At 39.2% G+C, this 288,358-nt stretch overlaps 4 protein-coding genes and 4 long non-coding RNA genes across 26 annotated transcripts in view; 5 read left to right on the top strand and 3 right to left on the bottom strand.

Annotated features, from left to right (window-relative positions):
• The window catches only part of LOC110395545, a 15,859-nt gene extending 9,203 nt beyond the window's left edge, over nt 1-6,656 (bottom strand). The window contains exon 1 of the long non-coding RNA XR_002436448.1: nt 2,349-6,656. This is a non-coding gene — a long non-coding RNA (uncharacterized LOC110395545). The remainder of the gene's footprint in view (nt 1-2,348) is intronic.
• The window catches only part of SNAP25 (synaptosome associated protein 25), a 64,451-nt gene extending 34,970 nt beyond the window's left edge, over nt 1-29,481 (top strand). Inside the window, exons 2-8 of one of the 2 annotated variants that reach the window (XM_021390094.1) lie at nt 1-52; nt 736-777; nt 9,297-9,345; nt 17,482-17,599; nt 21,423-21,548; nt 23,626-23,770; nt 27,867-29,481. The exon at nt 1-52 is cut by the window's left edge and continues 83 nt beyond it. In XM_021390094.1, the coding sequence (XP_021245769.1) occupies nt 1-52; nt 736-777; nt 9,297-9,345; nt 17,482-17,599; nt 21,423-21,548; nt 23,626-23,770; nt 27,867-27,935 (601 nt within the window). In that variant the 3' untranslated portion in view covers nt 27,936-29,481. Of the gene's footprint in view, nt 53-735; nt 778-9,296; nt 9,346-17,223; nt 17,342-17,481; nt 17,600-21,422; nt 21,549-23,625; nt 23,771-27,866 lie in introns of both variants that reach the window. The other variant, XM_021390095.1, reaches the window with a different exon arrangement.
• MKKS (McKusick-Kaufman syndrome) lies at nt 59,427-66,643 on the bottom strand. 3 transcript variants are annotated; one of them, XM_021390097.1, is made up of 6 exons: nt 66,507-66,643; nt 65,341-65,574; nt 63,042-64,448; nt 62,346-62,521; nt 61,550-61,660; nt 59,427-61,094 (listed from the first exon to the last, which is right to left on the bottom strand). In XM_021390097.1, the coding sequence occupies exons 3-6, from the start codon at nt 64,024-64,026 to the stop codon at nt 60,654-60,656; spliced, it is 1,713 nt and encodes a 570-aa protein (XP_021245772.1). In that variant the 5' UTR covers nt 64,027-64,448; nt 65,341-65,574; nt 66,507-66,643; the 3' UTR covers nt 59,427-60,653. The 3 variants fall into 3 exon arrangements, with proteins under 3 accessions (XP_021245772.1, XP_021245773.1, XP_021245774.1); XM_021390098.1 differs by having other exon boundaries at nt 65,341-65,570; nt 66,507-66,641; XM_021390099.1 differs by lacking the exon at nt 65,341-65,574 and having other exon boundaries at nt 66,507-66,640.
• Nucleotides 66,557-166,593, top strand: SLX4IP (SLX4 interacting protein). 12 transcript variants are annotated; one of them, XM_021390113.1, is made up of 19 exons: nt 67,069-67,200; nt 68,063-68,219; nt 71,437-71,485; nt 99,654-99,800; nt 103,915-104,004; nt 105,417-105,665; nt 107,438-107,561; nt 123,735-123,812; nt 126,066-126,154; nt 136,280-136,327; nt 139,397-139,503; nt 141,032-141,904; nt 143,004-143,142; nt 145,765-145,919; nt 146,559-146,677; nt 148,728-148,835; nt 162,421-162,579; nt 163,927-165,066; nt 165,978-166,593. In XM_021390113.1, exons 7-12 carry the CDS (start codon nt 107,447-107,449, stop codon nt 141,834-141,836), a joined length of 1,242 nt encoding a protein of 413 aa, XP_021245788.1. In that variant the 5' UTR covers nt 67,069-67,200; nt 68,063-68,219; nt 71,437-71,485; nt 99,654-99,800; nt 103,915-104,004; nt 105,417-105,665; nt 107,438-107,446; the 3' UTR covers nt 141,837-141,904; nt 143,004-143,142; nt 145,765-145,919; nt 146,559-146,677; nt 148,728-148,835; nt 162,421-162,579; nt 163,927-165,066; nt 165,978-166,593. The 12 variants fall into 12 exon arrangements, with proteins under 12 accessions (XP_021245784.1, XP_021245783.1, XP_021245781.1 ...); XM_021390106.1 differs by lacking the exons at nt 99,654-99,800; nt 105,417-105,665 and adding an exon at nt 66,929-67,017 and having other exon boundaries at nt 67,122-67,200; nt 165,978-166,591; XM_021390112.1 differs by lacking the exon at nt 105,417-105,665 and having other exon boundaries at nt 165,978-166,592.
• On the bottom strand, nt 149,749-185,060 carry JAG1 (jagged 1). The gene is made up of 26 exons (XM_021390096.1): nt 184,989-185,060; nt 183,974-184,279; nt 173,150-173,201; nt 167,638-167,892; nt 166,613-166,673; nt 162,640-162,770; nt 162,213-162,332; nt 161,665-161,778; nt 161,036-161,149; nt 160,115-160,228; nt 159,672-159,718; nt 158,972-159,145; nt 158,296-158,446; nt 157,712-157,876; nt 157,092-157,205; nt 156,360-156,473; nt 156,135-156,248; nt 155,894-156,010; nt 155,360-155,387; nt 155,164-155,249; nt 154,287-154,400; nt 153,985-154,094; nt 153,661-153,897; nt 153,034-153,165; nt 152,426-152,576; nt 149,749-151,731 (listed from the first exon to the last, which is right to left on the bottom strand). The coding sequence occupies exons 1-26, from the start codon at nt 185,058-185,060 to the stop codon at nt 151,274-151,276; spliced, it is 3,651 nt and encodes a 1,216-aa protein (XP_021245771.1). The 3' UTR covers nt 149,749-151,273.
• On the top strand, nt 173,209-181,814 carry LOC110395551. Its single transcript, XR_002436449.1, has 3 exons — nt 173,209-178,161; nt 178,475-178,563; nt 179,928-181,814. It is a non-coding gene; the product is annotated as an uncharacterized LOC110395551 (long non-coding RNA).
• LOC110396787 lies at nt 185,953-225,653 on the top strand. 5 transcript variants are annotated; one of them, XR_002437264.1, is made up of 5 exons: nt 185,953-186,528; nt 208,326-208,483; nt 213,905-214,007; nt 224,361-224,500; nt 225,574-225,653. It is a non-coding gene; the product is annotated as an uncharacterized LOC110396787 (long non-coding RNA). The 5 variants fall into 5 exon arrangements; XR_002437262.1 differs by lacking the exon at nt 225,574-225,653 and adding an exon at nt 225,200-225,275; XR_002437265.1 differs by lacking the exons at nt 224,361-224,500; nt 225,574-225,653 and adding exons at nt 199,153-199,299; nt 215,239-216,291.
• Nucleotides 270,229-288,358, top strand: part of LOC110396267 — a 307,183-nt gene continuing 289,053 nt past the window's right edge. The window contains exons 1-4 of the long non-coding RNA XR_002436893.1: nt 270,229-270,396; nt 270,617-270,637; nt 270,893-271,058; nt 277,508-277,585. This is a non-coding gene — a long non-coding RNA (uncharacterized LOC110396267). The remainder of the gene's footprint in view (nt 270,397-270,616; nt 270,638-270,892; nt 271,059-277,507; nt 277,586-288,358) is intronic.

The raw sequence follows: 288,358 nt of genomic DNA, 5'->3' as shown, positions 1-288,358 counted from the left end.
GCGCAATGAGTTGGAAGAAATGCAGCGGCGTGCTGACCAGCTTGCTGATGAAGTGAGACTGATAGCTACAGAGGAAACTTGGGATTGGGGTTGGGTGGGAGGTATGGCCAGAAATACGAGCTGATCTGGCAAAGGATTTTTAGGGTTGATGGCATTTTCCAACAGCTTTACACTGAATGTAGAATTGGGAAATAAATGAATTATGGTATAATAAATTATTATGTTCATTATTATGTTGTGTTATGTTCAGTCCAGATCAGGTAGTCTAGATAAAGATATTTATTGATTGTGAGTTTAGTTCAGATATTAGGATGTGCATCAGATTGACTGACCTTCGAGCAAAAATCAGCAATGTAATATTGTCTGAGGATTCCTTCAATTTGCCAAATCCATGCAATATTAAATGTCACCATTTAGGTCTCTGAAAGGTCTCAGCTGAAATCCACAGATTTTATTTCTAAAGTGGAACACCAGCTGCTCCCAGCACTACTGCTGCACCACACAGGCACAGGGACTGCAAGCTTTAGGGCTGCCCTGGAACGCAGCAGGAGCTGTGGCATCAGCAAGTCATCCTGGAGCATTGAAGATGAAGCGATCGCCAGTCCCCTGCTGATGGCCTGATTTTGAGGGAAAGCAAAGAGCATAGGAAAAACATATTGCCAGCATGAGCCCAGACATTAATGATGGAAACCGTGTTTTGCCAAATCTAAGTGGCTTTTTCTCTGCTTTTTTCAGTCCCTTGAGAGCACCCGTCGAATGCTGCAGCTTGTTGAAGAGGTAAGGATCTGCATTTCATTTGTGCTTCTGTTGTGAGGGAAGGTGATGGAGAGCCTGACATGCTGGGAGTGTTTTTTGCTTTACTGACATCGCTAGGGCATGTGCCGCTCTGTTCCTCCTTATCCTTCCCCAGGCACAAGGGTCATTCGAGACGCCATGCTTCAGTTGCCAAGAGTCAAACTGCAGACCAGCTGCTGAGGCATGGTGTTTTGCCCATATCTGAGAGCCCATTGAGACAGGCTGCTCGAGATAAGCCAAGGAAACAGCCTCTGAAGGTGACCTGAGTGAGGGACAAACAGCTGAGTTTGCTGAAGAGCTCCTCAGCCTCATGCCAGCACTGCTCCGATGTCCTTGATGTAACACTGCAAGGGAAGGTGAGAAAGGCCCTCTCTCTGCTTGCCCTGTCCTCTCCAAATACCTCCCCCTACATAAACAATTGGAGCTATTTATAGAGCATCAGTCACCACAGCATTTACGTGCCACTTTATGCATCTCTGAAACATTGATTAGGCTTTCAAGGCTTTGAGATGTCCTAAACTGACAGCTCTGGAGAAGGAAGTTCTCTGTTTTTCCACAGTGCTGGGGAAGGGAACTTGTGCTCACCCCCACAGCTAACACAGCTTGCACCCACCTGGGAGGTCACTCCCAGAAGGAAAGAATTAATTCACGCTCATTTCAGCCTCTTTGTAATGAAGGGATTTAATAGATGGGCACTACCAAACTCAGCCCAGGTTGCTTACAGCGATCAGGCATCAGGTGGTGGAAAACTTTGCTCCTGGCTGCCAGGCCGTGTTATTTTCAGACACCAGGTGAGCTGTGGCTCTGGAGCTGGTGACATTTTTAATCAGGGTCATCAGTACTGACAGTCCCAGAACTCCTGACAACTGGAGGAGTCTCCAGCAGAGACAGCAAGTGGAACATGACATCAGGTCCCACGTTCAGGAACAAGCACAAGCCCAGCCGTAGGCTTCAAGGTGTTGAAATAAGTCAGGACTGTGGCAATCAATGGAGTCCAGTGGAGATAAAATTAAATTTCTGTGCACAGATAGACAAGCAGGTGGGTCACTGAGCACAGTCAGCATCGCTTCTGCACAAACACATCATATCTGGGCCTCTTGTAGCTGAAGCACGTTCTTGTCTTCTGAGCAATCTGTCCCTTCTCTCTGCTCATTCTCCGGACATGCCATTTCTAACCATCACTTTATATCACCCCCGGGCTGGGTGCAGTTTCTGCTTTCAATCAGTTTGCTAATACACACGAGAGTTTTACATGGGTACCTCCTCAAACACAAGGCGGGAGAGCCTGCTGCCCCAAAATGCCTGGGATCTAAATAGATGAGGCAGATGATGAGTGGGAAGGAAGAGAGGCGCAGGAAAGGGAAGTGATTTGCCCAGGGCCACGCCATCAGTAAATATCAGTCTTGTCTCTCCTGAGCTGTATTTGTGTGACCTATGCACTGCTTGAGTTTTCCTAACATATTGAACAAGCATATTGTGAATGCCACTGGAATTTCAGTATTAAATCACAGCAAATGGCAAAGCAGGAGGAGAACCGGGACTGCTGAATTTACCAGTGAATTTACGTAGGATTCTAGTGCTTCTTGGAAGAGCTCAGCATCTCTCCAGATCTGCCTTTATTCAGACGCAACAGTATCTTCCTGTGAAAATACAGAATTTTCAGAACTAGCTTGAAAAGTCAAGGGAATTCTTTCACAGTGAACTGATTATTATTTTCACTAATGTGACAAAAAAAAAGACCTTTAAAATTCTTCTGTGGTCTGAACAACTGCTGGTTACTCTAACACCACTTCTTAGGTACATTTAAAAAAATGCAGCATTTAGGGAGTGAAACATTTTAGACTGAAAAGACAAATGGTGAGTGCCTTTGAAATCGAACTCACACTGCTCTGATTTAATAAAAAAAATTCAATTAGACTTACTTGCTTAGCAGAACCTGTCTAGTGGGTAGAGATAGAAAATATTCATTGTCAGTGAAAGAACGCTTACTATATTCTCTTTATACAGCAAATCCATTACTTCTTATTCGGGAAAAGGATATCTCCACATTTAAGCATTATTCCTATGTACATATATATGGATTCCTGTCATGACAGGCTCCAATCTATTAGATACTGAGAAAATACAGAATAAACTCTAGAGACAGAGAAGTGCTGTCAACTCTGGGATGCTCTATAGCAGTACAGTGCTGAAAAGGAGGTCATAACTTGAGGGAAAAAAACGATGTTCACAAGGGCTCTATGCCCTCCTTGCCCAAGCAAACCAAGCTGAGTTTGAAGACTAAACTCTGGTGCACTTCCCAGGGAATGTCATAGAAGAAAACGGAGCTATTCTCCTTGCTGAAGGTCCAAGCCTGTTACTGCTTATTTTTATAACTCAGCTTTCCAAGGAGCTGATTGTTTCAGTTCTAGCGCAACAGGGGAAGCAAGAAGAAGTGGTGAGTGGACATTATGAATTGGCCACTGCTTTGCTTGAAGGCAGCCACATACTGGCATAGTAGATTACAAAGATCAGTTTGCTCTGTTGTGCTCAGCATAGCCATGCAAAACATACGTACATCTATATTAACCAATGGCCATTGGAACAACTCAGTTACTCAGTGCTATAAATACCTGCATTTTGTGATGTAGCTATGCAATGTTCAGGCCAAAACATAAAATAAAAATGTACTTAGGCAGGACAGCAAGACTAAAACATAATTTGTAGCTGACGTTCCTATTGTTTTCTTGTTTAAGCTTTTTATCTCTGAGACAACTTCATGCAATAAAGTATAACGCAGTAGAATAAAAACTGTGAGTCCATTATCATGTTCCAATGGAATTATCATCACCTTTAAAAAAAGTCAGTCATTGTGGGGTGGAAGAAAAAGATGGTTTCTAGCTCTGACACTGCAAGGATATGAATGTCAAGATCAGTACTGTGGAAAGCCCAGCAAGAAAGCACTTAGCAAAAACTAAAGACAAAAGGGTTGTTTTGAACATTCAAATCCAGACAGATTTTCTCCTCTTACATGCTATGGGGTTAGGGTCAAGTTTACCAGTATATCAAAGCTGGAATGGTAAGTTAGAAAAGTTTGATAAAATCAAGATGCATCTCTAACGAGGACACTGAGCTTCTTTCATTGAGACCGGGTAGTAAGTTTCCCGTGACATTATTATCATAGTCAAATGCTCCTTAATTAACGACTAAAGAATTTTAAAAAATTCTATTAATTTAGAGTTTCACTCAAAGCTTGTCAAAGCAGATTTGAAAAAATCCCCTTGACATCATTAACTATTGGAATGGTTTTACCCAAACAAGAGCTTTAATCTGTGTAATTCCACAGAAATACATATCTGGTACAGTGGAAGGTGATTCATAATTCTGGTGTCAGTACTTGCTAAGTAGAACTAAACCTGTGCAGCAGGGTCTATGTAAACCATCTGGAGAGCACTCAAGTCAGAGTCATTCCACTAGATGAAAACCAGGCACACGTGACTCGAAGGGAGGTTACATGCAGATTCGTATCAGCTTAGGTTCTGAGCCCCAGGGTGAATTAACAGGCTCTGAGAGGTAACATGGCTCCTTAATCAGGCACAGAGAGACATTACAGAGTTAATGGGGTGACAGTGAACATGGAGCAGGAGCTGAGGAAATGCATTACTGCGGATGACTAAAAATGTTTCTTTGACCACATTTTTGTCTTTAGGGTGTTGACATTTCTCTTTAGTGTCTCTGGGAACTGCTAGCTATGTAAGCCTGTCCTGGTATACAACTGTCTATATTAATTTATTCAAAACAAACTCTTTAATCCATATTGATTAAAGCAAAATTCTTCACTGAAGTAGAAGTTTAGGTATTCTTCACATAGCTGAGAGTGTACATGCATTTTTCAGACTACCTCCAGAAATGCAGAAAAAGAGATTTCTAGTGATTCAAGTTCTCCATCTGATAATTTACTCCCTTTTATCACTATGAGAATCAGATTTTGGGCTTAGCCACAGCTGGAGTAGCTGCTTTTTGTAATGGCCAAGGACAGTATACAACACACTGTATTTCTGAAGGGACTAGTGGGCCCTGTGAGATATCATTCCAACTCCCTTCCTTGAAAAACTCAATGTCATAACAGTAATAATAAGAAATAATACAGCAAAGCATTTCCACTCCTAAGTGCTGGGCAAAGTTCACTGAACATCTTGTAGATGAATTTAAAGGTCTTTCATTGAGACCCTACCATTTAAAAGTTTTATAAAGCTGTTACAGAAGACTGAGGATAATATATAATAAAGACTGCAACAGGGATCAAAATTATGCTGTTAAACTGGCTTCACTGAAGCAGATTACCTTAGGATGACATATCTAAGAATTGAAGTAAGCCCACAGTTTTAAATTCATATATTCTGGCTTTCTGAGCAGTACCTTAGATCGCAGTCCAGTGGAAAACCTGGGTATGTGCTTCACAGAAAGCATGTTAAAGCTGAACTCAAACCAACTTCTTGTTGGTTTGCCTTTAGCCAAACACTAGAATTTAGTGTTACCAAAAATGTGAAGGCCATTGACTTTCATGAATTTTATGGGGTCTATACGGTACTATTTCCCCTAATGTAATTAATTTTTAAAAGTTGAAAGTGATGGCCTCCTGCTATGAGGGGTCATCTTCTGTGCAAAGTTTGCCAGGTCTGCATACCTCTCTGCTTTGCAGAAGATTTGGTAACACACATCAGTCTCCATGGAAATCACAGTCTGGGAGGACAGGCAGGCTGATCTGCTGACTCCTAGAGTCAGGGCTGAGCACATTCGAGGGCTGCGGGGGAAAGATTCTGTGTTTTACCATCTGTGGTGTACCTGTTTTAAACAGAGGATAAACAGAGGAACTCCAAAGCTGTCAGTTTAATGGCTCAACAAAAGCAATTCATGCTGTGCCATTTACTTGTGAAGAACAAGAGTGTGAGATGTTTGCTGTACCGTGACAAAATCCAACGGTTAAATTCTCCTCTCAGGTACAACAGGGAGACAGAGAGAATCAAAACTAAACCTGAAAAGAGAAGGCTTTTGAAAGCTGGCTTCAAGTGGCATGTACTCCATGAACTCCATAGGGTTCTGTCGAAGGTGTACTTTTCTCTGGCCTGAACTACCTTTAAGCACCCTGTTTTTTGAAAATCCCTATTTTGTCATAAACTAAATGGAGGATTGCCTGAGCAAGGATTGAAGGTCTTAAAAAATTCCTTCATTGCACAGAAGGCAGAAATGCCCTATTCCTAGGGAAAGCATACCATAAGGACACATTTTTGTAACACCACAGATCTTGCAACTTCTGCTCATTCGTGGCTTCCCACTTAGGATCTCACTGGTGTTGGGAAGCATTGCACATGAGTGGGAACCTTTCTTGGGCACTCTGGACCAGAAAAATTACAGCACCAGCACACAGCCCCTACCGTGACAGTGGCTCTGCTGGGAACGTGTTGTCAAGGTTTTACGATCAGTTGTTGTAAAACATGATCTGTGCTGATAATGTGCAAACACAGCTTTCGTCACCTCCTGATACACGCTCTCCCAGCAACCAGTTCAAGTGTGTCTGCTGACATCTGCTCCCACTCAGGCTAAGGGGAGTTTCTGTGGTAGTTTTAGTGCAGGAAATGCCAATATTTTCTGTGTTTGGGAAGTCTTTCCTTTGAGCACCAAGTACACTTGTGTGGCACCTTTCTTCCCCTATCTTCCCTTAAACGAAGAGGGTCTGAGGCTTCTACAGATGTTTCAGTCTGCTTCCACTGAGGGTCAGATACTCAGAGTGTTTTTTTCCCACTCAGACATCTGGACGATGAACACATTTTCCAAATAATTCTGTATCACAGACATGTTTGGTTTTGAGCTACCTAAAAGATCACAAGTCTGATCTGTTTTAAATGCATGAATGCAATTTTATATACCTTTTTCAAATTGACTGTACACGGTTAAATTTTTGTGAAAAAGCTGACAATTAATGCTTAACAAAAACTGGGAACAGGAGGAGATTGTCACTTGATGTCTGAATCACCTATTTTCTTTGTCAGTGAGCATCTTTTTATTAGCCTCAATATGTTTTGGGTTAGATCTCAGATGCAGAGAAGTATATTCAATGCACACCCTTTAATATTTTCACATTAGTATTAATGCTGTGGCGGCATAGCTACAGGCTACCTTCTTAAGGGAAAGAGTATTGCCTGATAAAATTAAATGGCACTGATGGTCAGGTAAGTACAAGAAAATTGCACCTCTTTTGCTCTTTGTGAGTATTTCATCTGAAATACAAACTGTAGGGTCTAATTGCTGAATTCCTCTCTCAGCATAGGTCTTGTTCCGGTCACTGGACATCTTAACCACATAAAGGCAGTTTGCTCAGATCTCAAAATCTGAAGAAATAGAAGGCCAGAGGGTTAAGGAACATCAAACATTTCCCAGCCTGGCTATGTTTGACTCACTGAAGGCCAAGACCTATCACACTATCAGCTGCAGGTTTTCTAAGTCTAAAATTTAGAAGAGCTGTGTCTGACTGCACTGTATTTACTCAAACCCAAGAGGACTCAGGTCCTAAGCAGCCTCTTCATGTTTGCACAATGTGTTTTCTAAACATACATATAAATAATTCCAGATAAGCCACCATTGGGTACCAGGAGAGTAGAGAGAGTACAGTAACAAGCTACTGAACATATAGTGCTTAGCAGATCTGACACTTGCTTGCCCCACAGAAAATTTAAGCTCATTAATGGCAGTTTCCTTCCTCTAAAAAGGCAAGTCTAAGATGACCCTTGGACTCATAGCTGGCTGGCACTCAAGCAAGGGTAGTACGAGCAAGAAGGCAGAGAGAACAGCAGCAGTAGCTGACAGGTCACTGACCCAAGGGCAGGTGGGCCCTGCAGACTGTTGGGCAAGAGGCTTCTCTCCTTGTGGCAATTTACACAGGGATTAAAAAAGGGGGCGTGAACCAGGATGCACACATCTGATGTTCTTCCCAGCTTCTACGGTGGCATAGACATTAAAACCAAGAATGGCAGTGAGGAGTGAAGCTTCATACCTCCCTCCTGAACCAAGCAGAGTCCACTTGAAGCAAGGCAGAGAAGCACCAGCTGTACCAGCCAGCCAGCCCGAGTGCTGCAGGCAGGCTTGTAGCTGAGCCAAGGCACGCAGCATGCTGCTGACACACTGGGAGCACCCTGCAAACACGCAGTGCGGCGTTGATGGCCAGAGAGACATCACTGCTCCCGGACAAAAAGACGAGTGATGGCAGTGAGCAGGGCAGTGCGGAGGAAGGACAATATGAAGCTCTTAATGTGCCTAGAGGAGAGAGAGGATAGCCTAAAAAAACCCTAAAGGGCAGTCAGGACAATCATGGTCGAGCAACTGCATCTCCCCAGGCCCCTACAAAATCAACACTACCAGTTCTGTGTGCTTCCCAGGGGCATGGAAGCAGGTAAATTACTGCTACACATATTCAGGTAACTCCCCTGGCAAGCTGACAGGCTGCAGAGGACTTACTTCATCCGTTACTGAAAGGCAACATTAAGGATATTGTTCAGGCTATTAATTGTTCACAGACATTATCACTGCTCTAAGCAGAACGGAGCTAGTTTCCCCTTTGTAATTAAAAAGGAACTAGTCTAATCTGTGATAGAGCTTTGTATCACAGCACCCAGAAACTTGAGACACTTGATCACATCACAGAGTGGTGATAATGCATGCAAAAATTGCATTTGCGAAAGGTGCTCTGCTGATGGTTCAGGGAGGAGGGAGCTCTGAAATGCTCAGCTTTGCCCAAATCCCACTCACAGCAAAGGCAATCGAAAGACACCCATTAACCCCTGCAGGAGCCAAGATAGGATCAGTGTAGATGCGTTTTAAGAATCTTGCCTTCAAGCTCAATCCAAAGTCCACTGATGGACACTAAAGGTGTGGGTTGGCTTAAACCCTTAACTATTAGATCTTGGAGCCAGAATATGTGAGTTAATCTCAATAAATGCTACCCTGCCTTAAAATGCATTTCCTAAGTAGGTAAGCTTTCTGACTTCTGTGTTGCAAGAGTGATGTACAAATCACTGTGTCTTATTACCACATATGTTTGTGTGTCATCTATCTCTCCTGTGGGATGAAAAAACATCTGCAGCTTCAAAACCCCCTTCTTCCCTTCTCCCACTGCAGAGAACTTGGAAACAAATATTCTTTTTAGAAATGACTCTTGCATAAAGTGATTACTGTAATCTCAAGGTCTGGGACTTTGTGTTTTCTGCAGTAGTTCAGTATCCCAGGAAATCCTAAGGTGCTGGTGGCACAACTAAGAGTATACGGTTCCCTTTACAGCACTCAGGCACATAAGGGCTTTGGACGGTGCTGCCAGCCCCTTATGACCTTGTCATTCTTTTCACTGTTTTCCTTTTGTCTTCCTATGTCTCGTACCTAGGACTGAGTGTTCCCTTACTGATCTCTCTTTCTCTTTCTCTCTTTCTTCTCTCTCTCCCTCTCCTTACCTTGCTACCACTATTGGGATGTAGAGTAAAGATGCTGGTATCAGGACTTTGGTTATGTTGGATGAGCAAGGAGGTAAGTTCAGATTGCTTCAGTAAGGATGTAATCCATTCTCAAAGTACTGTTCTAACTCTGTGCAATCCTGAAAGCCAGTGCCATAAAACACGCATGGTTACGTATGAGAACCCAAGGAACTTTTTGCCTTTAGCTTTACTGTCTGGTAAAGGAATGTACAATAACTGTGTAAGAGTACGTATTTCTTTTGAACTATTTTCCATTAATATCAGAGTGCTGCAGGTTGAACTCATCAAAATCTTAATTTCTTCAACAAGCACTGGGTCCAGATCCAGCTACATGATTTGCCTCCACAAATATAAAATCCAACATTATTTCAGCAGGTGCTGTGTAATCTTCTCACATGTTTAGCTACAAGTGAGAGACATGCAGTATATGTATCCCAAGAGAAGCTAAAGGGGTTTAGTTTGTGCAAAATGCAGTTTCTTGTTGTATAGAAATGTCAGTGAGGATAACAGGAGCTTAACATTAAAAGCTATAGTACAATTGGTTTATCACAAGAGAAAACCTATGAGCCTTTAGACTTAGACAAGTCCTTGCCTGTGGATGACTGTGACAAAGACAGAGCTTGATGTATTCAATACATCCCAGGAAATTACAGTTGTGCCCTTTATAATATTACAAAATAGTGGGTAGCTCCTCCCGCCTCCCCCCCCCAAATAAACCAATATTTGCTGCAGACCCACAGGAGCAGCAAAACAGTGTTAATCAAGAGAACATGAATTTCTGCCATTCTGTATCAAACCAGTCCCCCCAAAGCCAACATAATTACTTGGCACATGCATGATATGAAACTGTATTAGGAAATGCTTTCTGCAGTGGTGATGCCATATTGCTCATCAAGCCCAAACATAAGTTATAGGCAATAGTACAACATTATTGAGAAACAACCTGCATAACCTGGCAAGTTCTTCTCATCTGTTACATCTCTGCTTCTCTAGCACTAAAATGAATGAAAAATAATAAAAGGACCTAAATAGAAATTATTTTCCTTTATGTACGCATATTACTGCTTCTTGTATTTTATTTTTCCCTTTTAAGGAAAAGAAGTTAAACTAACCAAATATTTTTCTCATCAGTTTGCCTTGACAAGAAGAATATTACAGAGCATATTTTTTTATCTATGAATATTTTTTATTTCCTGAACAATAGCAGTAAAAGAACTATCACCGAATACAGAAGAGAGATTATTTATATTGAAACAGACAGCACCTGTGTAGACAATGTGCTTTGTTCCAGAAATAAATTATACACTTGAAATAAATCACAAATATTGTCAGAGAAACTGTAAATATCCAGGTGTGTCTAGTAATTTAACTCAGAGGCAGACCAGCAGAAACTTTAGCAGTACCTCTAACTACCCTTGCATTTAGCTTTGGAAAAGTACGTTCCTTTTCTCTAACTTGTTTTTCCACAGACTGCTAGGGTTATTTATTTTATTTTTAACTCTTAATTTTGTGGTCTTTTTTTTTTTTTTTTTTTTTTTTTTTTTTACTTTGGAGTGCTATTTGAGTACTATTGACAAGCACTGTGCACACAAGTTATCCCACCTAGTCACACTAGGAAGGATGTCGGCGGGAGCCAAGGCACTGAGGCTGGTGCCACTGATCTCCCGGGAGTGCAGGCACCTCAATGTTAAACTCTTACCAACAGTGGAAACTGGAATGTGTGTTGTATGGCCAGAGACACAGTTAGCTGATACTTACAGGAAAGAATCAGACAACCTAAAAGCCTCCTTAAATTGGTTACAGTAATGCCTTAAGTGGTTCAGTAAATTAAGCTTGTGACTATACAGTGTGGGTTTCCCAATGAAAACAGCCTAACAAGTGCTACAAACACGGGGAATATTTTAATCATCATGTTAAATGTTTAATTATGTTTTGTTCATTTTAGCCATATGTATCTCTAATAATGCCTGATTTATTTATTTATTTTATTCTGTTTTAGCGATAAAGGACTTCTATTATTGGGCAAAGTACACTAATGATTACTTTGAACCCTCTGTAATTAGTGCAATCTGTGCAACTCACTGATGTCTCAACAGATTATCAGATTAAGGAAATAATTTGCTAACACTGCCATGTGATCTCTTTTCAGCTGACTGCACAAGTCACTTAAGATTATTAGGTGTTAAACAGACAAAAACCATGACATTGATCTTTCCAGTGGGTGGCAAGAAGAATATCTAATCGTTGCAGTTGCTCGAAGCTCTGTTTCTAGGTTTCTTTACAAAATAGTTTCATTTGAAGTTAAACATACTTCACAAGAAAAACATCTTGAGTTAACCCAATCTAAGGAGTACAAAGTAGAACTCATTTTCTGACATCATAAGCATAAGTCTTTGGGACTGTGGACTTTAACAATGTGAGGCACTTAACACAGCAAAGGCAGTCTGGCTAGCTCCTGTTGCTTAACAGTTTGGTGCAACAGACCACAGAGTCTGCTGTGACCCTCCAGAAAAGTGCAGCTTTCCAAGAGCTTCCATTACTCCCGTTTCACAGAGAATGGGGCTGCCAAGAAAACTGAAGACCTCTTCTGGTGCCCTTCAAAGTCAGTAGGAATCTGAGTGAGCTCTTGGAGTACAAAATCATAGAATGGCTTAGATTGGAGGGGACCTTAAAGATTATCTAGTTCCAATCCCCTGCTATGGGCAGGGCTGCCTCCTATCAGCTCAGGCTGCCCAGGGCCCCATCCAACCTGGCCCTGAGAGCCTCTGGGGATGGGGCACCCACAGCTCACTGGGCAGCAGTGCCAGGGCCTCACCAACCTCTGAGTAAAGAGTTTCTGCCTAACATCTAACCTAAATGTCCCCACTTCTAGTTTTAAAGTTTTTCCATCAGTTATGGCTGACCTGTTTCTGTGGCTCTGGAGAAATAACAGCATTGAATACAAACATAATTACAATTTCTTTCCTGTTGAGAGCAAAACCTGCGTGCAAGCCCCTTCCTCAGCTTATTTCCCATTTAACACCTAGCACAAAAATTGATCATGGAATCACAAACTCACAGAATCATAGGGGTTGGAAGGGGCCTCCAGGTATCAGGAAGTCCAACATGCCCCTGCTAAAGCAGGTTCCCTACAGTAGGTTACACAGGAAAGCATTCAGGTGGGTTTCCTGTATCTCCAGGGAAGGAGATTCCCAAACCTCTCTGGGCAGCCTGTTCCAGTGCTCTTTCACCCTCAAAATAAAGTTTTTTGTCATGCTTGTATAGAACTTCCAGTTTGTGGTAGGAAGTGAGATGTCACAAGCAGAATTGCAAGAGGTGCTCCAACAACACCCATGAGCTGAGCTGATCACAGTCAGAAATGGTTTGCTAATTAGTGGGGAAAAAAAAAGTGAGTATCAACTTTTCCAGATTCTACAGGGAAAACAGCATTAATTATGTTGCAAGTGTAGTGCAGAACAAAAGACAAACAGATCCCCCACAATTGCAGGTTGTGCTTTGTCTATTGTTATTTTTAGTAGCACTAGACATGGGCTCACAAGCACTCCCCACCAGCTTTCTTCCATTCGTATGCACGCTTAGCAATGTCTTTCAGAGCAGAGCTAGGTCACAGCTCAGGATTTCTGAAAAGGCTGTTCTAGAAATGTACTTTGCTCCAAAATGATTCTTCTTTGTGGAAAACTGGATCACCAGCTATCATTGGAAATAGTTAATCTGCTGACTCTCTTTCAAACTCAACCCTTTTGGTACGCAATTATGATTAAAATGTACTCTTAAATGTCCTTTAAAAAAAAAAATTGAAGTTGTCCTTGGTAGAAATTGCTTCATTGTACATTTTTTCATTGAAGGAGCAAGTTCCCTTCTTCAAAGGCATTTAACTGACAATCAGGAAGGCCAGGCCCAAATAGTGGACACTAGTTGAAGAATATTTCTTATTAATTGCAGATGGGGATGCAAAGGTGGAGCACCACCACAGTTTCCCTGTCCTGGTCTTGCATACAACATTGTGCTAGAGATGTTTTTCCAGCTGTGTTTGCTCAACAGGCCACAGGAGGAGCTCAGGGATGCCCTCACCACTACTGCCCCCTTCCAGCCACTTCTCTGAGGATCAGTCATAGAGAGATTTGCCAAGATGTTACAGAAGATCACTGGCAAACGATACCATAAAACTAGCAGAGTAAGCTTATGGTGCCTCACTTGCTTGCAGTGTTGATACAGAAGTAATTCACAAGTGTAATCATACGGGTTAAAAAATATACCCTTACATAAATCCTAAGACCTGCCACCAGTTTGCTGTAAGATCTGAAAGCAGATATATGGCCACTATATTTGAATTAAAGTGGCATTCTCAGACTAGAATAGTATCGATACACAAAAGGGACTACTAATTAGCAGAGTTCCCTAGAAGGAAAACAAAAAAAAAAAAAAGAAGGAAATCAGAATGAACATACCTCTAATGTGTATTCTGCCTCCAGACTGAGATAATGCCAGTTATCTTATATACGATACATATGATATATATGTATATAAATGTACATGCAGACACAGTATATTTAAAGAACAATGCAACAAACTATCAAAAACTGTTTAAGCTCCAATCTTGAAGTGCTTCTGTAAATTAGTGATAAAGGATGTCATCTTTGCTGGTGTGAGTTTGCACAGGCTCATGGCAGTACGTGCCAGCAGACTGTCTTTCTTAAAACCTTTAATACAATACACAAAGTTGGACTAGGGGAGATCTTTGAGAACAACAAATTAAGCCTTTGATAATCATCTAATTTCTTGCCAACAGTGATTCATTCTGGGCCAGATTTTAATATCATTCATACCTAAACAAATCCAGAGTTCCATTATGTTGATTCCTCTGTAATATTTATGCCTCAGTAATTGTGATTAGATTCATGAATCTATTTACTTGCCTGTGAGACCAGAACTTTGACAGGTATGAACTGGTGTTTCTCCATGAAGCCAGCATAACTACGCAGATTTAAACCAGTTAACAGTGCTGCTCACTGTATTATCAACTAGCAAATGTTTTTAGGAATTGTCTAGACTTCTGGGCTACAGACATGGCATAGTCTTTTTACACTGATGAGGTTTCCTTCAGTGGAGGACATATTAGTTGAGTCCCTTTTCAGAAATACTATAAGCATCAGACAAATCCTAAAGCAGGCTAAATTAAGTCAGATTGCTGGAGAGAGCTATAACTTAAACAAAAGTCTTTACGTCATGTCAAATATACTCTTCCATTAACACTCATCTATTCAGGTTGAATAGGAAACAGGAAAAAAAAGCTCAAAATGCCCTACTACACACTTGGCTTCAGAGATCTGAGCATGCAAACATGCTTGCACTAGAAGCCAACCAGTAGTACCTGATCTACAATTGATCCCTGCAGTCTCACCTGACATTTTCTATTGCCCAGCTAAGGTGAGGAAAATACAGGCAGCAAAGCTGGTGGAAGAAAGGTCAGTACCTCTTGTCCCTCGCAGTGTCAAATATGCATCTGGTAACATCCTTTTAATTGAGAGCCCTGAGAACCAGCTAGGCCCTACAAACAGCTCTCAAGAGCAAAAGGAGGGAATTTGCAATGGAAATTTAGCAATTCCCTTCAGGTGCATAAGCCAGCAGAAAAGCCAGCTTACACTCCCACCACCACCTTCCAGAACAAGAATGAGTACTGCCCCGCTGCACAGGACTTGGAGCTAGTGAGGAGCAGGAGTGCTTGGAGGAATTCCATCTTCTACCATATACTCACAGTCCTGGTGAGATTCACAATCTGTGGGTACCAACATGAACTAATGCTTCTGCTCAAGCCTCTACACCAAAATGTAGAATTACCACGGGCATTAAAACAATACAACCTTGTATTTCTACAAGAAATACACTCATTACAAGAAAGACATTGAGGCCCTGGAGTGTGTCCAGAGAAAGGCAATGAAGGTGTGAAGGGTCTGGAGCACAAGTGTGATAGAAAGCAGCTGAGGGAACTGGGATTGTTCAGTCTGGAGAAGAGGAGGCTCCAGGGAGACCTTATTGCTCTCTACAACTGCCTGAAAGGAGGTTGTGGCGAGGTGGGGGTCAGCCTCCTCCCCCAGTTAACTAGTGAGAGGATGAGAAGTAATGGCCTTAAGTTGTACCAGTGGAGGTTCAGGTTGGATATTAGGAAAAATTTATTCTCAGAAAGTCGTGAGGCACTGGCACAGGCTGCCCAGGGAGGTGGTGGAGTCACCATCCCTGGAGGCGTTCAAGAACCGTGGAGATGTGGCACTGAGGGACATGCATTAGTGGGCATGGTGAGGATGATCTTGGACTCAGTGATCTTAAAAGTCTCTTCCAACCTTAATGATTCTGTGATTCTAGTTCTTTGCTCAGCAGTTTATCTATCTGGCAAAACTTGAGCCTCTCAGGTTTCCTGATCAGTTTCCCAGTACTCTGCTCACATTTTACTTGTTCCTTTTAGAGGACACTGCCAGGTAACTCTGATCCTCCCTGGATTTGGGGTCCATAATGCCTGTGCCATCAGGAGACTGGCACATCCAGCTGAGAAGAATGAGAACTGACAGCTGAAGAGCAAATGCAGTCTGTCTTAGTTCATTTCCTCCTGATTCAAATTCTGTTTATATTTTTTCTGCTCAATACAGGGAACAGGAATGTGATTGTTTTGCGGGGATTACTTACACTCCTTAGGTATAGTTAAATTTTTACTGGATTGAAATGCCACTCCAAGTAACTTTCTCATCACATGTAACACTTGAGTTTATCTTTCATGAAACAGATGTTGAAGCTTTCCACCAGTGTAAAATGCCGTAGCTACCATAAACACCACATAAGATCCCCAATCCCACTAGATCCAATATCTGGTTATGTATTTATGTCAGTGGAGAATCTGGTCCTACAATTTTACATTGTGGTATTCTGTTTCTCTAACACACTAAGTTATTCTGCACCTTTAAGTCACTAAGAGAAGCCTAAATCACTGTCAGCCTTAGGCAGAAATAAGCCAAATTCTGTTTAATGCCAGCAGAGACAGTGCCTGTTTTAGGCTGGTTGCTGCACTTGATGCTTCAGTCACTTGCCCTGGAGCAAACCAGAAGTGACCCCACTGAAAAACCTTACTCTTCACCTATTGTTTGTTTTCATAAAATTGCCCGGGGACAGAGACAATGTATGCCACAGCCGGTGGTCCTCTTTCAGTGAGCATCAAGCTCCTGTGGTGGCTGTAATTCCTCTCTGTTTGCTGGAGTTATTCCTGATTTGCAGTATCCATGCAAGAAGGAAAATCAGCCCCAAAGCCGTATGCAGATTCGAGATTAATCTCCAAAGCCAATCAGAGAGGCAGGTTTCAGTTTTCTCAGCCCCTGGAAAAAGGAGTACTAGGACATAGCTCTTAACAGCTCACACACCATCTCTGGTCCTGTTACTGCCAACTGTCCCACTCAGTCACCCCCTAACCCAAGCAGTTACACTGCCACATCTCACCCAACTCCACGGCACTTGTAAGCGTAAGTAACTGAGGTATTTTCCATGGAAGGTTACCTTTTCTCTTGTATTAACATGAATAAATGCAAAATAATAACATTTTATCTTCCTTTCTCTTGGTTGTCATGGGTGTCTTAGTAAGTGGTGTATTGTATTATGTTTCTGGACCTTAAAGTTTATAACCCTTCCTTTCTACATCATTACATCTTGTTTAAATTAATATATTTTGAACATCCTCCGCCATTGTTTTACTCTTCCCGTATTAGTAAAAAACATCTTCAGCATCCAGAATGGCTTACATCATTTTAACAATGCATCAGATTGGATTAATGCATTGTAATGTCATTATTGATTCAGTTCCACATGGTCATTTTTCACGTTCTGTTGAAGACAAAAACAAACAAACAAAAATACAATTCATTCCACACTGTCATCCCTTTGTCCTGACCAGAACAACTCGATCGTGTTGAAGAAGGCATGAACCATATCAACCAAGACATGAAGGAGGCCGAGAAAAATTTAAAAGATTTAGGGAAATGCTGTGGCCTTTTCATATGTCCTTGTAACAAGTAGGTACTGGGTACCGGCTCTGCTATGTGGTGTCCAGTTTTTTTTTGTCACAGTGAATGTCTGAAGTTTTTGTCTTTTTTTTCTTTGTCCTTTTCCATCTGCTTCATTCTGTGGGGATAAAATACTTGTGTTTAATCAGAACAACTGGAACGCATCGAAGAGGGAATGGACCAAATCAATAAGGACATGAAAGAAGCAGAAAAGAATTTGACGGACCTAGGAAAATTCTGTGGTCTTTGTGTCTGTCCATGTAACAAGTAGGTGCTGCCTGCCTCATCTCTTTGAGCACTTAAGGCTGATCCCAAAGGCCTTGTGAAGCTCATCCTTGCTAGGCACATGGACAGGATGAGCATGTGGCATGCAGAAGGAACGATTCTGGTTCAAATGCATTCATCTCATAGCATAGACAACTGACTGGGAATTACTGTAGATGCATTAAAATCAGGCATACTGCAGTGAAAGCTTCACTATTGACACCTTCTAATTGTAAAAGTTTCAACATTTTACACAAAGTGTACTGAGTGGTTCCATTTTCCAGAGATCAAAACCACCGGAGCTACTTTATTCCTGGAGGTCCTAAATTTTAAAACATTTTTGCAAACAAGTTTAATAAGGAACAACAAAAAACCCTATAGTTTAAAAATGCAGAAGAGGCAATAATAAACACTAGTCAAAATTATAGATGAAAACCATATTTCTCACTGTTCAACAGAAATTGTTCTTGACAAAACTCTGAAGAAGACATGATGTTTCACAATTGGAACTCAACTCGCAATGGTTTTCATCCTGTCATAAACAACCAAATTTGAGAAAATCCAAGCATGTCATGCCAAAAAAATTCTCTCATTTGGGTAGCATGTACACTAAGCAGAAATGTTGAAATATATCAAATGTGCTTGCATGCCATCACTTTTGAACGAAACTGTCCTCCAAGTAATGCAAAGCTTGTTTTAAATGCCAGATGAAAATGTGAAGTGCCGTTATGTGGGTGTAGGAAGTGGGGGACAAAGTGGGAGACCAGAAGTCCTCAAGGAACAGCAAATCCAGCATGCAATGAGTCAGCAATCAGATAGGTTACAGTGAAAGCATTTATAAATGGTTGGCCAAAGACTTTACAGAAAACAAGGCAGAGAGCAGTGGTTCTGCAGTACTGTACTCTCTTTCTGCGTGGCACAGATGCTTTCTTCATAGTCAATCTTACAATGATTATCCGGACCAAATGAAAGAGAGCTGCCATGGAGTTCAGTAGAAATTTGGCCCAGAACAGGAAGACTGGATTTCTGCCTTATCAATCCTGATTTATTTTGAAGAGAATTCCCTTGGGACACAATGCAGTTACTGCCGCAGATTTCAAAATTGGTTTTGCTCCTGTGTACTCAGCTACAAATACTTTGCAGAGGTTAACATTTTGAATACAGAATATGTATGCTATTGCCTTGATATGCAGAGTGGGAGAGAGGCAATGAGAAATGAGAAGAGGTACACACACACATGGCCCTTGTGAGTGGGCCCTCCTTCAGTCAGTTCTGGTTCTGATATTGGCTGTATCCCTGATATCCTTCTGAACTGGAACAGGCAGTTGAACAAGTGCAGGAGAGCTGCAGGTACCCAGCAGGTACCTTGCAGGTATTTTACAGGAATCTTCATTTTTCAGAGCAGATTTAATTTTTCTATTCTGTAGGAAAGGCTGCTCTGAACTGACAGCCAGACCTGTGGCATGGATGGGGTTAGTACCTGACACATGGCATTGAAGCATTTACCACAGCGATTGCAGTATCATGAAATCAATAGGTGCAAGAACAGGAAAATATTGTGTGCATTCGATGTTCATTTTTCAAGGTGTGTCCTCCTGGCTATAAGGCAGTATTCTGCCTTTGCAGACTGCAGTCTGATTTCATAATCTAGCATTGCTAATCAGTGAATGTGTTTCAAAACAAAGCATGGATGAACAATGCTTTTATAGCCTGTTCCTTTAATCACCATGCCAGGAACCAACTGGTACAAATAAGATGATATTCTGAAAAGTGTAGTGGAGGAGGGAGAGAAATCCAGATAGTTCTGAACATCAGTATCACCATGATCTCTCAGTGCTTTTCTGGTTAGTGGTAAATAAATGCACGTATTTTATAAAGATTAACTGTTTCACACACAACTGTACTCTGCTGTGAATACAACTCAGTGAGTCATACCAAAATGTAAAGCTTGACCCTACATTCTTAGAAGACCCACGATGCCCATGTCATGAAACTTAGGCTAGACTGCAGTCAAAAGGACTAATGCTACTGACCTTGAGCAGGCCCAGACTCCACCTGTTTTAATTACAACTCCACAAGAAAATAGAGGCTGGGCTCTGGATATATAAAATCATTCACTTCTAACACAGACTCTGAGTTGTATGGGTCTAAAAAGCAGACAAATATCTGTAAATATATGAGAGCTACTTCCACTTATTTCTAGAAATGTGAAACTCAGTGCACAGTTTCAGAGATCTAAGAAGTAAGCCAAGCATCCTCTTTTTAACTCTTCACAAATTTAATAGAAAGCAAGCAACAAAACAACAGATGGCTATCTGGGAAAGATCCTCTTTGCATCTGTATTTTAATTTTATACCGAAGGATGCAACACATATTCAGGCTTAACAGACACTGAGTTCCTTCAGGGGGCATGGAGAGAACATAACACCAGAGATAAGTTTGTTGTGTCCTTTCCTGAAGTCCCCAGAAGCATGCTGTTTCTCCCCCAAAATCCAAGCCACAGGGCTGCTTATATGACTGATCATTGCTGACCAAAGAACAGGGAAACCAGGAGGATTTGCAGTTCCCAACAAGTTTGTTGAAAACTGCTCCATTTATAGAATAAAATCATGAATTTGCAGATACAGATCCTGAACACTCATGCTGTCTAGTTAAGTGTTCAATCTCGTCTGACAGCTCCAATGCAGTGACCCTAAATATGCTACACATGCTAATCTGCCACTGAAGGTATGCCTGGATTTTAATTTTCTGTCCAGGGCAGCTCAGTCAAAAATGGCTCCATGAAAGCGAATAACAATCATAACAAATACAGTGACACTCTAGGCTACTGTAAAGTCCTGTAGTTTAAAAATCCTGAAGGAAGTAATGATCCATTTTTGCCTGTGTCTTGCTTATTGTGAAGGCTGTTACTGCTGATGCATTAAGAGTATGACGAACTATTGGAGCAACTGTGCTTAGTGAGAATGCTTTACTTCTTATTCATGCCTGTAGCTGGTGCATGAAGAAAACGTAGAAAAACTTCCCTTTCTGATGCTAGATTGCTTGTATCTATTCTTTTCTCCCGCACTCATTTCACTTCTGCCTATTTTACTTTTTGTCTCTGTGGACAAAGGTTTGTACATCAACTGTAGATGTATGATTACTATTTTCATGTACCGATATATTATTTGAAAATCTAACAAACCCTATGAATTTTATGATAAAATAATCCCCAAACCATCTTGGAAAATGTTAGGGGCTTTAAATGCCTCTTATGCCACATACATGCTAACAACAGCAAAAGCCCAATGTTCTGCACTGTAAAATGTTAAAATCTAGCCAAATCCTTTTACTCTAAAAGGGTGTGTTGCTGTGATGTGATGTACACACTATACTTGGCAGTTATGTTTTTATGTCTGTCTGCCAGTACGTTCTCTGTGTTTGATGTCACAACGTATGTGTCACTGAAATGAAACAATGTTTTCTACTTATCTGTATTTCTTCTCTCTTTTTTTTTCTTTCTTTCATTTTTTTTTCCTATTTCCTTTCTGGAAACTCAGTCAACATCCAAAAACTTGTGTGAAGTGTTGTGGACTTAACAGTTGCAATTCACCCTATTGGATACAAAACCTCAGACCATCACAGTTGTTGTGGCAGTAAAGTTTAAAAAAAAAAAAAAAACTAAACAAAAAACCGTCCTTTTATTCAGGATTATGATATATCGGTATACAATCAATGACCCTCTGAAAACTCATTTGCTTGATTCAGCTTCTAGCTTGGAGAAGTAAAATTTTGCATTTGTCCTTGTCCACTTGATGCTTTGTTACTCATCAACTTTTTTGCATAGGCTTAAATCAAGTGATGCTTACAAAAAAGCCTGGGGCAATAATCAGGATGGCGTTGTAGCCAGCCAGCCTGCACGTGTTGTAGATGAACGGGAGCAGATGGCCATCAGTGGTGGCTTTATCCGCAGGTGAGCCTTTTTATCCACTGCTTTCTCTCTATTTTCCTTGTCACCGATATATTTAGATTTCTTCCATATGGTCATGAGTTCTGTGACACTTGTTAACTCCTTCAGTGACACTAGGTAATGTGATGGTGCCAGTGTTTTCCACCATGTTCCGTGTGCTCATATGCAGGTTGACACCAATTAGGACAGATACTAAGGACCCACTGCATTCAGTGACTTCCCCCAGCCCTGCTGGTGCTTGAGCTAGTGCAAAGGATGGTTATTTTGCCAGAAATCCTAGACGTCAGGGTCTCATCCCTAAGAATCATAAGATGCTTGAAAAAGTTGTCCTATGCCTTCCTCCTTGAGACTGACTTGATTTGGGCAATAATAAAATAGGAATAATACTTCACAGCAGCAATGTTAGGATGCAGATTCCCATGGCTGGTCAATACTGTCACCTGTACTCCAGCTCCCTGGTGTGAACAAGGCACAGTTGTCAAATACTTCAGAGATGAAGTGTCAAATAAATACCAGCTTATTATTATTGTTGTCTCAAGATATCTAGTGCTCGTTATTTGTCCTTGCCAGAAAATGACCAAAGCATTCAGCAGTTCTTCCTTTCTTTTCTAAAAGAAAAGAGCCTTAGGCTCTCTGCCAAAGCAAAGCCAAGCACAAAACTTGAAGCACAATTTCTACCAGAGGTAAATAGTTTTTGAGAAAACTACTTCCCTAACCATGATCATCCAAAGAATGTCACTGAACAGGGAATTATGCCCTATTCCTCAGCTGCTGAAAAGCCCAAACCATGTGGAAACATTTACATTTCAGTGGCAATCCCTGGCACTCAGGTGAAAGCTACTTTGAAACATACAGCTATTCCAATGGCAACCATACTGCAAACTTTCTCCAATATGTGGGGATTCAGCAACAGGTACATACTGATTACAGTGCTTATAGAGCATGTATTTAGATGACAGTGTTATCAGCTGAATGGATAAACGCATACCAGTAGGCAAAGCTTTGATCTCTGAAGATTAAGGACACTGGATTAATAAGTAATTATCTTTCCAAAAACTATTATCCACTTATTTTTTTGGCTCCTGTGATAAAAGGAAATCAGTGCAATAGAGACAACGCTGTCATGCAATCTGGAGCGTGGGATGGAGTTGCCATTTAAGTTTGCTGGGTCTGCCATTCTCTTTTTTTATTATTTCTGGATGGCAGCCCAATCAAAGCAAAGGCTGGGGAGAGTTAACAGAATAGCAGTGAAGAAAGTTATGCCATGGCATAATTCTTCCATGAATAGCTTGTAGTACCCTTTTAGCACCTCTATGAAGACAAATTACACAATAGACTCAAAGCAGTGATTTTATGAGTGGGACACGTGGCCTTGCTTTTCCAAGTGCCAGTCTTCACGTGCCTCTTCAGTCCTGGGAGCAGAGAACTTGGTCCTCAATCAAGTGCAAGTGTTTTCTTTTAAAAAACAAGCAACTGTTAAAGATGGGGCTAAGAGGACAGACAAAAGATCTTTACTAAAGGCAGGTAATCTGGGATAATCTATCCACTGAAAATACACTTAATTAAATACAAGGTTGGGTCAGGATTTTCTTGCCCAATATTTTTGCAAGCCCCAAGTCTGTGAGGACTGGACGGTATCCTGTATAGTTGAACACAAGCAGCTGGTACAGCTTCAGTTCCACCGCCCTCTGGCATTTCCCACACTGTAATCACATGCAGGTCCAAATGAAGCATCCTTTCATTCTTCCACATCCTTTGAGAAAGCCCAGTGCTAGCGAAGGGGTGTTATAAGAGGTACAGACAAGCTCAGACAGCAACACTTTTGGGAGCAGAAGGAATGAACAGTACTAATTGAGAGTGACAAACTCAGACAATTAATCTCAACATTCAAAAAATAAGTTTGTGAAGATTTTCAGGATAGCTTCTTAATAATTCCTTTTTTTCAAAGCTGAGCACAGTAGCATGCTCCACAGGTGACAGGCAAGGGAGGGTGCAGGAGAAGTTTGGGGTGAATCAGTTTCAGGGGAATCTCCTCTCTCTTTGTTTCAAATAATTGGTTTGGTTTTTTTTTTACTCCAAGGGTAACAAACGATGCCCGGGAAAACGAAATGGATGAGAACCTTGAGCAGGTCAGTGGAATCATTGGCAACTTACGTCACATGGCCCTGGACATGGGCAATGAGATCGACACACAGAATCGCCAGATTGACAGGATCATGGAGAAGGTAAGAACTGACATTTCTAAGAGAACCCCAAAAGGGGCTGTAATTTCCCTTCTGCAAGCACAGGCTGAGCATAAGAAGGGCAGATGTGTCTACCAGCTGGTTCCCAGCTCTTTAAAAGAGGTCATGCTATAGTTTTAACTCTGCTCATAGGAGGACAGATGACAGAAATAGCTGCTAGAGCTCCTCTCTCTTCTCCTTCCTTTTCTGCTTTGGACCAAAGCAGCTTGCTGCTGTGGATCTTCAGTAACTTTCAGTGCTGGTTGGGCTGAACCAGCACTTTTGGGTTTGCAAGACAACAGCTGGTGAGAAGACCCCTTAACACAAATAGACTCCTTCTGCAAGGGTGCGGGGAAAGGAAAAATGCCCTGAGTTGTGCAAAACCATGGAATTTGGACCCTGGCACTTCCTGGCAAATTTTAAACCTTCTTGGACTTTCCTTCCCTCAGAAACTTTGCAAGTGATTCAGAATAGGATCGCTTCTTTAGAGGACCAGTCACAAAAAGAGGATGGGGATGCATCAAGCACGGATTTGCTGTATGGTGACAGTCTGGCTAGGTTTGTCATGCTGCCCGATTATAATCACATTCCAACACATCCACCAGCTCTATCGGTGTATTTACATAGAAATGGACCCTGAGGAAGTCCAAAAGCTCAGAATTTCTATTGTGATATCACCAGCTAAAAAGGTAGAAAGCACTGTTCCAGTGCCAGACCTGCATTGCAGATTTCTGAAGCAGATAGCAGCATCCTCCGAACCTGGCTGGGATCTCTCTGCCGTATTCACATCTCAAGATCTGCAAGCCATCTGCATTCATACTGGCAGCACTCCAGGCACAGGCAGTCAGGCTGAAGTGACATAAGAGGCTAGATCTTCATCTGGTGTAAAATCAATACAACACTTGACTTCAGCTGAGATTTACACAGCCTGAGGATCTAACCCAAGGACTTACATGTGCTGCTTAGAGTTAATGCTGACCATAAGAGGTAGAGGTTGTACTCTTGAGCCTTCTTACACGTGCAAACCTTCTTAGATGAGCAGGATGTCCATGCCTGTTTTTCATGTCAATTAATTAAATCAGAGCCTAGTACGTGTACACACATACACACACAAAAAAATTGCAGTCAGGGATTCAGTCAGCTCACTTTTCTTATTGGGGTTTAATTCCAAGAAGGACTGGGTGAAGTATATGTTGCCTTACAGGCAGGATGCTGGTCTCTGACAGAATCATACAACGTAGAAGAGTGCATGGCTTTGTGTCAGTCAAAAGTGTTTCATAAATCTGCATCTATTAGTCTGCATGTATTGGAAAATGTACAGTGTCACCATGATGCCATTCTGCAGCACTTCATACTGTAGGGAAAAATGAAATGGGGGGTTGGAGGTGAGAGATTTACCATTGTTGTTCATATGAAAAGCAGCAGAAAGCAGCAAATTAATCTACACTGCAACAAGAGACTGGAAGATTATACAGCCCATGCCATAACTAGGTTTAAATAGCAAGCCTAAGACATATATTATTTTTTCAGAGGAAGAACAAAGACACACACACATTAACAGCTCATGACATAGCATAGTAGCAGGAGACATTCCCTGTGGATAGAAATCAAATGCATCCTATCCATGTTTGCAGGATGCTATCACAAAAAGCAGCAATCCTAACAAGGATTATCCTATCAGTTCATGCTTGTAAACATCTGGATTTTGAAAATATTGACCAGGCCCTTGTGAACACAAAGAACATGGGACATATCTCTAGGCAGTGCATGCTGAGAGCAGCAGCTAACCGAGGGACTGGCCTTCCACATCTGAGCAGTGTTCCTACAGGGTTAGGTATGCAGTGTTTCATACAGCAAATGGAAAAAACATTGCTAGCTAAGGCAACTTATTAAATCCAGCCTCATAGGCAGGCCACGTCGGTTAGAGCCTTTGGCTAAGAAGAGTGACACATTTCTGAAAGATGGACTTGCAGTGTACACAAAGGAATCATCATGAAAGCAGCACAAAAATTAGAGTCTTCAGACTTAGTGAAAATCTGCTGAATTTCTTTGAATAAGAACATGTGGCCCAAGCAGTAATGAGATACCAGAAAAGGAAACATAAAATATTAAGATAACCCTCTGTTAAATACAGAAAGTACTGAATCTGGATCATATCAAAACCAAAAAAATGTATACACTTCCATTTTGCAATGAGACATGGCAATAGGCATCACCCCTGGCTGGTGGCAGGCAATGCAGTGTGGCTGGAGTGGTTTTCTTTTTCTGACCAGCTACAGCACTGTGCTTTCAGTCAACTATCATCATTAGAAAGATCCTTGGTTGGCATATGTTGCAAAAGCTTGGGTACCTCACCAAGCTAACCCAAATGCTTCTAAAGCACTTACGTTAAACTGGATGTGTGCATCCAAACCAGAGCAATTTCATAATGCAGAGAGGTAATCTGTTCTATCCATGGTAATCAGATGAGGCAACAAATAAAAGGTTTTATCCTTCCTTCAGATCAGAGAAAAAGGGACAAAAACTAAAATGACGATATGATAAGTAGGTCAAATGGGTCAGATATTGTCACCAGAAGACAGCCTGATCCAAAAAAGAGCCATTAATGGAAAGCTGGCAGGAAAGTAGAAGGGGCTAAAAACATTTTGTCTTGACCCAGCTTGGAAGGTCTGGGCAAGGACTCCCACTGACTTGGATGAAACATCATTTACCAAATTTAGGCTTTAGTATTCCCATTTAGAAACACTATGTTTCATCAACACTTAATATTCAATCAATGTTAATGTATTTCATGATAAACTTAAATGCTTTCAAGCCATTAATTTATCTTTCAGGTAATCTTTTGGCAAAAGGTATACTGTGATAGACAAGGTCAAATTCATGCATAAAAACCAGAAATGTGGTTCAAAATGAGTAGTTATGATGATTTACCCTTACTGAGGATCTGGAACATGCTGCTGTACTAAAAATACATATTTACATTTGCCAGAACAATCAGGGATAAAAGCCTAACATGCTTAAGAGTGATTTATTGCAGATCAGTATAACAATTTTCAAAGGTTTCGAAATGAATGTGGGAAAGTTGCTACACCGTTCTGCCTTTGCAAATTGAAGATTTAAAATAAATCTGCACTATTTGGGTACACCCCAGAGAAGTGGGAATAATCATCAAAGCTAACAAAAAAATGAAGACATCAAACTGCAGAAAAGAGTTTGCTATTTGATGTCACGCTTTTAAAGCAGTAACACAACTCTCACCTTTCCCACAGGTCTCATTTCAAACACTGAAACCATTTTCTTTCTAGTCCCTCTGCTAGCAACACAGACTTGAAAGGAACTTTGCCAGTTTTTGTCAGCTACAATAATGTCTTTGACTCCAAAACTAACTTCTACAGAGTGACAGAAAGCCATGGTTAAAGTCTCTGCCCTCTCAAACAGAACACCTAAACCTGCTGTTTTACTAACAGCATTTTATAAGCATGGCGAGTGCTACAGCATGGAAGACAGTGAAGTCAACAGTCCAGCCCACACTGGACTAAATTCCAGTTTGATTTTTTCAAATAATGGTAGAATCCCAAATCATGATGGAATCCCTTCCTTCTTAATTCCCATCTATGCAGCTGCCTGATGAATGAGGTTACCCTGTCTTGCAGCTACACTGAACTCTTTGTTGAGACAGGAGTAATGGCATCACTCCTACTTCTTCCTTCCTTGTCACACACACAGTCAAAAGATCCAGACAGTCCAGGTCCACCGAATCTAAGCCTTACAGAGCACTGGAAGATTTTCACTGATGAAATCCACATGCACATCACAACTGTCATCCTGTCGTCCAACACTGTTGATGGTGCAAACCATTAGCAGCAGCCACAGATCTGGCATGGCATTTAAGAGAGTTCAGTGAAAATGAATACAAACACAAAAGCTCACAAAAACTCAAAGGCGACTCAGTGTCACAAAATCAGGCTAATCTGTAATTTCCATTTGTTTTGTTTTGTTTTTCCTGACATAGCCAAAACTAAAGGAGTGCCCACAAAGCATTGTACATGTTCTCTCTCTGCCACATAATCATCTGTCCCCTTTCTTTGTGTTTCCCTAGGCTGATTCCAATAAAACCAGGATTGATGAAGCCAACCAGCGTGCAACAAAGATGCTCGGCAGTGGTTAAATGCAGCAAAGTGCATTTCCTTTTAGTGCTGTCCCAGAGGGCAGTACCTTCATGCTTTTATCATGGTATTTACCTACTAGGTTTGCACACATGCACATATCAGCCCCATTGTAAATGTTGTCCTGTGTAGTTTGTCAGCTTTCCAAAAATGATACTTGTAATTAATTTTTTCTAGATATCTTTCTTTCCAAAGGTTGTACATAGTGCTGATTTGATGGCTATAGCTCACTATGATGTTTTTTGGGATTTTCCCTTTCCTTGTTTCTGTTTGGATTCCTTTTCCTTTTTCCTTTCCTTTTTTTAAATGATGTTTGCTGAATGACAACCATGTTGGAATGCTAAACGTGCTGTTAACCTTTAAATATACAGTATTGTTCTTGTAAAACTGTGACATTCCACAGAGCTACTGCCATGCTCCTGTCTTTGGGTATCATGATGTTTAAGCACTTAAACCTGCTGTCTTCAGTTCTTCATTGCCATTATCTGTTGTTATGATTTCATGATTAGACAATGTGGAATTATCTTACTATAACAAGCATTGCACTACAAAGTGATGTGATTTATGCATTTATGCATGAGGAATAAATAGACTTTTAGACTCCTACTTAAACAAGACTTTTTCCCATGGCAGTAGCACACCAACAATGACAACAAAAGCATGCTCAGTATTCGGACTCTTTTGGGACTATGTTATACCAGCAAGTTTGCAGTCGTGCCACTTTTTCTTGTTGATATATATATAGTTATTAATCATTTTTTTTTTTTTAATTATGAAAAAAGAGGGATTTGGCACTCACCATTTAGCCATTGCCAGCAAAACATGCTTGGCTGAAAATATGTCAAAGACAAAAAGAATAAGTGTAATATATTGGGTTTGTCTGCTGCTTTTGAAGACTATCTTTTGAAGGAAACGACTACCATATGAAATGGTGCAAAGAAAAGTAATTTTTATAAGGCTCTCTCTCACTAGTCGCTATCCCCATGTGGTTTGTTATCGGTACAGTTCTCCGTTGCTTACCTAGAGCTATGCACACCAAATCGCTGAGATGTTTAGTAGCTGACTTAATTAAAAATAATTAAAAAAACCTAAATGAATGAACTCTAGATAAACTGTGAGATAAATATCATTTACAGCATGTAATATGAAATTCCTTATGTCTCCTGTCAGTTTGTGAAGTGATTGACATTTTGTAGCTAGTTTAAAAATTATTAAAAATTATAGATCTCAGAATCCATGCTTGCTTTATCTATTTGTTGTTCTACGTATCAGTGAGACCCAGTTATTTGCCACTTAACTGGGAAAAGGAGAAGTGCAAAGAAGTCCAAAGACTCTTTACTAATTGGTTCTGTATGAGAACTAGAAACAAAAGATTTCTGTTTGCAATATTGTATAAAAGGAGAAGCGTTTGGTCTAAAAATAGCATTTTACACTAAGTACAAAGTGAATATTATTTTAAATAACTTGGCTTGGATTGTCAAACACTGAATCAAAATATATTTTCTTGTTCAAGGGAAAGGAAAATGAAATAAATGATATGCTGCAAAAGGATACAGTTCCTTAGTCAATAAAATTCATTCCTGCGGTGGATCTAGACACACACTTCTTTTCAGGGAACACTTTGAACTACAGAGTTCGTATAGTTTGCTAAGAATATATATTTTTAAAAGACTAACAACAGCTAATGTTTACTGCCAGTGAAAAGTGTTATAATATTTTCTCAGGGTTTTTTTTCCCTATATGGACAAATTATGATTAACGCTACATGAGCGACGGTTCACTCATGCATCTCACATGGCCTTAAGTCAAAATACCCGAAGAACACAAATGCTAGCATAATTAAAATCACATGAAAATGTACACACAAGCTGTATTTTCTTTAGCAGCTTTTTATTTTTAGTATCTATTAAAAATTCATTTATGTAAATATTTCCCCCCACTTCATTAAGCCGAAGAGTAAACTTCAAGCAATTTTTGTTAATCTGCTGGCCATTTCCAATCCTGTTCATTCAGGGATTCTAGTACTCGTGACAGCACTGTCATTCTGCAGTGTCAAGGCTACTGAAAAGAGGGCAGTAATCGTACTAGAGAATGTGACAGTATGAGAACACACAAACATCAAATAACAGGCTATTTGAAAAGGGTAAGGAAAATATAAGAAGGCAATGATGATATTAATGGAGATATCGTTCTCATCTGTGTGACAATAAAGCACTTTATCTGAAGAAAATCAGATTTCTGAAGGCCATTATAGCTGATCAAAAATGCACACTGTTGTTGTGGAGGAAATCACTATGGCTTGACATCTGTTTTTGTACTGAACAAAGATGAAGAGAACAACCAAATGAAGCTTTTTGCCAAGCTGAAAATTTAAAGCACAGAAATATTGAAATATTTCATTGTATTTGTCTTCGTACCCCCCCGCCCCACCGTAGGCAGGGTCTCTGAGGAGACGGCTGAACATGGCTTCAGTAAATAAGCGTAATACATTGCATTTCACTGATGTTTTTGAAAATTGACTTTTGCAAGATTCATTACTCTTGAAATAATTAAAGAAAGCTTTGATTTCATGCAGTTTCCTCCTAGAACAATCCACTTCTGTTCATTAAGCTTTTCACTCATGAAATCCCTGATGCAGCAGCTGACTCAATAGTTTTAAAGGCAATGTTGCCTCAACTGTGACATTTCCCTTTTTTTTGTTTGGCCCCTCCTGCTCTGCCCAAGTTTCCCACAGTGCAGTCCAGGCTTCCGCTGAGGGTTACCTGCCAGAAAGGCACGGCTCACTGCAAGGAAGGGGACAGGCAGGGAGCTGGAATGACACGTCCCCTAAGCCCTAAGATGAAGGGGTCCACACTTAGTGGCTTCTTTCGTATCATGCATGCTCCTCCTTTCCTAGCCTAGGTGGGAAATCCCACAGTAATCCTCCAGAAGGATATTTGAACGGTATTCCTCAACAACACATAATAGTCTAATACGCTGTGCAAAAAGTCATCTTCATTAAATACCTGGCCAGATTTCAGCAGTGAGAAACTTAGAGAACTGGAAAATTTTGTAACATCCAGGAGGCTCATCTGAAAGAAAACTTAAACCCTTTAGCATGTTGATACTTCTCAACATCAGCATAAACACACCGATTCTAAACTGGTTATGGTTTTTCAGACAGACACAAACACACAAGAAGAAACTATGGGTCATATCGTGTGGTCTGATAGAGCATATCTTATGACAAGCACACAGACTTGATATAGAAGTACAGAGTGAAAAACAATTGATTAATGCTCCTTGAAGATTTGGTGTTAATAGTGTATATAACAAGAAACAACTCTAAGAGTAAAGAGCTTTTTTTTTTTTTTTTTTTTTTTTTTTTTAAGAAATGCAAATTGTATTAGCTTACAGGCGTTAAATATGATACATCCCTTGTTTCTGAAGAAAACTAAATATGCCATGGTATGCATGATGAACTGTAAAGCATCTCCTTCGAGAAATGCCTGTGCCACATGACACATTTATTACAGATGTACATTCAATCTTCAAGAGAGATAGGTGACAGTTACTCTCCAAAAAATTGTGTGCCACACCAGTAGCTTCCACAAGCTTTGGATTTGGACCCAAATCTGGCAAGATTGCTCAAGACTTATTTAGGTAATCTGGAGGAAGACAAATCAACTCTCACACTCTTCTCCTCCTTCTTTCTTCTTCTACAAGTACATAAGCACATATACATCTTTTATTTTAAGGGCACTGAAAAGAGAAGAGCACTTAGTAATAAGGAAAATTATGTGTGTCAGAGACAGCTTAAGTACACACACTGCTGCTGTGCGTGCCTGTGGGTGGAGGTGTGCAGGATGTGACTGCTGTCTTCTGCACCATTTTGTTGCCTTTCCAGAAGAAGGTGGGGACAGTTAGTTTAGAATTTAACAGAACATAAATGTAGTATTTTTAAACCTGTGGATAACTATAAAAAATGCAGACATGGGAGAGGAACCCTGCTGAGAAGTTAAGGCACTGGGTGGGTATGATGGGCCAGGGCTGTGTTTGGCTAATTTATTTTGCAAAGCACTTGCCAAAGAGCTGGACCCTCTGTAACAGGAGTCAGAGAGATTATGCTTGCACTGTAAAATACTAAGCATTATCTGTTTGTTTAGTTTTGAATGTTATTTTGTAATTAAAAAAAAATAATCAAGATGGACTTGAGGGGAATCAAAATAAATTATTACCTGGGACCACCCAATTCCCAGGCATTTGGGATGTATGCTGAGATCACTGCTGCCTGTGCAAATACTGAATATAATGGGGGTAAACGATTTGGTCCTCTAGGAGTCAAGCAGCTGGTAGCGGACAGAATGGATGCACATTTCTGCTGGGTAGGCTTCACAGATTCTTGCTGAAAGTGAAAAGTAGCAACTAGGGTGTCAGGGCTGTTGCTGTCTTGATATAAAAAAAAGAAAAAAAAATGCTGTGGAAATCTTTCATGGGAGAGTCCTAACCCTGAAATGCCTTTTCTTCCCATGGACCAGATTCCAACTCCCTCCACACTGCTTCTACCCCAATCACCAGTGCATCCTGAACCTCTGCCCCACTGTTTCTCCTGTCCCCTTCTCTCCTACTTTCTATCAGCTCATCTCACTCCTTCCCTCATCCCCCAGCATCTTACCAACTGCTTTATGCCTTTCCTTTTCAGTTGTTGTCAGTTGGCCTTCTTTCAGTCCAGTCCCTCATTTCACTTACTTCATGTCCCTCCACAGGCATGTCTGTCAGCCCTGGGCTGTCAGTCAGGCTGTCTCCTCGATTCCAGCAGGAAGAACCTTGGAGAAACAGGGAGCCTCCTGCTTTCCACTCCACAGTTGAGCACTGTACTGGTCCACCACCACCTGGAGGGACACCCTGTATAAAGCCTTCCTCAGCCCTGTCAGTCCCAGCAGACAACTCATCAGGGGAATTTTTTGGATAGTCTATCCAGTCTGCAAAATTTTATGTCTCCAGTCCCCAGTACTGGTGGATACTAGTGTTTCTGCATGAGACAGCTGGAGGATCTTCTTTAACACAGACAAAACAACTTCCCTTCACTTCCCCAGATTTTATTCATAAAAAAAAAAATTGGCAATTTTAAACTGAAGCTTTCAAAATTGTGCTTTTAAAAAGCAGTCAGAGGAAGTAGGATTTCCTCAACCCACCTGGGATACATTCCCTGTGCTGAGTTATGTCACCCAAAATCTTTAACAACTCAAGCTGGCACAAAAAGGTTAAAATGAAATAGCATACCAGAAATGGTTTAGCATGCTTCGCTATAGGAAGTCTTAAGTTAATTTGCTAAGCATTAGCTTAAATATAGGCAGTGGTAGATTCCACTTACAGCACAGTAGGTTTTACATCTCAATTCTGATGGAAAGTTCACTAAAATGAACAGAACAGTCCTCATCTACGTTCGTGGGGGGTTGATTAGACTTCCAAAGCATAAATATGCATTAATCCCACTGCACCAATGATTTTCTTGGGTATCAAAACCAGCAGTGGACAAACGTGAGCAAAATACCCTGAAGAAAACATAACTGTTTTAACCTTACTGCACAGCACTGCCAGACTTGACTGCACCAACAACAAGCCCCCCTAAGGTCAGCGTTTCATGACTGACTTTTGATGATCGGCAGGATCCCTAGAAGCCTAGATGGCCCTTCAAACAGCTGGGCCATGTTACAAACCCTGTGGAAACACACGCTGAAAAGTTAACATGGAGGAAATGGCAGCTATCATTCTGACACAGCCTTAAGCACTTATCTTAAAACATATTTTCAGTGCATCCTGCACATATTTATCGCTTAGATTATATTAGAATATGAGGGGAAACTAAGCAGAAACAGGAGACTAAATGAACTGCTGCTCCTCTCAGGCTGTCCTTACAGCCTTACCCTCAGAAGTCAGCCCATATTCACTGACTTGCTTGGCCTTGAGCAGAAGAAAGCAAGCCCATTTGCCCTCAACATAAAGTACAATTTTACTTAAAGCCCCCCAGGTATACAACAGGAGCACTAGTAAGTCAGACAGCTGGAAAAATGGAAAGGGCTGGGGCCAGAGAAAAAAAAAAAAACAACAAAAACTGAGTAAAACACATGCTGAGAAGCACAACAGCTGCGGTGGATGTGAGGACACAGCAGGACCGCAAACCGCAGCCTTGCAGTGGTGCAGTGCTCTGAGGTGACCTGACTTAAAGACACATAGCGAGCAGACAGAAAGGACTTGGCAGTACAAACGCATGGATGGTTACTTGAACGAGGAAAAACTTGAGCAAGAATTGAGGGGCTCAGCTGATACTAAGTTGGAAACCTATGGAAGCCTATAGGCTATACGCAATAATAGAATACCCAAGTTGGAATGGACCCACAAAGACTATAAGGATCATCGAGTTCAACTCCTGGCCCCACACTGCACCACACAAACATCAGACCCTATGTTTGGAAGCGGTGTCCAAATGCTCCCTGAGCTCTGGCACTGGCACTGTGCCCACCGCCCTCTGAGACAGACCCGGTCCCTAACCCCCACCTGCCCCTCCCCTGACACAGCTCCATGCTGTCCCCTCAGGCCCTGTCGCTGTCACAGAGAGCAGAGCTCAGCGCTGCCCTCCGCTCCATGTGAGGAGCTGCAGCCGCTATGAGGCCTCCCCTCAGCTCCTCTGCTTTGGGCTGAGCAACCCTGCTGAAAGAGACGGTTGGCCCTCCTGGTGCCAGGCACACTGCTGGCTCACATCCAGCTGTCAGCCAGAGCCCTCCATCTCTTTCAGCAGGGCTGCACTCCAGCCACTCGTACCCCGATCTGTACATGTACCCAGGGTTGCCCCATGCCAGGTGCAGACTCAACACTTGCTCTTGTTCAGCTTATGCAGTTGGTGATTGCCCAGCCCTCCCATTTGTCAGTGTCTCTCTGCAGGGCCTCTCCACCTTTGAGGGAGTCAACAACTTCTCATTTGACTCCTGCATCCAGACATCATCTCTAGATCATACCTTTATCTTACAGATAAAGCACTTGACCCTGTAGAGAGGGGTGGGATTTAAACAGCTTAGAGAACGTCACTGCTGGGCATCATAGTGATGTTTGAGAATCTCCCACCAGAACCCCTAGACAGTTTAGCTGGACTTCACACACCGACTGACAGAGCAAAGAACGGCTTATCACTGAAATGGCTGCAAGTGCAAAATTCAGTTAAACTGAGACAAGAGAAATCAAAAGTGAGCCACCTGAAGCAGAAATTTGTTTCTCATCCAGAGAAGCTGGTTGAGTCTTCAGTCTCCTCTTCTCCTGGTCCTCTAGGACATGATCAAGGAACAGCTTAGGATGCTGCTGTAGCACCAATAAAGGAAGAAAAGGATTCACGAACTTTTACTGATAGAGAAGAAACCAAATGTTTAGCTCATACTTCTTCTGAGAAGAGTGCTGCCTAAACTGTGTATAAACTGACTGATGTTTTAATCCCGTGTTTGTCTTTAGCAATTAAAAGCCTTAGTTCCTGTGCCTCGCTGTCTTTCACTCCCAAACTGATCACAACTAACTCTTCTCCTTTGCACTTTTTAGTTACTCTTCTTCTGTAATCCATACTTCAGGAGGGATTACTTACAACTGCTTGAACACTGCAAGTGAAGTGCTGCCCAGAAGAGAAGAGACACGGCTGCACCTGCCCTGCAAGAAGATCTGAACAAGAGCAACCCGAGGGACAGCCCAGGTTCCCAGCTCACTCACGGGGCAGCTTCTGGGGCAGAGAGGAGCCTGCTAGCAGTGGATCTGGAAGTAGGCACACAGACAGTGGCACTTATGGAGCCCCCACCACTCAAGCACCTCAAGAAAGCCACTACCGGCCCAGGCCAGTGCTGCTTCAATTCTGCCAGACTCTGCTACAGCAGCAGGGAGCTAAATGTTCTGGCCTCTGGCCCCCTCACTGCTGCCACCAAGCAGCAGTCAGACCTTGGGGCCACATCTGCTCCTCCAGCTTGCAATGCTCTGCACTTCATGGTACCCAGTTTTACAACTGGCTCACCAGAGCAGTAGCTTCCCTGGCACCCACAAGCACGAGAGCTGCAGGCTCTTTGGGCTGCCCTGCCTCACCTTAACCAATCTTTTGCAATAGCTGTGCTAACAGCAGATATGCTGATGGCACCTGACAGACAGCCCCAGCAGCCCCACACTGCCCAACTTGCACCAGCAGCTCTGACAGGGCAGATGCAGCTGATGGGCTGGCACGCTAGCGCAGGACCCAGTTACAAGTTCATAAGTTGACAGTTCACAGACAGATCATTCCGGAAATAAGACGTTTGAATAATAAACCTTTTCAGTTGTCAAGTCCTTTTAGTCAATCATTCATTCAATGGTGAAAAATCTAAGATCAAAAAAGGATTTTGTCTCTCAAAAGTAGAAACAACCGTTCTAACATTAATTTAATGGTTTCCTCCATTCAAAGCCATAGAGAGTAAGACTGAATATTGTTCGCATCCCACATGCAATGAGAATGCTCCTCACAATGATGACTTCTGAGGGAAAGTTAGGAAAGACTAATTAATTAACAGTATTTTAATTATTGAAGACTCAGAAAGCGAATGCCACCTTCTTAGCAGGATGAATGCTCACAAAGTATCACTCTAAGTTGTCAGGCAATAATAACCCTTGGTTTAATTTCTGAGCTAACATTTACCAAGATTCTGAGATACCACGTGCTTTGGAGAGGCCATCCCTGAAAAAAATCAGAGAAAAGCGTTCGGAAGATACGAAAAGATAACTACTTAGCCTTTCTTGTTGCAGAAAGGTTATAAGAAATATAAGTTTGAGAAGTGTCTTAAATATTAAAATCGCATTTCTTTAACATCTTAAGTGCCATGTGTTGTACAAAGAGGGCAGTTCCAGAAATAACTGAAGACAGCATAAGGCAGCCCCGCCACAGAGACACTGCTGCCCTTCTCCCTTAATCTCTCCTTGTACCAAACCAGGATTTTGCGCATCCATGTAGGAAAGCTGAACGCTGGCCAAGCTTTTCCAAGGTTAGACCAGTTCCTTAATCCAGTTCAGCACTGGGTCACCACTGCCTGGTGATCAAACGTTTGGGCAAGAGAGAATTTAAGTGGAAGAGAAAAAGAATGCAGAAGTGAAACAAGCAAACAGACATGGGACTGCCTTACTGGCCACTGTCCTTGCTTAAAATACTGGATCTGGAATGTGGAATCATTCAACAACACTGACTTTCTTAATGAACCTGCAATATTATGAGCAGAAACAAACACTGAGAATAATTAATTTAAAAAAAAAATGCCTAAACTGAAGTGAAACAGACAGCTGAAGTGCTGAATAAGAAAGCAGCTTTCACCCACAAGTTGCTTACTTAACTCCAGTAGAGGTGACCTAGCCAGGAGCAGCACGCAATGATTCAACTGTTACTGTTAGCCTGCATGAGCTGACTTAGCTTTTTGCTGTAGTTCCATCATTTTGCAAACTACATTTCATGTATGTAATCACAGAATATCTTGAGTCGGAAGGGTCTTACATGGATCACTATATATGTTACTGTATCATGAAATTACTCTAGACTAGTTCTTGTTAATTCTCAGTTGCAAAAGTTAAATCAAGAAAATCCTAGGGAAGGAAGAAAAATTACCGAGGTTTCATGGTAGCTTAAATTAAGTATTTGCTTACAATTCCCTCTAAAATATTTCTATTTAAAAGCAATTTGAAGAACTGGAGTAAACAACCTCCATTCAACTGAAGACAGTAGCAATGCACTGCGGGAAAGGGCCTAGCTTCTTACGCATTAGGTGCCAGCCAGATGTTCTCCTTGCCCATCAAATCCCCTGCGCCAACAGCATTTGTATCACAGCAGCACCTCCAGGCTATCACTGAGGTCAGCATCCCTTTCATATGTGCAGGGACAGCCCACTGCTGCCCAACAAGTTTACAGCCTAAGCAGACAAGAAAGTCCACTGAATGGTTACAGAAAGGAAATTGCAGGTGGCTTGCTTCAAGCTAGCATCCATACATCATAGGGAGAAACCAAACTGGCTCAGGGCTATCTTCTTTTCTTTCCATCATCTTTACTGACACAGGTTCATCTTCGTTGAGTCTGGCTAATGCATTGACAGTGCTGAAATCTGAGTGAACGCAGTTCATTTTTCCTCAGCTATGTGCAAACTCTGCAATGGTGTTAAGTCATTTCACACTAATCAAAATTCACCTACTGTTCAGTCCAGAAGCATCCAGCATGTTTCTGTAAAGTTTTAAAAGTGAGAAAGGCTGATGAGAATTGAAGTTAAATAGCTTTCTGGATGTATTATTCCTTTAACCATTGCTATGCACCATTAATTTTCACCCCCCTATTTTAACTATATACCCCCCCTATTTTAACTATACAAAATAACTAAGCACTTAATTAGGCATTTCAAAGTTCCAGTCCAGCAAAATACCAAGGAAAATCTGTGCAGTGATGAAGGCGCTGCAGCCACCACTGATATCTTTAAGCTGTATTGTATGTCTTGTCAGGCCCTGTTCAGCACTGCCTGGAAATGCTCAGCTCAACAGTTCTTGCTTCATGCAAACTCCTGAAGCCCTGAAAACCATGAGAGGTAGGAAATACCTTAAAATACTCAAAATAATTTCTGGAAAGTCTTTGAAATACAGAAAAATCTTTTGAACGGGGACAAAGTGTAAGATGTGGGCGAGAGGGCTCAAGATATTATGGTTTCAATGAAATCCTGACAGATAGCTAAGCAGAGCATTTGTTCTGCTTTATTCCCAGTCTTCTGACAGTGGCTGCTAGCTAAGTATTCAATCCTATGCCAATAAAGCAAAGTTTCAGTGTTGAGGCTGAAGCTGGATTCAATCTTATTTTAATTTAATGGGAACTAACTAGGACACGTGGGACAGACTTCAGTCAATGAAGTGACATGGGCAATTAAAATTAACCTGAAAAATAAGAACGTGCAGGCCCATAGCAGCTTTGTAACTCATACAGCATCTTCTGAAACAAAAATACTCAGAAGTATTGGCACTATTCTATGAATACTCTCTATGACTAAAAATCAATTTTATATAGCATACAACACTGTGATACATTCAGTTTATGAAGTCAGTGATTCACAAGTAAATGACTGCATTCTACAGAAAGACATTGACTTGCTGCTAGTGAGCCACACAAACAAAAGATGTTAGTAACTGAGACGAGAAATAAAGCAGAAAGTAAGCAGAGGAAGGGAAAGCTCTCTCAACAACCTTGCCCATCCTTTCACGAGGGAGTGGTTGACAGAACTTCAGTTTGAATAGAACACTTAGAAGAATTACCACTTAAAACCCCAAGTGTCTTGAGTATATTCTTTGGGTTTTGCCCATCACCTACAGAATGAAATATTTTTTTACACTGAAGAACTGAAGTCTTTTGAGCAATTTCCTTTTTTCCTGTAAGCACTGTTTCCCAGTGAAGAATTTTCATTTTTCTATTAAAAACCACCATGGTGTTTAGGCAAACTGAAACAAAGTTCAGTGATTTTAAAACTTGAAAGCACCACTTTAGGTTCTTGTTCTCTTCTCTGAACTGGATTTCAGTACTGATGTGGGATATCGTGCAGTGTTAACACAATCATGTGTTAATAGACAGTACAGTGGGACAAAAAAGCTTATCCTGGGAGGGGATGGGAGTAAAAACAAATAAAATTGAAAATGCACAAAAGATCTGAACAGCAGCTTCTACGGAACAAAATGGCAGAATTCATGGATCAATCATTTTTCTCTCTTTTTGTTTTTACATTCAATTTTTATTTTCATTTCTAGGTGAACTATGCTTATATTTTCCCTTTTAAATTGAAAAGTTATTTAGCAGAAAAAGATATTTTTTGTCAAAGCATCCCTTCATTTTTCAACTACCTCTGTCTGTTTTAAGAAATGCCCGACACCTGCAAAGGCATATTCTGCAGTATCTGAATTTAAAGCTGAGAATAACTTTGGAAAAAAGGTTATTTTGCAGCTCCAACGATAAAGAAAATATGCTGTTAAGACAAACTACAGCTGTTTAAATCATTCCTCTGTGAAGCAATTGTTTCCCACAGGGAGAACTCCTAGAAGTGTATTTTTACATTTGCAAATGGCTTACCTGCTCTTCTGCCCAGCACAGCATGGAGAAAACTGAGATGAAGTCATGCTTCCACTGCTTGTGGGTTGGGTTCTTTCTTGTTTTTTGGTTTGTTTTTTTTTGAACAAGTGCAAGAAAAGGACAGAACATTTCTCCCTCTCAGCCACAAGCAGCCCTGCTATCATCAGCATGGCTTGACAAGCGAGAGTTCTCAACACAGCACACACACACACTGTAGCTCTTGGGGGAGGTTCTGATGTTGACTCCAACACAGTCCAGCATATCACAACCACATGAATGCAAAAAGAAAGAAAACACAGAGAGAATACTGACATTCAATCTAGTTTTGCTCTGAGGGACTTGGGCGCCTAGACAGGGGATGCATTCAAGAAATGTCTGTGGTACCTGGTCAGGTACCAGTCAAAAGCACATCAAATCTAGCCTGGAGTTGCTCCAGACAGTAGGTATTGTAGGGTGCTGATTCTCTTTGTATTCAGAAATAGATTGGCTTGGGCAAGTCAGGCATTTGTCACATGCCTTCTTTCCAGCAGGCACACTCTGGAAATGCAGTCTGTGCATCCCTTTCACCATGCACATCCAGAGCCATGGTGCTGCCCTATGCCAGGCTGTACTCTTGCCACTGGAGACCATCACTGTAGTCTCAGAGAAAAAAAAAAAAAAAAAAAAAATCAGACCTAAGCATCTATATTTGCCAAAAATTAGAAACTGAAAGGCAAAAGCTTCATTTTTCTTTTCAGGTAGGGTGAAGATACAGAGACTTCACCAGCAAAGCAGAGCCATGTTAATATGTAGATAGGAAAGAAAAGTTCTGTGAGAAATAAGGACTTAAGATGAAATTAAAAGAGAAAACAGCATTATTTTCAATGAAGAAGAGATGTTCAGCTCACCCCTTAGGAAAAGGAACAGGGTTTCTGGAGAGGCAATGGGTTTGGCCATGCAGAGATGCAAGGACACACTGCACACCCCCAGAGATGTGCTCATCAGTACTTGTTCTAAGTCACTGATGCAGACTAGAGGCTCTGCCAGCCCTGGCACACCAGCTCCTTGTTTTCAGTGCTGGCTCTGCATCTGCTTGTGTCGCTGTATTCTCCAAGGACAGGAGGCTGAGGAGCAAGTACAGCAACACATCATGAGGCTTTCTGCTGCAGCCTTGTCCTGGAGGGCTTCGAACATGAGAGATGGCTGGAAACTAGGGCACCCTGGTTCAGCCTTCTCCGAGCACTGAGTGCTGCATGCCAACCGGTGGCTGCTGGCCATTAAGGGCTGAACTGAAAATGCTGAAGCAAGATTTGTTAATGTAGTTCTTTGGGGAAGTGCTGGATTAGCCCGGATTAGCAGCTGACATTGTAGTTGCACATAATGAATTATGTAAAGCAGTCCTGTCCACGTAAAGCAGATGTACTACCACATGACTTCAGCTGCAGGCAGTTAGGAATAAAACAGTGGATTCAGTTAGGAGGAGGGGGAAAATGGATTTTGTATACTTCCCAGCATGCACTGTATCACACTGCATATTGCAGACATCTGAAAACAACACAATATGGTGATTCCAGCACGGGAAGCAAGACACACCACGTTTAGGGGAAACCATTTTCCTTTGACTCTCTGTTCAGAGTTAAATGATTCAGGAGGCACTGTATGAGCCTCCAGGAACGGCAATCAGCTGTAGCTGCTCTTGAAAAGATACTAAGGATGCAGTCTAATCATTTTTATTGAAACAAAAATGCTTTCACCTAATACACATTTTGATAACGTGCTTCCCTTCTGAGTTAGGTCTTCTGTCAACTTAAATGAACTCAAATGCTAATTAAACAACCAGTACAGGGACATTCATCAGCCAGAAAGAACAAATATGGGAGAATTAAGCATTGGGAAATAGGAAAGACAGGATGGTGAATGTTTTCAAAACAAACATAGATGAGATTAATTTAGACTGAAATGTGGTCAACAAACACTTTAGACATTACACATGCAAAACGTATTATTTGGAGAACAGACTCCTTGAGTTCAGTGATACCAGATGCTTCTTACCACAGGCAAACTTCACACAGGCAAGTGCAAGCTGACATAAAAAAAAAATGAGGAATACTTTATCTACATTTACTAGATAACATAGCGAAGGCAGCTAGATACTCTGCGCAGTCAGGGAAGGTAAAAATCATGTAATTCAAGCATTCATTCAGAGAACAGCCCTTCTCTACTACTGACAGTTTTTCTAAACTGATCATTCAGAGAGAGCTTCAGTTACGGACCACACCAACGTTTCTGTTCCTGACCAACTGCATAAAGATCTTGCCAAACCACAGCCAACAGTTTCTCTAAAGCCTATGCATGAGGTCTGCCACTGGCTGTAATTAGGTTGAGATGCTGGAATGAAAATATCTTAATAATGCATATTCTCTCAGTTCCCATTTCACCTTTCACAATACTGCTGCACCATCCAGCAGCAGGAAAGGTGAGATCCTGTTGCGTGTATCCCAGGAACCAGTGGCAGGGTTTTAGGGGAATGTACTAAAATGGTTCTGGCCCTTCTGGAGAAAGATGCACCAGAGAACAGGAACGCAGACTCACCACTATGATATTCACCTGTGGCTCACACTAGAATCATTGCTCTTCCTGCTCTTTCAGCATTTAGACTCAGATACTAGATGATATATTCAGACTTAGACTCCACTGCCAGCCTTACACACACATCATTCTTCTATTCCTTCATATACAATTTGCTACTACTGCTAGTCATCTGGATCAGTATGCCAAAATAGTTGAAGCTGGTGGGAGGAAAAGAGGAATAAAAAGACTTGGGGCTTGCTTTGTTCAGTCTGCTCTTTATGCCAGTGAGAGGTATCAGTGGAGAATCCAAGAGAGGCTCTAGAAGCTCATCCATCTCAACTGATTTAGACTTGATCACGTGTACTTTGCAATATGTTTGTACACATTATCAGGCACAGTACTACAACTGTAATGTAACGTGGAAGAAATGATCCACTGGCCAACTAGCACCAACGCAACAGTATTTTATACCATAAGGAGGCTGGTTAAACAGCAATAATCCTATATTGCTATCTCACATCTGTGATAGGTTTAGCACACGTGAAGCACTAAAAACAAAAACCAACAGAGGCAAGTCAAACAGAAAAAAGAATGCTCAACAGTTTGAGCAAGACAAAATCTTTATATATAAACTGTTAATATAAGTAAATAAACTTCTTTAAGGATTCTTTCCCCTCCTTCAAAACCACGGGTTTTGGATTTGTTTGGTGGGTTTTTTTTGCCTTTTAAATTGGCTATTTTCACAAGACTGTATTTCATATTTTCAAAGTAACAGTCATACTCTCTATGGACATGGAAGAGGAAATAGAGAGTATTATTAATGCTGCTCAATTCAGAATCTAGATATTCATCTGAAAAAAATAATAGTACTTTGATTGAGAAAAGATTTATGAACAAGCAAACATAATGGCACGGAAGTTGCCCAGAAATGTATGCTGCAGCATTTTATATTGCAGCATTCTAAGCTGCCTGTGAGATCTGTACATTTGGGGGATTTTCATTGAAATTCAACACAGTACATTGCAGGCAGGGAAGCCTGCCAATGATTTTATTTTTAAGATGCAGCAGCTACATGACCCATTTATGCTTTCAACAACGAGCAACTTCTCCCTCAAAAGAAATAACAAAAAAAAAAAAAAAAGGAAATGAAAACCAGCGCAGGATTTAGTACCCATCCTGTGTTTTGATTTCTCCCCTTTCCACACAGATGATGCAGAAAAGCAGTAAGGATTGACAGGACAGCTGAGATCTGGCTGTTTTCCCACTTCATTTTTCAGTTTTTAATCTCCTCATGCCCAGAAGAAAAAGTGAAAGACTATGACAGAATCTACTTCTTAAATTGCCAGATAAATTACCATGCAGCTATTACTTGATGAGACACTGACAAAAATGAAGATCTTGTCTGATAGTATCAGCATAACAAGAATTTGTCAACCTCTCCAAAACAGCAGGGTCCTCTGCTACCCTTGTACCTCTCAATTAACGCTTTGGCTGCAGATCAGTCAGCTGGTCCTCTCACTGCCAAGATGGCAGAGGTCTCAGGAGTACATTACTTACATAACACTACAGCAGAGGAGAACAGACTGCGATGAGGCTTCCTATGGCTCACACTTCCAGGAAAAACAGTGCTCACTGCCAACAGGAAAGAAGAAAGGTTGCTTGTCCAGTTCCTCAAGCTGGGATAGGCACACCAAAGTCAGAAAGTGAGACCTGGGTAAAGCAAGAGGGGTGGGAAGAAGAAAAACCCCACACAGCAGCAATAGGGCTAATAGAAATGAGCAGCTGTGCTACGGGAAAGTATGTCCCGCTGCTCACATCAGTGGGAAAGGGAAACACGATCCTTATGCATGTCTGGGACTAAATGCCTGTACGGGGCTACCTGACTCATCATGACTCTCTGCTGGAGTCCTGAAGCACACCCCTACCCATCCTTTATAATAAGGTAGACCAAAAGATTATCTTTGTAGCTGCAGTCTACCTACTCAGAAACTCTCAGATTCATATTGTCAAGCTTTTCTCTGCAGATGGTATATTTTTTAATTTTTTTATTTTTTTATAATGAAAACAGGGACTCTAAGTGTTTATAACTATAGGAAGAAGCCAAGCTCACAGAATTTTCTGCATAAAGAGCACGCATACCTACATCTACTGCTTCAGGACAAATCGCAAGAGTTAAATTTTGAGTCTGCCTAAATAAATCACTCTGATTATTTAACATTACAGTGGAGAAATATTCTGATATTCCTAGATGACGAGAATAGTCACGAGCGTCATGATTTACAAAGAATTAACCAAACAATAAAACTCCTACAGCCTAAGGGTGGAACTGTTTTGAGGTTGTTTACGCAAGCTCTAAAGCCCCAGAGAACACTCATGATCAGTAGATGGACACAAATGGAAGAATACTTTGGCTGAAATTTAGGTTACAAATTATCCCCAGACTAGCTTTTTGGGACAGATTTCTTGCTGTACGATGCCTGCATTTGCTCTGTTGTATACACAATAACCTCACTAGATTTCTACTAGCTGTGCAAGCACATGCATGAAGAAAGAGCTAGGCCTTATTCACAAATCCAAATGGGTCAAAAATATTACATTTTTGAGTAAATTAACAAAAAAGCACTAACTTCATTTGTCACTGTACTTTTGTAGAGATAACTTATACTTGAGATTATTAACACTTCATGGTGGCCCCCTCTCTCAGCAAGAGCTCTAACAAAAAAAACCAAGCACCAAAAAGCCCAACAACAACAAAAAATCCAAACAAGTAGTATGTACACATGAATGAAAACATAAAAGCAAAAATTGGGAAGACCACTGCATGCAGATGACTTCCCAGGAAAGAATTTGACTGACATTGTGAACTGACAGAACTACTTTAAGATGAAATAGGTCAGGAGAAGTGCAAGTAAAATAGAGAGAACTCTCTTTACTCAAAGAATCTGAATCAATTATTTGAGACTCCCTTATCTCTTCACCACTAGTTCCTATCAACTAAGCAACCAGGCTTTTTCGACCAGTTTGGAAACTGCAGATTTTTGGGTTTGACTGCAAAAGGGAGCTTTCTTCAAGAAAGTCACTTCGTTTCCCAGCACAAGAACAATTTCTCATCCAAACTAAAAAATTTCCCATATTTCCTGACATTGATCTCAGAGACTTAGTGTTCACCCTTCGTCCCAACTCTCAGGACAGACTCATGTCCAGAGATCCTCTGGTAGTCCACTTTCTACAGTTCCAGTTGCAAAAAGTTGTTTACTACCTCAAACATCGCTGTGTATAAAATGAAAGTCACCTGCACATCATTTGCCTTTCCATGAGACTTTTCCAACAACCTTCTGCTGCATTTTCCACTACGACAGTTCAGCAGAGGCCTTCCTAGGAGCAACAGTATACATGCACGACAGGCATCTGAGAATCCAGAAAGACTGTACATCATTTGATGCAGTTCCCTAAAAAGATCAAGGGACATCGAGATCAGAACAATGCTTGGACTAATAATAGTCAATCCACTACTGGGATGAAATGAATCAAATCTTCACAGTGCTCAACTAAGTTTTTTTAGGCTTTCTATACTGCTGAATGTCTTTCACAAAGTGAGAATAATGCAAGAGGGAAAAGGAGGACAGTGACTTTGGACTTGATATAGGAACTACCAAAGTTAGAAAATATAGGAAAAACAGCATAGTTGCTTTAGAGAGGAAATTGTAGGATTTTAAAATATGTGCCTAAATTCACAAGGTCGCTGACAAAGAACAGTACTTCAGAAAATTTTGATCAGGCTTCTCTTTATTGTACTAGCAGAAAAGGCACGATGTCACCAGAGGATTGTAACCTGGACATCAGGGGCATTACAACTGCATCTAGATGAGAATATCTGGGGATTGTTCTCCAGCATCTGTTGTGGTTATGCCAATAAATAACATATAATATTTAAGTAAAGGCTCTCTTTGCTTTTCAGTAAAGCTAACTGTCTTCAATTCTGTGCATTATCCTGCAATAAACCCTGAGATTATATATAATCTACAGTTCAAAGTTTTTACCATTTCTTAAGTGTTAATTGTTCACATCCTGTACATTAAAAATATTTTCTTTGATACACTGAAAAATGTTTCTATTATTTGAAAAGCTTAGATCAGTTTGGATAGAAATCAAAAGTAACATAGGTAACCAGTTTTAACCGAAAGATGTGGGACAACTCAGCAGCTTGTCTCCAAGAAATAACCTGTCAGAAATCCTGTGATTATCTGTGAGTTTGTGTTCCCAGGCACAAGAATCAAGAAATGCTGGGGTCTCTATGTATAGCAGCCAGAAGAAATCTCTGGACCAAACACACCAAGAAGTCCTGTGAATTGCAAAACTAAGACAGTTCCATGTCCTGAAATCTCTATTCCTTCTATTCCTATACAATTCAGCTCCTCACAAATGTCTCCCTTGACTTTTAAACAGAATTATGCCAAGATTTTCCATAAATTTTGAATATACCTACGCAGTGTCTTCTTGTAAAACCCTTCTAACTTCTATACATTAACTTAAGGCAGCCATGTAATACTCACCCTTATTGAGTAACCTTTAATTTAACGAGCCCCTTTCAAAAGTGTCTCAAAGTACACTCAAATTACAGAGTACCAGTTCTTTTCCTCAAAAAACCCTGCAGTCATCCTATTTTCACCATATCCTTGGGTGATCAAGACACGTTTCATTCTATTTTAACTTGAAACAGCAACTGAAAAGGGAAGATATCACAAAGCACTACTCTCAAATGGATTCAATCAAGTTCCTGCAGTGAAGCAAGTTTAGTTAACGATCACTTTCATCTACATTTGCCTTCATATTAAACATCAATTTGCTCTGCAATACTAAAACAAAAAGGGTTCTGATATTTTATTTTTTTCTTCTCTGTGTGAAACTCCTGTATTTTCATGACAAGAACTCTTCACTAGCAGAAAATACTTTATTACTGAGAATGTTTTCTTTTATCAAGCAGATTATATTTTATAGCACCAAATTTTGAAAGCCAGCTGAATAGTTTGCCTCTATCAATTCTGCCTCCAAGATTCCCATATTCAATTATCAACCAGGTGGAATGAGATATGCATGTAAAATATAAAGTCATTTTTCCTTCAATGCCAAGAAATTCTGCCAATGCAACACTCTGGTACAGAAAACACCTAAGCGCTGAATAAGCTACAGAGATAGGACACCTTGGAACCACTGGAAAATTAGAAGTGAATACAGAGAAAACATGTAAGAAAGTAGAGTGTAGAAATGCTTATTTTTCCCAGAGAAAAATCTCTCTTGTCTCAGCCAGCTAACTATAAGAACTGAGAAAAAGGAGGCAGGAGAGAGCTTGTCAGCAAGCAGTGAGGCTGGGAATATGTAAGAAGCCTGAGTAAACAGACCAAGACTAACAGAAAGCAGCGCCAAATCTAAGCACTGCTTAGTTCTCCCCTTACCTTAAGGCTGTGGTAACCTAACCACTTATCAGGCAACAACTCCCACTGTAGGCAGCTCAAGACAAGCAGCAGCCTGTGCAGAGCTTCCTCAGCTCACCTCTACTCAGAGTTTGCACTGAGTACCCTATATGAAAGTCAAGAGGACTGCCTAGAGGGGAACTGACAAAAACACAAGTAGTAGCCACAGAAGGGCTGTTGAGTCACAGCAGCACAGAATGGATGTGAAGGACTCACAAACCCACAAACTTACCACAAGATGACAATTTTCAGTGATGACTGGTGATTTTCACAGTAAACAGCTTCTAAGTGATCAGTACAAAAATCTGAATGTTGGCTTTCCTTCAGAAAGAAAATGCTTGGCACCCTTTGGAGCTCCAGTCCTTTGGGGCACTGCTGGTGACTACAGAATCACAGGGTCATTCTACCTATGAAATACAGGAGGTCAGGATGACTTGTGAGATATCTTAACAGGGCTTACAGCTCAGGGCTACCTATTTGCTTTGACATAAATATACAAACTTATACATTGTACCACAGCAAAAAGTATCTACTGAAGTAACCCCCAGATTTTTTTCCAAGAATTGAAGGATCAATTTCATAAGCAGAACAAATTATGAGTTATATGAGGAGGATTTGCTTGAGCCATGATAATGCCACGAAGTGAGATACTGTTCAATGGCAATACTATCTGTTGTAGTTTCATCATAAATAAATAGGAGGCATTACTTTTGGAGCAATCTACATATTTCCCTACCAACTTGAATTATTCTATTTTAGAGACAGAAGTAGTGTCTAGCATCGCAAAGCTATACACTAGTTTGATTTATGAGAAAAAAATTGAATTCACATCACAGTCATTGGGGAAAGTGCTATTTGCATTCATCTTGGACACAGTGGTGAAGCAGGAAATCCAAACCTATCTTGACCTCTACCTTTTCTACTTTAGAAAAGTGCACAGCAAACAGATGCTTTCTAGAAAGGTAGCAGCATCTGGATACACTGTATATGACATCTTACCTTGCTTTTACCCACTGAAAAGATGAAACAAGAAAAAAATGTAGACATTTCATAGAGTGCTTCTCATTCATCAGAAATTGTTTGATACTAGATTTGTGGAAACATACAGCACCAACAGCCCCTTCTAAACACAAGTGTTTATTAAAGAAAATGCTTATAAACATAGGTCCAAATAAATAGCTTCCAATGTAAAAAAAACCACAACAAAAACACAGCTTTTATGTTTCTTTACTCAGACTAGTTCATCCTTGAAGCACTGCATACCAACCACATAGATAGCTAATGGCTGAATATCAGTGCAGATCATTACAAAGCACAATTGCTTTTGGCTTAAAACTGACTTTAAACTTTCCCTATTGCTGTAGGTTCTAGCTCCTTGTTCTAAGAACAATCTTCAGCAATCATGTCATGTTCCCCAATGTTACTTCCAGTATGGTGGCTATTCCTCTCTAATATGATACATTCATGTAAACAAACAAAAAGCCCAGCCACCAGAGAAACAGAAAACCCAAACCACTGTGTATCGCAAAGGAGAAAATGGAAAAGAGGAAGGATAGACTGACTGCTGGCACAGGCAATAGCCTACAGATACTTGTCTGGTGAGCAGACCTGGCATAGTTGCCAAGGTTAGCACCCCCAGCAGATTGATCTGGACTGAAGCATCTACAAATTAGCTGCTGAAATTCTCATTTTATAGCACAGTACTTTTTCAGTGTCAGTTGCCACTGATTCGTATTAAAAAGCAGAGTGTTAAAACGTTCCAGCTCAGCAATGAAAGAAAACAAGGCGGACCAGACTGCTAGGGGTTTGGACATCTTTGCTCTTATTATTCCTAGTCACAAGCTAGAATCAGAACATGCAGGGAGTCCAAGTTCAACATTTTGTTCTTTAAAAGATTTGCCATGGATGTCAGGTATTTTAATTTCCAGTTTTGTGAGCCAATATAAGCAACGCTGCAGTTCTTCACTGATGTACTTTGGGTGCAAGAGGATTACTCCTGCGGTCTGAGCTGCTCTGACAATAGATATGTCCAATACCCAAGGAAGCGTTAACTGTACATTTGCAAGCCAATTCCACCGTCATTCCAAATTTCACAATCATTTTGTACAAATCAAACCAAAGGGCTGGGACTAAGGCTTGTCTGCTTCAACAAAGCAGTCTGAGCTCAGTCCCATGACAGCACTGCAGCAAGCCAGACTAATTCATGACAGTCTTATCATAGCAACCAAGTCTTTAATATATATTTTCTTCATTTTTCTAAAACAGGATTGGTCTTGGAAGGATTGGACTCCTGCCATTTTCTCTATCCTTTGTTTATTGCCCATCTGCAGCTGACAAAAGTGTTAAAGTCTACGAACAGAATAGGGAAGAAAAGATGTGAAAGCAGAGGAGAGTCTTATCTTTGATCTATATAGCTATTCCAGACCAATTCACCAAAAGACAAAGATTTTCTCAGCTGCGGTTGTTTCCCTCGTCCAACAATTTCCCAAAATTTTGCTCCTAGAAGAACAAAGGGAATCTCAGAGGTTTCAACCTGTAACTCAACATAAACTTCAGTATTAACTTCATACATAGTTCTCCAACTGTGGTATTGAGCAGAAAAATCCCACATGTCCAGATTAAACAACCTTTTGGTCTTTAATTCATAGAGATGTGGATGTAAAACAGAAAACCCCAGACTCACTGTAGACAAAATATGAGTTTAGGATTCATGAGACAAAAGGATGAAATACCACTTCTTCCCACATAAAGTGTGACCTACAGCATCTTATGTTGGGCTTCATCTTCTCATTTATCCAGAAGCTGCATTTTTCTACCCTTGCTCTGTCCTAATGATTACCTAACAAAGTGGGCCTGACTCCACCCTTTACTTTAAACGCTGACATGATTGTCTTTTTTTAAATAAAACGAATGCCATTTAAGTATTTTCACCATGACTTTTTGGGTACTGGTCTTAGAACTAGCACAAGCAAGACTCAGCCCTAGACACGCTCCTTCGCAAAGCTGATATCTCATCCGAGCTCCTGCTCGTTTTGTCCCTTTATCTTCTTCCAGGACAAATTTTTAAAAATAAGGACATACCCAAAGAAACACACTTCTAGGTATAACTAGAAGAAATATAGAGAAATAGCTCTAATAGCATCTATTAAAAATGAGGGCCTAGACGCAGACTGGCCCAAAAGTCTTTAAATTGCTGATTGCTGGAAGCTAACAGAACAGCAGCAAAGTTCTGGCTGTACTTCCCTAAGCACTTATAGGCCTCTATAAAGAACAAAGGTAACTGTCAACATGGATTTTTATCTCATCTGAGACTATGCTTACTTTGTTTCATCTTCAGTCACAGCTTTTAAGGACAGGGATCATCTTTTTTTGTCTGTATTTTGTTTTCTGCCTTCTGTACTCAAAATGAGTCAAGCCACAGACCAAATTCTTAATGTATTAGTGGGAAGATGACAGACTTTTCCACACCATCAGGACAAAGAACAGACGAAAGCCATCCTTTACAATCCTACTGTTTTTTAAACAAATTGGAATAAAGTCAGTTTTCCAGATTTTCTTACCATAGAAGTCACTGAAACTTCTCCCATTAAAGGGAAAAAAAACCCCTCTTTTTGACTATCAGAATGTACGTCATCAGACAAACGTAAACATTCTAGTGTTTTTGAATAGCAAAAGGCCAGAATATCAGCAACACCAGCTGCTGCAAGCTAAACTGACCCCACAGCACTATGATAACATCCTCCTGGCCCATTCTTCAAGGCCAAAAGAAACCAGTGAGAGTACATGAAAGCCCTAGAACACAGCAGCTCCCTCACCTATCTTCTGACTGAAGCAGAGTCTGATTGGTAGACATTTACTCTTCACACAAAATCTCCAAGTTCCCCACTGAGGTCTACACAGAGAGTACAGACTCTGACTGTTTAGTGAGAACCACGCAGAACTATGACTGTCTTCAAATTCAACGCACCAAAAACATTCTGTTGAGATAATTTCCTAAACTCAATTTATTAGAAGTTTCAGCTTCTGAATATCCCCTTACAGATGAAAGTTCCTATCTCAGTGACTTATCTAAAACAAAGATAAACATCATATTCAGCTGGACTTCTACTGATAGCCAGATTCCTGGGTAGGACAAACTCTTTTTTTCCTCTGATAGTTCTAAGAAGCACACGTTTGAAAGGAATTTACATATTCTTCATTAAACATAGCTGAATGCAAGTGACAAGTATACTGTATGTAGTTTGATCTTTACTAAATAAAGTTGAAACTCACTATTTTAGATATGAAATGTAGTGATTTTCTGTTAAGGTTTTCTTTCCACTAAATGCCCAGTAAAGACCATAGTGCACTTGCTATATAAGCTATTTGATGTCTTTATTACCTGGAGATACCAATCCAATTTTCTATTTGGGGAGCCATTCTACACAGTTATGATAAAATTGAGTGCTTTTTTCCCCTCCATGTACAGAAATAATCTTTTGGCCTGTGGCTCCAAATCCACTTGCTCCTCTACATTTCTTGGCTGTTTCTAAAATCATATTTATTACAGCTACGGAATTGATTTTGTGCCTTACAATTACTGCTGGGTTTGCCACTCACCATGTCTAGTCATCATTTAGGTAGGCAAATATTCTCCATCTGGAGACAGAGCTATAAATATAGGTAAGTAAAAAGACTTGCAATTTGAGCAACTGTAAGGCAGTGATGGATTGAAGGCAGCCTCACCACAAGGTCCCAAAGCAGATAAAGAAATGCATGACTTCTAGAACAGATTTGCACTTTCCCTTTGAAACCTTTAACATGACCTTCCTGGTATCTTGCAACAACTTCTATGTACGACCAAATCATCATGGCAAATAAAGAGGCAAATAAACTCCTATTTCCTAATAATGCAAGTTGTTGATAGGCTTGCTCAAAAGAGGTTAATATTAACTTGTTAAAAAGTTAACAATCTGCAACATCCTTCACCACGCAAAGCTTCAGGCAGAACTCCTGTCAGCAAAATGTAAACTCATCTCTGCTTTATCTTTAAGGTAAAACTATTCCTAGCAAACGTTATGCCTTGTTTTTTGTTCTCTTCATGTAGACACTTATCTCTAGACTATGCAATTCAACAGTGGTAAGTCCAAAATTATCAGGTGCTGCTTTACAGAACCACAAAGAACCACCTGGTAAATTTTTCCCAGAAAGTGTCTTATACCCAGAAGTCATTTGTTTTTTAATGAAATCACTTAATGTTAACACTTAACTTTTCATTTTAAAATGAAAACCGAAAAGTGAAAAGATGTCAGAGTCCTTTTCTTCCCACCCTTTCCAAAATTAGATTCAAAAAATGAGAGTTTAAAGGTGGGTGGGTAAAATCAATTATGTAAAGTATCAAAAACTAGTAACAAAAATCAGATTCTGTATTTACTGGAGCAGTGGTAATATATAAAAGTTTGCGAAGCTTTTAAAACAGCAGAACTTTGGATATTACTAAAATCCAAATCTCAGGAAAAAAACTAATAATTGAGAATTGAACTCACAGGTACATACACAAAAAATTTATGGTTTTGTGTAATGTCATAGAGATCTACAGTTCCTAAGCTTTTGCCTCTGTAACAACATAGGATCATTGAACGTCATTTTCTTAAAGTAGAATTATGTGTAGCTATATTATTTTAATTTTTAAAAACAATACCACAGTTATTTTCCTGGAAGGCGCATTTTAATACTGGGGAACGCTGCCCCCCCTCAAATCTCAGAACAACTCAGGAACTAGATTTTATAGATATAGTCTTGCGTGACTTTATCCCAAAATTTTTAAACAATGAAAGGTGACCTCTAAAACAAGAATAATGCTTTCCACTTTCTACTCTGGTGTCTTTGTATCCAATAGCAAAGTAGGCCATACAATAAATTCAGCCATACAACTGCATATTTTTCCTCAGTTAATAAATAACACTGATATCGTCAAACACAAGCCATTAGAGAAAGGTATGTATTACTACTCGTTGCCCAGATGAGTTTATACATTCGTTCCATACCATGCCAGCACTCACAGATCCAAATAGAGACAGTCCAGACATCGAGTGCTTCTCTAGTACATACAGCAGTTGTTTATGGTTAACCTCAGAAATTCTGTAATATATTATATTTATTTCTTAACATACACTATATTAAATGTAAACAGTAATGTGCGTATTTATTCTTGTGTAGGAGCAAATCCTTCCCTGGCCCACATACAGAAAGACTGGAGTGACATCTGCTGTTTCACATGCAGTTTTAGGAACATGACTCTTCATTTAGCAGCCATTTTGATTAAATAGATGCCATGGATCTTAACTCCTTTCTAAGAACAGGACGCAAACGCATTCACTTACGTTCTTCTCAAAATGCTAATATTGAATGCTGATACATGAAGTCCTCGAAGAGATTTTACATTTAAAACGACATTAAACAAATACAGATTTCCTTATTTGACTATATAATATTTCAGTACTTAAAGGAAGAGTTCCCACAGCAATTTTCATTATGAAAGCTCAAACTTCTCCACTCTTGCCTTAGATAGTAATACGTTATTTGGAGATTCTCACCTCAGCAATAAAAAAAGCGTGTGAGATTGCAATGCAGGCCTTGACTATTTCACTTTCTTAACCATTTTGTATTATATACTTTTAATTGCTGACACACACAAAAGGGCTTTATTTTTGAAGAAAGGAAACAGCAAGGACATCTTTCTCTGCCTCAGCTGTTGCCTGATTAATCATGTTTCAGCTGAGAGCAACTTTCTATTAGAAATGCTCCCAGCTGGAGAACATTAGCACATCTAAGTGGTCAGACCCAGCATTTCTTCAGTGCCTCTACACAATACTGAAAAAACAAGCTTTCTGCTCAAATTCACACTTACAAGCAAAGTATCACAACAAAACTGTTCAATACCTGGCTTAATGAACACATCTAGGCCAAATATAAAGCAGGGAAATAACCATAGTGCTGCTCACAGAAATGCATCATGCTGGAGCAATACAAGGAGAGAGTTTCAGGAGATGCTTTCTTGGATCAGGATCGTAAACACTTGAATTTATATACAATTTAAAAATATTTTTACTTTTTTCATCTCTGACTCCCAACAGAATTGAAAAACAGGAGACCAGGGATATGGTATGTAAAACCAAAGAAAGAATTTCTCCTGCCTTTGTTTGCTACAAGGGCAGTAATTGTTTACCTGCATAAAACAGAAGTAACATGACAGAAAGCAGGAATATGCAGAGAAAACAAACTCACTTTTTTGAGTTGCATCGCGAGTTGCAATACTGAGGTGCTATCAGAAGGGCCTTGTGCATGCTCTTCGATCTCCAGACTGTGCTTAAACTGGAACTTTGCAGGTGTGGTGGGTCTTCCCAACTGAATGCAACCAGGGAGCCCCACATGTAGCAGATCCCATAGGATTCCCCTTCTCAGAGAAGTTCTCCCTTCCAGCTGGCTCCTGGTCAGGAAGCTCCTCTGTCACTAACCATGTTTCCAGTCCTCCTTCTCCACAGGTGCCACCACGTCTGCCTTCAGTAACAGCCACCAGCAAGCACACTTTCACGTCCTCCAAAACCAGTAAAGTTGGGGTTCTCTTTGCCCCTTGTTGCCATGGCACAGGCAGCCGAGCTGCCTGGGCGCCATCTCAGAGTGGCACACACACCTCACAAAGAGCTCTCTGCGCAAGCAGTTTGCAAACGTTGGCTATTCCCCCTCACAAGTTTCTTTAAAGAATTTTCTTTAAAATAAGCATTTTTTCCACATTCTTCAACAACAAACGACAGAGGACTCACAAGAAGGATGCACCTTCCGAGGTACTTCAGAGGTGTTGCAGCTGGTAGGGCCGCTGTGGGGGAGCCGCACTGCCCCCTGCCGGTTCCAGAAGGTTCTGGCTGCTTCCAGAGGGTACTAAGGCCCGTGCTCTGGGCTGCTGGATTTAAGAACAGACAAAATGGCACCAGGCAGCAAGGTGTGAGGGGAAAAGAGTGAGAAACAGCCCCGAGGGAAGACGAGGAGAAGGTGGCTTATATCAAGCCAGGAGCAGGTGCACCATTTTTCCCCCTTTGATCCTGTCAGGAAAGTGAGAGGGCAGCTGGCCAGCAACACCCCACAGAATTTTGCCTTCAAAAGTGTGCTCCTCAGGATGATCCTACAAAATCGGCTCCTGTGCCTTATGCCCTGCCTCCACCTCCAGTCCTCCTCCACCCCCACAGATCCACTACCACAGGAGCAGGGTAATAACACATACACCAGAGTAATAAATCAGGGCACATTAGTTTTGCTTCAGCCTCTCAAAGTCACAAAGTCTTTCAAGAGCTGTGACTATGATAGCTGCTGCAATTCCCTGAAAATCACTCCCTCATAACCCTCAAGTACGCTGTTTATCAGCAGAGGTTCCTACTTAGCCTCACGCAGAAGCAATGACTCAGAGTGGAGCTGAGTCATAGCTGTGGACTGTGAAACTAATTCCACCCCAACCTCCCACCTCCTATACCCAGTCCCCCCCAGGTGTAACAGATGAGACAAACAATATTGTAAGCCTGAAGAGAGGAGATACTAAAGATGGCTTTTAAAGTTAAAAAAGCAGTGCATTTGAAAAAGACAAAACTGTTTATAAAAACTAAACTACAGATAAAGAATAGCTTTGACATTGTGGGATGCTGCCTAACAGATGCTTAGCGAACATTTAATAGTAGGATGCTAGTATTTAATGTGTACCTGAAGAGAACTGATCCATCAGAAGAGGAAACAACAGAACACCAGCCGTCTGACAAAACCAGATTGTGCCCAGCTGTGGCCTTTGCAGTGCATGGTGAAAGCTTCAACAAACAATTCTCATGAGCAAGCAGTTCCATTTTTTATAACGATGTTTGTAGTAAGGTGAAAAATAAAAGCCTGCAGAAGGTACACCTACAAGATATTTCTATGTATTAATGGCACAAAGTGCCCACCAGCCAAATACTGGAAGCTAGTCTGCCATGGGTTTTATTGGTGTTCTGACTAAAGACACACAGCTCTATGTATCTATGCTGTAACCACATTCCTGCTTCCAGCATAAAGAATAAATCTGGGGATATGTATGACTAATTTTCCCAGGGCAAGGTATATGGGCAAGAAGTAAAAGTATTTCTTAATTGAGAAGTTAAGACCATAAAACTACTGGCCAAAAAGTTATCTGTACTGTGCAGCTCATCCTTGCCGGTAAGCAAGTAGAAATAAAAAAGTACTAGAAATATTTAAATAAATGTTGTCATGTGATTAGCAGCAACTGCCTTCTCACACAGCCAGTCTGCACAAACTATAAGCATGATGGAGGGCATCTCTCTGCAATGAAAGGACCATTTCTGCATCTTCAGAACAGTAATAAATACAAATCCAGTTTATAAGATTCCTTGCTATGACACTGACTCATTAATGTTGACTTTTCTGAGGCTGAACAGTTTAGTAGTCAGATGACTCACTTCACATGGCACTGCTGAAAATGTGACATACAGCATTTTGCTACTCAGCACTGAAAATTAAGGGCACAAGTTTAAAGTTCAGTTTTAAAGTAAAAAAAATTTTTTTGTACCTGCTCTACTGTGCTTCTTACATAATCTTACATAACAAGCAATATTTTTCTTACAAGTTTTGGCAACAGTAAATACTTTCTTTTCTTCCAGGGAAAAATCTAAAACTATAATGGCTGGTTAGCCTAGAAATGCCTAAAAACATTTTGAAATATTAGTGTTGTGCTACTGATAGAGTAAGGTTCAGTTTCCTGAACTCATAAATCTATTTTTACACAGGTTGCTCTAAAATAAATGTGTCCTATTTATTTCCATGGAAACTACAACAGGTGCAACAAACAATAACACTATTTGATAGAGCACATTCTCAGCTACAAAACACTATTTTTCAATAGTCACCAACATTATGCGTTTTCACCAGCAGTGAACAAAGGCCTGCAAGCTGTATAGAAGTCTACCCCAGCAGATGCATCCCACCGTTGTCGCCACTGCTGAAACACACCACCCACCACCTCACCGTGCAGTGGGTGTCAGCGGATGCATTTTTTTTCCCCACACTGAGGAATTCAGTGCCACCCTCTTACTCCATGAGCACTTCCATGTCAAATGCCATTCTGTCAGCCTGCCCCTCTGCTGCCATCTGTCACACAACAACAAAAGGAAATGAAATACTGGTGGGAAGGTTCAACCTCTACTGCCATACCACCAACATGTTCTTCTGATGTCATGGGCCAACATAGTAAAATAGGAGGCATTACTTTGGGAGCAGCCCTCATCATAGCAGAATTGATGAAGAACAGTTTTTTGGTGTTTTGATGTTGGTTAAGAATGCAAATGTTTAATGGAGTACCTACTAGAAATAGGATGCAGTAATAGAAGAACTAAAGATGACTAAATTACTCTGCATTTTCAGGTCTTTCTTGAAAGTTTTCAATGCTTAACAGAAAGCGAAATACCAAAGTGAGAAGCAACTATATTAAATTGGTTGCTTAAACGTGCTAACCTGAGTGGTTGCATTGTCCACACTTTTTAGCTCGTGCCAGGCCATGACATCTAGCATAGCTTAGAAGGCAGGAGATGAATGTTCTTCCTTCTTACGTGTTATCAGCTGAATTACTAAAGATGAAGTTAAAAACCTCTGAGCAATCTGCATGTATCAGATGTGACTAAGGCCTTAACCAAAAAAAACACTTTTTTCAATAATGCCTGCACAATGCTAATTTCTTCTACTGAATGAACTTTAAATTCTGACGAGTGAATAAAATCATAGTGGCCATACAACTGGAGATATTTCATTTTCTCAATCTGAAAACAGACCAGGGGAAAAAAAAACCACCATTTCTGTATCTAATCTTCCTAAGGAAACATGGGAGTTTAGCAAAATTAATTTTTATGATGCTCTTGGATTGATAATCAGAATTCAACTTGAATTTTAAACAATAGCCACAGTTTATTGTTCCGGTATTATCTATTAGAGTAGCACTAAACCTCTAAAGGTATGGGAAGATCATAGCACAAATGAGAACTGAGTCTGAACTGCCCACAAGCAGCCATGGTAGATGCTTCTTTATCCTTTTCAGTCACACTGGGAGACAAATTCACTCTCTAAGACTGTGCCTTCAGGTACACACAATCATTTAACTTCATTATTCCTGATGCTTTCATATTTATCATAGTATATTGGAAGATCAAGATATGAATAACTCCTGTAACAAATCCCTAAAGGATGCCTTTATAGCACTGAAGTAATCTTTTCAGATCATGAAAAGAAATAAACTTAACTTCCCCCCCCCCCCCAGTAATAAAATGATGTTCATAAAAATGAAAAGAAGTCTGTACAAGAGGCCTGGAAAGATCTGCTTTTAATTACACCTTTCAAAACTGAGTTACACAAGACAATGTCACTGTTTATACCCAGTACATATATTAAAACCTTAAGAGATCAGAAAAAATAAGCAGGCTGTAAGTAATTCTGTTTTCTGGAAAAGCATGTCATGAATAACTTGTCCCCTGTGACTGAAAACACAGGGAGGAGAAAAGGGGTAAAAAAAAAACAGAAGAAACTGTAACACCTCTTTTGATCTTGTATGCATGCTGAACATGAGAAAGTTTCAATCATCTACAGCCTTATTTGAAGATCAAAACAGACCTGAGCAGCTTAAAGCCTTTCTTCATTAGAAAAAGCAATGCACAAAGAGTTAAGTGAATGGTAACTGGCACATTCTTGCAGCTTTGCTTAAATGGTAAAAACATTATTTATAAGCTGTTTTGTATTCCAAAGACAACAATAAGGGTCCACTGTCTGAAAGCTTTTTTAACACCCTCAGTCTGCCATTTCTTTTCAAATGTGTTATTACCTGCTGCATTAAGATATTCAGGTTAATACCTTGCTAAGTAAATTACATGTGAATTGAAAATTTTCCAGCAATTTAGAAACAAAGTGCATTTAGTAAAAGGCTATAACATCTTCAGAACAAAATTTGAAAATAAGAAACACTGCTTAACGTATTTGCTAAGGAAGGTCTTCTCTTTTTACTTATAACATTAAAACTAACAATAATGTCTTGCCACAATACAGAAGTGTCTGAATGTGTAAAGCTTGCTAAGACTACATAAATTCTAACCCATGTTTTCTCATTAAGTCAATCAGTTTCTCCCATTCCTTTGAAGAGGCCATAGAGTTTACAGAAACATCCAACACCTTGTGTTGTAGAAGAGGAACATCAGACAGCCTCTTTAAATTCAGCATTATTCACTGGAGAACATCTGAGTTTCTTAGAGAATTTTTGAAGAGTCATTTGCGCTTCTGAATATACTAATTAGAATACATGTAACTCATGTTACTGTGCTTCGCAGAATACATGGTTAATCATTTAGCAGCTTCTAAGATGTTCAACACTTGAAAATGCTACGTCTGTAGATTAACAATCAGATGAATACTTACTGGCCAACTATTGACTTAATATTTGTCCGTTGTCCATACTTCAACCATTCCCAAGTACCTTAATACGTTATAGATTCTTAATTGAAAGCAGAGTTATATGACTGTACAACAGAATTCACATCACAGAGCTAATTCTGATCTTCAATTATACATGAGAGATCCAAAATCAAATTGGCTGTCTCCACAGCTACTTGCAGACCATTATACTTTGCAGCAAAGCAGTCCAGTGTCATAAAGTCAGCAACCTTTACTGAAGGCTCTTTTGGGCAGCTCTCTATAGGAGGAGAGCGAAAGAGAGGTCGCAAAAGCCTCCAGTTGAGATTCTTAGTGCTACTGTTAATTCCACAGCCACACTTTGAAAGTAAATCTGACCAATTAGAGACAGAAGGAAATCCTGATGGAACAAGCCAACAGTGTCCATAAGCCATGTCGGTGAGAATTTCTCCATCATCATGACTCAGAGAACAAGCTACAGACTCCAATGAGTGGCAAAAAGCATCAGCAATCAACTGGTATTGTGTCTGAGAACAATCCACATCTTTAGAACTGTGAGCGGACAGACTGCAAATCTTAAAAAGAAAAACCAAAACAAGAGAACAATTAGAATGGTGGACTTAGAGAAACAGCTTTTGTGAAACACATGAAGTAATTTTTTTAAAGGCAGTTCAATGGTGACAGAAAAAAAGTGTTAATTTGGTGATTATTTCAATAGGAAAAACTTCTAGACTAGTTAAAGCTGAGTTCTGCATGATTATCAGTCAATTACAGTCTACATGCTTTTATCACAGCTCTTAAAATAAACACTACAGATACCTAAGAATCATTTACGAGTACAAATGCAGTATTAATGAAACTCTGAAATCAAAGATGCCATGAATGAAGTGCTTCAAAAAGACACCTTTGTTTTTGCTTAGACAAACGCAACATATAATATACAAACAACAAATATTAAACCATAACAAATTCTGTAAAATTCTTGACTACTAAGTTTAAGCAGCTTTAACACACCCCTTCTCTTACATACCTTGTCTCTTAGGTAGGAAGCCAAATGAGTTTCAGTACAGCCACCTCCTAACAATGCCAAAGGTTCCTTGAGTGTTAACTGTAACACATGCTCCGCAGTTTCACAGGCACGCTGAAAATCACGTGAATTTTTCATTACAAACACCATAACAGTATTTCTCCAATTTAGGAAACTACTGGAATAAAGTTTTTAGTAATTTCTGTTACAGACTTCATAAACTGAAATGAAATGTGAATATAAACATGTCGAGTGGCTTCCAAAGCCATGTTTACTGAGTAAGAAGCGTCATTATTTGTCTACACTCCATATTGAAGTGTTGAAATAAACATAAAAGCTGTATTTCACTCCTTTTTGTAAAGCTGATTTATAAAAAGGTGACCTACATCAACACCTGTTTTAGAGTAACTACTCAACAAAAAACTACATTTGACTACCACTGCAGGTATTGCTGCTGACCTTTTGCGGGGTGATTTTTTTTTTTATTTATGCTCCCATAAACCAAAGAGAATGAAAACATTCACCTAACACTGGCTTCAAGAACAGGTGAAAAAACGTGTTCCTGAACAACTAGCATTAAAACAGAAGCATTAAATGAACACATGCACTCCAATAATTTTTAAAGTATGGAAATTAAGGAGTTTCTAAATTGCTTTTTTAGAAGTTTCCTAAATTCTGACTAAGCACCGCTTAAGTACCAAAGCCCACTTTTAAAAACTCGCTGCATTTGTATTTCTCATTACTCTAATTTTTTCACTGAAAACATCACTTCTCAACAGAAGTTTCAAAATTTGCTTACCTTCAGTTCATCCCAAGTTGTTTCATTTCTGTTACAGAGTATTAAGCTGCAGACAACCGTATCACTAGGAATTAGGTGCACAAAATGTTTGGAGGCAAAACTCTTGGCGCACACATCCTTCAAACTGCCATAACAACTGGGAGACAATGAATATATGGAAGCTATAGGCTTTGAACCTGGCCAATTAAAAAAAACAGAACAGCATGTATTACTGTCATCAGAATAGCCATCAGTTGCATTTCACAAAGCATCAACTTTTTTCCTCTAGGCTTTTTGAATTATCTATGTTCGTCAATACTTAACATTTGAGTCTATGCAGATGATCACAAGCAGAAACCTGCATGTTTTCAAAGTGTAAGATTTAGTTCGAGATAAAAAGTAATTATTCTCATTAGACAAGGGTTCAAATAATCTACATCTGCAAATAGTTGCTAGAATTACATACTTCTCATAGAACAATCAGTGATCATCTGTGCAGTGTCATCATTACAGCCAGCCAAAGACCAATCAATTATGGAATTGTTTTCAGAATGGAAAGGAGCACTTTCTAGTCTGAAACACTTGCTCTGCTGCTAAGGCAGGATAAAGACAGAAATAAGAGAATTCCGGCTCTGCAATGACATCTATCTAGGTAGGTTTTCATTATGAGATTAACAGTAAGGGTAACTGTATACTATACTAAAAATCGCTCATTACCTGTCATTTGACTCAGGGGTTCCATCACTGATAGCCCAGCTCTGTCCACAGCAATGACATGGTTATCTTTCAGATACTGTTTCAACGATGGATGGATAACTTTCTGGCACACTACAAGGCCAACTTCATCATTAACCAACTGCTTTCCTATGTTAAGCAACTGATTAAGCTCTGACATTTCTAGAGAAATTCTGTGGTGGACTGTTACTGTTCCTTCTTCTGGGTCAAAGAGGTCTCCCGACATGGACACACAGAAAACTGCCACCTTGACAGTATCAGAAGAAATTCTTTTGACAGAAAATGGTTTTGCAAATTGAATTTCTGGTGTTTCTATCAACAGTCCAGGAATAACTGTAGAATCCAGAACTCTTCTACCTTTCACAGGTACTGTTACACATTTTCCTAAAACAGGCTTAGTTTCAGGCTGGCATGGAACAGTAAACATAAAAGCCTTTACAATCAGCACAGCGAGATAATCAACCTCTGTTTTATTAAGCATGCAAGCAGGTTTGCTTGTTAATATGCTACGTACCAAACAAAGAAGAGTCTCAAGATTACTAAAATCCACAGATACTCGGCAACCACAGGCCTCAGACTTGAGGTAGTCAGTACATAAACTCAGAAGATGTTTGCTTACTTTTATGACAGTGCAAGATGCAATATTTAGGTTTTTAAAGTTTTCAATCAGGCTACAGCAAAGAACAGCAGTAAATAAGCCACAGTCACTGAAGCGAGATACATGGTTCTGTACAGAGGCTGTCAAAACCTTTAATACAGGGTGACTGACAGAAAGACGACCAAGGATGGCTGAAGATTGTGATGTTATACAAACATAGCCTCCCACACCATTGTGGAGCTGTTTAAGTCTACCAGCAGGCCCATAGCAAGATTTTAATATCGCAGTTAACAGAGACAGTGGCTGACTAACTGTAGTTAAGGGTTCACTAATAAATAATGAAGGCTTTTTAGCTTCAAGACGAGACATTTTCAAAATAAGATTTTAATTCTGATAAAAGAGATTTCATTTTTACTTGGATCTAGCATTCATAGCACTTCAAAGTAGTACATTTTTCTTCTTTGCTGAAGAAGATTACTATTTTAAATGTAAAACAGTACGCTGAGTACATTTGATTCTGCTCACCAGCCATCTCAAAATGAGCATTAAATCCCACTGTGAAATTGATAATGACAGCTGTAAATTATTTCATTCACGACGATCATCTCTCTTCGTTTCTGAATGTGATCGAGCAGATTTTTTTGCAACAAAGTTTACAAGCATGGTTCCAAAATGGACACCTATAAGTGACAGTCCTGCCACAAGCAGAAAGTTCTTTTTACTCCAGTTAGCTTTCCTCATCTCCTCTTCTGGCAACACTCACAGGTGAAAAGCTTCAAAGCTAATTATATCTACAATAAAAACCAGAAAGGTATTAGCATAATCTTACAACAGTATCACACAGCTTTAGCTGCTTGTTTTCCCCCCCAGAAAAAAAACCTCACATCGGGACAAATATCACAGTATGATATTTAATTAAAAAACACATTTTATATGTATACAGTAGACAAACTATACATTTTTATTATTACTTTCACTTCTGACCTCTAGGCTTTATGTTGTTTTACTTACAGGTCAATAGGTAGCATGGTACTACAGAATACACCAAATTATATGATTGATGTTAAGCTGTTTTTAAACAAAAAACAAAAGTTAAATACTCAACACTGCTTCTCATGCAGCCACTTCAGAAACAAAGATCTTAAACATTTAAACAACTTCTCTGCCTCTGAAAGAAGCGTTTCTCACTTTATCCAGCATACATTTTTTTAGCTCATAAACATTTCACTTACATCTATATGTAAGGTGCACAGTAGACTTCTCTAATACTTAATCATTATTTTGTATTGTAGCCACTATCTCTATTAACAACACAGAATGTATTATAGTATGTAAAGTCATAATTCTGACCAGTTTTGAATTTGGAAAGGACACTATTACAGACCAAATCAGACACAGGACTTTGACTATTGCCTAGGAAAGTGATGGGGGTTTGTTTCAAAATAACTTTTAAAACCTTAATTAAAAACTTAATTAATCCTGCTACACAGGATTGATCAGCAGTTTGAGAATTCACATGACTTTTTTTTTTAAGGTGCATGTAACTATCAGGTTAACTCATTCACAAAAGAATAAAACTCTGGAAGACTACAGCCTGAGCACCAATACTGTATTTTACAGAGAAGTGATTTAATTGACATATCTCCTGCCTCGAAGATGCACACAACTGATTAGGAAGCTTACCTACAACACACAACCCTGACGCTATTTTTCCTTATTTTTGCGATCGCGTTGCATTACGTATGCCACAATCCCAGGTTCTGGAACAATCTCCTCTGTCTTCACTTGAAAAAGAGGACTGGACTTGATGTGGAACCATGACCAGTGCACCAGCCCAAGGCTAGTTCCCATAACAATCAGAACTTTGTAGTCCTTCCACAAGGTTTTGAGGCTCATCATAAAATGGCATTTATCTACCTAGACAAAGATAACTTATTTTAAATGTATTCCAGAAATCCTTTTTCCTTTCTTGTAGCAGCATGAAACTTAAACTTGAATTTAAATATCTTTAATTATAGTACAGCAAACGATTACAACAGCATGACACAGGAAAGCCTTACTTTGCAACCTCCAGGAAAAAAAAGTAACCTAATTCAGACATCTTGATATGTCAATCGCTATGTTGCTTTGAGTTTTGGCATGACAAAGGTTAAAGCTTTGTGACATCTCTCTAGTTACATGTTACCACTTTAGATAGCAAATATTTGAAGGCTAAGTCAACAACACAAAGCATTTTCAAATACACTATTTCTCCTGCACAGTTAGTGAAAATAACTAAGGGGGCTCCTCAGAGAGCATCAGCTTTTAGCCCGCAGGCTGAGCAAGCTGCTGTGCTTCTGGCAGCACTCCACCACAGGCTGCCCAGGGCAGCAGCTTAGCCTGACTGCCTTACCTCTGTGCCCTTGAGCCTTAGAAACTACAAGGGCATCACCATAAACAGAGTAAACTCAGCTGCTCTTATAAAGAATACAAAGAACTGCTCACACAAAATTTCATGGAGAAGTACATATCAACGTGTGTGTAGGAAGCAATAATTACACATATTTTGATTTCATAGCAAGATATCTTCTTCGTTTGAAGAACTACAAAGGTACAGCTCAGACACCAAGCATTGCCAGCCGCTTCAGTCTCTCACTGACGAGGAAAAATCTGGCACCCGAATTCGGGCTGTGAGCCCCGCAGCAGCAGAGGAACGACTGAGGTAAGAGTTGTGTCGTGAAGGCCCTCACCTCAACCCACCCTACCCAGTAATGCGTCCCTCCCCGACGACGCGGATGCCTGAAGGGGCAGCGGCCGCCCTGATGCAGGAGGAACGAATTGAAGAAAAGACGCGGTCACCTAGCACTCACCTCAGCTCGCACCCCACCAGAACCTGGACCAAGAAAAGAGCTAGGGGCTCCGTGCGACCGCCTGCGCGTTTAAACCCCCGACAGCAGGAAGCGGCCTTGCGAGGACCGGAAGCTCCCCTCCCATCCCGAACGAGGTGAATATGCGCGAGGACGTCCTTCTCCTTGCGTGCCATTGGCTAGTGATCAATCACGTGATCAACGAACGGGCTCGCTCCCCTGGAGAGCCCCAGTCAGCTGCCTGCCGCTGCCCTGGCGGCCATTTTGCTTTAGGGCAAAAAGCTGGGCGGGCCGCGGCTACAACCGGCGGCCATTTTGGATAGGGGAGAAGAAGCTCGTGCTTGGCAGCCATCTTGCTTGGGGGCAAAGTAACCGTTAGGACCGTTGGAAGCGGGCACGGCGTGGGAGGAGGTGCGGCGCGAGTGCGGCGCAGCAAGTGCTGCTCCCGAGCTGGGTCTTGTTGCCGGGAGCTGCCGCATCTCAGGCTGCAGTCCCGCTTTCCCTGGAAATAAAGGTGCGCGGTGACGGCTTGGGGTAACGGCTGTGGTGGGGGCCGGCTCCCGCCGCGCATCCCTAAGGCGCCGCCCTCTGAAGCTTCCCTTTGACTTTTAAAAAAAGCCACCTCATCTTCGCTGCCTGACTCCCGTTGTGTTCGCCCCGCGTCACTGCTGTGCTCCTCTGCCCGAGCTTCGTGCAGGTAGACGCTGTTACCTCACCGAACCGAGTTCGAGACATTCTCGGTGCCTGAGCTCCCTCATCAGAACTTTCCTTCTGCTTATCTTACTCTGCTTTTTCTGTAATCGCTCTTCTTTGCTTTCCCTCTGTTCCTTCAGTCACTGTTAGTAATATCCTCAGTTGTATTTGCCTGTGGTTTTGAGTTGACGCAGGGTTGCAGAGTTTATAACAGCCAAAAGGCAAGTTTCTTAAAAAATTAAACTTTAACGTTTACACTGAAAGGAGTGTAATAATTCCAAAAAATGCGTGGAACAGCTGGGATGCACTCAGCCATGCCACAGGATTGCAGCCAGCCCCTCTCTGACTGGGCACTCTGGTGTTCCTCTCATTTCTTTCAAATAGCAGTAGTTTTGTAGAGGAAATGTACCATTGTTGCATCTGTATTGTTGTACTTTAAAGGCGAATTGGCACTCTGAATGAAAAAGTTTAGGTAAGAACTGAAAAAAAAATACGTAAACTTGTTGGAACAGTGGTTTCTGATGATTAAATGGAAAAAATGGGCACAGTGGGCCTGGAATTCCTGAGATGGCAATGCCTACAGGTGCTGGTGTGTTCCTTTAGAAGCAGAAATGCTTTACTAAGTACATGTGCTGCTCGGTGTTACCCTGCTGACCTGAGGTCTGGGGTCAGCACTCAGAAACTGTCTGCCAGAGTACCGGCTCCATGCTGGGCAGCGCTTGTTGTCCAGTGCCTAAGCTCTGGAGAGTTGAGAAAAAAATTCTTTTACGTTGTGATAGTTAATTTTGACTCTTCTGTAAACTATAACTAACAGTGGCTTATCCTAGAGAGGTCTCCAGTTATTGTTTTGGTTTTGCCTTTTTCAGGTGCCGACATGATACCAGCCCTCCAAGATGGGCAGAGTGTGAACAGTTGGCAGTGTTAGATGCTGCAGTGTGCGGGCATGTGTGGCACGAGTTTTCAGTTCCTTATCCCCACTGAATTCCAAATTCTTTCAGCACCGGAAGCCACTTCTTCATTAAGGTAAGATGCTGTTCATCAGCTGACTGACTTGCTTTCTGGGAAGCCTGGTTTCATCAATTCTCTGTGTCTACTATTCCACTTGACTTCAAATTTTAGAAGGAAAATATTCCATCATGTCACTTTTAGAACATACCTGGTGCTTCCTACCAGGAGGCTGTGTGTATAGTTCTGGGGGTTGTTTTGATGTTTGTTCATTGTGGTTTTTTGCTGGTGCAGGATGTCCATCAACAATTTAGATGCTTAAAGTACTACAAACACCATATTGAGACTTTTTGATTTTAGAGAGTAAAATTTCTCAGATAAGTTTTTCTATCTTGTGTGGTTGTCTCCACATTTTCTAATGCGTGATTTCGATTACAGGCTTGCATTAGTTTGTGACAGATACAATGTTCCATGAGTCAGATTTTGTCACCAATAGTGGCAATTGTAACAGATCTCCATCTTTTTTTTTTTGCAACACAGAAAATATCAAAGTATTTGGGGGATGGCTGGCATCTTTTCTTTGTACCTTTGTTGTGGGATTTTTTCCTCATTTCTTGGTGTCTCAATATTACTGTGTTTTGTTTTGTAATTTTTTTTCTTTTTTCTCTTCCTTGTATTGCTTTGTAAATTAGATTTGGAGAGGAATTCTGTCTGCTGAGGGTCATGGTTTCATAAGTAGTAGCTCCCTTATTTTGTGCAAGGGAGAATGATGATCTTGCAGTGCAAGACGTATTTCAGTTCATGTCTGTGTGGCTGTTATCTGAAAAATCAGTTTTCTCTGTCTTACTTTCTGCGTAGTATTATTGTATTGCTGATGAGATGCAGTACATATAATTTCTTTTCTTTTTTTTTAGAAGGTAACAAAAACATTTTTTTAGCTGTATTAAACTTGATTTTCAGTAACTACATGCATGGTAGTCATGGTTCTCAGTTCAAATTAGATCTTAACCTGCTTACAGTAGCAAGTGGTTCATTTCTCACTGCTTATAATGCTTTCAGTATTTCTGTTTCTTACTGCTTGGAAATTGATGTGATACGTAGACAAATCGTTGAAGTAATGGGGAGTTTTCATTGTGCCAGTATATAGAATTGTGTTCTTGCTGCTTTTGCTTTTTCATGCAGTTGTTCTTAGATGTCACTTCTCAGCATTTCAATATGCAGAACGAAAGCACTGCAAGGAAGCGATAATCCAGTTAAAGTTGTTACTGTGGGATCTTAAGATCATAATTATCTGTGCTGTGCTACGTAGTTCTTAAGTGGTCCTCTATCTTGTTTCACACTTTTTTTTGTAGCTAAATAAGGAAAATGACTGTGTGTTTTTAAATATGTAAGTGTAGTGCCTGGCAGAGACAAATATCACCAACCTGACTTGTGTCGTGAAATTTTGACAGCTCTCACAATGCTTTACAATAGCTAGAAGTGTATGGTGAAAAATAGGTACATATTCCTGAATTTTAACTCTTTTTCTTTACTACCTGTTACAAAATTGACCGGATTTCTCTAGTTTAAGAGACTACTCCTGTAGGAATCTTGTATAATATAAAGAGCAGCTCTGTTCTCTGTGTAATTTCTGTTGCGGTCTGTATAGCAGCAGTAGCTGCAGACCCTTATCTTTCTTTAATCTGAAGCTTAAGCTGCATTGCTGGTTTTTATCTTCTGCCAGTATAGAGACCCTTGTTCACTTGATTTTCTGTCCAATCCACATCTCTCCCATGTATTTTGTCTTTTGTCCTTTCCTGTATGAAAACAGAATGTATCTTAATTTTTTTAATTCCCTGTTTTTGTAGTTATTAATTTGGTAACATGGGCCTATACTGTGTCTCTTTGGAATTCCAGCATTGTGGAGTTAGCTGGAAAGGCTTTAATTAGTTTTACTTAATTGCTACCTTTTGACATGTGCATGTTTAGCTGCCATATGTGGTGAGTGATGGAGTTCTCCAGTATTTTCAGTACTCCAAGCATAATTGTTGACAGCTTGGAAAATGGTAGTTGAACTGAAATGAGTTTGAAAGGTGACAAGACCTGTGGCTTGTGTTGCAAGCCTGCTTGAAGGCTGTAGCCACCTGAGTGAGTTATAGTGCTTTTCTATGGAAAAAGAAAATTTTAGTGATTAACTAGAGCTTTCTTCCCACAGCAGGCAGGGGTTGGGTTTAGCTTCCAGCATGAATTAACACTTCCTAAGTTATTTGGAATTGTCAGGGTCAGGGCTCATGCAGCCAAATGCTTCTCACCCAGTGTGCCAAATAAAGCAATCTAAATCCTGTTTGGGATAAGCAAGAGGATGTCTGAAATTCAATTCACTTTATGCAACCAAAATGGTGTTCAGGTCGCATTGCTTTATGCTTGTAATAGTCTAGAGTTTTAAATGAGCATGCAAACATGCACGGTCCATCGGAAGCCATACTGTCTTTAATCTTCCACCACCATTACCCACTCTACCTCTCCTCCTCTAATCCACGCCTCAAAAAAAGAATTGTGCTCTATTCTTGAACTGATTTAAATAATACTCATGATTACTTGAACGACAGGTGGCAAGTAGATGTTTCAATTTAGAAATTTTTTTGCTGCAGTTTGGCCTTGCTGAACCACTGAGCATGATGGAGGAGACTTTCTGTAGGAACCCTCCTTAAAATAGGAGGGGATGAACTTAGAGTGGAGGTCTCTGACAAGAACTGGTATTATTTCATATATTTTGGTTTGTTTTGTTTTCTTAGAAGAAAGACCTTTTTTTTAATTGTGTGTGTGGTTGCTTTTTTTCCTTCCCCCTTTTTTTCTCCATTCTTTAAGCTATGCTAAGGGATTTTATAAAGGTATTATTTTGGAAGAGAAACTAGATCCAGGACATGCACATTGGGGCCAGTGGTTGAGACAGTAGTAAGGGAATATTCTAGGTTTAGTTTGCTGCCGTCTGAAAGTTTCTTTAGGGTACGTAAGTTTAGTTTGTCTCTAGTACTAGTCTGAAAAATAGTTCTAATTTTGTATTTCAGATGTTGATTGCTCAGTGTCTGGTAATGAAGTTCACTAAGAGGAGCTGAGACAGGTAGTTAAATAAGTCTCCATTAAAGAATAGTTTTCCATAGTTTCCGTGAAGCAGAGTATAAATACCAAGTCTTAAAAGCAGCAGTAATGGGAAAAAAAAAAAAAGACTTATAGATTAGAAAAAAAATCCTTGTTGTTGGGCATAGAGATAGGAGTTTTTCCTAGCACTGATCATTTTTAATTGATATTTTTATAGGACCAGTTTACACTGAACTGTCATGGCATCTGACAAATTTGTCATTAAGGTAAGTAGAATGTCATAGCTTTCATTTAAAAAAAAAAAAGAGAGAAAGGTACTTGTAATATTTCTTAGAATGCGTATACATTGGCTTTAAAACTTAATGACAAAGAGGAGCATTCTTCAGGCTTCTGATCATGTTAGTGCATTTTGTATCATCCTTTCTGTCTTTAGAAGCAAACTTCTGGAACTGCTGCTGTATCATGGCAGAGCCAGTTGAAGATCAAAATCATTTACCTAGGAGCAATTCATTGTGTAGTCAGAATTAGAAACTGCGTAAATTCTCAGTAAAACAGCTTGTATTATCAGCCAAAATTTACACTGATTCTTCTCTTACTGTAATCTTGTAATGTTTTTTGTGCACTTCCCAGATAATCTAGGAGTTCCCGGTTTAAGAGGCCGTAATGTTCTTAAACTCTTCATCACACTTGACTCTTTGCTTGCATCTCTTCCCGCCTCTTCTGTTCTCAGCCATTAGTTGTGTTTAATGCCTGGTAAAATGCTGTTACAATTTATTTTTCAAGCAGTTCCTAGTGTTATATATACATCTGAAGAGTAATGCATTTCAAAACATTCTGTAATAGATCTAGCACTTTATAATTTTTCTAACTTAACTTTATCAGTTTATGACTATCTAACTGTTCAGTAGAATTGGTGAATGTTTCTCTTTTAGGCCATTTTTCCTACTTCTGGTTTGTTCGTGTATGTCTGAGGTAGTTTAGATTATGCATGCATTTCTGAATGATTAGAGCAATGTGTTATTCTCTGGGAAATGTTATTTGTTTGTTTATTTTACCCAGGAATTTTCTTCTTAGAAGAGACCTTTTCCTCAGTGGATAAGCTTGGTGCTGGTTGTTGGTTTTTTGGTGGTTTTTTTTCGAGCGCAGTTATAAAAATATTGCTGACTGATCAGGCCGTGGAAGCTGTCGAAATCTTCTTGTGTGTGTAACAAACTTGTTGAACAAGCAGACCAAACCCTTAATTTTAATTTTTATTTTTTAATGCTAAGGAGTAAAATCTGTGTTCTTTTCGAAGTAAAAGTTACCTCACTTAGTAGGACGCTTACTGAATTCTTTTTACTGTTCAATGTGATGGTAAAACTTAAATTGACAGTATCGTGTCTGTTTTTTCAGAGGTCTCCTTGGCTGACATACTATTCACTTGTTCTCAAGTAACACAGCTATTAAATTCGGAGAAGCGTCTTTGATTTTGATGTTTTGACTCCATATGTTATTGGCGTATGGATGGAGTAACAACAGAAGCTGAGGATGAAGCCATTGTCTTTCTCAGCTGAGATCTCTTGATATCATTAGTATTAGTGCAAGTGCCAAAGAAAACAAGTGGTGCAAGTCACAGTATCTTTGCTAGATAAAGTGGTGTAAGATTGCTTGTTACTGACCTGCGTAATTACGTTTTGCTGATCTGTAGGCTGTACTTCATTCAGTACAGACTCAGGCATTCGCTATGTAGTTCCGCATCAGCAAATGGATCCTTTCTCATTGAGCTTGAATTCATAGGTAAGAATATAATAGATGCAGCTTTTGAGGTACAACTTTATTTTCTTCCTGGTAATGTTTAAGAAATGAACGTTAATTTTGTATTCACTGAATCTTTAAAATTCATTGACTTTTCATTGCATATTTGATGCATTTTATTCAAGGCAAATATGACAAAGCTAATCAAAGTTCTTTTTGTGCAGAAAGATGCCTATCATTTTATTTTAGATCAGGAATTTTGTGTGTGAAGTTTTTGCTTCTTTGCATTCACTGAATGTGAATAATTCATTTTTAAAGACTGTTCAGCTATCACATAATTCTTCAAGGAAGATCCTTGTGGAGAAGATTCTTCATTAAAGGGCAGAGCACAGGGAGAGTATAGAATGTATTATACTCTTGATTTTAGGTTTCTCATATTTGATGGAGATTATTTTATGGAATCTGAAAAATCTGTTTTATGCTTTCCTTGTCTTCTACATTTTCTACTTTTTTATATGTTTTGTAAGTATGAATTATTTAATAGTTTTTTGGTAAAAGACTGGAAATTACAGCTAATTCATCTTTCAGGTCTTAACTGATTTGATCAAAATTTAAGAGGAAAACACCTAGACTGTATTTAATGGCTTTGCTTCTTAATTATCATGTTAAATGAGCTCTGTCTCTGCAGTGTAACGTTCATCTATTTCCAGTAGAGGGAGCAATTGACCTATGTTTGAAAGATGCCTCTAAGCCTGGTTTTATGGGCTATTAAAGGCAAATGAAATAAAATAATTGATGTAGTAAAATCGCTTTAAATCTTAATGCAGATTCTACGGTTAAGCCCTAAATATACATTCTTTGATTGCCAGTTTGATGGATTCCACAGTGTTGTGATGTGCAATAGATAATATTTTGCACAAGTTATTTTGATCAGACACTGTCAATTTTAAGTAATATTGATACTTCATAAAGCACTGTATGGTAAAAACACCCTTAAATCTGGAAAGTAAGACATATGAATTTAATTAAGCTTTCTCTGTTGCTAAAATATTTTACTGCTCATTTGAGAAATAAATCTTAACTGTAATTGGTGAGGCTTAAAGCAAAATCATGAACTTTATACAGACTTGAAAAGTAATATCACTGGGGCCTTGTTTTAAAACTTTGTCAAACTAGAAAGAATACTCTCCCAAAATTATGTAAATAGAATTTATTAATGTGAAACTGCAAACCTAAATACAGTAATTCTTATAACTATAATAGAAAAATCTCATTTGCCATTTTCTGCAATTTGTTCATTTGCCAAACACTAAAGACTTTTTAAGTTGTTACTACACTTCAATAGCTCAACTCAAAGGGAAGCTTATTTTACTTTGGCATTTCCTACATTCTGAAATTAAGAGCTCTGTTCTATCTCAGACTTGCAGGCCTTTGCACGTATCTTAGAGCTAGTGTTCTCTGGTCATTCAGCACACTCTGCAATTGATTTTTCAGCATTGTTCCTTGTTATCAGTTGAAATTATTGTATCCTGGGAGTGGTCCTTCCTACTTTAATCTTTTCTTTGCTTACTTTAATTTAAAGCTCCTTTGGAGGAGCAAGTATATTTTTCTGTTTTATATTATTTTTTAAATTGGAAATAAATATGGAAGTATTGGATGTGATGAGATAGGAAAATGACAGCGTGACTGTAATGCGGTCAACTTTCCTCTTCATTTTCCTTGGTTATGTACACATAACTTAATTATCTGTAATATAATGGAATCATTAAACTGTTGCTTTATAAGCAAACACATCTTAGTATCTGTCGTTGGATATCTTAAAGTACTCCGTGAAAAAAGAGTGTGCATACCGATTATGTTGATTCTAGATCCTAACAGTAGCTGGAAAGAAATGGAAAGATATCTTCTTCTCTGAGTACCTGCTAGTGTGTACCTACATTGCTGTGCAGGTCATTTTAGGGTCTGCTCACAGACCTGCATAGGATACTCTTGTGTTTAGTCTGGAATAAGAAAATGGACAATTTGCGGTTATGACTTCATTTTTTGTGGCATTTTGTTGTTGCTGTTAGCTACTTGCTGAAATATTATACAGTGATAATATGTTTTCTGTATCAGGTGTGTCTATCTGATTCTTAGATAACATCTAACTGGTCAAGCAGATTAAACTTATTATATCTGTAAGTGTTCCCATTGTATTAACTGATATTTCTTTAAATATTTTCTGTATGAGAAAGAGGTATGTTTGCTTCTTCTTGCAAATGGTTTGGAGAGGAAAAAAAGCAGAGAGATGAGTTGGGTTTTTTATCTAATATTTTAATTTTGTCTGTTTCCTTATTAGGAAGGAGCAATGGAGGATAGTAAGTGCATTTTACTGCTGTATTATGTCCATACGTGAGTGAATACAGTGCTCTCAAGTGGAGAATAAGGAATACTACTTGTGCTTAAAATATTTTTGTATATATCTTGTGACTGCCCAGTTACTGGACTGATATTACAGATGCTTTTTTTTTTTTACATACGTAGTTTGGAACACTATAGCATAGTGTTTTCTGGTTTGAGTTAGGTTTTTTGAGAGCACTTAGTTGAAATAACTAATACACAGAATTTCTGATGTTCTTTTCCACATTGCAGAACTAAGACATTTGTGTGTGAAATTGCTGTAACGGGAGTAATTGCAAACGTTTCAGTACAAATATGCTAAGATTCAATAGTCTAAGTTTAGACAGTATTTGCAAATGTGTTTTGAATCTTAGAAGTATAGTACCAGAATTCACCAAATTGATTAAAGGCTGTTGAATTTTACAAGTGTGTGTTCTTAGGCTTGCTTTCTGGATCTTTAAAATTTGAAGAATAGCCACATTAACTATTTAGTGGTGGTTTTCTAGGGATGTCGTTCTCCCAAAGCGATATTGGTCATAACAAGTATAAATACAAGCGATTTGAATTATGGTTCTCAATTACCATCATACACTTCCCACAGCTGTGACGTTTATTTGTATTAGTTTCTGTAGGAGTGCGTCAAATATGGTACTTGTCTAGAAGTACTTAGAAGTCTTAAATAAGATAACAAGTAACCTGAGATAAAATGTGATTTAAAGCAGGAGTGAAGAAACAGCAGCAACAAAGGATGGAGAGACACCTATTTAGTTCTCTTTCTTAATGTGCATTTCATTCTCAATTTTATGGCACCAGATATCCAGTGACTACAGAGATTAGTAAATAAGTTCCAGAAGAAATAAAAGAAAGTTGGGAGGTAAAAGGGGAAGGAGAATTAAGTTCACATTCTAATTCTAAGCCTCCCGGAGTCCATGGAAGTTTCCTCACTGACCTCAGAGGATTAGTTTTCAAGCTTAGGGAACTGATGAGTCGATGAAGAACTGAGACATTAAAGTGTTAGCAGAAGGGGAAAGAATAGGAAGCCAGAGGGATAAACATCAATGGTGGAAACACTGCTTTCACAGGGATCACTTTGAAAAGGAATAAAAGAATCGTTCAGCTTGGATTACTCTTTTTTGGTACTGCAAATAAATTAATCTAAATAGTTTTTAAAATACTAGTTTTCCCAGGAATGAGGAATTTTGGTAATTGTGAGCACTATGCTGCTCTGATAGTGGTAAGATTCTAAATATGCAGCATACCACATGACACTTGTTTTATACCTTATTTCTGACCAGCAACAACATATTTTCCACTTCCACTGTTCTGCTTTTTGGAGATCTTGGTGGTACTGCCTACGTGAGCCCTCAGTGCAGCAGTAGGAGTGGAAGGAATGGTGAACTTAAAACCAGACTTTCTCGCAGAATTTCTCGCAGTTCCACAAAGCTTAGCAGAGATACTGCATGGGGTCAGTGCATGTCTTTGAGTCCTGGGAGAAACTTCAACTTGTGCTGTAGATGAAACTTTGAAATTCTTTAGCTCCTTCTAGTCAGTCCAGATGGAGGTAGTAGTATGGGAGGTAAGAGGATCCTCATTTCCTATAATTCCTATAATTCCTCTCTATGGTAGCCAGTAATATCATGTCCAATTTAATGGTAGTGATGTGGTTTTTGCTCTTGGTGTTAGCATCATAAAATAGAAAATGAAAATTTACTTACTGTTTCACATGGCCTCTTTCCTTGGTAATGCAGGTGGATTCTAGCATATGGAAATATGTGGGTATTTGGTTTTTGAGTGTGTTCTGACTAGAGTGTGAAACAAAATGGAGAAGAGAGGCTGACGACACATCTTAGTTCTTTCCTTGTGTTTCATCTATGTCGTTTGCTACTTCCTTAGAAGAAATCTATTTTGAAAAGCAAAACTATTGCTTGGTTTCAGTTCTCGGATAAAAGCTTAATTTCTGAATATTTTCTGTATTGCAGTACTTCCAATTCAACCATGACTTTGCAGTATTTTCCTTGACTCATTAGCCAAGCATTTCCTTAAATAGTGGAACCACAGGACATGGCACCCTTTTTCAGTATTCTGCTGCAGTCATTGCTAAACGTGAGCACTGATGATGCTTGACTATTGTGAAAACTCTTTAAACTGCTGATAAAATGATGACTCATGGTCACCTGATGAAAACAGACTCATTACCATGACTCCAAGTGTTTCACTTCCCACACTAGTTCTTCTGAAAGGGATGCAATTATTTTCTAACTGTTGACAGCTGCTCAATTAGAATGTGACAATGTGGTTGGCAAAAACTGTAAGTTCTAGACATTTATTTTAGTAATTTAAGTAACTAAAATTTGCATGAGATGTGAAGAAATCGCTATTGTTACCAGCAGTGTTACTTGGTGTGTTTTCTAATCAAATTACATTTCTTAGATTTCATTTACTACTGTTGAATTAAGTGATTATGGTAGTTGTGACCCAAACCTCACTGAAGTCCATAGGAGTATAGTGGCAGAAGCCTGTAGCTTTACTAAGGACATAACTATTTTATCAACAGTCTTTCTCAGTTTAGTTTATCCATCTTTTCAAAATGCAGTCTGTCTGTAAAGTCAATGTGAAAAGAAGTAGATAGGAAAAACGCTGAAAAGTGATACAACCAAATAATAAAATGTCAGTTTTAATTTAAAGGGTAAAAAGAAAATTCTGATGTTGACAACTTGTGTTTACCCAAGGAAAGATAAAGCAAAAATTATGAAAAAAATGAAGTAAATTCAGGTAGTATGATTCTATAATGAAGCAGAGAAAGGTAAAGCTATTGTTTCATGGAATGTAATAGCGTTCAACACATAACTGAATGTAGGGTAGTGAGGCATGGTTAATTCTCTTGTAAATGATCAGGGATTCCACTAGTGATTTTTTTTCTTAAATTAGTTTCTGTATTTTGACTGGAAACATTTCTAATTTGAAGTGTTTTGAGATACCATGCTTAAGGGAATCAAAACATTAAAGTGATATCAAGATTTAAACTTGTGCTAAGATGGATAATATTTTGTTTATAGGACCAGTACAAAATTGCTCTTTTTTCTTAAATGGATGTAGACAAAGTAAAACTCATGCTTTAAAAGTTAATACGTAGATTTCTGCGTCATTTTAAATTATATCTCCATTTATGTTCATTTTTCTCCATTTATTTTCTAGTTGACTCATTACAAACTTTGATATGAGCATGTCATTTTTTCTGTGCTAAAGACGTCTCATTTGAGACAGTCTAGTTTGAAAAAACGTGATCAAAACTGTGTATTAGTGTTATGTATTAAGGAAAATACTAGAAAGAAGATGCATTTCTTAGATACTATAGTATCTGTTACACAAGCTATGTCAAGAAATGATGGGAAACTCCTACCTTGTTTGTTTTTCACTTGGTTGTTCTTTTTCATCCCTGAAACCCACTCATTTAGTTAGTATCTGTCAGCTTTTGCATTTGTATGGTTTTACTTGGGCAAATTAAGAAAAAGAATAAACACCTTTATATAATGAATAAAAATTGGATTAGTTATATAGGTTCGTGTAGTCATGCAAATGAATGTTTAATGTGAAGATAGGTCTTGCAGACTTACTCTGTGATGTCTGTACCTTTGCATATTGAACTAACCTATATTTTATTTCCTTGCTTCATAAAACACAGTACTTCTAATGAGGCCGATACGAAAGATAACTTTTTTTTTTTGCTTACTACAAAACTTTGTCAATAGTTGTGAAATTTTAACTTGGGGAAGTGGAAGGGGAACAGTTTGTAGTTTAGATCACGTGCAGACAATTTGGAACCAAAATCTTAACTGCAGTGATTTGAGTTCTGTAAGATGATCTTTTCTTGTTGCTGTGTATGCTTCGCTAGGGAAGTGTGATTCATTTATGAAACCTGAAGGCAGAGTGTTGTTCGTTTTGGTTTTGTATTTTCTTGTCTTTGTAACACCTTTCATTGAGGCCTCTTTGTTATTTTGGCTACCTGTACTTTTTCTAGACGGATCCTCTTACAGATCCTAAATCTACAAGCTTCAGCATAAGCAAGATTTTATTACTTTCTCCATGTAACTTCCCATGTGTACCTGAAAGAGCATTCAAGTGGAGAATCACTATAGATATGTTGCATCACACATTCATTGAAGAATAGTTAGTTGTTGGTCTTGGGAGAGAGTGTGGAAGAGAACAGAGGAAAGAAAGATGGATGTAACACCACTGTTTTCCACATGAGAAAATGTGACCCAGCCCTCCACAGAGAGTTTTGTTGTCATTTTCATATTGTTTATGGCTGAGTTCTGTGAATGTACTTCAAGAACTCTATCCTCATTTCAGTGTAAAAAGCTGTGCAATAACAAAACTAAGCTCTACCCCAAGAGCAAGGTCCTCTTTGGAAGGCCCTGTTTAGTTTCCAGAAAGTAGTAAGGTGTCTGGTATATCTGGCACTACTCAGCTGATGTAATAATAGTTTATATAAGATACAGTTAAATGCAACCTCTCAAATTCAAGCCAATATTCTCCTATTTTAAACAGTCTTTTTTTTTTCATTGAATGTACCAGTGATTTAATAGCAGTCATAATTAACCGAATATACATGATTGTGATTTATCCTGCTTTTTATCATTCAGATAAAGGCTGATAGAAGTGTATAGCTCAGAATGTAAAATATTTGCTGAACTTATGAAAGAGCTATATCTTGGGCCATTAAAGAGGATCTGTTCAATACCAAGATCCAAGAATTTGACATTTAATAGGGTCATACAGTGTATAACTTTTCCTTCTTTTTTTTTTTTTTACATTCCTATAGTTAAAAAAAAAAAAAAGTAGGAAGGAGTACACTACGATAGCATATTGCCTTGCCATAATATGCCAATCTTTATTAATGGAAAGGAAGTTTATAAAGAGATATTCCCTGTGTGGCACAGGTGGTAAGGCTCCAGTTCTTATTTTTCCGAGTATTGTCATATAGTTGCAATCTGTGTCTCAGAATTTACAATTTAGATGGTAGGAGTAAGTCTGACAAGTATAATGTTGAATGAATGAAGTCCACTGTTGTTAAACAACAACAAAAAAACAAACAAAACGATATTCTTGCCTCCAGTAAGTGTCTGCTAATAAGTGTTTGTAGTATAATATGAAATAGACTGATTAGCTGTGATTGGTAATTAAGTCACCACTGGCTCACATGGACATTCAGGCAGAGAGAAACCTTACAGAAGACTTGGAATGATAGAACAAAACTGGTTTATATCTCTCTTCGGAAAACTGTTAGAATTTGTCAACAGTTACTCTAGATAAATGAAGATTCACAGGGACATTTGCATGCAAATATTAAGAGTAGTATGTTGTCAAACAGTCTGTTGTAGAGGGAAAATTGTGGGTGTAGTAGATATACGAAGGCTGTAGGAAGCTATTATGGATTGAGATCCAAGCTGTTTAAGCAGTAGTGAGTCGATGGGAGCAAATACATTCTTCATACTTTTCAGTCAGTAAGCATGTTAGTAAGTATTCAGAGATGGTAGGATTGATGAAAGAGATTTCTTTTCTGTTATTTGATGAATTTGAAGTTCAGTTTTCCTTTTACTCCAACAGCTTTTCAAGATGAGCAGAAAGTAGTACTGGTGGTCTGCATTATTCAGCAGTTTGCCCTGAGCCCAATTCTAGCCCTTACAAGGTGTTTTTTTTTTTTTTAATTGTTTTTGATATTATATGGAAATCATGTGATAGTTTTTTTTTTTTTTAAATATATATATTTTTTGAGGGGGGTAAGGGGTGGGTAGAACAACTTAGTAGGTTAGCAGCTGGACTATCCTCTAGCCCTGATTAGCCATTGATTTTTGAAGTACTACTTTTTTTTTTTCCTTTCCAGATTGCTAACATATTTAGTGGTAAATCTTGAGCTGCAAGTGACATGCTCATTTCTTCATTCTGACCACCTGTGAATTAGTTCAGTTATACTCAAGGTGTTTCTATTTGTTCCCTTTTTAGTAATAGTTTGAGTCGCTTCGAAAAGTCACTGTGCTAAATGTTTATATGTTAAAATGGTAGGATGTTTGTCCAAATCTGATTAAATATAATAGAATTTAAATGTGTTTCTATGTATTAACTCACTAGTATGGTGAAAAACAGCAAGTGTTGTGGTTTTTTTCTTTTATAATGGTAAGTCCTGTGTGGGCTATGTAATGGGAGGTTTCCAGTTATTTGATCCCAGGCTTTTCTGCTATGTGAGAAGACCCTCTGAAAATTCTGTTCTGTAAGAGCTTGTTCTCAGAAGTGAAGATCTCATTTTCTTTTTATGTTTACAGTAGTGCTTTAGAGACACTACTACAAGTCTAGCAGAACTAGGGAAAGAAAGAGTGAAAGGGAAAGTGACAGGATTGTGGAACAAGCTATGAAAAGTCAATGTCCAGCAAGGAGAGCAACTCGGGGATGAAGTTTCAGTTGTGTAGCTGTTTTGAATAGCAGAGGTATATGCTTAACTTTGCAAATTGCAGATTAACTACAGAATACAAGCATGGAAATGCAATAATGTAGGATTGATATTGAACAGATAATGGGATTGGAAAAGTTAAAGCTGCTAGCTTAATGGAAAGCAGATCTGTTGCTGAATACTTGTGTATTCTGGAGCTTCCCTTTGTGACTTCTATGGGAAGCTTCTGCAATCTGATTTTACACAAAATAAATTTCCAGTCAGGCCTTTCTTTGTTGTTTGCGGCTGTCTTCAACCAATCCATTACTGTTTCAGGACTAGAGCAGAAGCTGAATATTTACAAATAATTCCACACTGAAGAAATGCAGAGCATAAAGCTTTATGTAGCTCACACATTTGTTAAAGAGCCCAATGCTGGTGAAGTACAATTCTTGCATTCATGCCTTGATGCAGTATACATTATGGACTGAGGAAAAAAGTGTGTAATTTTTTTTTTTTCATTCATGCTTTTCTGCAGCCTTAAAGGCTTTGCTGTTTTTTTCTTTTTCTCCCTTTGGACATTGAGTGCATAAGAAATAGATACTTCCTTCTTGATTGAAATAATGGTTGATAATAGAATGACAATGCGGGGGAGAGAGGAGTTGTAGGCTTTTGATGCTGCCTTCTGGATTGAAAGAAAATAAAGGAAAGCTTAGGTAATGCTGGGACCGAGTGGCATTCAGCAGGCGCTGAAGTCAGGGTCTGACAACGTTCGCGCCGAGGAGAGCTGCCGCAGCCCGACGTGCGCTGCATCGAGACCCCGCTGGTGGCGCGGGGCGGGCGGCGCTTCAGCACCAGGCCGGCCCCGGACAGCGCCTCCCCGCAGTGCGCCCCGGCGGGTCGTGCCGCTCGGTGCCGGCCCGGGGAGCGAGCACAGCCTCGCGAAGCAAGAACGTCCCAAACGAGATCGGATTGGATAGGAATGGCCCCACAGTGCTACTCTGTTCATCCGTTATATATATGGTTTTTTTCTCATCTAACTTTAATACACAGATATTAGAAATGGGACTATTTTGAAGAAAATTGTTTTCCCAGTGCACAGTAAAAAATATCAGTGGTGTATAAACATGTGGAAGTCTTAATAGGAAATTTTTGCTTCTCTCTTTATCTTTCCATTTGCACAAATGAACACAAGAAGAAGGAAGAAAAGAAAAAAATTGCAGATAGAAGGATAAGGAACCAGAAATCTGCCTCTGACCCCTTATACCCATGTTCTTGATACAACCTTTTACTTTAATTTTTTTTTTCCATTGAGATTTTAGAATTTTAGCTATGGACAGTGAGGTTCACAAGTAGATGTTGGAAAGATTATGGTTTCTGCTTTTTATTGTTGACTTGGGAGGAGAATATCAACTTCTGTGGGAAATATTGAGGATCCTTGTAATGAGGGGTTGAAGAAAATGTGTGGGTCTCTCTGAAAGTAAGGCTTCCTATTTATTTCCATGGAAACTGCAACAGATAGAAGACAATAACACTATTTAATAAAGCAATTTCTCAGTTACAAAACACTGTTCTTCAACATAGTCACCACCATTAGCTGTACATTTTTGTCAACAACGAACACAAGCTTGCATGTAAAAGCTTGTAAAAATCTGTACTGGTGGAGGTGACCTGCTGTTGCAACTCCTGAAATGCACCACTCACTTCCTCACTGTGCTCACATCAACTGTTTGGTGTCCATAAACATTCAGCAAGAGTCAATTAATGTAATTTTCATATGCTCAGAAGGACTCTGTTCCACACCTTTGCTTCATATGCATTTCCATGTCAGACACCACTTTGTCAGACTGCTCCTCTGCTGCCATCTGTCACAGGGCAACAAAACGTAACAGAATGTTGGCAGGAGGGGTCAACCTCTACTGCCATACTACCAACATCTGTCTCTGAGATCATGGACCAATATAGTAAAATAGGAGGCATGTCTTTGAGAGCAGCCTTCATATTTCATTCATACTGTGTACTTGCTTTTCAAAATTGTAGGCATTTTATGGTTCATTAGAGGACGTGGAATGGGAAGCTGAGACAGTTTCATATGTTTGACCTATGTCAGTATTTACTTTTCTTTAAATGCGTGAATGTAATGGTAACACTACTAATTGATATGCTTGTGTTGCAGATAAGTAGCACCTTCTTTAATGGATTCACAGAACTGTCCTCAGTAAATTGAGGGCAGTAGGTCTCTTTTTTATTTAAAAAATACCAATAATTATTAAGAAACCCAGCAAACTTAGCAGATGTTCCAGAAGACTTTCCAGTGGTTTCCAAGCTTTACAAAGGATATTTCAGTACATTTCCAGGTACTATAGATGTGTTGTAATGCTTATAGCTGTAAATTAATATATCTTACATAGAGGATACAAGCAAAGCTACCAGTGTGTTTTTTTTAATGATGACAATATTTGTTATTTTTAATTTCCTATTTTTTCCCAACTTTTTTCTTTCTAAACAATGTAAAGAGAACAAAGAACAACTTACTTTTGTGAAATATAATCCCTCTGTTTACTTTTGAAAAACATTATATAAATTTATTATTTTTTTTAAAATCAGTAAACGTGGCTATATGCATGTTTTAATGCTCATTTTGAGAAATCTAAATCTCAACACTTGTAATAATGGTGATCTGGCATTCATTTTAATATAATAGGTTATTTCATGCTGCTTCTCTTTATATTCATGGTTGTGATACTGAAATGTTAAGACCACACACAGGCAGTAAAGTCTCTAGCCACTTAGGCGTGTAAACAGTCTGGCTTTTTACAAAGTGGAAAAATATTTCTTGTGCACTATTTTAACATGATCAGCATGTTAAGGCTCAATCTGCAACTGTGTCAACATTTCTTTGGCTGTAACCATTAATTCCATAGCCTCTTGATAATATGTAAAATGTGAAACTGGTTTATTTACTATTGGGATTTGTCAGCAATTACTCTCTGCATTGAGCTTATCTCTTTCAAGCAGATAGTAGTTCAAAGAAGATTTTTGCATCATCATTCTAGTTTTTAGTAAAATGAAAGATTTCTTATTTTCATTTTTCCGCTAGCTTTAGGCTCTTTAAAGATATGTTAGAGACATACATTTCATCAATGTTTTCTTATATAAATTGGTAGGCAGAGTTAAAATACATTACATAAGAATCTGTAACTACAATTTGTATAAAGCTTAGCTACAGAGACAGAACATAGATTTCTTTCAGGCCTCACTTATCTGGAGACCTGGATTTTTTTTTCTTTGTATTTGACATGCGTTTTCATTATTACCACTATGAACTGTAAGTGCAGTGGTCACAAGTTTAATATCATCAAAACGCCAAATAATCATCATCACAAAAGGTTGTGAAGACTGCAAGTTCTGATCTTTTTCTTCATTTCTTTACAATATGGAGCTGATAAGATTAAGGTTGTATAGAAGCATTTTTATAGCTGTCACAACTATTCAAATAATTATTTCTATGTAGTTTCCTTCGTGCCTGTTCTCATAATATTATTAATTTACTAATAAATATTAGTTTTGAGGGTTTACAGTTAATAAAAACATGGATGATTCGGTACATTAAGTGGTTGTGTTGGTTGAACAAAGTTTAAGTGCTACATTATACTAAAATAATAGTTCTAAAGAAAGCATAGAATTTTGTTTCTTTCCCAGTTACTTTGAGAGTTTGTACAAACAATGAACTTAACCTTCATAGCAAAAACAAACAAACAAACAAACAAAAAAAAAAAACTGAGGAATTTTGTAAGCAGTTTGCTAAACAGGCATAGCTTACATGAATTGAAGTCACTTTAAGGATCACTTGGTATTTTTAGTATAGCTATAGACTGACACTTGCAATGAATCCTCCTTCATCATTAACCTATGTAGGCACTCTACAAAGAGAAATGCAAGGAGAATTTGAAGAGTCCTTTTATTTTTTTTTCCTCATTTGATAAATAGAAAGCCACTTTCTTATCTTAATCCCATTACTTTGGATTCATATGAAAAACTAAACTCTATCCTTGTCTTCTCTGCGTTTTTAATACATCAGTATTATGTAGATTCTTTAAAAATGTGACGCTACTAGATATATCTACAGAACTTCAGTAAGGGGAGGGAGAGGGCTGTTTACTTCGATATAGTCTGTATAATCACCGAATAAAATTTGCCACTACTTCTGAGAAGGCTGCCACTAATCATTAATTAATTCCATTATCTCTGAGGCACTTAGTTAAAATATTTCACCTTATAAGCTTATACAGATCTGAATTTTTTTTTTCCTGTAACTGTTCTATTAAAAAGTGATCAAAATGACAGCATAGTATGGAGTGCACACTGTTCCATTCTGCCACTTTAAACATCTCAAAATCAGACAGTTGTGGCATGGATGAACTAAATTATCGGGGGCAAATTCAATTTTAGGGATAGCTGTCTGATAGAATAAGCTATGGTATGAATCTCTTAAAAGGCAATTCCATTATTCTGAAGTCAGTATTATTAAGTAATTCATAAATGTGTCTCTGTTATTATAGGAGGTTAGTGAAGCTTTCCAGTTACAGATCACTGTTTTCTCTTTTTTAAGACCTAAAAATACTCTTTGCTGGTTAAGTTCTGCTACCATTACTGAATGCCACTCAGACCAGATGATTTGTAACTACCAAAATTCAAATTAATCTTTTTCTCAGTTAAAAGAAAAACGATATAATTTTCCCCAAAACTTACAGATAAAGATGATCAGTGTATTTCATTGCTCTTGTTTAGCTGTCTGGCCTAGATTAATTACCTTTGATGGAAAAAATGGTAAATGTAAGTTAAAGTGAGAGAGCAAATAGTTTTTATCTGTTAGTTAAAGCATGAGAGCGGGATACAGGGATCAGCAATTTGAGTGAGGAAACAGGGATGGACTGTTACGGGAGCCAGTGGAGCGGGAGCAAGGAGCAGAAAATAAATAATGCACGTGAACATTGCAGCAGAGATGTGAAAGTAGTGTCACACTGGAAGCTGAATTTCAAAAGGTGTAATGGAGAGAAGATGGGGAACAGAGTCTACTGCTTTATTGTTTCATTTTCCACAGTATGGAGTAGGAGGAGTAAAACATGAATTAGTAATGGCTCAGTAGTGAGATGGGGGGTTAGGAATTAACGCCAACAGTTAAGGAGCTTTTTTTCGCTAGTCATGCATATTTAGCTATTCATTACTTATTGTACAGATTCAAAGAGATGACTTTTGCTAAGCTCGGGTTGGCTGTTATTTATTAATTTTTAGACGAATAATTTGAGATAATCTTCAGCCTTGAAGGAAAGTTAAGGGTGAATTGAGAAACCTTAAAGCCTGCCAGATTTGGAGCATCTAGCACTTTTATTGTGTGGTTATCATTAATATTAATGACTGTAAATATTTCCACACCCTAGCTTCTAATGTTCTCTTTGATGTTAATTACTTTGCAGTAGATGGCATAAATCCATTCTTTGTGCCTGACAAGGGAATATGTCCTTTTCATTTAACTATGTGCCTTTGCTACGTAGTAAGTCTTATCAGTTGATCAATGACACCCATTTTTGCTGTGTTAACTATTTACAAATGCTTGTCTTGTTGTGTTTTTCTTCAAGCTCTGAGTAGATCTTTTATATTAAATTCAAGCAAAAAGGAATATAGAGCTATACCTAGGTGGCTATATTCTCATATATATTAAGGCAGTGTTCATTTCTTTTCTTTTTCCTCCTAATGTGACACAGATAAAACAGACTGTATGTTCTCATGTTCCTGTCACTGATGTGCTCAGCGTTCGTGACATCCAGGAACCGTAATCTGTCATGAGCAGTCATCTTTGTCTTCATTTAACAAAGCCGGTTGTGAGTCTAGCATACTATCTCCTTTTTAATTTGAAAAAAGTGAGCTTGTGCTTTCCAAGGCACAATTCCCTGTAAAAGGGTTTTTTTTCCCCCCTCTCTCATGTTGAAATCCAAGAAAAAACTCTTTTTTGTTTGTTTTTTATACTTTGCAGAAGTGTACTTTCCTTTGTTGACTCTTTAAATAGATGCAGACATGTACAGCTAACAACTGCCGTAACACTCTAGCTTAGCAGATGCTGTTGGAGATCCTTAGCTGGTGTAGCCTTACCAGCCTTTGTGTTCATTAGCTGAAATGTGGACCAGTGAGGGTTCATCCTCTTGTTTTTGCTCCTGTGATTTTCACACTTAAAATTGTGTAATAGCTGTAGCTTTTTTAACATTTAAACTATTCTATTAGTTGCACCAATCTTCTGACTACTGGCAATCATTACTTAGAAACAGAAATGTTTTGCAGTGTACAAAGAAGACTTTCCATCTCGTCAGCCTGTCTTTTTCAGTTTTGTGGGTTTCCAATAACATGGGTACAGGTGAATATTGTAAGGAAGAAAAGAAACTTTCTGACCTGTAACACAATCTGTCTGTTGGAAGAATGCTTCATAGATCTGTTTATCTATCCCACAGAGGGCAAAACCTTTACACAGGAAGCTACTGTTGCACTGCTTTTCTTCCAGAGGGAAACATATTCCCTCAAAATGAACCTGAAATCTCATGGCTGAATGTCCTGAGCAAAACGCAAGTGAATTTATACTGTCAAAGCAGATTGCAAAGCCTGAAAATGTTGGTATTGCATGTTTTTTGAAATTTTTGTTTATCTTACTTGAATATTTAACAAAAAACTAGGAACACAAAACTTCTGAAGGATCTAGAGTTGTTGTTTTTAACATAACAGCAAGTTTAAAGATCTTAAGGGATGAATTTTATTGTGAAGGACAAATAATCTTGAAGTGTGACTGTAAACCTCTCCTACATCTGTGCATTAATGTTCCAATAGCAGAGTTTGATGTTGTCTTTTAAAATCCATTCATTTCCATTGCTGGTACTGTTGGTGGTACCGTCTGCTTCTGTAGCTGAGACAGATTTTTCATAACAGTCATTAAAAACTAAAAAAATGTTTCTTTAAGTAGTTGTGTCCATAAATACATACAGGAATCTGATAAAAGTGATTGTGAAAACAAGGTAATTAAACATAACACACCAGTGTAATGACTGTTGTGCCACACTGATCTGTAGAACTACTCCTTATATGAATAAATGTGCTACTGGCAGATACAGTTTATGAAAATAGATGCTTGGCTTATTTTGTTCCAAAACCTTCAATACTTTCTTGAAATACTGAACTGTAAAGGATAGCTGCTTTAAATATCCTGTATTTCCTGTGCATATTAGTGTGTTCGTTAAAAATTCCTGGAAAACAGAGCTAAATTAAAAATAATAATAATAAATCTTTCAATGCTAAAGCTTTAATGGAAAAAAAATAGTACAGGTTACATTTCTTTTATACTCTTTTATACTTTTTTTTTTCTTTTATTCTTTCTGTGCTTCCTTTGAAATAAAAACTTTCCCAGGTGGTCATTGCAGGGTGCTAAATGTGACCACTAATTTTATGTAAGCATTTAAGTTCATAGCCCATGTCAGGATTTCTTATTTGGGTATTGGGTTCTTTGCAGAGGGACTTTCATTTTTTACCACTATCTTTACACTACTAAATGAATGCAAGTTGATGGTAAGATTATCTGTAAGGTCAGAGCGAAACTTAAAACTTGATGGACAAAGTATACTTACTGAGGCTGGAGCTAGAAATAAACAGACAAAGAAAAGTATATGGCCATACTGATAGTTATAAATTAAGTGTCGTGGTTTCAAATCTGGGAAAGTATCATCAGAATTTATAAAGTTTAACTTAAATAGTCCATTCTCCTCACTTCAGACATCTGTTACTGGTTATTGTTTGAATGACCACCGTGTACATTATACAAAAAGGAATGTGTTTTTTGTAAGATCTCTGCTAATGTGGTAGATAAAATCCCAGTGCTTGATAGCAGTGCCAAAGGGCAAAGAGGTGCTGAACAATATTCCTCATCTTTACCATAACTTTCCTTCCTGGAAAGACAGGCTTTGACGGTGGGAAAATGAAGTCAGAGATAAGGAGAGGTGGAAAGAAGCTTGGGAACTGAGAGTGATATAGACCAGAACTGTAGCAGGCAGAGGAAAGAGTCTTCTCTTACACTGATGCGCCAATATTATTATTTTTTTGTTGTTGTGTTGTTGATTAGAAATTTGAGTTATATGTCCTTGATATGGTCATAAATTAAAAGGACTAGAAAGTTAAGGAACAGTTGTTTTTGTTGGCACGTAATGTAACCAGGGTCTGTTTTTTACAGCTCTGGCAAGTGGTTGCTGACTTGTTTAAAGAAAAATGCACTGTTCTTATTAATGCAAAATGCTATATTGCTCTCAATTTTTAAGATTTTTTAAACTTTGAAAACATTTTTTGGAGGGGCAAAATTGTAACCCATGGAAATAATTTACCCCTTGTAGGATATTAAAGCAGCTGGCAATGGTAGTTGTCTTGTTTTACTGATTGTGGATGTTAAATTGCAGTGCAGCGGTTAGCAATGCTTGTTGCTTTTGAACTGTATTTCTTCCTTATGAAGCCAAGCAGGTAGGTGTGGGTTACGGGCAGCGAGTTGCACTGAGGATGTCAGTAATTCAGAGTTATTTTTTAGTTTTAACAAGTTACTGCATGCATATAAACATTGCAACGGGACAAGATTTAATTCAGATAGGTAACAGCTGCTCTGTATTAGGCAGTATGTCTTATTTTACTGAGATGCTTTCTTTTGTCAGTTTACCACCCATTCATGAGATGCATTAAGGTGGGAGGAACTGTGACCATTGCAGACATGAAGAAAGTCTTGAATGAAGAATTTAAATTCTTGAGAAATATTGTGAAGCAGTAGATGACATATAGCGATTTTTTGTGATACGCAAATGATCAGTGATAGATTCTTTTGCTCCTTGCCCTGTTTTATGTGAAAGTGTCTATCTTTAGTTAGGAAACAATTCAAATAATAAAAAAGAAACTGTTTTACATGGGAATATTGTCTTAGATACAGCAGTGTTTTGTTGTTGTAGTTGGTTTTTCATAATGTAGGGGGAACCTGAGTGAATGAAGCAGAATTAATCTGAGGGAAGAGAATGAGGAGAAAGCATTGGCTGAGCGTGATTCTGTGTGCATAATAGGAGAGAGTACAAAGAAACATTTACAGCATTTTGCTGATTATTAAGATGTTGTTAAAATGCTGTATGAAGCAGGCAAACATTGAAAACTAGTTTTCCAATTTTCTCATGTTCTCAGTTTCTCAAACAAACAAACAAAAACCCACCACAACAGTGGGTCTTAATATTGTTGGTTATGTTCGTTATTTTGTACTTTGCCCTGGAATAAGTACACAAAAAGCCCAATTTTAGCATATGGGTGAGTAATGAACTTCAGCAGAGCTTATTCTTTTCAAACTGCCTCAGCTTCATGTAGAAGCTAGTTGGATAGGGCTGGACATTAGGAAACACTACTTTTCTGAAAGAGTGGTCAGGCGCTGGAATGGGCTGCCCAGGGAGGTGGTGGAGTCACCGTCCCTGGAGGTGTTCGAGAAACGTTTAGATACAGCGTTGAGAGACATGGTTTAGTGGGGTTATTGGTGGTAGGCGGATGGTTGGACTGGATGATCTTTTAGGTCTTTTCCAACCTAGCTGATTCTATGATTCTATATTAGCCTCCTATTATAGAACTAGTAAGTCTGTCAGGTCAGTGTCTAACATGTATCAGCAGATTAGCACAAACTCCATTAAGGTAGAATTAATGGATATATACATTTGTGTTGTGCACTGGGAATAAAGTTAGAACACCCACTGTAAGGAGAAACCTCGCATCACAGCCTGCTGGCTTCTTTACCGGGACTGGTGAGTGTAAAGACCAGAGAAATCTGGTTGTTGTAACCCATTTAGATTCCCTGAAAGTGATTGGCAAGGTGCTTTAAGTAAGCTTAAAAAAAAAAAAAAAAAAGAAGAAACAAGTCTTACCTGGATTACCTGGCTAAAGGATAAAGAGAGAGATGGAGTGAAATGGGGAACTCTCTGGGGCAGGCGCTGTTTGTAAATGACCTGAGAAGGGAGCTGAATAGCAAAGGATTACAATGAAGTATTGCAAAAGATCTCACAGTATTTAGTGGCTGTGCTATGAAACAACAGATGAATGTGATGTGTGTTCCAGTGAGGGAGAGGAACTCCAAGCTTACGCATTTGGCTGCTGAATAACCTATCACCACACAGGAAAGTGTTATTAAAGTTTACAGTATTCTCTGAAAGCATCATCTTAATTCACTGTGGCATTTTGAAAAGCAAAAATATTTCTGGGAAATATCAGGAACAGAAGGAGGAAAACATAAGTAATACCATCATTAAGCTGTGGTACAAATTAAAGGCACATCTATTTTTTATCACTGTGTATGTTTATAGTTCTCCTTTGTGGAGCTGTGAGAATTACTGAGAGGTGTGGAACTTCATTGGTGTAAAGAACGATTTAATCCTCATCAGCCTGGAAAAGAAACAATTGGAGGTGGGTGGGTGGGGAGTAATTGCAACCTATTAAATCATGGATGGTGTGAAGAGACAAAGAAGAAGTGACTGTTTGTTTGGGGGCACTAAGCTAAACCAAAAAGATCATTTTGAAATGAGGTAGAAGATGCAATTCTTCTAGCATGTGAGATTGGTTTGTGGGACTGCTTGCAGTTTTACACACCAGTCTGACAAATTCTGTGAGAAAGCTATTGCTGACGACTTCTAAGTACAGCTACAGCATATGGGTTGGAAAACTATGGAGCCTCACATCTGAGGTACTGAACATCCAACAAAGCTACTGAGGAAAAGTTGTGTTATTTGTTCTCTCTGTTAAATGTGTAGACATAAACTCGCCCCTGTTAGACATGGGGTATAGTTCACTGTGGACTTTTGGATTGACCCAATATCACTTCTTATATATTAAAAATGTACATTTTGTTATATAAAATCAACACTGCTTATAAATTTAAGTGATTTTAATGTTTTCCACATGAGTTAGGATTGCTGGTAATTAACACTGGAATTCAACATTTAAAAACATAGTTGTGGGAATATTTTCCAAATATTCCCAATTAGTAACATAATCCATGGGTTTTGAAAGGGAAAAAAAAAAAGCTTTGTAATATAAAACTTTCCTAAATTGCATTTCCAAATACCAGTTGATATCCTAGGTACTGGCAGTATTTTTAACATTACTAGAGTTAGGTCCTTCTTCTTCCTTGAGGCAACACCTTTATTGAGCTCAGTGAAACAGAAATTTTGAAAATCAATTAATCCTTCTTACTTTTTTCTCCTCACTGCTTTAAAAATAGTCTTAGAATCATAGAAGTAGCAAGGTTGGAAAAGACCTACAAGATCATCCAGTCCAACCATCCACCTACCACCAATAAACCCACTAAACCATGTCTCTCAGATCTAAATCTAAACCTTTCTTGAACATCCCCAGGGACAGTGACTCGACCACCTCCCTGGGCAGCCCATTCCAGCACCTGATCACTCTTTCAGAGCAGCAGTATTTTCTAACATCCAGCGCAAGTCTCCCTTAGTGCAACTTGAGGCCATTCCCTCTCGTCCTGTCGCTTGTTAAAAGAGAGAAGAGGCCGACCCCCAGCTCCCTACAACCTCTGAAATCCTGGGAGCATGTTGTTTCTGTTATACTTCATAGTAGGTAAAACTGAGGAATGCGTTACCCAGATTGTCTGCAGATTATATTGAAATCAGTGTTTTCTCTTGGGTTTCCATTACTTAATTAACTGCATGTGAATAAAGTACCTATCAATGTGCTTAGTGTGAAAAAGAATTACAGAAACTGACAAAACCAGTTACCGATTAATTTATAATTGCATAAAGTTCCAAGTTTATTTATTACTATGGTAATCAGTGTTTGTTTTCCTGTAAAAATCATTCACAGTGAGCTTAGATAATCATTTCCCCCAGTGAAGAGTCTCAAGTAGATTAAATGATTTTTACAAACCTTTTACATATAAATGGTAGGCACACCCCCAATCTCAGTCTGAGAAACTGAGTTGTAGGTAGATGAATATTTGTAGTAATCACTGTCACTGTTTTTGTGTTTGTTTTTTATTTTTATTGTTACAAATAGTTGATGCGCTTCCTGGATGTACATAAATACTGATCATTTTGTCTTCTACTTAATGCTATATGCTCCTGCCTTCATTATAGGTCAGTGATGTGTTACTGAGTGCCTCCAGAAGGCTGAGTGGGAGAACACAGGTGTACTTCCTCAGCTGCAATCTGATTTCAGTTAATATCTGGTCATCTGCCACCTGCTTTTCATTGCCCTGCTCTCCTCTCAGAGGTTACCACTTCTGTATGCTAGGATCGAGATGCGAATAGACACTCCTATTTATTTCTGTCAAAAGGTTCTGATTTAGTTGAGTAGTTTTAATATGCCTTTTTAAATGAATGTATCAAAACTGGGGTAGTTAGGGATCAGTTGTGCCTGCTCCATGCTGGGAGCGGTATAGAATCATTAAGATTGGAAAACACCGCTGAGATCATCGTGTCCTACTGTTGCCCCATCCCTGCCATGCCCACTAACCGTGTCTCTCAGTGCCACATCTCCACGGCTCTTGAATGCCTGCAGGCACGGTGACTCACAGAATCATAGAATGGTTTGGGTTGGAAGGGACCTTGTCCTGTTCCTACATGCCCTTATAAAAAGTCCCTCCCCAGCTTTCCTGTAGGCCCCCTTTGAGTACTGGAAGCTCACTATAAGGTCCCCTCCAGAGCCTTCTCTTCTCCAGGCTGAAGAGCCCCAGCTCTCTCAGCCTGTCCTCATAGGGCAGGTGCTCCAACCCTCTGATCATCTTCATGGCCCTCCTCTGGACTCACTCTAACAGCTCGATGTCCTTGTGCAGCGGGCCCCAGAGCTGGACACAGTACTCCAGGTGGGGTCTCATGAGAGCAGAGTAGAGGAGCAGAATCACCCCCCTAAACCTGCTGGTCACCCTTCTCCACCACATCCCTGGGCAGCTTATGCCAATGCCTCACTGCTCTTTCTGAGAATTTTTTCCTAATATCCAACCTGAACTGCCCCTGAAACTTCAGGAAGAAATGAGGTGCGGGCAGCATGGGCAAGGACACACAGGTGGGGAAATAGCTGCTCCAGCTGCAGCCTGAGCAGCTCCTGGCTGCAACTAGAGCAGCCTTTCTGTGACAGCACATCTGCATGGAGCTGGTGAGACACTTCAATGCTCATTCTTGCTTGTTACTAGCTCTTCAGTGTTCTGCTGTGGTCTTTCTCTTTTTTACTCCATTTATGTTTTAGTTATGCACAGAATCTATGTATTATACAATTGTTCCATGCCAAATAAAAGCCTTTTTTTTTCTGGTGCATTCAAAAAAGATTATATTCCTTTGCTTTGTAGCTGGTAATTCCTTGTGATTTTTCCCGATCTGTTCATATTTTGAGATTCCTTGTATTTCTATCCATTTGATTCTGCTTTTTCAGGAGTGAGATTTAGAGCATTCGTTGTTTAATCTGTTGTACATTTATAGATAAAACATTGATTAGATCGTTGAGCTTCCTTCTCTCTTATGTTGACTAAATATGCTACCACTTAATTTAAGGATTTTGTCCAAAGGAGCTATCTTTTATAATATGCCATTCTCACTTCTCATTTCTTAAGTTATTTCTGAAAAAGCCTCAGTGCAGTTCTGATACTTTCCTGGCTTAGCTTTGTTTGAAAGACAAATTAGTTAAAAATGCGAAGTTAAAAAATACTTCTTTTACGCACTTGGAAAATGTAACATTTAAACCACTTAAGCAGATTTAACAATATTAAGAAATCCTTTTCATTTGGCTTGCTAGTCTGTTTTGCTAATAAAAAATACTTCTGCTTTATGTATTTGTCTTAAAGCCTAAGCATGTGTAATCAATGTATCTTTAATCTGTTATTTTGGCTTCAAGAATTAACATCTGCAAATATTTTATATTGAAACGTGGGCTGCAGATGTTTGGTTTTCTGTTGCCTCCTGCTTCCCCCTTAAGTAGTTGGGTGCTGCGGTAGGTAACATCTTCTGAGAGGGAGGAAAGGAAGTAAGTTTTAGTGCAGGTGAGACCTTGTCTCTTAGTATAAAGAGGAATCAGAGGCTTAGTGAAATAGCTGCTAAGTTAGGGAACGTGGAATGATTTCCTGCTTGGGACCTGCCCTCGCTTCCCTATTCTGTTTTTGTGTGAGGGAAGTCGGCCCAACCCTGCAGCTGTGGTACAAAGAACTCGAGAAATATCTTACTGGATGCATCATGTGCTTGGGAACTACTTCTCTCTTTATCTTCTTAATGTGCGCGTTACCTTACTAAGCAAATACTGGATTTTTTTTTTTAACCTACTCTTCATTTTACAATAATTTTGTAAATAGTGTTTTGCATGGTATTCAGTGGTGGCTGGATTTATTTCCTCTCACACCATTTACATCAAAAGATATTCAGGGTGGTGCCTTTTTGCTTTAATTTTTATTGTGCTTGATTTTCTTGTCATGGCTAGAATATGCAGAAACAAGAAATAGTGTGGCACGTTACTAAGCTCCTTAGCTGTTCTGCGTGGTGCTTTTTTTTAATTTACTTAGCAAATACATCACTGACTTGCCAATATGTAGTTGAAAATATTTTCTTATACGTCACAATTTGGCTTGTTAATTAAAATGTAGCATGGAGAGTGTGTATTCGGAAAAGCTGTGAAAGTTACTTAACAAGCTAAAGGTATGAAATGGCTGCTTAGGGATTTTTGTGTATTTTGTTTTTCAAAATTGCTGGTTTATAATACTTAGGAAATTATTTGGTCTCTTTGCTGTTCATGATTTCTTGTGTTTGTTGGAGTCTTTAGTCATCCCTGCTGTTTCTTAGTAGGATTTTAATAAGAAAACCTTTTAATATGTTATGAAACTAATTATTCTAGTTATTTTAAATAATCGCCAGACCTGTGATGGTTAGAAATAGTAAAATTGAAGTTGAATTTAGTTACTATGGTATAATGTGGTAGAAGTTGATAGTGAACTAGGTACTTCTCGCATCTACAGTTCTGAAATCAGAGGAAGTACTGGTCACTGTTACCAGTTCTCAATGCTTAATGCAATACCTATTGCTGTGGTATCTGATCACCGTTACAAGATGAGCGAATGAATATGCAGAGCTGTTTCTATAGGATCCTTGCTAGTTTCTTTATCTTTTTACAAGTAAGAAACTAAATTGCAGCGTTGACTTTTCTAGAACCACAACAGTTGTCCTGAATTCCAGTCTAGTACTGTAGTGACAAGGTCATTCTTATATTGTTGATACCTTAGGCAGAGAGTTAGGTAAAGTAGCTCTCATCTTTATCTACACCCCTTTACCAAAGATCAAGTGACACACAGTAACATGTTGTCCTGTGTCACTCTGTTGGTGTGTCTAAGACCTAAGCAATATTTTTACTATTGGCAGTTAAAAATAATTTAATGTAGATAAATTCTCTCACACTCCCTCCCAGTAAACCCAATTGCCATAAATACAGGTTGCTGCAGAGATAAGTATTTCTTTGTGGCCTGCTTGCTAAAATTTTAAACATACCATAGTATTTATAATATTTTACAACATAGGAGTGAAAGCAGCTTGTTGGAATCTCAAATTATCTTCCCATTATCTTGAACAAATACTGTGCTTCTATTTCTGCTTTTCCAGGTCAGTTCTGTCACAGGCAGGGACATGGTCTGTGTCCTTTCAAAACAATGTTGAGGTTGCAGTGTTACTTGGAGAGTTTGTCTGGAGGAAAAACTTGCTTTTTGCAATTGTTTGTGCTCCAGCTACATGACTCCATTCAATATGTAGTCTACAAAACATCCTACAGAACTGGGACCAGACCAGAACAGATTGACAACATAAATTAAGCTTAATTCTCTCATGCAGTTTAGGCGTCTTTTTCAACGTTGTACCTGATAGAGTGGTTCTCCAAGACCAGTTCAGATGTTTAGATTAAGTAATGACTGCTTAGCCTGGCTGTGGGTGATGAACTGAAGGGCTCTGTTGGCACAGAAATATTCTTGCATTGCTAAAAGACATGTACATGCTTTAGGACTGCAGATATTTAGGGTGCTCTTGAAGGAGTTGTCTCGATTGATTTCATCTACTGATTTGCGTGGATCTCTCATAATTATGCCCTTTAACAACAGCGTGTTAGTGCTTAATCGGAAAGTCTCTATTACAGTACACAGCTTCATCAGATTTGAAACTACTTAGATTTCTTTACATTTTCCTGGGAGTTGAATCGTCAGCATGTCTTTCTTCTTTTCCCTTTCTTTTCCCTTGTTTCTTACGTTTAATAGTCTGTCTATGTGCATCTTCTAAGAATTTAACAACCTGCCTGGATTTGGCATTCTTGTGTGCTCAGACTGCTTTTCCCAAAAGTTTGTTCTAAAGGCTTGTTCACTGCTTGCACCTCTCTGGTGGCATAGAATCATAGAATAAAGGTTGGAAAAGATGTGTAGGATCATCTAGTCCAGCTGTCAACCCATCAGTGGGTATGCAAACCTCTGAATGTGAGCTCAGTGAACCTGTAGCTCACTGGCTGAGTTTTTAGGTTCTTGTTCTTTCTTTCCACTAGAACACCAGAAAATCGAATCTTTGAGGATAGATCTTGAAGCTAGGCGCACTAGACCTTTGCTATTGATCTCATGCTCCCTTTTTACTGTTGTAGAGTACTCCTGCAGATTTTGAAAGCAGAGGATGGAAAAGATCTAGGTGTTAGCTCTTCCCTGTAATCCATTGCTAACACCACCAGCCATTTGTCAAAACTTTAAAAAAAAAAAAAAATCTAGTAAATAGAGTTCTGTTTGAGATTTCTGGAGAGCAGTCTGGTTGTTTGCTGGACACTCATTAAACTGCAGTTTATGGCCCAAATACTGTAAAATTCTCCAGAACTTAGGAGAGCTCAAGTCTTTGGGTGCAAATTTCTAGTTACTCTTCTAGTTGTGCAGATCTTTGATCTTTTTTATGATTAAAGATCTGTAGTCCTGTGTTGCAAGCAGCACAAGCAGCTGTGGATCCACCAATAAAATAGTGAGTGGCTCAGCTTTGAGGATGTTTTGGGTTACGACTTATCTCTTCAGAGGCATGCAATATGTCAAAGCAAACAAAAACTTACAAGCTTTGCAAGTTTTCCAGAACCAGCCAGTTGTAATTTAGAAAGTCAGAAGAGGATGATTTTTTTTTTCTGGTTTTAATTCTTAAATCTTGACCATTCTGAAGAAGAAACTTGGACTGTGCATTCCTTGAATTTCTGCTTCTTGAGAGCCTTCTCCCTGGTATGTTCTGGACTCTCTTTCTGAATCAGCTAGTGGGTGATACTTTTATACTCATCATTTCCCCTTGTCAGGTGACCCTGTAATTAATCTCATGACAGTAAAGCCAGGCAGTGGTAACCTGTTGTTTCCTAAACCCGCTGGATTTCAGTTGAAAGACCATGTTGCTTTGAGCAGTAATTAGAGAGGTTCTGTTTCTGTGAAAGTTGACTGTATGGCAAAAAAAAAAACAAACCCTATCATTAGGGGAAAAAAAAAAACAAAAAAAACCCTTGCTCCCATTTTTTTTTTTCCTAGGAGGGAAAAACCCCAAACCTCAAATTCTAGAAATTCTTGAAAAATATTTGCAAAAGCTACATGCACATCAAAATGGAATTTTATTTCTAAAACGATTAAAATAATTATCATGTCAGATGTCATTAAATCTCCTTTGCTTCCATACAGCCAGCTGCAGCAGTCGTGGCACCTGCAGCTGTCCTGAGCCAAGCAGGATAACTTAATGCAGGTTAAGGCATTTATAAATGAAATATATATATTTTTTTTATGTAATAACATACATCAACACTGCAGTGCTTTATGCTTACTAAATGATTTTTTTTTCCAGTTGCTATTGCTCTAGAAGAGAAAGGAATCAAAATACTGAAAATAATTGGTAGTAATGTGTAAACAAAAGGAAAACTCGTTTTCTTTGGAGGCAGAAAGTTGAAGTAGGAAAATAAACTTGCTTCTAAGAAGTCTGGAAAAACTGAAGGTAGCATTCATATATTTTCATAACATACTTGGTATGCTATAGACCAATACAAAATATAATTATACTTACTGTTACAGATTTTTGAACTGATATAATTGAACTTGCAATGTCTGTTGATTTTAGAAAAACTTTGGAAAGAATGAAATATATTAGAAGTATTTTTCTGGTGATAAGAAAGTATTTCCCTCAAAGTTCTTGTCATTTATTTTCCCAGTATCTCTTAGCTGTGTTTTTGCCACCTGGAGGCTGATGGCATCTTCCAGCAGTTATGTCTTTAGTAGCCCTTTCCAGCATTGTGATAGTTCTGAGTGGTCATCAGGATCTAGTCTTAAAAACAAACAGACAAACAAAAAACCCCAGAACAGATTATTGACATAATCTGAATATGAAATAAAATTATCACTGTAAGTCAATACTACAATTTTCTGGAAAGTTAAAAGGGAAGTTAAAAGGATTAGAAACATAGAGTTCTTATATGCTTAGCCTGGAAAACTGTAAGTTTTACAGTGTAGGGCATGCTTCTCTCCCAGAGGAACTGAGATATGTGCTTCAAAATTCTATAATTAAAATTCAATTGTAAGCAAAGCTTATCAGGAAAGGTGTTACTAATTGGTCTACAGTAAAAACAACATGATAAACTCCTAAGCTTTTGGAACTGCAAAATAGCCAAAGTATCACACACTGTTTTTAACTAGGCATCAATTGATCCTGACCCTGCAGCTCGCGTCTGCACAATAATCACAGAAAAGGGAAATGCTAATATGCATCTTGGGAGGCTAGCTCTCCGTTTCTGCCTTGATCAGTGATGCAGCACATTTGGAATGATGTAACTGAATATAAAATCACCATACTTATCTCCAGCCTCCCAAATATTTTTGTAAGGATTTATATTTTATAAGGACTGTTTCAAAGCTATTTGAAGCGATGCAAGTTCAACAAATGTGAGTACCACGTAGGAGCCACCTTATTGTAAAGATGAGCGTGGCAGTATTTTTTCAGGTTTCTCTACTTGTAGTCCATCTAATATTGGATTATCCTGGGCCAAGGTTTTAACAGGTTATGAGAAGATTATTTTCCTTGACTGAGTTACTGCTTTGCGCTGTATTCATTCAGTTTACGTGCTTGGTTATCTTTTCAATTTGCAGAATCTATGAAGTGTTTGATGTATTTTTATAAACAGTTTGATTCCAGAAAATATGTTCTGAATTAAATAGCATTACTGTACAACAATATCCCGACAACGTTCTGAGATAATTTAAAGCCCTATGCCTAACAACACTGTGAATGTTATTAGACTGTTACTGTGAGTAAAGTAACATTAAAAAAAAATCAGCTTGTAAACGAGGTTTTTGAATTTTAGAATTATGGAAGATAACAAACTGGCACATCTGTTTTTGTATTTAATTGTTCAGTAAAATGTTGTAGTGATTATTGACATAAGTGTTTCCTATCAAATCAGGTTTTCAGGTCTCAGTTTTGACAATTGCATCTCAAATTTATTTCCAGTACAAATCTTGAGATAGGCTGAAAATAAAACAAACCAAACAAAGTGTTGTTTCAGTTTGCCTTTCAGTGACGAGTTGCTTTTTGCAGCCCTAATGATTGAAAACGCTACATTTTCTCCAAAATATAAACTAGTATTTTAATGGAATTACACGTCTTCAAAGTATAAAGAAAAATAACTGAGAAACCTTTTTAAGAGCATCCTATCTATTAACATAAGCACTGTACATCTTTCTTCCACTTACCTCCATTCCCTACCATGATTTATATTGGAGTTCAGTCTGTACAGGAAACCCTTCCTTTGCTGCTGGGACAGTCAAAGTTGTGTTTAGCTGCTTAGTGTAAATATGATATGTAAATCTGTGCCATGAGAAGGAATACAAAGTATAAACATAAGTGTAGAGATTAAAAACATAATATAACGTCGGAGTGCAAAGGAATCATGCTCAGAAGCTGTTGCTCACATCACATTCAGGGCTTGGGAAAAACAGGAGTTTACAAGACCCAGAAAGATCTGTGCTTATGTTCTTTTCATCCTTTTTGTCCTGGGTAGTTCTGCTTCCTTGTCTCCTGTTCCAGAGTGTCTCTAGTTGAGTGGTGAGATTGCTGGGTTTTTGGTGTTGGAGTAGTTCCAAATAAGATGTCCACAAGCAGAGTGCTCTAAAATGCTGAGGGCTAGGAATCTTCCATTGGGAAAGCTCATCTATTACACGGTTGTACACGCTATTCATATGTATTTGTTTTTCTCTGAAGTATTACAAATGTTTAGTCTATTTGTAGCGTTTTAAAATAACTTGGAACTGTTCCAGCATCTTGTTTCAAATATGGTTATTTTCTGTTTTCAAGTTGTTTTAAGATTGATAAATGAGACAAATATTGTTATTCGAAAGAAAATAATTACAAACACTATCTCTCATTGAAAACAAGTCTATGCTTTGCATGTGCATACGTCTCTATGTATATCGGTATCTATACACGTAAATAAAGGTTCTGCAGTGAGTACCAAATGGTGCAAGTTAACACCTAGCATTAGATGATTGGAATTTTCTTAATATATCAAATTCCTGTTTTTTGTTTTAAGTGAAATACTATGAAGAATTTACTACCTTTCTGTTCCTATAATGTGCAGTGTCTGCTACAGCTTTGATGTTCAGTAGTTGACTCAAAAGTTTGCTGGAGCTGACTAACGATTCACCAGAGATTTTTGAGAGAGATTTTGCTGTCATTTTCAAGCTTGAAGAGGTTTGCTGTTGCAGCCATCTGGTAATTCTTGGTTCTCTAGAGAAAAAAGAATCCTTTTGATAAAACAGATCAAAGTGTTCTGTTCTTTCAGTGAATGATACCTATAAGTAACATAGAACCAATTTCACGCTGCCTGCCTCATTCGCTGAAGTCTTGCATTCTGGTTACAATACAATATTGGTCATGCATTATATTTTAAATATAGTTAAACCATTATTTAAATAGTTCAGTTCTTGGGTAATTAGGCAAACTAATCCCAGAAATTCCTGATTTACCAAATGTGCTGTCATGATTTGTAAAATCAGTGCTTAAATTCTGTTGCTCTTTGTATTAGCCACGCAGGTAAGGGGACTCTCAAAGACTCTTTTTTTTTTTTTTCTATACCACAAGCCTAAAATTTAGACTTTTGGACTGTAGGTGATGTACAAAGGCAGATGTTTGGCAGTGAAGGGCAAATACAGTGAGAAAGTTAGAACAGGAAGTGTATGCTGCAACATCCCCTTGAAAGGAAACAGATCTCGGTCTGGGTTGTACGTACACCTTTGAGGCTTGTCTGGTAGCAGGCTGTTCTTTCCATTCCATCAGGCATTCCGGATGTGCAATTGCCATGACCGTACATGTCTAGTCTCATAGAATGAGTTTATTGCACCACAGATGTGATACAAGAAGCCAAACAAGAGTGGGGAAGGTTTTACCTTGCAAGTTGTTCCATTAAAGGATGTGTGAATGCGATTTGGTGCTGTGTCTCAGCAGAAGAAAGGTGAAATTTAGGGTTATGACACACCAGGCTTCTACACATGAAATGAGGCATTATTCTCCTTGTAGAGGTGATACAGCTCACAATGAAACTAAGGAGATGTGTGTGTATCTCTTTGGGATGTAGCCTGCATCATCCTAAAAATTTCATGTAAAAGTAATAGTCTTATAATCATTTAACTATTAAAAGTATTGGCTGAATGGCAGATGCGAATGAATATTAGGTAATTACCACAAATTCTTCAAACTTTACTGTTCCTTTTTTTTTTTTCTTTTGGGAGTTTGGTGAAGGAATAGCTCATTTTTCATGTGGGAAAATTTGCCTGAATTCCAATTTTCAAGAGGTATATAGATGGAGGGAAGTTCAGTGTGCTTGTGCTTACTGTTATTGTTTAAGCCTTTCAGATGGCTACCGGAGGGATGTCTGGCACTCTAATTTCTCATTAAATCCACCAACAATTATCGATTTGTAATTCCATACTTTATAATCTTCCACACACTTTTGCATTTCGCTCCTTGCGCCTCTGCCTCAGATGCATATGTATGCCTGATTCTTTACTTCCTTGTCTGCTTGACAGCTACAATTGAACTTTATTTGTCTTTCTTTTTTCAGTGTGGGAACTTTGCTGTTTTGGTGGATGTTCATATTTTGCCCGAAGGCTCCAATAAAGACACCAGCTGGTTTTCAGATCAGGAGAAGGAGGTACAACAAATAACCATTTTACTTCAAAAGCCTGTGGTTGCGGGGAAATGCTGGATAGCCTTGAACTGTTCTGCATTTTTCAGTGTTACAAATGAGAGCATTGCTGGTTATGCCTAACTGAATGGTTGCTGTGGGGCCCCTAAGTGAACTATATGTGCTTTTTGGGTCACTAATGGCTGCTTTCTATTTCCCTTCTAGTTTTTAAGCTCTGCATGTGTATGCATGTGGTTTTGATTCTTCTGACTTCGGTTTTAAAAGCATCTCTCTGACGATATCTTTGTCTTTTGTAAACTGTCCTGAGTGGTGAATAGTGGATTGTGACAGGTGTCATTTTTGTAGAGCTTGTTGGTGAAAAGCCCATTAATTGTTTTATCACATTTAGAGAAGTGTGAATGGTATTTTATTTAGAGAGCAAGTGCAAGAAAATGTAATGTATGTGCACGACATGCAAGGTAACGTATAACAGAACCACTGGATCTCATTAAAGGAGATTACCAAACTTGATTTTTAAATGTATCATTTGAAAATCCTGACAGCAGATGAAATCTTGGAAATTCAGAGTGTCAGTGACCAGTAAAATTACAAATGTAACTTTCATCAGATTCTGTGAATTTTGTTAGAATCTCGTGATGAGCTTCTGCCTGGAGTTTTCCCTTATTTCAGTCTGTGTGGGAACTTGAGAAGTTCCCTGTTGAAAATGAATGCAAGACATGTTTGAGATGCCTGTGGACTTTCCCGCAAGTCTCTGTTACGGTAATTTTCAGCAGATAGCTTTCCTAATAATGGCGTAATTAACTTGTCACTGCAGAGCATCCCCGTATGGCTCACAGCAATGTGTTTAAAGAAAATGGGAAAAAAACCCACAAGTTAGTGTTCCGAGAGGGGGAAGGCAGAATATTTATCAGCTTCGCTTGATTTGTGCTTTAAGAATCAGACAAAGAAGAAAATATGGGAAGTCTTTTAGATTACTTTTTTCCTCAAGTAAATGAATTCTCCGTAACACTTCTATTTATAATTGGCACTATCTTGGTTATAACTTTTAAGTGTTTTCAAAATCTATTTTGTATCATTGCCAAAACAAAAGATGTGCATTTCAGGAAATTAGATCATGATTGATTTAATAAAGAGGCACGACGGGGCAGCATTCATTGCATTGCTGTGACCGTGTATTTTCAGAGAAGTGCAAAGGTTGCATGTTTTTGACAACGAAGAAGTGTGGTTCCAATAGCTTTACAATTCGCTTCCTTTTCCAGAGTCTTTGTTATGGTGGGGAGAAAAGGTCAAATTATGCTATGTGCTCTTTTTCTTTTTATGAGAGCTTTTAAATTTCCACTGCAACAAGTTTTTTACATCTCCAGAATTCGTCACCCTAACGGTGGTACAACCTTGTTTGTTTGTTTGTCTGTCTGAAGAACTGTGGGGCAATGCAGATGCCTTTAGGTGCCCCGTAACACAAGCATGGTTTCTGCTGATCCTCCCTTCCCCTGGAAGAAATCAGTGGCTGCTCTCAGTGGGATGCAGAGCCCTGTGGAAGGATAACGTGGGTGTGCAGCACGGTACCTCTGCAGAGAAGGGATGGGCGTGCTCTGCTGGCGGCACGATTCACGGTGCAAGGAAGAACGCAGGTTGTGTGAGGCAGGCTGGGAGCTGCATACAAGCCTGTAAGCGTGGGGATGGTGTTAGAAAGGGCCATGCACATTGTCTGGCTGGGCACTTAAGTGAGCACAGTCTGCTTGCTGCTCTGGGGTGTATAAGGAGTCATTTGGGACTCACGTACACAAATCAATAATTTGATGCTTTTCAGGAACTTCCCTTTCTTTCTGTCCTACTCTTTCTAGTTTTCCTGCCCTTTGTATCTTCTTTCTTTTCCCCTGGAGTAACAAACTCAAAGTTTTAGCCTTGCACACGAAGAAAGAACTGTTTCTTTCTTAGGCTGTTTGCTCTTCGTGTCCTTGCTGGAATCTCTCCATTTGCATACAGAAAGGTCTGAGTTGCGAGTTCTGTTTAGTGGAGGACTAGAAGTAAGAGAAGATTATCTTGAAAATTGCTCATTTACTCTTTCTTATATATAGACATGTATAGTTCTTTGCAGAGAACCCCTAAAATAAAATTTCCCTAGGCATAACAACAGAATTAAACATTTTCCATGTAAATTAAGGAAACGTGTGCTGATCTTTTTGTTGTGGAAGGAACCAAGTACAAACTCCTTCCTCTGCTTTCTAGACTTTTCATTCTAACCTGAGTGCGTAGTCCTATTGAAGGAATGTGTAATGGGATCACTTTAATGAGTTAAACAGAGGAATAGGCAGATACTCTATTTTACAAGTATATTCTTCAAGCAGAAAGGAAAGTATATTTCTAGCTGTAAGGAGAAAATACTATTTGTGGTTGACCTATATATGTGTGTTGCTCTGACTTAGAGCAATATGTTAAAAATGTTCCTCTGCATACTTGGTAGATAAATCCAAAGGAAATTTCAAGCCAAGATATTTTATTTTAGGTGGTACTAATATAGTTTTGTCTCATGTCCAAACAGTATAAAAAGGTAAAATGATACCTTTGTATGCAGCAAAGTATCATTTCTATGAGCACAAAGTTAGACATAATGGAAAAAAGATTTCTGAAGGAAAAGGCTCAAATGTGTGCACATCTTAATCTGAAAACTTACTCTAATATTTGAGAGAGAAATATTTTGCTTTTATATCATGGTGTTTCTTTTTCTGTAGTTATTCTGGATGAAAGGTTTGTTCTTCTTGCAGAGTTGTCTGTATTTTGTTGTTGTGTTGTGCTTTGAAGGAAGTTTGAAAAATATGAACGCATAAATTTAGGAGGAGAAAAATCAAAACGAACTGGAGGAATTAGGTTACTGTGACCAAGTTAGCTCTAAGTCCTTCCTTCCCAAATTACACTGAATTGAACCAAAATATCTGTTGTGGTTTATATGGATTCTTGCAGTGTGTGCTGACAATTCCTGGGAGTATTTTTTACTAATGTTTTGCTTAAATTTCTGGTGTTATGATGCTTACAATGCGTATTTTTTCATACTTTGTATACAAAATAATTTTCTTTTAATATCAATGATATTTAATGCCATAATGTATTTCTATTACTGAGAACTTCAGCAATTTTCTGTAAATAAATTGCACCATGCATTGTGTCCTATCTGAATCATAATGTTTTTGCTCTCTTATTCTTCAAAATTGTAGAAAAAATTGTAAAAATGTGTTTTTAAAAAAAGTTTAGAACTGTTAGAATTTCTTTTTCTTGTTCTAATGCATTTCTTAAGGATTGTGCTTCTCACCTCTGTGTAACACCACAGTACCTGATTGTGGATGGTATTCTTTCTTTTTATGTTGGAGTGATTTTGTACCTTCTGTTGTGCATGCATTGCATGGAAGCTTAGCTCTGAAGAGGGAAATGGTTACTCTTTCAGGAGGTCTGCATGTGCCTAGAAGAGGTGGTTGTTTCACGGATCAAACACTACTTGGAAGCGCGTAAACAGCGTGGTCAATGGAAGTCAGTGGAACATGCATCTTCAACTCCTCTGTTTATTACAGGTAAAATCAATTATTTAATTTATAATATAATAAAACAAGGCATAGTATGGTGGAAACTGCTGTTCTTTATTTTTTTCATGAGAAACTTCCCTTCATGAAACCTAGTAAAGCCAAAATATCTGTGATTTCGGGGTTTGAAATTACTTTGGTTATGTTATTGAAAAAACAGGAATGGGTTTTAATTTTCTGTATATTGTTGAAAAATTAACATCTCACTTGTACTGTTAATATGAGATGCTATAATTAAGCAGAATAAAGGAATCCTTTGTCCTCTAAAAATGATGGAAGCCTGTCTTTTTTGTGAAGTCAGGTTCCTACTCATACATCTTTTCTATTCTGGAAATATTTTTTTCCTTCCTTTTGCTATTTATTCGTTCTTAAAAAGCCACTATCATGTGATAAGTGGCATTTGTTGTTTCACCTGTGTAACTACAGACTTGGTAATGAAGTCAATGACCTTGGAAGGCTTTGGTGGATTAACTGCCGTGCAGAAAATAATAGCTGTTAGAGCATTTACCCAACTGGAACAATTGTGTTGGATTTTTATGTGTGTGAGGGTGGTGAAACTAGTAGATACAATTCTGGTATACTTTTTTTTTTAATAAAAAATGATGATTACTATAGCTTTTCTTCAAATGTTAGGACCTAATGGCTTGCCAGTTTTTGTTTAATGTTAATTCATTAGCTGTTCTAGTTAGGTGAGTTTTAAGAAGTTAATAGACTTATTTGTTTGTCTTATGCTTCAAAATCAAGCTATTTTTAAATCGTTCCTAGGAAATGAATGATTTTAGTTTATTACCAGCCTGGAGCATGTTATAAACTTGTTACCATGCTCTTCTAGTTCTGAGTGAACAAATAGAATTTTCTTATGCTGAAAGCAGAGGAGCACTGCGAAGGGTGAGATGGGAAATTCTGAGATTTGTTGAGATTTTTCTTTTTCTTTTACCAAGTGATATTTTTCACTGATTATTTTCTTAAATTTCTTGCCTCAGTAGAAGTATGTTTTCAAAACCAATGATTTTGTAAGATAAAAGTACCAGACAAGCTGGTTGTTCTTGCACATGCAGGCAGGTGCACTAGTTTGAGGGAGTTCTTGAGATTTTTAAGGTCCTGTATTTTCTTTCATATCACAAACTTTTCAGTCAGAATACTGGTACACTGCTCAGCAGTTGTGAACTGATCTGCTTGACTCTTCCCCTTATTTCGTGAAAATGAAGAACCTAAGATCATCAGTAATATCTCTAACAGTTTTAGATTAAAGAGTATTTACTTTGGATGAGACAGAATTTCTGTTTCATGAGTTTTCTGCATGTAATCTTGACATCAATAATTAACACTAAAAAAAATAAAGGAAGAAAAAGTCTGTGATAAGGAACGTTCATGTTGAACGTCATTTCCAAATCTCTCTTCTTCCCTCAGCCCACTTTGCTCAGGGCTGTAATTTGTAAGAAAGGAGTGCTTTGTTCAAGAATCAAGTTTATTCAAGTTACATTCAAGTCTATTCTTACCTGAAAGGGAAATAGCAAATATAGTAGGTGGGTGTTCACCAGAGCAACTGGGACCTACCTCTGAGTGACTGACCCTTTTAGGTGAGCCACATAGCTAATACTTTTTATCTTGTGTTTCACCTTCCTCTCTTTGGTCACAGTTTTGGTGGAGTGTTGGTGCAGTACATATTTCCCTAGGCATATATATATCTCTTATATATATCTTCTCAAACAGATGAAGTGCAAGGTAGCTGGCCAGTGTTTGCCTGACAGCATTTTGAAGTACACAGAGAAATGTGCAAGCTTGATATGTGGCTAACTACACTGGCATTCTGTAGCTACTGCTGGTTAAATATTTAAGCTTGCAGTTACTGTTGCATCTGGAGGTTATGAAAAGTTTTGGAGTTCTTCAAATTGGATGTGGTTTCTTTTTCTCAAAGTTATGCAAGTCTGTGTCTGGAGTTTCGCTGCAGTAAAATCACCACTATTGCAAGTCAGAGTGTATCTATGAAGAACATTAAGATGTTTATTAGTTCATTATTTATTATTGCAGCTCAGCACTCCACCCTTCTTTGGGTGTAATTTTTTGTTAGCTTGTTCTTCACGTTACAGGATGCATTCAAAAGTTATTAGACTCAGAATTATTAGTGCAGGTTAGTAAGCTTTTAGACTGCCTTTAATATCAAAGTTGCTGGATTGGAATTTTCCTCAGAAATGGAAACCAAGCTACTTTACTTGGGTTAGCAGGTCTGGTTCTGCTTTCTAGATCTATAGACCAGACTGGCTACCGTTATGATTTTGAAGGGAATTTCTTTAGCTATCACAATTTCTTTTAAATATTAACATTTAGTTGTGTTTAATGTTAGTACTAGTTACTGCCACCTTTCAGTTTTGTGGCACAGAATGTAAATATCCATTTGTGTAACTTGTTAATTTACGCTTCTTTTTCAAGTTACACCCACACAGCAGTATGTGGTGGGTCGCATACCATCTCATTAGGAAATCTGTGGGTGTTACACATAGGAGAAGAAAGAAAGAAAGAATGGAAAAATGAGAGGAAGTAGCCAAGACAAGCAAGTTCTTCCTATTCTTCCTTCTGTCTGAACAATTCCCCCACCCCTCCCAAATGGCCAGTAAGAACAATATGCCAAAGTAAGCTTTAATTTAGTCTTTGGTCATAGGCCTTGGTATAAACTCTCCATTTCCTGTGTTTAATTAATGTTCAAAAGTGTTTAATTTTTCTTTATTTTTTAAAAAAAGAAAATTAAAATGAGGTAAATTTAAAAAGATTCGATTTTGTCTGTATCCAACCTGCATGGCCAAAATCATGTAGGAAGGGCATTAACCATATATGGTTTGGTCTCATTATTTGAAGTTAAGTGAATTTAAGCCAACTGACAATAATAATTATAGTAATAATAGTAAACATGTATTAGCAAATTTAACTCATTCAAAAAAAAAGTAACTGTACATACCTGTTTCACTTTAAGTTGCATAAGCTTTAAAGTTAGAACTATTCTTTGTGTGTATATATATATATATATGTTTATGCCAAACATTTTCAGTTTGCACCACTTGTGCTGCTCAGTAACTCGTAGTTGTTTTTAGTGATAATATTGAGCATCTTTAGTCTTACTGTCATAATATTCACCCAAATACAGAAAGGCTGTAGGCCTAAATAGGCTAAAAGCAAAGCCTGGCTTTTCATGTTCTCAGAAAGCGTCTGTTCCTGATGAAGTGTAATAAGAATTAAGTAACTAGAGGCTATAAAGAGGGTCATGTAGGGATGCTAAATACAGGAGCATGATAAAGGGAGGACTGTGGAAGATTAAGGAAGAAGGGAAAGTTCACATGGGCATAGAGGAAAGAAAAAGGAAGATGTGTAAAGAAAATATGGACCTTAGAAATGGAAGGAAAGAAGAAAGGAAGAAGGTATCTTGTAAACAGACCTTCTCCTTCTTCCCTCTCTTGAATGCGGAGAAAGTTCGAGATGTTTACCCTGCAAATCATTTTCAGATTTTTTTTTTCATTCCTTCCCTAGCATCCCTGTTGTTTTTCTTGGCTTGATGGTGGGACATTTTTGCTCTGATTTCAGATCTTGTATCGTACTGTGTTTCCTACAGTGAAAATAATTAGTCACATGCCACAGATAGTTCACAGCTTGATTTTATCTGCATTCTCTGGAATTGAGTATTTTAAAAAATATTTTTAACTTTGTTTTCTAAGGAAAATTGAGTTAATTGTGATCATATTTTCTGTCTGTTTCTGTTTGCCTGACCATTTTTTCCCTCCGATTGCTTTTTTCTAAATTGTTTGAACTTAATGACAGGTAGAAATCTCAGGGGATATATTTGTAAGCAATTCAGATAAGCTTACTGAAATGAGGAAAAGGAAGAAGTGCAAGTCCTTTGATGAATAGTTCAGCCTTACATAGATCCGGTGTCAGAGTTCACATCTTTTTAAATATTTAAAAAAAAAAAAAAAGATTCTATTTCATAAGAAAATACATTTCATTCGTTCTGTTTCTCATGAAACTATTTTTTTTTTTTGCTCCTGTAAAGACACAAAAAATATTTACTATTCACTATTTCTATAGTAATTGGAGTGTGTAAAGCGTGCATAGGGTAAGTTCCCTGTTACAATTCTGTGGCAGCAAAACTGATTTAAAATATTCCCACCCTTCTGTCTTTAAACTCTTATACCTCTGCAGTGAAATAGTATTCAGTTTGTTTTTAACAAGAATTATTTCATCTGTCTTCCTTAAAGAGCAACTCCACAAAAACTTGATGGGTGCAACTGAAATGTAAGCAAGCTGTAGCGGAAAAGCTTACAAGGAGGGACTGAGGAGAACAAAAGTCTTTTGAATGAACTTCAACGTTTGCAGTTGCACATTTTGGTTTCTCTCTCTCCAAATAATTACTTTGCAGCTTCTTCAGAATGGAATAATTTATGATTTGTTACCCAGTCCTGCAGTTCTTTGTGAACCTTAAACTTACGTTCATCCCTCTGAGTTTCATAGCTCCCTGAAGTATGCAGCAATTTATGCAGTATCTTAATTAAAATGTTCTACTTAGTATTTTGTGGTTAATATTTTGTGTATTTGCTTTAGATTACTTTTTTTTTTTTTTCTTTTTACAGACAGCCTATGGAGGAGTAATGGCATCTTTTCTTTCATTGGACTGTTTTTTTTTTCTTTTAGAAGATAAAATTATATATCTGAGGTTGTTGTTGTCTCAGGGAAAAGGATATTTGGCAATACTTATGCCCTTCTTGAGTGTTTTCTTTAGTGATTTTCCTCTTACTTTAGGTTTTAATGCAAAATAATGGAGAAAAGCTCCAAGAAGGGCAATGAAGATCATTCAAGATGAGGAAATGCAGAATGGGGACATGTGAAAGACTGGGAAAAGCTCAGTGTACTAGGACTTTTAATGTTAGTACTAGTGTTAGCCCAGAAGGATAAGAACTAGGAGAACACAGGAAGTCTACAAAATCATTTCTCATCTCCTTTTTTTTCTTTTTCCCTCAATCTGAGAACAAGTGGGCTTCAAATGAAGTTACTGGAAGTCAAATTTGTTAGCAGAGCTGTGGAACTCTTTGCCAAAGGGTGATGAATATGATAGATGCTTATGTTGTATCCACAGATTTCGGCAAGAACACGCGAGAGGAATCCAGGAAGGGTATGGAATTCACAGAAATCTCCTTGGGCTCACTGAAGGTCCAAGCTGAGAAGGCTAGGAGAGAACCGGGGGGAAATAATTGCATACAGTTTACTCTTGTGTTTGATCTTCCCTTTTATCCTTTTCTAGTGACTTTAAATGGAAGGCATTGAGCTGTGTGAACCTTTGATCTTATCCAGTATGGCCCTTCTTATCGTAAGGAAAAAGCCTGTGCTGTAAACGTTATTATGTCAGAGAGAGGTTGATGTGTTTCGAAGATTGGCAGAGCAAATTCTAGGCTTTCTAGATTGAAGGATCTGCATTTGTCTTTTTCCTGATATTAAACTATTACAGAATTTAGCAGTTGCTATCTCTGTCTTACTTGGGACATTTGCAGATGTAGCACCAGATCTGTTGAATGCTTTCTCCTTACTTTAGTTCTCTCCTAGGTCCATCTCCCACGTGAAGTTATTTTTGGTCTTGGGTAGGAAATGAAATACTGTTGTATTTATTTTAAAGATACTCTATAACAAAGTGTTTTACGTAGGTACTATTGAAAAGAAATATATTATTTGCTTAAAACAATAGGGTGAAAGTTACTGCTGTGTATGCGTGTGAGCGAAGTCTGTGGCTGCATGGACAAACATGGTAGCTACTATATGTAAGCTAAAAAGGTCTTTCTGTAGCATCCAAGCAGAACTGCATAGTAATTTTGCTGTTTATGCAAAGGCATGTATATTTATACAAATTAAAAATGTATTTTTTATTATTTTTATGGTATAGTTATTCAAAGAATAAGCAGTCATTAATCCTGTATTTATGGAGTGGAATTATGTCTCGTCTTTCAATGTATTGACACTGGCTGGAAGCTAGTAGTCAATTTACCCATCCAAAACATGCAGCGTATAATTAATTATATCTAACTTTGCAAATCTGGTGGTTTAAACTCTGTCCATAAATAACAGAAGTAGGTGGGTGCTTGTCACTTCATCTGGTACATTTTAAAATACATCTTCAGATGATGTGAATCCAGAAGAGCTTGTTTGTCTGTATCAGTTAGAACTGGAGTTCAGAATACTAGTTTATAGATGTTGCAAATTAAGAAAGTTTAAATTTACTTTTAATTTGTGCTTTACTTGATTGATATTCACTTGAGAATATCACCATGAATCTCATTTTGACTGGGGCATTATATTGCTACCTTCCGTAGGATAACTTAACACCTACTGTTTTTGGAATCCGCGTGGAGGGATTTTGAAAATAGTTCCCTAAGCACTTGCTGTTTCTTGCACCACTGACAGATTCTTCTTTGCACATCTGTTCCTCTTGAAAGCACTTTCTTGTGTGCTCTGTATAGTTTTTAAAGCTTCCACCTTCACCTGGAAGCAGGAATCCAGAGGATAGGATATCGGTGTTATCTTCTTTAGACTTGTTTGAACACGAGGAACAGTAGGAATAGATTTTAAAGTGCTCGCTGTTCCAAGTGGATTTTTCTGGGGAATAAATTTGACTTTTTCTTCTTCCATCCATAATGAACACAGCAAACCGGATTTCTGCTAGGAACATTTCGTAGATCCTGTGGTCTGCATTTGATGGATGCTCACTTTCCTTTTGTTAGAATGTCTAAAATATTGCAGAAGAAATGGTCAGTATGAGAGAGCTGATTTTCCTTAGCTGTCTGATTTTTACAAATAAATCTGTGGGATTGCTAGGAGACTGTGCTGCTTGGAATATTCCACAGAAAAAGTATGTATGTCATCATCTTCTAGTGAGGGCAGTTTGGCAATAATAAATGCATTCCCCTGAAGTAAAGTGTGTGGAAACATCTAAATCTGGTCATGTATTTGTTTGGCTAAATTTTAATGTAGTATGAATATGCCTCAGGATTTCTTTTTTTTTTTCTAGCTCGTATACGTAAGAGTGCATTTCTCATTTGTTTGTATGCATACTGAGCCTACATTTTGGATGTCTTTACGTTCCAGTTGTGGTTGTTTTCTGTGTGCAGCTGTGGTGACCATGTATTTAGGATGTCTGTTTAAAACAAACAAAAAAACCTTACAAAACTTTTGAAATTCTCTGTACTGCTGGGACATGGATTCTCTTGAGGTCATAAAAAATCGTAAGTGATCTCATTGAGCAAGGGTTGCAGTCACTGAGTTTTTTAGCAGGCACATGTTCGCAACATCAGGATCTTCATCAGCGTCTTGGGCTTGGGAGTTTCTTGTATAACTAATAAAAATAAAAGCAATAAATTGAAAATACGGATAATGAAAGTGGATGTAAAGGGAACTATTTCTAAGGGGAGAAGAATGACTCTAACAATTGACTAGGTTTGATAGCTTCTTCTATCTTCTTTTTAATTAGTTCACAGTATAGTAAATGAGGTGGGAAAAAATAAGGATTTGATTTTTTTTATATTGACATGATATGAGGTTCCTTTAATTAAAAAAAAGAAAAAAATGAATAGAGGGTACTCTAAATGTTTCTAAAGAGAGTAATACTATTTTGGTTACAATGTAAGCAAGATAGAATAAGGAATTGAAAGAAAGCCTAAAAGAAATATGATTTCCTCAGAAATATTTGGAAGAATTTACTTAATTGCAACCAGAAGTTTGACCTGGAAGTGTAACGTTTTGACCTTTTAGCTGCCTGGTTTCCTAAATGTGTTGTTTTGTTCCCTCTAAACTGTGAGAAAATCTGTTTTACACATCTTTAACCCTTTCATTGTCTAGAAATGTTAGTATATGTCCCCAAACTATAACCAGCAGTCTAAGAAAAACAGAAACTTAAATTTCATCATCATATGAAAAAGAGAAAATACTGCTTCATAAATTGCAAACATTTTTGTGGGTTTATTTATATTTGCAAATGTTTTAGAAGGCTTTACAGAAATCTATGCAGATAGAGATGGAAGGCCAGTTCTTGGAAAAAAGAAGTCATGCATACTTTCCTTATGTAAGTAATTCAGAGAAAGGAATTGTGTGCATTTGATTCTGTACATTGAGCCATCACTAGTCAAGGTGCTTGCTGTATTGTTTGTTGTACACAACATTTCCACTGACTGAAAATATTCATGGCATGAGCGATAGCTCGTAATCAAAACTACACCTGCCAAACTTTGCAGAGCCTGGGTCTTAATTTATTAAAAATGTATGGAACTAAACCAAAATTTAGTAGTGCAGCAAATAATAAAGACTTTTACTTGAGAAGGGAAGAAAGATCAAGTGCCACGTTGACTATGCATTGTAGACATGGTAACAGGATTTGATGAATTCAGTCAGTCTCAGACAGATGAGGTAGTCTCATGCAGAGTAAAGTACAATTATCAAGGCAGAAACATTCTACCTTTAGACAGTCATTATACATATGTGTAGAAAACAAAATGATGTAGATTACGGAGCTTGCTTTAGAGAAAAAAGTCCTCTTTGCAGACCTTTGTTTAAAAATATTCAGATTTCTTTAGTGTGTGTGCATCTGTCATGGGACATAGGCGATGCTTGTCTGTTCTTTTCTCTTATATTTCCATGGCACTTGATAGGCTTACAGTTTCTGGCCTTTTTGGTTTTGCTATTGAATATTGAGAAGAGGATGTTTTATGTCCCTTTTTTCACCTATTATCTATTACACTGATGCCAGAGCCCACAAAATATTGAGGTGTGTAATTCAGGTGGTCCCTTATAATACTGTACTCTTGCGTAAGCGTAATGGAGCAGCTTGCTGCATACCCTTCTGAGATCAGGTGCCAGCTCTTTGCGCCACAGCCAGCACCTGCTTCACTGCTGGAGCCGAGTGGCACTGATCAGATGATCACAATCTTTGGTTGTTCATGGGACCTTTGCATCAGAGCTTATGAGAGGAAAAAGGTGGACACTTGTTTTGAAGTGGATCATTTCAGCAGCTAACTTAATTATGCCCATTTGCTAGCTAGCATTTAAAAAGAGAAGATGCAGAAGGCTTCGTTGTCAAGGCCTTCCAGCTATTTGCTGTGCTTCAGAATTTCCTTTTATTCTGAGTTGTTGGAAGCCTAAGAAGATTCTGTTGTGTGAAAAGAACCTGTGAGCTCCCAGTGACAACATTGTGAAATGCGTACTGGTTCAAGTCCACAGGCTTCTCTTGGAACTTGCTTGCTTTTGAAGTGTCCCCTGGTTGACAGGGTGGAAGAAAAGAGGGATCATGACCATAGACGTCTACCTTTTGGTTCCGTGTTCATTGCTGCTGTATATCAAGATCACCTTTGGAGAAAGTACCTTTTCACATTTCATGCTGTCTTTTTAGAGTTCTGCAGAAGATATCTGTTACTGGCTTTACTTTCCACCTCATGTCTCCAGAGGCAGACTATCTGGACTTTTTCACCAAACCCATAGATTCTGTAGCCATATGATACAATATACATTTCTCCACATGTTCAAAACTTGTTCCTGACATTTTTAGTGACCCTTGCCTAAAGATCTTGTTATTAGTAGAAGATGAAAGTCTTCTCAGCTATGGGAGCTATGGGGTTAAAACCCTTTCCTCTGGGGGAATATGATTTTGCAGAAGTTACTTCCTATTACCAGAAGGAAAAAGAAATAGAGCCTGCAAACCTGTAGAGGATTTGATTTGCCTTTATTTGAGAATCTTTTAGCATTGTAGTATTGGCATCTACGGTGACGTTCTAGTGAACAATAAGGGGAACCAGTCACATTTGTTAAATTCTGAAAGGTTCATTTTCACATTTTGGTTGAGTTTTTATTCTAGACTTGTCTTTGTTTTGTAGAGATTCCTGGCATTCAAAGTATGAAATCCTCCCTTTTAAGAATTTAATGGCATCAAAAATGTTTATGAAGCTCACAAGTGTCTTCAAGGAATGAAACAAGCAGCTAGGCTGAAAATACATACTTTTTTTAAACTGATTTGTGCTTTAAAGACCACTCTATGCCCTGGAAGTCGTACTTGTCACCATCTCAGTGCTTGTTTAATTCAGTCTGCCTTCTACAGCCTTACTTTAATCACTGCTAGGAATTCAGTGATGTAAGTACGTGACATTGTGTGATTTGAATACAACTGTTTCTGGCTAAATTTGGGCAGATGCTCGGCATGATTCTGAATGTACGGTGTATGTGCACACGTGACATCAGGCAGTTTTTACCCGAGCTGCTGCTGCATAGTGATACAGCTACTTTGAAGAGACTTGAGATTCTCCTCTGCTGCCATTTGTGTCACAGTGTTTACTGAAGGGTTTGTTTTTCAGCTGTCAGTGCCTTTTGGCAGGTACTAACGGATGCCTTCCTCCCTAGTTGTCAGGCCTGTTCCAGCAGTTGAAGAGCTCTTGGCACATGGCTTGGTCAGAACTACAGTTTATGCATTTGAAACAACAAGGATTCATAAGTAGCTTTCAGTTTGTGTGTTGAAGCCTGTCACAATAAATAATATGGTCATAAAGATCAACCAAAAGGTGAAATCAAATTTTGTCTCCTATAAAAAAAACAACAGTCTGTGGGGATGGTACACTGATCTTCAAATATGTGGCCTTGTCTGCTTGGATACATGGCCAGTTGATGTTAGTTATTATTTCTTATACAATATGATTGAGTTGTGAGAAAGCTCTTCTCCAGGACTGGATCAGTCTGCCTCTCCATCTCTGGGTTTAATGATGAGAAGGCGGTCTTTCCCTTCAGAGCTGCTGTGTACTGAGGATCGCCAGCAGATGCATTTCTCACCTTGAGTCAGCATGGTCTGATACATGCTTTTCTTCTCAGTTCTTTTCTCCAGAATGCCAATGACAATCAGGCCAAGAAATGCCTTATACTAGATCCAATTTGCTCATTATAGGTCTGACGGGAGAATAAATTCCACGCCTCCTGGTTAGAAGAGAGCCCTGCAGCCCTGCTCTTGCTTTTAGATTTCATCATATGGCTCGGTCCAGTTTTGCTGGCAATGGCTCATATGCTGAAAGTTTTAGATGGTGTGCTGTGCCCAGCAGTCTACACTCTGACAGAAGAAAGGATTCTGCTAGGCATATCATATCCTGTCTTAATCCAATTCATTTGAAGTTTGCTTAATTTCTTTGCTCTAACCAGAGGTCCTGTTCTCTGATAGGAGCCAAATCTTTGTTCTATGTCCCTTATGAGCCAGATCTCTTATCTGTTTGCGTTATCAAGTGGCCTGTGCTGAGAAGAATTGGCAAATAGAAGAATTGTGCTAATACTGGTAAAACTGTGAGAGGGGAGAGTAAGAGGAAAAAGCAGTAATGAGTTTTTGCCTGTACTTGGTTTAAGCTGTCTCTAAGGCACCCTGCAAAATACAGAAGAAAAGTACATCCCTGAATTTATTTGCGGAAGAGTTTTCAAGAACAAACCTTGCATATTTGCAACGTGAGAGAGTCATTGGTAGAACTGTAAAGAAGAGGAGTCTTTTGGTTTTGTGCATGGAAAATAGCACCCGCGGTGCTGTGTTAAATGCCTTTAGCTTACGTCTGACTCTTCCTGACGTGTGCATGCATGCATACACACACACATGTCCACGTAAATATAGTCAATACAGCACCCAGGCTTTTCTCTTAGGCCACACTTACTGTATATAGATCTTGTGGCAAAAGTGCTTTTTTCTTAAGTATTAAAAAACAAAAATAAAGAATTAATGTATTTTTGATGTTTTTCATTACATAAAGTAATAAGTACAAGCAAGTACTTCAATAAGGAAAATTTAAGAAAATAATTTAAAACTTCTTTGAACTGAAGGGAAAATGTATGGAAGGGACTGCGTGACATCCCCGGCTATTTAAGTTGATCTGATCCCACTGTTTGGTCTATGAAAATCGGCACTAGATGAAGATCTGTTATACTTCTAGTCACTACCTATGAAGTTAATAGGGTTTTCTGCAGGAAGGATCTGAGGTGGTGGTATGGAAATTCTGTACCCACTTGGAATACTGGAAAAGGCTCAGTAAGCCTCAGTAGCTTCTTGGTTGTTCTTTCCTTCCCATTCTGCTGCCCCTAGTTTAGCCTAGACTCAGGCTTAAACTTACATGCAACATTTAAACGCTTTTGAATCTTGTCTAAATTAGAAATCATGACCTGGAGCAGATGAAGTGAATGTGTGCATTTGTTCTGGGGGAGGAAATCTGCATAGTCACCAGTAGGTTTAGAATAAAATGCTTTTTCTTTTCTTTTTTCCTTTTCAAGTTTACAAATGATCAGGAATTTGGATTTGGTGATGAATAATTTTAAGTGGAGAAATCTGACCACTAAAAAGGACAGTAATAATATGTCTGTAGAGCACTTTGAAGATGAAAAACTCTATATACTGTAAACACTATTACTAGTATAGCTTAATCTGGAATAATTAGCATAAGCAAAATGTAATTTTATTTAATGGGAAATAAAGTAGTTCAGAAAGTCTGATGCACCTGTATATTTATTTTCACATTGTAACCAAATAAATTTATCCTCTTTTCTGATACACATTTTAAGGGTTTGAGATTTTGCTTTATATAGAGACAGTCCTCATCCAGAATAACCTGCCAGAAACGTGAAATGCCTCAGCTAGGAGGGATGTGGGTTTGGGTTTGTTGTTTTTTGTTTGTGTTTGAAGATGGTATATAAGTGTTGTGCAACGTGTCAAGTATGGAAGTGTTCAGGGAGCAAGTCAGCCTCCTTGAACTTGTGCTGTGGCTTTGGAGAAGACTTGAGTGAGTTTTGTTACAGGGCCATGCAGGTGCCAAATTTTGCTGGGAAGCGAACACCTGCCAGGCTGCTCCAGATAACTCAGCAGCTCGGAGGCATTTTCCCAGGCTCCCAGCTGAATGGTCGCTAATAGCCGTGGGAGAGGGCTTCCCACTGCTCTGCGCTGCACCACAGCCGCCTCTTGGCAGCCTCCTGGAAGATCAAGGCAGCTTGGCTGCAACTCCTTTGGAAAGGAAAGCAAGTGTTGCTGGATAGTTTTACAGTACAGAGTCAGTGTCTGATACTTCCTCTCAGTGTCTTGAGACCATGAAATATAACAGGCAGGGCAAATTACTGTTCCCTTAAAAGGCAGCATTCACTGGGGCATGTTAAAGCTGAGAGTGAACTGTGGCTTTTCTAGAATTACTTCTATTCAGGGACATTTGGGGTTCCTTTTTTTTTTTTTTTTTTGGTTGGTTGTTTCTTGCTACTGGGATCTGATCTTTTGAATGCACAAATGTTAAGAAAAACAAACCTCCAAACTACTTTTTTTTTTTCTACCTCTGTTGGTATTCTACAAATGGAACTATGTCTACATTTTATGATGAAGAGGAAATTGAAGATTGGGCTGAGTAGGTTTGCTGATCCCAAGATGTGTGAAATTTCTCTGTTACTGGCTGAAAAACAGTCTTTGTAGCTTGAGGGTAAAGCTTGAAAGGAATGCTTAAAGAGTTAATGCTGGATTGCTTGGTCCTTTCTTCCAGATAGCATGACGAGCAGCTTTTGGTCCTCTCTGTGTATATACTGGCCTTCTTTCCTGGAACATACTTCACCGCTTGCCCTAAAGCAATGTTAGCATATGCTGGTATATAAACAGGACTGGTAGTGGACAAGTCTGAATTTGAGAGCAGATGCAGACTCATGCTGTAGAAAGTTTAAAAACTTGCAAGATGCGTGAGATTGTCAGACAAGCTGTCCTTTTGGCTCTTAGTTTTTAGCTTCATATTTCATGAAGCAAAAATGGTTAACTGGATAACATATTTCTCTTGAAGGAAGCAGAAAGAGGTTATTGCAGTTTTTATAGCTCTGCAGTAATCCAGACTATTTTAATGCTGGAAAGTTTGTGAACTGCAGTTGACTTTATGGGCTAGGTTAGATGTCACATACAAGAGGATTTCAAAATATTTGTTAAACATAGCTATATGATAGTTTCAAAATATAGGTATTTTGAATGTAATGCATCTTAAATTTTTGTCAGTCTTAGCAATAAGCACAGCAAATCATCTTTACTGGCTTTTTCAATGAAGTCAAGTAGTAAATAGTCATGGCAAGTCATAGAAACTAAAATTCTTTTGTAATGTTAGTCCCTCTGAGCAGAGCTTATTATCTCTGATGCCCATTCCCTATCAAAGCTCTACAGTACTATCAGACTTGAGATGACACTGCAAAAATGATGTAGAGATGTCTGCATCTCTTATATATTTTGCCAGGTTTGAGGGATGTGTTCTCCAGAAAGCAGTAACCAGCAGAATCAAGGGCCTTGAAGAGGAATTTGAAATTTTGTTTGCACCATTAGTCAATCAAATATAATTAAATACTTCTCAGAGAATGCCAGAACACCATGAGAAATAGTCAGATGTACGTGTCACCTGATTCTTAAAAGAATTTCAGCAATGATGTATCGTGCTTTTCTCTGTGCAAAAGCAAAAGATTCAGACATTTTTATTTCTATTCCTTCCCAAGAAAAATACATGAGGAGTGTCCCTGACACACAGAGGTGGCAAGACTCTTACTCTGTTTTAGGAAATTCATTTGTGAAATTGTACTCTTATGAATGTTACTTTTTTGGCATTACAGAGATCACAGTGGAAATGCTATCATCATGCTAATAATTTAGTAATATGAAAGGCAAATTCCTTGCTTTGGCTAACCCTACCGACAGTGTTAAAGAACTGTGGATGCCAGACTGGAAATAGCTAAAAGTAATTTTCTTTAATTGAGTTAATAAATATACAGTTAATAAAGATGGTGGATTACATCCAGATTTCTCTGTAGCACTCATCATTTTCAAGGGATGGTTTAACTTGTCACATCTTGACTTGATCTTTAAAGGGAAGTCAGAATTTAGGTATCTTCCTGAGGGGAAGGAAAAAAGATGTCTGATAAATTTCAAGGACCTTGATTGTGATCAATAACTGTAGTTCTTAACAAGACATGATGTCGAGCAGTGCTTCATGGAGAGCTCCAGGAGATCAGGAGCACAAGCAGGAGAGTTGTAGACTTTGTAGGAGAGGACATGCATTTTTCCAGGTTGTGCTTAGGAATAAGGTGTGCCTTGGCACTTGCTCAGAAGAAATTAGGATGGGAGCATATGGGCTTTCCTGACTTCCTTTTAAACCGTTGGAGAGAAGAACAGCAGTAGCACTTGACTTTTGAACTCTTCTATGATAATTGCACCTAGGGTAGCTGACTATCTTAGAAACACAGGAACAATACAAGCATTGCAAAACTCATCAGAGCTTGGGGAAATATCATTAACTGTCTTGCCAATTCATTTTACTGAGGTGTATAGAATGACTGTAGAGGGAGGAGTCACAGATTCTAACTTTCAGTTTCAGGGGGAGTTAAGTTGAAAAATACCTTTATAAATTGAGTCCTAACTTTACTCAGTGTCATTTGTGAATTAAAGTAGAACAAAAGTAAAAACTGATTTTCTTAGTTGTAGTCTAATTCTCTCTTTGCCATAATACAATCCTTTCTGTCCTTTTCTCATGCTCCTGATGCACAAGGATTTTTATTGTTCACAGAAACAAAAGACGTGTATGCTACAGGTATCTGCTGGGGCAGCCATGCTAACTCTGTGTGCTTGTAGATATTGAGGAGTCTCAGTGTATGCATTTCTTAATTAATTCAATGCAGCTGTAAATAATTAGGCCTTTTGTGAATTTTTTTTTGTAGACAACCTTTTTTCTATCAGCTTTGAGTATGTCATCTTTCTCTAGAAAGCAGTGAAACGCAGTTAAGTAAATGATCATTGGTAGTTTTCTGGTAGAATACGTAGGAAAACTGTGTAGTAACTAGGACTCTAGCCTTTTGGACTAGAGACTCAACACTAGGCTGTTAAGTGGATGACATCTGTGATCAATTAATTGACTTAAATTTATTTCTATGGTTGTATAGCAGAACTTGAAGGTTAGTAAATTGCTTTGATTTTTTCATTCCAAATGCTAAGTTTTTGAGACTTCAATATGAGCAGTTTCTTTTTAAAATACTCCTCTGAAGTTATATTTTCTCTCAACTAATCCTATCTTTGTAGATGTACCGCACTTTGAGACCAGAATGCTCAAGAGACTTTTACAATTATTACCTCTTTGTTTTATGTTGCAGCCAACAATTTTCACATTACTGCCTACTTTATGAAGAGATGGGTTAATCTTCGTTGTGCTCTAGGGAAACATTATCGTGGTAAGAAATCAGTTTCAAATACTTAGAATTATGCATTTCTGTGAGTAAAAATAAAAGGGAACTGATAGTTATTAGCTTTTGATCTACTTAAGATTTGTTTTAAAGCCTGAATTTGTTTACTCTAGAATATGTTGTCTAAAAAATGAGAAATGTTTCTTAAGATATGATTATTATTCTTTTTAAACTTAAATTTTTGTATGTCTTGCCCCAGGGTAATCAGCTCAGTCACACCAAATTCTATTTGAATGATGAGACTCAGCATTTTACTGAGTCTCTGCAGGGTGAATCAACCAGAGGTTGCAGTATGAATCACTTCATTATTGCTTGAGTGTCTTGTGACATCAACTGTATAGTACAAGTGTATGCAAGAAAAAGCTTTAATTCAGCTCAATGCTATAAAATCTTTACATGGGTGATGTCATTGGACTAGATCCTTTTTTCATGTTTTCTCAAGCCAAGATGCTCAGTAAGGAAGTGATATCAATTCTGTCCTGCCAACAGCAATAAAGAGGAACTGTAATGATCACTGCCCTTTGTGTTGAGCTTTTCGTATTTTTCTTTTAATGTAAAACAAATCCATTGGCTGCCCCTAGGAATATTGACTATTTGAATGGATATTTTAAAGGTATTTCTTTTTTTTTTTGTTTTGTTTTAAATTGAAATTCATTATATTCATGAGTGTTTAAATCTCTCTTCAAATAGCAACTGTTTTTCATTCTAACTCTATATTGGTGGAAGAGACTGGAGTGTTGATTTTAAATATTTCATTGAACTTGTTCTCTCTGCCTCCTGGAAGAATTGTATCTGCAGTAGTGTCTAAGCATTGTTTTCTCTGTATTAAGTCCAGACCTTTTTCAAGGTCAATGAATGCCTACTTTCATTTTGTTAGCCAGCAAGTGGGATTGTTATAAAGTACAACAATAAAGATTACTAACCAGAATAAACTTGCTGTGCCAGCGCTGCCAAAAAGCAAGGCTTTGATTCTGCAATCAAAATTTTCCTTCTACATGAAGTTCCTAGCAAGACAGGAGCTTCATTTTGCCTGGTTTCACTACTAATAAATACCAGAATAACACATATCCTCAAAAAATATTAATTACTGATGTTTCTTTTCTGTGAGAATATACCTAGTATTTAACAAACAATGAGCCTAAAAGAAAAAAAAAAAACAAAAAACTGCGTACTGTAATTGGTTTCTCAGTTTCTAAAGTAAACTTACCTAAGAGATGATTATTGGAGCCCTACATAACAAATTCAGTCTTGGCAGAAGTTGTCCAGCTTTTCTTTGTAGCCATTTGGAAGTAGCCTGTGGACTGCTCGCAGTTTGCAAGCCATTGTACAAGACCTTTGGGGGTGGCCTTCAGCTCTCAAGAATACAAGCTGAGAAACAATAGTCTGGTGATAAGGCACAGCCACAGCATGAGTATTTCCTTGGAAACAGTTTTTTGCTAACAGTTGATATTTCTGAAAGGCTCATCATATTCATTATCCAGTTATAGTAGCTTAACTAGTTGTTGTGCTGATAAAGATGTCTGAATTCTTTCTACAATTTTTCAACCAATGACAAGTAGAAGGTAATCTGTATTAACATCCCTATCTTTCATAGTGATGACTTGAGCAAAATCACTGCTGGTAAGCACTCAGAGGGCTTTGTCAGATACTAATGGTGGTGGTAAAGGAGCACTACCTTCTAGAGAACCATTTGCCCATATGGATGATCCGCACTGGCAACTGGTTTACATTCAGGCAGTACTTTCTCTATTATGTGGAGACCCTTCAATTTTCAATCCTTTTTAAATAGAGATTTGATTGCGTTCACAACAAACTATGTGAACTTGAGTAAAATATATAATTCATTAACAGTTTACTAATTTATTTACTTTAAGTTCACTGTAGTCAAGAGTTGGAAACACTTGTCTGTAGACTGAATTATTATATCAAATCCTGATGGAATATGTCGTGCTGTGTTACAGGCATGATTAACAGCTTTTGTTATGAAAAGACCAATCACCAGAATAGCACAAAGTAAATGGTTAAGTGTGTTTTCTGTAGGTTCTGTCTGGTATATTTGTCCGGAGGTATGTGCGGACTAATCTGCAGCTGTGACTGTTTTCTTGGGAACTAAACTTACTCTGACTTACTAATTTATTTTTTTAATGATTTTAAAACAAAAATGAAATGCATGTATGTTTTCAGTATATGTTTTTTAATATGTGTATAATTTTTGTCTTCTTTCTGGTTATTTTTGCACAGAACTACGTATGTTTCCAGACAAATTTGTTGTTTGTATCAGTAAACTTGAATTTAATCCAAGTGCTTGGACATGTGAAAATGATGCATTGGTATGTACAAAACTTACAGTGGTAAGATGAATGTTTATATATAGCTGTAATTATCTGCGTATTTGTGAACATCATCTTGTGATCAAAATGCCACATTAACAGTTGTGCTAAGTATTCAAAAAGAGATCCTTAAGTGATTGCTTGAAGCAGACAAGAATTTTTGGAAGCACAACATTTTCTGAGCCACGGAAGTCTCAGAATTTTGTGATTTGTCCTTGTACCATATTACTTTCCAAGAGGATACTGGATCAGATTCTAATGTCAGTGGCTTTTTTGTATGTTTTCTTAGCATTTGGTTTGCAAGACAGCTCAAATGAGACAGTGCTAGGCCCTGTTGGGAAAAAAAGTCCCCAAGCATTTATGGAGAAAAAGGCAGTGGTGTGTACTTAAATACCATAAACAATTCTGCTTAAATATTTCATCTTGAAGGCTTTATAAGGGTCAAAGGCTTATGAATTTCATGCTGCAGTTAACTGCCAGTTCTCTCAGGAGTGTTCACATTGGCCCAGGTGGCCTGTGGTGCAGCGTATGGTCTGTTCTGTGCTCACTCTAAGAGTCAGCATTACGCATTGACCTCTATGAGTATGATAGTGATAGTGATGATAGTTATGATAGTCATTTGTCTTAGATTAAAATATACTTGACATCTTAAAAAAATCTAAACATTGTACTTAGTAGTTTTTTATATCAAGCAGGTTTGTATTTGCTATACTAAATGCAGTTTTTATTATCTTCATAATATCCTTAAATGTCAAAGCAGTAAGGAAATACTTTTCGTTTTCTCAGAAAGAAATAAATCTAACTGCTTTGCAAGTATTTTTCTATTTTGAAAATTATTATTTTCTCAGTATTGTCTTGAAAAACTATTTAGATGCTTTTAGTAGAAAATCCTGCCTTTGCATTTGGACTGAGAAATAGTTGTTATTTCTTGTTTAAGAATCTCTCACAAAATATCGTTTCCTCCTTTGTTGCTTGTATTTAATTTTGATTGATGACAAATATTCTTTTTAGTTTCTTTCTGTGAGTCTGTGTAGTAAGAAGGCAAATGAAAAATAGAATGATATGGTCGTTAGCTTGACTATTTGGAAGTTTGATCTGATGTAGGGGAAGTCCTAGTCATTTAAAAAGGGACTTTAAACATTTGTGTTTAAAAACCAAACAAAAAAAAATCCCACAAGAAATAATCTCAGTGGGATCATACTCAAATCAGTACTAAAGCCTTGGCAGTTTGCTTTACTTAATGGACACAGTACGTGCACATACAACAAGTGGGCATGTTCAGTGTAGTGTGTTGGTAGGAGAGAAGAAGATAAAGTCATCTTCCCTTTGAAAAACTGACAAGAAGTGAGCAGACCCTCAGCAAATGTTCTGGAGTACCTTCTTAACTCTTGCCACACTAAAGGGGCTTACTGTGGACTGTTTTGTTGCTCCAGTATTTCTACAGCATATTAATACTAAATTTTTCATACTAAATTTTTCAAATTTTCATATAAATTTTTTTAAAGTACAGTTCAGTACTTTGCCAAACCGAGTGGGTGTATGATTGCAAGTGAGGGTCATTTCAGGTTTTTTTGTCACTCTAGACGTAAAGACTGAGGATCTGCACTTTGTGTGTATGCTTTTCACTATGCAATTTAGCACTGAGTGTGCTCAAACTCTAAACTAGACTACAAAAGACCACCCAGAAGACCTTTCTGTTGATAGACTCCAGTGTATTCTGTCATGAGCTAAAAATGAGGCATGTGTTTTGTTTTCCTCTGTATGTTGTTTGGGTTTGAATCATTCATTTCATAATATTGTATTTAAGATCTTTTTTGTGTTTAATCAGCTCACACCCCTCATTTGAGGGTCTATCTGTGTTTTATAAAAATAGTTGACTCTGTTAGTGGAGACTTCGTCACATTTCAGCGTTGCTTATTGTCATTGCAATTAACTTAGTCAAGACTTAACAATTTTTATTTTTGTTTTATACCTGCTTTTATGCAGTTTTATGGTTTGGGGCAAGCATTCATTCCTGATCTGTTTTGTCTCTCCTGGGATATACAGTGATTAAACCAAGAGTTTCAAGAGATGTAGCCAGATAAGAAAGGAAATTCTTACGTTCTACACCTTAGGAAAGATGATCATTATATTGCTTCTGAGATATTCAAAAGCACAAATTGCATGCACAAAGTATTCAGAGAAGCATTTCAAAGTCTCCCGATCCATCCTGTGAGACCAAGGAAATGGTGGCTTAGGCATACTCTGTCAAATTAAATTTAATTAAAGATTTGAGAACTCTTCTAAGGAGTAGATCTGAAATAAAATAGAAGATCAACTGATACGTAATTTTCTCTTTTCTAAAATCTATTTAGAAATGGGTGTGGTCATATCTATGAAACAGGCTGCAGGCAGTAATTATCATTTTTGAAGAAATTTCTTTTTTAAGGTAGCATTACAGCAAGTTATTGAAAATACTTAGGCAAATTGGAAGTCTCAAGGAAAAGATGGAAGAATAGTCTGGCTTATTAGTGCTAAGTACAAGTATAAAGCCATTGTTTCCTGTTTTGCAAAACTGTAATCTTGAATAATTTTATCTTCAAAAAGAAGACCGCTTTGGGAATATGGCAGAAAAGAAAACCCAGGCAAATGAAAGAGCTCTAGAGAGATCAGTCATCTCTGCAAAAATGCCGACATTTTTGTGCTGATTATTATGTAGAGAGCTAAAATGGAAAATTGGAAATGGGTTATCTGAAGAAACAGTGGAAATGGGTGGAAGGTTTATTGAGGGCTTGGGAGCATTTGAAAATGTGCTAACAATGGAGTATTCATTGATAACTACATCGGCTTTATACTAGAATCTATGAGAGGAAGTGATTGTAGGGAATACATAAGGGGAGGTTAAGCTAATGACGATATTGAAGTGGAAATTTGAAAATGCCATTCATGTGAAATCGGAAAGCAAAGTGGGGAGCAGGAGATCCTGACTTGATTAAAAATATCTCCACATTTCCACTAAGCCTTATTAAGTTGCAGAGAAAATTATAGAATATTGCTCTTAAAAATAAAACAAAGCAAAGCATACATAGGTACAATAGGAGAAGAAAAGTGCTAAAGATATGCCCTGTGCTTTTTAATTGTCCAAGAGTGAAAGAAGTAACATTTCATCATCTTCATATATGTCTGATTTTATAAATTGTTGTGACATACGTTATGTACATTGCAGAATTCTCTTTATTAAAACAGATGTTATAAGAGCGCAAGTGACATAATTTGCTTGGATTTTGATTATGCTGGTAAGAGGCTTCTGTTTCTCCCATGAAAACGTGCACACTTAGGTTTAATTAACACAGAGCTCGATATTAGAGTGTGTGCTGCTGCAGCATTATGCTTGTTACAAGGGAGTATGAAAACCATTTTTTTTCAGGCAGGAACAATTTGTAACCATTACTAGAAGATTTTGTGTGAATTTAGTTTTCTTAAGAACTTTAAAGTGATATCAAATAGAGCAGGGGAAGGAGGAAATGCTGGGGAATACAATTCACAGTCTATAAACTGCTTGTATATCTATAATATCACAGTTAAAGTGCTGTAGTTTCTACTGAAAAGGCAGTCCATATTCCCTCTAGTTCCAGCTTTGTACTGTTTTCCTTTCTGGTTACAGTGGACCAACCAAGTGATTCTTCAGCCAAGAATGAATTAGTTCATTGAGCTGATCTAGAAGAAAATTATTTATTTATGAAGTTTCTCTTTTTTTTTTCTTCTGCTAAATTGGAGGATTAGTTTTCCATCATTTCAGTTCACCTAACCAACTCATAGTGTACCCTAGACTTGCTGATTGTGACTCAAAAAGTGTTGCATGAGCATGCAGCCAGGACTTGGAAGAAGATAGCAGGATCACCCTTTGAAGTAGCAGCTGATAATTACCCTCAGTTAGAGGTAACATCCAAAATGCGCACTAGCATTGCCTTTTTAATACTTGCTTAGTTTTCAGATTCATTATCAACTTCTAGATTTCATAAAATCTATTTTTCATTTGTTTTCAAATATTATGCGAAATTCTATTAGGTCATTTTTGGAGACATAGCTAGAGGAAAACAATGTTGAGCTGTAGATTGGCAGTTTTTTTAAGAGGGTTCACTGCAGGGGAAACTGCAGACCAGCAAGTCCTATCCATATACCACATGTGGTTGAATAGCTGAAGAATTTTCTGTTTTCTCTTTGAGTTTCCACTTTTGACACTTCAAGATTTTGTCATTTTCTTAAATTTGTTTTTTTCCTCTGATCTTTCATGTTTAACTCAATCTGATGCAAGACCGAACCACAAAGTGCCTCCTGCCTTCCCTTCTCTGAGCTGTGCGTTCTTGTCCTTGGCATCCGTCACTGCTGGCATGTGAGGAGCTGGATCAGTTCACTGATTTCTCTGAAAACAAGGGTTTTTTGGGTTTTCTTTTGTTGTTGTTGTTGTTGTTGTTGTTTGCATGGTTAGCTTTCAGCTGGGTGACTTTAGTGGCCTGGTTCTCACCATGTGGCTGCGTAAGTGCTCACATTGGTGCAGTGGCTTTTGGCAGGACTGTGCGTTTGATAAGGATGAGATTTCCCTTTTAATGTCAGTGTAGTTTTAAAGAGTGCTATGATACTGTTGTTTTTGACTTGGTCATAAAGAAGAAAGCTACGGCAGTTTTAAAATACTCTCTCTTGTCACAGGTGTCTACTACTTCTCCTTGGATATCACCACTCCTATATAACAGAATTTGCCAAAAGCTTTGTGTGCCTGCACCTCATCTTGTTGTTATGCAGTCTTATGGGTTCATACAAATCAAACTTCATCGGGCTTTCAGCTAATGCACCAAATGAGTGGGAGCATCTGGGGTGTGTGCTCCTTTCTGCCAACCTGATGTGGGGGCAGAAAGCTCTGCAAAAGGGGAGGGAGGATACCTGAGAGTGGTAATGTGGGAGATTGCTGCAGTGTGGTTTGTTAGAACTTGTCTTAGTTTCTTCTTATAGCTTGCAAACAGACTGATTGATTTTCTGCATGGCAAAAAATGTCATAGCTGTCTGCTGTTTCTTATAGTGACGTTCCAGAGAAGTGGACAAATGATGAAATGGAATCTGACACAGTTATTTCAATTAAGACTAGAGAAGGCTGTGGAGAATTTCAGAAAAAGCTCACAATGGTTGGTGCAGGAGTGTTAGGACTGTAAATGAAAATCATCTGTTGATAAAGGTGAAGTCTTGTTACTGGAAAGAGCAATTACAGTGTTCATGCATACTGCTGAGTGAATAAACTAAAATCTCTGGAGAAAGGCCAAAAGTATGCTGCATGGAACCGACTGAAAAATCTTAATTCAGTAGCAGTATTTATTGGTAAATGAGACCAAATATTAATGTATATAAGGAGTGAAATAAAACTAATATCTGAATTGTCTTAATGCCAGTAAGCAAGGTGAGCATATCTTCATTAAAACATCATGTACTTCTCATAGTGCAAAATGTAGATGAAGAATAGTAGTAGTACAGAGAGCCCTATAACTGCAATGTAAGTGCTTAAGTGTGTAAAATTGTTTCCAGATGAAGCAATCTTCAAAAAGGAGGGACAAATTGAGTAATCTTTTACCGATTTTAGTAGTTGTTTCTTATAAGAGCACTCCAGTTGATTTAAATATAACTACTTAGCAGCATTCAGAAGATCTCATTTGTGGTTATTTAAGATATTATCATCTGTCATCATCTTTTCACCTCCCTCATTTTGTTCTCCCCTCTCACTCTCTTGCTGTCCCAGTTTGTCCTGGTGTTTAATACAGATCTGAGCTCAGATTGTAGACTTTTCACTGAATGATGTTCTTTCCTCTTAGCAGACTTTGAGAGGATGAGCACTTCCAACAAAGGTGCATGGTGTAAAGCTGTCAGTGATAATGTTTAAATCTAAAGTGAGCTAAAGCTTTTATTTAGTTGCTGTGCATCTGAGAGATTTTGATGACTAGTGCAGAAAGATTTTACTAACTTGGGATTTTGATAATAATTTTCTGTATTCCTCTTGTTCAAAGAATTTGTCAGACTTTTTATTTTTTTGAAGAGAAGTCTGTTCCTCAGCTTCCAACAGCAAACTGTTAAAATTAATTGAAATTGTACTGCTTGACTGAGAAGTAAGCTGAAGCATATAATGGTAAGGTTCATGGAATGATGTTTGAGCGGTCTCTAACTTCTGCTTGTCAGTTGGGTAATTCACACCCAAACCTTATGCAGACATTTCTGATAATTATTTTTGCACACATTCTGTGCATATTCTTATTGTGTACAAGTTTCCATTTTGTTGTAATAGATAGTGGCTATGACCTGAGTTTGGAAATGAATGCCTTGATACAGAATGCATTTTCTGTTTCTCTTATTTCCTCATATTGCATCCTTAATCCCTAACATGTTGTTCCTTCATTGCTGGAACTTAACAAAGCAGCTTTTTTGGTATTTATCATGAATCATCTTTTGCCTTCTGCCAGTCACCAGCTTTCACCGTAATGCCACTGATTTCCTGGCTTATTTCCTCTTCCATCCACCTGAATCACCTCAGCTCCCTCCTGTTTGGTTCACTGCAACATTGCTGCAATGGCTGGGCTACCCTCTGTGGAGACATTTATAGGGGTTTAAAATAGTAGAGAAGGAAAGTTGTTTCTTTGTTCTCACTTTTCTTTAAACATGTAACAACTGACTGAGAGTTTTTGTAAGTCTGTTGTATTTTCTTGAGATTGACATATGGGTTTAGAGACTATCTGGAGGGGCTAACCCACAGCATGAGCTCAGAAATCTTGGGGGTTTGCAGAGCTGGGTGGTTTGTTCTGGAAACCAGCCTAAAACACTGAACAGTAATTCTCCCCTAGGCTGCGCACTTCTGCTTATTACATATTTTGCTTGTGCATAACCAACAAGATCAAGAATTACGGTTTGTCTTTCCAAGATCTCCTACAGTTCTTAAATGCTGTTATAACTGTATAGAGAGAACAGTTATTCTTAAAAGTTGGTGTACTCTGTTCAGATTTTTTTTCTAAGAATGAATGTTTTGAGTAAATGAATCACAGTGTTGTATATGTCATATATGTTAAGTACTGCTTGATTCTGAAATACCATTTAGATTTGGCGGGCAGATAGAGGATCCTAATATCAGGCTGCAAAAAGCTGTAGCTCAGGATTACAGGAGTGGCTTGCTTTTCCGCATACCTGTGTGAAAGTTAGTAGTAGATTCCTTCTCTTATGGTAAGGTGAGGGAAGGAACTGAGCTCCATATGAAATTGCTGTTGTCTTAGTTGTTGAAAAAGTCTTTGAAGAATAAAATGTACGTTTCATGTGCACGTTCTCATCAAGAACTAATAGAGGCAGAAACCGTGAGATTAATTGCAAATGTTGGCTGCAGATCTATGTTTATAAGCTATGGTTTTCTTCTTAAAAGAAAAAAAGAAAAGTATTAAAATTCCTTAATTTTTTCTTTGTTGACCTTTTAAAGATTTTTTTTTGTTTGAAAGACCATTCTGTTTTCCTCAGTTTCTTATCAGTGGACATTTTCTCTGAAGATAGAATCTGAGTCTGCTAGCATCAGTGTAAAAAATAAGAATGATTAATAGCTCAATTACTTAACATTAATTTTAACACTTTTTGCCTTCAAGCAAATACACACTGTATATTGAGTGCTTCTTGAGTATGTAAATAAATCATTTGTTTTGAGAACACTTTCTGTGGCTTTAGAAAAAGTGTTATGTATGTTCTTGCTACTTGTGTTAGATATATTTGTCAGGTGTTAAACAGGCCCCCTTACAACTTTGATTTTTTTTAATACAGTATCGCAATTTTTTGGTTTATGCCATTTGCAGCTTATTAAGAAATTTTCTTTTTTTTTTTTCCTGTAATCTTGCAAGGTAACGGAATTTCCTAAATTTGTAACAATTTGGGATTCTTGCTATACCCAAAATAGCATTAAAATCCAAACAAAAGACTCAAGTAGCACAAACATGCAATTTGTATGCTTTAAACCAATCTGGTCCTTTGGGAACCTTTTGGAGTATGTGTCACAGGGGTTTGTAATGAATTGGCCATGTCTTGGACTAAGTAGTCCGTATCATAGGTACTCTTGAACAGCAAAAGCTTAATAGTTGAGATCCACAAAATCAGATAAAAATGAATTTTGTTAGTAGATAGTGAAGACTGCTGATCTGGGAGCTAGATTTTGCTTTCTGTGCTAAGATTCTGGTAGGCTTTATAGTTATGCACTACAAAGATCCTGTTTTCTCTGGTTATTACCCCAGTTTCAACTTTCTCAGAAGAGCGTATTTCAAAACCATCATCATTCCTTAAAAATAGCTGCTTCAAATGGGAAATCAGTACTCCCATGTGTAACACGGAAAGGGATCCTTGCTATTTTTACTAAAACTTTCTGACATACAGAACAGAACGGTCCATTTGAAAATGTAGAGCAATATTCTGCAAGTCTAATCAAGGAATTGTATTTCAGGTTGAGAATACTATCCTTTTGTGTACTTGGAAAATTACTGCGAATGTTTTACAGTGTAGGGGTTCAGCCTGAGAGAACTGGGGCTGTTCAGCCTGGAGAAGGGAAGGCTCTGGGGAGACCTGAGTGCGGCCTGTCAGAATCTAAAGGGGGGCTATAAGAAGGAAGGGGACAGATTCTGTAGCAGGATCTGTTGTGATCGGACAAAGGGAAACGGTTTCAAAGTAAAGAGGGAAGAATTAGACTGGATATAAGGAAGAAGTTTTTTACAGTAAGGATGGTGAGGCACTGGAACAGGTTGCCCAGAGAGGTGGGGGATGCTCTGTCCCTGGAGTCATTCAAGGTCAGGCTGGATGGGGATTTGAGCAACCTGATCTAGTGTCCCTGTTCATTGCAGGGCAGTTGGACTAGGTGACTTTCAAAGGTCGCTTCCAGGTCAAACAATTTTATGATTGTGTAAGTAGAATCTGTAAGACAGCTACATTGCTACCCTGGAAACACTGCAAATTTTGCATCATACAGAAGTCATGAAATGAGACAGTGGGAGAAGATTTAATTCATGTATGGTAGGGTAGAAGACTAGACCTGAAGTCCTATCACTGTCTGTTTTCTATCAGTTAGATTATAGTATCTGATTCATCTTCTGGCTTCTGGCAAGCCTCCCCACTTGTCTAATGAGTTCTTTTCTGTTCAGCAGATTGAGTAGCCCTGTCTGACCTCTCTGATCTGCTGGGCATCTACTGTAATAGTGTTGAGATCTGAAGGTTAGCCTATGTGATTGAGCTTATGATACTGCTAATGTAGCATTAAGAAAAATCATGCAACTTATGTAAAGTTCCCAAGAATAAGTATTAATTTGATTTCTTTCACTAATTTTAGTTTTATTCATGTGTGTGACTGGGATAATACTTCATACCATTGCTTCATCTATATTATTATATTCAGTCTGATGCTGGGGACTGTCTTGCTGCATGTGCTATGTGAGGCCTCAGTGGGGACTCCTACATGCCACTCCAATGTTAAATATGATTTATGGGACTCATTCATGTTTTCTATTAAGTTTTTTTGATGAGCAACTTGAGCCACATTGATAAGTACAACTGAGAAACAATGTGTTTTGTTTCTTTTATCCAGACATGAAATTTAATTATCTCTTAGTGTTACTTTGTTGTACATGCGTGTGTACCAATAGTTATCCTGAGCGTAGTAGAAGACAACTAGAAAATATGGACCCAAACCAGGGAAGGGAAGTGGGGCAGCATTGTTCGCTTTGATTTTTTTCTTTCAGACCTACATCCCAAACCCTTGAACAAAAAAAAATGTGAGCGATATTGTCAGGCTTATTTGTGGAAAAGGCCCGACCTTTCAGTCTTCTTCTGGATAGTGAGTTGTAAGGATTCTTGATAAGTGCAAATCCATAAATAGTTCTTTTGCAAGTATTTAATGCTGCTTTGCTGAACTGAGCTGTCTTGGAGAGAGCTGCAGATGGCAGCCACCCTTCTTTTGAATCTTTTTGAAGGTTTATTTTTGAGTTCAAGCATAGATAGTAGAAGAATGGATTTTCAATTTGAGAATCCTTAAAGCAAGTATATTGTGTGCCTAACAGACATATTTATGTGTAGGTGAGAGTGAAGTTTTTTTTTTTTTCCCAGACGTCACTCTGGACAAATGTTAAGGATCTTCAGAGCTGGTTTTGTGAGGTCAGTATTTTGAGCAGGTAGGGTAGTAAGTCTTTGTAAGCTTCATTTCTGCACGCCCTTTGCTGAGTTTTATTGGCAAAAAGGAGTGAGCTTATTCTAGGATTTTAAGAGCACAGATTTCTAATAGATCTTGGCAGTTCAAGGGCTAAAGAAGCATTTTAATCTTTTGTGCCCACCCAGTCTCTATACAAATGTAAATATGTCTGTCTTTAACAATTTGCCAAGAAATGTGGTTTTAATTTGTTAGCAGCAACCCCACTCCCTGCAGCTCTTTCAGAGTCAAGTCACAAGTCTGGCGGTGCTTTGACGTTTTTCTCTGTCATGGTGTCATTGTTTATATGATGTCTGCTTCTGCTGTCCTCCTTTTTATGCCTGGAATATTTTTCTTTAATTATTTCACTGCCTAAAAGGAATTTGGGATTACTAGACAGGATGAGAACAGATTAGTTTTTTTTTCTTTCTTTAACAAGTTCTGAAGTTCCCATAGGAAATAAATAGTATTCCCAAAACAGACAGGGTTTTTTATTTTTCTTAATTAACTAAAATTATTAAGTCTAATAAAGAAAATAAAGAAAGTATCACCAGTAATGGCTGAGCGCCTTAGTAGTATATGGAGTGCCCATTGTTGTTATTTGCGACTCTTTGCCTTCTATTGTGGACTTATTCCAGCCTTAGGGAGTTTACATCACTCCTAATAGCAAAAGGCTCTTTGGTTCCCACAGAGTTTTTCAAAGACTGACTCATATGCCTCATGTTAATTGTTCAGCTCTCAAAATACAGCACTTACAGGGTGTGGTTCCAAGGGGAAAATCTACTGTACTTAGAGGGCATGTTCAGAAGTGTTTCACATATAAATCATTTTGATTTTTTATTTTTTTTAATACCTTAACCCTTTTCTGTCACTATGTTGTGCGATAAGTTACTGGAAAACAAAATGAAAGGTTGATGATGGCATAGTGAACGTGTTTGCCCTTCCATTCTGAACCATTCACTTCCAGTCTGACTCAACTCACAGCAGAATGGCTTTGTTATCTCTGCCTCTCTCTGGGGTCTGCTCTTCACACCCTAGACTGCACATTCCAGACAGCAATCGTTCACTGCTCATAATGGGATACAAGTTAGAACTGAGGTTTATTGCTTACCTGCAGTAGTAAGTATGTGTGGACAGCAACTGTCCATAATCCTCCCCTGTCTGCACTGACGCACAGGTTTTTGTACAAAGTGCTACTTTCCACCCATTGTTCACCATATCTAGAAAAATCATCTTAATGGTCTGGTGATCATATCGTAGTCTGCCTCATTGCTGTTCTCAGCTGAGGACTGAAGCAGATGTAATGTAATTAGCCTTTCCAACTGCCATAACTCACAGCGAGGGAAGTTCAGATGCTTCTGTTTGTACTTCTCTGGCTAAGTAAGAGTGCTCTCCGGCTGCTCTGATACAGCGTTGTTGTGCAAGATCCGTCAGTCTGAGTCGTGCAGATGTTACTGGAAATCAAAATAGTTTCTACAGACTTTACATTTAGAGTCTGTGCATTCTCTTAAAAGTAGCAAAGATCTTTTAGCATCTTCATAATATTTCTTTCTTTAATAGCTCACAAAATATGAAATCATACGAAGTTAAATTAGGAGAGTCTGTGTCTCTAGCAGGAATAGAAGCAGCAATTCATCCTTCAGATTATAAACTAGTCAGGCTTGATTTTTGAGATTGAAATTGCCTTGCACGCATGTCCAATGTATCTTGTGCTTACTGTAAACATACGTATTGCAGCGTTAGTGCACAGAACTTCATGCATCTGTTAATGCACACAAAAACATTTGCACAGTTTCCTTCTGAAATGAAGGCTCAAAACAGCTGTATTATTTTGAATTGTCAAAAGGGCCCATTTTCTTTACCTGACCTGACTACCCTCTTTCTGCTTACAAAGCAGAAAATTGATTTCACTGCTTTGTTCTTCTGGAAAAAGAGGTGGGATTTATCCCCTCTTCTATAAAGACTGAAATGGGCAGGGCTTAATCCCATCGCAGTGACAGGTTCCTGAGTGATGTTCCTGGCAACAGTCATGTACATGCTCAGCCCTCCATGCTCCCATTCTTTCATACCTGCCTGGCTTTAGTGTGCTGGGTTTAGAGTGCAGATCAAGAAATGGCATCAAGAAGTACTCCCTGCATTTGATGACTGCCAATCAGAAGTTTCATCATTTGGTCTAATGAAGAAAAAAAGGTATCAGAGGAAAGGAGACACACAAAGCCTCTTCTCTTCTTGACTTTGCAATGTTTGTTATTTTTTCCTCTCTCTAGCCTCAGAGATAACATTTTTTTGAAGTATGTGGTGGTTAATAGTGAAGTCAGCAATGGCCCTTCCCTCATTGAGATTCTTTCATTGTGAAAGGAAATGCTCACAGCTTGAAGAAAAAGAGCATTTTCCTTCCCTCTCTGTTGCCTCAATCTCATATTATATAAAACTATGGTACTGCTGTTAGCTGAGACCAAAAAGAATTCCCCTGTTGTCCTGTAGTAGCCAACCACCACAAGCTGTGAGTGTTTGAGTGTTAGTATTAAAAGTTTTAACCCTTACCTTCTTAAATGAGCAAGTAATACTCTGTATATTTTTTTGTAAGTATGGAAAATTATGAGAATTCTTCTGAGAATAAGTGTATAGACCACTGCGCCAGTCAGTCTCTTCAGAAAAAAAACTGACAAACACGCTCCTGTCTGCAAGAGAGATTCCTGGCATTTGTCACAGTTTGAGCCACAAAGATGTCAAATATTTGCCAGCAGTTTCCTCAGACGGTTTGGAAAGCTCCATCCTTTACGTTGCAGTCTTGTTTGTTTGCGGTATATTTTAGCATATGAAATATGTTCATTGGGAGTCTGAAGAGGGAGTGAACTGACTCGACTCCCGAGTAGTAAAAGATCAAAAATAATTCTGTTCTTAGCTGTTTCTTTTAGACTGCTCAGATCAAAATAATAAAGAACATCTGTAAGTGTTAGTATTAGAAATGGAGCTTAATGTTGAATAATCGTATCTTGATGTGTCGCGTTTTAAGCCTGTGTTTTCTTTTCGAACAGAAAGAAGTTTCCAGTGGGACATCTGAATATTTTGCTGAATCTGCTGAGAACAGAAGGCTTAAGCTTAGTCTGAATGAGCAGATAAAGCAAGACATCTTGAAGGAAATGTATGTCTCTTTGTTTCTAAGCTGTTATATTTATAATCTGATGGAATTTGTGTTAATAGAATCTAACCTATGTAATGTCAAATAACATGAACTTCTCTGTGAAAGATTATTCAACATTATTAAGGCTGCTACTCTGCTGTGAATAAAGCACATAAAATGATCTTTCTTATTTTGTATGACATAGAAAATAAAAGATATTATAACCCACGTAGATATCTCCCGTAGCACGAGGCAGAACCAAAACAGGGTGTTTTTTTTTTCTTGAAAGAAGGTCTGAGCCAAAATAAAGAAGTGCTGTTTGAATCTTGTGAGGAACACTTCCAAGTATATATTTCATTTGTTTTGAGAATCTGCAGTGGTTGCGTGTTAGTCTGGATCTTTTGCCACAGCTGAAGAATGCCCTGCACAGTTCTAGCCTCGAGTGGATGAGGGCTTTTGTTGGTCAGCTGTGCATGTTGCCAGACCTCTGCTATACCAGCGTGCTATTTTTTATTTGCACCACCTGCCAGAAGTTCCCCATATTTAGTATATCAACTGTGGACTTGGGGATTTGCTGTGAACTCTGGCAACTTTGATTTTAACCCATGTTGTCTTGTTTGTTGTCTATAGAAGGGAGATTAGATTTGGAGGAATGCCAGTTCGACCTGTTTTGTAGGAGCCACTTTTCCAAAGAGTTAAATATCAACCTGGGAACTGCTTGGTGCCAGCAGACCAGCGGAAGGCAGTCTCAGTAGGGGAGGTTCTATAGCAATATCTTTAGACTGAAAACTTTAAGTAGGCAGCTTCAGTGCTTGTGCATAAATTTCATCTCACAGTCTATGTGAAGTTTAGATTTGTAGGTAATGCGCACTGCTGAGGAGTGTTTAAGAACTGATGCTCCATCATGTCCCTTGTGATTGATTCCCTTTTCCTGTATAATTCCTTTCGGAATATCATCTGCGTGCATTACCTAAGTCCTTCCCAGATGAGCAGGCTCGATATTAGATGAGTGGTGGTTAGCTTTAAAGTAGTGCTTTGAAATGTCCTGGGAAAAAATCCAGAGGAATGTTTCTAAACTAGAGATTAGAAAGTAGCAGAGGCGCACACGCTGCTTCTCCAGCCTGCCCCCCTCTATTCTTCAGATGTACATTATGCGCACGGATATCTGGGAACGGTTTGAAATCATTTAGGCACTTATGAAATACTATTTTATCTAGCCGGTTTGGGAAGGAATTCAATATACTTATGTTGTGTTGACCTTTAACACTTGTAATGAATCCAGTTCTGCCTCTTGGAATAGAATTTGAACTCCTTCATGGCTTAGTCATTAATAAGTAGGATTCCCCTAGTGCAGTGGAAAATCAGATGGATAATGCTTGATATTATCCACACTAGACAAACATTACTGCTTGTCAAGATGATATACGGGGATTTTTTTCCACATTCAAAAAGAGAGTTGCCCCGGTGGTCTTTCAGAGTTTGTAAGAAGGGCAGATTGAGACAGCAAACATTCCTTTTTATTAAAAAACAATATTCTTTTTTATTGCAGTGTGAAAAGGACAAAAAAAGGGAAAAATAACATGAGCAAACCTCAAACCAGCAAGGACTTCAAGAAAGTGGATCTTGGCTCAGTGGACTCACAGTCAGAGAACAGAAAGAATGACTGTCAAACTCTTCCCAGTCCTCAATCAGAAGTGAAATGGAGGAGTACAGGACAACTAAAGGACAGCATAAGTACAGCCGAGAGTAACTTGGAGCTTCCTGTTTTAGAGCTGGAAAATAATGTTAATCAGAGACAGCCAGAAGATGCTAGCAGCCAGCAAAAACCTCACTCTGCGGAGCGGTTGAAATCAAGACTTCTAAGCAAGAATTCTCCTTGTAGCTATGAGTCAGCACTGCTAGGCCCTAAACAAAATCAAAAAGTGACCGAAGCTCAGGCTCGACAAAAGAGTTGTAGTTCAGAAGAAAAGTTAGACCATCGCAAAGAAATATCCTCTGAAGAGGCTCCTTTAATTCCTAACAGCACAGAAAGGAGTAAGTGCAGTGACGATCATTTAGGTCTGTTCATGGAGGAGAAGATCCCTCTTAATTCCAGGTTGTTTTCTAAACAAGACTTAACAAAAACTGTATCTGGTGAAGAGTTACTTACTTTTGAAAAAAACCTCTCCCTGCCTCTTTCTATGAGGACAAACCAAAATGAGCCAGGATCAACCACTGAAGAATTACGTGTGGTGCCTTCATCATCCTGTTTAGAAATGCAGGCTGTGTCTTCAGAGAAGCTGATCCAAAAAAGGAAAAAAGACGGTGAAGATGGTCTCAGGAAGTTAAAACTACGAAGGCTTAAGAAGCCATAAAGACTGAAATATCACCTTGATAGTGTGGGCGGACATCCAGATTTGTGTTTGGAAAACATGTATAAAAAGTAGGAAGCAATTAAAAAAATTCAAAAATATTTTTTTAAAAAGTCAAAGTTAGATTAAATTTTATATAAAAATTAGTTCATGAAGTATCTTAGCTATTTGGAACGGTAATGAAGATAATTATATCTTTTGATATTAGATGCATAATTTTTGTACAAACCAAATGTAAAATTTATAGAAAGAGAAATCTCCTATAACATAATATTTGCTAAGCAGAATTTCAGATCAGTGCTCGTTTTGGTACTATTAAAAAGTCCTGACAGCTGATGACAGCACAAGATCAAATCGCTTTTGTAATCTGTTAACAGCTACAGTTAAACACAGTTTATTTTAGTAAAAATTAATCCTTTTTCTGTGTTAGGAAGTTTGTGGTTTATTCATATGGTATTTACAGAGTAAGGCAAATTGAGGTTATTTCACATAAATCTTTAACTGGATTTTAATATTGCTGGTAATTTAAGGGCCACGTTTTCAGTTGGCTTTTCCTTTCTTGTGCTTGGGCAGTTTTGACGTGAATGCGTATTTCTAAACTGAGCTGCTAGTAATCATGCATTCATCATCTGGAAAAACGTAACACAAACATGCCCTCAGGTTTCAAAATCAGCCCTTGTTTGTGTGTGAGGACACCACACGGTGCTTTTCAGGTGTTAGCAATCTGAATTTTTTAAGATAGAGGTAATTTTTAACTGTTATGCTTTTTAATACTGTTTTTGTAACTTGTATGCTAATGTGCTATGGAAATGTAACTTCTTATTTCATGTTTATATTTTTAAGTGGTTAAAATAAAATGGCACACAATTTCCTTTTGATCATTCTCTCAAAATCAATGTGAACACAGACATTTTATGTGAAGCAAATTTTGCAAAATTCTTACTGACATACACTTATGTTGTGAATTGTCATTTAGATTCATAGGGAGATCCACATCCATAGCACTAGAGTTGGTATGTGGTACAGGTTAGAGTTAATAACTCAGCAGCTGTCAGCAAAGCACTGACAGTTGAACAGCATATTTGCTGCTATAAAAATCTTCTGCTTTTGCTGTAAACGAAAAAGATTCTGCATGCCTGCTAGAATAGATGTTCTCTTTTTTTCTTTCAGCCTGTTTACGTGTTACTCACAGTGTTTTGCAGTAAGGTTGCTAATGCTAACCAATCTTCAGGCTCTGCAGAAAGGTCTTTCCTAGTAACAAGCAAAAGGAAGGCTGCAAATGAACCTGGGTTCGGAAGAATAGCCTGAGGTATGTTTACTGCTATCTTCTGTATGGGCTTGAGACACTGCTAGTAAGGATTTAAAAGAGACATAAGGGATGTAGAGACATCTAGTTAAGTTGCAGAAAAATATAAGTAAGTAAAACCATCATTTGATTATTTATATTAAAGTCTCAGTCATTTTCTAGATGGTTTATTTAGATCCTTACAGTGAATAATCTGATATCAAATGGTACAAGCATATATTCCAGTTTGCAGTTTTACATTCCCATTACTTCTACCATGCTATTTATCTGGATGCTTTTGGATTTTCCATTATGTTCTTGGTTGTAACAGGTAACTATAGGAGATGTTTGGGTGCTTATTATGTGAGAACAGACACATGTTGAGTTTGCAAATTTACTGCAGGTTTTTTGTTTGTTTTTGTTTCATTCTGCTTAGCAAAGAGGCATTATGATGGCTTTTCCAAAGTGGCAGACACACTGTTTCTGTGAAAACTGTGGGCAGACTTGAGCAAGTATGCCCCAAACTACTACTTCTAATAGCTTTGGATTCAGAAGCTTCCCCTCCTCCTGCTCTTCTCTTCTCCAGAAGAACTTAATTCAAATATTAGAATCCAGCGCTCCACAACCGTATATCTTGTATCATTGAATATTACTATTCTTACTAGCTTGGCCTTAGAATTACAAATTAGTTTTACTTGTAACTGAGTAACATGTCTGCATGCACCCTTACAAATGACTGTCATTGTGCATTTGTAGGGGGCCTGGGCAGGCAAAATTATTGCCTTTTCTTGATTTTGCTTTTAGGATATTTTGTTATGTTACATAGAGTGCTGGTTCCCATTGTCTTACTGATAGCATGACTACATCTTCTGTTTAAAATAGTGATCTTGTAAAAATCAGAAAGGTAGGGCTAGACTGTTTAAAAGTGAGCGTACAGGCTCAGAACAATTACAGTCAACTGTAATTGCTGGCTTGTTAGCTTCCTAGGCTCGTTTGTGAGACCTATTGCTTTCTAGATGTGTATTTAGAGGTTGATTTGAAAAGATATCTCTTGGATCCTTTCAGAAATGCAGGAGGTTTTAGGGAAAATGTTTTGATGTAATTTCTGGATTTTAGATGGTGCTACTGCTCAAAATTGTTCTCTCTTTTCCTCTGTGTAGCAGGACTACTATAAAAGTTTCCCCTTTGTAAATGCTGTGGAGATTTGATGTGATACCTGAACAGTGTTGTTAGCATATGCCTCTGTTATCTCTCTGCTTTAACCCCAAGGTTTTTCTCTTCAGTCTTGGGGTTTTTCTTTATCTACAATCCACCTGTGTCCAGATCACCGACAGAGGTGTGTGGTCTGGCATGCTCTAGAAATGCTAACCTGATTTCCAAGTCATGGTTAGGATCAGGAGGAAAAAAAAAAACAAAACTCATGCTGGAAAGTGAGCCCAAGTAATGGAAAATTAGCAGCTTTCATGTCTTGGCCCAGGCTTGCTATTACAGATTTGCTACAGAGCAGCGTTAGCATACCTTTTTATTAAAGGTATTAAATATTTAAGGCTCTTTTCTGTTCTGAAACTTCAGTTGAAACACAGAAACAATGTCTTCATTTTTTTTTCTTCTGGGTTTGTTTTTTATGTTTGTTTTTTCATCTTCAGTGCTTCTTTGAACTTCTCTGAAATATATGTAGGTCTGAGGAGCTGACTGGCTAAAGCCCGTGGTCTAGTTAATTTGGTTTGTGCTCTTTTGCTGATATTGAAACAATCCTTTCCCAGCCAAACGAATGTGTGTGCAGACTATCATTTCTAGTATGTGTTACAAAGAAGCAGTTAAAATATTTGTTTAGTGAACTTGTGTATTTAAACACACATCAAAGGCTAGGCCAGCCTTTTACATATTTATTTATTAAAATGAAGCAGCCAATGTAAAATTTCCCTTGTCTCCCAGCACTGATCTATAGGAAAGTTTTTAGCTAGTGCAACAGTTCTAGTTGGGTAATAGGCAGTGTGCTAGTTCTGGTGTTATTTGTCAAATTGTAGTTCTGCATACCAGGGTCTGCATATACTAGCATGTTATTACCACTGCATAGTTGCATTTCAATGTAACACCTGACTTGAAGAATATCAAGAACACTTGTTTCTAACAAAAAAGTAAAATTTTAAGAACAAAACTTTTCATTGCTACAAAATATTTTGTCTGAATGATGTGTTAGATAAGCTTGCTGAGACATTTATTTTATCAGTGTAAACTTCCTTCCCCCTCACAGCTCTGCATGTGGGTCACGTTCTTTGGGTTTCAGCTGACATTTTCATATCATCATGTCATTGGCTTTTGAAGGGAAAATCGATCTTTTTTTAATGAAAGATACAGAGGAAATTACTTTTTGTTTGCATTGAAAAGCAGTTGAAATAAGAACGATGTAAAATGTAACTAGAATATCCAAGTTCATGCTAACAGTAATCATCTTTTGTCTGTATCAGTACCTAATAAAACATCTCCTGCTGTATTGAAACACTCCAATGCAAGCTTAAGCAAACACAATTAATAGTATCAAGAATCTTTGAGCAGCAGTGGAAAATGTGGGTTGGCCTCAGAAATTATGTTTAATACAAGGCACTCCTCACTTCTTTGCATTCTGCTTTTTTCTTCTCTAATTAGTATCCAGAAAACTATGTGAAGGAAAGACTAGGGGATGGGGAAACAGCAGCACATGGAGCCTTTCATCAAGGGGATATCAAAGTATTCTGCAGCTGAACCTGAGAGGAATGTGAACTTGGTTATTTTGATGGATGAGAGCAAGCAGTTTCTTCACGGTAATGCATGTTGGTTAAGGAGCTCATACTGCAAAGTCTTTCATCAACTTGTTGAACTATTTCTTAACACAGTTCTCCCTTCTTGCTCACTTTTTTATTCCATATAACTTCTATGGAACCTGGTAGCATGTGACCTTGTCCCTTCCACAATGGCAAGAAGGTGACATTTTTAGATTGCCTTATGCTAAGAATTTGTATAATAGTTGCAAAAATGATGTAGTGCCCCAGGGCATTTTAGCTACAACCTGGAAATTGTCCAGGAAATTAGCCTCCAACATCCTACCTCCTTTACATATGTTTGAATTATTCCAGAGTTGGGAGTTCATTGCTGTGAGTGGTGGCAGTGCGCTTTCTGTCAATGAGAAGTTCACTAATTTGCTCCTATTTTGTCAAAGATGCATCCTTCAGTAGAGCTGAGACAACCCCTTCAGTTACTACCTCAGCAGCAGGAATTGGTAATCTAGCTCCGGAAATGTTTTATTTTCTGCCAGAACAATTGTCTTTTTGATTATGCATCAAATATTTAAAGAAAAGGGTCTAGAGCTATAATTTGAGAGATGTGCATGCCCCTTTTTAATATTAATATGATCTCACAACACTAGAATGAAAAGAATAGAAGTTTATTCCTCCACCCTGTAGAGAAACTGGTTGGAACAATTTGCACATCACAGAGAAGGAGCTTGCTGGAAGCTGTGGGCTGGAACTCTGGTCTGATGCCTGTCTGATACCGCAGCACTCCACGGCTGCCCCAGCGCTTGGTAAGCCCTCTGCAAACCATCCGGTGGCCAACAGACTACTAACTGCCTTCAACTCTTTTCTCCTCTATGTCCAAATGTTGGAATTAATCACATTAAGCACAGCTATTTTACTGTTTGGTTTTGTTTTCCCCATGGTTTGGGAATAAAAGCTAGCCTTTAAAAACAAACTGTAGGCACTGGTAAACAGTAATCATGATGACCACTGGTGTCAATACCGCAAAAGGAGAAGCTGAAAAATTCTTGAATATGAAGCATCTGTTAGTATCTTGCTTCTTTTAGAAAGGGAGGAGGAGCTTATGCAATCACTTCCATCTTCTGGGGAGGAAAAGGCTGAATTTGGTACTTCCCTTGTCAGAACTTCTCATCTTCTTTGCAGACACGAATATAAAAATTGCCTTTGCCTTGTAACTTGTTCTGGGGGAACTCTGCAAAGCCCAAGGGCTGCGGTCCAAGGCTTCTGAATAGATGAGGAGGCAAGGTTAGGTCGAGGGTAAAGGCTGGAGCAGGCACACAGGGGATAGCAAGTGACAAGCTGCATCAGGCAGTCTTCAAGGAGCAAAAGAGAAAGTAACCGTGTACATTTTCTAGCTTGCCAGAAAGCTGATTAATAACATTAACTCTTGTCATGGAGAGGTGCCCATTGGTGCAAGAACAAGTATTGCTACTGTAAAGAGAAGAATATTTTCATCTGTGAAAATAGCTTGAGGATTGCTAGTCTCATATTTATGCCCTGAGCTGGTTTATGTTACTTAGATGCTGGGCTTCAAATATACAAGAGCTGTCTGGCTGTCATTTGCTTGTATTAACAACACAGAAATAACTGTTCCCAAGGCTATCTTTCACCCAGTGACGTGAATTTATTGTCAGGCTGATGGAACATGCATGGTCAGCAGCTTTTTGCTAGTCACCTCCATGTAAGGTGGGCCCTTTCCGTGCGGAGGTGCAGTGACTTTGATGTGGCTGTGTTCACGCTGAACCAAACCCAGATTTGATGGGCTTGATTAACCATAGGTATAGCAGGGCTGAGGAGTAACCTTAAAAATAAGTTCATATGTTTAAACGGCAGCTGAGGATGCAAATATTTTTCATTCTTAGATAAATAGGAATCCAAAGAACAAAACACACTAGCAGCAGGAAGCTTCTCATGACTAAAGAGAATGCATCTTCCCAGAGTAGTAAACCATGTTTAGACAAAGTACAGTTTCCATAAATGTTAACGTGCCTTGATGTTCTAATGGAAAAGCCTTAAGTGTCCGTGTTTCTGTTTATTTTCATCCCCGTAGAAAACACTCTGTATTCAACCCTCTATTGGGGGTAGTTCTGGGCATTGGAAGACTGTTTTTGTTGTAAATTCTCCAGTGTAAAGTCTGAAGCTACCACTGAGGTATAAGGATATAATGTAACTTCTTTTCCCACTCTGATTTTGTAAGACTATCAGGTTATGATGGGTTGTACAGGAAAACAATGCAGTAACAAAACCTTGGCATGGTCAACACGGTGCTTTGTTGCCCTGGAAAAAAAAATATAAAAATAAATGAATGCTGTGCTCAAAGTTTTGATGTGTGAGGAACACAGGTTTTGCTCTATGCTGAGTCTTTGGAGATCTAAATAGCATTGGCACTCTATTAGATGATTAAGTCTAATTAGAATTTGCCTCAGGAGGCTTTGAAGTAGCATGTCACAAACACGTTCCCATGAGTAGCAGGTGTTCTGTTTTTTTTTTTAATTTTGCCTAATGGAAGGCAGTCTCAGGTTTATTCCTTCAAATTCAAGTGTAAATGTTTAGGTTATTTAGAAGCAGTAGCTGGTTTTGTGTTGTTGAAGTTGAGACCTCTGTGAAGAGTAGACTAGAGGAAGATTGTTAATTCAGCATTATAGTACAGAAAACTATTCAGTTGGTAGCCTCACTCTGTGCCTTTAAGCCAGGTGGAAGATTCCATTCAGTGGCTTCTTTTAGATGTAACCTCTTTGCGTTATTGCAGATTGTAGAAACTTAGTAATGAAGGTTTAAAAGAAAAAACAAAACCAAACATGAGCTTTGTTTGATTAGGTATTATCACGGTGGACAGATGAAGGTAATCTTGTTGATTTCTCCTTCAGCAAGCAGTAAACTGATGATTCTCTGGTACTTTGGCTACGTGGCCTGCAACTGTGAACGGTAAGAGCAGTAACCCTTTCAAGGTATTGTGTAGCAACAAGTTAGAAATCCCATTTTAAAATGTGCTTGAAAAGAAAGTACCACTGAAGAAAGATTTCACCTTTTTTTTTTTTAAATTGTGATAAAGACAGTACAAAACAGCATGTCTTGTGCTCAAATTATTTTCAAGTGTTTATCTTACAACAATCTTTATATAAGCTGTCTGCATTTATTACAAACAAATACAGAAGAAAAAGCCTATTATTTCTCAACCTCTTGCATGGAGTGGTTTAAGATGAAGTACAAGAAGGAATCTAAACCTCTTTCATATTATTTTTCAGCTGAGTTTGTTACTTAATGTTTCCTTCAGCTTTAGCGAAGTGAAGTTACAGCTACATGGGGAAATGTGCTAAAATAAAGAGCAGGCTTTCAGCTGACCAGTACTTCCACACCCAGCCCCTCAAAGCCAGGAGGGGCTGTATTAGTTCAACGTTAAACTGTTTCAGAATATTTTAAGAGTTTATTTTATGCTTTACAAAGCATTTTTTGACCATTAGGCATCAGTATAATCTATGGCTCCTTTCCTATCCAGGTCAGCAGTTTGTATCTTGCCTAGCTACTTCCATTTGGTTAATATCTGGTGGTAGTTCATCGGCCCATGCAAAGTAGTTGCACAATTCCAGTGACATCGTCATTCTCTTTTCAAAAGGACACAGAGGTACATTAACCAAAAGACATCAAGAACAAGGGACAGGTTGCTTTTGAACCCCTTCAATTTGAATAAAAGCCAGACAGAAACATGTGATCATCTAACAAAAAGCTGGACTTCACCAAAAATCAGTGTCAGGTGTTAAAAACATAAGCCATCACCTGCCACTGTTCTAGCACAACTAGCCAGGCGGGAGTGCTTCTATGCTCAATAATCTCCACGCTGTTTTATGTTTTCATACAAAAAATTTAATAAATATTACTTTTCAAGATTTATTGCCAGGAACAACACATCAAAGATGCATTTTCATATAACACTAATATCACAATACAAGGTATCTTCATGATCTCAATGGTTAACCACCGAGATTAGTATGTTTATAAGCCTTTTGATCTTAAACATTGTAATAGCACTTTGATTTCCTCACTTGTTAAGGCGGGCAGTGTAATCTATGGCAAACCTACACAGTGATCTTACTGGACATTCTACTGTTCAAGTATTCAACAACTAGCTTATTAGAATACTCCCTAAATGCAGTAGATTACAAAAAAATTCAAATCTACAAGTGGTTCAGTATTACATATTCATGGTGAGAAAAAAAATAATCAGAATTTACAAAATAAGATTGCTGTGTTTCCAACTTCACACGCTAATTTGATATTTTAATTACATGCAACCACTCACATTTCATCTACATAAAGTAATAGCTCAGTTTTGTTCCCTTAAACTGCTTCTTAGCAGATTATCTGCCTGTCACTCGGTTTCAAGTCTAAAGCAGCAAAAAAAATTTTCTAGTCTAATTATCTAAACTGCCTCAGTCAGTACTTACAAATAGTCTTAAAGTGATACTATGGAAGGTGTTTCAAACATTTGACATTGTACAAAAACCAGCATCAAGGCATGAAAGCCCGTCCTATTAAAAATAAACTATTTTAGAACACCTTAGTTTTGGCATATAGGCAACATGTAACAAGAAAATAAATTCAAAATGAAGAAGCCACAAGCTTACAATGCTATCAAAAACCTTCAACTCTAAACACATACGTATAAATAAAAAGGAATGATATTTTAAGGCTCTTGATTATTAAGTTAATAAATCAAATATACACAGTGATTAATAAAAAAGAATTATTTACATATCTATACAAACTTCTATTTTTTGACACATTTTCCTCTTTAAATTCTTCATTTACCAGCAACTGCTGACAAGTTCCCCCCACCCTCCCCCAACAAAAATACAATAAAAAAATAAATAATAAACTTATTTTTGATAGTTGCTGTGGTTCCGAGCTGCAAAGGCACTTTCAAATACAGAACTAGTTGTACGTCACCATAAAACCAATATACAAAAAACTCAGATTCAATAAATATAAATAAAATGTATTATTCTAAAGAAACTGTATAAATTGGGACATCTGGCAGAAAAAAAAATTAACACTAAGGAAGAGTAATAAGGCTATGTAATACCTTATGAAACGTTTCCATGATGTATCAGCTACAGCTGAATTTACATTAGGGCACTTTTGACTAGTTTTGCATAGATGTGAAATGCAGCACTTGGTATTCCAGCCAACCACAGCAACTATCATTGCCAGTGTAAGCCAGCTTGTCAAAACTTAAATTAACACAGGGACTCTAAGTAAATAATAGCCTTAGACTCAAATATTACACAACAGTTTAAGAACTACAAGCTCTTGAGTGCCTTTATAATGATATTTAAAGGCCCTGCATGGCAGCACCCAACTGTCTGCTATACAATGTACTCCATTCTATTGAAGCTTTGTGCACTTTCCAAGTCTCTGTTGTCCTGTTTATTTGTCCAGTTTGGGTGTTTTGTAGGTGTGCTGTTGGGTGGCTTTTCATCTCTGTCTACCAAAGTGTATGCTGGCTGCTTGGCAAACCGGGCCTTTTGCTGGTGTTTGTCCATGTCATCTTCCTCCACTTCTGAATTGTGCGTCCTTATTTTGGCGATTTTAGAGTTTTTGTTTTCATAGTCTTTAATTGGAACGGTATTTGCTCCGTGTTTCTCTATGGGGTTTTTTATCTGATTCAGCTGCTCCCTTACGTTGTTGGTGGTGTTGTCATCAGATGCTGTGTGAGTATGGCTGCTCTGCTTTCTGCGCTTTTGAATGCACCAATAGAACACAGTTACCAGGCAACAGATCCAGGCTACTGTTAAGACTGAGCTCAGTAATGGCACCAAGAAATCTGGAAGAGAGATGAGACCAGTTAACCCTGCTACAAACAAAGTGTTCCAGTCAAAGCTTTCCGCAAAGGATAATCTCAGTTTCTAACCCTTATTTATGCACTGGGGACTGGATGGTAACGTGAGGATAATCATAGCTCTTTTAGAATACAGGAAGTTTTAAGTGAGTTTTAAGTTTTTAGAATACTAAGTACTAGCTAACAGCCCCCTCGTGGAAGATGTCTTCCTTATCATCACAGGCACTGCTACTGCTGGCTGCATTACACTGCCCCGCCAGGGCTCTCTTGGCTTGGGGGCAATTGGTTACATTCCCACCCAAGTCATTTCCCTCTCTATTTGTGGCTAGCTAATTGGACACTTGTGACCTTAATATTTAAATTATTGCATCTGGACCATGTAACCTACATGGGAGCTCTCAGAACTAGCTAGCTCTCTTCCTCCCTTCTACATGGAAAGGAGCAGCCCTTTTAAGAGGGTAAGTCACTCCTTCTAGAGTATTTGCAGAACACTTTATATTATTATTTCAGATAGCAAGATCCTGGTGCAAAACTTAATTGTTCCCAGTTAACAGGGCCAATACGCAGAGATTCTCACAGTTGCTGCAGATTTCAAAAGTAAGAAAACCTTCACCTGCTTTGAAAGACTTCACTAGTCATAAGAAGTGCGTAAGTCATTTGGAGGCAAGGAAAAACATACCTGTTTTGTTTTTAACTGGTCGCCTTTGTACTCTGACTTCTGCGACTGCAGCAATTAGTGTGTTGTTTCCGTCACGCTTACTGACAAGGTCAATAATCTTATCTGTGATTTCTTTGATTGGGTTTTCATCTTCTCCTATATCTTCAGCAGACTAAAGAAGTCACACAATTAATACCAGATGCCAGATCAGATGTATGGGTAATCTGCTATCTATAAACTTTCACAATCAGCTAAGGCTCTCAGTACTTTTCATACATTAAAAAAAAAAGGAATAAAACAAATCCCAGTTACAGGAAGAAAATAATATTGCAGAACTTCAGTCCTCCTTATCTTTAACATGAACAAAACAAAACAAAAAAACAGTGCTCAAGAGAGTATAATAGAAAATGGTTTACTGCCCTATTACAGTTTCTGCCAGATGGTAGCATTCAGATATGCACATGTAACCAAGATTTCTTCCCTGTCCTTAGAAGAGAACTGGGATGGAAACTAAACCATGAGAAGCGCTGACAAAGCCAGGCATTATGATTTTTATGAAATCCACATGTTATACATATATCCAAGCAATTAACTACTAAGACATTTAGAAATATTCCAGGAATACTTACAATAGCAACATGTATTTCATTATTTGCCAAGTGTGAAGGCTCACAGGTAATATAGATGGAATATTCAACAGAAACATTCTTCAGGATATTCAGATTCCTCAATTCACTGCAAATGTGCTCTGTGGTAAGGCCCTGGAGGAGATGAAGAAAAGATTTTTGTTTTTTAAAATATACATACATGCACATGAATACACACAAAAATATATATGGATTAGTTTATGCATATGTATTTTATGTGTATATATAGATCATATATATGATTTACATGTTATATGTATTTTCTTATAAATTTTAGGCATGTGTTTTTATTTTAGATTTATTATATGTGTTTATAGAATATAATTATATATAATAAAATACACACATCAAGGCAGAAGGGAGAGTTTGCCCTTAGGTAAAAGTCCTAAAAGAAAGGGGTGTAAAGTTCCCTCCAAACCAGCTTTTTTTTCCCCTTTCTGGACACAAAATCATTTAGGGTAGAAATGGGTATCAACCTTCCATATTTTCTGTTTTCTTTGGTACTGAAGGAGCATCAGCTTTTACTGTACCAGTTAAGTATGTTGTTTCATGCTCAGAGAGACAAGCATGTGTGTACCACAGCATATTGATTTATGTTCTGCTACTTACTGGTGCCATCATTTCCTTATTAAAGGTAAAGGTGATGTTGGCACAGTTATCTTGGTAATAAGAGTCAGAATTGCATTTGGTCTTCACAGGTTGTTGATTAGAAGGCCAGCATTCACCCACTGCAGTACAAGGGTGAGTGAAACAATGGTCTTCTTTAATGGGAACACAAGCATGTCCAGCTGGGCACTCGTTATGACCTTTGGTGTGTATTACACAAGGTCGAGGACCACACCAAACCTAGAAGAGAACAAATACCACTATAAGGTAACCATTGGCTACAGAAAAGGCGACATTACAACAACCAAGAACAAAGCAAAGATGTACCTTAGAACAGGTGACTTTTCCATTCACACACTGACAAGTATTACAGTCATCATCCCACTTAGCTCCATCTGGCATTACTCGAATACTGGTAATGCAAGGCCTCCCTGTAACTGAAGACAGATTTAATAGAATTAAAGATCTGGGAAAAAAAGTTTGAAAAACACCGAAGTTCCTAAACTCAGTGATAAGATACTTGATACTAGTTTTAAAGTAATTACCACTACCCACACATACAGCTGCCAACCCATTAACATGCAGTTACACATACAAGTAGCACGGCCAGCTATGATATCCCACAATACCTTCCTGGCATCCTGGACCACTGCGACCTGGTGGACAAATGCAGCGGTATCCGTTAATTTCATCTATGCAAGTAGCTCCAAAGGCACAGGGTGAAGACTGACATTCGTTGATGTCTACGACAGGAAAAAAAGTAGTATTATATAATACCCTTTTATTTCCTTGGGGGAAAAAAAAATATCATGAGGCATTTGCCTAGTGGAGCTTTGTTTACTTTCTAGTGTCTACCCAGGGATAGATTCTCATTAGCAGCAACAGCATCATCTTGGAGCAAGTTCTTTGAAGTCTGCTGTGTGGCACTAACAAAGACCAAAACCTGACCTCTACAGCTACTTAAGCTTTTCAAGGGCAAGGACATATTTTGTTCTCACACAAACATGCTTCATCTCCTTTGACATAGTTCAGTTTTGTTCACATACTCCATTATTCAACCTATAACAGTGTTAAGCCCCTCTCCAGTTGTATTGCTACTATGAAACATCTATTTTGATGGTTATTATTAAGAATAAAAGATGCCAGTGTCCTCCTACCTGTAATTATTATTAAATTACAGGGAAGTACATACATCACCTGAGGGCGTGTAGGTGGATTATTCATCGATAACGTTTTTGGCTGGCACCCTTTCATGTCAAACAAACTCACGGGACGTAAACATATTCTAACTGGGAAGACCATATTGAAGGGCATTTTGCCCACTGAGCTGAACCAAGAGGTTTCAGCTGAATAAGCTTTAACACTTCTTTCATTTTCAGTTTCCTGGTCCTGTGACTTCCATACCTATCAGAAATCTAATCTACCACTTAACTCAATTAAGCTGATTGTCATGCTTCAAGATTCAAACAAGACAAAAATCAAGTTGAGTATCACTGAAACACTTACTGATCCTACAGTCGGGACCTGCAAAGCCTGGAGCACACTCACAGCGGTACCAGTTGTCTCCATCCACACAAGTGCCACTATTGTAACTATGAAGAAAAGTCATTATGCACATTATAAAACTGCTACAAATAAATAGAATCTAGAATTTTAAGACAACAAAAAAAGCAAACAATGAAAGACAAAACATTAAACTTACCAAGGATGAGGACTGCAGTCATTTGTGTCTGTAAAGTGAAGACAGACAATGTTAAACATGCAAACTGGCTAATACAACTCTGATGTTAATAAAGAATAATTGAACTTCCCCCACTGCCCAAATTACATGTAGCTCAACTTTAACAAAAATATGCTGAAATTCTCTACTAAATTGATTCCAGGCTTCCACCACAAAATTTGTTAACTACATTGTGGAACACATGTACACAGGAAGAGATTGTTGTAAAAGAATCTAATGGGAAAAAAAAGTGGAAGCAGACAGAGCTGCTGGTAGAAAAAGAATGCAGGAGAAAACAAGACAACATCTGTCTCCACTTAGCTCATTTGCAACTTTCTCATGCCCAGGTCAAGGCTCTATCACATAAAGTCATTAAAAACAAAGATTCAGGTGATGCTAAAAACTACATCAAACAAGCTTTCCCTTCTGGTTTCAATCTCAACTCCACAAGTGACAGGATGAGCTAATATTCTCATCATGCAACACTCTGGAAAAGTTCAAGCAGAGATGACTTACTCTGAGTACATGTGGGTCCTTCCCAGCCCTCCTTGCAGACACAAGTGAAAGAATCCCCACTAACTACACAGGTACCACCATTATGACAGGGGTTTGGCAGGCAGCTGCTGTTCCTTGCTGTAACAGAAACAAGATTTACCGCTAAGTTGCTAGAATGCCATCAAAACTGAGCCGAGAGGAAAAACTAAGGTCACAGATTGACTGCTGCATCTGCTTCCTGATGATTGTGCAGGGTACTTACCTATATTACAAGTGGCTCCTTCCCATCCTGCAGGACACTTGCACTTGAAAGTGTCCCCCTCATCAGAACATGTTCCTCCATTATTGCATGTTGCCTCATCACACTGGCTGTCACCTACAAAGAACCCAAAGTATACTTAATACCTCTGCTTTCTTAGTGCAATGCAACAAGTTTAAGCAGCCAAACAGTGCATGCCTATTAAATTTTTGGAAGAGTCGAACTTACGAGAGTGGCAAGTTTTTCCTTTCCACCCATTTTTACATTCACAGAAGAAGTCATTGACCAAGTCTCGGCAAGTTCCTCCATTGTGACAAGGGTTTTTACTGCAGTCATTAATATCTAGATGTGTTAAGGAGAGGAAAAACAAGCTAAGCAACGTTTACAGATTTGACAAACACTTAATGCCTGAAAGGTGCCTGTTCCATCCTTAATTTTGGCCTGAGTCTCAATCATGGATTAAAAATGCTTAAGTCAGTATTTTAAACATTTAAGCACTATCACAGATAGGAAGAATATTCCACCCTGTTCCTCCAGGGTGTTTTCTTTTTGTTTCAGTAAACAAGAAATGAAAATGTGTATTATATAAACTACTCTATTGGTCAGAGGATAGGAGAGGAGTGCTCACTCCTCTTCTGTTCCCAAGGCTGACAAAACACAAACGTGACACAGACATGCCCTTCCTGAAACAGTATAAGCAAATGCTAAGGTTTTCTTTCAGGAAGTTATCCAAAGCATGGAGTAAAAAAATTGAACAGTATGAGAATCTGGTGTGGTAGCTTGGGTTTAGTTCTGATTCAGAAGCCTGGGAATTAGTGGGGGAAAAAAAAGAAGATACCTTGTCTTCTCCAGTTGTTGCAGCAAAGTTTATGTTAAATAGGCATTGGTCACTTATCTTAAAGACAGTACCAGTCACGCCTCCAAGAGATCTTACTGCATACTGAAGAACAGTTAACTTACTTGTTTCACAATATGTTCCTTCCCATCCATCACTACAAATACATTTGTAGGAGTTTACACCATCAATACAAGTGCCACCATTTTTACAGGGGTTGCTCTCACAGTCATTGATATCTGCAATAGTTTGGAAGAGAGAGAGAGAGAGAAGGAGAAAAAAATAATAAAAGTCAAACAAAATCAAACTAGAAGTATACCAGTGGAAGTTATCTGAAGGCTATTTGGTGCTACTTCCACTTCTAAGCTCCTTATGAGAAGAAGGGTTACAAGCAAGATGATAAATACTGAATGAACCCATCGCTCAGCAATTCAGCATTAAAAAGTAAAAATAAGAAGTCAAGAGTCTTTAAGATCCACGTTAAACCCCACTATTAAATACCTAAGACCTTGTATACATAAGGATTTTAAAAATATACAATTCAAGGCCAAAAGGTTCATTACTGTGAACTTGCCCCAAGGCCTAGCAAATTCCAATCTGCCTCACCCAACCAGGATATGAAAACTTAACACAGTTCCAAGGTTCACTGTGTTAGAAAAAAGAAGCCTTTAAGCTATCTGGGAGGAAATGATGGAACAGCTTTCCAAAAAGGAAAGGAATGGTAAAACATGTTTTTAGTTCTTACTCTCATGACAGTAGGTGCCAGTGAATCCTTTGTTGCATTCACAGGTGAATTTTCCACCTGCTTGGCTCTTGCATTTTCCATGAGGACCACAGACATTTGAAGAAATATAACGAACTCCTTCTGGTGTGCTGTTAGAAGCTACTGCCACTGTACAGCTGTCAATTACTGTAGAAAAAATAGGAGACTTGAGTGAGGATTGCCCATGCCATCTGATTTCTTAACCTAATTGCAACATTAAACTTCCATCTCTGGAAGTAAAAAAGGACATACATAAGCTTACAGCTTTAAAATAAAAGCCCTATACCTAGTATGTATGCATAAAATCATCACAGCATCTTATCTGAAGTTTGCCAGACCACTTCCATGGTCTGTAATATATTCACCAAAGTGGCTTATTTAAAACATGTTTATATTTTTCTATCTTTTAAATAGCTACTATTTATAAATATTACTCATCTTCTCATAGGAGATAGAAATAGAAGCTATTAATATAAAAATGACTCCACTTGTTACACTATTGCAGCTACATTACTTTGGCTTTGGTAGGGGTCAGGAAGAAACAGTTGTCAGTCATTTCTGTTCACCTTCGCAAGGAGTTGTGCGGCAGTGATCTTTCAGGTGGGAGCAGTTCTTGCCTTCGTAATCTTCAGGGCAGTTACAGAAATAGTCCATAGCAAGATTGAAGCACTGGGCACCGTTCTGGCAAGGATTTGGCTCACAGTAGTCTATATCCAGCTGTAAGCAGTGTAGGGAAAGGAAAGAGGAAGGAAAAAAAGGGGGGCATTGAGGGAAGGACAAGAGTGAGTGAGACAGAAGTTTTATCATAGTTTTCCTTCACTATGACAGGCAGACATTGTGGAATCTGACCTTTTTATCTACTGCCTCAATGACTTGTTCATAACACACAGTTTAGTTAGACTTGCAGCTATTTCAACAGACAGCGCTCTTGATATTAAACAGCCACTGAAAGTTAATAGTTAGCATGCAACAAAAGCTGACATGCAAACACTTGCAGTCTGTTTAACAAAAAAGAATCTTCAGAAGCCCATGAGGGTTTTTTGTTGCTTTCTCCTTTCCTGCTCCTCCTCCCTCCTACCCCCCGAGATATATACTAATCAGTCACTTTCTTGGCAGACTGACAACGATATCAAGTACAACTTATATTATGGTTCACTGGATGCAAGGTATTCAGTGTACAGATCCAAAGTGCTGGTAGAAACACCACTGGCTGAGGGCCTGCTTTTCACCCATGCTTCTTACCTGACAGAGGTTTCCTGAGAAACCAGCAGGACACAGACATTGGAATCCATTGATTTCATCCTGGCAGTGACCCCCATTCATGCAAGGGTTACTTGCACATTCATTGATGTCTTTCTCACAGTGATCTCCTGCATAGCCAGGTGAACAGATGCACCGATAACCATTAACCAAGTCCTGGGAAGGAACAAGAAAGTTTAAAGTTATGTTTCTTTCCTTTATCTTTAAATATTTTTATTAAAGGAAAAAAGAAGAATAACAAATATATCCTCTACAATATCCAATACCAACGTAAGACACAAGCTCAAATTAAAACTAGGGAGACAGGAGAAGAAAAAAAACAAAGCACCTATACACATAGCCAGTAAAAGCTTGTATTTGTAATTCTGAGTAGAACACATTTATCCACATTTTTACATTTGACAGTGGAATACCTACATTTGTAATAGATAGCTTGCACAAGCATCTCATTCACTGGTGACACTGATTGTGAATGAGTTCTTTTACGCAGTCATTTTCTGCCCTCACTGTTCTACACGTATACCCCTACATGTCGTAACACGACAACCCCTCCCCCCAACTCAAAGAAACAACAATTTATGCCAGTTAATTGCTATTTTCTACACTATTTGTGTTTAGACTCAAATGTTTCAGTTACTGTTGCAAGTCTCTGGGAAACCAAAGTAAAACAAGAATGGCTTACCCGACAGGATCCTCCATTCTGACACTGTCCACGACAATCATTAATATCTGTAATAAAATAAGTATGTTAGAAAGAAAAAATATACTTACAGTAGAAACAGAGTTCAATTCTCTTTAAAACTGCAGCTAGATAAACCTTCTGTCAAGTTTCCTGCACGCCTTCCTTAAGATAAGGTTATTATAATGGGTGGGAACTTCTTGCGATACTTCTAGTAGAAGTAGGAAAACTTCACATCATTGTTTTACTCATTTTTATCAGAATATAGCTAGGTTATGGACTAATGAGTTTGATAAAATTGTATATTTTCATTCCACGCTAACTACTCCCATTCTAAAAATGTCAGCTGCTGGACTCTGCCTGATGTTTAAATCAGAGCTTAGAACTCAGTAGAATATATACATTTGCGCAGACAATTTAAGAAACCCAAGGACAGAGACACGTACTTATATCACAGTTGTGGCCAGACCAGCCAGTAATGCAGTCACAGTAGTAGCTGCCAATCAAGTTCCTGCAGGAGTTGGCATTGACACAGGGTTTGCCCTCACATTCATTCGCATCTGAAAAACAATGTGAACGGCCAAATGCAGGGTTTGTAGAGTAGGAAGAGGAAAAAAAAAAGTCTACGCTCTGTTTTCACAGCAATAATCAGCAGTTCATTCAGATCTAAGGAACTTATACAGCGTGGATTAGCGTGACTTGAATGAGCATAAGTCAATCAAGCATCAGTCTTTGAAGTCTCTTTCAATTTCTCTGTAATTAGAACATACAGGCTATGCTAATTATTTGATAATTACCTAGCTACTCATTAAAAGCAACTTCCCCTGCCCCCCCATTTCAGTCCAGCATTTTGAAGGAGTGCTGCAGCCCGGTCACTGGAATTAGTGTGTTGTGTAAAGAATGCAGACAGCTCATTCTTCGTGAGATCATCCACATTTTGGAACCCAGCTGAGAACTTCTTGGCCTGGAGGAGTTGACATGGCTGAAGAGATACAGCAACTTTCTCACAGGCTGAAGGAAGAAATACGTGTGGGGGTGGGATTGGAAGGCGTACACATACAACCTCCCCACTTCATTTATAGTTTGAAGTACGTCTGTTTGGCTTAGTTAACAATTTCCTTCAGCTGCTAGCATGCATCAGGAGCAGCTACTCTATGCTTTGAATCTGTCCTGGGCCCCAGTCTTGCCAACACTGCAACCTAGTTTTCCGAATAAGCTAGAATATGTCCACAGGCTTCAGTGCCGTAAACATGCCTGAAGTAAAGGGCATGACTGCCCTCGCCCGCTGGACTATGATCCTTCCTGCATTTCCCTGCCACTCCCAACACCTGGAGAAACGTAAGGATAACGAGAAAAGGAGTTCTTACCTAGCTGGCATGTTTTGCCAGTCCACTGAGGTGGGCAAATACACTTAAATCCATCAATGAGATCTTGGCAAGTTCCTCCATGACCACAGGGATTTGGAGAACAATCATCAATATCTGTAATACAGAATACAGAGAAACTTAGCTCTGTTACCAAACAGGTAACGTCAGTAAATGATAACTTTGATGAATGGTTGTCGCTACTAGGATTTGCCTTGAGGAACAGAGAGACAAGAGGGCTTCTGCCTGGAATTTCTAGGTCTAGTCCAATTTTGGAGAAAGCCTCTTTTTAAAATCAAAATAATAAAAAAGAATAGTATGAAAGGGAGATTCACAGCACATGGGAAGAAAGTTACACCCCTAGCCATGCACAAGTGGAAGTCAGATTTTGATACAAAATAGTATTTTAACAACTTGACAGCATAAAATACTGTGTATTCTGCTTCTCTCTAGAAACTGTTGGCCATTCTTTCCTCTTGCATTTAACAAAAACTTCAGCACCATGATATTAAAGGACCAATGCTAAAGCAGGGAAATGTTAAGTAGGCTGCCCTGTATGTTCATCAGGGATTAGAAAGACAAATCTAGAAGAGCAAGCTAGTACATTTTAATACAATTTTGAAGGGACTTACTATCAGTGCAGGTTGGTCCAGCCCAGCCAGGTGCACACACACATTCAAATCCTGTAGACGTTTCTAGGCAGCTTCCTCCATTGTGGCACGGATCAGAGAGGCAGGCGTGCTCCGCTGCACCAGGACAGGAGTCCGTTATGACACAGACTACAGCAATATCACCAGAAGCCATCCCCTGCTCCCGCTACACGCTTCTACTCTGGACACTCATTGGCACTTGATGTATTGTCCTTTTGGGCCAACTGCGAATCAAAGCTACCACCTAGCAGGAAGTTACCTTCCATGCTACTCATCAACACCCCGACTTGCACCTCTTTGAGTCAGAGACAAACTAGGCAACTTGTAATGATCTCTCTAGTGAGCAGAAGGCTGATTTTCAGAGATACAATCTGTTCATGATGAAGCACAAAAACCCAAGTCTGATCTTTATAGCCAAACCCTGACATTAAGAATAACATTGGAAATGGACTTCCCCAACCTCATAAAATCCCCAAGCAGCAAAAGAATTAGCTAGCAGTGGCAATTCAAGGGCTGCATCACACGCTTACCGATTTCGCAGTTCTGTCCTGAGTAACCCTCAGGGCAGGAACATTGGTATTTATCAGGGCCAGTGTTGCTGCAGGTACCACCGTTCAAACAGGGTGGGTGGGTTCCACAATAGTTCAGATCTGCAAAAGGGTGATGAGAGTTGAAAAGCCATGGTTCAAAAACAACAGAAACATCACCACAATTATGCTTTCCTCTATTGCTCTATAGACTTCTAGAATACATCCGCACACAGAAGTAGGACTCGACAGAGCGAAGCACATATGCTAACAATGCCATAACAGCAGAGAACACACAGCTAAGATGATGAAGGACAAAAACTCCCACATTTCAGGAGGCTTACTGTGGAGAGAGCACATGCACGACCGAGTAAGTCTGCCAGTGTTAAAATTCAAGTGTTACCCTTGGCTATCCATATGATTAGCATACCTTTGTCACAGAGCTGACCACCCCAGTTGGTTTCACAGAGGCATTGCCATGGTTCAATGCAAGTGCCATGGACACATCCTGGGTGTGGAATGCACTTATCACAGTACTGGCCTTGCCATCCATACTGACACCTTTGTTTAATAAAAAAAAATTAAAAATATATATTTCAGAACAAATAAACAAATGGCAATAAATAAATGAATAGCCCTCCCTCTCCTCCACCCTTTTAGAATTACATAGACAGGACTGCAGAAATCCAAAGCTTTGGGAAGGACTGGAGAGATGCGGGAGGAGAAGGGGAAAGGAAAAGCTATTCAGCATTTGTTTGATGGTTTCTTGTAAACAAACATTTTAGTAGTTTTGCCAATGTCTCTGTAGCTGGCCTCCTGACAAAAGAATAACTGTTCAGAGAGAATCAGCATGAGGCCATTCAGCACAATAATACTCTTTTGAAGCCTCATACAAATGTGGCAGAGAGGGTGGGTGTGCACTACAAATCAATCTCTGGGCTTTGACAGGGTGCATTATAAATTGGAAGGGGAGGGGGAGAGTCGGTGGAAACAATAGTTATCCAGAGATCCTCATAAATACATGGTTCCAGGCATTGCAGCCATGCTGGGTTTGCAGGATAATGAACTGAACCATAAACACCAACTCTGAGCCCTGGCAAGGCAGCAGTAGAGCATTAGGAATTCTGTCCTGCACTGGAACCTAACCTTATTCTGAACTAGAACTCATACACAGAAAATATAGATTGGGCCACAGTAAGAGATTAAAGAAAAAAAACACACAGCAGGATTCTGCATGTGTTCAAAGAAGATTTGTTGTCAGTGCATTTTAGTGCTTCATTTACACTAACCTCTTTTCAGGTAATAACTAAGACATGTCCAATTCTAAGAAACTTTAAATTTCGTATTTTGAGAAGCATTTAAGTATTTATTGCCACTATCAATTAGTTACTTGAATTCTGTTCTTAAAAGGAAGATGCTCTTTTAAAGTAAAGCCCTCTTAAAAGTAAGTTCATTTAGGCTTTTACTTAGTTCTCACTAGCAAGGTAGACCAAGGATTCTTCAAATTAAAGCTGATCTATCGATAGAAGCAAGGAAAACAAGTTGAAAATTAAAAGTAAAGGTTGGTTGAAGTACTGCATTTCATTAACAGGTCCTGAGAGTAATTGATCAGCTGCAATTATGCACTAAGCTGTCACTAAATTATGAAAATAAACTTCTTCTGTACAGAAGTCAGCTAATCTTTCTCTTTATAACACCCCCCACCATTCTTTTACAGGCAATTTCTTCTCATGGGAAAAAAACTAGAGGAATCTATCCAATGGGTAATCACACACAGCTAGTTGCAAGTCTGACTTCCCTTCTAAAAATCTCAGGTGACAAACGGCTTCCTAATTAAACTTTTTTTTTAATAGCTATTTCAATTGCAGCCTATTCTAGGTCAATGGGAAACTCTTAATAGTTTGTGTATAAGAAAATAGCTAGTCCAACTTATGTTTCTTTGTGTGCAGAGAACATGAAAGCAAGCCAGATCAGACAAAACAATCTCTTTCAAGTAGCTCCTGGAAAATCCTTCTAGTATCAAGAATATTGCAATAACGCAGAATGATAAAAAATTTAGGAACATTCCCTTTTAATTTGAATTGCATTGAAAGCAACTTGCCTATGAGCTTGCATGCTAGCAAAACTAATGGACCTCACATGCCAAAACAAGCACTCAAATCTAGAATTTTACTCCTTCCTGCCAAATTAAAAGGGTTTTTAAAATTAATTTTCTTTAAAGCAAATTTAAAGAGAAACAATTTAAAAAAAGGAAAAAGAAAAAGAAAAAACCACAAAAAAGCGTAAGCTGTGGAGCCAAAAATATGGCTGTCTTCAGTCAGATCAGCTTCAAAGTACAACAAACAAAATGGGATAAACTCTATGGGCATTTAAAAAGAAAAGCTGGGTATCAATTCCAGAACAAGATTCATGGTAATAATTTCTGTTTAATAATATGTATGCAACAGTTTCTCGTGAGAAATATAAAGTTAACTTTGTATAATGATTCATGAATAAATTTGGGCTTGTTGGCAGGCTTACATTGAAGAAAGTGACTCGCACCAAATGGGAAAAGGATATTTTAAGAATGTTTGCAAATAGTCTATTGTACCAGAACCCAGAGCAGTTTCTGCTAGGATGTTATTTTTAAACTCTGTTGCATTTGTAACATACAGGCTATATGACTCATCAAAACTTAAAAGAAAAGAAAATCTTGTTTCTGCGTTCACTTTAAAGATATTGGTCTAACTTGGCAAGCAGAAGTTATCTGAAAGCACCAGAAGGACAGCATTGTTTCAAGACTATGCAAATCAAGTGTGGGAAAGTTGCACCTTAAGTAAATAAGAGCACTAGTGCATGTCTGGGCAGTGAGTGGGAGGTAAGAGACTTAGAAAGAGAAAGGAAAAAAAAATCTGGAAACAAAGCCTGTTGTTCTAACTAGGAGACAGCAACCCTACAAGGCATGTTTATTCTGATGACAGAAGCACAAATCACTGGTAGCCTTGACTGACACACTCCTCTCACCATCTGGACCCCCAGTACTTCCTACTACTTGCTTGGCTTTTTTTTTTTTTTTTAAATTGAAAGATATCTTCACGGTGTTTTGGAGGTTTACCAGCTTATATCAGCACTGCTAAACATTTAAATCCCTTAGCATAACCCAGAATAAGCCCATCCTGTGGTTGACTTTTGCTTTCTCACGTTGCTCGCAGAAAATGAGAAGTTACTTCCTACCTCACTTTCAGAATGTTCCTTGATAAAATTTTGTTTTAAAACGCAGATTACAGAGACAGTACACTGTGATTATTTAGGCTGACCTTTTATATAATACAGACTGTCAGACAACTCAGATTTAATTCTTGTTTGATCTACAGCTTATCTAGAAAGAAAAGCAGCTCAATTCATGCAAACGTCTCTAGCAACGGAGAATGCACCAGTATGTTCATTAGGCAGAAAAAAAAGACTTCTGTTCCTTCAGATTTCAGTGTCTTACTCATGAATACCTAAGCTTCACTTTTAACCCTTCCTACACAGGATCCATATCACCATTTTGTACCATCAGAAGCACAGAGCTCCCTATTCCTTAGAAACAGGCATGAGAAAGGGTGACATGAAACAACTGACAAGTCTGCTCATAAGGAATGAGAATGTTTTAATATTTGTTAACCCTGTATTAGTAAGGGAGAAAACCTCCCTGTGCCATAAATATATGCTGTATATTTTGAAGCATTCCAAGTATTTAGTTCTTGGGTTATGGATAAACTCTGCTTCTCATTGTCTCCTTGCCAGGACAGAATGGACTTCAAAGCGCAGCAGCAAAATTCTACATTCATCAGAGCCTACTGACAAGATTTCATCCCAGCTATTAACCTCTCAGCACTCCGAGCCTGGCTCACAATGGTAAAGGAACCGAAAGATTTAACTAATCCTATTCTAAAGAATGCTTGACTTTTGCCTACTGATGGAAGAAAGCAAGGGTGGGAGGGAGAAAGGGGGAAATGTGAGTGAAAGGAAGGAGAGAAAAAAAAGCCACACTGTACACTTCAAGGTTGTAGTTGAAACAGCAATTAGGATATTGGAGGGGAAAAAACCCACAAAAATAAAAACAAAACAAAAAACCCAACCCATAAGACATTTGTGCTATTTATGCGGCAGCAATTAGTCAGTGCTCATTAGGCAGTATTCAGATGATTTATCTCACTTCTTCCCCAGCCCCCAAAATGCCACCATTTCACAAACCAAATGCTTCAAATTATCAGTGCATTAAAAGCCTGCTCCCCCCTTATTCTGGGCAAGTCGGCATGAGTAATGTGCCTTGCTCAAAAACATGACTCCAAAAATACCCTCACTCTACAATCCTATTGTGTTTTGCATCACTCATTTAATTACTTGGTGGGGACACGGAGAGAGAGGGGAGCATTTACCTGCACTCTCCTGGAGTTGTGCAAGAACCATGCTTGGGGCTACATCCCTGACGACAAATAGCTGTTAAAAAACAAAACAAAAGAATATCAGCATGCAGCCTGCTTCTTGCATCTTCACACTGGTGGGAAGGTTTTAATCTCTAATCACCATTGTAATCCTACTAAATCCAAGGTTTTGACAAGTCCCTTGTATCAAGTCTGTTAGAAAAAGAAAAAATAAAGTAGGCAACTCCCTGTGATATGAAATCTATCAGCTAGATTTACAGAGAAATCATACCTAGTGCTGTCCAAAGAGTTGTTTTTATGTAAGAGAAACCATTTCACCTTTGAGCTGCAAGTCACTGAGTCTACTTGTTTCTTTTCCCTGTGGTGAACTGGCCCACTCTCCCTATCTTTACATCTAATTCAAAGCAACTTTTTAACTACTCTTTACTTTTGAGACCTATCTGAACAGACAGGATATTAAGATGAGCATCTATTCAAATTGTAGTTAAACTCAGCCAGCAAGACATGCTGATAGACCGTTCCTATTCACAGTCCTATTTTCTCCTTCCAGAATTAGTAGGGAATGGCAACTTCCTAAGTAAACACGTTGAACATCAGCTCAGGTAGAACAAACACCCTGCGACTTTGCAACGACTATCAGCTCTGAAACAAGTCTCTCCTTCCTGCTTGTCTTGAAGTTCTGCACCAAAGGGGAAATCCTGCCATTGAAGTCAGGAGCAGAACTCCCATTGAAGTCAGTGGGCTGGGTTTTCTCCCCAGGGGCAAAGATGTGGATGCTCAGAGAAAGGATACATCTGCTAAGTACCCAGTACTAGCAAGATCTCTCCAAGATTTTAAAAACAAGGCATAAACTAGTCTTGTCCTGCCCCTAGTTCTCTGTGTAACACGTTACTCACTGTCCCATCAGTTCTCGCCCTGCTGTCAACACAAACTGATCACCAAACTGCAACCTGGATACAAAGAACTCAAGTCCTATCCCAGACTGCTGATAATCTGGGGTTCAGGCTTTTGTCACAAACCTTTGTTGCATTCTGGTCCCATCCAGCCTTCCAAGCAGGTTTTGTTGCCATTCTGGTCACAGGTATGGTGAGTGAAGAAGTCATCTCTTGGTCGACAAAATTTGTTGCATCCAAAGCCATAGTAATGTTCTGTGCAAGTCACACGGATTTGATACTCAAAGTGGGCAGCTCCTGTGTTATGTTTCAATGTCTGCCACTGACGGCTTGGATTGATCATGCCAGAGTGGGATGCCTTCTCAATTATGCGATCAGGATCTAGATGTTAAAAGAGACATCGGAGTTAAACCTTTGTTTAGGTATCATTCCCTCCCATGTTACATATATCTCTAGCACAGCAGACAAGACTCTCCAAGATAGCCAGTTGGCTGTATTCATTTTCTGTTTTAGAGAGTAAGGTAAGGCTGCCCTGGAGCTACAGACCAGTAACTGAAATGCATATACAGCCTACAAAGCCAAATAAAGCTTAAAGTCAAAAGGAACTGATAGGTTACTGCCCATTGCTTATCCCTTTCTCAGTGCGCAGACATCCCATAAGAATCATACAGTTAGTGATTAAAGAAAATTTGGCTGCTTTTACTCCAAGATCCAACAGGCTGTACATCATGTGGTTCTCCCTGCTTCTCCATTACTAGTGTTGGTTTTGTTTTTAACTGGAACATTTACAAAAAAGTCATACTACAAAACCCTAATAAAGCAATGTCCACAAACTGAACATAAGCAGTATAAAATGTTTGCTGCCTTCTGGGACTCTGGTGTAAACACTAAATTGAAAACTAGCAACTCTGGCATTCAGTCAACATCCGTGAGTTTTGGCTGAGAAATACCATGAAAGTTCTCCCTTCAGATATTAGCTGACACTAAAAATTCAAGATGGCAAGTGCTCCAAGTAGAGAACTCAAATTACTGGATATATTTGCTACACAATCCCCTTCTCTCAATAGAGCATTTCAAAGTTTAGACTTTGTACTCGATATTTAGTTCCAGCAAAGGTTTTCTGGCTTTCTGAGCCCTACAACTGTCTAAATTATGGCTTGAAATAATAATATTTCACATTAGCTTGGAACATTGTATACATCTGTGGTATTTCACTTTGTAGTCCAGGTCTTGTGACTTAAATGATCTGACACTGTCTTACGACCTGCTGCTAGCAAACACTTGACTGCCGAATGAAAGTTTATCATAAAACAGCCAAAATATCCTTGCAGACATTGTAAAAAAAAACAAAACAAACAAAAATAAGTACCAGGCTACATTGTTCTGTATATGGGAGCATAATCCAGCCACAGGAAAAGTTTAGGTAGAAGGGCAGTTTGCCAACGATGTGTTACAAAGCGGTGCGGGAAGTACTAGCACATTCAAGCGTGAAGAATTAAAGTGTATTCCTGTTCAGTTAGCTCTTCTGACAACTACAAAAGAAAGCTTGGAGATTTTATGGAAGAGCTGAAGACTAATGAAGCTGCTACAAGACTTGACATAACACACAGGCAGTGTTTAATGTAAAATACTTCTAAACGTATTGCTGAAGTCTTTTGATTTTTAGCTTTCAAAAAGAACATCCAAACTGGCTTTGCTAGACTGATACCTATTGTCAGTTCATCACTAGATCCTGCCTCCTTGTCTACAGTTTTGAGAATAGTTAAGTCAAAGCACTTGCTCCACAACCACAGAATTGTCTCTCTATATACATATATATATTAGTAAGCATTTACTGATTTTATGAGTATTCTTGGCTCAAGTATGCAGCATTCATTAACTGTTTACAATGTGAAATTAAGGGCAACAACTTCTAATGCATCTTCTGGTATTTCTCATTTTATATTTTCCACTTAAATCTTTTTTTTTTTTATTATTATTCATTGGCACTAAGTCCCCAAACCCACATCTTTGTATAAGACTTTCAAACACATGTAGGCTTTTATTAATTTAGATACCTAAGGACTTTCCATACTGGTATATCCAGAGCAATATCATGCTCTTTACTGTGCAGGTGTAAGGCTCTTAGATCTCATCAACAAGATTACTAATTCTAAGAGGTACTTAAGCAGATGCATATCTATTTGCCTTGAATGGGGCTAGTCAAGCAATTACAGTTCTACTCATGCGTGCTGGAGATGGCTTTGCTGCACTTGCCAAGATTACACCCAGATCTACAGCATAGCTGGAAAGGGAATGCATTTCCCCAAATACCAAGTCTGTGCATAAAGACATCCTGTTTCTTGTGAGTAAAACAACTCTATTCCTTTTCTCCTCTAAGCAGTAGAAGGGGAATGACGCTCAACTTAGTGTTGCACACCCTCCCACTTGCTTCTTCAGTCTTTTCCTGTTCTCTGTGAGGAACATTGCACAAACAACTATTTCAGTCCTTGGCACCAGAAAAACAATCACCTTGGAAAAGAGATCTTTCCTCTGCTCTATCATTCTTCCCCTATCTGTCAGCTCATTAGGAAGCATGTCCTTGTTGTACATCTGTGACACCAGTTCTTTTGAGTTCAGTCTGTGGATAAGAGCTCAAATGGAAACACCCTTTTTAGTCCACTGGACTTCATTTTGTTAAGGGCCCAGATGAAAGCCAGCTGCAATTTCACTGTGAATCACAGCTAAAATGCCTTTGATTTGATACATGTTATACAGCTACTACCACACATTTAAATTCAAAGTCTGACAGACTTAAGATCCCTTTCCATGAGCCTTCACCCACAGTTTTCACAATGAAGTATTGGCATGTTCCTTCTTGTATAAGAATTTCTCCACCCTTCCTTATTCCCACCTGTCAGTACGCACTTACACAAGTGTGCTGACCCAGACTTCAGGGAAGGCATTGCAACAACTCTTCCATTCTTAGCCTGCTCTGACAACGTTTTTAAGTTTTAAAGCAAGCAACCCCAAAGTAGCAGATTGGCTAATAAAACAAGAATTCAGCCGGGCTTGAGAGAAAGGGATCTTCATAATTCCCTTGACATCATCAGACTAAAAATCCCATGCATCCATTGAAAGATTAGAGGGAACATTATTCAATTAGAAATTGATGAAGTGGAAGAGAGACTTTCTGCACATCTTTAGCTTCCTCTCAGCACTATGCTGTCAGACAGTTGTTTCCCTTTGCTTTCTATGGCTAAGCTTTAAAGCTATTAATGTCTGTTTATTCAGTGAACAACTGTATCAAAGCTTCTAGGCACAGCAAAATTAGCTATTTCGCTATACTGCTGCCTTTGCCTTTCAGTGGTCTAGTTTCTGGAAATTACAGCTATCAAGCATCAGGAAGCAAAAATGAACTAAACAACCAAAGAAATCCAGACTCTATCTAAGCAGTTGAGGTGGCCAAGAACACCATAGTTATTTTTATTTTTAAGTCTGTTTCAGACAATTACCAGCAATGGCTTGTTTTACTTGGTGCTGAAGTCTCTTTTGCCCAACTGGAGTTCACATGCATCTCATACCAGTAATTTACAATAGCTCCTTGACATAGCTTGAGATGCAATGGCAGCCCCATTAGCTTTGTGTATGAAGCGACAGTAGCAAGATGGAATCTAGAGAACAAGAGTAAGGAAACTATTTACATTGACTCTTGGCTCCAGCAAACGTGATTCTCATCAACTTCAACAGGGCCAGAATTTAACTGCAAGACACTCTTGGAATTGAGACAAGAGAGAGTATGTGATTAAGGGAACGTAGGAGGTGTGGAATGTAGAGAGGGGAAGGAAGCATCCATTCTAGGATCGCCTGATGACTACATTGATCAGAAGGATGCTCAAACTATTGCAAAACACACAAAGCCTACTAAACTCACTTTTTCGAGAGCTACCAGAGAGTACTTACGATTCAGTAGTAATTAGAGTGAAAGAAAATCCTGGGTATAAGAAAAGGCTCATCACTTCATATGATGACAATTGTTTAGTTCTTCAAGACATTCTTTAGCTATGGGAAAGCTGACTGTAAGTAAAGTGACTTTACAAAGAAAAGGCTTTGTGCAGTACTGTGACTGAAGTGACCTACAGATGGATGTGTGACAACAAAGCTAGTGCAGAAACGCAAATCAGGAACATACATAAGAACATGTCTGCACTTGGTCAAATGTACTGCTGAGAAATGAGGCAATTTTGTCTGAAGACATTTGTACTTCCAGAACATGAAAGCAAAGAAAGGGTTCATTGTGTAGCTTTGGAAATGCAGTTGTTTCATGAAAAAAGATGAGCTCTAATAATAGTAAAAGTGGCAGAGAACTAGTCTGAAAAAAATCTTCAGAGCCTACTGTAAACAAGACCTTCATTTTGAATTCAGGCATCTTCCATTTTTAATACAAATCTGCTGCTGAAGCAATCTATTTTCTATTCCTCCATAAAACATATTTAATTAAGAGCCAAGAGGTTTCCCAGACATCTCCATGACTGTGCTGGAGTAGGACTTCAGATCAGAGGCACTGCAAAAGTGTTGAACATGGCAGGTTGTAAAGTAAATCAGACACCACTAAGCAGATCTGTGTAGAAAGGTTCTTGGACTCAAAAAGCCATTCCCAAACTGTCTATTCTTCACCAATTAAAATGTAAACAGAAAACCACAGCACTGTGCACATTTCTATAAGGCCTTTCTTTTGTGAAGTCCATTTCAGTCCAAAGGGGTCTACAAGTTGCTATAAGATTTATGGAAGATGGGCCACAGTGCTGATATTTCCTTGTTGAAGGAAAAGGCTTGTCATATCAAAGGCTTACAAGTTCATATTCATAGTTTCTCCTGTGGCTTTTACCACACACTATAAAACCTTACGCTGAAAAGAGTTAATTTTGCACACCTTCTTCAGTAACAGCAGGCAGTGCACAGAACAGCTCATAATGCCAGGAGACTATACAGCTTCTTCTAGCCAGCGGTAAAAACTCAGCAGAAAACTTCTTAAACCAGCCAAAAGACATTCCAGGGGAAAGATTCCCACCCTAGATTTCCAGCCAGCTCTACCAGGTGTTATCTGGTAAACATTTTTATTGTCCCTGAATACAAGTCCATAGACATCCAACCCCCAAGAACCGGTAATCATTTGCTTCTCTTCCTCTTCTACAGTCATTAGATGGAGCAACTGTGTCAAGTCTCAGAGATTTTTTTTTTTTTTTAAATGTAGTATGTTCAATTTTGTGACAGACACAGTTTATAGGGAATAGGTCCCCAGTCAGCAACATTTATGCTTTTAAGTATCACTCTTTAAAAAAGCAAACAATGCAAAACAAAACAAACAAAAAAAGAAAACCTCCTGGGCTCTTATTCTCCCTAAGGAGGAGGTGAGAATTCACAGCATCTATTTTTAGGCATGGAATTGTTGTTACCTAAGTGAACAAGCTACTCACCCTCTACAAGAAATAAGGAGACAGGCTACTGCAGAACCTGGAGCAGTTGCTCTGAATTGATTGTGGGAGAGCTTATCACTCTTCTCACTGTTCACAGTAAACTGGGTAGACTGCCAAATACCTTTCAATAGACAGGAAATCAAGGAGTCCAAACAAATTAAACCAGGGGAACAAATACTTACTAGTAGAGTTATCATTGTAATCCCATGCCTCAACAAGCAATGTGTAGGATCTCTGCAAAAGAGAAACAAGAGTTAATTTCAAAGCCACATACAATCTGAAGGAAAAACAATAATGTAATTCAGATTCAAAAAAATACCTGGTCTGTGCCCAGGAAAACATAAATAGGTAATAGGTTATACTTGAGACAAATGTGATCTTCTTGAAACCCCATAAGCTACTTTATCCAGTCTGACTTAGAAAGACCTTTCACCTTAGATAGCTCATCTTTGTCATCATTAATGCATCTTACGTACTTAACCAGGAAGTCCAGCCTTTGACACTACACTGTTGCCACAGATGAGCATTTGTGGAATTGCATATTGCATGTTGCAGAGAAGACACTGACCTAGCATAGCAGCAACCAAAAAAAAAAAATCTTACAAAAAAACCACAAACAAAGAACACCTCCACTCAAGAACTGCTTCAAAAGAATTTTACTTACAGAAAAGTAGTCTTGATTTCCCTGCCCCCAATCATCCTGAAAGCAAGAAGTGTTGCTAAGATTACTGTGCTCTGCCTTGACAGCACAATCTCTAGGGACTTTACTTTTCAGCACCCCCTTTGAAAGCTTTGTCTGCACGAGGGCCATCGCAGCTCCCACAAGTATCAGGTAACTGAGGGAAGAACTGATGGATGTGGGAAGGGGGTGGGCTAAGAGAGAAGCATTGTAAAACAAAGGCTAAAATCAGGCTATTTGGAAGAGCAGGGAAAGGGAAGACGCACTATCCACCCCGTGTCACATTTACAGACAGACTAACCTGCCAATGAGATCCCCAGCACTCCAGTAATAATAATCATCAGCATAAACTAATCAAGAGTGACTCCATGGGTTGGAAAGATGCCAGCTATTTCATCTGAGCCACCTTATCTTCAATCCTAACTTGAGAACAAGAGCCATTAAGATGTATTCCCCTCCCCCTCTCTACTCTGGGATATTATTAACTTAGCTATACCTTTCAAAATTGCCATTTAGCCAGCCATAGCCAAACTTAGAGAATGATTCAGAAAAACCCTCCAAAATGAAAAAAGCCAAAGAAAAATAAGAAAAAAAAACAACACCCACTGATTTGATAAGTACAGTAAGAACTACAAATGAAATAATAAATGTAACGTATTTCTGGTGAGAACAATAATAGAACAAATATAAACTCTCTCCATGAACAGCTTTGATGCTTTGCCATAGAAGCTATGTACTGTAAGGTTTATTTCTTCTTAATTATATATGCACTCAGTAGTGGTCTGCAGCACTTAACACCTTTTCTGTACCAGAGACCAAAATACAGTTGAGAATAAGCTGCTACAAGGTGCAGCTTTAAGGCAGACCCCAAATTCCTTGAGAGGAGGAAGAAAAAAAGAAAAAAGAAAAAGAGGCTGAGGCAGACTGTTTTCTCACGACTGGACACAGCATGCAGCCTCTAGTTTGTGATGGACACCAGCTTGGAATATAGCCTAAATATGTTTCATATTCAAAGCAGACTAGGATTCCATTTTGTTCACTGATAACTGTGGGAAAATGCTTCAAAAAGTAAGCAAAGCTGGGCAAGCTGAGACACGCACCCTGACTTTTACAGGAAGGCTGCATTGGCCACACCATTTTTGGTTAATATTTCATGAAAGTGACATATTTGTTATTAGTCTAGAACAAGTCTCTCAACTTCGAAGAAACTTCTAAAACCAAACAAAAAAAGCGCAACATGATCATTCAGTGCTATTAAAAGCATATTTAAGAAGTTCTTTCACAGGTCAAAGGTAAAAATCCATCAAACAAAACTCGAATAGAGCTCCTGAGCCATTTTAGAGATAGACATTGCACTATCATGGATGCTTTCTCACTGGCTTAATTGCAAACACTGAGAAGCACAACATGTTAGTGCAAGCTTGAAAAGCGTTATGATATAGAGAGTGAATTATGGCAACTCGCACTATTTCCAATAAAGTTAAGGATGTTTTCCTTTCGGCCTTGCATAATTGTTTTGGAAGATATTTTGTCTAAACTCATAGCAACAGTTACGGGTTGGTTCTCAGGACTGTTTACCAACACACCTAGCCCTTAAGGAAAGGAAAGGCTGAATCCTGGCTTTAAGTAGTCATGTTGCTAGATACCTGTGTGACCACTTTCCAACAGGAGTTTGTTTACAGAGTAAGGAGCTTCTGCTTAACTGGATAGAAATAGAATGCAGGGAGAAAAGATCTACCCTAGCAATTCCCTTGTTTCTGTGTGCCCCCTTTCACCTCATCTGACGTATTTTAAATAAGGAATCCCAATCCTGAAAAGAGAAGATATCAAGAATGGCAGTTTAATCTCTAGGCTCTGTCCTTCTCAGCATGGGGCACAGAAAGGACAAGACTTTGTGTTCAGTACAAAAAGCAGAGACATCCACATCCCCACAACAGCAGTAAGCGCCCCTTAGCAATACAGCCATCACACAGCTCTAGCCAGTGCTTCCCCACCACTGCCCAAAAGAGTTCTGTGCAAAGACCGAACCATTGTTATATTTTAAAAGTGCACATCATCCCCACTCTATAGATCAACAATTAAGATATCTGAGGAATGACTACTTACAGTGAGGAGGTTTAAGTTTTCCCATGCCCACAGCTGACCTCTGCCCATCTTTGAATAAATACATACGTCCAGACACAAGAATTCCACGTCATGCACCTTACTCCATCAAAGCAATGTCCTAAGCAAAAAGGCAGCAGTGAACTTTCTGGAGTCACACCCAATTAGCCACTGTAAAACTGAGCTTGACTAGCAGACGGGGATTCTGACTTGAGAGGAAAGGCAGTTTGAAAGGAACAGCAAGCTGGCACAGCGTGCAGAACATCCACAGTCTGATCCACCCAGAGGACTGAAAGGCAGCATGGTCAAACTTCAGCAAAAGTCCTATGAGTTAAGCTAGGAGGGGATGGAAATGGTTGAGATCACACTCCAAATAAAATAAAGCAAGCACCCATGTGCAAAGGTTGCTCTCCTCAGTGACAAGCCACCATGACTTAAGTCTCAGTCCACTGATAACACAACTCACTGAAAGCTTTGAAGAAGCTGAAATCCATCAAAGTCAATCCCTTTTAAGGGTCTGAAAGGGCAATGCTGCGTATTTTCTAGTTATTTAAATGAAATATTAGCAGCTCCAGCTAAACAGCAGGTGTTTAAAGCTCTCTGCTCTATTTTTTCTTCTTCCCTTCATCCAGCTATTCACCCAAAAGAGGTGTTTTTGTACTTCGGCTTCTAAATTCTGCAATTCAGCATGACAGAGGAAGACCGAAACATCAGGCTTATTAGCCAAAGGACTGCCTCCTTTTGAAAGAGGCTGCAACTTGTTAAACTTCTTTCCCTTCTATCCTTGTGGTTAAACCATGCAAGAGCTTTGCTGAGCATGTGAAACCATGACTAGACAAATGCAGTGGGAAGTTTGCATTCTTAATGTTGTGCCTGCTCCTCCCCTCTGCCAAACAAGGAGAGCAGGTTAAGCTCAGCCATGTTCTCCTCATGCATTCCCAGCCAGGCACAGCTGTGAAGACTCATCAGAACAGTCCTCACTCTGCCTGCACTACTAGGAAGAAGGCTAGGAGCTGGGCACACTATCACAGGGAGCACAGTGCATTGAAGGAGATGCAGTCTCTCTGTCCTTCAGCTAGAAGGGGATGAGAGGAAGAACGGAGAAACAGAGTAGCAGTTCAAAGTGCCCAAGAGCCAAGGAGGAGGACACCTCTGAGCACCTTTAAGGCTAGTCACAAAACCACTTCCCCTACAAGTCAGCAGGGCTCTCACTTGCATGCTCCTGCTGCCACAAGGCAAGTCATGATGACGCCATGCAGATGTGTCACCACGTCATGCCACAGTCAGACAGTAAGCCCTGAAAACAGAATGCTCCTCCACAGGAGATGAAGACAACTGGTTCCTCATCCACAGAAATTACGTATTTGGGGGAAAAAAGGGAAATAATTCTCTGGATTCTTTCTTGAACGCAGTGAGGAATGCAATTCTATAGACCAGTCTACATAAGGCTAAGGCAACAACCCATAAGGTGTTACTCTCTTAACCCTACATATATAGGCAAAACAAGTTGCAGTTATCTTATGCATCAGAGTCCCTGACCAAGTGCTAGACTGAACCTCAAACAGGCAGGTCTTGTCAGAATATGCCCAGGTGAAAATGCAAGCACGCTTTTCTTTTGCTCTTTGGTTTGAGCAGTTCCTCCACTGCTGTTAGTGCTGGTAAACACTTCATTGCTACAGAAAGAAGATACGAAACCGAATTCAACTCACTGGCAACTTCCAGGAATAACTTTCACCCACCATTCCAGCTTGGCATAAGCCAAGCCAGTAACTGAAGACTGCTTCTGTGACACAACTTCTTCTTCCTGCCCAATGATGGACACAAAGTACTGCAATCCAAACTATGCATATGCTTAAGCATCCAGTAAATCAGCTTGATCTCTGATCTGTCAAACTTGCTGGAATAATGAGTGTCCTGTGAATACATAATGTGCTGAAGTTGCCATTGTGTGAAGTAAGTCCATGGTTTGTCTGGGAGCCGAGCAATGCTGAGTCTACTGCTGCTTCCTGTTGCTTGTCCTGTATTAGCATTATTTTTGGATAGGCCCTATTATGTTCTGTAATCCTCACTGCAGTCAGTATGGCCACGCTATTGTTCTCGGTTAATATTAGCAGTCAATGTTGCTGTCTGGGTGGCCAGGCTACAATGTATTCCAATCATAAAACTAGCATGCATTAATGAAACAATGTACTGGGTTAGAGGGGGGTGACTTAGGGTCCATCCCTCCCACTACCCTTCTTAAATATATATTTAGATTTTATATATAACATTATATAATATTTCTTTTGAAACTAATGATTTTAGGTGATTGCAGCTACTGAGGTGCATCACACGACAACAGCATTTTAATCAGCACCTTATCTGGTTACAGGGTGATTTTCTCACGGAGCCCCACTTGTTAAAGGCTAGCAGGTAGGCCAAGATGTCAACAGCTGCTTTTGACCTCCCCCAACAAGCAGATTACCTGCTCTTATCAGTCCCCCTACCTGTTTAAAGCATCCCACTGATAATTAAATGCACCAGTTACAAAAGGGTGGCAAGGTTAATAGAGAGAATACCTAGTAGCCAGCCAAGCAAAACAGTCAGGTTCACATGGAGCAAGCCTGAACAAGAAGCCTTTCTACTTATTTACCTAAGCACATAAGAACTGGGTTGAGCTGGTAAAGGACTCGGGATGTTTGACTACTTACAAACCACTTTAACCACTTCTATCCACATTTTACAGCTTCTTCTGAATACTACAACAATAATGAGTATAATTTATGCTGTAGAGGAGTGACCACAGAACCATGAGCTCCAGAGAAACAAGAAAAGGTTGTAACAACTTCTAATTTTCACATCTTTCCCCATTTAAGATGCACATGGCTCACATTTAAAATGATTATTAGAACTGCATTAAGTAACACATAAAACTTATATCCATGAGCAGAAGTGCTAAGTTCAGTCTGTTTTCTCAAAGGCACCCCTGTATTTAGCTTTATCTATACACAAATGCTTTTAAGAACTGCAGCTTGAGGTTTTTGCAGGGCATTGGAGGTACTGAAGTAGGAGCTGAAGCTGGAATAAATGCCATGGACGAGAACACAAGCCTCTCAAGCTGCACAACATCTCACATAATGAGATGAGGCCCAACTTAACCAGCTTCCAAACTAGTTTCTCTCTACTGCAGCCTCCATTCCACAATGAAGCTGCAAGTTTCACCAACTAGAATTTTATGCATAAAGCATCAATTTTATGCAATTCATTTTTAGACATGCAGACTTCCAGCTGCATAAACAAGCTGACAGTGCTGGATGTATGCAGTCTGAGAAAGTTTAGGAATAAGCTTCAACATGAGGCCCAATCCAGCTGCCACTGAAGTTAAACTGGAGCCAGCCTTTAGTATGTATCACAAGAACAAAAATTCTGGAAGCAGGCAGGATTTATTTTTAGGCATATTATGGTAATGTAGTCAAATGGATTTACCAGGAAGATGAAGTTCTGAACTGACTGGAACATAAATAACTCTTAAGAACATGTAAGAAGTCCAAAACCCCCAAGTAGCTGCATTGCTTCTCTGCAGTCCTGGGGAAAAAAAAACAGCTTCACAGATGGTAATTATGCTTCAGATGTCAGTTAATACTCTCAGCTCCATCTTGGCTAGTAATCCTAGGCAAAACATTGCACTTTAAGTGCTGAAGATTTATTCTTACTAGCGAACATCAAATGACAGGGTGTATTACTTGATTGATATGCATTTTGTTATAAAATTTTCTTCTGATCTGCCCCTGCTCCAAGATGATTTATCAGACATTCTTTAAGAAGAGCTTGAACAACACTGAGCATGTGCTACTACAAGTTTTCAAAAAGTTAACCAGAGGGAGGAGAAAAAAAACACAGAGAACCAAAATCAAGCTTTAGTTTTATGACTGTTATCTAATTGTTCAAAATTAGAAAACAAAAAAATAGAAGAAACCCACCACATACAACAAAGCAAACAAAAATAAAGACGAAAATAAACCACCACAACCACCAGTTGAATGAAGTGGTCTTTTTCTCCCAGAAGGCCGCTACATTAATTAGTGAGGCACAGATAAGTATTTTGGAAGCCTCTTGTGTCAAGACAAGGGAGAGAGAAGAAATAATGAATCTTAAAAACAAGAACACAACACTAAAGCTCTTTCATCCCCTCCTTCTAGTGAGAAAAAGCAGTGCCTGCCCAGAGGATGTCTTTCATGACTGCAGGAACCAGCAACAGCAAGACTTGTCATAAAAAGAGGGAAAGGCCAAATATTTTATTTTTTTTAAAGTAAGATGGAATTAAGATGTTCAAAACACTTTTTCCATTATATTTCACACTAAAATTATTTAGATGCTGGAGGGTTTTTTTCCACCTCAGTAGTTTGCTGGTGGGTTGGTGCAATTGGCCCCAATATTAAATAGTTACAAGGAACATAATTTCAGGATAAACAAGCTGCTTGAAATTGGAGCTATGCATTCCAAAGGAATTGCCAACTTTGACCTGCTTCTTACTCACAGCCTCATCAAATCTGCAAAGAAACCTCTCTTCACATAAAAGCAAAGTTTACTGCTAAGCTTTGCTTTGTTAAAGCATGTGCGGCTCCCTCAAGGTACCGCACACATCAGACTTTGAATACCGTTTGATTCTTTAAGAAAGGCGAGAGATTTGATTTATGCCAGAGAAGAGCATGCGTCTACCAAACAAAACTTGTTGAGACTGACTTTGACAAGTGGAACATGGAAATCCTTTTGTTCCATACTTTTCTATATGGCCTCATAAGCCAAGCCTGCCCATCAAGAAAAATCAATCAAGTCTCCAAAAGAATGTATGAATAAAGCCTAGCTGTGAGTATATGTTTTAAAAATATTATTATAATTGCAAATTACTGTAGAATTGCAAGCTACTGCAGGGGTGGCTTTCTGGACGCACTCTAGTGTTTTGTCTCTGCTGCTCTTCTGCCCTGTTCCCTAGCAACTTTGCCAAACCTCCAATCGCTTAAATGAATTTATGGCCCACCATCTCCACAGCCATTACTCACAAGGGTACATATCAAAACTGACAACAGCTAACTGCATGAGTTATTAATAAAACACCAATGCTTCAAATTTACATTACAACTATAAGCCAACTCTAACAGTACTTTTACATTACACACCATTTTCTTCTGTTCAAAACCTCTAGTGCAACATTCCTATTTTTGACAAAAGACAAGAGGGGCAGCTTGGTGTGGGAAGAATTGTTTTGGGTTTCCCCCCCCACTCATTTTCTTGTTTTTTAAAGTCATGAGGGCAACAAGAGTTCTGAATGTTACTGATTCAAGCTGTAACATCCTATAAAAACCTCCCTTAAACAGCAGAACACAATCAATACATACACAGAGATGAGCATGAATTTTCAAGTGCAATACAATTAACATTCCGGTTTAGCTCCGGAGTTGCTTTGAATATATCCAATTGAAAAGTAATGGTAAACTCCCATGATCAGCCGCATTTGTAAATGTAAAGCTGGTCTTACGCTTTGATCAATCAACGGTCTTTACCCATCTAAAGAGATTGTTTTAAGTGCTAAAATTTCAGCATCAGATTTAAGTTGACTAATTATTAGTTTATCTTTGGAGCTTTCAGAACCCCTTAAAAATGATTTCTGTACACAATTTTAGTACAAACAAGAGCTTTGTCACATTAGATATTCTTTTGTTCCAATGCTATTTAAAAGTCACAATGGCTAACCAAAAAGCCGTGTCCTATGAAGTTAAAGCTGGGATGCAGGCTTGATAATTGAGAACAGTCATCACAATCTCAAAAATGACATTCTTGCATGGGAAAATGCAAGCATTTATTCCAAAAATTTCCAGTTGTAGGAAAGAGTTGTCAGAAGTTGACAAGCTTTACGCATTTTGCAGGCTGCACTAGAGTTTCACTGCTGCTCTAGGATTCCAGTGCTCAATTACATTCAGCAGGACAACTGAAAAATTTCTTTCGCTAAAGAAAGCAGGTAAGAAACTTCCTCTGTGGTCCCCAGGACCCCAAGTCCTCCTTCTACACTGAAGATTTCCCTTCCTAGTGATCCTAGGAAGAGAAGGGTGTTAGAAGCAGAGTATTCAGTTTTCACATCTTTTCTACATACACATACCTTCAGAACCAAGGCATTTAAATGACTGGGAGCAGATTCCGGGGGGGGGGAGGGGATATGACCCTAAGTTTTCTAAAAAAAAAAAAAAAAAAAAAAGCCTGCAGTACATGCATTACAGCCATTGGCAGAGCTTCAAATACCTCAGATTTTTACAAAACCCTTTATCCCTTTGATGGCATATTTGATAACAGTTTTATCTCATTCATGTTAGGGGAAAAAAAAAAAAGAAAAAAGAGGAAGAAAGAAAGGACTTGTACTTCCAACAGAGAATACTTTTGTTAACTCCCCTATTGTACTTTGTAATATTATCTCCTTAAAAACGCAGACTTGATTTCACCCTTCTGCCTCTCCAGCCTTCACTGCTCCAGAAGTCACAACTGACAGAGAAGGCAGGTAGGAGGCAGCACAGGACACTTCAAGAACACACGGCTGCCTACAGTTCTTGGCCACAGGACTAACAAACTGGGTGTCTGCACTACAACTGGAGGGAGGAATGTTTTCGGGGCGGGCTTTCCCCCAAAAAAAGTCTACGCCCTCAGAACAACCAGGCCTTATCTGACTAGGAAGGGCCAAGATCTGAAGAGTGCCGAAAATCTACAAATGCTTCCATCTCTCCAGCAATGATACAGTGACATAGGATAGGAAACAAGATTCACTCCTCCCCTGCTTGCACGCAAGAGCCCTCCACCCCTTGCAAAAATGACTGTAGGCATCTAGGTTAGGATGACTGGATATTCAAAACTGCTGAGCATCAACATATCCCAAGGCAGTTACTGGGAAAGTGTGTGTTCAGCACCTTTGGAGAAGGGGAGGGGGAAAAACAGTTTTGTTTCCTAGGTGATCTTTAAATAAAAGTTTTAGGAACATAAATCTGGGAGTTTTCAGCTAATATACCATAGCATCTGAGAGAGCCACCCCAAAAGGCAGATTGCCACGTGTGCACAAAAGCCCCCCATATTGGTCATCCTCAGTTTTTGCTTGTGTGTTGGCAACAATGCTGGGCACAAAGCAGCACACCTCCTGGTACTGAGGGCCATGGCAGTGGCAGTCTTACATACCCCCAAACCCTACTACCCTGCATGAAGCGGGTCACTGTCCCAAGAGATGGTTGTTTTGGAAGGATGGTCCCTAGGGTCTGTGCAACAAGTACAGGACTCCTCTGCGAGGAGAACCACATCAAGGCCTCACCCCCCTTGAGCTCTCCAGAAGCAACGAGAAGCTCTGAAAGGCAAGCCAATGTTCTGCATGTGACCACCAATGAGGCAGACTTCAGCTAATGAAGAGGTCACCCCCCACTATTGTCCCGCAAGGCTGACCACTGTTTACTGAAATGGATAACAATGGGAAAGTGCCTGGCAAAAGGCCCCACAAAGTTTCACAAACCAGAGGGAAGCCAGAATCTATGGATCACAAAGCCAACATGCCAGAAAAGGTGCAGTGTGGATAGGAGAGGGTGAGATGGACCAAAGCTGAGGCCAGGCTCTTCTGTCTTAGGCTCCAGAGTCTGCATGTACCTCAAAACACAGCAAGCTTCCCAGGGAAGCTGGCAACCAGCTTACCCAGAGCAACAACAGCAGCTCCCATCAACACCAAACAGCGCAGTGAGATTTCCCCCTGGGGGAAGCAGGAAGCCTTCCCAAACACGCTCCAGGGAAGGAGGCCAGCTATGACACACACTTTTCACACGGGATCCCTCCACAGCCCCTAACCCACTGCTCCTTTGGCTTAAGCCCAAGGCTTCGCTGGTTTGGAAAAAAAAAAAAAAAATGAACTTCTGACCTTCTAATTCTCAAGAGGCTTATTCATGCTGTAAAGTGCAGAGATACTGGGTTTGCTTCCCTGACCCATTTAGATCCCCCTCGCTGCACATCTGACTTTCAAATTTAACAGGCTGGGCATTGTGAGCCCCAGGGAACACAAACAAAAACACCACCGCGTTTCACTCGTTTCTGCGCGGCGGAGTGCCGGCTCCCGTGCCAAGACGCCTGCTCCCTCCCCAGCCCCAGCGCGAGGAGTTGGAGATGGCCACAGCGAGCCGAGCTCTAACAGCACCATCCGACAGCGCAGAGCCAGAGCGGGCTGCGCACTCACCGGCCAGGCGAAGCTGAAAGGGATAACTATCCGGTTCTTTTCGTTATTCCGGCTGTACTTTAAATTGAAGGTATTCCCTCCGATGACAGGGGTGGATTTGGATCCGAAGCTGCAGGGGCCGCCAGCGGTGACCCGCGATTGGTACTCCTTCAGGCAAACTTTAAAGTAGGTGTCACACTCGTCTCTGGTGCACTTTTTATCTCCGGGGTTTCGAGTGCCGTCGCAGCAGTTCCCATTCTGCAGCACGCCATTCACATTTTGCACGGATAAGATCTCCAGCTCGAACTGTCCCGACGCTAACACCACCTGCTAGTCCCAAGACAGAACCGGGGGAGAAAACAAAAAGGAAAAGAAAAAAGACAAGAAACGAAAAAACACGGTTACCTTACTTTTTACCCCAAACGCAACCTACGGCAGCTCTGCAGACAGGAGAAAGTCATCTTAAAGCCAGCTTGCTTTTGAGAGGCACACATATAGCATTAAAAAAGGCAAAAAAAAAACCAAAAAAACCACGCAATTGCTTCAAGCTTTTTCCTAGCAGACACCCTCGAGAAAGGCTCATAAATCATTCCAGGAGCACGGATGCTGAAACAGAACCCAAAGCCCCGAGTCTGAGAAGGGGCTTCCCAGCCCTCCAGGGAGCGCGGCGCCGGCAGCAGCGCAGCCCCTGCAGCTCGGAGGGGCGGCGGACGGGACGGGACCAGCAGCCCGCTGCCCGCCAGCACCGCGCTCAGCCCTGGTGTAAAAAGAGGAAAAAAAAAAAAAAAGAAAAAAAAACCAAAAACACACACGCAAAGAAAAAAAAAAAAAAGAGGAGGAAAAAAGTAATCTCGAAAATAAGCGATGCGCGCTAATGGCACTTAGATCCTCGGGAGCCTCGCCCCGCCACAGGGACCGCAGCCCTCCCCGCAGGAAAGCCGGTACCGCCGCCCGCGCTCCCGCCGCAGCCGCCCCGCGGTTCTCGGGACCCCCTCCAGCAACCGCCGCGAGAGCCGCTCCCGCCCCCCGCACGTACCTGAGCCCGCAGCCCCAGCAGGGCCAGGAGGAGGACGAGGGAGCGCGCCGCCGCCCGCCGGGCCGCACGCATGCCGCCGCCGCCGCGCTGCCCGCCTGCAGGCCGCCGCCGCCGCTCGCTCCGGGACGCGCCGAGGAGGGCCGGAGGAGGAGATGCAGGAGGAGGAGACGCCGCTGCTGCCGCCGCCGCCCCGCTCTATATACCGCGCCGCGCCCGCGCCGAACAACGCCGCTTTTCAGGCGCTTTCAATAGCACCCCGGTCTTCAATGCAACGCAGCCCGGCCTCCTTTTATTCTCCTTATTCTCTCGCCTCCCTTTTTTTTTTTTTTTCCTCTCCTTTCTTTTTGTTGTCCGCCTTTTCTTTTCTCTTTCCTTTATTTTATTATCGCGACGATTATCCCGATCCTTTTATTGCTTTCAGGTCGCCGGGCAGCGCGCGGCGGAGGCGCCCCCCGGGACACACACGCACGCACACACACACACCACGCACACATACACACACGCACATGCAGCGCACGCACCGCCCGCCGCCCGTCTGGCAGCCCCGCCGCCGCTCGCCTTCATCTAGCCCACGGCGGCAGGCGGGGAGGCCGCCCGCGCGCGCATGCGCCCATCCATATGCATGAGGGGGCAGGAGGAGGGGAAGGCAGGTACCGGCGGGGCGAGGAGGCGGTGGCCGCTCCTCCGGAGGGAGGCGGGCGGTGGGTCCTTCCCGCCCCGAGGCCGGCAGCCGGCCGTCCGGCCGGGGGAATCCCCCCCTCCTCCGCAGGTGCCCGCCGGGCCACCTGGAGGAGCTGCCCGTCGCGCCCTCGCGGAGGCGCGATCCCCCGCTCGCGCTCGGGGCGGTTTGCGGCGCGGGGACGGCTTCTGGGATCGCACTGCGGCGCCCGGCGCCGCGCGGCACCTGAGGCGGAGCGGCCGTTGCCGTTGAGGGAGGGGCGCGCGCTCGCGGCGGGAACGCTGAGGGGACGGACGGCGCGCGCCGGGAGCGGGCTCTCGCGTCCCGACGGGGGCGGGCGGCCCCTGCCCTCAGGGAAGCCGAGGCGGCGGTCGCTCCCTCCCGCTGCCGCCGGGCTCATCGTCCCTCCTGGTCAGCCCGGCGCGCCGGCCGGGATCTCCCGTGGTCCGTGAGTGGGGAAAACGGCGCCGGCCGTGCGTGGAGGCTCCCCGCAGCCCGCCTGCTCCCGGCTTCTGAGCGAGTGCAGGGCTTCGTCACCGCGCCCTGCCGGGAGCCGGCTCTGCGGGACTCCTTGCAAACCAAGGATTTTGGTTTGCACCGCAGCAAAAAGCGTTCAGGCGCGCTCCCAGAGGAAGAGCCGCACACCAAAGGGCACGGAGCAAACGAACACAAACTTAAGTTTATTCCTGGGTCGGGAAGTTCCCCGAGCCCCCGGTCCAGGGCTGGCAGGGCGCTGGGGGCTGTCTCTGTGCCGCTGCCCCGAGTCCCTGCAGCGCTGCGGACCCAACCCGCCAGCACAGTGCTCCATCTGACCCAGAGCAGCGGTTCCTGTGTCCTCTGATCCCGTCCTGACGGAACACGGTAACGTGTGTCTATTTTATACACCAGAGAGAGTGGGAGAGAGGAGAAGAAAATTTCGGACCTAATTGTACCTCCTTTGTTTTCATTTCCTATGGCAAAAGCTCAGCGTGCGCCTGTCCTTGGCTGGGTGAGGTCTGTGCTGGCAGTGCCCATAGCCCTGACACCAGAACCACGCTCACTTCAGCCATACACCTATGGGTCCCGTGTCTGTGAGCTCAGAGCTTAGGTTCCATACCAGCAGTTTGGGCACACTTGGGAAACACAGCATTGCTAAAATACTCCTTGCCCTTTTTCAGCCCAGAAGCTGTAACGGCATCAGTTGATCCTTAGTTAGAGTCGTTACCTTTCCTTAGGCCGGTAAGCCCTCCTTGCATCTTATCCACAATGTGACTGCAGTTGGATGAGACAAGAACCTGCATCCCTCTTCCTTTTTGAATGGCTTCTCCTTAGCTTCCACAGCCAATTTGAATGTTACTCATTTACAAGTGCCACACAGCTGCTTCTCTGGGCCTTTAAATACCCTGCTGCCTGCTGGTAGGCTGTGTACCTCTAGGGCAGGTCTGGAGTTGGCCTTTCTGTGAAAGGTTACTCCACCTGTTTGACTCCAGTGCTTAGGAAACCCAAAGCGCTGGTTCCCACAGTGCTTGTGACTCAGCAGTGCAGCTGTCCTTAAACAGAATTACTTGTCCAACAACTTAAAATGCTTTGCAAGCACTTACGAATTAAGCCTCCCAATGTCTTGAGATGCAAAACATTACTGATAGGTAAACCAAGGCAGAGAGTGAGAAGTGTAGAAGTGTATTGCAAGCCCTCTGTCTTGCAGCTCTAGAAGACACGGTGACCTCACAGAAGTCAGAAACAAAATCTCCTTAACTTATTAAGGCCAGAATTTCACCCCTGAAGTCCTATCTCCTGCTTTTCTTCACTGAGCTCTCAGGGCCATTAGCCTCTGCAGGGCAGCACTGGAAATCAACTGAGTGTGCAGTGTTATGCCACTTGAGAATCTTTTTTCAGTTGCCCATTCCACTGTGTATACATCAATGTACAAATCACTACTTGTGCAGGTCGGACCTGAGTTGTGGTTGCTTTGAGTAGCCTGAGACTGATGCATTTGAAATTCCTGGTGTAATGGCATTCTTACACACGTTCGTGTCACACAAGGTACGAAGCCAACATATCTTCCTTTGAGGCAGGTGAAAAATTTTTCAAGTTCTGGCTCTCAGCTTTTTACATTGCGTAAAGTTACTTCCTGTTAATCTTCCTATTCTGACATAATTATATTACATCCACGTTAGAAGTTGTTACAAACATCTTGTGTGCCAAGGTCCAGCGCTTTAGGCCTGAATCAGTTTCCTAATGCAGCTAGATCCTGCTTCATCAGAGCCACTGGGAGAATGCACAGCCCTTCAACGGGACAAGGATCACAGCCTTTAGAGGGAGCGCCTGGCCTACCAGGGTCAGGTGTCCTGAAGTCGGTGCTTTGTGTTCGGAAAGTTGTAATTTCCTTTTAAAGCTCTGTGAGTCATTAAATCACGGCTGTGAACAATCCCACAGGATTTCCTTAGATTTGCGATACCCGAAGGTAAGTTTGGAACGGCGCCCCTGAAAATTCTTCATTTGGGGACCCGATCCTTCTCATTTTCAAGTCAGTGACTGAACCGTTTACTACTGTAATGCAGATCAAGGTTGTTGCATAAGGATGAGGCTTCGAACTTTACCAACCTTCAATAAACCAGTAGAAAGAGCTACCACTGGAATCCTGCAGTCATAAAGAATTCATAAAGTTTGATGACCTCATTCCAAAGCAAATGAATAAGCTAGAGGAGCCCTTTGCTTCTCCACAGATTTTTTTTATACATGGTATTTTTTAAGTTACTTTTTGCTTTTCTGTATGAGCCACTGGCTAAACTTGTTCATCGCAGTTTCAGATATAATTATAGGCAGACTGAGTGAAAGAGGGACAATGTCATCCACTTGGCTAATCCTTTATCTAGGAGTTAAGGATCCCTTTTGCAAGGAGAAAACTGTATCAGTGCAATTAATCGTGGATGAGTGAGCTTTTAGATAAGGCTTTTCCTATAATATACCCATAACACTTTATTTTCCTCTTGCTGTACTGGAACTGACCTCCCCTCTTGGGTGAGTGTCACGGAGGCAGAGATAGGGGCTGTACCGTGCTGCTTGGCTGACACACATTTCAGAGCAACACATTCCACCAGATGAACACATTCGCACAGTTGAGTGATCTAAACTTAGAAAGCTAATTTCTCTAATTACTAAGTGAGACTGAACTCCTGTAAAGGTTTTCATCACCTGAGTGGAATGGGAATTGCACTTCCATAATCATTTAATGTTTGGAAATTAATTAGAAAGCATTTAGTGGGGAAGCCACGCCCCATGTTAAGACTATTTCACAAATGGATCAGGAGAGAAACCTGCCTGTGCTGAGAAAGTTGAGCAAGAGGCAGAAGCTCGGGTAGGAGAAAGAGTAGTTTACCAGACACTGAGCAGTGCAAGTCTACTTCCATAAAGGCTTCAGATCTTCCGAGTCAGGCAAATTCTTAAAGCTATGTCTCTAGGCAAGCTTTACAAATGTGATAAAAGGTTTTGGAGAAGAATGGAGACCCAACTCCAGTTTGCTGTTGCAGGCACGCACTTTCTTGCTTCCCTGGGGTATGTTGCTTAAGAGAATTACATTTTTAAAGCCCCATTTTGTACATTGTGTACGTGCCTATTGTGACTTTGAAATTCCCATCTTAGTTTTTCTGTACCTTAGCTCCCAGGAACTAAAAGCTCAAAATTGAATTCAGAGGTTTACCTGAGAATAAGAAAAAAATAAAGGCTGTGAGGTGCTGAGAAATGACCGTGGTGAGAACCAGTAAAGTCCCTGAAAGAGTTAAAAGTTGTAGAGCCAAAACTTGCATCTATTGTAGAGCTTTAAAGTTTTATCCAGCTGTAATTAACTGAATCCATAACGTTATTGCTTTCTGTCACAGCTTAATGTTGAGACCTTACTCCATTCCAGAGAATAGTACTGTTTCTCCTCCAGTTTCCTTTACTTTTATGCATATTAAATTTTCTGTTTTCTGGTTGTTTCCCTGTTAACCCTTTGAGGATCAGACGCCTCTGCCTTAGCTGGTGATTTCCCAGTTTCTTTGTCATCCTTTTACCTCCCCAGGATTCCTACACACCAGGCGTTTGATCTCGAACCCCTGCTTTCTGAATACATGGAGAGCTCTGACTACAGCTTTAGGTGTGAGTAGGAGGGCATCTTATCAAGCTGGAGTAGCTTCCAGTAGGTGCAAAGACTGACACTGAGCAGTAATGGCAGGTCTGTCACAGACAAGATGACACTTTCATTTGATAAGCTGCAGCCTCAGCTATTCCTGTCAGTCGTAGAAATGTCTATGCTGAAACCTGGGCTGAGCCCTGTCTCCAATAAGCAGCTGATACCTGTTAGAGAGCTCCAAGTTCCTGGCAGGGTTTTCCACACAGCTCTCTGCAAGGATGCTTCTTTTAGATAATTGTATTAAGTCCTTGGAACAGAACAAGTTTCATTTCCTTGTGATGAAAGTATGAAAATGTTGGAAGATTCCCCTTGATATATATTGTTTTCATTGTCAAATGCATGGGACAGCAATTGTTCAATGCATTCTCAATCCCAAATTATCCTAAGGGTGCAGTACTGAAGAAAGCAAGGGTGTCACTTTAGTCAAGGAAATAACTCAAAAGAAGGAGATTGCAATTAGTAAATTTAAACAGAGGTGAGCAGTATAGTATTTCTTGCCCTTGCTTTCTTTTATTCCATGGCTGATATTCTGGCCTCGGGTTAGTCCTGCATGGGGGATGTAAGCAGAGATGCTTCATTTGGCATGAAGAAGAACTTAGAAGAGTTAGGATTACTGAAATCCAGAAATCAGCCCAAAATATAGACATTCCTGGGTCAAGGAACAGCAAACTTTCACTTAGGGATGTGCTTGAATAGTCAGTGAGTTAGATCTCAAAGCTGGATGGGTGGGAGTGACCCTGCTAATGTACAAGAGAAACAGTTCTACAGAGAGCAGGGGTATACGCATGCACAGTGGCACAATGGCATGCATTTGTCTAGTCCCTTGGCATTGCCTCCAAACTGGCAGAAGGGATTTTTTGTCTATCAGCTATGTATTTTTGTACAAAGCGCAGGCCCTGGAAGATGTATAGTACAGCATCCTTGGTGGTACTGACAGACAAGGTCCTAGGCAAGGGGCCTCATATAGCAAGCTTTCCTCATATCCATGCTTTACACACAGGACTTAAAAAATCTTGACCACTCTGTGTTATGACAGTGCCACTGGCATGCAAATGTTACTTGAATATGCACTGGTGGCTTTTGTACCACTGATCAAGCAGTGAGGCGTTTGATAGATCTGTATGTTAGAAACAGCAACACTGAAGAGTGCAAATCTGCTCTGATTTGAGAGTTTTGGTGCTGCAATACTTTGAACAGGGCCTATATTAACTTCAGCAGTTTGTTCAAGCTTCTCTCTGTCCTGCTCTGACAGCAGTCAGCTGTGATGGAGGTGCCTGCAACTACTACCAGCATAGTGGTAGTAGGAGTGAATGAGAAGGAATGCAGTAAGAGCATGCTAGGGGCATCATGGAGAGGTGGGGGATAAAATACCTTATTCTTGGATGGGTAGTGTGAGCAAATTGCAGTGCTTGGTCACAGCCTCTCTGACTGAAGGTTTTTCCTTGCCCTTTCTGCAGTATGTGGGAGTTTTTACATTTCTACCCCCATGTCTCACATTTTCAAACACACGGATGATTTTTCCTTCCATTTGCTCCTGATCTTGACCCTAAGTGAGGGACCATTCCAAGTATGATGAAGGACATGCTTGGCAAGGGCCCAGAAGAACAAGAGCCTGGCTGTTGAACTGGACTCTAAAAACTAGTTAATTTTTTTGAAGGCATAATCCTGTGTGCATCGACTTTGTGTCTGAAAAGGGCTTTGGACTCTCGCAGATCCACAGTCTCTGCATTGCCCTGAATTGTGTGTCAGGTTTTTTGTTGTTGTTGTTTTAATATATGTAATGATGATTTTTATTTACTGTGGCGGAGGGGAACTAATGAAGTCTCTGCTACAATTTGAAATGAAGCAGTTCCACACCTGTCCCTTTGAATGCGTGTTTGTGGTTGGCTGCCTTTTATTGTCCCCTCTCCTCTGGGATTACAGGGGAGTGTGGGTGTGTGTGTGTGTGTATGTGGAAGGATTTCCCAGCCTAGCGGGTGACCCCTAATTTTGCATCCTAAAGCAGTGGCTTCCCTTACCTCCTTTCTTTCCGATATTTATTGGAAGCACGTGCTAAGGAATCTGTGAGCCTGCAATGCTAATGAGTGCATGGCACAGCACAGAGCGGGGCACCAGATGCAAAGGGAAGGGTGCGTTTCCTAATGAGGGTGTCCCGAGACCCATCTGTTGAGTCTCGTGGGCCCTCAATGAAGTTAGCTGTGCAAGGTAGCTAGAGGAGGTTTTTTTCTCTAATGCTTTTAGTTCTCAACAAGTGCAATCCTGTATAGAGCAGCATGTCACGGGGTTAGGCTTTGTTGTTACTAGCAGATAATGAGACTTTGGAGAGAATGCCCCCACCCCAGCTGAAAGGAGGATAACCCTCTTCTACCCCCTCCCTTCCCATCTTCCTTGCTCAGATCAATAACAGGTCCCTAGGCACAAAGCCTGCATTCTTTTATTCTCAAATTAGAGCAGCTGCAGCAGCAGCACCACAGCTCATTGGAAACCTATTAGCTTTTGAAAGACTTAATCCAGTTTGAAAATAACTAGCGTTTCTCAATCCTTCACGCACTCACTCCCTTAAGAGGCAATATACTTAGGCTGCTTTGAGAGTGGACTGCGCTTATTATTATAATAACCTGCATCTCTCTCAGTGTCCCAAAGGGGCAACAAAGAAGGCAAAATGTCAGTTTCCCAGCTTCACACAGCCTAAGAACATTGGATTTACTCTGCCATATCACACCCCATCGCTGAGCTATGTTGCCTGCTATCTTGCCTTCAACAGTGACTGATATCTTGTGATTCACTCTTCAGTTTCATAGCTTCAAGGCCAGAAGAAACTATTATGATAATCTATTTGACCTCCCGTGCAATACCGAATTTCATCCTATATAGGGAAAAAAAACTAGGAGAAGCTGAATTCTTTGATGCTGCTTTGCTGGGCAACAGTAGAAATGTGTGATTTCTTTTGGAGGAGTACTTCTTGCTATAAGGTTAATGTGTTCCTGTAGGATTATGTGAATAGAAGCCTTATGCATACTCAGAATGTGCCTTGCTCTTGAGTTAGTGGAACTGATTTTAGCTAAAAAGGGTTTGCGCTTTCTTGGTTTCTTGGTTAGCTTTTGTACTTAATCAGCTCTTTTGTGTGGATCTCCTGCAGCAGCTCAGTGAGCTGGTTATTCCCATTAAAAAGATGGGGATCGGGAATACAGTAGTTATTATATCAGAGACATTTAGGCCACAAATGCCTTGGGAGGAGCAGAGCAGTGAGGAAACAAACCTTTTATGAACAAGGTCCTTAATCTTGTGCCTCAAATTGCATTGAAAGTCAGTGGATGATCAGGGATGATCAGAAAAATTCTCATTTTTCTTGAATCCCAGCCTAGTCTGTTTGCTGGGACATCTTTCTCTGCTCAGTTGTTTCCTGTACCGTGCCAGTCCTAAGCCATTCCTGTAAGTGCTGCCAACTGTTATCCGTAATGATAGCACTGATATTTTGCCAGTAGTAGCTGGGGTAGGGCCACCGACTGACTTCCTGAAGGCCACCGAATGGTAACGGCTTTTGATTTCTACTGACCTGGACCAGATTCAGTGTGGTGACCTAAAGTTAAGGGGCTCAGTATCTCGTTACTAATCCCTTGAGCTAGCCAATTCCTTCCACCAAGTCAACGTTTTCTAAAGTGTTAAAAGACTTTTCCTGCCCGCCTGCCCATTAAATCCTGCTCTTCTGTCCGTGTCCTTGGATCATCCTAATCACTGAAGTGGATCAGTTTCAAGTCTTAATGATGCAAGCTCTGGTACTGACAATGCAGGAGATGGCAGGCAGTGCAGCTGAGGCAGTGTGCAGGCAGCAGGGCAGATACTGCTCTTGAAGGTCTGCTTTGGGGTAGCCCAGTTGTGTTGCTTTGTTATACATTGCCAGCTATGTGGTGTTTCCTGCCTTTAGCTTATTTATCAGAGATTTACAATTTATGTATGTTTTTAAATCTAGAAAAAAGAATCATTCACTAGAACCGTTATTTAGGTGCCTCATGTCCCAGTTATCTTCTTACTTTGTGAGACAGTGGACATGGCTTCATAGGATGAGCTGCACAGAGTGCCATCACTATGTTCTAATGTATCCTTATTATTGAAGTCTTATATTTTAAAGATCCAAAGAAAAGTGCTTGAAAAGAATGAGTACAGAAGAACATAGTTTTATGTTAGAATTTGCCTTGTCCATGTATGCTTAATAAGAAATGACTTCATAGAACTGTAGAATCCTTAGAGTTAGAAGGGACCTTTAAAGGCCATCTAGTCCACCTCCCCTGCAATGAACAGGGACATGCACAGATAGGTCAGGTTGCCCAGGGCCTGATCCAGCCTCACCTTGGAAGTCTCCAGGGATGGGGAATCACTTCCATTGTTCTCATTTTTGATGGGGTACAGAGTAGGTTAGAAATCTGTGTCTTCTATATATTGCCTCCTTTGTTAGCAAAGCTGCTTCTTCATTCATACAGGTGAAGCAGGGTAGGCACACACATTGTTTCATATATTTCTTTCTTTCTTTCTTTCTTACTTACTTTCTTTTTTTCCCTGCAAATAAAGGCAAAAAAAGGAGAACTATTCTTAGACATTTCAGTTACTTATCACTGATAACTCTTCTCTTTGTGTTTATTCTTGTGAAGTGGGCTTAGCTCTGTTTTTATGAGGAAGATTTTTCTTCATGCAAAGTAGGGACTCTGCTTCTCCCACTACTTATGCAGCTGTACAGGTGGCACTATCTCTGTGTTCACATGCACTTGAATACAAATTTCCTCTATCAATTTTTTTTCTTAAAAAGATGATTAATAGAGCACGTCTGCCTTTGACTGCATATGACATACTACTGGTCTACAGATGAAGAAAACACAGATCCCCCAGCTTCTGCTCTTGGTCTGCTAGAAGGAGTTGCATACGTACGAAGGGACCCTACCACCTTTGTGCTTATTTTCACTCAGCAGACCAGGATACTCTAATTCCAGGCTGCCTCATTAAGAACACGCTTGCAATAGTTAAGTTGTCTCCAGAATCACAGGAGGTTGTTCCTACTTTACAGTACTAGTGATGTCAGTTAGTGCTGTTACCATTTGAAACTTATTTCTTAATGTGGAGCTTGACATGAAGGCCCAAGTCTAATAATGACACGTAAGTAAAATCTAACATTGTCCTTCCTCTTGCTAGCACTTTGTTTATCTGAATTGTTTCCCAAGTTATCTCCTGTGGCCTAACCCCACAGAAGAGAAGATCTAATCTATGATTGTCCTCTGGGACTGTATTCCTGCAAGGTCCTTGAAGAATATATCCTGTTTCCCAGTCAAAGAGTCATTCCAAGGATGTGTCCTGTCTTCTCTTCTCATTTGAAGATTGTTTGGATGTTATTTATGAACTGTGTTTTGTCTATGGACTACTCCTATTATGTAGGCATTGTGGTGCTTACTAGAGAAGGAAGAAGGATTAAAATGGCTCAGACTTTATGTTCAGTGTCACACATTATCTGCAGCACTGAAAATGCACCAAAGCCCAGCCTACCCTTGGAGGCTGCAGGAATGATGCCATCAACAGAAGACAGATTAGGCCTGCAATAGAGAAGTAGTGATAGAATTCATGATGACCTCTGTTGTAGATGTTTTAGTGCGCAATACGGTATACTTTGCTGGGTGTCAGATGTGGAACAAAACGCTGACTCTTTCAGGATGGTGCTAAAATATAAGCATATCATTGATCAAGTTATGCTTGAGTGTAAACATTCAAACTTGGCTGTAGCAAACAGAATGCTCGCAGTTATGCCAGCTAGGGTTACAGTTTGGCAATTTTATTGGAGTATGAAGAGGTCACTTATTGTTCCAAGGAGTTTTTTCCTGAAAGGAAGGCAACCAGTGCTGAAGAGCTGAAAGCACTGAGCTGTGCTCATCTGGATTAAAAATAGGTATTTTGGGCCAGCAGAGCTTCCAAATAAGCAAATTCTCAAAACAAACAGTTTTCCTTTTGGTAGCCGAAAAGGAAACCACACATCCAGAAGGAATGTAGATCAAAGCAAACTCTGCAAATGATGCAGAAACACATAAAATAACAAACAAGGCTGGTGGGAAGAGGGAAGCTTTTGTAAGTAGATAGGTCTATTCATATTACACTGAAACCAAATCCAAGATTGCTAAAGAAGATACTCGAGAGAGGCATATAAGGCTATAGGTTTTTTCCTTAGAAGATTTTTTTTCAACCTGTTTTTGCATGTCTATTGTGTTTGCCAAGTGACATATAAGGGGCATACTCAGCAGTAGGAGATCTTGCTGATACCAGCCTTCGCCTTTCGCCACTCTCTTATCTCCTACTTTCTTTCTCCTGCGGCTTCCCTGAGCCTCTCTCTCCTTAAGCCTATGACAAAACGTCTGGTTGTTTTACTGCTTGTCCTTAAGGCTGTTAAAACGCACCATCAAGTCATCTCTCATAACTAAATTTCTAATATTTAGGTAGTTTAACTTTCCTATTTAAACGGAACAATTCTGGATATATATATAAGTATTAGCTGGTTAAATTGGAATGCATTTGTTTAATGCATTATATATGGGAGTAAATATCTACCACAGAACTATTTTTTGATGGAAAACATGAAATGATTGCTAAATATTTTAAAACTCATTTCACTTATGTTTAAATATATATATTGCTGCAATAATATATGCTTGTACAAATTGAATTGGTAGAGAGTTGGTAATTGTTGCAGTGTAGTTGCTCTTTAGCTTAATGATTTGTCCAGTCCTTTCCTGGATGCAGCTTCATTAAGTGATGGATAATTCCTGAAATTCTCAGGGTTTTGAGTCTCAATCAAGAGCAAGGGCTTTGCAGAAGGGGGAAGAGTCCTTTGTCCGTCAGCCATGAAAAACAGTGAAATTCCTGGATCAACTGTGTTCCTTGCTGTGGGCCCTGCAGACCTACCCCCAACTCTTTTGTCCTGCAAGCTCCTTCCATGTGCTTCACCAGCTGAACAAGCTGCATGTGTGCCACCTACCTCATGTTTGGTAGGAAAAATCCGTTGTGCAAAAGAAAATCTATGTCATCTAGGCCAAGAAGTGAGAAGGCAACTCTCCTGTGTGAGCAACATTTCTTTACGCAGAACTGAACTTGTCTCTTGCCTCTCACACACTTCTGCAGCTACATACTTTTTGAAAACACCCATGTCCGCATTGCCTAATGCTGGAGCAGAGAAGGTTCCCTGAGGCACTATGTAGGTGAGGACAGGACACAAGCTAGATTTGCTCTGCCCCGCATAGTTGGAAAGATTCTATTTTCTCTTTCTTTTATTAATTTATTTAACTATAGAGCAGCCTCTTTCTGCTTTCCACAGCAGCGTCCAGTCAGGAAGGGCAGGCCCCACTGCACCCATCCTGTACAGCTCATAGGATGTACATCAGGTTTGGTTAGGCACCTTCTCACTTTCCCTTTGGCTATGCGCAGAGATGCATGCTCATTGAGGGAAGGGCAGTTTATTGTAGAAAAGCCATACAGTTGAGCAGTAATGTTAACTATCCTTGTGGTGACTTGAAAGCAGTATAATTGCACTGTCATCAAGTAAACGTGACATTTATTTCAGTGGTATCTTATCCCCTTGTGAATTTGGCTTAATCTGCAGAAGACCAAAGTGCTTGATTCTACAAACAGCTCTTTCATTTCTTTTCCTGCAAGGAGGTAAACAGTTTTTGTAGCAAACAGAAACTGAGAGCACCTCCCAGCAGTGAGCAAAGCTTTTTCAAGACTTCATTTATCTTGAGAAACTCTCTTCTGCAACCAGAATGTTAGTAGGAAGCTAGCCCATAGAATGAAATGTAATGACATTGTTGCATGATTTTGGTGAAGTTTTAAGGGAAGAGGGAAGCCTGCAACCATGTTCTTCAGCGATTTGAATCAATGCTACTCTTCTGAAGACTATTACTGGAATAGCTTAGGAATAGGTTGCAAGAAATATTTTCCTACTGTACCAATACAGTGTTTTTCTTTTTTTTATTTTTAATGCCATAGGATCAGTGAGATTTCCTTCAGCAATTTTTGATTTCTACAGGAATTGTTTGTCAGTTCTTCGAACATTTTTAACATGGCCACTTTTATGCCAAATGGAGATCAGTGAAAGTTTGAGCTCTGTATCCAGGGACGCTCATCTCTTTATGAGCAGTGGACCAGTCAATGGGCTCTATGTATCAGATTGTTAGACAAAGGGTCAGCCTGCAGCAAAAGGGATGTTTGTACTGTGGCCAGAACAGGCTCTCTTAAAAATAATAGCCAAGAGCAAACACTATCAATTAACAAGTTAGATGCTTGTAAAAAAATGTCAGCCCATTTGCTAAACCATTAAGAGGGGAAATAAGACTTGACAGCTCACTGCGCTGTGATTCTAAGCGTGATATTGCCCCTTTAGAAAGAGTGCTGCTGGTGTTCTGTAAGCAGAGTGAGAGCACTGCAGTCATTGATGACAAGTGACTGGGAAGATTTGTTGCTGTACAGAAGTTTGTGCATGGCTTAGTTTTGGGTTATTTCAATCTGTCTACATCAAGTGGAGTGAAGACTCCTGCTGACAAAATGCAAAGCTGTCAGATTTGAACTGGCAAAATAAAGCTGATGTTCTAAAAAGAGTGTCATAAAGTCACTGCTGTTGTTATACTAAATGCGGCCTTTATTTTCGTGATTTCAGGTTACAAAAAATATTGGATTTTTTTTTTTGTTGAAAGGATTATCCCAAAGCCCAAACTAGCTTTTCTGAGGGGAACTTGCCACTAGAAGATGATTTTTGCAAAGTGTATTCCCAAGATGATGCCTTCCTAGTACAGAATAAAATTACATTTGTGATCTCCTTTTTCTTGGTAAATATACAGGCAGAAGAATGTTTTCAGCTGTAAAGAAAAGGAGGCTTTTCAAAAGTGGAGCATTAAAAGGATTCTACATTACTACTGGGCAAAATAATTCTTTAAAGTGGGACTGAAAAGCCAGGCCTTCTCAAAATACTCTTTCATATTAATTTCCATAAGGCACTAGTAGATTTTCTGAACTCAGTGGCTAACAGTGTCATCTGGGTGGTTCTGGTCACCAGAAGGATAGGTGCTGGAAGAAGTATATTGATGAGAGAAACAGACTAGGAGGAATTTGTTAGCATTAACAATACCCCAAAGGATTGCTACTCAGTAGCAGTAATTGCCCTATCTTGCAAAGAAACTCCACTAAACATATTATTACTGTGTAATATTATTAGTGTGCATTTTTATTGTGTTATAATGAAGGGGAGAATTAAGAGCAGCATAGTGTGGGGTGAAGCTTCCAAGAGTACTGTATTTGGACTTGTTACATTTTAGAGCCATCAAGAGACACGAGGGCCATGGAAGGAGGAAGTGGGAAGACGCAGAATGGATTGTGGCCACAGGAAATGAAAGCTTCCTAGAGACAAGGAATGCCTGAACCTTCCCACTCCAGAGCAGGCTTGGAGGCTGCTCGCTTTGCCAGTGAGTGACATGATGTGGTGACTGTGAAGAAAGAGCAAGTGGTCAGGGCCAAGATAGATACTGTCAGGGCTTAGGGGAACAACATTAAGGGGGGACAGAAATAAGAGATATTGTCACTGAATGGAAGCAGGTTCTGGACAAAAATAAGGCTTTTTTTTTTCTTTTTTCTTTTTACTGTCTGGTTCAGCTGAAAACCTTGCATGAGCTTTTATTAGAGCTGGGCCTTGAGCAGGGCAGTACGTCAGTGAAGGAATACAAAGCACAAGGCTGACCGTGAGGAAGGAAGGGCTGTGTCTGTCTCAAAATCTGTGTGGAAAGTGCGTCTCTTCCCACTGACTTTGAACCTCCCCTTCTCTGTGGAAGGGGAGGTGACTCTTCAATGACTTTGCCATATGGATAGGTCACTTCAGCCACCCAAGGTTGAAGAGTGCTTGATGGAAGACATGGACAACTTCTGAGTAATTTGATACAGAGTATTTCAAAGCTCTAACTTAACCCCAAAGTTTTCGCATTGTCCCACTGAGTTTAGCTAATGAGATATATGTGGAAAGTCATGTTGGAGTTGGAATTTTTTAAGGACAGCAAATTGATTGGGGAAGGCCTTGTGCAGAGATGAAGGGTGAAAGGCTGACTCACTGATACAGCTTCCAATGTGATAGTGAAGATTGCGCTTGATGACTACGTGATTGGTAAGTGGCATCAGAGATCAGCTATATTAACCAAGAGACACCCCCTAGTCCATAAAACTGAGTTTAAGTAGCTGGGACAGATCAACGAAATAGAAACATACATTGAATTGGAGTTCATCAGAAGGCCTGCTTAGGGAGAAGCACTTAGCCCAGATCTTTCAAAAAATCAGTCAAGGCAGGAAACAAAGTGTATGCTTTTACATGAAACCAAATATATCGGCTGTCTGAAGTTCTTCTGCTGAAATGCCTTTCTGTATGCCTCATGGATTGACTATAAGGCCAGACTTTTGTTTTGGTGACTCAGCCAGTGTTGGTAAATATATCTTGAAAACTGCTCTGTGGAATTTTTATTTTACACATTTTTCATTAAGACACAGCTTTCTAGATTAAGTATTTGGTAACTTTGACAACAGTTAGAACTGATCAGTCTGTAATTCAAGTTTTTTGAAAAAATAAATAAATGATTGCCCCCAAACTTCCCGAAGATCAAAAGCCTGTAAAGAAAGTTCTTAAATGTTAGACACAGTTACTTTAACATAACCATTGATGTAGCTATTGCTTCTATTACAGTGTAATTCCTTCACGGTATCTTTATGCTTATGTATGTTAGCATAATAGCTGTATTCTCCCTCAAAATAGTCATTGGCTTGTTGTCAACCAGAAGTTATAATCAGAATAATTCTTCTTTAAGTAGCACTTCCACAATGAAGGACCTGCCTTCCTGAGATTTCTAACAACTCTGATCTGGAAAGGACTGTTTTTAAAGAAGGAAAATGCTATTAATATCTTGGTATTATAGAGAAGTCAGTTACATAAGAAGGAAAACAAAGGAGAAGCATAAACAGTACCAGACTAGATAAGATATCCAGTGCGATATTGTCAGTACTAGGGGCAAAGAAGTTGGAAATCAAGTATTATTTGACTAGAGGAAACAAATATCCCGAGCCTTTGTGTAGTAGTTCATAGCAGAGTCACAGGGCTTTATAAAAATTTTGTTGTATTTTGTCAAAAAGTGAGTTATGACAGTCTCAACGTAAAACACTAATTCATTTTTAAATGAAGTATGTTTTGTTTTCCAGTTACTCTTCTGGCAGAGGGTCCCATAGATCAATCATTCATATTGGGACTTTTCTTAAAGCAATTTAAAATGTTATCTTTGTACTTAATCAGCAGGACTTCTGTCTTTTGTTATGGGAGATGTTGTGAAGGACATGACTCTCTTTTTGTATGCCTGATATGTTATGTAACTCTCATCTCATTTACATTCAGCACCAATAATCTGGTGTTTTCAGCCAACTTTTTTTTCCAGATACTTCTTTAAGCTTCTGAGCATTTCACCTGCCCATCTCTGGACCTCTTTTGTTTCTGCTCTCTTCTTTTCTGCCTGTGGATTCAGTATTTCAGTCAAGAAACTGATGTAGTGACACTGTTGTAGTGGGAAAGTAAGAAAATTTATACTAAATGGCCATATATTATATAAAAAAAAGTCTAGTCAAGATTTTACAACACTTATTTCAAGGCTCTCATTTTTTAGGTTTTAGTGTGTCAAAGTGGAAGTATAATGAATACTGTTGCTAAGAAAACCATGGCTTGTCTAAGCCGGGTAGGTCCACTATACTACTACTTAAGAATAAGAGCTGAGTGAAAATAAAGAGAATTAAATAACAGGAAAGCTAAAGCACTGAACATGACTTTTGAGCCTGAGCATGATTTTTCATATTGCTGCTGGAGGTGTATTTGCTGATGAATCTGTCACAGTTCTGCAAGTTTGTGGAACGTCCAAACAGTGTTAGTTGCCCTGACTGTGCTTCTTACCATCGATATTATGATGTGAAACACTGATGAAAAACCATGAAACCACGACAGAGTCATAGTGTGGTGGTACTGAAAATCTATCAGTTCATGACCTGTGGTCTTCTACAGGATGATCACATTATAATTTTGATGTTTCCTTTACATTGAGGTACCTTTAATACCGGAGTATGTGTTTAAGGAAGTTTTGCACACTCCGCATTTCAGAGTGTATTGCTGCTGACATTGAGTGTGAGGCACTGTGAATGGCATTGTAGCAGAAATGCTGAGTCATGGCCTGAACCAGTGATTGAGCACCTGGTGGGAAGGCAGTCAACCCAGGGGAGCTCAGGTGTATGCAATGTACCTGAGTGACCAGAAGGGGTGGAGCCAGGATCCACCCCTTCCCAGACCTCATTTAAGGGTTGGCAGTGGATCTTTGCATATCTGAAGCTTTTGGAAGGTAGGAATCTTCTTTTCTCTATTTCTGTGCCATTGCTGTTGCATTTGGGCAAATTCTCATTTGCTCTAGCCTAGGATATTGCTACTCTGCTGTCATTTCTGCATTTTCTGTTGCATTACAGCATATTTCAAGAGGTCTTGAATGCTGGTGAAAAGAGCAGGAGCCAGTCCAGTACACACAGAACAGCAGGCTTTTGTTTACTGAGTCAAAGCTGTGAAACCATAAAGGAAGCAAAAGCTGAAATCAAGGGAAATAGAAATAATAGAGCGGGAAGGGAAAAGGAGGATCAGCGTTTGAGGATTCTTCTGTATGAAATAGTATTTCAGCGATAAGGGAAAGACATGACTCATTCTTCCAAGACCTTGCTTGATGCAGGAACCTCTTTATTTTAAATTGGGTTTTACCTCTTGTAGGTGAAGGGGATTATTTATCAGCAAGAATTCACTAACATCTTCCGGAACTTTATACTTTCCGACTGATTCATTGTAGCTAAAAAGTAGCTTTATGTGGTGATAAATAGGCTCCTAGAGTGCCAGCTGAAGTTAGAGACGTCCCTCATAAGAGGTGGGAAATGCTTTCTTAGATTTCAGGCTTAAAAAGAATGCTTTCAAGCGTTCCTGGTTGAGTCTTCCTTCTCTCATTGGAAGTTATTCTTTTCTTGAAAAATCTTTTGGTCTTTTAAAGAGTCTTAATACAAATACTCTTAGGAAGTGTGATTACTGTGGGGCAACTGGCTTATAATCAGTCAGTCCTTTCAGAGCCTCTCTCTTCTGTCTTGACATTGACCCGGAGCATGCCTGGTAGTGTGCTGGGGAGCCATGTGCCTTATATGTCCATTGCAACTTGCACGAGGTCGAGCAGGGGGAAGCCAAAGGATTCGTGCAAATGGTGGAGCCAAGAAGAAGGTCAGGGATGGCGTTTTGTGGCCATGGGAAAGAGACAACTCTTTCCCCTGGGTAGGGATGAGTCTCTGTCAGTGCTGAGTCTCAAAGAATCATGGGGCTCCCATGGCTGGCACCCAGTGTTCTTAATTTTGTGGTGAATAAGAGCCCTGAAAGCACATAATTTAGCTAGTCTGCCTGAAGATAATTATTGAAATAAATCATTCTCTTGTTTAAAGAATAAATCTTCAGCAAATTTCTAAAGAGCCTAAAGCACTGCTGATTTTAATCATTGCATAGGGAAGTGCCTGTACAGTTTAGTGTTTCCAAAGCAGCAGTAGTGCTATTAAAAATGCAAGCCTGGATTTAAAAGCTGCCACAATTCAAACAAAAGGTTTTGGGGATTCCTGAACTCACAGATGAAAGAGGAAAAGCCCAGTGTGCAGAAACCACGCGTCCACTCCAAGTTTAACTGATCAGTAAGCAACATTCCCACTTGATGCCTCAGTTTCTATGCCTCAGCACTGGGTGTTCTGTAACATATCTTCCTTCTGAAGAGTAGAAGTGCTTCAAGAAGGATCGATGTTTTTTTTTCCTTGGTGTTGATGGGCTGTTGTTGGTATTTGGATTGAGTATGACAGGAATTGTGCTGTGGTGTGTCAGACTGTACCACAGAGAGCAATTCCAGTCAATGGCGGGCGATTTTTATCAGTCTACTCTGTGGTCATCCAGTGGGCTCCCAAGGGCTGTGTCTGTTGACTCCAATGATATTCTTGTACAATGGCATGTCCTGCTTTGTTAGGGATTTTTTAGGGTTTGGATGATCGACAAGGGATTTTTTTGAGGGCGTGAAAAAGATCAGTTTGAGTGGGATGGGTTTTAGCAAAGTAGAAATTCAGCAACCCAGCTGAGGGCTGGAGAGTCATGCTTCCCCAAAGCTCCCACCCTTGATTTAGGAGCTGTGCTGTGACAGAGACTGTTCACTCTGGAGGCAGGATGTAGGTTGTAATAGTAGCTAAGGAGATTTGCCACCAGTCATGGTCCAGGTGGGTTTTAAATAGACTCAGTCTTCTTCTTGAGGACTGATAGTTGAATAGCACTGGGCAATTTGGTTGTTTCTCTGGCAGTTTGCTGGGTGCCTTGGTTGGTTAGTTAAAAGGCAGATCGTTGTTCAGTTAATTTCTGATCTTTCTGATAAATGGCAGAGATATTGGGCCCTTTGTATAGAAGCTATGAATCCATGATGGATTGCAGGCAGGTCACTCCTGCAAGTCTTTTTCTTCCTGGCCACTGGTTGAACACCCAGAGAGACCATCAGGTCTCCCATGTTTTTGATAATTTCTCCTTTTTTCTTGGAGAGCATGTAGATCTCTCTTTTTTTTCTGGGGCTGTTTTCCAGGAATGGACTCTGCTAATCTTTTCCAGTGCAGTAGCCTAATATCTCTATACACTTCAGACTGCGAAGTACTTGCTATTCTACTCAAAACAATCATAGTGTTTAAAAATAAATTCATATGGCTTTTGACTCGGCACTGTTTCAGTAATTCTAAGTGGCTGGGAATTAATTCACTGTGCCATTTATGTTACTTTGAAGAGGAGATCCAACTATATTTTATTTTGGTTATATTCTATATGAAATGTGTGGAGTTATTGGAACCAGATATATTAACTTTGTGCCAGGCTGGTGTACACCAGTTAAAAATGTGTCCCCTCACATATGGAATCAAAAACATGGGTTTTCTCAGACAAAGATACCACCCAGCTCCACTGATTCTTGGTATCCTAGCCCCCGGTACATTACCATAGATAACAGATATGAAAACACAGAGTCCCAGTGCTATTTTCAGTGACTCATCCATTTCAGAGATCTTAGAGTTAACTTTTGTCTGAAACAAAATATTTGTCATATGTTAGTAGAATGGGCCAAAAGCCACCTTACTGTGGAATAAATCAGAAATAACTATAAAGATTTAAAATATTGTTCAATACATGCAAGTGTGGGACATGTTTATCTCCAAAAGTGGTTGTGGGTATAAACAGTATGTCATGAACCATTGTATCCTGTCTGAATTATGATAATGTACAGAAATCTCAATAGTATCATATGTCATTGACACGAGTTTTCATAGGTAATCGTTTCTGCAAATCTTCATTTGTAGAAAATCTTGGGAGTAGTTGTCTTTGTTCAAAGTTTAAAAAAAAAAGTCTACATAGATAATAAACTCTAAGAGAAAAAGCCTCAAAACAGAAGTGTGACATTTCCAGTTATCTTCAGAGGGGGGCTTGTTCTACAGCACATTTCAGGTGACAAAACACAAATATGATGCACTGTGACAAATGAAAAGAAAGAATAGATCATCTGCTGCTGGGAATAAAAGACTATAGTAATGTGATTATGGTAATGGTCAACAAGTCATAGTCTTGTACTTTTGTTCACTGTAATTAACTTCTTGGAATGGCACAGTTGCTTTCTATGTGCTCATCAGATGGCCCTGCTTTTGTATCTGCAGTCTGTTATTTCTTCTGCTGGGACTGCAAGCCTCCAAATGCATTACTAAATGAATTCATTGCTGCAACAAAGATTCAGTAGTAGAATAGAGATTGATATCTTTTGTTGTCAGACATTCAATACCATATAGCAATCCAATTACTTAAGCTGTTTCTATCGGTCTTATTACGGCTCACTATTGAGGCATGCTTTAAAGCTGGATAATTCTGTCTTGCAAGAATGTAGTGGAACAGATTAGAGCTTTAATGAGAGGGCTTTCTGTGGGCGAGGGCATTTCCATTGTACGTATTAGGATCGAGGAATCATACCTCAGCAAAGGCCTGGAGTCATTGTCCCAAAGACTGATCAAAGGAAAGCCTGAAATCTGTACGATTGCTTGAAGAAATCTTATGGATTATAAAATAAATACTGGTGAGGTTTCTGTCCTTTACTGCCTATCTGATGAGTATCTGTAATACACTGGAAAAAGGAAGTCACTGATTGGAATTCAGATTGTGGGATGGATATCTCAATTTGTATTTGAACTTTTCTTCTGCTGTGCTATAGGTCAAGTTTTGTGCTCAGCTGTAGCATTTCAGGAATGCTGGCAGCATAAGTTGAATGTAAATCTTATCCATCCTGGGTAGTTGTATACAGAATACCTGGAGAGGAGGGTTTCTAGTGCACAAAAACACAGCAGGAAAAAGGCTCTGGTAACTGCACGCAGAAGAGAAAAGATTGGGCTAGCAAATCACCCTTCCTAGATCTGCATCCTCACTCATGCTCTCAATAGGACAAGGTGGGTGTAGGTTGGGTCCCAAAGACAGCAGAAAGCTGGAATCTAAGACCTCAAAACTATGGCTGAAATGTAGAAGTAAAAAATAATAATTTTTCTGTGAGGAAAATAAATCAACAATATCAATATTAACAAATATAATTACTTCACTGTTTTTGTTTGCACTTTTATGAGTGCGTGGGGGAAGTGTGAATGTGTGTATGTGTAAAAACACTCATACCAGGGATTATTCTGGGAAATACAAGCAGGAGAGATTTGAGAGATGCCAGACTATGTTTGCATGCCTAGCAAGACAATTTGGCTCTTTCTCAAATGTATAATTTCTGATGGATTTTTAGGACATGACAGTCCAGCTTTCTCTTAGGTATTAGCAAAAACATCTGCACTTAGAGTCAACACAGCGTGAAAAGAAGCAGCCAAGATGTTGCTGAGGATTAAATAAATTGGAAGTGTAGATTAGAGTGTTTTTGTATGGAATACGTGTGGTTTGGTGTCATTCATGAAAGTAAGTGATTTGTAAACTTGCCTGAAATTCCACCTCGCTATTCCTAAGTATTTGAGGGTGCCTTTTATTTTGTATGCTTTATTTTCTTTGTTTCTTCACATAGCTTCTGAAGCTGTTTCCTGATTTCTGCAGGTCAACAGTGATTTCCAACAATTTAAGGATATGGTGTATTTTTCTTAGATTCAAAGAAATGCATATGATTTGTGTTCTTACTATAAACCTGTTTTTCTGTTTCTTACACTTGCCTTACGCTATCAACAACTGAATAGTTATTCAGCAAGCATGCAGTATTACAATGTGCACATACTGAATCACTGCAATATTTTCAAAGTATGGTTTAAAGAATAGTAATTATGAATATATTTTTTATAAAGGAAATTGTATTAGAATTAGGATAAGGGTGTAGGTGTGTGAACTTCAATATGAGGCATAACTGAAAGTTTATCTATGTGTGTTGATGTGTTTCTGAAATAATTTATACTTCTGTACGTAGACCACAAATACTGATTTTCTTCAGCAATAAAGGTTTGGCACTGTTCTGGACAGAAGCTAGATTTTATTTTCTGTCTGGAGAAGAGAAGGCTCTGGGGAGACCTCACTGTGGCCTTTCCAGTACTTGAAGAGAGCATATAAACAGGAGGGGAAACGATTGTTTACATGGGTGGATAGTGATAGGACAAGGGGGAATGGTTTTAAACTGAGACAGGGGAAGTTTAGGTTAGATATCGGGAGGAAGTTTCTCTCGCAGAGGGTGGTGACGCACTGGAACAGGTTGCCCAAGGAGGCTGTGGATGCCCCATCCCTGGAGGCTTTCAAGGCCAGGCTAGATGCGGCTCTGGGCAGCCTGGTCTAGTGGTTGGCGACCCTGCACTCAGCAGAGGGGTTGAAGCTAGATGATCACGATGGTCCTTTTCAACCCAGGCCATTTTATGATTCTATTCGTAGCTTCTATTACCAGATGTGTATTGAGGTTAATGTTTCATGAAGCAAAAGACAGCATCTGCTCATTCCACCAATAGCTGCTGCTAAAATACTTGAGTCAGAGCTAAGGTGATTTTTGTGCTGAATTATCCTTTTATTTCTCACTCGGGAGTGGAAGGGGCAATTAAAGATTTAGTGTAGCTTGACCTTTATTCTTTTCATTGCTGACTTGTAACGAACGATGTCTACAGTAACAGCTTTCTTGTCATGTATTTACTCTATTGAGTAAATGTGGAGTTTGGGCTTGGGATTTTCCAAGGGAAGCTTTTAATGTGTGTTTTCACTTATTTTGTCTCAATACATTGAAACCTGCAGGCCAGATACTCAGCTGGTGTAAATCAGCTTAATTCCATTGACGTCAGTGGAGTGGTGCCAGTGGCAGATCTGACCCACTTCTTTAATCTGATTGCTTGTCCATCTCATTTATTTCAGATTACATCAGAGTGAGCAGAGCCTTACCTCATTCACCATCACCTTGATATAGGTACAACCTTGCAAGTTTTGGCAGAAGACCGTCATCACTGAGAAAGATGTAAAAAAGCAGGAGTAGAATCCAGGCCTTCACCATGTGGAAAATGTGTGGAGCCAAGGTATCTGACAAATCCTGCTTTACTTGATATGGGTGTATGTATGATACATCAAATTCCATCTCTTTCTTCATAAATCGTGTTAGAGGTAGTTTCCCACAAAACGTTATTACAGTGTTTTGTATGGTCCAAATATCCATTAACTAATTACTATGGTTCATCCACTATTCAGCATGCTCTGTACCATGGCAGTCTTTAGAAACCTAAATATCTTCATTTCCAGGGCTGCTTTTGTACCCAGCTTAGACATTTCCAAGGGAGTTTATGATTGCCATCACACCTTGAATTTGCCACTGTCAACTTGTTCTTCAGTTTCTCATTTCTTTACCGTCATATGCCCTTTTGTCTATTCCCTGCCATTACCCTCTCAAGTCGCATCTAGATAGTTAGACTGTACATTAGCTTCATAACACAAACTATTCTTCTAATAAATCTCTGCATCTACTTTGAGTGTGCATGATGAGGATAGCCTCATATTTGCGTCTCTGAATTGCCTATATGCTCAGCCTGAAACACCATAAATCTCCTGTGTTTTTGCATGGGCAAGCCATGTTTTAAACGCCAGCTTACAGAAATGAAGAGTCGGTGGTGATGCAGAGAAACATGTGCTGGAGGAGGAGTCTGGCCTCTGGAATCTTTGCTACCATGGTTGTATTGTCTCTGATACCCAGTCCAGCTCTTCAGACACATTAGTAGCTCTTTTCTGTGTTAGTCTGCAACATGAGAGGTACCCAGTCCAACTGAAAAGGATTTTGTAAATGTAGAATTAAGTATTTTCTTTCTTCTAAGCATAATTTTCTGTACTTTGGCAATGTATCTAATGCAGAAAAGCACTGACATTCTTATCTTAAATCCTTTCCTCTTATATATAGTATTTTCAGTCTTCTTACACACTTGAGTGATTCTTCCTGTAACTAGTGGTATTCCCCAGGGGTCAGTGCTGGATGTGATCTTGTTCAATATCTTCATCAGCAATCAGGATGAAGGGATAGAGTGCACTCTCAGCAAGTTTGCTGTTGATACAAAGTTGGGAGGAGTGGCTGACACACCGGAAATTTCTGCTGCCATTCAACAAGATCTGACATGCTGGAGAGTATGGCAGAGAGGGACTTTATGATGTTCAGCAAGGGCAAGCGTAGAGTCCTACACCTGGGGAGGAAAAAAGACATGCATCAGTACAGGTTAGGGGCTGACCTGATGGAAAGGAGCTCTTTGGAGAAGGACCTGGGTGTTCTGGTGGACAACAGGTTGCCCATGAGCCTGCAGTGTGCTGTTGTGGCTGAGAAGGTCAGTGGTATCCTGGGGTGCGTCAAGAAGAGCGTGGCCGACAGGTCGAGGGAGGTGATCCTCCTCCTCTACTCTGCCCTGGGGAGGTCATGTCTGGAGTACTGTATCCAGTTCTGGGCTCCCCTGTTCAGGAGAGACAGGAATCTCCTAAAGTCCAGTGGGTAGCCACAGAGATAAGGGACCTGGGGCATCTCCCATATAAGGAACTGGGGACTGTTTAGCCTGGAGAAGAGAAGGCTGATAATGTTTATAAATGTCCAGTAGGTGGGATTCAAATTGATGGGGGCTGATCTTTTCAGTTTTATGCAGCAATAAAACAAGGGGCAATGGGCAGAAACTGGAACACTGGAAATTCCATACAAACAGGAGGAAGAACTTTTTGTCTGTCAGTGACTAAACACAGGAACAGGCAGACCAGAGGAGTTGCAGAGTCTCCTTTTCTGGAGATATTCAAGATCCGTCTGGATGCCTTCCTGTGCAATCTGCTGTAGCAGGGAGGTTGGGGAGAATGGACATATCAGTACAGGATAGAAGAAATCTGTTCTTCCTGTTAGCCTGACCTGGTGTTTGAACTGACTCTTGGCTTTTCTTATTTTCAAATAATAATCTTATTGAAATATTCTACTAGCTTCCACGGACACTTTCCCAAGTCTGTAAGCTATCGCATACTTAGGCTGTCTGAGTTTTCTGTAATTGCAGATATTGCTTGTCCTTGAGAATTTACACTAAGATCTGTATTTCTTTTCTGTTCTGTAAACTTGAAGGAATATGTTTTTACCGTAACAGATACTTTCTCTTCATAATGCTACACAATACATTTCTTTATCTTCCTCAATTCTTAGTTTATATTTCATCACTAAAGAGGAGAGTTTTCTTGTTTGTTGCCTGTTTTCTGTAATTGTTGCAAATATTGTCAGGGCAGAACTAATATTCCTCTTTCTGGGTTCCCACTGTCTTGCATATTGGTGTCTTGCATATTGGTGTCCAGCCTAAGCAATCCATATTCTGAGCAGTCAGCTGATCCTCTGCAGCACTATCTACTGTCCTACAACTTTTTCGGAGTTAGCCATGAAGTGACTGTTGACTCTGTACAGGGCTTTCTCTAGTACTTCCCCTCAAGAGTTTGTAAATGCCAAAATGATGTGAGCCATTGCAGTTCTGGTATCTTTTTTTCAAATGCCAGATGTTGTCTTGGCTTCTCTTATTCAAAAGCTATGTCTTGTTTTTGTGGAGCCCACAAAAAATGTCTCTCTTCCTGCTTGCTGTCTCTATGCCTGTCAGAACAGTCATAGCACCTGAAGTTTCAGTTTGGATGGAGTGGCTTCCTTTTCTTGTCACATTCTAATTATTCATGATCTTTTAACACCATTTCTCTTTTCTTTTTCCCCGACACTATTACACCAGCTTGATCCTCTCATACCATATTTTCAGCTATCAATTAATAAAAGAATATTTCAGTCCTTTTTTATCTACTCTTTTGGTGTAGTACTCCTGTACATTCGCTAGTATACCTTCTGTGCCTGAATTAACTAAACTATATAATCTACAGCCTCAGAATCAGCTGTTACCTGAAAGGAGGTTACTTTGCTGTTGGCTAGAAAGAAAATCTACTGTCTTAACATTCTTCATCTTTACTCAGTCATTCAGAAGGGCTTTGACGTCGGTGGGATTTCTAAATTCTTCTTTCTTCCAGACAAGATATTGTCTTTATTTACTTTATGCCTAATAAGGTATGGTTCTCAAAACTGCTCCAAATAAAGGGGTCTGACAATCTGCATTTCCAGCAGCCTGCATCTCTTAATGGTGGAGTGTGATTTGCCAATGAGAGTGTGACTGATATGTATCAGAGCTTCTTTAAGGTACAGTTTCCATGGGCCTTAAATCTGCCATTTAGGTAATTTCCCTCTGGGATTTACTATACTCAATACAGGGTACAGTCACTGTGCTCCTTTTTGCTTTGATCTTTAGAAACAAGAGTGGTTTACTGCTGCCCAAACCTGAAAAACCCAGAGCAGAATCTCAGATCTTGTCCAGAAAAATGGAGCAGATTACTCCACTTCTGGGAGCAAGTAGAAAAGCAGACTCAGAAGGTTATAGTTCTGGGCTTTATCCATTTCACTGACATTTTAATTCTTAAATGTTTGTTTTCGTAGGATCCTGTGCTTATTTTATTCATTTTTGTGTGTGCTTTCATAAACAGAAAGCAGAAAAATCATGATCCAAAGTTGAGACAACACTGAGTTCAAGAGGTACAGAAGAAACATAGTGAAGATGCAAATATATCTGCATCTTGTCAAAAGTTACTCTTTCATTTACCAAGGAAACATAAATTAATTAATGGATTTTAGGTCAGACGGAAACTCAAGACTATCTAATATGGCCATATGTATTTTGCATGCCATAGACATCCACTCAGTTATCTCTGAAAAACTATTTCCTGCCAGATAATGGGCCAGATCATACCTCTGCTAACTTTAACTACTTCAGTTTCAAAGCAATAGTACACTCCAATGATGTAGTCTGATTTGGCTGTCGTAAGTTTACTGTATAAAGATGTAATGATTCTGAAGTCCATGTAACCTGAATAAGTGGTTTATGTATGTACTCCATTTATAATCCCCTAGTTCAAGTGAAGGAATGGAAAGAGGTACAGGAAAATCAATGTTTAACTTGTCAGTTAGCAAGTCACAAGGAAGTGGATACCTTTAACGCCTAGGATGGTTGCAGTAGGAATGCGTGTAGTTAAATACTTTTAGGGGGAGGGGATATTTAAAAAATCCTTAGTAAAAGTCATTTTGAGCTTTGTTACCATTGTGTTTTTTCAGTTTAGGAAGCTATTCTAAATGTATTTGAACATGGTTTTTTTTGTAGAAGACTGGCAATCCAGACCCTGAAAGCATAAATGCATACTGAAATCTCTCTTTCTGTTGGGCAACATGTCACTGTGTGCATAAAGACCTTTTCTGAATAGAGATTTTCTTAAACTGGATATAAATATTGTATGCTTCAACTATTTTAAGGGACTTCTATTTTCTGGCATCTTGCTGTTTTTGAAGGGAAAAGAAGAAAAGCATATCCACTTTCACATCCTTTTGGGCTTAAAAGTATATTCCTTCATTTTCTCACATGCTTTTAGTTTTCAAGATCTGTTTTCTTTTTTTAAAGAAGGAAATCAACTGGAAATCTATAGAAGCTGTGTGTACAATAAATGGAATATTTACTTCACTCCCTAGTTCAAAATCTCAGGTCTTTGTTGTACTGAAAAAAATTGTAAATATCTTCCTCCTTCTGAGGGAGGAGTGTCTCAGGTATTTTCTTATTGATCAGTACTGTAATATGTTGATCTCTGTCTATGAGGCACGTCATTTTATTTTGTCTAGAGTAGCTGAAAGTTCTTTATGCATTGAATTTTCTCAGTAGTGCTATAAAATAACATATCTCCGTGAATGAAGCCAGCCTGTTAATGTATGGATTTTTTGCCTGAAGTGATTTTTGCTAAAATCAATAGCTCATTAGAAAGAAAAAAGTCCAATTCCCACAGCTCGTATCCATGTAAATAACAGATTGACTTCAGCAGCAGCGCCTAACTGGTTTTAGAGTGTGTTATATATTCAAATGCCCTGATTGCTGTTCCATTTTTACTTGGTCTTTAAACCTGCTATTTTAACAACATTATTCATCCATTCATTCTTGAGAGGAATGCTGTATTGGCAGAATGGTTAAATAGTTACTAAACATAAGGTCTGCTGGTGAATCCTTTTAAAAACACGTCTACATCCCCAGCAAGAATCTCACTTTCAGCAAAGAATGCAAGTGTAAACCTTTTTCAAAATCACAGTCTAGAACTCCTTTGTGTGTATTGTAATTCCTCAAAAGAAGGATCCAGATAACTTGGAGGAACCTTTCCATCGCAAGTGTGCAAAGCGTTGCTGTCTTTAATTGACTGAATTGATCTGACTTTTAAAAGACTCCACAGCTTGGCATTAGTATTCTGTTTATCTCATATGCAATGAATCTGTCCTTCTTCCCTGTGTACAAGTACATGATAGCTGTTAAATTACAAAGACAGGCCTTGCTGGATCATTAAGTATTGTGCTTCAAGGTGCGTTTGGATTAATGTTGTTTTTTTCTGCTCAGCTTTCAGGTTGCTGCACTACCTGCTCAGGCTTGAGCAGGCTTGGAAACCACGTTAGAAGTTTTTCAGAATGTTCTCTCAGGAAGATTTTTCTTGCATCTAGAGGTAATCATTTAAAGTTGTTGTTTTTTTCCTAAAATTCAGTGACAGGATATAGGGTGCTCCTCAGGATGCTGAAGTCAGCCACCTTCACAACTCATCCATATGATGCGCATCAGTTTTAAGGAGTTTCTTCTTTTTTCTTCCCATTTAGCATGATTTTAACAGGTGTCTCAGAATGCTTCTGAATGCGTCACTATTAATGTATGTGATGTGGTTAGAAAAAGAAAAGGCAAGGGTTGGGGAAAGGAAGGTACCTGGAAGATGAACTGGTTCCAAAGGACACCCTCTAGCAAAGGTGGCGAGAGTAGAATTAAGTAAATTTAACTTCAGTGTGAGAGAAAACAAATCTTGAGTGTCAGCTGGGTCTCATGTAGTTTAATAAATTACTGGAAGATGAGGAGAATGAAGCACACCCCCTCCAGGTTCCCAGATCTGAGGGAATCCTGATCTCTGTAAGAAACTTTTCAATCTCAAATGAAAAATGCGGTCACTAGTACAACCAAGCACTTAAAAGTAACTGTGTACGTGTTCCCTAGGCCTTTGAGGCTAAGGGAAGAACTGATAGTCCACCCAAGGAGTTAAGATCAGAAATTACATTGTTCATTTTGTGGAAAAAATAAGGAGCTGTTCCAAGTACAGCAGGAGCCTAGTTTCCTATGGAAACATATCCTGTGTTTCTCATCCACCTTCATGAGACCCCAGGATTCTTCCCAGATTCCTCAGTTACAAGGAGGGCACAAGAGAGCTTCTGCTACCTCTGCTATGAACACACACATACAGATTTGAAGGCTGAAAATAAGCTGATTTGTATTGATTGGACAAATAACCATTGATTCCACACTTCGAAGGAGATTTTTGTCAGCTTGAGGCACTAATTTAGATCTCTTTCCTTTGTGCAGAGACTGATTTTCACAAGACCTGTAGAAACTTAATTATCTCCTGGTTTTCTGCTTCTCCCCTGAGAGCTTGCATTGAAAAGTGCCAGTGGGTTTGAAAGTTATTAAAGGGAGACAGATGAACAGGCAGACGGCATGACTGCATAAGCCTCATTTCCTTAGGAAATCAAGTGGAAATATTTGTATAGTTTATATACAACACAATATGGTTTGTGTCTGTCTATTACATTGAATGTTGTTGTTGAGCTTATATGTTCCATTGTTGTGTTTCATCCAATCCCAAGTTTCCAAAAATATTTCTTTGGAGCTTTTGCAACTTCTTTTCATGTATCTCATAGGAACCTGGGACATGAAGGAGGATCCTGGGTCATTATGTCCACACTCCTGCTGAGGTACATGAACTGTAAAAGTTGAAAGAGGAAAGTACTGTATAATAAACTTCTGGTTGGTACAGTGGGAAAGCTAATGAGACAAATGAAACCTTCAGTGTGGCCTTTACAAGGCGGGAAGTCACAGCATGGGGCAGTCCCCTTGCAAATTCTGGATCATTAGCTTATCTTCTGCAGCAGCAAAGATGCTAGAGATTTCAGAGGATGAATGAATTTTCCCCTTTACAATGAAGGTGTACGAAGTATTCACATTTTCTATAGAGAATCCTGGGGAGAAGATCGCTGATTTTTTCATATGTAAAAGGAGTTTTCAAATGTTAAATGTGTTTACACAGAGGAAACTCTTTGGCCCAGGGAGAGGAGAGAGATCCCATGGCATTTAAATGTACTCGCATAACATCTTGATACATATGAGACATGTTTGGCATTCTTTAAGATTTTCCTGAAGAAAACAAGAACCCAGAAATCCTTACATGAAACAAGACAGCAGATGAAAACTGATGGCAGTTTCTTATTATATACAGGGCACAAGGAAACAATAGTATAAGATTATTTCTGAAGTAACTTCATAATGCTAGAAAGAGAATCAGAAAATATAATGTTAAAGACTACAAATGACTGTGTCTCAGGATATGTGTCGCTTGCCTTAAGACCTTTGTGCTCTGACTGCTAGTATTAAATGTATTTCCTTAATGTATGCAGATACTTGTAGGTTGTTAAGGACACTTCTAGAATATTTATATTCCAAAATGTCTAGACTGCTTCAAATCTCAGTGATGAAATGACCTCTACATAGTTATAAAAGATTCAGCTGCTTTGAAAAAGTTACAATCTGATGGAAGAAATAGAACAATAACATACTTGGCAATTTCTAGAAAACAAACAAAAAAGAAAACAGCTTTGAAAATATCACCTTTTTGATACTTAAAATAGATGCACTCAAAATAGGAAAATCCTCTCAGAATAGTTTCAAATCATTTTGCTTCTTGAAAGGAGAGCTGATAAGTGCTTAAAGCATAGAGGTTTAAAATGTTTTCTGTGGTCTAGCTTTAACGTGAGCTGAGAAGACCATTGACTGATTTCCGTGCTGTCTTTGGCTTGATTTGACTATGTTGCACACTTATCCTTCTACACCTTTCCATCAGAGTTTCTATCAGTAAGATAGGGAGTAGTTTCGGCAAAATGATGCTGAGAGTAACTTTAAGAATTTGAACAGGCTCTTTGAAATCTGAAGTTCATTGGGTTGTAGAGTGCTCCACAACTGAACTCTGAGAATGTGTGGGACTTGACAGTAGTAATCTGACTGCCCTTGTGTTGTGTGCATACATCCAAAACTGAAATGTGCAGTGGGCTGTGTGGGCAGTTCAGAAATCATTATAATAAAGATGGAGGTTGCAGTTTTATTTCAGAAGAGCATATTTGCTACAAAAAAATCTGCACGCTTTAGTAGAATTAGGCAATTTTGAAAAGTAATTCCAGGATCTATATCATTAAACTTTGGACCTTTATATGTGTTTAACTTCAGATCCTGACTGAATGAAAACCTATTTCTGGAAAGTTGTAGAAATCATTGTTTTAAGGTGTCTGCAACAAGCCTGGACTTCTAAATACTGTGTTAACGCTTTCAGTATGTTAACATTTAATGAAGAGGTTTTCTTCATTTATAGCACATTTTCTGCCCAACAGACTTTATCAAAGTTTTTCATTAAAACTCTGAAGACTGCTACATCTGACAGTGTTGCTAACCTTGTTCAGTCAGGTCCAGCCTTTAGAAAACAGTCCTCTAACTACAACTGTAGTGGGGAAAAGTTATTAAAAGTCTTTTGCCCAGTGGAAAGATCCAAGATACTTTCCAGTGCCAGGTCATCCTTCATCACTCTCAGTTGCGATGGCTTTAGGCAGGTGTGACTCATTTGTATGACTCTGGCTCATGCAGCTTTGGGAAACCAATGCACCAGCTGGCTTTGGGCTTAGCACTCAGCTCTAAACATCACCAGGACTCATTTCTAAGCCAATTTTATCCTTTTCTCATCTTATCTTACATCTAATCTTAAATTGCAGATATTATAACATGGTCAGTATTCAATGATTGATGATTCCAGTCTCTCACTGCTTCTCTTTGTCCGGCTCCTAGTGGCTAAGTCTTTTACCCCAGGTGCCTATGCAGTACCAGGGCTTTGTCATCTTAGCTGAGAGGGCATGTTGAAAATTTTTCCTCATCTTTTCTTTGGGTAAATACACTATTTCCCATACTCCTGACAGGCAAGGCTCAACATTATTTTTGAATAAAATCTCTATAAAATATCACTGGCCTGGTCCTTTTTACCTCATTCACCTCACTGTTGAATTTAGTTGACTTGGGTGGAACTAAAAAAAAAATAAACAAAAAAAATGAAGCCAGTTAGTCAAAACCTGTTTTCAGTTACCATTATGTAATCTACACTGACTCTACTGAAGTTACTAGAGGGAAAAAACAGAATAAACAGATATTTACTTCTGTAATGAGTGTAAAAGACCTTAACGTCCTTTCTATCAGTATGTATTACAATGCCATATAAAAGCAAATTTCCCACCATTGGCCTTAGAAGGAACTGAGTCCCTGAGGGGCACCCATGGTTCCGTAAACTGTCAGACCTATAGCTGGAATTCTTGTTTTCCTACCAAATGGCTTTCTCTATAGGGACTGTATTGTTTTCTTGAGGGAAATACCTAGGTAAAGAAGGAGCTGATAAAAAAAGTTGTTCATATAGATAATGCTTGGAGAGGGCAGAATTCCAATTGAAGTGTTGTCATCTGTTTGAAATAGAAATGATTTTCATGAGCAAGGGAGTATCTTTTTTAATCCTTGTACTATATAAGCACAGTAATTGACAGCCCTTGCACCAAACTAGTTTTTAATACAGGTTGAGCTAAAAAGTATACTTGTTTGAAGTTCATTATTGTATTTACAATACTGCTTTCCCATGCTTATTATAGGGTCATTTGGGAAAAAGCTTTAACTCCAAAAAAATGAACGCATTGCTATTCCAGGAGTTAGATTGTCACGTAATAAATATATTTCTGATAATAAAAATTGGTGTCATTTTCCTTGCAGAGACTTATTTGGAAGAAAGTTAATAAAAACTGTATGGAAAAACTAACATCACAGGTTATTTTTTGTGTGCTTTTTTTTTTTTGAAATTCCTACGGGGAAGTTTGCTGAATGCAAAATGTATCAAGAGAAAGCAAACATTTTGTCTTCCTTAAAGCCCAAAGGTGAGATTCTCTTTGTAATGCTACTGTTAGGGAAGGTATCTCTCACGGACCTTTTGAATATCTGCTAAGAACAAAGACCTAGCTGGGCCTGCTGATGGGAAAGTCATAACACGGCTTTTTTTCCTGATCACGTTCTATTCTTTGCATGTGTGACAGATGTCAGTGAAGTTGAAAAGTGTCCATTTCCCAGCAGGATGCTGGCTGTTACCCAAAGTGCTTGGGCAGTTTATAGAGGCCCTAGAATCTCCTGATCCTGAGTGAAGGATTTGTAGAGAAAGCATCCTGCAGAGTAGAGGCCTGCTGCCTTTGAACAGAGGGCAGCTAGCAGCTCTACAAGCCTCAGCAAGAGATGCCACTGTACCATCAGGAAACTTTGATTTATTATCTGAGAAATTCACCATCCATCTGCATGAAGAGGTCACAGAAGCAACTTCCCTAATGTGAATCTGAGACCCCTATTATTTCCCACTTATTACTACAAGCATGAAAAATTGTTCCAATTGAGAAAGTTGAGCTTTCAGGACTCGTTGCCATGGCTGAATTTATATGAATATTTAGGAGCGATGCTTATCGTGTTGTTTTTTTTTTAAACCTATAAACTCCAACAATTTTCACAGGTTTTTGCTAATTAATGCCACCATTGTGGAAATGGAAGTAGTTCTGCAAACAAGCTGCGACAAATGGGATTTTTATTGCCAGTGGAAAAGTCTAGGGAATAATTAGCGGGTCTGCAGAGATCTCTTGATTACAGACATCTGCATTGGTAATGTCCAGACTTAAAGATTGCTGAGGGAAATGTTTAGGGATTTTCACCTTAGGGCACATTTATGTTGTCAGCTACACCCTTCAAACTGCAGTCGGACAAATGTGGGAAAATATTTTGTGAAATGTTAGACCAATGAACCTGATGTTGACTAATCTGGACTTGGGAAACTGGCTTTGCATTCCAAAGTACTGTCCAGAAGCCAACTCTTGCATATGTAGCATTTTGATATCTCATTAAACTTGATTTCACAGAGATATTTCTCAGTGCTGCATTTGAGTTGCAGTGTGTTGCCTAAGTTGCTTTTTCAGTTGTCACTGCTTTGTTGAATAGGATATAGAGGAAACAAGAAGACTGGTTATTAAAAACCCACATGACTCCTCTAAAATGAAGCACTGAAAAAACAATTCATGTCAACACAGGATTTATTAGTGCAGGTTGAAGAGTAACTTGATTTGGGATTTTCCTACTCTTGCCAAAGTGATTCACAATATAAATCATGAATCTACTTATAGAAGCAGTCAAGGTTTTGTCTTTTTAAACAGAAGGCTTTTAAAATTGCTAATATGATATTAATTTTATGCCTTCAAAGCAGATTTTTCAGCTGAGAGGTTTTTAAAATAAATAATTATATTTATTTCTATAGTACTGGTTTCTGCTGTATTAAATGCCATGTAAATCTCAAACAAAAGCTCATTCCTTCTCCTGAGGAGCCTTCCGGGGCAAGATTTAATTTCTTTTACCAATTGCATCTGGATATGGAATTTAAAATATATCAAATATATAGCGTCTTTGATTGTGAAGTACACATGGCACAATGCATCTCTTTCTTGCTTAGAATCTCTCTGTGACAGGATCTTCTCTCCCCAAGCCTTGCATCAGAAAATATCCTTAAATGTATATTTAAACCCAACTTTTTCCAGGAAAGCCATTAAGCAAATGATTAATTTTAAGATACGTTTCAGTCCCAGTGGCATCATTTATCCTACTCGCTGGTCGGGCAGTCACTTACAACAAAATTAAGTACTGACCAGACCCAATTCTGTATCCAAGCTGCCCTACAAGATGTCATGAGAATATGGAGTAATTATTCTGGCTTCTAAGACTCCATGTACACGCAGCATATGTAGAGCTGCTCCCTGTAACACACTAATGTATGAGTCAGCAATCAATCACCAGCATTGTGCTATTGGCTCCTGAAGTCCTGAATCTATGGAGTAGGGCATGTTCTTGTTCAAAGTCAACTGGCACCATGAGGATTTGAACTATCAATTGTGCCCATGAATGCATCATGCACATTCCCTTGTAGCTCAAAGTAGATGCGTAGGGGATTTTCTACTCTTCAGAGTAGAACATTTCATCAGATATTTCCAAAGTTCTCTCTTCATTTTGCTTTTCTAGCTTCTCTGTAATGAGTGGAACAAATGGTTAGTAGAGGAGAATTCAGAGTTGCTATAGATATTTTTGTTCTCAAGTACCTAGAACGCATATGACAAAGATGTGTGTTTATAAGCACTGAGTACCAGAACCAATGATTTTCTACTGTCTGACATAGAAAATTTACATATGAAATAACGTCAGAAGGAGTCTTTAGTAGCCTTATTCGGACTCCTTATGAAGTCTTTCCAGAAGTCCTCAATGGCATCTGTGATCACGTGTATATTGTCATTGCCCTGGGTGGGCGGGAGATGCCCAGAGAAATTGTTTTGGAGTGGTGTTTTCTGGTCAGGCTGCAGTAAATGCTGATTTTGTGAAATATGGACTTTTTGGGGGGTGTGGGTAAAGGGACATTATAACTTAGAATGTCCTGCAGACAGATCTTTCATTTATTAGAGTGATTTTTTTTTTTTTAAAGGCATGGAGTATTTACATGTACAATCCAGATGAATTTGGGCTCAAATTTGGTGCATTTTTCAGCTTAATTTAAGGAAATGTTTTACAGTGGTTAAGGTATGATCATGTGGCACGTTTATCTGCGGTTCAGAAATATGATATGAATTCTTGTAAATAAGGTATTCAAATATAAATGTGTTTGACTGTTTTCTAATGAGCCTTGTTCACAGGCCCTGCAGGGTTAATTAGGTTCCTAGATCTTATCTTTACTCTATTACACAAAAGGCAAAAACCTCTACAGGAACTGAATCTACTCAGAAAGAGCAAATAAACTAGCTCTAAATGATCACAAACTGACCAAGCTTTTCTGCTTCAGCTCCCTGTATGCCTTCAGGCAAACAGGGATTTAAAAGCACTGAGATTACAGGACCATAAAAATACACATTTACATTTACATGTGGTCACATGCAAAATTTAAGATTTAGAGAAAGTCACAAAGGGAATGTTTAACATAAGTAGTCAGGCACAAGCTGAATTAATGACACAGCAGCCCCAGCAGAAACACAAGAAAAACATGTAAACCTTCATCTATTATTAGTTGCTGTAGCCCACACTCCAGAGCGCGGGGACGCGTGGTCGTTAAAGTTTGTTCTTTTCCTCGAGATCTTTTAGCTGCCATGTGAATGGGAGTTGGGCAAATGCTGAAGTGTTTGTAGTGAGTTTGCATGAGAGAGTTTTGCTTTGAATTTTGTTTCCTAGTTTGATCCTTAAATCACTAGTAATGTGAAAAAAGCAGCCAGAACCCTCTTCCAAGCCCTGATTCTGCAGGAGGGCTCTCCAAGCAGCACCCTGCTCACGTTGTGAGGGGCTAGTAGAGGGCTGCAAATGGCTCCCAGGATGTGCACTGCCTCCCTCTTGCACTGATGTGAAGAATTTGCATTTCTGCTGCCACTGACTGACAGGTAGACATTTAGCACCAAGGCTTGCACATCTGCAACAGGCAATACCTTCCCTTAAAAGTTGCACATCATCCTGTAATGCAAACATTCTTTTACTGAAAAGCTTCAGGAATAGGCTGTTTTTTTCCCTCATTTTGTTATCAGTATCTCTGTATCTTTTATCTCCTTCCCCCCCCCCCCCCCCCCAACATCTTTGCTCCCTTGCTTTAGGAGGGAACAGGTAATTTTTTCACAGGAGTGTCCTTTCAGAAAATCTACACCAGAATGGTTCAGTTTAAGGAAATCTGAGTTCTACTTGTGTAATTATGAATCTGCTCGTGTGCGCACACATAAACACAGAAAGAGAGTGCAGGAGTTCTCTGGGGAAAAGTGATGAAGTCTGTTGGTCTTGTGAAAAGTACGTTGAATTATAATATAGCAAATTATAGAATGAGGATTTCTGAAGCAGGACATTATTCAGCAATTAATTTCAAATGACAGATGAGTTTCAGAAGCTAGTTGTCCCTTTGCAAATCTTTATCCTGCCAAAATATATTTATTTAGTTCCTTTGTACACTACAAATTACCATCTTAGGCAGGGTCAGCTCCTCAGCTGGTCTAGCTCAGCATAGTGATGGAGATCAATAGTGGTGCCACTTTATATCAGCCCTCTTTTTAGATGCTAATTGTTTAACCTTGCAAAGTGGAAAGTATAGCGTTATATGTATCACAGTGGAAGGAAAGTCTAGCTATCAAGAGGGATTTTAACCCATTAGTCATTTAATAAACAAAGGGGAAAAAAAAGGTCATGCCCTTATGTATGCACTTATTTTTTTTGCAACTAATTAGACTAATTGAAGTCTGTGGCATTACAGATGTGCTGAAAGCTAAGCATATGAAGAAGTCCTTACAGGACAGGGACATGGACTGTTAGACTGGGAAAAGAAGAAAAATCCGATGGTCTTGGTTTTTTGTCTCTCACTGGAGTTTTCTCCTAGGAGATGTTATGATTTACTGTCATTACATACTACGTAAACAGTCACTGGTTCCATGAAGTGGGAGGTCCTGTTAATCTTCTTCTGAGTAGCTATTCAGCATTGTTTGTGACCTTAGCTGGAAACATACATTCTTACTGTAAGGGAATGATTGAGAAGCTGTATGCCCCATAGCCTCCGGTTATGGTTCTGACCCTATAAGATGTGTAGGTGGGGTTTCCCTATTAACAGTCAACCAGTAAAGTCAGAGGAAATCTGAGATGATTTCCCTGCTTCCTGCTGTTGTTTCCTCTGTAGTGGATGCTCCTTACTTATCCAGATCAGCAATTGCCTGGCCCTAGGACCCATGAAAATGCTTTGAAGGGGTACTTTATTTTTGAGATTTAGGTACTAACTGAATGGCAGGTGTTTCAAAAAATATTAAAAATGGAGGATGAAACCTCACTTTCTTCCCAGCTCCCTTCTAAGTCCTTTACAAAACTGCATGTTTACTTCATCTCTTTCCGGCAAAAACTTTATTACTTAGTTATATAAGGGGTGTCCATGCTTTTTCTTCAAGAAGTGCGAACCAATTCCAGCAAATACTTTGCTTATAGTCTTGTACACACACTAACTGTTAGATCTTCTGGGCCTCCCTTAAAAGGAAAATAAATCTATGGATTAAATGCTCTGTTCCTGAACTGTCCTGCTAGCATACTGAATATTCAGTGAGATGCTATATTCTCTTTCTAGCTGGACATAAGACTTCCGTGGTAGTACTGAACTACTCTACTCCCCTCAATTTATTGAAGACTGGAACTCATCTGACATTTCTAGTACAATTGGAGAAACTCCATGATAGTACATGTTGGGGATGACTTCTTGTTTTTATACGGGAAGTTGAAAGTAACAGATCTGTTGCATAATCCTAATTTGCTTCATAGAGGTGACTTCTACAAGGATTTGTTTCCATATTTTACTCAGTTTTGTGTATTTCCATTATCTTGGAAAAAACTCAGCAGAACATAAATCTTGCATCACATACAAAATCTCTGATTTAAGTTCAGAGAATACTACATGCATTTTCTACTTGATGAAAAGCCTTGTCTTTCCACGTTTGTTCCCTCACCTGGAGTGCCTCCAGCATGGTGGCTTGCATGGAAGGAGATTCTACTGCATTCTCCACTGGAATTAATACATTAATTCTTCTAATTAAATCTACATTAATTCCCACAGATGTCAGTGAGAGATCTGTGGGAGTCCTGCTAGGATATCTGAGAGTAAAGTATTAATTCTCTTTTTTTCCAGGAGTGATTTCTTCAGTGCTGGCATTGTAGTGGAGATTGCGGTAGAATCTCCTTCCATGTAAGTCACCGTGCTGGAGTAAGTTCTCTGGTTGTGTTTCCTGTCATCAGGTGTCACCCCATCCAGATGTCTGCAAGGAGGAGGTAAGAAATATACACCAGTCCTGCTCACTCAGCTGCCAAACATGCACATTTCACTGATTTCTTGAAAACACTTTCCTACAGTGGAAATCTCAGATAACTAACGAGGTATGCCAACAGCTCTCTGATTGTCCATCCGCTGGTCTGATGGCTTAAATATTACCATTTATGTCTCCTTGAAAGCAATGATTTTTCTCCACATATGATTCTCAAAGAAGAGTGTTTTTGATTTTTTTGTGCACCAGGTAAATTGTCAGACAGGTGATATAGATGGGCAGGATGGCAGCATACACATGATTAACAGAAAGAAAAACCTATTATTTGGGTTGATTTTTTGATATGCTTGCTCTTCGCTGATAAATGAAACAAATACATAATTTCAGCAAGGTGACTACACAAGCTGGTGAGAGAGTCCTGTGTGCATCTGCAAGGTGAAAGCATCTTGGTTGTTAGCTAGTGAAATCTGTCCAGGATCAGATACTTTACAATTACTTTCATGACAAATCTTACAGCTCCTTGAGGTTTAATTGCTCCTTCTGCTCTGTTCTGACCATGTATGTTCGTTTATAGATGTTGCTAGAATTTTGAGTTTCTATAGATGAGTTTGATTTAAGTAGGTTGTGTTTTTTCTTCCAACTAAGAGAGAGGAATGTTTGAAATAGATTTAAGAAATAGACAGGCATTCTTAATTTGTTTCTTTAGGGTTTCATTTTCCTGATGCAAGTTACTCATAACTCCCACCAAAGCCAATAAATTAGTAGTTCTTCACGGCAGGAAAAGCACTGAAGTCAATGGGAACTATTTGTATCCTGTTGTGGGGGAACATTCCTCCTGGGAAACTGTGAATCTCCTGTTTACCGTAAGCAATTCATTACTGCACTGACAGTAACAAATAATTCAAGAATATGTAGTAATCCCTATTAATACTTAAGTGTACCTATGCTTTGGTTATCACTTCTTTCTAACACAAAAGTGATTGATGTGAGTTATAATATTATGTTAACATATAGCTTTTTACTAACATTTTGTTTATGGTTTACCCTTTATTTGTTATATTATAGTGCTTCTTGTTTCAGATTCAGTGTTATGAGCAGGCCTGCTGCAGATCTCCTCTCCTCCAAATTTCACCCATTGCTCGTGAGAATTTCAGCTTCTCAATAAATAAATATTTTGGGTCAGGTCTTGAAAACACAGAAGTCCTTATTTGCATGTTATTTTTGGAACATGCCCATGTCTTAGTGGAACTCACATACCACAATAACTGATGGAAGAAATAGAGAAATGTAACTTCGTGCCTTGGCTTTCAGTGTCAGAGGGGAGGGGAGCCGAAGAGATGGGAGAAGGAGTAGATGGATTCAGTGACTGAGCTTTCCCTGCAGAGGAGTAAAAAGGTTTTAGTACTGACAGTTAAGTAGAACAAACGTAGCATCAAATGCATACATCTTCCAAAGAGAGCTAAAAATCATATCAGGCTAAAACAAACTTTAATACCAACACTGGCAGATTGAAACAAGCTGAGCTCTCTCTATCCTATTCATCCTGGCCTTTTTTTTTATTATTTTTTTCTTTTCTGGGAGCAGAGGTTATTTCTCCCTCAACTATCTTCTAGTTCAAGAATGAAGAACTTGTGCCTTTGTGGTTACCTTCACAGGCATCTCTATTCCTAGGCTGTGAGAGTAACTTCGTTGTTATTCTTCTAATTATCAGTCTCTTCCTGTATTGCCTGTGGAACAAAAAAAGAAAGACAGGGTTTTACTGACATTTTAGGCCTGTATTGAACCATCCCTACTGCTCAGATATCTACAGTTTCCACTTTCCAACCATGTACAGGTAGAAGAGATTTCTAGACCGGGACATTTCCTGTCTTCAGACTAGCAAATTATGTGCTACTTTACAAACAGAAGTAGTTTGGGGCCATCTTTAAATACCAGAATTGGAATTGATCTGAAAAAAAAAAAAAAAAAGAGTATAGAAAATCTTTGGGATAAAGTGTTTTAATTTTCATGCCATCAAGAGAGTTATGGCTTTATTAAATATATTCATTTTAACAGGTGATTTTGACAGTGCCAAAGATCTTTTCCACACTCATGTTAGTGAACTACATCTCATATTACAACATTCTTCGTTTTCCTCCAGACCCCTTAACATAAGACAGTAAAGAGTGACTGGTCAAATACTCAGAATAGGTTTCTGGGATTTGGGAAAAATTATGATTGGGAAAAATCACATGTAATGGATGCACAAGCAGAAGGTGTTTCTATAGAAATGTTCGTACTGTGAGCTTATCTGTGAGTAGGTGCCTCTGTGAAGTCCCAGCGGGGAGAGCAATGCAGGTTTGTAGTCACAGATGCTTCAAGGTGGAGAATTTTCTGGCTAATCAGCAGAGCTTCACAGCATTTTAATCAAGGCAGGTAGAAAGATTTGAGTAAAATGAACCCTTGAAAACCTAGTTGTCTATGCAGACATTTCCACTTGATTTTCTTGGCGATTGAATTAAAAAATATGTGTAAAACAGGTTTAGGTCACAGAGTAAGCTTATAGCTTATACAGAGAACCTACAATTATGAAACACCCTGCAAGGCTTTAATCATGTGATTTATACACCATTAATTCTTAAAAAAAATACCAAATGAGAGTCAGCTGTATGATCAAGTCCCTATGCAATATTAACAGCTGGTTATCTTCTTACTGAAGAATATTCATTACCGTTTGTTGCCTCTCTTATTTTCCTAATAGCAAGGGCCTATGTAATTAAATGCTACATTTCATAGTACAGTGAGGTTATTTTGCATATGTTTTGTACAATTATTAATATTTTGCTTTTGCAAGCCTTTCAAATATTTGCTGTACATAACTGGAGTAGTATGAAATCTTGCAGTGCCAGATTTGACACTTTCTGCTTTCACTGTGATATCTTCTATCAAACACTAACCTGCTCATGAGGAGACTGTAGAATATTGATAAGAGCACAGAATCATTAACACAAAGTAGTTTCCCACATCCTGTCACATAGCTGCTCACATAGTTGATGTTCAACTTTGGCAGTGTATCATTAGGGAAGTGGAATTCTGTTTTAATCAAATATTACAAAACAAGAGCCCGATTCTCATCTTCTGCAAATGTCCTGGCATTTGTTAATTTCTGTTCAGCTGCGCTGAGTTTTCACCCTCTGAAAACCTTTGTCTTTGAAGCTTATACATTGAGATAAATACTGTTTCTTAGTACTGAGCTTTCCAGTGGTCGGCTGGAAGGCTGAAGTCCCCTGTCTCCACTTGGATAATAAATTGCAGATGCTGTATGCCTCTCCACCTGATGAGCTGACAATTTGCTGGATAGATAAGCTGTCAGGAAACTAAGTTTTAGTTTGAAACCTTTCTTGATTTAAAAAAAAGTAAAAATGGTTCTGTGGAATATCTTGATTTCACCAAATGAGCATTTTCTCCACCAATGATCAGATCTAGGAGAAGTCAGCAGCCCATGAGTTCAGCTGAATTTTGGAGCACTGCTACTGTACTGCTTTTGAGTGACAAGGATTTGAGGCCTCTGTGACTAGAGATAGCTTGATTGCATTGCACAGACAGAATTGTTCAGTGGTGAGTCATGAGGCAAGGAAATAGAGTGAGAGTTCAGCGGGTAGGCTAAAGGCCTTGAACGTAGAAGACTTAGTGCTAGCAGGCACTCATTTCAAGATCCCTGAAACACTTGGCGCTACAGGATTTTAATGTATATGGTTATGAGGTGGGCGTTACATGGAAATTAACAAATTAAGTGGCTAGTTTGAATTCAGAATGCTAGCATAACAGGCAGTGGATATGTATTTTGGAGCTTCTATTAAGGGACCAGTAGTGGAAGATGTCTCATATTAGTTATTGTTCCAGAGTTACTCTTTTCATCAAACACTTTGGTTTATGACTATTTCTATCTTGATAACAGTTAGAAAGTATTCATGTGAAGAGTCCAAAGTAGATGGAACTGGATCCTGACTGTCTAGAACTCAATGGGAGTTAAGCTGTTTATTTCATTAAGAATTAGATTGAGCCTTTAGGAATACAGAGTTTAATTATTACTAAAATGGAATAGATCCAATGCGCAGATTCTTTCATCAGCTTTGAAAATCTCTCTGGTAAAAGCCAAGATGTTTTAAACAGAACAAAGTAAAAAGCCATAAAAAGCCTAAAAAGTTCCATCTCTAAATCTCTTCTCTGAGTATAAAGGTGGCCCTAGTCGATATGTTGAATAGTTAGCAGCCAGGATATGGTAAGTCTCACAGCCATGTTTTGGGGCCAGTTGACAGCAGAAGAAAGTTCCCGTGTGAATGCTGAGTGCTCTGGCTAGCTCTGTTGAGCCAAACCGTTTCTTCAAAGACTAGACAGTGCTGAACTTAGTAACATGAAAAATGTGACTTTTAAAAATTCTATTTTAAGTCCACAGCTGGATTTTCAGTCAGCTAGGATGTTTCTCTTCTTGTGTTTTCTGGATAAAATATTACCTTAAGTCAACCAACTTATGTTTTATTCTGTTCTTAAATGATGGGAAATCAAGCCTGCATTTTTACGAATTTTCAAGACAAAACCTTTCTTTCTGATTTTTTAAAATAATATCTGCAAGTGATCAGGACCTAAGCTTTCTCTTCTAAATGTCTATTGGTTCCTGCTAAGATGGAATATTCAGCCAAAGCATTGATTTTAAAGTCAGTCATGTCTTAGAAATCTTGAATAATTACAGATTTCAGTTCAGATTATACATTTATCTAAGATGGCCCTGACTTAGAGAAAAGGATATTAACATTATGAGAGGTCTCAAAAACAATTTTGAGCCAAAATTAGCCTCTAGAACTATATTTTTTTCTATTACAGGGCACATAGATTTTGTTTTGTTTTTTTTTTTTTTTCCCAGGGCTTCTCTTGATCTGCTTGCCAGCAAGCAATTTGAATTTGACTGCATCTCAAATCAGTGCCATTTCCTTATAAAGAGCTGAGTAATTTTTTTTTTTTCTGCTACAAACTAAAAATGTCCTAACTTAATTCATTTTCTCACATGTACTTTTCCTCAGTGTAAAACTTAAGTGTGAAAGGAGGATGTATATGTAACCTGGATCCACTTTCTAGTGAGATTGTCTAAGTTTCTTTGGAAGCCCACGTACCTAGCATGCCTCAACTGAGCAGTTGTAGAACTATGTTTAAGAATGCCTCTCTTGATGCTTCTGAAGTAAACACCATATACCATTTTGTCAGTACACTCCTTCTTCAGGGTTGGATGTGATTTGTTTTGGTGATACAACCATGGTATCATCAGTAGGCCCAGGACTTCTTGATTTGGCTGACATCAGGCTTTTCTTTCAGTAGTCAGAGACTGTGTCAACATCAAGACTTTGGACCTACAGATTACTGTATTTTGACAATTTGTTTACATATCCTGTCAGGACCATTTCTTTCACTGATAACAGCATGGCAGATGGAATAGTTGCTTGGCCTCGGACTGGGAATATATGGCATCTGGTCTACGGGGAATTGATACTCATTTTGTTGTAGGGTTAAAGGAGGGGAATTGTAGTCTGCAGCACTCTGAAATGGTAGTTTGGGGTATTAGGAGTGACACTTACCGGGAGATTTGCTTTATCTTTCTCTGAACATCCCTATAAACTGCACAATGCAATGTTTTATAAGGCTCAGAAGCTTAAAAGCTAATAGGTATATTTCTATACCCTGTTACTCCCACGTTAGTTTCATGTACTGCAATTAAAAAGAAGGAAAGACAGAAAGAGAAAATGAGAAAAAGACAAAAAGTGAGAAAGGATGGAGGGGGTGACAGGGAGAGGTGAAGAAACCAACTTATTTTATATTGTCTTTTTACGCAACGTAATATGTGGTTTCTAGTAATGTTCGTTGTCCCAGGCACACACACCACCTTTTAAAAATGGAAAAGTCTTTGAAGGTAAGTCTAAGGCGTTTGTGTGTGTATAAGGAGCATTCTAACTGACCGTTAAAAGAAAGGTTAATAACTACCTCTACTGCATCATTTCCTCAGCTATGCAATGTGAGGAATATAAGATATGGTGAGATTATTATTCCATATAATTGATAGAAATACTGTCTGAATATGAATAGGTGGAGGTGGAGATAGGTTAGTATGGGTCTAATATCTTAGAACACCACTGTAAATAGGGAAACACGATGATTTTAAAGTCTCTGTATTTAACAGTTGTTAAGTGTAAGCCTGTTGTTCTTTTCTCAAACCCACAAGTGCCTTAGAAATAAAAGAAGAACCTGGTAGAAGTAGTCAGCATTGATTCAGTAAGGAGAAATCATGCTTGACCAACCTGGTAGCCTTCTATGATGCCATCACTAGCTGGGTAGATGAAGGGAAAGAAGTGGACGTTGTGTACCTTGACTTCAGCAAGGCTTTTGACGCTAACTCCCGTAATGTGCTTGTAGGTAAGATTAGAACCTGTGACATAGATGAGTGGACAGTAAGGTAGATTGAGAATTGACTGCCTGGCAGGGATCAGAGTATTGTGATCAGTAGCACAGAGTCTAGTTGGATGCCTGTAACTAGCAGTGTTCCCCAAGGCTTGGTGCTGAGTATGGTCTTGTTCAATATCATCAACTATCAGGACGAAGGGATAGAATGCACCCTCAGCAAGTTTGCTGATTATACAAAGCTGGGATGAAGTGGCTGACACACCAGAAGGCTGTGCTGCCATTCAGCAAAGACAGGCTGGAGAGCTTGGCAGAGAGGAACATTATGATGTTCAGCAAGGGCAAGCATAGAGTCCTACACCTGGGGAGGAAAAAAGACATGCATCAGTACAGGTTAGGGGCTGACCTGATGGAAAGGAGCTCTTTGGAGAAGGACCTGGGTGTTCTGGTGGACAACAGGTTGCCCATGAGCCTGCAGTGTGCCGCTGTGGCCGAGAACGTCAATGGTATCTGGGGTGCATCAAGAAGAGCATGGCCAGCAGCTTGAGGGAGGGTCTTTTCCTCCTCTACTCTGCCCTGGGGAGGTCACATCTGGAGTACTGTATCCAGTTCTGAGCTCCCTAGTTCAAGAAAGGCAGGGAACTTCTAGAGAGAGTCCAGAGGGAGAATACAGAGATGATTAAGGACCTGGAGCAGCTCCCATATGAGGAAAGGCTAAGAGACCTGGCAATATTAGCCTGCAGAACAGAAGACTGAGGGGGATCTTATCAATGCTTATAAAAATCTAATGTATGGGACTTAAGTGGATGGTGGCAGATCTTTTTAATGGTGCCCAGTGACAGGACAAGGGGTAATGGGCAGAAACTGCAACATAAGAAGTCCTGTCTGAACATGAGGAAAAACTTTGAGGGTTACACAGCACTGGAACAGGCTGCCTGAAGAGGCTGCAGAGTCTCCTTCTCTAGAGATATTAAGATCTTTTTTTCAACTACATCCTCTTATTTAAGAAAAAATCATAATTTGCAGCCTTTTCTTCCCTTTGCCAGATGGCAGAATGAGCTGCTTTATCAGAGGATCTCCCATAAGCTCTCAGGTGATAAGTTCCTTATTTGTAGCCTTATTTGTATTATGTTAGCTAGTCTGCACATTTAACCTACACGCTATGTAGCACAGACAGACCTAGATCAATAAGTGCTGGCAAAAAGCTGTTTTTTTTTTAACTTGTGCTACCCAGATATGACTGCAGGGAAACTCCTAGCCACATCATTCCCTCAAACACACTCATCAAATCTTATCTTGCAGTGAGGATCTCTGGAAAGCAATATTTAGATCAAATAACGAACAGCAAGAGTAGCTGAATATAATACATTTCATGATAAGTTTCAGAGAAATATTACCAAATCTATCATGTTTTCTACACTTGGGAAGACTGAGGATTTTTATAAGAAGGCAGTAGCTGTTAAAACAATTCCAAAAAAAAGTATGGCAGACAGAGCCTGTCTCCTCACTACTTTCATAGAATCATCATAGAATCACAGAATGGCCTGGGTTGAAAAGGACCGTAATGATCATCGAGTTTCAACCCCCCTGCTGAGTGCAGGGTCGCCAACCACTAGACCAGGCTGCCCAGAGCCACATCCAGCCTGGCCCTGAATGCCTCCAGGGATGGGGCATCCACAACCTCCTTGGGCAACCTGTTCCAGTGCGTCACCACCCTCTGTGTGAAAAACTTCATCCTAATATCTAACCTAAATCTCCCCTGTCTTAGTTTAAAACCATTCCCCCTTGTCCTATTGCTATTGCTATCCACCTTCGTAAACAATTGTTCCCCCTCCTGTTTGTACGCTCCCTTCAAGTACTAACAATAGAATAGAATAGAAAAGTATAGTACATTTCTGTAATGCTAGTTAGTGTCTGAGCTGCTTCTGGCCTCTTGAACAATAACTACTGATTGACACTATGACATCTCTGAAGCATCGCCTGTCCACTTAGATTGCAGACTCTCCTCCTTTGTGGAACAGAGCAAGGCTCTGTCCAGCCCTCTTCTGAATGGAGAGGCTGAGGGAAACAGCAGTGTGACTGTTACGTGATAACTAAGCAACATGCCACATTATCTGGTAGTAATGACAAGGGAGATGCTGGCTGTAAGCATTTGAGTGACTCTCCTTTGATCCATAAATCAAAGCATAGGTGCCCAAGCCTTATTGTGGTGAAGATGGGTAGGATGCTTATGGCAAGACTGTGGAGTAGTAAAGGGAAGTCCATACACTTTTAGCACAGCTTCTGGGAGAGGGTAAAGAAGGGACCTTTCTACCATTCTTTCAGACAATGTTTAAAATGTCAACATACTTAAAACTTTGTTGTGGTGAAACCAAGACATGGAAAGAGAGCTTATTTAACAGTGAAAAACAGTGAAATTCCTAAGGGAAAAAAATGGCATTATTGGCCCTGCCTGCTTCCTCTGGGAATTCACTCAATTTTTTTCCTATGGGCCAGGACTCCATTTCAGCCCAGCCCAGCTCAGTCACTCCCTGCCCCGGTGATACTGTAGGGTCTCTCTCAAACTTCACCACAGACCTGCCTGGCCCAGCCCTGGGCCCTGCTGAACCAATGCTGACCAGCAATAACATGTCTTGCCCTCAGCCCGGCTCTGTCACTGCAAACTTGGCTGGGGCTCAGGGCACTGGGTTCCGGGCTGCTTCTGGCTGCTGCTGCAGGCTTGCCCTGCTTGCCTCACTGTCTGTCCCCTGGCAATGTCATAAAACTCAGCAGCTGGTCCCTGAGAGATTAGCTGGCCCTTGTTGCACCCTGACATGGCACTTTCCTTCTCTTGTTCTCAGGGCTTGGCTGAATTGTTCATTTTCTGACTGTAAAGTGTAGTTTCAAGGCTCTAAAATATTTAAGCTGTTTGGTGCCTTCTTTCTGGCACTGCTTCTTTCTCTGAAGATGGTGTACACCTTCAGATTTTGTGTATGAAGTTCATCATAATATCTAACCTCCTCTTCTGTGAGTCAATTTCCAGGAAAACAAGGTAGCAGGAATTCCAGACGGCATGTGGGTACAATTCAAGGGAAGGTGCATTTGCTATTTCTTCAGTTTCTTAATCAGAAAACTTCTCAGAAAACATTTCTGCTGTTCCAGATTTGTTGATTTGCCTGATTATTAAACCATTGGTGTTTGTAATACTATGAGTTGCCAAACAGTGAACAAGTTTTTGGCATAGTCTTGTATTGTTTTTTACTTTACACTGGCAAGTATTTAATTGCTTGGGAATCGGTCCAATGTACACTGCCCTTCCCATTATTGATTGCTAGAACAGCCAGCATGTTTTGTAACTGCCTGTTTTAAGGACCGACAACTGCATTTGAAGTGTATAGTCTGTATTTTGTCAGCTGCAGCAGGGAAACATTACTGGAACTGGATCACATAATGCACAGACCTGATAGATGGACTCAATTAAATCAACAATAATATAGCAGTTGGCACATTCATTGTAGCCACTCTGATCCTTCTCTAAAATTTTTCCAAATCCTTTTTATTCTCCAAACCTCTGATCAAAACTTTAGGCCCTTTATAACCCTAATTCAAACATCACTTCAGAGGTTAACACATTTGAACTCCCAAAGCAGTGCTTTTAACTTCTATCCTGTGGTCAATAAGAGGCTAACTCTATCTATAAACAATGTCAGATGGTGTCTCACACATTGCACTTAAGAAACCTTACTCCTGACAGTTCCTTGACCTTGGTGGCCTTGCAGACTGGGCAGCTTAAATGACACTGAACAGGGTACCAGTGGAGAGATCACATGCTTGATACTGTAAAGCTGACAGCAAACTGACAGCACTAAGGGTGTGAGGAAGAAGGCAGGAGAGCATCTGAGAAAAGCAAACAATGAAGTCTGGCCCAAAGCAGCACATTAGAGTAACTGTAGGATATTTTTAAAGACAGGTCCCTATATTTTTTCTGTTGATCATAGGTTAGCTACATGCACATAATTCTAGACAGGTAGAAAAGAAGATTTTTTCCTGGTAGTTAGTCCTTTCCTTTTGTGCCTGATAATGTTGCAAATTACAATAATGTCAGGAATGACATGGACCAGAAGATGTATTCCTGTTGAGCAACACTCTCATTAGCAAACAAAAGCTGAATCTTCAGATGATATACATAAGGAAAAGTTTTGTTACATTGTGAGCGTTAAGTTAATTTGGACTTGATGAGGGTCTTGTCCTGAGGAGCACAAAGGGAATTCAACATTCAGTTCTTATTGAAAACCCTCTAAAAGTAATGTGACTACAGGAATGACTGTTGAAATTGCATGAGAAGATTCTGTTTATCCAATTTTGGTTTGTTATTTTTCTTTGTTACTAAACAAAGCAGTTCACAAAGTACTGTAAAAAGTAACAGTATCCAATATTGAAGAGAGAAGACTTTCCATTCTGATTGCTTTATTGAGGTTGATAGCACAAAATCTGGGACAAAGTAGAACCAAACCTTTTGCAGTTCTTCAGAAAGCACTTCCTTAGAAAGATCTGGATGTAATTCCTCAACAACCAACTTTTGTCTGCAGATCTTGCATCAGATTTGCACTGGGTGTTATGTATCAGTAGCAAATACTGTATGATCTACAGCTGATGCACTTTTACTGTAGAGGCAACCTCATTAGCAGAGCTCTGTTATATATCCTTTTGTCAAGAGCTGAACTGGAACATGACAGTTTTACTGCTCTAAGTATGTCTGCAGAGGCAGTTTTTGAAAGCCAGCTGTGTCCATCAGAATCATTTCTCTTCACGTACCTGATGCGTCTAGCTACGATGACACAAATCTGTAATACACATGTAGCCTCCAATATATTTCTAGGCTCTTGAGCACAGAAAATATTTATTACACGTGCCTGTGCTCTGCAACAGCATACATTTTTTCTGTTGTAGATTGTGGAAACAACTTGAACATGCAGTACCAAAAGGTTTACATATACTGATCTGGTGGGAATAATGAATCTGGAGGGGGAGATATATTCCTGACATGCTGACGTATCTCAGAGGCTCTCATTTCTTAGTGTTCACAACTGCAAATCGTTTGATCACTGAGTGGTTACAATTTAAGTTTGCAGAGAATGATACAGTGAAAATGATTATTTTATTCTCTTCTTCTCATGCTTAGGCCACCTGAGATCTGTGAAATCTTCACATTTAGATTATTGAAATGAATCAAAGTATCCAGGCAGGCTACCTGTCAGAAAAACAGTGTTTTGTTTCCAAGTTGCAAAATGCATTCAAATTGCATATGATGTCTGTCTGATTGTCCATGGATTAAGGGAATGAATGTAGAAAATCAGACACCTAGGTTTCAGAAACGACTGAACAGAGGTTAGCTGGCTAGTGACAATCAAATCTTGAATCAAGGGTTTATAATGACAACTACTGGGCAAGCTTAATGTGTCAAGAAGAAGAGTGGTGCTTGCTACATTTTATTTGCTATAAAATTTGAGGATGCTTAGTCAAGATGAAGAAGTTTTAAGTATTTTCCCCTCCCACCTGCTTCTTCATATTTATCATGTATTGAGTTACAATGGTTACCATAAACTTGAATTATTCCTTCTTTGAATGTAGTTACCCAGAAATTCTATCTACAGTTGATGCTGTCAGAGGCAGGTAAACTGTTTATACAGCTGATTCGTGTTTAGTGGATATAAAGTTACTGTAATTTATTTCATAGGAAAACAGTGAAGTTTTTGTTTATCTCCAAGTTTATTTTCTCAGGGAACAGCTGAACAGCTGAAAAACTTAAATAAGAGTAAATCTCTGTTTTTGTTTTTGGTTTTTCCAGATATTTTACTTTTGGAAAATCTCACTTCTGAATACCTTTAGAAATGTTTGCTCCCAGGGAATTTTCAAAGATATAAAGTTTGGCTTTGTTGGTGCACATGCCTCCTAAATTTTGACAAAGTCTTTTCAAAATTTCTTCAGTTTATTCTCCAAATGAAGAAATAGCAATATTTTCATCACCTGATTAATTTTTTCTATGTTATTCATGACCAAATGACACGTTCATTGATCAGTTCTTTTGTCTATAAACATAGTTTAAACATCACTTTTAAATGGAAAAGATAGACCAAACAATCTGATAAGGATTCCCGATTGTGTACACTGCATGTCTCCTTGTAATTGCATAGCTCTGGACTCACTGGTTGCAGTACCTTTACTATTAATTACATAAATATTCTTCATTCTCTGTTTCTGTAACATATCCATTGGATTGGATTCAGCATGAAGTTTTGTAGGTCTTTGTCTATAGCATTATCCATGTCTCCTATTCCAAATTAAATAAAAATCACAATAAGCAGTGAATTTGCAGTATAGAAGTGTTTTGCATTCCTTGTTGCCTGAGAGTGTCCTGTAGCTCTGGATGTGTTCCATAGCTCACCAATAAAAGGTGTATCACAGCACAGTGTAGCAATCCCCGAGATGAGAGGGCCAATGTGAATGTTACTTTCTAATCAAATAAGAACTGCCTCTAAACACTGACAATCCGAAGAGACAAAAAAGTTGGAGAAAAGTTCTCTTTTATTCATGGTAAAACATGGTGAAGTGAGCTCATTGCTTTATCTGCTTGTCAACATGCAGTGGTCTTATATCAGTGTACGAAATTAAAGCCTGGTTGGGCTAGTTACATAATCATTGCATCAGCTTTCCCTTTTTAATGTATTTTTCCTGATTTTTCAATTTTGAAATTGCCATATTCAGGACTGAAAACAGCACGCCAGGAACTAGAGAGAAGCAGATCTTTGAGAAAGATTTTGGTCTTTTCCCAGTACTTTGCTCCTCTGTTGGGTGATATTTATTCTACCTTACTTTTTTGAAGGTTAGTGTCTGGCCTAGGATAAATGACCTTGGTGCCTCTCTGCAGTATGTGTACACAGTGGATGGCTGAAATCAAGTAACATCAGCTATGTACAAACAGCAGAGGTAGCCTAACTTCCCCAGGAGGGAAGGAAGATTTCAAGCATCCATGATAAGTGTCAAATGTTTTTCTCACCAGAGAATTCAAAACAAACTCTGTGACAGTCCTTATCCCATGCTACCTTGCTGCTTGAGGATCTATATAGTAAGTACCAGCCATAACCTTGCCTGGAATTCCCCACTTGATGCATTAAGCATTTCCTCGATGAGTGTGGAAGAGATTTAATTTTCTCTATCTTTGAAAGGTGATAGAAATACTCAAGAAAAACAGGTGCCAATTGCATGTATTAGTGTCTGCAGCAAAAGCTAATTCTCAGCTCAGGATACTGTGCAGACAGCATCTCCCATAAAAGCACAGAGTATAAAACAGAATAGCAAGGTCTGACATGAATGAGTGATAACTACAGGAAGATATATACCTGCACTGTCTCATTAACTTCCCAGGGCCTGTCACAGAGAGACAAGGGCTGTTCAGTGCATGAAACTGGTGTTTCTGAATCCCTGACCTCAACAGATTTTGCCTTTGTTACATAAGAGTGAAAGTGCTGCCTCTAAAATAAGAAATGGGAACTAATTGTGATCATCTCTGACAGCTACATGCAGGAGTTACATGGGGACATTTGACCTCTAGTTTTCTGATCAACGAGGAGTCTGTTTTACGTGTTGGGCCTTCAGAGGTAGCCAAAGTTTTCACCTCTTTATGAAAATTGGGATTTACACACTTGTAAAAAGGTAGAGTATAATTACATCCAGTACAAACATCTAAAGTGACCAGTGCTTCTTGCCTTTCCTGTCCTCTTACATAATAGTAAGAATGAGCACAAATGCACATGGAAGATGTGACTATCCTATCACTTTTGTCTCTAAGAGAGTTGCGCTGGAGACTAATTAACTAAAACAAACAATCCTGAATTCTGGCCCTCAATTAAAGGTAGGTATGAATGTACATCAGTTCAGAATCCCTGCAGCCATGAGAAGAGGAGATTTGTGTCCACCATGGGTCCCTTCAAATCCTTCAAAATTCTGTTAAATGTCAAGAAACTGCAGTTAGGGCAAAAATAATTGTTGATAAGTGTGAATTACAGAAGTAGCCACAAATGTGGATAGCTCTAGAGATAGAACTCTTCCCTTTTTTTTAGCATAAAGTCTCTTGGTAAGTGTCCAAAGGAAGGAGCTGGTTCTGAGATGCTTTGCTGTTATCCTGTGCTGTGTTCCAGAGGGACGGGTGTTGAGTCCAGGACCCGAATGAGGCTTGTTGGGAATGGCTTGCAGTTTTTGCTGGTTGTCTCTGGTTTTCCCTGTGAAGGATCTCTGGAGAAGAATGGTGGCTGTAAGAAGGTCTCAGCCAGACAATACTATTAGGTCCAACTACATACAGCTCCACTTGTGGGCAGTACTACTTTCTCCCTTGGAGACGCGGAGGTTAGGTCAGTCTTAAGTGATTCAGCGGGTAGCAAGACACAAATACCTCTGCCCTTGACCTGATTTACTTGACAGAGCTGAACTGCCTTCAGTGAATCTGTATGAGTTTATAGCAGCTGAAGAACTGGCCCAATAGGACATGAAGAGCTTCCTACTGCAGATGAAGCAATTCACTACCCACTTCTATTATTAGCAGTTGAAGGCTTTTTCATTCAGGAAGAATGGCAAAATTGACTTCCTTTTCGTTGGGCTCTGAAGTGAAAAATGAGCTGTTGTCATGAGCAATGTTGAAAAATACCTCCTGATTTTGAGAAAACACACAGCTATTGACTTGTATGAATTATTTACTTATATATTAAACAGCCACTAATGTTGAAGGGAATACGCGAAATGTTATTATATATTTAGCTGAAAGATTAACTTAGGGAAATAGCAACATATTTCTGAAAATTACGTTAAAGCATTGGACTACCCTGCACTGCAATGAGACATGAACTGGGACCAAGAGTCTGAGAATCTGAATTCGGTTTGTTACTTTGTCATTGACACCTCGCGTGACCTCAGGGAACTTACATAAGCTCTGTGTTCCCTGTTTCCCTTTTGTTAAAGGAGAAACAAAACCTTTCTGTTTCTCATGTTTGTATATTTAGATTCAGGGGCATTTATTCTTTCTGCACCATAACAAAGAATGAGACCCAAGTCTATTTTTTAAGGGGCCCAGGGCTTTACCATAGAAGTCATTGTAAAAAGAACAAATTCTCTCATAGCTGGAATGTTGAATACCAGAGCAAAATTAGAACAAGGCAACACTGGGTTTGAATACACAGTGCAGTTTTTTTAATTACTACTTCAATCATTCATTATTTTAAAAACTAAATGCAAATGATGTTTACAAAATAAATAACCACATATTTCCTTGTCACCAGCAAAGTGCTAAAAGGAGAATAAAGGAAATCATGTAGAACCATTCTTCAGCGGGAGATCTCTCTGAGAGGGAGCTGCAGAATTGGGTCCAGCATTTACTCAGTACTGCTACTCCAAAGCACAGATGTTCCCTCCTAGTTCTCACGGTGGTAGGGAGCAAGAGCTGCCTCCCTCTGAAAGCACAAGGATACAGTTCTTCATCCATGCTTCCAAAGTATTGGAAATTCTTTCCTATTATTTCCCTGGTCTGTGCCCCATGGGCCCAGCCTCCCCTCTGTGCTTGGGAGTCACGGCTCCATGCCACTTGAAACTGCACTGCTGGTGATCCAGTAAAATGTGTATGTTCCCTTGAGGCCTGGGTGTTTAAGAAACACATCTTCTTTCCCTTCAGAAATGCAAAAATGCTGAATAGGGTGACCTAAGACCTAAGTATATCATGAGATTCCCTTGGATTGACAATCAGCCGTCTGCCTTGGATACAGATGGCATGGGATGAGTAACTCCCTGAGGGTAAAGGCCCATATGTCCATGTGTGTTTGCCAGTCATAGAGAGGGTCACCCACTGCAACACCTCTTTAAAAACTTATCATTAAGCCTGTCTCCTTTGTGAACTTTCTCATTATCATTTCATTGTGCTGTGCAGTTCTGGCCTGGCGCAATGAATATTGACTTCATGCTTGCTTTTCTAATTGAATTACAGTGGAACAGGCTGAGCCACTGAAGTTTCCTGCCTTCAGTCTTGCTTCCTTGGCAGCCAGCTGAATAGAGGCTGAAAGAAAAGCTGTTTGCTTGGGCATTATGGATAACAGAGACCTGTCACAGAGCTGCTACAATGATTTATTATTAGACAGAAGAAATGAGAGAGAAAGAGTCATGCTCACTTCCAGCACCAGCTGCTTGCTGCTTATCTTCTATTCTGTTTCTCTTTCTCTTTCTCTTTTTCTTTCTCTTTTTCTTTCTCTTTTTCTTTTCCTTTCTCTTTTTCTTTTCCCTTCTCTTTTTTCTTTTCCTTTTTTCTTTTTCTCTTTTTCTTTTTTCTTTTTCTTTTTTCTTTTTCTTTTTTCTTTTTTTCTGCTTGCTTTTTATTTTCTTTCTTTTACTCTTCTTTTTCTTTCTTTCTTTCCTTCTTTCCTTCTTTCCTTCTTTCCTTCTTTCCTTCTTTCTTTCTTTCTTTCTTTCTCTCTCTCTCTCTCTCTCTCTCTCTCTCTCTCTCTTTCATTCTCTGTCTTCCTCTGTCCCTCTGTTTCTTTCCCTTTCTTTCACTATCTACTTTGTTCTCTCTCTCCTCCCTCTTCCTCTCCCCCTTCCTCTCTCCCTCTTTTCCTCTCTCCTGTCTCTTTATTTCTCTCTCTTCCTCTCCTGGATGGTCTTGCCTTGCCTCATTAAAAACAGAAAAAGAAAGACAAAGACAAGTAATTTGAGAAAATGCTTCGAGAAAAAGGCATTGTTTTCCTGTCCTTAAATAATATTCCTTGCCTAAGACAGATGTGTTTATCATTACAGTCGATTCATAGCAAAGAATACCATCACGTCATTGTAATTGCTCCAGCAAAAAACAACCCATAAATGTCTACACATTTAGGAAAGCATACTCTGAAAAAAACCCCTAAATTACATCATAGTTCACCTTTCCTCCCACTGAATGTAATGGTCACATTCTTATTTGCAGGTTATTAGCTAAATGTTTAATTTGTTTTGTCATGTCACTATTGTTATCTTTCTTTCCTGATTCCCTGTCTTTCCTATCATTCTATACTATTCACTTTCTCTGTGTTTTATGGTCTTTCACTTTACTTTTCAGCTGAATAGAGACTGATTCTAGCTAGTCTTAGCATGAAAAGTTACAATAAATCAGTGCAGGAAAATCTCAGTTTCAGTGGCTGTCATTTTCCTTAATTCTGATTTAATCACTCTCAGTGATTAATCAGGAATTAATCTTTGTTTGGATTGAGTTTATTGGTGACTGCTCTTCAGTACCTATTAAGCTGTTTGCAAACAGAATGAGTTTTTTAGTGACCTCATTGAAGATAGGGCAACAGGTGGCACTTAAGTGATTGGCGTTTGTTAAGAAATAATAGATAGCTGATAATTCTCTGATGTATCTTATCCAGTTCCTGATTTTTTCAGCTATCTGCTATGTGGCCATTGGTAAATCAATGCCTCTCCATTTTCTATTGTTTGTTTACCTGCCTACTTTTTCTTTACACCTTATGGGGTAATGTCCATTAAGCACTTGTCAGTCCAATATGTGTATGGTGAGGTCCCTATCTTAGTCACTGGCACTAAAATGTGAGCAATCAATGTCATTGGAGTATTATTCTACTTCATGGAGTGTAATGTATGCATTCTGTATCTGGTATTATGTTGTTACAACAGCATGAGTAGTTGCATCACTGGACACAGGCATGTACTCATACACAGCAACAGTAGACCTAGGATGCCACTAAGTACATTTTGAAGATTGTATTTGCCAGGCAGTTATGGTCAAATAACAGAAAACTTCTTTAAGTAAGTAAAAGGAGCCACTTTATCACTTCATTTTCCAGTTGGTGCTGGAATTGATACTTAAATTGGTCCTGAAATTGGTACTGTTCCCAGAAAGGCTTCACTGTCCTGCTGGTTACAGATTGACAAATCTCTTTTTAACTTTACTGTGACTAGTAAAGTTAAAAATTTCATCCACTTCTTTCAGAATTTCCATAAAGAAGAGCTATTAACCATATGTGTATCTGGGAGGAAAATATAGTTATTAGTATCTAGGATTGAAAAACCACAGCATGAGAACCATAAGCAATTAATGCACTGAGAAATGGTATTACAATTTCTCTCAGTAGAGAAAGAATTTGAATAAACAATAACAATCTTTCACACTGTTTTTCTTAGTTATGTCATAGACTTAAGAATTGAGTATAGTTTTTTCATGGCTAACTTGTTGGCCTGAGTAACAACTGAACCTTTGAAACAACACAAATGATTCTGACCTTTTGCTTAGATTTGGGGTCATTGTAGAAAGGAAGTTTTATAAGCCATCTACACACTATTTCTGCCTGGAATAGGGGAGCGAATCTTACTGAATTGCAGGCATTTAAAACCAGTTTAACTTTTCAATTCATTGCATGAAGCTCAAGACAGGAACTTCTTTGTGTGACATTCTCACATCAAGACTGGTACCCATAAATCAAGATGAATGTCTTTCTGAATGACTTGCTACAGCTCAGCTGCAAGATCTGGGCTCGAGGCAGCGGCCACTAAGCTAAGTGTTTTGGCCTGTGTTAGGGTCAGGTCTGAAGAGCACGATGCTTCCTCGAACGTCTGTGGCTCTTTACATTGCATGCTAGTCCTTGTAATGAAAGAGTGTGGGAAACATAAGATCTTTTATTGCTAGTAATTTCTTTTTAGCAAAGGAGACCACTGTAGCTTCCCAAACTTGTGTGTGTGTATTCTGCAGGATATGGAAAAAAATAATTTGAAAAGCATAATGCTTTGACCTTTTCATCCTTATGTTGGTAGTGTAACTGTGAATTTGTGTTAATTATGTTAAAATGTGTTAAGTCCTGTGTAACTGTGAATTCCCTGGAAGGTGACCAGATTGCCCATAAAAGACAGCTATGACAAATAACGTTCCCCACTTTTGTAAAAAGCATTTCTAACATTACTTCATATAATCCCAGCATCTTATAGGATGTGGTGCATTTGGTTTTCATTTGATTTTTACAAACCCTTATTACTATTCAGCAAAATTAATCCATGAGAGCAAAAGATACTTTGTCAAGACTCCATCTGTCTGAGTCTGCTTTGCTCATTCTGACAGCAAACAGGTGAAGTGCCTTGGATAAGCCATCCCTGTGATCAGAACAGGGACCCGGGATGGCAGGTGCTGGCCTGAGATCTGTTACTGACTTGCCAGCTGATCTTAAACACATAACCTCTGTTGTTAGTTGCTTCCTTTTCCTTCCTTTGTTCTGTTTGTTCATGCTGTCCTATCCCTGAGACAGTCTTATTTTCTATATATTTGTACTGCATTTAACAGAAGTCATCATCTTTGTTGCAGTTTTAGAGTAGCTCCAAAGACAATTCTCATGATATGCTGCCCAAATCAATGCCCTACAGAGTGTACACAATACTGTATGCCTGTGTGTGTTGTTTTGATTAACACCTGGCCAGTCCCATAAGTTCTCTGCACAGCAGTCCAGAGGCAGGAGGGAGGAATGAGATGGAACAATCTGTGCTTGCTGCTGCATCAAAGGGCTGTGTGCAGTGGGATACTGGAAAATGACCCTTCATGAGTCTCAGGGCTGTTATTTCTGGTGGCAGCTAGCCTGGTGCTGCAGCACTTCCAAAGTTGTTTGATGTCTTTTCCTAAAGGGAGGTAGCAGGCAAATCCCTATCTTGCTTGCAGAAGACAAGAGGCCCAACTTTTTCAGATCTCTGGCATGCAGAACTCCCTGGAGGTTTATTAGTCTGACATCATCCTGTGGGAAACATCTTAAGGGGAAACATCACTGAAGCAACCTTTTAGTTTTTAAAAATTAAAGTTATATACAATGCCCTCTCAATACAAGAATGGGAATGTTTATTAATCCATTTAATTAAATATGTCTTTCTTAATTTAACAAGCTTTGATAAGCAGGGCAGTGATAAATGCATACAATTTCACACTCCCGACAGGCATGTTTAAAAAGAAGGAAGAAAGGGAAGAAAAAAAAATGCAAAAGAGCTCCCTAAATGGTAATTCAACTTAATTTTTTAACAAGACTGTTTTGGTTTCAGAGTGATTCCATGACCTACAGCAATGATCAAAGTGATGCCATAGTGGTGAGTCTCATACAGCTAGAGTAGTACTGAGTGTGTAGCGGCAGGCTCTGCAATGTTTAAACAATCTATCAACCAGGTGCTTTGTTTTCCCCTGTATCAGTGCTGCTGGATTGACTGGATGCTTAGGTCCTCTAGCACAGTAGTCCACAGCTTAATCATGACCGTGGAAAGTACAGAGAAGGGGTGCCAACAGAGAGAGAAGGTGTTTAGAAGATTGCCTGGGTTTCCCTTTCTGGGCCACAACTACAAATACTCGTAGTTGTCCTGGATAGTTCCATATTGTTTAGCTATTTGTTGTTCTAATGGATTTGGGTTAATATTCAATATGAATGATATCTTGTAATCAGAAGAGATTTTCCAGTTCACACTGAAGGGAAGAGCTGGTTCTGCATTCTTTGTATCTGTTAGATTAAAGCAACAAGGTGAAGGACAATCTGTGACATCACTATCTTGGTACATATTATAAGCAATCCCCACAGTAACACTTTCGTAAAATATTCAGTAACCTTTTCAGTCATTTCTCAGAGGAGTATTTCAAGACACAAAGAATGAAGAGTTTTAAAGAAGCTAGTGTGTTTCTCAGTACACATGAAAACTAGCTTGATGCTGGCATCAAATTGTTCTGTGCTTAGACCATTTATTAAAGTCTAGACGCAACATAAAAGCATGTAAATTGGTTCCAGTTGTCTCTAGTAAAAACTTCAACTTGAGCTGGGAATTGATTGGTGAATCTCTTACCGTAATTAAAATTGACTGTTAAAGTTTTTCCCGCTTAATTGGTAACACTTTCTTTGGGAATCAGTAAGTTAAGATTCTTGCTGGATCATTTAAAGGAGTTTCTGTGTATATGATCAGAAGTCAAATGTAGTTTTATAGAGAGGTTTACAGTTATGTTCCACCCTGGTGGTCTTTCATTCTGTATCTTTCTTATTTAAGTTTTATGCTGTCATTCACCACAGCCTAATTGTGTTTTGATAAAAATGAAATGATTGCTGACGCATTTCAGACGGAGAGCTGGTGATACTTTGAAGCTTGCAGTAAGCTGAGCTGAAAAACTGTCCTGCTCAAAGCCCCCGTCTCCCTGCAAGTCTTCATTTATAATTCCAGTATTTTAGTCTGTTTTCTATGTATTCTGACAGGCATCTGTAACTATCTAAGTGCACTGCCAGTGGTGTGTTATTCAGTGTGCTTAATAGCTGTCTCACAAAAACTTTTTCATTCTTTCTTACGAAGAAGTAATATGTGCAGTGAAGTCTTCTGTTTCATTCTGTTTTTTTTTTTAAAGTTAAAATTACACAGGTTGCTGCATTTCTGTGTTCAAACCAGTTCAACACAGCACATCTTATCCCTTGAGAACCAGGCAGAAAAGGCTGTGGAGGCTTTTAGCTCTTTCTTTAAGGATTTCCTTCCAGTCTTGGGACAGACCCAGTTCTGGATGTTGGTATTATTCAGCATGGCACTTCCGGACATATTTAGCTCTCTTTAAACATAAGCTTATTCTTGTCCTGACTGGCCACGGACTTAATCGCAGCATTAGCTGCTCTTCTGAATCAGACACTAGAGATACACTTAATTCTCCATTCAGTCACAGTATTTTTAGTGCACCGCAGCCAATGCTTATCATTAGTAAATTGTAAATGTGTCAGGGGATCATACTTTATCTGATAGCGTGTGCACTGCAAAAAAAGTATTGTCATCAACTAGACTTAAGATGGGGAGCTCTCATAATAGTGATCAGTATCATACAGAAAAGACAGGAAGGGACTTAGAAAGTTACTTGGAGGGTAATGCACTTGCATGTTTGGAAGCTGCTTTGGAGGAGACTGTTAGGTACTTGACAACATAGAGTGATGTGTGCAGAATCCATCATGGAGGGAAAGAAATTATTTGTCGAGCCTTGTTAGCTAGCCCTCAGAACCCTGAAAATTGATTCCAGTTAAACTTTTACATGTCATGGTATCCTTGCTGATGCCTGCTCGTGTGTATAAATAAGTGCCTTAAACTTTTCCTATGGCACTGTGATAGGCTCAGCAGTCTTGAGTGAATAGAACTAACTCTGTGCTCCATGCAGTTATGTGAAAGGAAGCATGGTATCACTGGGACTGGTGCCAGGGCTGCTGAGGTCAAGCCCTGAAAGTTTAAGAGGTGCTGAAGAATAAACTGATTGCAAACTCATGAAATCACTTGGAATATTTTGTTAGTATCAGTGGATTGCAAGTGGGTGGTAAGGGTCAGTCATGCTAGGTGGGTTAGTATCCTTTGTTTTTAGCTAATTCTAAGCAAAGCATTTCAGAGGAGAAAGTTTGGTGTTAAATGTGTGCTTTATGTTCTCGTTAATCATTTTGCCACCCTGAACCAAGAGCCTCTGATAATAGAATTCCAGAACTGTTTAAATTAGATTTGGATTTCAGAAATGATTTTTTGCTGCGTTTAGGTTAAGCTGCCTAAATAGTCCTCGCTAAGCCAGCTAGATACTCTAGTACTTGTCTTCCATAGCAGTTAAGCACTTTATACCATATTGTATTCCTTTAAAAGCCACAGAACCAAATCTTATCCTCAGCTTCAAGCCACTAAACTACAATCAAAAGTGATGACATGAAAAAAATAGATATGTATTATATTTTGAGGTGGACATGCCATTTATACTCTTATACTTCTGTCAGCCTAAAAAAAATACATATTTAAGTTATACCATCCTCACACCTCTCAGTTAAAGTAATGGTATGAAAAGGAGCCCAGGTATCACCGTGAGCAGAACCAGGACTCTGATTTTAATATTCCTATAAAATGTCTCAAGAGACATTTGCTTCTTCTCAAGCTGTTGCAGGGTCTTTCCCAGTAACTGGCTCATGGTTGTCTCTTATATGTATATGTATATATACACACTGAAATGTGCTTGCGTGCATATTTGCAACACTGAGCTGTTAATTTGTACTTAGAAAGAAGAATCATTTCAGCTCTGTAGAGAGAAGAACACAAAGACTGTGTGAGAATATATGACTTCTGCTATCCTTGACAATGACCCCTCAGTTACTCTATGTACCTGCAAAATCTTTTTGGCTTCAAAATCTATTTGCAATATATGTAAAGATGAGTTCTAATTTGACAGGGGATCAGTGGGAAAAAGTGGTGATGAGCATGCCCAAAGAGATTGCTTTAATCATATTTGCTTTTCTTTTCATGTATGCAGCATGATCCAATTCCTTTTAAGCAGCAAGGTCATTTAAGCGTGCCATGTCAGAGGTTTGCCATTTTCCTCTCATTCACTTTCTTTATTCTTACTGTCAGCCGTGTTCCCTCTGACTAGCAGAACAGCTGCTTGGGGTCCACTTGTGTCGTTATAATCCCTTTAAAAACCCTCCATTATGTTGCTAATATATTTATAAAGAAACTATTCACCTGGGATTGACAGTTGATTCTTCTCCCTGGACATACTGTACTGGAACAGAATCATACCCAATCCCCCAGCTTGTTAGATACAACCAGTTGCATTTGTCATGGTGCCAAATTGGCTGAAACAGATTAGCAATTAATGCAGAATATGCTTTCTTGTGTTTGTAAAGTACTTGTAATCATCACTGACAATCATATTCTCATCAGCTCTTTCCTGATAATGCTGAGATGGCAGATACTCTGGGGCTTTTGGAGCTTATGGTCTTTCATGGGAAATATGAAAGGGCAATAAAAGAATATCCTGACAGATCAGGTGAGGAATCTGACAAAAAGAGCTCTTAAAAGCCATTTCTAAATATATAAGCCTGTATTCTCAACCATTTCCAAGCATGCAAACCTAAGGAAGACAATGTGATAGCTGTGGGGAGAGGATTCTGCAAAATTGCTGGGTACGTCTGTGCTGACGTACAGATATGAGTGCAGCTGTATGAACTTCTGAGGTCACTTTAGACTGGTCTGAGTGGGGTACTGATCATAACAAAGTCAGAGCCATGCAGACTCAGCCATTTATCCTGTGGCGAGGCTTGTGCTTCCACTGCCCTTAAAAGGCTATTGGTACTTTACTGGGCCACTCCCAGAAGGGCTGCAGTGATTCTGCCAGATCATGTTGGCTCTCTGTGCAGCCTGAGTTTACAGGCAGGGTCTTTCTCACTTTCAGCATCATCTGAGAGCTCACCAGCAATCTGGCTATATGTGAAATCAATCTCTGACCTACTGCAAATAACTATTTTTCTGGGACATTAGTGGAGCCCAGCTATTATACCAAACCTTACCCAGTATAACCAGCTTCAGCATAAGTGGTTTCTTACAGCTCCATCCATCTGGAAAGATATTTCTTTATCTCTTCAGTGGCTCTCAGACTCAGCTGAAGTCTTACCTCTCAAGCTCACTACTCAAGGTGACTGGTGCATTTGACACCAGAGAAGGAAGGGATGCCATCCAGAGGGACCTGGGCTTTATTGAAAAGTGGGCCTACAAGAATCTAGTGAGTTTCAATAAAGCCAAGTTCAGAATGTTGCAGTTGGGTTGTGGCAATCCCAGATGTCTACAGACTGGGAGAAGAACTCACTGAGAGCAGCCCTGCAGAGAGGGACTTGGGGGTTCTGGTGGATGAAAAGCTGGACATGAGTCACCAGTGTGCGTTTGCAGATTAGAAGGTCAACAGTATCTGGGATGGCATCAAAAATAGGATGGCCAGCAGGAAGAAAGAGGGGGATTGTCCCCCTCTGCTCTGCCTTCATGAGGCCCCATCTTGAGTACTACATCCAGGCCTTGGACCCCCAGTACAGGAAGGATGCAGAACTGTTGGAGCAGGTCCAGAGGAGGGCCTCATCCAGAGATGATCAGAGAGCTTGAAAGCCTTTCCTGTGAAGAAAGACTGAAGGAGTTGGGCTTATTTAGCTTGGAGGAGTGAAGGCTCTGAGGAGACCTCACTGCAGCCTTCCAGTACTTGAGGGGAGCTTATAAACAGGAAGGGGAGCAACTTTATACGCAGTCTAGTAGTGACAGGACCAGGGGGAATGGCTTTAAACTAAAAGGAGAAATTTATGTTTGATATTAGGATGAAATTCTTTGCTCAGAGGATGGTGAGGCACTGGAACAGGCTGTCCAGAGAAGCTGTGGATGCCCTATCCCTGGAGCTCTCAAGGCCACAGTGGATGGGAACAGCATGATCTAGTGGGTGGTAACCATACCCTCTATACCCTGACAGAGGGGTTGTAAATAGGTCATCTTTAAGGTCTCTTTCAACCTAAGCCATTCTATGATTCTGTTATTCTCTCTTGCCTTGCTTCTGTTTCTTAAGTTCATTCTGCTCCTGCTCTTGCTTCCCCCAGTATTTATAACATTTGTGTTGTAAAGCATTTTCAAGACTAGAACTGAGGGGTTTTGTTTTGTTTTAAGGAACATTGTATGAGCAGATCTATTTGCATTGAACTATGTTTGGAACAGGAGGCAGAATGATCTCCTGGAGAAGGCAGTGGACTGAGAGTTAATAGGTTTGTGTGCAATATCCTGCTTCATGAGAGTTCTATAACCCTGGGCAGGTCACAGAATCACTGTGTGTTTGACTTGTGCATACACAAGAGAGGTGGTACAGTCTTATTCATGTGTTGTTTTCTGGTTATTGGGGCAGATGCTGGATGCGTTTTCCTAGTGCCTAGCATGATGGCATGGAATACTGACCTGACTAGTGCTGGGCTGTGGATGTCTACTCCTCTGGAGGCAAGGGGACCAGAGAGTAGCTAGCCCTGCTCTAGGAATCACTGCAGCCCAGCTGAAGGAATGATCAGTCAGATGGGATTCCTCAGGTGACAGAGGCTAAACACTGAGCTCACAAATAACACCAGTTTAAAAGTATCTTAGCTAACAATGTAGACTTCAGTACAGACCTGCCATATGGAAGTCCATCTCTCTTGATTCTTTTTTAATGCCTGCTAACCATACTTTCGTAATACAGTCCTGTGTTGCTCTTATAGCTGCTCTGCATCCTGAAGTGCACTAACTGAGCTAGATTGCCTACAAGAACAGAACATCACTTCAGTATGACATCTCTACTGTATTTTGAGCCCACTGAGATGTGGATTTTTTTGATTGTGAAGTACAGTCTTGGAGGACTAAACTAAAAACATTGTCTATAGCTGGAGCAAGGAATTGCAGGGGTACAGTGCACACAAAAGAACAAAGCATTCTGCAAAAAGTAGTCCTTCCAAAGTGCAGTCTAGCTGCTTTTAACTGAAATGTCTAATGTATGTCTTGCCAGTGGCTTCAGACTCTCTTTTCATTTCCTCCTAGGGGAAACAGTTCATTGGAACTGTTCAGGTCTCTGCGCACTGCTCTGTTGGCAGTGAAACTCGCAGAGCCAGCTTCAGGAGCTTCCTGCCAAAGGTGTTAGGAAAGAGCTGTTCATTAGCAAGCTGGGGTAACTCCCAGGTTCCAGAGTACTGCACAGCGTGTAGGGCTTCTGTTATCACTAGCTGTTAGAATGTTCCCAGGAGGTCCTGAAACAGGAACACAATTCTGGGTAGATTTGAGGAGGTTTTTAATTGTACCAGGAGGTCGAAAGAGTCTTAGTGTCCACCAGGACTTGAGGTCACAAAAAAACTGTCTTTTACCCAAGCCAGACACCATTCAGTCATGGGCTTGAGGGCAGCTTGGTGGAAGCAGGGGATTGAGCACAAAGGTCTTTTTGAATGTTTCCATTTCATGTGGCTTGGTATCATAACATTCTCCCGTGGTTCTACCAAGTTGTGTAAAATTGTGAAGCCAAAGCAGCATTCTTCCTTTAAAGTTTAAAAATTAAGAGAAATGGTTGTGGGGTTGGAAACTTGGGAGAGATGTGCTGTGGTTATCTACTGGTCCAAGAATAAAATTCCTATGGCTTTGTACAAAAGCACAGAGTAGTTGTGCATTAAAAAATAAAATAAAAAAGTGAATTCAAGTCAGGACACCTTTTTAGTGGCAGCTGGACAATGTTTAGAGGATTCAAGAGGCTGCATATTTTCTTCTCATATGCCTCACTGTGATTCCAGTAAGCACATGAAGTGCAAGTCAGAATTTTTGCTGAGGGAATTGGGCAGACAAGAGGAACAGCAAGGGTATAGCTCATGCAGCTTACAGCAGAGCTTTGAAAGAATATACACCTTCAACATAGGTAGAGCTGGTGTGCACTGTCCAGGCTAGAATGTCAACCACATAGCATCTTTTGGGCTGGGGCATATAAGGTCATTGTCTTTGAAGCCACAATATGTTAGAGCTTTCCAGTGACTGCTCAGAGTTACACCTTAGCTACATTGAAAGCACAGAGCTGGACAGGATGTGGCCTTAGTGGTGGATCTGGCAGGAGATATTCCAGAATTGGTTAGATTTTGAGCAGGAAAGGTTCAGGAGCTTCTAGTTGCTTCACCCAGAAGAAGGGCCCAGTCTCTTGCCTTTGTAAGTGGATAAAAGAGGTTATACATTAGCTACACATGAACAGGGCTATCCATTTATACAGGGGGAATCTGGGCTCTCTGTGAGATTGATGAATGACTCTGAGAATGAATAAAAATAGCTGGAAAAGCTTTTAAGTTTTGTTTAAATTTAACCATCAAAAGTCAAAACATTAGAGAGTGTTTAGAGAAGTGCCTGAAACTTGGAGACCCTGAGAAGAACCAGAAAGGGAATCAAAGGGATCAGAAAAAAAAAAAAGTTAAAAAAGAATTAAAAGGAAAAAGTGTGTGTGAGTGAGATTAAGATTAAACAAGCCCATCTGAATAAAGTTGGTCAGCTGAGAACCTGCTCCATTGAGATCATCTAGATGCATTGGGGCCTCAAGATATTACTGGGAAGGAGCCAAAGAAAGAGAAAATATGTATGTCTTAGGTTGGCTGGAGAAGTTTAAGCCAGGCCAGACTGGGTGATATCAGAGGAGCCTGCTGTGTAGGAAGAGGTAAAGTGGTGGGAGGGGTGGCTGCATGTAGAAGGAGGGAGAAACTATAAAGGCCCCAACCAGCTATGTTTGTTAAAACTGAATAATGGAGTGGCCAAAGGGAAAGAAGTTCTTGGCAAAGTCTGAAGTATTTATGTCAATCCAAGAATGAGTTTGGAGTATTACTATTTATTGCAGCACTGTCAGTTGTCAGTGCAAGAAATCTTCAGTTATATCATGACAACCTGTTTTTGTTCCAGTGGCTGTAACTCAACCTGCTATGTGGCTTCCCTGCATCCCCCCAGGGCTCAAGTCACACATAGTGACTGATTAACTTGTTCAGTACCAGATGCTCAGCTTCAGCCTTGCAGATCAATGGTTTTACATGGCCCCTTGCTGAATCAGAGTTTCTCCGTTCTCTTAGGTCTCACTAAGAGATCCCCCATGTTGCCAAAGAAAATAGCGATAATGTTAAGAAACAAAGACTTGGCTGTTAGTATATTCATTGCACTCATTTTCTTTTGGTATAAAATTGTAAAAAATGAAAGTGAATTTGTTTTGTTTGGCCTTTGTTTATAATTACTGCTGTGCTTATTCCTGTTATCACTGCTAACATTGACCACTGGAACATCTGGGCAGGGATTGCTCCTTGCATTTAGAGAACTGAGCTTTGATTTCCCTAACTCCAAGATCAAATCCTCAGGCTGAGCACTAAGGAATTCCTGCAGAGGTTTGCATGTGCTTCATTTTACATGCTGGGTCCAGCTGTGAGCCTGGTAATGGCAAAGAGCCCTCTTTCTACCCTGCATGGGATTTTCAGGCTGCCAGACCCTGCACAAGGGAAGAGCAGATGTGACTGGCCTGTTTCGCCTCTTTTCTTGCATGGAGCAGGGAGTGAAATGGTGCTGCAGCTCCACCCTTCATAGCATGCCAGCACAACAGAGCCAGTGAAGGGAGAGGGAAGTTGTCTAATAAGAAATGAGCATTAATCCAATATACGTAATCCCAGAAGCAAGAGAGACTTGTCCCTCTCCACTGTTTTCTTTTTCCCTTGCTTGTGGCTTGGTGCAGCTATGCAGTGCCGTGTGCGTGGGCTGTGCAGGGTGCCTGTACTAGCTGCTGCCTGTGGCCCTCCAGAATCTCAAAGGGCTACTCTTGGCTTGGAATCTTAAAGATATGTGTTAGTCTTTACAGGATCAGGGCTTGGTCCATTCAGGCATGTTCCATGTTGCAGGTCTCTGTTGTGTTATATTCTACAAATGCAATTTTTGTTGGAGAACTGAAGAGTTATGATGCCAAGAAAACATGAGATAGATAGATGATCTAACGCATCTACCTTTAGGAGAAGACCATTGTAGAATGCACAGAGGGAAGATCTCCAAAAGCAATTCCTGACTTCTCATCTAATGGCTTTTAATTAACCTGAGCAGTTGTGTTCTTGAATTGTATATACTTCAGGGACCAGCTCAATGGCACTCTTCCTGCTGCTAGGAGAGTATGAGCATGACAGTTCAGTTATTGCTGTGCATTGTTAATATGGTTGATTTTGGTCCTGCTCCAAGCGAACCACTAAGAAATCATGGAAAATGAAGGGTAACACATTTTTAGAAGGATTCTGGATAATTTTGGCTATAAAACAGGCTGCATAATCTTGGCAAAAAGTATATGAATTCATTATCTGCAAATAGTGGAAAATATTATAAATGGCAGTAAATGAAATAAATGGGTGTTTCCACTGTAATATGCTATTCTCTGAGCCACCCAGAAAGAATACAGCTTGGTTTACTGGGTGGGTAGTCCTAGATGAAGTGAAAGATCATGTTCATATGCTCAAATACTTGTTTGGGAGTGAGATATTTTATACCTTCGTTGCAGAGGGAAATCTATACATTTTACATTTAAGAAGCTATACTTTATGGCCACATATGGATGTTGGAATGAAGCTAAAACTCTATATGTGCCATATATCTGTTTGCATTCCACAGCTAACCTCATTTTCATTTGCTCTACTACACCTTAAGAGTTTGGAGAACTCAGTGACTCACTCTAATGGAAAATCACTGACTCTTCTTATTAGAAGAAATTGATCTTCTGTATATTTTGGATTTGTTTATGGGCCAGCACTCTTGCTGTGAACACATAGAATTAAAGTCTTGGCAGTTTTTAATAGAAAAAATGCTGCCCACTAATGAATAGAATTTGGCTGGATGATATTCACTCCCACTTCTTTGGCCTTGGGATATATCCTGCTTTTTGAAATTCACTTTGTAACAAATGCCTAAGCATATATTTGTGCATATGAGTAGTACCAACATTGTTTGTAGGCCTGAGTTCACTCACGTGTGTAAGAGTTTAGCTATATTGTAAGCTGCAATTATGCCAAGGAAAACTCGGTGCTATGTTCAGAGAAGGCAATCATAGGTCTTGCATTTTTTCATTCCGTTTGGTAAGGTCAAGGTTTAACTGCTCATGCTGGAGTGCCTCAGGTAACTCCACCGGTTTTAGTGGGAGACAATACCAAGAATGAATTAGGTGTTTGTGCTGTATGTTTGTTATTAACACCTGGAATCTTTATCAAATAAACAGAATCCTTTCATAGCTGAGTACAAAGACATGGTGTCAAATTCTGTTGAGCAGAGGGCTGGTTTTCTTTTCACAGTATTTCTTGATAGTTGTTTTTACTTCTTAATCCATCAGATAGTTACTGTTTTAGATAATAGTTTTGCTACAGTGCCTACTTTTTTATTAAATGAAAGTTGCCTTCATACTGCCTGTTAAGAAAAACATTTCCTCTTGTGCTTTGATAAGATGATGAACATAATCGTGGCAGCTATGTCACCCCTTTTCCCAGCAGTAAGTACTGTTACAATTTGGTATTTTGGAAAGAAATGAATGTATACTAAACCAAAAAACTGTCTGCACCCATGTTCACATCTGGGCTTTTATATACATGCATGTATTTTTATACACATATGTACATATGATTATATATATGCTTGTGTACATGTATATCTGAGTACATATAGCTAATTGTTTTTAATTAGGTAGGCTTAAGAAGCTCTTACCATCTTCAGATGTATTATTAACTCTACTGGTATTTGTCCTCTGGGGAGATTTGAAATGTATGACCACTGCTTATATGCATTTATGTACTACGCTAAGCATGGACAAATCTCTGTTCTCATGCCATGTCTGCTTTTGCAGCCATCCTTCTGCATTTATAAACAGCTGCACCCATAATTCTGAGTACAAATAATTGCAACTAAAGAGGTGAGCATTTATAGCTGGGCTTTTCAAAGGAGTCTAAGGGAGTTAAGTACCCAAATCTCATTGAATTTGGTTACTTAATTGCTGTGGCTTCTTTGAAAATTCCAGTTGTAATTAACTATTTATCTTAATTAACTGACTCAATCAACTATCTGTGAACCATACAGTGTAATGGAGACATAACATGCTAAACCCAGTCAGTTTTGGTTGCACAGTAGCTACGTCAAAACTTTTTGACTAAGACTAATGGCTTTATTATTGGCATCTGTTCTGAAGTACTTTCAGTGGATCAAACTGCAAATGTGTAACAGAAGCAATACCATCCACGCTAATTTGAGTGTGGCTCTCAGGGTACTTGAGCTGACTCATTTCTGTGTTTAGATTTGCTAACATGGATGGACAGTAAACTCCTTTAGGCCTCCTTTAGGCTTCCTCTCCACCTTTAGATGTTCCTAGGAGTTGCTTCTTGAGACTACATTACAGATAGCTCATGAAGATTCCCACCTTGGATAAACACTGAGACATATGAGTGCCACTTTACAGTCTGTACCTTGATGGCACCTTAATCCCAGAGAGGCATCTGAGTTTGAGGAATTTCTTTTTCAAGGAAAGAACAAATGAGAAAAAATGAACAAAAAGCTTCTGAGATTTTACATTACTCTGCCCAATACTTATTTCTATTCCATAATAGCTTTGCCTTCTTGCATCTATTTGTTGTTGTTGTTTTAAAATCTGTTTCAGAAAACTTTGATTTTTTTTTTTTTTTTTGAAAGACCGTTCTGCTAAGTATGGAAAGCCACAGTTTTAACAATTCCCCTGTTTGTTCAGAAATAGTATCATTCATATTTGGCATCAGAAGGAAGACTATACTGAAGTCCAAATTTACTCCTATTAAATTAAACCTAATTGAAAAAAGGCAAAGGCATTCATTAACTATTTAAACAAATGGTATTAAATGTATTTTTTTTTGTATTTAAAAGAAGAAAGAAAACAGCTTTAACTAAAGAAAACTAAGTGGAAGAGTAGCTATTAAAATGTGTGATGGAAGAATTTACATGTTGAAAACTTAAGAAGAAACCACAAATATGTATAACAATAAAAGAAATGTACCTTCTTGGCCATTTCTCTGTTATTCTGTCAGCTGTTTCTGATTTGAATAAGAGCTTTCGTTCATGTCCCTGAGCTTCTCCTTCTATTTGACTTTGCATTGAAGTCATAAACTTGTTGCCATGGAAACAATGGTGACATCACAGATGTAGCATTAACTTCACCACAGGGCAAAATAAATGACTATGATGGCCTGTGAGGAGAGAGAACCTTTGTTTGAACCAAAAGCCAAGATTATTAGAATCTTGGCTTAGAGCCCAGTACCCCTAAAGCCTTAAGTGGGTTCTCATCCCCATGTTGTAGGCACAGAACAAACAGTGCCTTGTAGCAGAGACCCTTTCTTGGACCTGCTGGTCTCTGTAGAGAGGACATGACACACAAAAAAGGAAGCATTATCAGCTGTGTTTTAAGATTGGAAAACTGAGGAAGAGAGAGAATGCAACTTTACCCCAGGTCACAGAGCACATTTGAGGCAGAGCCCAGAACTGAGCTCAGATAACTCAGCAGGAGCTGCTGGAGATGCTGAAATACAGGAGTCAGAGCCTCTTTTAACATATCAGCTCCAGGAAGTCTTTCCCAAGCTCTCTTCAATACTGAGAAAACATGCAAAAGGCAGTAGAGCTTGGGACAAATCAAAACATGGCTGCAAGCCTTTTAGAGAGTTCAAAATCTCTTTTCCCTCTAGGAAAGTTTGTTTTAGGGAAGTGTGTATCTCTGGAACCATACTGGAGTGAAATCTTTAATTACAATGTTCCCACATACTTCCCTGAGATCAGGATTCCATCCATGGCTTTTAAAGAGTGACATCAACACCTTGAGTTCCATTTGAATGTAAAGAAGGAGCAGATCATTTATGCATTGTGAATATAATAACCGTTGTGTCCAACCTGACAAATTAAATGGATCTTGGCAATTGACAGGTTTTACTTGCATTATGTTAATGATCTTAACAGTTAAGAGATTCATCCGAATCTTTGACTGCTCCTACTGCCAAGGGGTGGCATTGACTGCTTGGGTTACAGTCTGTGCCTTTATGACCATGTCATGGTCCTAAATTGATTACAGCAGTGGTCCCATGTGGGGACCCATTAAGACCACCCACAAGTTTTAGCTGGCACAATATGTTATAGGTGGCCTATTTCTGAGAGTAGCTACAAGAAGTGGATTACTCCAAAATGTCCTAAGCTTCACTTTCTCCGTACTTTCAAGGGGATATCGCAACTTGGTTATTGGCCCACCAACATGTATAGCTACTAGGTTGTAGCTAGCCAACGTATCAAATCAAATTCTTCACTGAAGTCAGCATAATGGTAGTGACTCCCACTGGATAGAGTATTTTTACCTACTGTCTTACCCCCACAGACATGCAAAGCCTTCAGCTTTATGAGAGTTAATGGAAGGCTGCCATACCACACCCATTGATTTGAACTTCTGGTGACTTTAATGAGTGTTGTGTGGCTAAATCCCACGCAACTCTCAAACCGTAGGGGTTAAATCCATTTTGCTTTTGCCTGTTAGTCTGTGGTTAAGAAAAATATCCCATGTGTTTTAAATTGTTTTAACTGATAACTCTGGTCAGCAATTGAGAGTAAATCACGGTATCGGTACACACCCGCAACTTAGCCTGATATATGTCTACATTTTAAAGTGACATAAGTGAGTCATGAGAGCAGTTTTAATTAAGAGGATTAGAAGTGTCAGAATTTTCTTAGATCTGTTACAAAAAAGACTTGCTCCTTCACTACATTTTTGTGGGGTAATAAACTGCTGATATTTGTATAGTGTAATTTCAAACAGAATTTCGGTTTTGCAAAGAGATTTTCTAATTTGAATGCTGAAATTTTATTAAGACATACTAAACACAGAACTCGTACTTTTCTTCCAGTAATTCGTTTATTATCTTAATGTAATTAATCTTTGTGACTGCAATAACTATTATATTAGAAGAGGCTTCTGTAACACTTGAAAGAAAAATAAAGGCATGTCAAAAAACAGAGAGTATCACATCACTTCAGGCTAAACCACATATTCTGTAATCAAGGAAAGGTCTTTATGAAGGTGTGTACAGAAATGTATTGGTGAAAGTCATGCTAGTTCTTGACTGAATAAAACAGTGGCTGGAATAAAATCCTATTGCTCAAATTTGCAATGAAGCCGCCTTGTCAAAATACAGGAGTCTGATTTGTCATGAAATATCTAACAATGAAACATACCAGTCACAAAGCCAGATAAAACAATAAGAGTGTTTTTAGACAGTCATTAAAAAAGGAGGGAAATAAAGAGATTCTTTGCAAAAACTTTGCATCTGTAAAGCTGGTTTTCAGTTTAGAGGTATCCACAATTCATTTATGTTTGGTTTCTGACAGCATTTCTGACAGGGTCTACCAGGGAGAATATTTGTCAACAACAAATATTAAATCAAAATCTTTGAACAGAAATCCAACCAATATGGACAAAAACAGCTCTAGATTTAGAATGGGTCATGACAGTTCAGAGAGGGAATACTGAGCTTCTAGGCTCAAAACAGTATCTGACTGTAAAATCAAGAAAGAGACATCTGTGGGGAATTAAATTATTACATGTTGCAGCAACTGAGACCTTATCAGTTCCTCAGGAAGGTCTGTGCTGACCAATGTAAGAGGCAGAATACGAAACCAAGTAGATTACGACAAATCTTACAATGCAGCTGAATCGTTCATCAGTTATTTGGGCTGGAAACAGAGACTATCCCAGCTAAGTTTGGTCATTACCTGCTAGTGAATGTTGGAAGTGAAAAATGGGATACTTGTAAGGAACTGTTAGAGAAATTTATAAATTTCAAAATATTCATGAGAAAGATGCATCAAAAATCTGAAATAAATAAAAAATGAAAGTTTAAATGGAGATAAATTTTTATTAATTTGTTTGTCTCTGATGAAAGCTAATTTTTGTCCTGCAGCAATGATTCTTTCTTTAACACGCGTAATAATTATACCGTGTAATGTACTTTATAGGGCATGGTGATATGGCTTGTCAGCTAGAGGAGCAGTGCCATCACCAGCAGCTACCTAGCAGTGTTGGAACCTACAAAGACAAAGTAACACTGCATGTTCCCAATCCCTTACATGACCTGCAAAACCGTGAGAGATTAGTACAGAGAAGTGCTTAGCCACTTCAAAGGGCAACTCTGTTCTGACTATGCTGTTTTAGGAAATACATCACTTATCTGGAAAGTTAGGCAGTTTATATACTCATAGCTCTTCAGCCAGTCTTTTAGACCACTCTTGCAGATGACGATATTTCTGTTGTGTCTGTGGAAAAGTGAATGTTGAAATACTTCTACTTGGTTAAGAGTAGATCTGTCCTTGCTTTCTTTCCTTTCTCTGTCTTTACATAGGAAATAGAGGAAAGATATTTTTCTTAGTTTGATCTGAAAAATAGCAACATAAACAATGGAATCTATGGGAGGACTGATCTATTATCCTCTTGTATTGTATTCTTTTTACAAATGCACAGTTCAGTGATGGACAATGTCAGTTAGTTCTGAAACAATTATCTGTACAGGCAGTGGGAAACACCTCTTCTTGGAATTCAGAGTATAATTTTGATTTTCCCATGAAGAAGAAGGCTTTGTTACTGATTCTGAGAGCTAAGACATGGATAATGAGGTCACAGTTTGCTCTGTTAACTAACATCCTTGGTTATGTCATTTATGGCCTGGATCTAGCCTGGTTTACATAAATGTAAATGAGGAATTGTCTCCAATGAAACACAGGGAAGCAAGTGCTGTATAAACAATCAGTTTACTTTTTTCCTCCTACATTAATTTTCTATCTGTAAAGTGGGTGCATTTGTGCTTCTTTTCTTCACTGTGTTCTTAATTGCTTGTGCAGAAGTGAAATGCTATGGTGATAATCTTCAAAACAAAACCAGAAGTCATTACCACTTTTTTATTATCATGCTAATAGATTTATTTAATTACCTTATGCAATGAGAAGTTCCCCTGATTGTTTTACCCTGAATTAATCATGTTTCTGGCTTAAAAAAAAAACCCTTCCTTTATATGTTTAGCTGTTCGTGATTGCCCTTTAGTTAGTTCCATACAGTGTTTTAAATTCTGAATAAGTCAGTGATTTTTTGTTTAGCAAAAGGTATGCTTAGACCAACGCCCTGAACTCCACAGAGACACCATCCGAAATTAATTCTCCAGGTTGCAGCTGCATGATCTTGCTAAAGAAGTGAGTAATATTTTGACATTTAATATTAAATGAGTTATCTTTGAAAAATGCTTCCCTGCCCCTGATGTACCTCAGGCAAATGGAAACATGCTTAACGTGCATAATGAAAACTTGGTAATGGAAAAAATGGGGAATTGAGACGACCTATCGGCATCTGGAATCTGCAGGACATGAAAACTGATAGTAAAATCATGGTGAGATTAAGACAAACTAATCAGTTTGATTGCATTTCATTGGAACCCTTTTAACAATACAGCTGTATTTATTCTTAATTCTCCATAAGTCTATAAAAAGACTTTTGGCAAGTGTTTGACTTCCAGCATTCAAAATTAGGTGGTGAGATTTTCAGAAGCACTGAGAACGCTTGTTTTTTCATCAGCTGGCTTTAGGGAGAATCCTATACTTTTCAATCCTTTCTCATCCAGAGAGCACTTGCAGTTCATGGGATTATCCCTTCTTATTTCTGCCACCAAACTGTATCAGTATTTCTAAAATTTTCTTTTCATTTTTAGAAATAAAAAATCTGTTGATGTCTCTTCAGGAGTTTTTAGGAATTATGAATGTTCAGGAACAAACCACGAGATTATGCTAGAAGGGTGAATGTTAAAATGAAGAGTTTGAACTTCATTGTTTATCTGCCAGATTAAGTATGCCCTTGGCTTAAGAGGAAGAGGTTAAGAAAAAAGTAGAAGTCTGACGTAAGAGTGTAACAATTTTTTGGAATTAGATAGCATCATCACTCCTCGAGGATGTTTTGCATAATTCAGTAACAGTGAGCAATTCAGCTTTCTCAAACCCTTGCCAACAAAGCCTTCGTACCATTGCATACTATCATTTGTCCGCAGTTATATCTGGCTTTATCTGCATACACCAGTGCTGTGTTTCCACTAAAGAACGTTATTGCTTATGTGTGACTCAGAAACCTGTGGTCTTTATTCTTTCAGTAACTCTCATACAGAAGAACTGACTCATCTTTTAAAAAAAAAAAAGTCTCTATCAGAATATCTGTAATCGTCACAGAGATTTTAAAGAACTTAAAGGTCCAATTCTGTAACAGGTTGAGTGCTAGACAGATTTCCACTGATGCAGAAGGTCTAATTCCCGTTCTTTTCCTGAGGGGTTGTGACTGTTTAGTACTGTACCTCTTTGGGCCACTAGAGAGTTCATTCTTCCTCTTCCGCTAATCTGTGGTAGATAATTTTCCCTCAGGTTAATTGATTGCCAATTAATCAGATGTAATTTATTTAGTTGTAATGACTACTCCCTAGATGCTTGTTCAAAGCTATAAATATTTGCTGCTTATTCAAATTGCCTAATGGGAAAGTAACTAGTTTAAGATTAAACAGAACCATATAGGCAAATCCTACAATTTTTGCTTGCTTATACGCAGTCTTCTAAGCAGAGGGTATTTTCCAGGAAGAATAGATTGTGTAAAAAGTTACAGATGGGCATGACATTGGCAGGGAGACTGAAGTCCCTCGATGAGCAGAGAAGGCATTGTAGGGGGCAGAGATCTCGCACTGCTGCTGTCTGCCCTGGCCCTGTTGGTGGACAGTCAGGGATCAACTACTGCCAGCAAACATGTGCACAAGCCTAAGAGTCCACAGCTGCTTAATCCTGCTCAAGAACCATTTCCATTTCAAAATGGAAGCTAGGTAAAAGTAGCAGTACGGATTCTGTCTCCATAGGTTACACAGAGCCCAACACACTTCTGATGCTATCACAAAATAATATTTATTAAAAGAACTAGCACAGTGTGCCTCCAAGGTACACCATTCAAATTAAAAACAAAATAGTAGAGGCTATTATTTTGTTTTGGTACTGTTCAATATGTAAATAGCTTCCATCTTTTCTGATTATATGTCTCTGGTCAGGGATTAAGAAGGAATGAATGTTTTGATAACTGGAGTCTTTTATCTGTTTGTCTTATTATGAGTTTGTTACAAAATCCCTTTTAAATTTTTATGATGGAAGATGAAATTAGTAGGACAGGTACAGTGAGCGTAAAAAGTCTGAAATACCTTTTAAGATGATATTTCTCTTAAGGAATAGCTTGTGAAATGAGTGAAGTGTATATTGTTAAATACACAGAATAATCCTAATAAGGGAATGCAGTGTATCCATGTCCAAGGCATAACGAAAAATCTGTCTTGTAGAAATTTTGAAGTTCAAAAAAACTAAAACAGCTCCCATTTGGAAGAAAAGGAAGCCTTCTATGTCTCAGACAATTAAGAAGTTAAGGATATGATTTACAATTTTACCATGATATTCAAATCCATCTAATTACTTTTAAAAATATATTAGCTGTTGTTTCAAATACTTAATTGTGGTTTCAGATACCAAATTGTTTTTTCAAATACTTAATCCTTTCATTTATAAATGCGAGTGCTGGTTGTTTGTTTCAAAAAGTAGTGAAATTATATGGATTACAATTTTTCTATGTCAATTCATGCACCTTTCTCATAGTTTAGTTTTGCTTTTACCTACAGAAATTACTGTCTCAAGGGAAAGAAGTTCCTAGAAGGGCTCAGGATAGGAGAGCTCATTATTTAGAAGCAAACAGAACATTAGACTCCCTAAATCAAATACCTGTGAAGCAGTGAAGTACCACTGGGAAATGTAGCATGAAACAAAGTTCTGGACTGATTTAAGAGATGAAAATGAAGCTTTCTATCATTTCTGAACTGACAGATGTAATACATATCTGTGAAGCAGGTTTCTTTCAGATAAATTTTCTCTGTGATTTGATTTCAAAACTGCTATAGAAATGCTAGGAATTCCTACAGGCAGAAATCAATAGAGTAGGTCTTGTTTTTGCATATGGATTCAAACTTAATAATAATTTTAATAGCTATAATTGGATCCCAAACCTTGGATCCACTAGAAAAATTCACATTCCTTTATGTAAAAATTGTCTAACACACCTTGGACTTGCTTTGCAATTATTGTGGCCAATGAAATCTTTGCACTGCATTAGACTTCATCCTGCTGAAGAAGCACAGTTCAGGTGTCATCTTCAAGAAACTGCAGACATTTCAGAGCTGAAACACAGCTGTACTAGAAACGATGTTTTTCCTTCCCACCTTAACTGGAATATTCTGTCCCCCTCCTCACCCATCTCAATAATATTTCAAATAGCAGTATCACAATTGTAACCCCCTGCTTGACTTAATGGCTTCACTTCCATATTGTGTCTTATATCAACAAGGTTTCTAGACACTGTGCTGAATGGAGTCTCAGTCCCTTATTCATATGAGTAATCCACATTCATACAAGTAGTCACATTGACGTAAGTCACAGAATCCGGTGACGCTGATTAGATAGTTGTGTTACAGGGAAAGTTGCCTGTGGCATGATCAAGACATGTTATGGTATGTGTAGCATTTAGTCAAGAATATTCTGTGAGAATTGGCACTGTTTCAGACTCACTTTTTTAATGATAAATTTCTTCCTTTTGTCCTCGCTAAGCCTCTGATGCAATATTATTGTTGGATGAGAGAGTAATAGCAGCCGTTGATTCAAAGCAATACAAAATCAGAAGTGCAAGGTATTCATTGACCAATTGCTTTGCAAGCTACCCATACAGTTAACTACAGTTATTCCTTGCTTTCTAACATTTAAAGAGTGACATTTGTCTAAAAGGAGAACAACTTGAACACTGATACATGAGAGCTTGTGTAGGATCTTCTTTATAAAGGTAAATTTCACCTACAATTATTGTAAAGAATTCTGGAAGTGAAAATTTGAGTGGATTTGCGTCCCTTTGATACACTACGCAGAATGGTACCAAAGTCACTCTTCAGTCCTTGAAATCACAAGATTTTTGCATTTGTATGATCATTTTCTATGACAACTTGTAGTCATGATGTGTCACTAGAAATATTTTTGAAGAGGTGGATGAATCAATGCTTTTCTTCTCTATATTTTGCTAACAAAACTGAATTAGAAAATAATTTGAGCAGGAACTCAAACAGACACTTTCTTTTTCAAGAAAATGTGAACCTCCCAGATTACATCCAAATCTTGGCATGAAATAGAATATATGTATTTTGAATTACAGTATAACTTTCCTCTTTATGTTGATAGGATATTTTGAAACAAAAGGTAATATTTTGAAATGAAAATACATACAAGTTTCATCACAGTATGTCTAAATGAAATATTTTGGCACTTTTAAACTGGATCATGGTATTTTGAGAATATTTTCCTCCAGTGTATCTCAATATTCTGGGAAAAAATGTTTAAAGAATTGAGAGTAGTTATTCCTTCTATTCATCTTTGCTGAAAATAATCTGGTTCAAATTTCTAAACATTTACATATTATTGCAAGTCGCTAAGATATGATAATTGAGCAATAGATTAATACTCATAATCCCTTGTAAGAAAAGTAATGTGTGTCTACTGGAATGCCATTTGCTTATTATTTTTTAATGTAGGAATTGAGATCACAAAAAAAAAGTAAATGGAAAAGAATAAATGAAAAATATAAAGGCAAATTCTCTGTGAAAATTTAGCCAGCTTTGATGAGGAAATCGGGAATATGATTTTAGTAAATGTTGTGATTTGAGCTAGATTTCATTTCAAATATGAAGAGCAGTGAAGGGTAGGGTCCCAAGCTGGACTTGGGCTTGCCTACCACTCTATGTTAGATCCTAAGTACTATCCAGAGCTGCTTGTGCTGCCAATTAGCTGCCAGTGTCCTTTAGAATGTCTAGCAAAGGTGTGCCTCTAAATGCTATGTGTCACCTCCTTGAGCAGAATACTAGTGTTCAGAGTGAAGGTAGAGACTGGGTGCTGCTGAAAAAGAATCCAAGAAACAGTTGCAATAAATAGCAGTGAACACTCTGAGAAAGGGTGCATTACAATGGACATATTACTGTAGTATGCAAGGCTTGAGGTTTATTTTTGCCTTTCTCTCTCTCCTCTTTTGAACAAACTTCAGGCTATCCGCATTCTTCCTTTCCAAACTTGATACAGAACTATATGTGTATTCTTACTCTGGTTGCCTCTTCTTTTGGGCTTTGACGTCTATTGGGTTTCCATGAGCTACTGTCATGTCAGTAATAATGAAACCCCTCATTATCACTTCATTGTCATACTGTGGCTCCTTCATAGGCTTCTGGCAGAAATTCATGGACCTGACCTAATACCCAGAGATTAAAGTCATATCAACATCACTGAATCACAGTAGCAGTAGTATTTCATGGTTTACAGACTCTGGGTATAATCCTATTGTAGTTTCCCCTTGGCCTCTGCATATATACTGACATATGAGTGGAGCTTGGCCTATCTTCTTTTGAAGGGTTAAGTGATAGCTACTGGCCAAGGACTGGTATAATTTCAGAAAATTATTAGCTATGCTATTTTGCACTTTAGGTATGTTTCAGGTGTTTTTGCATAGACCTGAGAACTGGTCATCTCCCCTGTCATTGGTGCATTTGCTTTTGTAATTATTCTGTCGTGAAAAGGACCATTATTAATTCCTATTCTGCAGAACTTGAGGGACAAAAAGGCGGCATGAGACTGTAGAGAAGTTGAACCTCAAATCCAGTCACTGATATTTCTTCACAGCTATAGGCCACTGCAGCTGTGCATCCAGCAGTCTTTCTTTGGACAAAACTCCCATGCTTGTTGAAGGAATTTGTTCTTCGATGGGACTCGAGGAACTGGCACAATAGCACTAAGCCCTGTCTGAGCAAACCAATAAATGTCATTGTGGGAAAAATGTTGTGAAAGCAATTACTCTACCTGCTCATTAAGAGCATATGTGTGGGAAGCTGGGGCAGGCAGTAGGGCTGGGTGTGACAGGAGGCAGCCAGGAGAGATATGCATAGCGAATGGCAGCAGAGGGCAAAAGCAGGCGCAGCTCTAGAGACTGAGAGACTGAGTTTGGCACATGGAGAGGGAGGCAACCTTGAAAGCACTGAAAGAGAAGAGTTAAGATCAAGCAGCACTGGCAGGCAATTCACCCGGAGGGCCATGCAGCCAGCAAAGTAGAAGAGGGTGGCACAGAAGTGCTTTTTTTCCTCATCTGTCTGACTCCTACCTTCCAATCCTGTCCTATACACTTTCTGCAAGTTTTAAGTTGTAAACAAATCTTAGGCTGTAAAAATACATCCTTTTTTTTTTCTTTCCAACTTGAAATTTGGTGGTGTTCATTCTTTTTTTTTTTAATAGTAATAAGAAAGAAAATGTAATATTCATGATCATTTGGCACAATTTAATATGTTTTTTTAAAACATTTTTCATGTTTGGAAACCTCCTCCAAACTAATAAGAGTCATGTCATCCTCAAGAGACTTTCATTAACACCTTTGCTGGACCACTTTATAATATAATCTCCACAGAATTTTCAGGTGAATTTAGGGCTCTGACCCAAAGCCGGTGAGAAGAGTCATATCAGTTTAAGTGAATAAGGTCCTCAGAGCCCTTTGCACTAAAAAGGGTTTAATACACAGGCTAATAAGCTACTTAAAAAAAACATAATGTGAGCAAAATCCTCCACTTTGCTACATTGGTTTTACATGTCACCAAAGCCAATGGAGTTAAAGCCAGTGGAGTTATACTGGTGAACAACCAGGGTCACAGAATGGAGATTCACCCTCTACATTAGCCTTCTAAAACTGGTTTCAAAGATCAGAGGCAGTTAGTCTGTATCTTATACTAATGCTGGGCCTGATCCAAAGCTCACTATAGTCAACTGGAGTTGTTCCATCAGGCCCTAGGGGGCATGTATGTCTATGTATGCAGATATGCATATGTCTCTGTGTCAATCTATCTATGTAATTTATCTATTTTTACCAAGATCATCTCTGGAGTGACTAACAGCCTGAGTGGCTGATGTTAAGCAATATGTAGAGTCCCCAAAGCCTTCATCTACTATATGCATGCTGATCCTGTAATATAAAAATAAATGTAGGTTAGTAGATGATTTGTGGGACATATACAGTCAAGCATGCAGAACACACAGAGAGAGCAGGGCTGTTTCCCATCCAGTTGGACAGGTTGTGCCATTGGTGGGACACAGCAAGATGCTGCCAGAAAGGCATCACCCATTTTTCAATTCTCTGTTTTTGTATGCTGCTGATGGGTATCAGATGAATTGCTCATTGTAAATCAATAATACTTAATCTTCAGATTAATGAGAAACTAAAACTGTTTCTAATAAATGTTTAAATGCTTAGCATTTTTCAGAAACCAGGCCTTTTATGAGGAATCATCTTTTTTTGTTGTTGTTGTTATTTTATGGTATAAAAACATTTGGGATAACCTTGTGAATCATTGAAAAGCAAAAGAGTACAAGGACAGGCATGTATTCTAGCTCTTTGTTTTATAATCTGAGCTGCACACAAATCTGTTGAACAGACAACAGAATCATAATGGACAGTAACTAAGGTGCAGTATTATTTTTGGTTTTGTTTTGTTTTGCAGCTTTGCAGTTGTGTGCTTAGGAATTCTTTCTGCAAAGTAACAAAAAACGAGGGCAAGCGATGGACTTGAAATGAATAGGACAAAAAACAATTTATTTTTATAAAGAACAAATGTTTTATCCACCAGAACTATGTGAAGTGAAACTGCATGTCAAAAGTAGCAAAGCAATACAGTGGTCAGTAAACTGCACAGTTTTGCTGTTCATCAAACAAAGAAAAGCAATGAAATGTTCTTAGAATTTCCTCTTTACTGTGTGAGGAATGAAAATAGCCCAGAATAATGTAGTGGGCGAACTGTATACACCAAGCAATAAACTAAACTTCCTGTCTCTAACAAAAGGCTTCTCTTTATAAGGTGCCAGCACTTTAAACTGCAAAACACTGGTATCTAATTCTCCTTCAGCTCTTTAAGAATGTCTTCTGAGATATTTGTAGTTTAGTATTTAAATTTTTTGAGTTTTTTTTAAAGAAACATAAGCTGCTGATAGATGAAGAGCATAAGCTGTACTGTTTGGAGCCCTATAGAATGTAAACTTTTTGGGCAGAAACCATTTTCCCCTTTTAACCATATCACAGACCCCACTGCACAGAAACAAATGTATAATTTTTACCCTTTCACGTGTTTTTCTGAGGTGATTACATGCTAACTCAAGAACTAATATTCCATAGATTGGGTTATAGAGACTTCAGTGTTCTTTTCCCCCTTTCTGATCACACAAATAATTCATATATTTGTCAATCATCCACGTATGATCAAGGATTCAGGTGTCTCCTAGTAGGGAAAAAAAAGCGAAGTTTCTTCCATTTGTTGCCTATCAGCTGATGAGTCTATGTCCTTTACTTCAGCAGTAGACCAACCTTTTCCTGAAGAACAGATTTTATTCTCATTTAGGGATATAGATCTGTATACTCTTCACTTTACATATAATCTCCCCTTAAATTCCATTATTCTTTTTATCCTGGAATAGAATGGGAGACAGATGTGTACAGTGCTGAAGACTGAAATTTGTGTGTTCAAGTGATCAATCAAACGTTAAGTCCCTGGGGAGGTTTTGGAGGTGCCAACACCTGTTTTCTGTACACAGAACCAAATCTACTACCAGTTTTTGTCAACACAGTAAATAACAAACACTGCTAGCTATGGAGAATCCAAGGGACAATCTAGATTTCTCACTGACCAAGCTTGGATACACAGAAACTTCACCATGTGTGAAGTTTAGGTTCACCATCTCCAAGAGATGCACTGAGTTGGATTAAACCCTGAACTGGCAAAGAAAGAGTTGTCCAGAGACACTGAGGAGGTCCAGAAGGGCTCAATCAGTGGAGAACAGCAACACCTGGAGCAGCTGACAGGAGGCACACCTGTAGAAGTCTTGGTTTTCCTCTCCCTGGGATGTGTCCTCTGAGCTGTTCTTCTAAGAGAAGGTTTGGGTTGGAGGTTAGGATCAGTTTTGGCAGGGAAAAGAGGTGTATTCTAGGTTGGTAAAGTTCCAGTTTGATATTTTATTAAAATGCTAAGTTATTTTAAGATGCATCTACTTTTTCTGTGGATGTTATGGATGGAAAATTCTAGCAGCTTCTCTGAGCTGTGGAGGAAACACATATGTGTTCTGTTTGGAGTTGATGAGGATGAGTTATTTTGTGTATTTTTTTTTATTTTTATTGGGCTCCTGTTCCTGACGTAAACCTTGTGAGCAGATACGTGAGGACTGAATACAGGTTGGTGAAATCCATGTATCGCTACAGAGTTATACTGGTGCTCTGTATGAGATAGTCACAGGTAAACAGCCTTGGTAAGAATAGCTTAAATGTTAACAGCCTATTCCCTCTTTTGAGGAGGTATTTGGATCTTAAGGAATCCTTTAAGAGAAGAATTGTGTGCAGAAGAGCACGCTTCCCTGATCTGTGTGTGTTTTTAAACCTAGCATTTTCACTTCTTTTCAGTCACTTTACCTTTGTGTCATTTCTCTGTAGCTGTCACGAGAAGGGAAGATTCTGTGCCTGTGAAGGACTTACAAAGGTGTTTAAAGAAGGGATTAGCATCACTTTAAGGGTGGGACTCAAGAATGTGTTTTCCATCTCATATTAGGGATTAAGCATGAGGGTCAAAACTCAGTGGGAACCGCCACCCCTCCCAGAGGTAAGAATATGCTGACACCTTCCTTCCACTAGAGGCAATGGGTCCCATGGAGTTTGGAGCTGGTGGGAATGTTCTCCTGAACTGCTAATTCCCTCCTGCTTGCCCTGGGGCTGCTGTTCCAAATGACAATGATTGCCTGGGTGCTCCTACTACAGGCTGCCAACTCTGGGAGGTGGTTGGTTGGCATTGGGGGATGCAAGATTTCCTGCATCTTGCAGGCATGCCCTGATCAGTTCTCCAGGTGTGGTACCTCTAATTCTTGCCTTGGCAATGCAGAGGCTCTAAATGCTGCAGGCTTTTCACTAGCTTGCGAATTTGGGTGTTGCTTTTGTATGCTGTGTCCACCCTCTGAGTGTGCGTGCCAGGTTTTGCATGTGTACAGGGAGAAGGCCTGGTGCCACTGGCTCTGCTGAGAGCTGAGCAGCTTGTTTTGCTGTGCCTGCTAAGTTCAGTGCTTTGAAACTGTGAAGATGGCATATGCAGCTGCATGCTAAAGATGGAACACTTCCTCATGCAACTGTGTTTCTACAGTCACTGTTTCAGTGACCTGATTTTTAACTTCTCGTATACCCATGATACTTGGCTCTGGTGTGAGTTACTCTTCACTGACATATATCAGACCAAGGTCAGTTTGCAAGCTCTTAGTTTAACAGCAAAAGAGGCTATCCAGCAGTATCCCTGATTAACTGAAGCCTTCACAGAGATTCGTGAGCTTGGCTCAGCAAGCCTTGAAATTTAACTGCTGCGGGAATATCTACGGGAAAGAACAGCTGAGTGACTGAAGAATACAAGAAATCTTAGTTTGTCTGGTGCAGAATAGCATACCACCATAAAAGATGAAACCATAAGAGGGGATAGGAGAAGTTTCAGTTTTCAACATGCAGTCTGGAATGGCTTCCTTTTGGTTATCAGGGAAAAGTGTTGCTTTTCTCTGAAACTTGCGCTTTAAAGGAATCTATAAGAACCGATCTTCATACCAGTCCTTTGTGAAAGAAGTTAGTGTGTATTAATGTTATAAAGATGGCGCTAATATAGTTTGAAAGTGTTTCATATTTACATGTGGCTCCAAGCTTGTTGTGCATAACAGGGCAAATATAACTAAGGTGGGGCTGAGCACAAGAGCTGGATTCCAGCCTGTTTTAGGAAGCCAAAATAAACAAATACAACATTGCACATGAACATTGTGTACATTATCTACATAGTTTCTGATGCTGGCTTTTAAGAGGGTGAGGGGAAGATGGTGAAATATCCAGGAAACACACTGCTGGGAATACTGGGGTCTTTATCCTGATCTTGCTCTTGCTATGTAAATCATGCCAGACTCTTCTGCAGCTCAGGATGAGGGTTGCCCGGTCTTTCTCACCAGCATGTGTTAGGGTAGCCTCGGGCTTTTTGCAGAAGTGACCTACTAGGAGTTAGTGAGCAGGTGCTGAGGTAAGCATCTGGTTGTAAGGCTTTTCCCTGCTAGCTGCCGTTGCATCACTTGGAGCAAGACTGTGCCTCTGTTTCCCACTTGTACTTTGTCCTGCAGCTGCCAGCTCTGTACAGCTTGTTTGCCTTGCGGTACTGTCTGTGGGCATCATATCATCAAATTCACTCCACACCTGTTTTATCGCTCCCTGTTATTTAGCTTATCTCTTTCCAGCTGTACATATTATGCTTTTGTGTAATGAGCTCTGTCTCTGTGTCCAGCCTTGGTATTCTTGCTTGCCTTAGACCGTAAACTCTAGAGCAGATTGCTGACCTTGGTTTGCTGACTACCTGTTTTATCTTATCCCTTGTGACAAATATTGCTAATGATAAGGGCTTGTTACCTTAAATAACACTTTTTTTCCCTCTAACTCTGGTTAGATTCAATATTTTACCATAATTGATGACAGCACTTGAATGTTCAGGGTTTGCATCTTTTGAAACTTTTCAGTGTCTTGTGTAGTAGGGCTCTTGTCTTCTTCAGAGTCTCAAGGTACTACTGTTGTACTAATACAGTGAGTATAAAACAAAAATATTTATAGTTACTTTCTGTTCTTGTTACATTGTCTGCTTAAAACAAACAAAAAAAGAAAACCCCACAACTTTCTGCTTGTTTTTATTTTTTCTTTTGTCAATAAAACCTCACTGGCGTGTATTGAGCTCTGTAGAGACCCTTTAATTATGGTGCATCTGAATGTCTGTAACATCAGGAGTTAAAGATCTCTATTTCAAGGAAAGAAGTATTTTTGTTTTTAATATAAATGAATATGCTTCAGCCTTTTTACCAAATTCAAACTGCATGGAAGGGTATTTCATAATAGACCAGGAAGGCAATACAAAATTAAGTAAAGCTGGGTCTGGTGCCTAAAAATATTTGGCAGAATTCCCTAGAAAGCCACATTTGAGCATTTTTAATATATATTACAAGGCAGACAAGAATAATTATCTTCTCTTGAAGTTCCCCAAGTGAGAGAAGTGTATTGTAATGCCCTTTGAAAGAAAATAATGTAAGCTGCCAAATGATTATATTGCGGAATTCTTCCCCACTGCCTGTTTCTTTCACCCATCTGAATGTATATTGTATGTTAGAGAGGACATAGGCTTAACACCTTTAAGTAGATGCGACTGTTAATGCACAGCTTATTCCTTGCTAAAATGAATTAAATCAAGTATTTCTAAATGACTAAAGGATGGTGGCATTGAAGATGAGGCACATCTTGAAGTTTTACTTTATGAATTCTAGGGAAAATTCAAATAACTTCTTTCTGATTATTCCCCCTCCCCCCCCCCCCCCTTTTAAATGTAGTTCAAAACCTGGAATGTGAAAGCATCTCTGATTTGTTATCTTAACCATCATTAAAATAATACAATCATTTGAGTTGGAATGAACACTTAAAGATCATCTAGTCCAATCCCGTGCAATGAACAGGAACACCTACAGCTAGATCAGGTTGCTCAGAGCCCTGTTCAGCTTTGAATGTCTCCGAGGATGAGACATCCACCATCTCTCAGGGCAACCTGTTCCAGTGCTTCTCACGTATAACTTCTTATTGTAAAAACCATCTTCCTTATGTCCAGTCTAAATCTCCTTTCATTAGATGTGAGAGGATTTACTTAAAACATAACAATTCTTATAGAATTAGTAGAAAGGCTTAGTGGTAGGTATCATGACTTCATTTTCTTTCAAGTCTTGTGATGCTTATTAGTAGAGTTGCAAGGAAGGACAGGTGTGCCAGCACCTTCCTGTGGAGCATATCTTGTCCTTCATATTCTGATGGTGAGGAATGTAAGGGTAGCCAGAATAATGAGCTAAGAAGGGATTCTTGGAAATGGAATTAGCTGCAAATTTCACCATTAACTTCAATGTGTGCAGAAGGAAATGCATGGTGTGTGAGGAAAGCTGGTGACCTGATATTGAATTCCTAGAAGGAAAGAGGCCTAGGCTTATGGGACTAACACAGGGAGAAAGGGACTGAAGAAGAGGCCAAATTCTCTAATGTTATAGACTGGAATTGACATTGCTTGGGTAAGAATGTTTCGTTCTGATTTACACCAGCCAAGAGGAGCCTTTGCAGGATCTTGAGACGCCTGCAGATTTGTGATGCTGCAAGTGAAAAAGAAAGCTAGGAATATATGGAGGGACAATGAGAGAAGTTTTGGTAGCAAGAACAAAAGAATAAGATGGGAGGCAAAGCTGCAGTGCAAATACTGAGGCTGAGCAATCATATCCTGGGAATCCATCTGAGTAAGAAGCTGCAAGATGCTTTCTTAATTATGTTTTTTCAGACCAGAGGATGTGAAATCAGACTGCCTTATTTCAAGGAGGAAGTGGGAGAATAGAATTGTAGAATGGTTTGGATTGGAAGAGACCTTAAAGCACACCCAGTTCCAACCCCCAGCTGTAGGCAGGGCTGCCCCCACCAACTCAGGCTGCCCAGGGCTCATCCAACCTGGCTTTGAGCATCTCCAGGGATGGGGCACACACAGCTCTGTGCAGCGGTGCCAGGGCCTCACTGCCTTCTGAGTAAAGAGTTTCCTCCTAACCCAAATCTCCTCTCTTTTAGTTTAAAACTGCTTCCTCTTGTGCTATCATGGTCAGTGCTCACTTAATTTGGTAGAATCTTTTTATATGACATGTGCATGTGGTTTATGTACATCTATTTGAATGAAGATCATTGAATGAATCAGGTAATCAGGACAGATTGTGTACCAATGTTTCCTGGGAGATCTATGATCTTATAAGTAAGTATCTTCAGGACTTGCCTGTTGCAAAGAGATAGGGTACTTTAGAAACATCTGCAGAATTTTCTTCTAGAAATGTACTAATGTAAACTGGATGGGACTAGTAAAACTGTGGTTTCATTTTATGGGTAACAAATTGATACTAGGAATACTTTTCTGCTGCATTCAAACGTGGTGCTGTGACTGTGTAACTTTATCTGTCTCTGGCACTAACAATAATGTTCATGAAACAGCACGGAACTCAATATATCCCATCACCATTTATTTAATTTTCTTGGGAAAGCTTGCAGTTGACATCAAGCTCAGTTTTGCAGCTTCAGGTCAGGAAATGCCGCAGTTGTATTCTGGGCACATGCAGTCATATCATCTATTAATATTTTATCTGAGATGTTGGCTATGATTTGTCATTCCTGGATTGTACAAGAGAACTAATTGTACTTAGAAGAATTACTGTGATAAGTTGTATGTAGCATAAGAAGCACTGCAGCTATATGTTGTTAATCGTTACTGTGGACTCATCTCCACAGACCTGCAGTGAACTGATTGCTTTAGGCAGCTGGTGCTGAGGAGTGTGAGGGGAAAATACACAGTGGTTGAGAAGGAAGGCTCAGTGGTGATGGCAGCTTTACTCTGCTCTTTCTGTTGTGGTAGTGCAGTGTACTGGAATAGACCTATAGATGCACTGCAGTTCATAAATGTTAGGCATATCTCACAGAGGCCAAAGTGCAGTGCAGGAGAGTACAGTTGTTCATGTGCTTTGGCTCAGCAGAGAAGCAAAGGAGATGGTGGTGTTTTCACCCTCTCTTCACTGGAATAGAAAGCAACTGGGCACTTTCCACCTATGCTGACTCCCTCGTGTATGCCTCATAGCTCTCTCTGCTTCTAGCCTTTATTGCTTAAGGAAGTATGGCAGTTTAACAATGGATGGGCTGTTCATCACTGCCACACTGTTTTCACTCCCCCTTCCAGAGGGACGGGGAGAAAACATGATGAGGAAAAAAGTCCTCAAAAGCTCATGGGTTGAAATAAGGAGCAACTGAATAAAAAGAAAGAAAGTAAAGGACATGCTGAAGCAAGAGGAGAGAAATTATTCTCTACCTCCCATCAGCAAGTAATGTTCTGCCACATCCTAGAAAGCAAGGCCTCAATGTGCATAGCAGTTACTCAGAAAGACAAGCGTTTTCACAAGAAGAGTCATTCCCCTTCCTCTGTCCCCCTGCTCTTATTGCTGATCATGACATCATAGCAAATGAGATATCCATTCTGTCAGTTAAGGTCAGCTGTACTCGCCATGCCCCTTGCCCACCTGTAGCCTACAGGCCTTTGCAGGACTTGTGCAGCTGGCACGCAGTGTGGCTGTGCTGAGGTCTTTAGGACACTGCAGGAAGGGATTCTGCTGCCAGCTGCCTTAGCAGTGCAACTATGTTGGCTATGTAAGCTCTTTAAGTCTTTTTTTTCCAGATGATAGATCAGAGACTGAAAAACGGTATATCTTGGAACATGCTACCATGAAAGCTTAAAAAGAACAAGAACAAAAACATTATTTCACTGCAAATTGAAAACTGGGGACCAGGTGAAAACTCTGAGGCCCTGGGTATTTAGTTTACTAGAGTTGGTTACTCCTCTGAAACCAGCATCAGTCTTACGTTCTCTGCACATATGTGGTATCTTTGTTTGCTTGTATTTGACATAATTTGTTAAGAAAAATAAAAAGAAAAATTGTTTGAGTTTTCTTGTTTGCATAAACTTCACATGCAAGGGATTTACTTTGCAAAGCTATCAAATGAAGTATTGCTCTGCATGTGGAGATGTAGAGTTCTAAATAAACAGGATGATGCAGCTTTGCAAGGATTTTTCTTGTTGTTGTTTTTTCCCTCCATTTGCATGCATACGAGTTCTACCAACTTAGAATGAAACATTGCCTTGCAGTCTAACCTACTTGTTCTGTTTCTGTGAAGTAAATACACCTTTTCTTAGAGACTCTCTGCCTAAGACTTCAGTTGTGTGATAGTCACTGACTCAGCATGTTTTTTTTTTTGGTTGTGTATATGTATGTATCTCAGTTTATTTGGTTGTCAGTCTAGAAGACAGTAGGGTTATAACTGACTTCACATAGCTAAATGTCATTGTCCTGTAAAAATGCTGTTTTCTATAATTTGATTTTTGAGATTAAACAGCTTTCTGGTTATCAAAATGAACTACTTCTTAAATTTATTTTTTGTAATACTTGTTCTCAGATCTGCTTTGGCCTGGACAGTTTGGCTTAATCTTGAATACCTTTTGACTTTGAAGATTTAATCATGATCATGAGTCAGGTAAGAAGAGAACCTCCCACTATATTTGTTTGAGGTATTTTATATGGACTATGGCTTGTGGTATTTTATATGGAATCTGTCTGTGGCCTTTAAGGGAAACTAGGTTCTCATGACATTTTGTAAACACACTTCTGAAGTCTTCATGAGGACATCATGCACTTACAGGCCAAAAAAAAAAAAACAACAAAAAAACCACCAAAAAAAAAAAAAACCCAAATAAAAAAATCCAATCGTCCTTCATGATGTAACCAGTAATGAAGTGGAAGCCCACTGATCTATACTGGAGAAATGGGATTTTCATTTCATAAGAAATATGGACTCTTAGATAATGATTTCCTTTCTAAATCAGTTTATCATTGTATTTTTAAAAAATGCCAAATAAGTTTCTGTAAAAGTGTTGATTCAGAAGTGCTGAAACTTTTTATTTGGATAGAGCCATTTTGCTTTTAGTGCAGCTTAAAAGGCAAAGTCACAATTTGTTATGATTTATTGGATGAATATCTAGAAGTAGGAAGTCAAGAAAATAGAGCTGAAATAAGACAGTTGGGCTTCTTGATATTAAATTATCACCAAACTGGCTCCTCCCACATTGTCATGTGCTCTCTATGGGGCCTGTCAACCATTCAGGCATGTAGGTGGTGTTGTACTGAACCCCTGAGTACCAAGAAGAGCTGTGACTGTTCCCTGGAGTAACTAGAGAAGGAAAAAGGTGATGGACAGCTAGACGGTATCCAGAATGGAAGAGTTCAGGGAGTGCTCTTCAGCTTCTCTGCTGAAGTGATCATGTTCCGAACTGTTCCTGCTGATACAGAGAGCGTGAACAAATTGCACTCCCAGGAAAAAAATCCAGCCCAGAATGCTTGTGTGTGCTTAACATTCTTAAACAGTAAAGCTCAAGAACTGTTTTCTTTTGAGTGTGTTCTGAGTAAGTTTAATGTAGTCCTTCATAAAGAAAACAGAAGTCTGGAAACCCAAACCTCCAGGAGACTGCTCTATTAGATAATTTGAAAATCTTTAATGATCACACACATAGATCTGAGGGATCTCAGACACACAGCTGGAGTTTCAGAATATTGGCTGTATTTGCCAGCTGTCTGTAACCAAGCAGATCTTGGCTGGGTATTCTGCTTTATATAGCTGAGTGTTATTCGTTTTGCTCCTCATCACTTTTAGACTGGGTTTTCCAGGAAGACTGATGGAACCTAAGAGAAGCAGCTCTTTCCTCTGCCTAAAAACTAGTAACATCCTGCCTGTTACCAAGCTGCTGGTGTTTCAGCGTTTGCATTTTCTTAAATGGGCTGAATATCCTAGTCAGCCTAAAAATGCAGAGGGGCTTTTCTGTAGCATCAGAGTTATGTGTTTTACCTATGCAAACTTTTATGCAAACTTCTCACAGGTGAAAAGACAGAAATAAAAGATATATTGGTATTCTACTAGCTAATATGGCAGTCCTAGAATCCCATTATATTGTCAGAAAAATGAGACTGATCACTGTGAATCTTTCTTCTTAAAGGAACATATATTTTTGGGGGAGCAACAGAAAAAGCCTTTGGTTTTCATTATAGCCTGTAAATATCTCAGGCTAAAAGCCCCCAGAGTGGTGTCATATTGTACAGCATTCATGTATTCTACCCAGCAAGCTTTGAAATGAAGATTTTATGATGACTGCATTTATAGTATTCAGTGAAAACAGGGATAAATGGATAATGGGATACTGAAGAAATCACTGTTTCTGCTCTCTTGAGTTGAAGTTTGTGGATGGAGGTTATGCTGTTTTGTTTTTTTTGTTACTTTTTTAAAGCACTGTGTTTAACTTCATAATTACCATTACAGCTGAGGAAAGGCAGACGTTTTCAAAATCTTCCTGTTTGATGGTTTTTAACCAGGCCTTATTAAGAAGACACTGTTAAGAAGGGGCAAGTGCTAACAAAATATTGATTGAAAAAAATATATATATTAAGGTATATATTGTAGTTGACTTCTCAAATTTCAGGTGAACTGTATAGGGAAAAGATGTGTGTAGAGGAACACTGTGAACATACTTCTGGTCTAAGAGTTTTGAAAGATGGTGTTAGCACGTATTATACTAAGAAATATCAGTGACGCAAGCCTGTATTTTCATCAGTGGGGACAGTTGGTGGATTTCCTTCAAAATTACACTGTTGCTCTGAACAGATGCTGAAATTGAGGCAGTATTTAGTTCTCGCAGATGCAGCCTGATTTATAGGCCAAAGCCTATTGGTGGATGCAATGTCTTTTATGCTCTGGAAATGAGCCTATAGCTGACAATACCTCTTTGGTATTAGTGACAGAAGTGTATCAAATACTTCCTATAAAAAAATCTAAAAGGAAGTCCATCCATGCTTGTCAGTGACAGGGAACTCTACAAGTCAACTAGACTGTCAGTGGCACTTCGCATCTCCACTTAAAACAGCGGAGTGGTTTTTGTTCAGCACACTTGGCAATGACAGAATTTTTGAGTTAGCTGGGAGGTGATCAAGCCAACTCTCTTCCTGAGGATTTTAACATCCCATAACAGTAATTCCTGAAAACCATTATTGCTGGAGAGTAACTGTGCAGACACACAGGGTATCTTCCCTGTAGAGGGAACCTACATAACAGACGCTCAGGTGGTTTTATACCATCAGCAAGCAATTCCATATCACAGCCCCATTTGTGGTGTCACTTTCTGTGTCTACTGTGTGTGGCTGGGGACATCCCATGCTTGGGTTACCTTTCTTTCAATCAGGGGAGAACTTGCCTGTCATTTGTAGAGAAATTAAGAAATGAAGGATGATCAGTATTTACATGATTTTTATCCTTCCCATCCTGCCTGTACCTGTGGTTGATCTTAGCTTAAAAGTAAAGAGAAACTCCAGATATGTAAGCTGTTATGACCTTAAAATCTTTCAGAATTACTCGATCAGCTTCCTGCCTGAGTAGTGAGAGGGTTCAGACTAAAGTGTGGTGACTGTCCACAGGTCAATGTGAAATGAAGACAGGTACGGCCTTACCTCAAGGCGTTCGTACTTTGAAACAGGTGAAAGAGAAGGCTTAGGGTATCTTACACAAACATAGCATGATAAATCATCAGCCCAGTTAGACATAGATACTGCATTTTCTGGCTTTTGGCTCCACTGTCTTCATGTCTGCCTATGCTGTTCTGCTGTCTCTAAAATTAGTAGAGCTGGCCTTTTAAAGCACTTAGACTACCTCTTTTCCTTCCACTCAACAGTCAGTGTTGGTTAGATCATGAGTAGTGCACGTCTGCTGTGCTTCCCTGTGATTTTCACTATAGTGTCTACTGAGGATTTCATTACCATCTCTATCTCTGTTCTTGATTAAGGCCATTAGCAATTGTGAGCATTTGTGAGAAGTTACAGTACTGAACATTACTCTGTAATTAGGACATGGTCCAAAAGCCAAAAAGTTGATTGCAGCTCCTCTCTGCATAAATACATCTTTATCCTTGTTTTCCACTGTTTCAGCATCCAAGGAGTAGGAATCAAGTGCTGCTTCTTTCTCTACTGGACAGATACAAGAGCTGCAAACTGAGTATTAGCCTTCTGCACCTGTGAAGATGTGGGTTCCTCTTGGTAACCACTGTGCACAACAGCAGTGACCCATATAAACTCAAGCAGCTCTGTGGGTAGAGACCTTGTGTGTGGAAAGGAAGGAAAGGGGGTGGAGGGAGAAATGAGGATTCATTTTCTCTCTGCAACAGTCTTTCTGGGTGGCCTTGAACACATCAGTTTTCCCTCTTTCCTGTCCCTCCTTTCCTTCCTGCTTCAGTCTCCCACCTGTGAAAGGAGGATGATACAGTTCCTACAGATGATCGCTTCTCCACAGCAGATGCTTTTGGTACAGTGCTACAGCACTGAAATCAATGAGGTTGAACTTGGAAGTGAGTTTAAGTGTTAAATATTGAATGTAATATAAACATTTAGAAGCCAGATTTTACAGTAGACTTCAAGGATGAGATTTTCATAGTTCCTGAATATCCACGTATCAGAGAAATTTACCAAATTAATCACTTTTATACCCTAGGAAACTCAAGTTTTAAATCCATACTCGTGTCTTTGGATCAGAGACTTGACTCTCAGGAGCAAAGAACACCCAGCAGTTTGCTGTGAATATGGCAGAGATTAATTTGGGTTCAATGCTTTCACTGTCAAGTTTGAAGAGGTAGAGATGGACTTAGGAACCTTACTATAGATGCTAGAGGGTTTTTTTGGGTGTCTGAGCACGCAGGGCTGTGTGTTTTTCTTAATTTGTTTTTTTTTCTTCTTTTCCTTAAACCACTGTTCCATTTCAAAATGTAACTTGTTCACAAGGACAAAGTATGTGTTCTTAGTGTCTTGATTCATCAGTAGATTTCAGACTGCCAGATGCATGTGGTGGTCTTGGTTATTGTCCAACTGAGAAAGTCACAAAGACCTGACAGTGTGTGTATATATTTTCACACACAGCTATTTTGGCATTTCAGCTAACTGGCTGTATTTGCTTAGTAGAAATGTGGACTGAGCCATTTCAAGAGTGAGGGGGTGGTCCCCCCAGGTCAGAGTTGGGGTTACTGGTAGGGCAGGGTGGGGAAGTTTGGATTGCAGCTGCCTACACAAAATCTGACCTCAGATTAATCAGACAGCTTCAGTTTCCACTGCTGCTGTCTCAAAGCCTCTAGGAGAAAAATAACCAAAGCTTAATTTTAAAAAATAGATTTTTGGAGTTCATACAAAACACTGAAGAAAAACTTAAAATGAAGAACTATCTTTTTATTTGACTACTTACTACCTGCTGACAGATGAAAGCAAATGTTAGAGATTAAGGGTAGCACTGCAATAGCATGCACATTGTCAGTGTTAAACAGGTTAGGCAAGATCAGGTACTGATGTTAATCAGCTGGTCTCTGTTGAAATTGTGTCAGTTTACACCAGTTAAGAATATAACTTCTAATATAATAATTTACCACATTACTCCCTTTGAAGAATATACACTTATACATTTTCTTACTTTGAAAGAAAAGCTGTTCTTTATTAGATAATGAGTTCATAGGAATAGGGTGTTTTTATTAAATACTAAGAATTCAACATTTATTTTAACTGAAAGTCTTGTCTTTATTTAGTCCCGGTTGAACCTGACAGTGAAGAATATATGCTTTTCTTGCCAAGTCCTGATATGGTAGGGCAGCAAAGTGTTTTGCAGGTGATGGTGAGTCTACCTTCCCAGAAGCGATCTTACTGAGTACCTGTAGTCAAGGACAGACTTTCAGAAAAGGCAAACAGGGTTGCGTTTTAGAAACTGCTGCGTGCTGAGTGTAGACCTTCCTTTCAAATTTTATTTCCTATTTAATTTCAGGATATTCTTTGTGCAATGTACTTTTCCAATGACAACAAAATATTGATTTTTAAATGTTTTCATACAAGTAAATTCTATATACTTATAAGCCTTTTTTTTTAAAAAAAAAAAAAAGGTTGGCAGTGGTGTAATTACTTTTAATGGAAGTGGGAGTTAAACTACAACCTCACAAATTTCTTGGGGTGGACCTAGCTGAACTCTGAATATTTTGAAGGAAATATTGAGGGGAAAAACAGCTATTTTTCATGTTTTCATATATTTTGTTTTGTTGAAAATGGCATTAATGTTTTGATGAAAAAATTTTCTGACTTTCTGGTCTCATCGGAGGGAAGATGCATGTTACATCTTGTTAGAAAATCCAAATGTTATCTGGTTTGAGTCCACCAAGCTCTAATATTTTGTATATGGATTTGTGAAGCTTCCAAAACTCCCTTTGTAAGATAGGTGTCTGATTTTACAGGCTGCCTGTTCTAGCCCTATTGAATTCACCCATATGTCTTATGGGGGCTAATCTAATATTTGAAGATAATATTTTGGAAAGATAAACTACTGACCTTTTACCATAATGTGTCAGATCTGATCTCTCCTCTTAGCTTTACTGTAAAAGCACTGTAGGTGTCGCTTAAACTTTTGCACCTTTCAGAATATATTGTAGAACTCAATTTGTTTTGTGTGTGCAATTGGGCTTTTCATTATTCCACAAAAAGTGTAGTAACTTAAATCATTCTTTAAGGTGTCATAAACATCTGTGTTGCCATAAGTTGTGCCATGAACTGAAGCTCTTTCTCAAACGTTGAGTAAGCAGATTCTGTTTGGGCTCTGTTCTTGGAGCACCCTTTTGTACTACTGTGGCTGCAGGTTTCTCTGAGGGTTCATAGTTACCTTCAGAATTCATCATGAAAAGTAGGAGCGAATTAAGCACACTATTGAAAGACATCTCAGGTGAGAGTTTCCTGTTCCCACAAAGAAAAATGACCTCTGAGGTAGCATATTCCTCTGCTGGGGTAGATCCGGGTCTATCTGTGAGTGGAGGTATGAGTTATGATTGCATCTTTTCATCTTCATGTTCCGCATACTAGGAATGGTCAATCCGTGAATATGTAATTAAAGTGCAAAAGTGCAGCTTTTCAGGTGCTCAGTTCTACAGAAACACTTAGAATCCAAAGTAGAGATGGATTTTGGAACACGTTTTGAATGGCTGTCTCCGACTCTTATTGAATTGTTGGAATACAGGTCTAGGCACAGGTTTTCAAAACAAATTTGCACTCGGTTTTGACCCATGCTGAAGCCCGTAGTATAGCTCTATTAAGCTTATTTTGCCCAATGGTTTATACTGTTTGATATTCAATATTTTCTAATTAAGTGACAAAAAAAAACAACAACAAAGCAACAACCCACTTCTATTTTTTTTACCATTTAATGCAAATATAACTTGAGATTAATCATATATTTACAAATAATTGAGACATAGTTGGACAGATGGGGTTTATTTAAAAGTGGAAGGATTTGTTTTTACTTCCTTTTCACCTTTTTGGTTGGTATGTGATTATGTGCAACCGTTGTTTTAGGGGATGGAGGGGCAAAGGAGACATCAATCTACTTTTATACAGATAGCAAATAATTTATAAGAATTCTTCTGCCTGGTGTATACTGACTTCTTAGATATAGCTATGTCAGTGTGAAAAGATTTATTTCAGGCTTCAAATGTTAAGCAGCGACGGGGAAATAAACAGTTTGTGTTTTTGTTGACATTTGAAAAAGCATTAGTTCTTAAACTACAAAAATTGAGCAGCTTCTTAATACAGAAAATCAGCACATTTTTGAAGAACTGTCATGCTGAACTGCTAAGATTTTTGTATTGATTGAGATGAAGCTAGGAAAATCCTGGGTGGAAAATCCACAATGTGAGTAAATTACTCATCCCTACATCTTGATGTGATGACACAAACCTACAGAGTATCTTTAACAAAGAAAACCATTTTGCTGCTTTCTCCCACATTGCTCTTTAATTCAGTAACATCTTCCTTCTCATGTTTTTTTTTCCCACTATCTTCGACGTGGCAAATTCAGCATATATTTTCTCCCTTTGACATAAGAAAAATGATGAAATCTGCTCCAATAAATTATTTCAGTATGTGATAAGTGAGCTCTTTCTCCTTGTCTTTCCCCACATCACTTGTGTATTTTATGCAGTTGCTGTAACATCCCAGGCTCAGCAAAGTATCCCAAGGCTCACTGAGTGCTGGGCATTTGGACTTGCCTGGGGTCTGTGCTCATTGCTCAGCAGCGTAAGCAGGTACTGAGACTTCTAGCTACATTCATGTTTATGACACTTTGCTATTTCCTTCTTCCTTTTGTGAAATTGAAATGGGGTATGAACACCAAACTTTCTAGGTGAGGGCCAAGACCCACTAACCGCTCAAATTAATATAGAAACGCAGTTTTACAGAAGTTGTCACCTGTAAAACATCCAGAAGGTGAGATGCCAGATGTCTGTGTAGACCCATGTCTGACCTTATCCTCTTGAAGGGAACTTTGCAGAACTAGGTGAATATCTGACAGCATATATAAAGATTTAAATTACCTCTAAAATCTACATTCACTGATTGTATGCATGCGTGTGCAGGATATAAATATTTTGAGACAGTCATATAAGCTATAAAGCTCTTCCAGTTTAGTTACTCTGGCTTCAGAAACATGAATCAGTTTTTGTTGTTTATGCAAAGCACACATACAACTTAGAAACTGTAGTTTTTAGTGGGACTGTTATTTCAGACAAACATAACCCCTCTGTGAGGGAAGAGTTAGTAGTTATTAATAGGCTTTCACTATTGTCTTCTCTGTCTTTGTTTAATGTGCTTGAATGTTGAATCATGCTAAATTATGTACATGTTAAGTGATAAATTGTGTAATGTTCCAGTACAGTGGGAATTAGTAGGGGAACTGCCTCAATTTGCTCCTTTGTTTTTTTGCCATAAAACCCATTAAGTCTCTCTGTTATGTATGTGGCTTTGTCAAATAGTATTTGTAAGAAAGGAGGATGGGAGAAGGGGAGGTGGGGGACCCAAACCAAACAGAGTCTTGCTCCATTTGGACAGATGGTGAGGGCTGAACCTTCATGAATTTGTTATTGACCTAATTGGAATCACATTCATGTATTGTTCTCAAACTATGCTAGGGATGGGGCGGTTAGAGGCGAGGGAGAAGCACCACACTGCAGAAATGCAGGGCTGTAGAAAGCCTCTAGAAGGATAAGGGGAATTCCTGTACCTCCCAGCCCACTGCTGCTGCCGCACAGTCTGCTGCTGACCCAGGGTCAGGCACGGGCAATGCCTCGCAGTGCATCGCTTCTCCTTCTGCTCCCTCTGGAAATTGCTGCAGTGAACGGATTGCTTCAGTGCAGCTGAAGCTTGGGAAAGCATGCACTGCTTCTGAACAGCTTACAATTCAGTAAATTAGAGGCAGGTCTCACAGTCACAATAACAATGAAATAAATCAGCAGCAAGTTTGTGCAGTATTTCAGTATAAGGACTGTCCTGTTTCACTAGTTGATAATGCTGGGTGAGATAAAGTGCAGCTTTGATTTCTGTGGCAGGCTGTGGAGGTAATACTCTGGGATGTTCTTTTGATTGCACATCTGTATACGGTATGGAAATGTGGTTTAAATCCAACATACTGGCAAGAAAAAAAAAGACAAGCGTAGATCTATGCCCATCTGCTGCTTGCATGTTGCAAGAACACTTTTACAGATGAAACAGTACCCTACATTTTCTTTCTTATTTAATAGAATTTAGTTGTGATACCTGTGGGTTTTGGTCTTGTCCTAAAAAGAGACCTTTCAGAAATGTCAGCGTTTAATATTATATAACCCAGATTCTGGTGTACATCTGAAGTCAAAGATCCTTGCAGGTTTGTGCAGTCTGGAGAGCAGTGGCTCAGGTTTACTTCCCTTCATCCCCAGGATAGCAGGAAAAGATATTCTGTGTATCCATGAAGTTTAGACTTTGCACTTTGCTCCAACATTCTTTCTCTAGTTAGCTGTTTCTTGATCATTAATCATCATGAATGGGGCAAGTTTATATTCCTGCTAAAAAAGTGAGCTTAAAAATAGAATATTGGAGGTTCTGGTGTCTCTAATTTCAAAATTCATTGCATTGCTCAGTCCACTGGAGTGCAAGAGGTATATACAAGTAAAGAGCAGAGGAAGCAAATTGCCTTTTCATCCCAGGGATAAAGAATGCTGTGTCTGAATCTTTCATACAAAGCCAATGTTATTTTGTTGTGGAATTTTTCTGTTCTGTTGCGTTGTTTTTTTGGTTGTTTTTTTTTTTAAACTAATAGATATAAGAATATAATTAAGTATAAATAACACTAGTAGAACACACCCTTTGAAGATTATGTTGTCTTTTTACTAAGTTTGCTTGTATAATGAACTTATCACTGTGGAGTCCTTGGTGATGACTGGTGTCACTGTTGTAATGTGAATAATAATGATAGTACGCATTCAGACAAAAAAAAAGGTTTTTTTTCCAAATTTAAAAGAGAAATCTCTGTTCTCTAGGATTAGAGAAGGAATTATACCTGGTAAAAACACTAATAAAACCTCTAAGCTTTGATTACAAGCTTTCAGGCTTTGTTCGCTTTCTAGTTATTCCATTTATTTTCTTTAAGCTTCTGTATCCTTTTTTACTTAGTCACAAAATAGAGATAGAAAGGATACAACAAAAAGGCCCTTTCAAAAACTGGAAGTTAAATTTTCTACTTCTGTGAAAACTTTCTTGAAGAAAGTTGAACTTAAAGGTTGTTCATGCTCTCACTGGCATGAACAACTGTATGTATCTACATATTCATAAAGCTATGATATTCTCTCCGCATCAGAGCAATATGTTTACTTTGAGTTGTTTATATATTTAAAACATAAAGGCTTGCGTAGGGATCCAATTAATATATAAATGGAATTTAGGGCTAGGAATGGAGAACAAAATTAGAGATTACCAGTTAATGGAAGTGTATCTTTAGGAGTATTTTGAAGATCAGATCGCTTGCTCAGTGATGTCCGTATACGAACTTCTTTCTCTGTCCTTTGAGGGACAGACCTTGTAAAAACTTCTTGATGGCTTTTTGGCACTCACGTTGTAGTCAAATAGATATATAATCCTTTGAGCCCATCTGTAATGGGATGATGAGGTAGAACAGTGCCACTTCTTAAAACAAACATGCCACTGGTGCTAATAAGCTCATGGTCTCTTAAGCTGTACTGTTTTGTTTCTTGCCTTGAAGAAAAAAAAGAACTCTCTGCATAACCAAGTGCTATGGGAAGCACAAAACTTCACTGAAACCAGTTAAATTTATTTGTACTCTGGTTATGTTCTTGCAGCATGTTTTGTATGTATCCTTTAGTTTTTTGTTGTTTCTAAT

This window comes from Numida meleagris, chromosome 3, assembly GCF_002078875.1.
Source record: "Numida meleagris isolate 19003 breed g44 Domestic line chromosome 3, NumMel1.0, whole genome shotgun sequence".
NCBI classification, from domain to species: domain Eukaryota; kingdom Metazoa; phylum Chordata; class Aves; order Galliformes; family Numididae; genus Numida; species Numida meleagris.
This window is presented reverse-complemented; position numbering and strand designations above follow the sequence as displayed.

Coding starts and splice junctions, on each gene's coding strand:
- MKKS (XM_021390097.1), bottom strand. CDS start 64,026: ATGTCTCGTCTTGAAGCTAAAAAGCCTTCATTATTTATTAGTGAACCC. Junction 62,522..63,041: donor ACCCCTGAGTCAAATGACAG/GTAATGAGCGAT, acceptor TTAATTGGCCAG/GTTCAAAGCCTATAGCTTCC. Junction 61,095..61,549: donor CTTCCTACCTAAGAGACAAG/GTATGTAAGAGA, acceptor TTTCTTTTTAAG/ATTTGCAGTCTGTCCGCTCA.
- JAG1 (XM_021390096.1), bottom strand. CDS start 185,060: ATGCGTGCGGCCCGGCGGGCGGCGGCGCGCTCCCTCGTCCTCCTCCTG. Junction 154,401..155,163: donor AGGTCCCGACTGTAGGATCA/GTAAGTGTTTCA, acceptor TTCCTGTCGTAG/ACATCAACGAATGTCAGTCT. Junction 153,166..153,660: donor ATAAGGAAATGATGGCACCA/GTAAGTAGCAGA, acceptor CATCTCCTCCAG/GGCCTTACCACAGAGCACAT.
- SLX4IP (XM_021390109.1), top strand. CDS start 71,459: ATGGCATCTGACAAATTTGTCATTAAG. Junction 71,486..103,914: donor CTGACAAATTTGTCATTAAG/GTAAGTAGAATG, acceptor TTCTTTTTTCAG/TGTGGGAACTTTGCTGTTTT. Junction 104,005..107,437: donor TTTCAGATCAGGAGAAGGAG/GTACAACAAATA, acceptor TTACTCTTTCAG/GAGGTCTGCATGTGCCTAGA.